At 49.1% G+C, this 288,358-nt stretch overlaps 3 protein-coding genes across 17 annotated transcripts; all 3 read right to left on the bottom strand.

Annotated features, from left to right (window-relative positions):
• Positions 1-16,703: 16,703 nt before the first annotated feature.
• CITED1 (Cbp/p300 interacting transactivator with Glu/Asp rich carboxy-terminal domain 1) lies at positions 16,704-19,577 on the bottom strand. Its single transcript, XM_030574215.1, has 2 exons — positions 19,537-19,577; positions 16,704-18,089 (listed from the first exon to the last, which is right to left on the bottom strand). Exons 1-2 carry the CDS (start codon positions 19,575-19,577, stop codon positions 17,576-17,578), a joined length of 555 nt encoding a protein of 184 aa, XP_030430075.1. The 3' UTR covers positions 16,704-17,575.
• A 37,655-nt stretch (positions 19,578-57,232) lies between these two features.
• HDAC8 (histone deacetylase 8) lies at positions 57,233-156,493 on the bottom strand. Of its 13 annotated transcripts, none has more exons than XR_004001903.1 (12): positions 156,354-156,493; positions 154,231-154,283; positions 142,186-142,316; positions 138,972-139,113; positions 120,150-120,262; positions 117,238-117,315; positions 115,050-115,158; positions 96,477-96,649; positions 94,535-94,629; positions 71,529-71,634; positions 60,151-60,352; positions 57,233-57,770 (listed from the first exon to the last, which is right to left on the bottom strand). XR_004001903.1 is itself a non-coding variant. In XM_030574637.1 (11 exons), the coding sequence occupies exons 1-11, from the start codon at positions 156,441-156,443 to the stop codon at positions 57,748-57,750; spliced, it is 1,113 nt and encodes a 370-aa protein (XP_030430497.1). In that variant the 5' UTR covers positions 156,444-156,493; the 3' UTR covers positions 57,233-57,747. The 13 variants fall into 13 exon arrangements, 8 of the variants coding, with proteins under 8 accessions (XP_030430497.1, XP_030430500.1, XP_030430498.1 ...); XR_004001905.1 differs by having other exon boundaries at positions 142,186-142,311; positions 156,354-156,389; XR_004001904.1 differs by lacking the exons at positions 154,231-154,283; positions 156,354-156,493 and adding an exon at positions 145,183-145,217.
• Positions 156,494-167,490: 10,997 nt separating this feature from the next.
• PHKA1 (phosphorylase kinase regulatory subunit alpha 1) lies at positions 167,491-262,767 on the bottom strand. 3 transcript variants are annotated; one of them, XM_030574382.1, is made up of 33 exons: positions 261,882-262,766; positions 260,416-260,574; positions 253,336-253,383; positions 251,247-251,415; positions 248,525-248,607; positions 246,603-246,683; positions 244,962-245,060; positions 243,911-244,057; positions 240,392-240,445; positions 238,562-238,684; positions 237,518-237,613; positions 232,356-232,463; positions 217,626-217,704; positions 216,464-216,598; positions 208,153-208,262; positions 205,969-206,113; positions 201,664-201,742; positions 199,778-199,953; positions 196,192-196,353; positions 191,083-191,177; positions 190,218-190,357; positions 189,296-189,452; positions 188,638-188,717; positions 188,159-188,237; positions 187,909-188,038; positions 185,489-185,590; positions 183,793-183,908; positions 181,400-181,438; positions 179,765-179,809; positions 178,788-178,958; positions 177,603-177,656; positions 168,892-169,092; positions 167,491-168,460 (listed from the first exon to the last, which is right to left on the bottom strand). In XM_030574382.1, the coding sequence occupies exons 1-33, from the start codon at positions 261,957-261,959 to the stop codon at positions 168,287-168,289; spliced, it is 3,714 nt and encodes a 1,237-aa protein (XP_030430242.1). In that variant the 5' UTR covers positions 261,960-262,766; the 3' UTR covers positions 167,491-168,286. The 3 variants fall into 3 exon arrangements, with proteins under 3 accessions (XP_030430242.1, XP_030430243.1, XP_030430244.1); XM_030574383.1 differs by lacking the exon at positions 181,400-181,438 and having other exon boundaries at positions 261,882-262,767; XM_030574384.1 differs by lacking the exon at positions 196,192-196,353.
• Between the last annotated feature and the right edge of the window lie 25,591 nt (positions 262,768-288,358).

The following is a 288,358-nucleotide window of genomic DNA, read 5'->3' as shown; positions in this document are numbered from 1 at the left end:
AGCAGGGTCAGGCCAGTAGGGTTGTATATAGAGCACCACACTGGCGCCACTCCAGGAGCCTCCCCAGCAGGCCCAGTGGGTAGCTGCTAGGGAAAAGTTTCTGACAGCCATGCACGTGGCACGCACACACACCTAACTGGAATTGATATGAGCAAGAACTCAAAGAACCCTCTTAATTTAGGCACCCACCCGTAACCCGTTCCTAGGGCTCAGGACATAACCTTACACTTGATGGGTTTGTAGGGTCTTTTACCAGTGAAAACGCCTCACACAGTATAACCTTAAGAGAAAGTTACTCACCCTGCAGTAACTGAGGTTCTTCGAGATGTGTGTCCCTGTGGGTGCTTCACTCCAGGTGATGGTGCATCCCAGCGCCGTTGATCAGAGACCTTCGGTAGCAGTGCCTGGCTAGGAGGCACATGCTCAGCTGCTGTCTTGTGGTCTCATTAGTCTGCCTGAGCATGCGCATCCCGAGCCCCCCTCAGTTCCGTCTCTATGTTGGAGAGGTCAGAGTAGTACTCCAAAGTAGAGGGGAGGAGGGCGGGGAGTGGAGCACCCACACAGGGACACACATCTTGAAGAACCTCAGTTACTGCAAGGTGAGTAACTTTCTCTTCTTCTTTGAGTGCTGCCCCTGTGGGTGCTCCACTCCAGGTGCATGTGAAGCAGTACCCACTATGGCTGGTGGGACTTTGGAGTTGCGGCAGTGAGTACTGTAGACAGTACTGTATGGCCTACTATGGTGTCTGCCATGGTATCCTGTGTGATAGCATGGTGTTTGGTAAATGTGTGTTCGGATGACCAAATGGCTGCCTTAAATATCAGGAATAGGTACATTATGGAGGAAGGCAATGGATGTTGACGTGGCTTGAGTAAAATAAGTTCTGATGCCTTCAGGTGGTTGTGCATTCTGAATGCGGTAACAGGCTCCGATGCAGTCAGAGATCCACTTGGAAAGGCGTTTAGAAATGGCTGCACCCTTTGATTCCTCGGTAGTGGAGACAAATAATTGTGAGGAAAAGTATGATCCCGTGTCTGCAGAGATGGGCCATGACTACAACTAGGGTCTTGGAGAATACTCTCGGTGCTGTGGAGAGTCTGTATTGGAAATGGTCGTGACTGATTGTGAACCGTAGGAAGCGTCTGTGGGCTGGATGAATGGATATATGAAAATAGGCATCCTGTAGGTCAAGGGCTGTGAACCAGTCACCTTGTTCCAGCACAGATATTATTGTGCCTAGTGTGACCATCTTGAATTCCTGTACCCTTATGAATTTGTTCAGTCGGCATAGATCTAGTATAGGCCTCCATCCCCCAGTCTTTTTCTGAGTCAGAAAGTAGTGGGAGTAGAACCCTTTCCCTCAATGTTGTGTCAGCACAGGTTCCACTGCACCTAGCTGTAGAAGATGAGCCACTTCTACACAAAGTAGGTGCTCGTGAAAGGGGTCTCTGAAGGGGGATGGGGAAAAGGAAAGGGCGGACAGGTAGGATATGAAAGGGATGGAGTAACCAGACTGAACTATTTCCAGGACCCAATGGTCCTGTGTAATCTGCTGCCAGGCATGGTGGAAAATCTGAAGTGGCCAAACGGGCAAGTAGATGGTGGAGTCAAGAGGTGGTCGTGCAGACCCTCAACCAACACTTCAAAATTGTGTTGTTTATTTCCCAATGGGTGGGAGATAGCTGTTTGCGCTTGGTTTTGTCTGCGCCTAGGAGGTCTAGCGCGATTCCTGGGTATATCATATGGTCTGTTCTGAGGCTGGTGATACTGTTGGGTGCGTGGCCTCTGGTAAGGTTGATACCGTTGTCTCTTGGGAAGGGATGGGTGCATAGAGATCGCTCTAGAGTCTTTCATGGTGTGAAGGACTTCGTCGGTTTTCTTGGACAAGAGTTTGTCTTTATCAAAGGGGAGGTCCTCCACTTTGGTCTGCAGGTCTTTGGGGATGCCGGATGCAGAGAGCTGGGAAGATCTGCGCATAACCACTGCAGTTGCGAGCAGCTGTATCCACCATGTCCAGAGATGCTTGTAGGGCCATTCTGGAGACTTAAAGTCTGCTCTCCTATCCTCTGGAATATGGAAGGTAAAATCAAAGAGTTTATTGTAGTTATCAAAGTCGTAGCTTACAAGTAGGATAGAATAATTTGCAATTCTGAATTGCAGAGTGAAGGAGGTATAAACTTGCAGCCCAAGGTGTTTGAGGTCCTTGTCTTGTGGGGTGGGTCAGTGCTGTGGCTGTTTCGTCCTGTGAGTCACTGCAGAGAATTTGATTATGGATGGGAGAATAAGAAGTCTACATCCTTAGCGGGAACATAATATTTATGTTCAGCCTTTTTGCAAGTTGGTAAGATAGAGGGTCTGCCAGAGAGTGTCAGCTGGTTCTAGGAGTGATTCATTTATGGGAAGCACGATCTTTGAGGGTGCAGAGGGTTGAAGGATTTTGAGGAGTTTGTGTTGTGTCTCCTGGACCTCCTCTAAAGGGATATCTTGGCTGAGTGCCACCCTCTTGAAAAGTTCTTGGAACTGTTTGAAGTCAACCACATTCTGTGGAGGCGAAGGCATGAGGACTCCATCTGGAGCTGATGGAGCGTTAGGAGTCGGCAAATCAGGATAGGTCCATAGCCCACCTCTTCAGAGAGGAGTTCAGGCACTCTAGAAGTAGACAGAGCTGGAGATAGAGGTGGAGAAGGAGTTTGTGGTCTGATGGAAGAAGCATGAGGGCAAGTGGCAGTAGGAGCTGGCCAAGGGTACCAATGAGGCCAAGGCATCAGATAAGAAAAGTTAGGTGCTGCCCACAGGGGAGCACAGTAGGGAAACTGAAGCTGGTGGTTGTGAGCCGTGACCTGAGGTGTAAAAGGTTCTGATGGAAGAGGAGAGGCAGGTGGGGAAAACTCCGTCAGCTGCTGCATATCAGGCTCACTGTCAGTAAAGGTAGCCAGGTCAGGTGGGGAGAGTGGCTGGTCAAAGAGTGAGCACTGTGTGTCCAGGAGTGGAGAGTTAGGCTCAGGTGCCACCGAAAGGTCTTCCTGACTTAGGAACTGTTTTTGCTTTTCCCTGGGCACTGACTCTGCTGCACGTGATTGGTGCTCAGATGTGTGCACAGACTTTTGTTTGGCTTTTCCTGGTGCCTCGGGTCTCTTGTAGGCACCCTGCAGGAGCACAGGCACCAACTCCATGGGTGCTCTGGGGCTGGAGCACCTACAGGGAAAAATTGGTGGGTGCAGAGCACCCACCAGCAGCTCCCCGCTCCAACTCACTTCTGCCCCTGCTCTGCCTCCTCCCCTGAGCGCACCACCATGTCTCGCTTCTGCCCCCTCCCTCCCAGTGCTTGCGCCGTGAAACAGCTGTTTTGCATGGCAAGCCTAGGAGGGAGAATGCGGCACACTGGGGGAGGAGGCGGGGCCAGGGTAGTGGTTTGGGGAGAGGTCCAAAAGGGGCAGGGAGGGGCAGAGTTTGGGTGGGGACTTTGGGGCAGGTGTGGAGTTGGGGCGGAGTCAGGGCAGGGCAGTTGCAAGCACCCACCGGCGCCAAAAAAAGTTGGCACCTGTATGCAGGAGGTCCACTGCTGCTATCTGAGTGGCAGGCAGGTTCAGTGCCGACATTCTTCTTGGCACTGGAATAGAGCACGCTGTCAGCACCGGGTCTATTTTCGGTGCCGAAGGGACTGGTCCCGAGGAGACCTTCCCGGCACGGGAAGTTGGATCCCTGCCTCTATGCTCCTTGAGAGCCATGGTTGAGGTGCTGCGACAGTTGGAGGCACCTGCCTTCGGCACTGTCAGTATTGAGGGTGAGGATCTTGCAGGAGACCCTTTACACTTGTGAAAGTCTCTGCTTGGAGACAGTTGGGCTTCTTGCCTCTTCGCTTGAGAGGGTGAAGCCGCTCTCCCAATTGGTTTGGACCGCCAGGGAGCGTAAGGAAGAGGGTTTGACATTTCCCGTCTCCAGAGGCGGCTGCAGGGATTTCCTCATGAAAAGCATTTTCAGCCGCAGGTCCCTGTCATAATGAGCCCTGGCTTTGAGGCTCGTGCAATGGACACACTTGGCAGGGACGTGTGTCTCGCCGAGGCACTTCATACAACGTGAGTGTCCATAGGACCTTGGCATAGAGTCCTGAGAGGAAGCACATTTCTTGAATCTCGAAGCCCCTGGCATTATTGTACTAGGAATGCTGGGGAAGAGTGTCTCCGCAGGAGACAAGCTTGAGGAAAAAAAGTTTTATTTATTTATTTATTTTTAAACTAAGTAACTATTCTAAGGGCCGGGGAAACAACTGGGATGTTACTAACTATTTCTATATTCTTTGTAATTGTTTCCTTCAGAGACCAGGGAAGAAAAGCAGCACTTCCCCAAGTCCTGTCTTCAGCCAAGGCCGGTTGAGAAGGAACCGATGGGGGTGCACTCAGGCAGACTCTAATGAGGCCGCAAGACAGCAGCTGCACGTGTCCTGGCCAGGCACTGCTACCGAAGATCTCCGATCAACGGCGCAGGGACGTACCATCACCTGGAGTGGAGCACCCACAGGGACAGCACTCGAAGAAGAACCTCTATTTATTAATGATTACCGAAACAGAATACGCACACTACGCAGAGACCGATTAATTTTTGTGGGTCCAGTGCCAAATATATTTGTGGGCCCCCACTGGGGAAATAGGGCATATGATGGTGGGGGGAGCGGTCAGTAGAGCGAGGGGCCAGTTGGGGGGCCCACTCAGCCCAGCACAAGGGCACTGTTTACAAACCCACAACTGCTAGATGCACACTGTCCCGCCCAGCCCTGCACTGCCAGCATGCCCCTTCCACACTGCTCCCCTGCCCAGCACCCCACCCTTATGCCCAGCACCCCCTCGCCCACAGACTTCCCACACAGGTCCCTATGCCCAGCGCACCCTCACCCACAGACTTCCTGCACAGATCCCTATGCCCAGCACCCCCTCGCCCACAGACTTCCTGCACAGATCCCTATGCCCAGCGCCCCCTCGCCCTCAGACTTCCCACACAGATCCCTATGCCCAGCACCCCCTCGCCCACAGACTTCCCACACAGGTCCCTATGCCCAGCACCCCCTCGCCCACAGACTTCCTGCACAGATCCCTATGCCCAGCGCCCCCTCGCCCTCAGACTTCCCACACAGATCCCTATGCTCAGCACCCCCTCACCCACAGACTTCCCGCACAGATCCCTGTGCCCAGTGCCCCTTCACCCAGAGACTTCCCGCACAAATCCCTATGCCCAGCACTCCCTCACCCAGAGACTTCCCACACAAATCCCTATGCCCAGCACCCCCTCGCCCACAGACTTCCCGCACAGATCCCTATGTCCGGTGCCTCCTCACCCAGAGACCTATGCCCAGTGTCCCCTCACCCAGAGACCTCCCCCACAGATCCCTATGTCAAATGCCCCCAGGCCCTCTATGCCCAGCACCCCCTGCCCAGAGACCCCTTCCGCTGACCTCCCACCACAACTGCACAGCACACCCTCTGCCCAGCTACCCCACCCATAGATCCCCTACTGCCCAGCACCCCCTTCGCAGTAACAACATCACAGTTGCATAGTGCCCCATGTTCCTGAGGGAATTCTGCATCAAATTTGGTGCATAATACACCTCTACCCCAATATAACATGACCCAATATAAGGCAGGTTCACATACAAGGCGGTAAAGCTCTGACACGCTGCTCTGAGCAGCGTGTTAAGGGTGCCGGGGTCAAGGGTTTCAATAAGGGGCAAAGGGTCTCGGGGCCAGTCAGGAGCTCCCCCTTCTCACCAGGGTCTGGGAGGCAAGAGCTGTGGGAGGGCACTTTGTGGGGCCCTGCAGTCCCAGAGTGGCCTGGGAGATGAGTGGGGGCCAGGAGCAGCCTGCTCTGCTTCCCTCACCCTGGCCTCAGCCGTGTCACTCAGGGGACAGGGTCTGGGGGAAGGGATCCCCCCTCAATCACCAGCAGCGGGGGAAACGGAGCAGCCCGGCCCCAGCCCGCTCCACTCCACCAGCTCCCAGCCACAGCACTCAGCTTCCCACAGCAGGTGACTTTGGGGGGATCCTTTCCCCAGCCACTCCACACTCACCTGCGGCGGGAAGCGGAGCAGCCCAGCCTCAGCCAGCTCCACTCCGCCAACTCCCAGACATGATGCTCCACTTCCCGCCGGGCAGGTGAGTGCAGGATCTTTCCCCACCCATCCCCAGCGACACGGCTGGGGCTGGGGCTGGGGCTGGGGCAAGGCAAGCAGAGTGGGCTGGGGCCGCGTCGCTGCCCTTCCTGCCACAGGTGAGTGCGGGGGGGGCATCCTTTCCCCAACCTCCCCGCACTCACCGACGGTGGGAAGCGGAGTGCTGTGGCTGGGAGGTGGCGGAGTGGAGCAAGCTGGAGACGGGCTGCTCCGCTTCCTGCCGCTGCCTGCGAGTGCCTGTCGGGCAGGGGGGTGGATAGGGATCAGAGCAGTCAGTGGACATGGGGGTGGGGTCCTGGGGGTGATTAGGGATGGGGGTCTCTGGAGGGAGTGGTCAGGGAACAAGGAACGGGGTGAAGGGCAAAGCAAGTTTGATATAACGAGGTCTCACCTATAACGCGGTGAGTTTTTTTGTCTCCCGAGGACCGTGTTATATCGGGGCAGAGGTGTATTTTAAAATTCTGCAATTTTTTTTTACAATAAATAAATGTGCAAGCTCCATTATGGCAGTGGAGAGCACAGGCCACTGGCTGCATGGAGATGGGAGAATATCCTGCAGCCTCCCCTGCCCCCTTGGGACAGGAACTTGGCAGTGAGTCTGCACCTGACCCTGACACAGCACAAGAGCCATGCTTGCCACAGAAACACCCTGGGGCCCTGCCCCTTTTGCGCCAGGCGCATCAGATGTGGGCAGGGAGGCTCAGCCTGGCAGCAAGATCCAAGTGCAGAGGGACTTAATGTGGGGGAAATCCAGATGGGCGTAAGAGGGTTCTGTGTGGAGCAGTCTGGGTGAGGGTAGCTCAGTGGGGGATCTGGATGCACAGGGTGGTTCCAGATGCAGGGGCAATGGGTGTCTGAAGGAGGGACCAAGTGAAAGTGGTTGGAGCTCAGTGGGGGAGGGGAAGTTGGGTGCAGGGGTGGTGGGGTTCATTTGGGTAAGGGTCCAGGTGTAGGTGGTTGGGGCTCAGTGGGGAGGGTATCTGGGGGGCTTATTGGGGTGGTACAGATGCAGGCGAGGTCAGGCTTGTCAGGGTTCAAGGGCCTGCTTAACAGGGGAGCTCCAGCTGCTGCCAAGGGGATCTGCATGCTATGCCCCTGCTTCCCCTATCCGCTTCTCTTCCCCATCCCATGCCCCCTTCCCCACTGCTCCATCTCCTCCCCATCCAACCCCCTTCTTTCCCCACTGTCTCTTCCCCTCTGCCCCTGCTTCCCTCATCCCATGCCCCCTCCTCACCGCTCCATCTCCTCCCCATCCCACACCCTTCCTTCCCCCCTGCCCCTGCTTCTCCTGTCCCTTTCTCTTCCCGATCCCATGCCCCTTCCCCAATGCTCCATCTCCCCAGGCTTGGGGGACAGGGGGAAACCGCCCCCCAGCATTCACTGGTGGAGCGGAGCGGGCTGGAGCCGGGTCTCTCTGCTTCCTGACACCCAGTGATTGCAGGGTGGGCCTGACCCCACACTTATGGGGCAGTGGGAAGTGGAGTGACCTGGCCCCAGCCCACTCCACTCTGCTCCCCTGGCTCCCAGCCTTGAGACTGGGGGGCACAAGGGAACTGCCCCCCAGCACTCACCAGTTGTGTGGAACAGGCAGGGGTTGGGTTTCTCCACTTCCCACTGCCCTGGTGAGTGCAGAATGTGCTCAACCCTGCTGTAGTCACCCAGGACATTGCTCAGGGGAAGGGGCGGAGTGAGGGCAGGGCTAGAGCGGGCAGGGCCAGCGCTACCATTTAGGCAGCCTAGGCAATCGCCTAGGGCACCAGGATTATTAAGGGGGTGGCATTTTGCCGGGGGGGCGGCAGGTGGCTCCGGTGGAGCTGCCGCAGTCGTGCCTGCAGAGGGTCCATTGGTCCGCAGCTCCAGTGGAGCTGCCACAGTCATGCCTGCGGATGGTCGACTGCTCCCACGGCTCCGGTGGACCTCCCGCAGGCATGCCTGCGGCAGCTCACCAAAGCCACGGACCAACAGACCCTCCACAGGAATGCCTGTGGCAGCTCCACCAGAGCCGCAGGATCAGCACGGGGGCGGTGAAATGGCCGTGCGCCCAGGGCGCGAGAAACCCTGGTGCCGGTCCTGAGAGCGGGGCAGATTGAACTTCTCTTGATGGCAGTCAAGATCAGGTCATCTGGGAGACTCCAGCTTCTGCTCTGCAGAGTGTGGTTGGCATGGTGTTGAGGTCTGGCAGCTCTGATCTAGGGGCTATGTCCTGGAGTTGGTTTCCAAGAAGTTCCTTTTGGACCCGTTTATATAGTGAAACTTGAATCCTCCTTAGCTATATCTTAACCAATCATTTTACTAAAATATTTCTAACCAATCCTAACATATTGTAAAACAATTCTTTAACCAATCATTCCACACAACCTTGATTTACACCTAGCAAAATTAGTTATGCAACAGACAGAAACTATCAAAGAAAGAGACAGAGACCATACAGATAAACAATAGAGGAGTGGGGACCATAAATGCAAAACAATAGAGATATAGATTTTGCAATCACAGCTATTGATAAGTGATTTCTTGCTAGACAGGATGCTATTAAAGAAAGTTTTCTTTAATCATCTTAAGATCCATTTCTTTATCTGGTGGCGGTGGGTACTGTTAGGCCAGGATCACCTTCTTAACAGCTGGATGTTACATTGTTTTAATAAAACAGGAGTACTTGTGGCACCTTAGAGACTAACAAATTTATTTGAGCATAAGCTTTCATGGGCTACAGCCTACTTCATCGGATGATGTAGACCACAAAAGCTTATGCTCAAATAAATTTGTTAGTCTCTAAGGTGCCACAAGTACTCCTGTTCTTTTTGCGGATACAGACTAACACGGCTGCTACTCTGAAATCTTTCATTGTTTTAATGTAATTTAGATGGAATGTGAAGATGTGACTTTCTCCTTCTTGGCCAATGGCTGCTGGCTGCTGCTGTCCTAATACGGCTGCAGACAAAAGTCTTATCTTGACCCCTGCCCAGGGCCATCCCTAGATATCTTGGTGCTCTAGGCAGCCCGCCCATGGGAGGGGCTGTGTGGGGCCCCAGGCCTCCACAGGGTGAGGGGCTGGCCCCAGGCATCTGCAGGGGGGCAGGATCAGACTTGGGGGTCAGGGGGGAACCAGCCCCCAGCACTAACTGGTAGCGTGGAGTAGGCTTGGGCCAGGTCGCTCCACTTACTGCTGCCAGTAAGTGCAGGCCTGACCCTGCTGCAGTCCTCAGGAGAGTGTGAGGCGGGGATGGGGCAGAGCAGGGGCAGGAAGAGGCGGGGTGGAGCAGGGGCTGGAGCAGCTGCATAGGGCACCAGGAAATTTAGTGCCCCAAAGTTACTGGTGCCCTACACAGCTGTGTACTTTGCGTATGGGTAGGGAGGGCCCTGCCCCTACCTGCATCCAGTCTGTCATAAACAGATAAGAAAAGTTAATAGCACAGAAGTACTTTATATCTCTTTGACTGTATAGGGTTAACAAGAACAGTGAGCCTGGCTGTCACCTGACCAGAGGACCAATCAGAGGACAGGAGACTTTCAAATCTTGAGGGAGGGAAGTTTTTGTGCTGTGCTGTTAGTGTTTGGTTGTTGTTCACTGTGGGGGCTCAGAGGGATCAGACGTGCAACCAGATTTCTCTCCAATCTCCCTGATACCGGTTCTTATAGATTCAAAATAGTGAGTACTAGGTGATAAGGCGAGTTAGGCTTATGTTTGTTTTCTTTATTTGCAAATGTGTATTTGGCTGGAAGGAGTTCAAATGTGTATTTGGCTGAAAAGATTCTAATTTGTACTTGTATACTTAGGCTGGGAGGGTATTCCCAGTGTCTATAGCTGAAAGACCCTGTACCTATTCCATTTTTTTAAATTTACAAAGATAATTTTTACTGTTTTTTCTTTCTTTAATTAAAAGCTTTTCTTGTTTAAGAACCTGATTGTTTTTTTATTCAGGTGAGACCCCAGGGGACTGGGTTTGGATTCACCAGGGAATTGGTGGGGAGAAAGGAGGGAAGAGGGAGAGAGAGGCTGATTTCTCTCTGTGCCAGGATTACTTTCTCTCAGGAAGACTCTGGGAGGGGGAAAGAGAAGGAGGGAGGAAGGTGAATTGTCCTCTCTGTTTTGTGATTCAAGGAGTTTGAATCACACAGTGATCTTCCAGGGTAACCCAGGGAGGGGAAGCCTGGGAGAGGCAACGGTGAAGGAAAGGGTTTACTTTCCTTGTGTTACGATCCAGAGGGTCTGGGTCTTGGGGGTCCCCGGGCAAGGTTTTGGGGGGACCAGAGTGTACCAGGCACTGGAATTCCTGGTTGGTGGCAGCGCTACGGGTACTGAGCTGGTAATTGAGCTTAGAGGAATTCATGCTGGTACCCCATCTGTTGGATGCTAAGGTTCAGAGTGGAGAATTATACCATGACACAGTCCTTCCCCCAAACAGTGGTTGCTACTCTGTGCTGGGCTCATCTGTTAGTCCTGGCTGGGCTGGGGATGGATGAGGAACGCCAAGCCAGACCCACCCCCAGAAACCTCCCCCAGCTCCGTGCACGCACGCACACACACACACCCTGTTTCCTTCCTGCCCTCATCATTCCTCAGTCACAAGGAGAGGGGTCACTATATAGGGAGGTTCTCCCCCATCCACCCAACCCCCATGCATCCGGACCCCCGCCATACCCAGACCCTACACCGGGCCCCTCTCCCCCTACACCCAGACCATCCCCCTGCACCCAGACCCCCAGCCAAACCCCACCCCCTGCACCCAGACCACTCCCTGCTGCACTCCCCCACACTTGAACCTCCACCCTGACAAGCCCCAAACCTTATGCATCTGGAACAGCCTACAAGCTCCCTTCACACACTCTCTCTCTCTCTCTCTCTCTCTCTCTACACACACACTCTCTCTCTCACAGCCCTTTGCTTCCAGATAGCTGGACAAAGTGTTTCCCTTTCTTTACTTCTGACTAGCTAATGAACTAGTTTTAAGCAAAATCACTACCTTAGTAAGATATAAAATCCTTTGTTATGCCTGAAATCTTTGGAAACATATTTTTTAAAGTATCAGAGAGGTAGCCATGTTAGTCTGGATCTGTAAAAAGCAACAGAGTCCTGTGGCACCTTTAAGACTAACAGATATATTGAAGCATAAGCTTTCATGGGTGAATACCCATTTCATCAGACACATGTTGCATCTGATGAAGTGGGTATTCACCCACGAAAGCTTATGCTCCAATACATCTGTTAGTCTTAAAGGTGCCACATGACTCTCTGGTATTTTTAAAGGTGGTGAAATTTCATAAACATGTGTATTGTTATGGAGATCACACAGTAAATTATGTGTTCCCTTTTTCTAAAAGCAATGAACGTTATTCTGAACACACTAAACCTCTGTGACTGATTAATTTAAAATAATGTCTGTTTCAGTGAGTTAAATATGTAGTAATCTAGAATGAGTACTTTATAAAATCAGCTTAGAAATACTGATTAAGAAAATGCAAAATAGAGAAGAGCTGCATAATGTATTCCATAATATTTAATGCTGTATTCAGCAAGACAGCTGACTCACCCTTACTACAAAGTTTTTGCAAATAAATGTCTGACAAACTTCAGGACATATAAAAAAACCTGTGATTTACATTCCCCCCCCCCCAGGTTTAGTGCTTTTAATTAGTTCTTCCGCATGTCCATTCTGCGTAAGGGAGAGGGTACAGGGGTCTCTGCGGGGAACTGTGACTCTCCGCCACCATGAGTCAGGCTGGGCATCTTGTTATTCTTTCTACCTTGTCCCTCCACCTCCGTCCCTGCCAGGCTGCAAGCTCATGCGGCCGTCAGGCATAGGGGCACCAGTTTAATAATATTGCATAGGGCCCCATAAATCCTAAGGACAGCCCTGGGGGCACCAAAAAGCGGTGCCCTGGTTTGGCAGGGAGCAGCCACCTTCCGGAGGCACCGGAGAGCCAGAGTGTTAGCTTGCGGGAGCGGTGAGCGCCAGCCATGGAGGAGCCGATGCGGTGCAAGGAGGCAGGAGCCCTGCAAAGGCAGCAAGGTGCTGCTAGCAGGGAGCAGCTGCGCCCCCTGCCCCTCCTGCCCAGGCTGTGGCCTGGCGCCCCCCTTGGGGGCTCCTGCAGATTAATGTGGGCAGAAGCCCCCATGCACCCCCCAGCTCTCCCCCCTCCACGCGTGGGCTCTGTGGCTCCTGGGCATGTGAGCTGATGCCAGAGCGCAGGACCCTGAGCCTGCTCCAGGAGGAGCAGTGGCTCACACTCCCGGGAGCTGCAGAACCCAAGTGTGGCGAGGGGAGGGTTCACCGGGGGGGGGCTGTGCACCATCTAAGGGAGTTCAGGGGGCGGGAAGGGGGGAACCTGGTCTGGGGAGCAGGCCCTGAGCATGGCTGGCCCCTGGGGTCTATAAAGGCTTGTCGGGATTTGCCCCTCAATGAACCGATGTTGGGGGAGGGGGCGCAAGGTGGAAGTTTCGCCTAAGGCGTAAAATATCCTTGCACCAGCCCCGCCCATGCCCAGAAAGCAAGACCCAGGGCCAGTTCCAGGCACTAGCCGAGCAAGCTCGTGCTTGGGGCAGCAGATTCCAAGGTGCAGCATTCCCTCTAATCCTTTTTTTTGCTTCACCACTTCGGCGCCCCCCTTCGCCGCAGGTTTTCTTTTTTGGTTCGCTGCTCCAGCCAACCTGTAGGCGGCAGCAGCACGGAGGGAGGGAGTGCCTTGCTGGGAGGGGTGCCAGGTCTGTAGCAAGCCCAGCAAGGCAGCCTGCGTCCTTCCCTGCCCACCAACCGGAGCGGCACAGAGACCTCCTGGAAGGCGGCATGGCGAGCTCCCTGCTAAAGGAAGCCCTGGCCACCCCCTTTCTCTCCCCTCACCCCCCGCTAGCTGGGGCGCGCACTCCGCTGCCTGGGGCACGTCTGCAGGGCCAGGAGTTACCCTGCACCCACACTCCGGCCACCCCGCAGGTTGTTTTTTTTTCCCTCCGCTTGGGGTGGCAAAAAAAGCCAGAGCCGGTCCTGGCAGGACCTGCCCCGCCCCTGCACCCCATAGAACTGGGAGCCTGGTTGCTCTCCCTGCTCTCATAGATAGCTGCCCTCTGTGAGCAGAGCCCTCCTTCCCATGTGAGTAACAGGGCACTTCCTCAGCCTCCAGGGACCAGGCTGAATCTCACACCCCACACATAGCTGGGAGTACCAGGGTGGACACCTTCACTAGCCAGTTTAGTGTCTCCTGCTTCTCTACCACAGCCCAAGGACTCGGTCAGGTTTGGACCCAGGTGCCCAGCCTGTGCCATAACATCCCCACAGCTGGCCTTACATTTTACTCAGCCCCCACCCCAACCCCCAGAATGTTTCCACCCACTGCCTATGCCAAAACCTCCACTGGTGTAAAACTTGTGGGCAAACAGAGTTGGTGACCCTGTGAGCCAGACAGTCCACAGCTCTCGGGCAGAGCCTCGGAGCTGGCCACAGAAAGAACATTTGAGCTGGAGTCTCCATAAGCAGGGAGCCCCATGCGGTCGTCTTCACTCTTACCCTGGGTGCGATACTACAACTACACGATGCGTCCAATCCTGAGCCTGTCGATGTCATTGACAAAAATACCACCAGTGCAGTAGCGGGCAGGCAGCCATTGCTCTGTAGACCCCTCCCCCCTTTGAGGTGTTAAAGTGAGGTCTGAGGGCAGGGGGGAAAGGAAACAGAAACCAATCAGCCATGGGCCCAAATCCTGACTGTTGCTGATGTCCTGTGCAACCTTCCGCAAGTCACTGCCCCTCGCTGTGTCTCAGTTTCCCCATCTGTAACACAGGGTGATAAACTCACCTACCTTACACGGATGTTCTGAGACTGAATTAGCTCGTTTGCATGGCACTCTGACATCTAAAGTGCTAAATATTCCCATTTCAGTCATCGCAGGTGAGGGAATGACTCCAGGGAGGCACTTTGGTTATTAATTATATCGTTTTACTCTTCCTGGTGTCCCTTTTGGTGTGCTTCTCATCTCTGCTTTACCAGCTGAATTCTAAAATCTTCAGCACCCCCAGTGTGCGGGGCCACTGTACCAGTCTCTATTCAAGTGCTAAAAGGGGGAGGGGGGGCCTGAAACTTGCCAGGCAGTCTAGGGGATTTAGAGACATAACATCCAGTTACTGAAACATGTCCAAATCCCTCAGGCTGCCTTGCAGATCTCAGCACCAAGTTACTGAAGTGGACTCACGATCTCACACTCCTTTTCTGCTCCTCAACGCTGGTTCCCCATTAATGCAACATCCCATCTCCCACCCTCCCAGGGCCTCCCAAAAGGGGTTGGCTCCAGAGTCCAGGGCCACTGTACTGACCTCATTCCCACATTCTTTGCCAGCACCTGATGCCCCCTCTCCCTACCCCATCTGTGATCCCCGATTGCAGGGTCATTGTAATATCTCCAAGCCTGGCCCATTGCTTCCACTGCACAGGTGCTGCTCAGACTGCTGGGCTCACCTATCCTTTTAACCAAGCATCCCCTGAGATACTGCTGCCATCCTGGTGGGTGTATTAGTCACATAGTGACAGGTTTCAAAGTAGCAGTCGTGTACATCTGTATCCACAAAAAGAACAGGAGGACTTGTGGCACCTTCGAGACTAACAAATTGCTCAAATAAATTTGTTCATCTCTAAGGTACCACAAGTACTCCTAGCCACATACTGATATGATGACGCAGTTTTCCTTGTGACCATTAGGTGGGACCAAGATCATGAAATGTGTCCTCAGCTCAACAGCTTCTTCTACATCCCAGCATTTGTGGGTCTGTGCCTAGACAGTAGGGTGATTGGTGCTAAATGTGGGGTACATGTACAAAGCATGGGCAGCAGGGTTTGGATACATCTTCACTGCAGAGCTAACTCAAGCTACTTATGCCTGAGTTGCTCTTCTCACATTAGCCTAGGTGGAGCGAGAGCAACCATGCTGCAAAACACCATTTCAGCTGCCGTGTTCACAGTGGCCCTGTGTGTGGGGATGGCACATAGGCAGCTAGGGGCATGGCCCATGGTTCTTAGTACTGCAGTGAAGCTGAGCACCTGTATGATTTCTTTCCCAGTCAATCATGGGAGGGCATGTCTGTCCCTGCTGGGCACACAGGGGAAAGGTAGGAAGGCTGGGCAGGTACGTACCCTGGCTGCTGCCACATGAACAGTGCCATGTAGACACACCATTGCTGCAGCATGGCAGCAGCGGTTCTTCCTACACACTCAGTTGTCATGCAGACAGAAGGAATCCACACCCACAAGCTCCCATGGAGACCCACAGGGCACCCCATCTCTCCCAGAGAGGGGAGAATTCAGCCCTCTGCTCAGTGCTGGGGCCCCCTGAAAAATCCAGCCCCAAGGCATACACTGGCTCACACCCTCCGCAAGGAGGCACTAGCAGCCCTGCCTAGTCAATTCCTCACAGAGCTGCTAGAGCTTTGGAGCAGCTTGTTTGGCCCATTGTTTTTAACTGGCATGACCAGCACAGCAGGGATGTTACTGAGCGTTGCTGTCATTGCAGGCTCCCTCCTGCTAGCAGATTCCTCCCTGCTGACTAGGGTAGCGGAGCACCATGCAGGCAGGGGTTCAGCCCTACGCCGTGGAGAGAGGCACACGCTGGGAACCCCAGCCTGTGTTACCACAGCCCTAGCCCCTCCCCGATCAGATTTCATACTCACAGCTGTAACACAGCCACAGCTCGCTGCATCACACCAGCTGAGGGCTGGAGCAGACCCAAACCACCACCAGCAGAGCCTGCTCTTGGAGCATCAGGCACCTGCTCGTTCCAGCCACCAGAACAGGGGAGCTCCCACAGCAGCTCTAGCAGTGTGACAAGGATTGCCAGGCATCTGGCTTTTGACCTGAATGCCCAGTCAAAAAGGGAGCTTGGCAACTCCAGTCAGCACTGCTGAGTGAGCTGTTAAAAGTCCAGTTGGTTGCACAGTCTGGTTAGCTGCATTGGCTCCCAGAAGTGGTGGCATATCCCCCCTCTGGCTCCTAGGCTCAGGGACAGCTAAGGGGCTCTATGCACTACCCCTACCCCAAGCACCAGCTCCGCAGCTCCCAGTGGCCGGGAACAACAGCCTATGAGAACTGCAGGAATGCCTACAGATGGGGCAGTGCACAAAGCTGCCTGGCTGCACCTCCACGTAGGAGCTGGAGAAGAGACATGCCACCAGTTCTCAGAGGCAACTGAGCTAAGCACCCTATGAAGCCTGCACCCCACCCCTCCTCCTCCCATGCCCCAACTTTCTGCCCCAGTTTGAACTCCCTCCTGCAACTAAATTCCCTCCCAGAGCCCATGCTCTGCATGCCTCTTGCACTCCAAACCCCTCAGCCCCATCCCCACATGAGCCTGCACCCCTAGCCTGAACCCTGACCCTCCACACACACCTCAACCATGTGCCCCATCCCACAGCTCCGAACTCCTCGTTTCTGGCCACACCCTGCAGCCTACACCTCCAGCAGAGAGCCCCTCCCACACTCCTGCTGCCCCCAAACTCCTCATCCCTGTCCCCACTGCCAAGCCCACACCCCCAGCTGGACCCTTACCCTAACCCCCAGCCCCAGTCTGGTGAAAATGAGCGAGGGAGGGTGGTTGAGAGTTAGCAACAGAAGAAGCGAAGATGGAGGGAGAGGGGGCAGGGCCTTGGAGAAAGGGTGGGACGGGAGCAGGGCAAGCATGTTCGGTTTTCTGCAATCAGAAAGTTGGCAACCCCAAGGCCAACTGTAAATCAGCACAACAGGTGACAGGAGCCAGGTCCCAGCCTTGTGGGCAGGCCGATTCCTTCTACAGGTTTTACTGAAAAGCCACACAGGATCAGCCCCACGCTGTTGCAGAAATAGACCCTCCCCCACACACACCTTGTCCCAGCACCCCCAGCAGTGCAGGTACTGTGCTTAGCCCCTGGCGGTCTCCTCTGTAAAGGGAGTCACTGGCCCCCTGCAGGGGTGGGAGACACAGCTTTGGTCCCTGGGAACTGCATGAGACCCGTTGAGGCAGCCCTTCCCAGGACACAGCAGGCGTGTACATATTGCATGAGCCTCCATTCCCTGTTTTCACCTTCCGCCCTGCTACATTCTCCTGGCAGTCTGCCTTGTTCTCCAGCACCAGTTTGGGATTTAGTCCCCAGGGCACCATTCTCCCCTCCAGCATCAGCCATCCATCCAGCAGGAGACGCTGGCCCTCCACAGCAAGGTGCAACCCCACCAGGCACTAGGTCACACAGCTCAGAGAAGCTCACAGAGTACCAGCCACTCTGCAGTTTCTCCAGCTGCACCGAACTGTCCTGAACGGCACAAGTGCAGCCTTGTAGAGAGGGACTCAGCTGTAGTAGGAACCAGGCCCAGAGGAGGGACAGGCCTATCATGCCAGCCAGCCCTTGGCAGCTGTCCTGTTTAAGTCCTCTGCCAGGGTTGCCTGTGGTCAAGGTCAGTCTGGCATCAGCGGCTGGAAGGGAAATCTGCAGCAAAATCAAACTCGTTCTGGCCCAGCCACAGCTCTGGGAGCTCATTAGCTCTATCCAGGCCCAGTTCCATCACCAGTGACATCAGCACCTCCTCATCCACTGGATCAGAATCAATAATGCCAGGACTGTGGGCGCCAGCAGGGGGAGCCAGTGCCCCTTGGCTCAGGGGCTGGGCTCCAAAGCCCCAGCTCTGGATGGACCCAGCCTCCGCCGGGTGCCCTGAGACCCCCATGGCATGGTACTGGCTGTTGAGTTTCTGCAGCTGCATGCTGGCCAGCAGGTGAGGGGCCGTTGGCAGAGCGAAGGAGGGCTGCTTTGAGGGTGGGGGGGCTGCCGAGGGGGCCATCATGCCCGCACTGGTGATGTGGGGTCCTGTGCTGGCCTTGCTGATGTTCATGCCCACCCCAGGATAGTGCAGGATGGCCACTGCTTTGCGGTCCTTCATGCCCAGGCTGGGATAAACCAGAGAGCTCATTTCCTGCTGGGTCCTGGAAGAGAAACAGGAGTTCTCACTACAAGAGCCACACCCCAGTGCCCCTCCCCCTGATCCTGCCAGCCCCTCTGCTATAGGAGAACACCACAGACAAGCACCATGCCCTGGGATGCCCTGCAGCCTGCATTCCCATAGGAGAGCCTCACTCAGGGCTCAGCCTGAATCGGGAGCTGAGGGCCACCCCATTGCCAGTGAAGTGCCAGCCCACGAAAGGAATGATGAGAGCACCTCCAGAACAAGTTTGTGTGAGCAGCTCAGGCAGAGCCAGCTGGCAGAGGCTGTTGGATCACCAGCCTGCCAGGCTTGGTGCCCATGGCATTCCCCAGGCTATTTGCCATCCCTTCCTGCAGACCAGGGCCATTCCACCCTGGGTCAAGGATCAGCACCAGGCCCTGCATCACTGGAGACCCCAGTGCAGGGAGCCTGGTGGGCAGATCTCACTGTAACTCTGAATGCAGCCACTCTGGGTTCCACCACCTCTTGGGAGACAAATCCTGCTATGCCCACACATGCTGTATTCCAGTCTCATCCCAGCCAGCTGCTGGCATGGATGTATTCCATTTCATCCCAGCCCCCCACCTCCCCACCCCAATCTCCTGCCTGCAGCCCTGCCCTTCCTTCAGGCTTGGATGCTGGGGCAGTCAGTGTTTCTTGCAGAGTTCAGTGCTAGCTAAAGCCACTGAGCTGCTGCCCCCGAAGACCGGAGTTCTTTAGCCACAGAACTGGTACAACAGCAGGGCAAGCGCCCAGACACACACCATCCCTGCCAGCCTGCATTCAGGTTGGCCTTGGAGAGAGGCCAGGAGGGAGTTCACAAGCCATGGCAACCTGGGCTGAGACTGGCAATCAGAGTGCTGGATGATGCATGTCATGACATGGATTTGATTAAGGGCATGTCCCCTAGGACAGAACGTGCAGCTGCAGTCAAAAAAGCTAAGAGTGTTCACATCCCTTAGGAAAGGGATAGCTAATAGGACAGTAAATATCACAACATCGTAATATAAATCCATGGTAAGTCCACACCTTGAACACTGCGTGTAGGTCTGGTCGCCCCATCTCAAAAAAGACCTGTTGGGATTGGAAAAGGCAGAGAAGGGCACCAAAAATGATCAGGGGTATGGAACAGCTTCTATATGAGGAGAGATTAAAGAGACTGGGACTGTTCAGCTTGGAAAAGAGGCAACTAAGGCAGGATATGAGAGGGGTCTATAAAATCATGAGTGCTGTGGAGAAAGTGAATAAGGAAGTGTTATTTACCCCTTTACATAACACAAGAACCCAGAGTCACCCAATGGAATTAATAGGCAGGTTTAAAACGTAAGGAAGTATTTCTTGACACAACACACAGTCAACCTATGGAACTCACTGTCATGGGATGTTGTGAAGGCCAAAACTAACTGGGTAAAAAAACAAAAACAAAAAAAACAACACACAAAACTTACATAAGTTCCTGGACGATAGGTCCATCAATGCTATTAGCCATGATGGCCAAGGATGCAACCCCCATGCTCTGGGTGACCGTAGACCTCTGACTGCCAGATGCTGGTACTAGACGACAAGGGATGGATCAACCAGTAATTGCTTCTCCAATCAGCCTGGGGTGGCCCCACCCATGATCCACCCCCAGACCCCCTCCTGCCTGCTTCCAGTTCCCTTCCAGCTCTTCCATGGCAGAGAGGCTGGTGCTGACGCATTCTTCTGGCAAGCCTGCACTATTCAGCAATGGCCATGGCAGAGACCCCGTCCCACAGCTCAGGAAGCATCCTGAGCTTCTGTCTGATTGCCTAAGTGGAGCTCATCCTGCCAGGAGGGTCAGAGTTCTCAGACAGTAAGGGAGTGCTTTGCTGGCTACAGTCAGACTGACAACTGAAAGACAGCAAGGCTCTTTGATCATGATCCAGGGTGGAGGTGCCCTGTCAATGGGCAGCTCCTAATACAGGCCACAGTCCCAAATCCCTTCCTCAGAACCCCAACCCCAAGGAGCATTGCTCAGCTTGCAGACCCACAGGAGCAACCCACACTGCAGGGCCCAGCCAGGTCTTACCACCCTCCCACCCTACACACATGCACCTGCAGCAGAGGCCTGGCAGGGCAGTGCTGACAGCAAGAGCAGCAGCAACTGGGTTTGCAAGAGGTCAGAGCTGCCAGATCACAGGCTCCAGCCTTGTTGGTTGTGTTTCACAGCCAGGTTGTGTTAGACTGTCCCCAGGCTGCTGGGTGTCCCCCGCAAGGGCCTCACACCCTCTGCCTCTGGCGGCTTGGAGGGAAGCAGACACCAGGAGCAGGCCAAGGGGAAGGGTGGCGCTTACCCAGGCCTCAGCACACAGACATGGCTGACCGCTAGAGGGCAGAGCGCAGCATACTACCTGGCAACAGGTGCTGCAGGAGTAGCAGAGCTGAGCCCGGAGAGAGTGGGCTCTCCCCATGGTTAGTGCTGCTCAGTCCTGGGCTAGCTCTGGCTGGGGAGCTTCAGCCAGAAGCAAGGGGACAGCATGCAGGCACTTCTCAGGGAGCAGGGGTTTCAAAGGCAACATAGCTGCTGAGCCAGCAGGGTCCAGTGACAAGGGTACTGGATAAAGACACCTGGGCTTTACTCCCAGCTCTGCCACTGATCATCTACACAACCATGGGTGAGTCACTTCACCTTTTTGTTCCCGTATCCCCTCCCACACTTTGTAGGATTAGATTGGGAACACTGGGCAGTGATGCTGGCTCTGTGCTGTGCCCAGTACACTGCTCCATCCCCCATCCCCCCCAATTGGGGCATCTAGCCAGAGAGCTGGCACTCTGGGCAGGTGGCCCAGATCAGTGCCTTTGGGTCTGGTACCACTGCTGGATCCTCAGCCTTTGTGCTGAGACAGGCACCCCCGAGCCCTGGGCATGCCTCCTCTCTCTGCCCAGCAGTGAGAACGTGCTAAGCAGAGTGTCGGCAACAGTCTTCTTCCAGCCTATGGGATGGGGTAGCCCCCAACTATCTTCCAGCCCCAACAGCACTTCAGATTCCTCTTTGCCACTAAGGAGCATTCGGCTCCACACTGCCCAAGAGCACCCTGGGCAGAGAACAGACCTGTCCTTGGAATGCAGGGCTGCAATCCTCTAATTTCCCTGTAAGGATCCCCCTCCCCATGTGCTTGGATCTAGTTGGGTTCCCCTCCCCCATTTAGCAATATGGGAAGGGTAATTGTGCCAGACCCATTTGCAATCCCCACCTCCCCCAGTGAAATGGGACCCTCTGAGTGGTCTCTTTCCATCTCTAATTGCACCAGTTCTTCTGCAGAAGTTTTGTGCTGGATGGCAGCAGCGTGGAGCAGAATCCCAGTCACTAACAGCCCTCAGCATCTTGAGAGGCACACACTCACATGGCCACCAGCCCATAGGCAGCAGGTTATAAATGTTTGTGGTGCTCGAACACCAGAAATATTCAGGGCTGGGGGCCCTGCTCCAGCAATATTTGGAACTGGGTCTCTCCCCTGGCTCTGCCTGGATCGGGCCCTGGCCCCCGCGGATCTCCTCCACTGCCCTGCAGCATCCCTGCCTGGAGCAGGTCCCAGCCCTCGCCTGTTACCCCTCCCCCTGCGTGTCTCCCCCTGCCAAGTCCCTGTCTGACAGAAATCAGTGCATGCCTCTCCCCTGCCTGCTTGCGCTGCTGGAGTAGAACAGCTCCTCGCAGAACTGCTGTCTGCTGCCCCAGGGTCCTAGCGCCTGCCTCCCAATAATGGCAAGGCAGGCTGCCCTTACCCTGCCCTTCCGCCCTAGCCCTGAGCCTCTCCAACGCCCCAAACCCCTCAACCCCAGCCAGAGCCCTCATCCCCCAGCACCCTGATCCTCTGCCCCAGCTCTGAGCCCCCCCACAGCATGAACCCCTCATCCTCAGCCCCACAGCCTTCACCTCTGCACTCCCTCCTATCCTCAAACTCCCTCCCAGAGCATGCACCCCCTCCCAGATCATGCACCACCTCCCCTTTCCCACACACCCCTTCCCACCCCCAAACTCCGTCCCAGAGCCTGCACCCAAACTCCGTCCCAAAGCCTGTACCCCTCACCCCATCCTGCACACCCACCCCCTGCCCCAGCCTGGAGCCTACACCCAGCACCCAAACTCCATCCCAAAGCCTGCCCCCTGCACCCTAATCCCCAGCCCAGGACCTGCACCCCAGACCTCCCCCGCCACCCCCTCCCAGAGCCTTAGACAGGTGGGGGCGGAGTTGGGGGGGGCAGGTTCTGGGCACCACCAAAATTTCTACAAACTTGCCACCCATGCACCAGCCAGCAAGTGCCACACCAAAGGGGGTTGACCAAATAGGAGTCAATGCACAAGGGGAGATGCCTGCAGGTCCTGAACGAGGGAGGGACTGACATGATCCAGATTGTGCCTTTTCAGGGTTGCTAGAAACATGCCTACCAGGAGCTGATTCCTGCTCCATGACCTCTAGAGGCAATGGTAATACAAAACAATGATCTGGCAGCCAAAGCCAGAGGGCTGGGATCTGCCCCCCTTGGAAAAGGGCATCCCAGGGCATTGCAATGCACTTAACCCACAGAACAGGACCACCCCTTCCCTGAAGCAAAGCTCTTGCAGCTAGCAGAGGAATACAATACAATACCACTCTGCATTGAGAGCTTCATTTCAGCAGGGGTTTAAGCTTTAAAGCTTGATAGTCATCATCACTTAAAATGTTAAGTATCAGAGGGGTAGCCGTGTTAGTCTGGATCTGTAAAAGCAGCAAAGAATCCTGTGGCACCTTATAGACTAACAGACGTTTTGGAGCATGAGCTTTCGTGGATGAATACCCACTTTGTCAGATGTATTCACCCACAAAAGCTCATGCTCCAAAACGTCTGTTAGTCTATAAGGTGCCACAGGATTCTTTGCTGCTCTTAAAATGTTAAGTCCATTAATGTAGCAGTGCTGCTGGCCCACTCTTTCTACAGCATACACTCCTTGGGGCAGAGCAGAGGCAGGAAAAGGGGACAGCTTCAGATCTAGTTAAGCCCTCAAATAACATTTTCCTTAGAGGGAGGTCGATCTCCACCCCTCTCAGGAAGGACCTTGTTTCACTGTTGGTAGAAGATGCTGGAACCGTAGAAGTGTTGTGGGTAGTTAAATAACGCTTCCTCCAGGAACACTCCAGCACTGGGGGGGGGGAAGAAGGGAGAAATGGAACAGATGGCCAGTGGGCTGTTAAAATTACTTCAGTTTCAGCTTGAATTCTGGGGGCCAAAACAACCCATCCCCCACCCAGAGGAAATGGATGGAAAGGTGGGTCCTTAGAAGGTGCTAGCCAACATGTGCTAACACCTCCCAAAGCTCTATAGACAGGGCAGTGCAGGGGAATATAACTGGTCCTGTTTTAACCTCTGCCGCGTTTGGATGGGAGTCAGCAGTGGGAGGAGCCAGGAAGAGCTCAGTCCTTTCCCACCATTTTGCTAAAGCACTGTCATGTCCACACTGCTCACCAAGAGCAGGCACAGAACAGGCCCTCCTACTCCAGGAGCACAAGCAACAGGAGAGTTGCTATTAGCTGTACAGGGTCTAGTACACACAGCTGGGCCATTCTGAGTGCCTCCAGTAGAGGGCAGTGGTGACACCCATGACACAGGAAGACAGGTATAATCACCCCACACTTCTCTCTGCCAAGCCAGCCATGGTTGTTCTAGGAAGGGTCTCTTGTAACCAGCCTAAATACAAGGAGGTGTCTGACAGCACCTCTGAAGAGCCCCTCTCCACAGTACCTAAGTGGTGTTGGAAGCCAAGGCTAGAGCAGCTTCAGACCATGGGATGATTACAGCAGAGTGAGGTGAAAGAGGCAGTACAGTGTAGTGGTTAGAGCACAGGACTAAGCCAGGCAATGGGGTCACTTTTAGCTCTGATGGGGCACTTGTGCCTAGTGCTGCTACTGACTTGCCTGGATGAGCCATCCCACTTTCTGTGCCTCAGTTTACCCACTTGGGAAAGGCAATACTCATTTTCCTACCTCACAGGAGGCTGCTCACCAGACACTCACAGACGGGGGAGTGCAGGGTTCACACTGGATTATCAGGTGGTGGCAACCCAGTGTGTCACTTGCACGTGCAGTGACACTTAATGATGAGGGGAGGAACATACACCAAAATGTGGGCCCCAGCAACTGCCACGCGAACAGATGGCTCCACCACCAGGCCAGGATGGAAAGGGCCCCCTCCCCCAGTGACCCCTGTCTGTGGGGCCAGGGAGACCCCGGGATCTCCCAGAGCCGGCGCCTCCCCCGCCCTTCCAGCCCCAAACTGATTCACAAGCCAGCCGAGCTCGGGCCGTCAGCAGTCCCAGCCATAGCCCGGAGCGTACCTCGGCCCCGTGCCCCACAGACCGCAGAACTCTCCACCCTCCCCCGACTGGGAGCCACCCGACGGCCACCCCCTTTGTCCTCGCCCGACCCTGGCTAAGCGGCTCCCCGGGACCCTGCTGCGGGCCCGATCCGGGAGCGGGGGGTTCGAGCATTGGGCCCAGGGTCCGCCCACCACGTGCTTGGAGTGCGCGGGGGGCTCGAGCCCCGACACTGCAGCTGGGAGGCCCGCAGGACCGGCCGGCAGCGTGGCCGTGGTGTGAACTGGGGGACACTGCAGAAGCCCGGAGGTGCCCCGATTTTCTGCCCTCGGCTCGCACCCGCCTGAGCCCGGCCGGCGCGTGCAGACAGAGGAAGTTTCACAAGTTACTGCGCCGCCCGGCTGCCGACCTGCCCTGCCCGGGACGGGAACCCAGTGCTCACTACACCCCGGCAGTGGCCAGCTGGGGGGCTGGAGCGTCCCCCGCTCTCACCTCTCGGCAGCTCCCCGGCTGACTCAGACGTGTCCCCACCGGCACGCCCCGCTACCCATGGGGCGGCTGCTCCGCAGTGACTTCACAGCTCGCAGGAACCTGCAGCGGTGGCAGCGGTCCCCCTGCTAAACAGGCAGCCCCCGCCGGAGCCTCCGCAGCCAGGCCCCCGGCCTGGGCTAACTAGCGCGCCGTTCTGCCCTGCTGCGCACACGGGCTGCGCTACGGGCTGCGCTGTCCCTCTTTATACCCGCTGCGATCGCTACTAGCACATGGCCTGATTCTCCGAGCCCGTCCCAAAACGTGGACGGGAGTTATGGGAGTGGGAGGCGACTCCCGCCAGGTCCCGTTAGGACCCTGTGATTCGACCAGGGAACAATTCCCAGTAATGTGGGCAGGGTTAAGCCAGTCTCTGTTAGGGGTTCGGATGAGACCTTTGCTGGGCGGGGAGATGATCCTCCAGATGCTTTCGGTGAGGATCTTGCCTTTCTGTGAAGCCCAGGCCCAGGTGGACCTTGGGTCTGAGCTATGCTGGCAATTCCTGTGTTTCTCTCCAACCAGGCACAGAGTAGCTCTGCCAGGATCTTCCAGAGCCTGGACCTGCAGCAGGACCTGCAGCAGTGCTATGAAATGGAGAGGTGTGAGAGGAGGGGCTCAGACAGGGTTCTTGCTCTGTTGTGTGTGGCATTCAGTACACCAGGAGAGGAAGCCCAGGCCTGCCATCAGTGGCACATGCATTCAACTCAACCTGAAGCTGCACAGGCTTCTGCACACTTCTCACTCACCCTGATGCAGGGTAGTGGGGCGCATAATAGTGCTGCCAGCTCTCCTCATTGTATTATCAGTCACACAGGATTTGTTTTTTCTTAAAGTCCCAGATCTTGGAGTCATGTGAACATGCCAGAATCAAACCAGTTTGCCTTTTTTTTTGTAAAGTAAGTTTCTAGCTCTAAGCTCAGACACCAGAAGGCAAATGCAAAGAACCCAACACTGACTGTTTAACATCTCATGATTTTAAAGCCAAACTCTGAGTTTGGGAGCCTGACTCATGGGTTTTGAATGATTGGGGTTGGCAATGCTGAGCTTGCTCTTACATCTCTCCTCTTCTCCCCACATCCACTCTTTTTAGCTATTTTAAAGGTGACTTTCAAAGGATGTTTACAAAATTGGGAGTATGGCCCTTTTAAATCTCCATACAATGTATAAAGAAAGCTAGAAAGTTTGTTTATTTTAATTTTTGCTTTCCTTGTTTGTTTTTGACTGTAGGGCTTGTCTATATGGGAAATTATTCTGGAATAGCTATTCCCAATTAACCATTCCTGGTCAATGCCAGAGGATTTAGCTAATTTGTAATATGGCATTCTTATGCCAGAATAAGTGTGTCTGCACATGAGTTAATCAGAAATAGCTAAATTGCTTTAAATTCACACCCTCCCTTAATCCAGATTGATTTTCATCTGTTGACAAACCTTTAGAAATACAGTATCAGTAATGTAGTCTTGTCTTCCTTGTCTTTGTCAGAGAATCTCTGGGAAGTCTCTAAAGTGTTTACTGTGAGCATTTAATACCTTAGCTGAAGGACTGAAAATGCTGAATCTTTAACAAAGGCAAAAGTTCCTCAGCCACTGAAGTTAAAATAGGTGTTACCAAAAATCAAAGCATTTTAAAGAGCCCCCTTCCCTTCAATATCTCAACTTTCCCTTTTTGTCTCACCATAGTCTTCCAGCTGAGACAGGATCAGAATTTCTAATGTAAAAAAACAAAGGGGGGGGAATAATTATTTTTTTGAAGGGGAACCCCCCCCACATTCAGACGCTCCCCACCCTGCCCCAATTTATGCAATCATTCCATTCTGGAAAGCCTTGCGTAACTTGAATTTTGCATAAGTTGGAAATGTGTACCCATACATTATGCAAAAATTTCCGCAGTTCGAAAATCCTATTTCTGGCTTATGGAACTTTTTCCATAAGTGCAAATTTGTGCAAGTCAGGTCTTGCGTAACTCAGGGAGCATCTGTACTGTAATTCCTCCACAGCAGTATTATTAACTCTGAGAGAACATCCCATAGAACTGGACAAAAGAGCCTGAAAGAGTTTTCAAAGCCCCTTATTGTGTAGTTTGGCTGAGATCTTCGAAAGGGCTCAGCACCAAAGTTGGGGCCAGATTTTCACCAGAGCTCAGCTGTGTTTGTGCAGCACCTGGTGTGATGGGTTCCTGGTCTGTGAGGCTGGGTTTTAGATACTTCAGGAATAAACAATAATTATTGTTATTAATAAGAAATGTTGGGTGCATACAGGTGCTGAACAGGGTTGAAAATGTGGCCCTTGTTTACCTGGGGACTTAGCCTCTGACCTGGCTCACTCCATGGGGAGCTGGTTATGGATTCAAGCAGTTGTGCCATGTCTTGGTGCCTCTGGCAATGCTGGTGCACAGCTGCACCCATCCTGTTGACCTTGACATAGACTCTCTCATTCCCTTCACTGTTCCTTGAGGACCCTCATTTACACTCCCTCCACCACCACCACCGCCCCCCAAAAAAATCTCTAGGATGTCTACAGTAGCTCATGTGAATCACAGCAATTTTTCTGGTACCTCTGTGTGTCCATTCCACAGGCTAGGACAGTGCCTCTGCAGACCCGGAACCAACTGTTGCTGCCTTCCAGCTGTTATTGGCTTCTTCTCAGAGGGGCTGGTTATCTGGTGGGACATTGGTTTTGAATGGCTGCCATAGCGCTCAGGTTGTTTCTTTTCCCTTTCACTAGCACTTAGAAATTGCTGGAATTGTCTCAAATCCTGACCTGAGGTCCATCTAGTCTCTGACAGTGACCAGTGACACATTTGTAAAGGGCTGTGTGGACACTCCTCAAATGTCCATACCAGGCCAGGGGCCAGCCTAGGATAAATTAAAGCATCTGCAGTCTGGAACATAGGTGTGGGAGTGTTCACAGTGGCCTTTATGAATGTGTGAACTCCCTTGAGTGGATTAGCAATCAGTTAACTCTAAATAAGAAAGCATGAAACAAGGTTTGCTTTACATTTCTATACAGCAGCTCTGGACTAACCCTGCAGTGAGCTGCAGGACCCAGGTTAAAGGCTGTAACTCTGCCATTGACACTGAGTCATATTGGCCATTCTAAATCAATGTCACCTGCAGTCCTTGCACCTGCAATGCAGTCTGCCTTGCTGCTTTCTAAGCACAGGGACCCTCTTAGCTCTGGAGTACACCTGTGAAATATTATTTTTTCCATTGCTAGCCATTGTCTGTGCCTAGCCCTCCTCCTGTGTTAAAGCATCAGACACCTGCAGCACTGCTGGTCCTTCCCTGGGTCACCAGCTCTCAAGGATGATCTGAAGCGCCAAGTGATGGTGAACATGCCCCCTCCTTGCTAATCTGTTCCAATGGTTATGTATCCTCACCCCACACTAATGTGTGCTTTAATTCAGGTTTCAACTTTGTGGACTTCAACTTCCAGGCATTGGATTTTATGATGCTTTTGTCTGCTAGGGTACATCTACACTACAGGATTATTCCAATTTTACATAAACTGGTTTTGTAAAACAGATTGTATAAAGTCGAGTACACGTGGCCACACAAAGCACAATAATTTGGCGGTGTGCGTCCATGTACCAAGGCTAGCGTCGATTTCTGGAGCGTTGCACTGTGGGTAGCAATTCCATAGCTATCCCAAAGTTCCCGCAGTCTCCCCCACCCACTGGAATTCTGGGTTGATATTTGCCTTTGCAAGGTAGCAGAGAGGGTTACCAACCCTATTATACCATCTGCCATGCCATTGTAAATTGGCGATGAGATAACAGTTATCAGTTGTTCTGTACTGTCTGCCGTGCCATTGTAAATTGGCAATGAGATGACAGTTGTCAATCATTCTGTACCATCTGCTGCTGTCATGGGTGCTCCTGGCTGGCCTTCACTGAGGTCAGCTGAGGGCGCAAAGACAAAAATGGGAATGACTCCCCAGGTCATTCCCTCCTTTATGTTTTATCTAAAAATAGAGTCAGTTCTGCCTAGAATATGGGGCAAATGTATTAGAGAACCGAGGCCAGCCAGGAGCACTCACAGGATGATGAGGATGGCTATCAGTCATTTTGTACTGAACCATCTGCCACTGGGGAAGGGAGGGGATGCTGCTGTTCAGAGCCGCAGCACCGCATCTACCAGCAGCATGCAGTACACATACGGTGACATTGAAAAAAGTCAAGAAAAGATTTTTTTCCCCTTTTCTTTCACGGTGGGGGGGAGGAAGGGTAAACTGACGAGATATACCCTGAACCACCCCGGACAATGTGTTTGACCCTACAGGCATTGGGAGCTCAGCCAAGAATGCAAATGCTTTTCGGAGACTGCAGGGACTGTGGGATAGCTGGAGTCCTCAGTACCCCCTCCCTTCCTCCATGAGCGTCCATTTGATTCTTTGGCTTTCCATTACGCTTGTCACACAGCACTGTGCTGTGGCCTCTGTCTATCATAGCCTGGAGATTTTTTCAAATGCTTTGTCATTTCGTCTTCTGTAAGGGAGCTGTGATAGAACAGATTTGTCTCCCCATACAGCGATCAGATACAGTATCTCCCTTACGGTCCATGCTGGAGCTCTTTTTGGATTTGGGACTACATCACCACCCATGCTGATCAGAGGTCCACGCTGGGCAAAGAGGAAATGAAATTCAAAAGTTCGCGGGGCTTTTCCTGTCTACCTGGCCAGGCATCCGAGTTCAGATTGCTTTCCAAAGCGGTCACAATGGTGCACTGTGGGATAGTTCCTGGAGGCCAATACCGTCGATTTGCGGCCACACTAACCCTAATCCTACATGGCAATACCGATTTCAGCACTACTCCTCTCGTCGGGGAGGAGTACAGAAACCGGTTTAAAGAGCCCTTTATATTGATATAAAGGGCCTTGTTGTGTGGACGAGTGCAGAGTTAAATTGGTTTAACGCTGCTAAATTCGGTTTAAACGTGTAGTGTAGACCAGGCCCTAATGTAAAGAGCCTTCCAATAGCTGATGCTTTGCTGGCTGAGAAATACCTCAAGCAAGGGGGGTCAGTTCATAAGCCTCACGTTGCCTTGTTTCCTAGAGATGGATCAATATGCTGCAGGCTGGCTCCTCAGCTAAGGTAAGTCATTGTAACCCCGTTGCCTTCAACAGAGCTGTGCCAATGCATGTCAGCTGAGAATTGGCCCTGTATTATTATTTATTGTGCTCTTCTCTGTAAAATGGGGCTAAGGCACTGAGCTCCTCCATAAAGTACTTTGAGATCTGCTGGTGAAAAATGCTAGCTAAGAGCTAGGGATTATGTTTCTCCTTACACATCTCAAGCAGATCGGGCTTTCCCAATCAACTTGCCTTTTCCTTCAGATAAAGGAAAGCAGCAAAGTGAGAACAAATCTCAAGTCTCAGTGCCAGAGAGAGTGCAGAGTGATGCTGCTGTAACACTCTGCAGCTGAACTGAAGCACAAAATGGCAGCAAGGGCCAAGCTGCCCTCTCCTGAGACCCAGAAAAAAGATTACCAGCACAGCTGCATTGCTTGGCTGCTTCATTGCTTACTGGAGGCACTAGCGCAGCTCCCCAGTTGCACTGATATTCTAGTGCAGGTCTGCACAACTTGCGGCCCCCCGGGCCACATGCGTCCCGTGTGGGCTCACTGTGTGGCCCACAGGCAAGCGGCACAGTGGGGCTGCTGTGTTCACCCCCTGCCTCCCGGGGGGGGGGGCTCACAGCCCCACCCACACATGCTCCAACCGCCCTAAGGGCCAGAACCGCATGTGTCTCCGTCTCCCACTCCCCCCGCCTGGCATATAGCGAGTGCATCACTTCTGGGATCTGCTGAGGCGGGAAGCACTGGACATGAGGCAGAGCCAGTAAGTGCTGAGCGAGGGGAGGGGCACCCGGCCTGGGCTCGAGCCACATCTTGTGGGGGAGAGGGGAGGAGATGGTCAAAGACTGCCCTCCAAAAAAACCCTTGAGTTGGGGGAGGAATAGCTACCACGCTGGTTGGTCCCAGGGTGGCATCCGTAGTGATGGGGGGACCGGTTTGAACTGTCTGTGGGCAGCCAGGAAATCCCAGGGGGGGAGATGTGTGTGTGTGTGTTTTGCACCTGCTCTGCCCAGCTGCAGCCCTTTTCCCTAGTCCTGGGACCTCCCCGCTCCCCGACCCCTATCACCGTTCCCCCCTGACTCCCTGTGGCCCCTTTGTTTGTGTGTTGAACAGTCACATCCAGTTCCTTCAAACTGCCCCCCTTTGCCCTCCTCAGCTTAGTTCATCGCCCCAGAAAATCCCTTCAAACTGTCCCCTTTTTACCCTCCCCTTATTTCATGGTGGGATGATGAGCGAAGCGGGCGGGCGGGCAGTGGCAGCAAGGCTTTATACTTGCGGGGGGGGGGGGGAGTCAGGAGGTGAGCGGCGAGTCGGTGGCTGGAGGAGGGGCATCCATTTTCAGTATTTTAATTTCTGGTACTGCTGTGTGCAGTAATATAGTGACCCCTGGGGGGTTGAAGAGGGATATGATGGTGGGGCCAAGTGGGGAGGGGGAGTGTCCTATATTACTGCTGTGATCTGGTCACCCTACTCACGCCATTTCTCCACACACATACACACACCTTCCTTTTCAGCCCACAGCTGTTTCAGCGGGACGGCGCTGAGGAAAGAGAGTTTGTTTCCACAGGGTGGGTGGCGCTCAGGGAAGTGTTTCAGCGGGGCTTGGCGGCGCGGGGTGGCACAGGGGGTGGGGGTGTTTTGGCAGGGCCGGGGGGTTTCGGCCCTCAGCTGTTTTCTTTGGAGTAATATGGGCCTCGCCCCTTTACAAGTTGTGCAGGCCTGTTCTAGTACATGTTAACAGAGAGTTTGCATGTCAGCCCCTGGGAAATGTTCCTTGTGTTCAGCAGTTTAAATAAAGAACAAGCTGGACTTTCCATGGAAATAGGGTGACCAGACAGCAAGTATGAAAAATCGGGACAGAGTGTGGGGGGAAATAGGCATCTATATAAGAAAAATCCCCAAATATCGGGACTGTCCCTATAAAATCAGGACATCTGGTCACCCTACATGGAAACCAGCTTTGAGCACAGTGTGAAGGGCATACTGGGCACAGCTCACTGCTTGCATTAGTCTTATCCAATTCCCTCTTCAGGAGTAAATCCCTCTTCCTGCAGCTGCTGGCAGGCAGCTCAAAGGTCAGAGAGCAGCCCTGCACCACTCTGAATCCAGATCCACAGCTATTCCCCTCCGGGTTTTGCAGGAGCCCCCAGGAGATGGTTGGAAAGGGGCATCTGTTCAGTTTCTTGTGCAAAGGATCTCCGGCTCAGTTGCTCAATAGCCGTTGAGTGAGCACAGTATTGAGAGGCAGCAGAAAGGCCTGCCCTGACCCCCCCCCCTGCTTCTTCTAGCGAAGCCCTCCGCCCCATCAGGCTGGCACACAATGGCAATACAATGAGCACCATGGAGGAGAAATCCTTCCCCTTAGTCAGCAGCAGACCAGAAAAGTGTTCCCCAGCCAGGGAAGGGTCCACCCCAATTTCTTTCTGTCCCAGTGGTGGGGGATGATGCACGAGCCTGCTGCACTTCTCTGAAACAACCGCCCCAGCACTGCGGACAATTCCATGCACTACACGGAAGCTCAGCGCTCCCCTGAAATTGTTTAGTGAGGGGTTGGGGTGTTAGTTGAGTTGATGGGTGGGGGAGTTAAACCTACTTCAGCAGATCTGCCCTTGTGCAGTGACTCGCGACAACGTGAATACCTGATGAAGCAACACAACTCCACATGGCTGCTGTATCAACAGTGAAGCTCTTGGAAGCGCAGACCTGAGTCTCACACTAAGTTACTCAGACAGCACATTCCTTCCAGTACTATCTCCCTTGTCCAGCCCACTGCTCTGGGGCTGGAGTCAACTGCGGCCATAGGCTGTGGGTGGAGATACAAAGGCTCAGGCAGGCAGGGGAGGGTGTGTGTGGGCCAGTGGGAGGCTTGCACAGAGCGCGCTGGGTGGACGTGACCTGTATCCTTAGCTATCACAACCTGTATGTTAGTCCATGGGAGAATTGTGCTCCTTCAGGCCTATTGCTATGTCTGCCCTTTTTTTCTCTTCCTCCTGCATCCTCCTTTCTCTGTGCCTCTCCTTCTTCCCTGTGTCACTCCTCTTTTCTTTTCTCTCCAGTTCCTGCCTCCTCATGAGCCTCATCCCCTTCCCCATTACAGTGCTAGAATGAGCAAGGAAATAGTTAATGCTGACGTTTAAGGAGTCTGTTTCAGGCTGCCTGCAGACTCAGGCAGACATCCCTGCATCAGCTACACTCCATTCAGACTTGGAAGATTTTTTTGCAATCGCAAAGCCTAGAAGCAGCTGAGATTCTGACAATGCTATGTGGGCCATATAACTACATTGTTTGGGAGCAGGTCCACCCTGGGCTGTATGACTGACACCCCTGCTATACCGCTTTTCTTCCCTAAGGAGCCTAAAGCATGTACATCCAGGAATCACTTCACCCAACACTGAAAGGAAGTCACCTCTGGGGTGGAATGCTGTTTAACAGCGCACTGCAACACCACACAACAGTCCACAGCATGAAGCAAAGAACAGAAGTGTTGCTGGGCAAGTTTAGTTCCCCTGCAGCCTCTGTCTAAGGGTACATCTACACTATGAAATTAGGTCGAATTTATAGAAATCGATTTTTTAGAAATCGATTTTATAAAGTCGATTGTGTGTATCCTCACTTAAGACCATTAAGACCATTAACTAGATGGAGTGTGTCCACAGTATGGAGGCTAGCGTCAATTTCCGGAGCATTGCACTGTTGGTAGCTATCCCACAGTTCCCGCAGTCTCCGCCGCCCATTGGAATTCTGGGTTGAGATCCCAATGCCTGATGGATCAAAAACATTGTTGCGGGCGGTTCTGGGTAGATGTCGTCAAGCCTCCCCTTCCTCCTTCCCTTCTTCCCTCCATGAAAGCAACGGCAGACAATTGTTTCGAGCCTTTTTTCCTGGGTTACCTGTGCAGATGCCATACCATGCCATGGAGCCCGCTCAGCTCACCATCACTGTACATCTCCTGGGTGCTGGCAGATGTGGGACAGCATTGCTACACAGCAGTAGCTCATTGCCTTTTGGCAGCAGACAGTGCATTACAACTGGTAGCCATTGTCATTGTCTTCTGGGTGCTCTTATAGCTGATCTCAGTGAGGTTGGTCAAGGGTGCCTGGGCAGACATGATCTCCCTGCTGACCCCACCTGCCTCCCCTCCTGCGCCTCCCCCAAGTGTCCCCCAGCCCCGACTTGCTCCCCCCCCATGCCTTTGCGGCCTGGAGCAGAGAATCTCTGTCTCTCCCCTGCAGCTCCATGTGCCCTCCATCTCAGCGGCCAGGGCAGACTGACTCCGAGCCTGCCCTTCCCCCTCAGACCCTTTCTTTTTCCAATGGGACCCTCCACAGCACAGGGCCTCCCCCCCCCCCCGCCCGCAGTCACCGCTCCTGCCTCATGCTGGGCAAGGAGTCAGCCCCATCCCTCACCCCCAGTGAGGCTACAGTCAGGGGCAACAGCATCCACCACGGGAGAGGCGAGGGAGATTCCTGGACCTGAGAGGGGCCCTAGGAGCACATGCAGTGACAGTGGTGGAGGTGAATGTGCTGCTGGGAGGGCAGGGTAAGGGCTGGGGGGAGTCCTCCTCTCTGGCCCCTGTCCTGGAGCAGTCTGTCTGCACTCCAAACTCATCCCCAGCCCTGCCCCACCCCAGAGCCCACACCCCCAGTTAGAGGTTTCACACTCCCACAGCACCCTCAACCCTCTGCCTGAGCCCTGAGCCCTCCAGTACCCCAAACACCTTATCTCCAGTCCCAGCCAGAGCCCTCATCCCCCCACACCCTGACCCTCTGCCCAAGCCCTGAGCCCCTCCAGCACCCCAAACCCTGCATCTGAAGCCACAACCCACAGCCCTCACCCCTGCACCCCCTCCCTCCACACCCCCTCCCAGAACCTGCACCCTATCCCCTGCCCCAGCCTAGGGCCTGCACCCTAGACCTCCTCCCTCACCCAAACTCCCTCCCAGAGCCTTGGGCCGGTGGTGGGGCAGAGTGGGGGGGGGGCGGAGTTTGGGCAGGAGTGGGTTCTGGACACCACCACAATTTCTGCAGACCTGAACTCCCAGCATTCTCAGGACACATGCTGATCCCTAGTGGCCACTGCTGATATCCAGCACCTCCCTCCTCTCTTAACCTGTGAGTAACCTCTGGATTGGAACTGGACTGGAACCAAAGACCATCTTGGAAGCAACATTACCAGCCCAAGCAGTCAAAAATCATGAGTTAGACCCCCCCCCCCAAAATCACAGGCTCTACTGCAGCTGCTTCATTCATTCTTTGGCAGCAATTCGGCGGCAGGCCCTTCCTTCCGAGAAGAACTCAGGGATCCACCGCCGAATTGCCACCAAAGAGCCGACCCTGGGAGAGGGCGCAATTTTATATTCTTGCCTCAGGGGCAAAAATACCTAGTTACAGCTCTGTCCTCCCGCCCCCCTTGGTTCACTCTACTTCCCTGTAAGCTAACCACCCTCCCCTCCCCTCTTCGATCACCGTTTTCAAAGGCAATAAAGTCATTGTTGCTTCCCATTCATGCATTCTTTATGAATTCATCACAAAAATAGGGGGATAACTGCCAAGATAACCCGGGAGGGGTGGGGGAGGAAGGAAGCACTGGGTGGGGTGGGGGAGGAGAGGCCACACTGCACTTTAAAACTTATTGAATGCCAGCTTTCTGTTGCTTGGGCAGTTCTCTGGGGTGGAGTGATTGGGTGTCCAGACCCCCCCCCAACCGCGTTCTTGGGTGTCTGGGTGAGGAGGCTATGGAACTTGGGGAGGAGGGCGGTTGGTTACACAGAGGCTGTAGTGGTGGTCTGTGCTCCTGCTGCCTTTCCTGAACCTCAGCCATAAGCCAGAGCATATCAGTTTGTTCCTCCAATAGCCTCAGCATTGCCTCTTGCCTTCTGTCACCAAACTGACACCACCTATCATCTTCAGCCTGCCACCTCTTCTCGCATTCATATTGTGCTTTCCCAGATTCTGACATTGTCTGCCTCCACGTATTCTGCTGGACTGTTTCAGTGTGAGAGGACTGTATGAGCTCAGAGAACATTTCATCACAAGTGCATTTTTTTCAACTTCTAATCTTCTCTAGCCTCTGGGAAGGAGAAGATAGTGTTAGCGTTGAAACATTTGCAGCTGGTGGAGAGTGGTAGTTTAAAAGACACATTTTAGAGAACAATGGGTAGACTCTTTCACGGTAAACCTTGCTGTTAACATTACATAGCACATGTGCTTTCGGTATAAGGTCGCATTTTGCCTCTTATTGAGGGTATGCCAGTTTGGTGTGAGAGATCTTTCACGCATGGCCAGGCAATAGAATTCGGCTTGCAGGCAGACATGGTAAGACCCAGTCTTTTGGCTTCTTTAACCTTCATAACATGTTGGAATGGTTTCAAACAGCAGCGCCCTCATTTCCCATACCAAGCAGCCATTGGGTTGGCCATTTAAAATGGGTTGGCAATTTAAAAGGAGGGGCTGTGGTTTTGGGGTTAACGTGCAGCACAAACCCAACTAACTCCTCCCCCTCCCATACACAATTCTCTGGGATGATCACTTCACCTCTCCCCTCACCACATGGCTAACATCAGGTAACATTTCTGTTCAGCCACAGGCAAACAGCCCAGCAGGAACGGGCACCTCTCAATGTCCCCTTAATAAAATCACCCTATTTCAACCAGGTGACCATGAATGATATCACTGTCCTGAGGATAACACAGAGAGATAAAGAATGGATGTTGTATGAATGGCAGCAAACACCGGAACCATACGCTGTGTTATGCAATGATTCCAGACTACATGCTACTGACCTGGCGTGGTAAAGTGTCCTACCATGGAGGATGGAATAAGGCTGCCCTCCCCAGAAACCTTTTGCAAAGGCTTTGGGAGTACATCCAGGAGAGCTTTATGGAGATGTCCCTGGAGGATTTCTGCTCCATCCCCAGACACGTTAACCGACTTTTCCAGTAGCTGTACTGGCCATGAATGCCAGGGCAAATTAATCATTCAACACACTTACTTTAAAGTGTGTATAGTATTTACAAAGGTACACTCACCAGAGGTCCTTTCTCTGCCTGGTGGGTCCGGAAGACAGCCTTGGGTGGTGTGACAAAGTTCCTCCTCTACCTTGGTGGGTCCTGTGCTTATTGGCAGATTTTCTTGCCTCACAGATTCACCCTGTGGGTCAGGAAACAGCCCAGAGACCTTCCCCTCTGGTAGAAGCCACAGTGCAGGTCAGTTCCTCCTGTGTTTGGTCAGGAGTTGGGAGGTTTGCGAGGAACTCAGGCCTGCCCCCTACTCCGGGTTCCAGCCCAGGGCCCTGTGGACTGCAGCTGTCTAGAGTGCCTCCTGGTACAGTTGTGCGACAGCTACAACTCCCTGGGCTACTTCCCCAGGGCCTCCTCCCAACACCTTCTTTGTCTTCACCACCGGACCTTCCTCCTGATGTCTGATAACGCTTGTACTTCTCAGTCCTCCAGCAGTATGCCTACTCACTCTCAGCTTCTTGCACGCCTCTTGCTCTCAGTTCCTTGCACGCACTTCCTCTCCTCTGGCTCCCTGGCTCCCTTTGGCCTGACTGGAGTGAGCCCTTTTACAGCATCAGAGGAGCCTTAATTAAAGTCAGGTGCTTAACAGCCTCATCTGACTCTTTGCAGGTTAATTGGAGTCAGGTGTTCTCATTAGCCTGGAGCAGCCCCTGCTCTGGTCACTCAGGGAACAGAAAACTGCTTACCCAGTGGCCAGTATATCTCCCTTCTACTACTTTGCTATTCCCAACTGGCCTGGATCTATCACAGTGGGTTCGGGGGGTACTGACTCCAGGTCCAGGGTGAGAAACAGTTCCTGGCTGTTGGGGAAAATGGTTTCTCTGCTTGCTTTCTGTAAGTTATCTTCAACCTCCTAATCATCATCTTCCTCGTCCCCAAAACCCACATCCCTGTTGCGTGCTACTCCATTGACAGAATCAAAGCACAGGGTTGGGGTAGTGGTGGCTGCATCTCCTAGAATGGCATGCAACTCATTATAGAAGCGGCATGTCTGGGGCTCTGACCGGGAGCGGCCATTTGCCTCTCTGTTTTTTTGGTAGGCTTGCTTCAGCTCCTTAAGCACTGCTGTGGGTCCCTGTTATAGCCTCTGTCCTTCATGACTTTGGAGATTTCTTCAAATGTTTGGGCATTTCATCTTTTGGAACGGAGTTCTGATAGCACAGATTCATCTCCCCCTATAGTGATCAGATCTCGTACCTCTCATTCGGTCCATGCTGGAGCTCTTTTGTGATTCTGGGATTCCATCATGGTCACCTTTGCTCAAGAGATCTGCACTCACCTGCACCTTGCCAAGCTGGCCAAACAGAAAATGAGATTCAAAAGTTTGCGGGACTTTTCCTGTCTACTTGGCCATTGCATCTGAGTTGAGAGCGCTGTCCAGAGCGGTCACAATGGAGCACTTTGGGATAGCTCCCTGAGGCTAATACCATCGAATTACGACCACACTACTCCAGATTCAACCCGGCAAGGTCAATTTCAGCGCTAATCCCCTCGTCGGGGGAGGAGGACAGAAATAGCTTTTAAGAGCCCTTTAAGTAAAAAAAAAAACGGCTTCGTAGTGTGGACGGGTGTAGGGTTAAATCAATGTAACGCTGCTAAATTTGACCTAAACTCGTAGTGTAGACCAGGGCTAACGGTATGTCTACATTAGAGACTCTATTGGCATAGCTATGCAGGCATAGCCCTGTAGTGTAGATGCAGCAGGAACACCAGCCCCCCCAAACAATGCCAACTATGCTGACAGGAAGCACACTGTTGTCAGAGGTGAGTCACACGGGGGGTCATGGGAGCATGTTGGTTGGGGGCAGGGGTCAGAGCTATGTCTTGATATAACTTTTCAGTGTAGATCAGGCCTCAGTCAGTAGGTGGCAGAGTAGAGCAGTTGTGACTTTACTAAAAGTTGCTTGGGGAATGGTTTGTGTTATTTTAATTGTGATCTACCAGTTTCATGTCCCTAGCTCCATTTAACATTGCTGGGTTTTAGCTTTTTTATTCTGACAGTTTGTACGATTCCAGCAGAAGTGAACAGGGGGAGCTTTTAAAGGCAATTTAAGGGTGAACAATGGGATAAGCAGAGAAGGGGGCTGGACCTCATAACTTTGGCAGATGTGTCACACATTCCTGCATCTGCAGGGAACTGTCACCTGTTGGTTGGTGTGTATGGCTGTGTGTGCGAGAAACACATGCAAAGACTCCCCTGCAATATACCCCAGAGCCCTGACTAGCAAGGCAGGAGCCAGGAGTTCTCATTTCAGCTCTTCCACTGACTGCTGCACCCTCTGCAACCCACTGAGCAGAAAACCTGAATGGGAGCCATGGAGGCCACGTCTACACTACAAAGTTAAGTTGACTTCATGTAAGTTGACATTGAGCCTCTAATTTAAGTAAATCAATCTTGCATGTCCACACTACACTCATTGTGTCGGCAGAGTGCATCCTCACTAGCAGGGCTTGCATCAACGCATGGAGCCTTGCACTGTAGATAGCTAGCCCACAGTGCACGTAGCTGAGTGGAATTTTGGGTTGGGATTGCAACAAAACATTGGTGTGGGTGGTTATGGGAACATGGCGTTAGCTTCCCATGATGCACTTCCCTCCTTCCCTCCCTCGCAAATCAATGTCAAACAAACCAAGCCTTTTTCGCAAGCCTGGGTTACCCACGCAGATGCGATAGCACGATAAGTATGGATCCCACTCAGCTGTACATTGTTCTTGTGAATATTACAAAGACCTCGCGCCTTATCCTGTAGTATTTACACAGCCAGTACAGGAGCCGCCACATGGAACAGTGTGATGCCATGCAAGCCGACCTGCCAGAAGACATAGAATAGAGCAAATCGCTGTTGCTGGCAACAGTCACGCATCACCTTGACATGGCTGAGCATTATTTCTGGGCCCAGGAAACAAGCACTGACTGGTGGGACCACCTCGTTATGCAGCTATGGGATGATGAGCAGTAGCTGCAGAACTTTCAAATGCGTAAGGCCACTTTCCAGGAACTGTGTGAAGAGCTTTCCCCAGCCCTGAAGCACAGCAATACTAAAATGAGAGCTGCTCTGACAGTGGAGAAGCGAGTGGCGATGACTCTGTGGAGGCTTGCAATGCCAGATTGCTACTGGTCAGTGGGGTATCAATTTGGAGTCAGTAAATCTACCATGGGATCAATCTAAGTTTGCAGGGCCTGAACAGACTTCTGCTAAGAAGGGTAGTGACTCTGGACAACATGCAGGACATAGGGGATAGTTTTGCTGCAATTATCAGGGGGGTAGCCATGTTAGTCTGGATCTGTAAAAGCAGCAAAGAGTCCTGTGGCACCTTATAGACTAACAGACGTTTTGGAGCATGAGCTTTCGTGGGTGACATGCATCCGACGAAGTGGGTATTCACCCACGAAAGCTCATGCTCCAAAACGTCTGTTAGTCTATAAGGTGCCACAGGACTCTTTGCTGCTTTTGCTGCAATGGGGTTCCCTAACTGTGATGGGGCGACAGACAGAACGCATATCACTATCTTGGTACCAGATTACCTTGCCAAAGAGTACATAAACTGAAAGGTGTACTTCTCAGTGGTGTCGCAGGTGCTGGTGGATCACAGGGCTGTTTCACTGACATCAATGTGGGATGGTCGGGAAAGGAGTATGATGTGCACATCTTTAGGAACACAGATCTGTTCAGAAAGCTGCAAGCAGAGACTTTCTTTCCAGATTGCAAAATAACCATTGGTGATGTTGAAATGCCAATCGTGATCCTGGGAGGCCCCACCTACCCCTTGCTCCCATGGCTCATGAAGATGTATGCAGGTAGTCTGGACAGCAGTAAGGACTAGTTCAACCATAGGCTGAGCAAGTGGAGAATGGTGGTGGAATGTGCCTTTGGATGTTTAAAAGGTCGCTAGTGTTATTTGCTTACTAGGTTAGACCTCAGTGAAAGCAATATTCCCATTGTTATTGCTGCCTGATGTGTGCTCCATAATATCTTGAAACAAAGGGAGAAACGTTTCTGCCATGGTGGGGGGTTGAGGCAGATCGCCTGGCAGCCAATTTTGCGCAGCCAGAAACCAGGGCAATAAGAAGAGCACATTGAGGGGCTCTGCATCTCTTTGAAGCTTTGAAAGCTGGTTTCAGCAATGAGCCAGAGTAATGTGACACTTATCTGTGTTGTTCCTTACCAAACTGTCCCCTCCATTGCATTTTCTTCCCTGTAAACTCCAACCCCACCAACCACTGTGTGTTGAATGAAGAAAGAGCCTTTTCTCCTCACTCCGTTAAGTTTTATTGTGCACACAGAGACAGCAAAGAAAAGTAAGATAACCTGGGGCAAAAGGATGGATAACACTGTGGGGGGAGAAAAAAGGACAGCTTGCTTACAGCTTGTAACAAAGCAGCCTCTGGTGGGACACAACTGAGAGTATCAATTCAGGACAAATTGCTTAGAGAAGGGCAGTCACAGCCCAAGGCTGGGTGTCCTTTATTATTAAGGCAAACCAAACCAGCCAAACAGAGAAGACTTTGGTTTTACCCCACTGGCTAATCAGAAGTCATAAAAGAAATTCCCTCAGATACTCCAGCTCCCTTGTATCACCACCAGCACCGCTCCTTGTGGGCATGAATGGTTATGAAAACCAACACCCCAGTAAAAGAAAAAAGGTTCTCCTGATCCCAAAGGACCAAGCCCCAGACCAAGGTCAATATACAGGTCAGATCTTATCCACAAATTGCCAGTCCTTTAGAATCTAAAGGTTTATTCATAAAAATAAGAAATATAGATGAGAGCCAAAATTGGTGAAAGTAATCAATTACATACAATAATGGCAAAGTTCTTGGTTCAGGCTTGTAGCGGGGATGGAATAAACTGCAGGCTCAAATCAAGTCTCTGGAATACATCCACAGCTTGGGTGGGTCATTCAGTCCTTTGTTCAGAGCTTCTATGGAGCAAAGTTCCTCCAGAGATAAGAAGCAGGATTGAAGACAAAATGGAGATGGCGCAGCTGCCTTTTATAGTCTTTTTGCCATGTGGCTTGTGCTTCCTTTGTTCCAAACACAAACTGCCCAGCACATGGCATGGAAAAACCTTAGAGTTCTGTCCATAGGCATGTCCCTGCATGCTTTGCTGAGTCACAAGGTGTATCTGCCTTCTCTCAATTGGTCAATTGTATAGCTGATGGTCCTTCATTGGCCATCAAGCAGGCTAGGCAGTGCTGAAGCCAAATTGTCTGGGGTGTCACCCAGAAGCATAGCACAAGTTTGAAATACAGATAGTAAAGAGCCAATACTTAACTTTAAAAACAAAAACGATACATGCATACAGATAGCATAATCATAATCAGCAAATCATAACCTTTTAATAGACACCTTACTTGACCTCCTTTGTACCAGATTTGGTGCCATTATATGACCTTGGTTGCAACAATGATCTATACAGTTACAGTTTATATTAATAACATCACACAGATGCATTGCAGTAACAGTCAAAGGTGTGGGAATGGGCACCTTCTGGTTCTTGTACCCTCCCCTGGCATTGAGTGCAAGGGATGCCAAATGTCCTCCTCCTTCTCCCCCCCACTTCATTTGGGAGAGGAGGATGTAGAACTGGATGATGGTGGCAGCAGGTTCAGCATAGGCTGCAGGGGGGCTCTAGCATTGAGCTGTCTTTCTTGTACTCAACCAGATGCCTCAACATGTCTGATTGTTCCTTCATAATCCACAGCATCTCTTCCTCTGTGGCACACTCTTGTTCCCTGCATGCTCTCCCTCATCCCTGTCCATGTGCAGGTTATCGGATAGTGTAATACTCCATGCCGTGAGCTCCGTCTTGTCACTCTTGGAAGCGCGCGCTAACTCACTGAACATGCCCTCCCGAGCCTTCTTTTTCCGCCTTCTAATCTGAGAAAGTCTCTGACCCAGTGTGCAAGATGGGTCGACAGACAAGGTTTCAGCTGCAAGGAATGCAAAGCACAAGGGTAGCATTGACAGTGCATACATTGTTTCTGGTGCAAGGGTTAATTTTTTTTATTAAAAAAACACCCCCCCATATACTTCACTGCAAGCCACAATGTAATCACAACCGCTGGCTACTGCAAGTGTTGGTTTGCTGATCCAGTCATGGTAAGTAAGGCCACGAGGAGTGGGTGAGAGGTCTTGTGCTGCAGCTTTTGTGAAGATATCCTTGAGCTCACTGGTTGGAACATGTGAAGGCACCAGTGTAAAGCCCCCCCAAATAGTTTGTTTTTTACAAAATTGGCACCAGGTTGCGGGGGGGAGTGGGGGCGAGGGAGACAAACAGGAAGCCGTCACCCCCCCCCCCCTTTTTTCCAATGCTGCTTGCAATACATGGTGATCCCTTCCAACTACAGCCATGGCATGTTTGGGAAAGCATGGTCGTGTGACCCAGATTTCACCAAACAGGAGGCAGATTACTTTTCAAATTGCTTGCGGTTTAACAGCTAGCATTGAAAACTTCTCCCATTTACCCTAGGTGATATCACTCTCCTGAGGGTACCAGAGACAGTGAGGGAGCTGCAAGTGTCTGGGTACAGACCTGATCCTTACGCTTCAATGCTGTGTGCCGCAGTGATGCCAGCAGAGTTAATACTGGAGTGGTGCGGGAAAGTGTCCTACTGTGTTGGACGAAATAAGGCAGCCCTTCCCAGAAACCTTCTGCAAAGGATTGCAGAGTATCTCTATGAAACTTCCTAGAGATCTCCATGGAGGATTTCTGGGCCATCCCCGTGCACATAAACAGTCTTTTTCAAAGAGCACCCTCTGTATAGCTGGAGTGGCCTGATACCCACTACACCTACTTTTTTGTTCAGATTAAACATAAAAAATAATAGCATGTAACCCCTACAGTTTGATTGGAAATATGTACTCACCAGAGGTGCTTTCCCCGGCATCACAGTCTGCCACCAACTGGTCATGTGAAGGGATGGACTCCAGAGTTAAAAATAAGTCCTTGGCTGTTGGGAAGAATGGATCCTCCACTTGCTTGCCTCACATTCTCCTCTTCCTCATCAACAATGTCCTCCTCATTGTTGCTCAAGGTCGCCCAGGGCTCCTGGGAGGTATCCACAGAGAGTTTTGGGGTGGGGGGGGGTCACCGCCTAGAATTGTATGCAGCTCCTCATAAAAGCGGCATGTCTGTGGGGCAGAACCAGAGCGACTGTTCGCCTCCCTTGTCTTCTGGTACACTTGCCGAAGCTCCTTTATTTTCACGTGGCACTGCTGTGTGTCCCTGGTGTAGCCATTCTCCCCCCATGCCCTGCACAATCTGACATAGTTGTCAGAGTTTCTTCTGCTGGATCAGAAGTCTGTCTGCACAGACTTCTCCCCATGCAGCAATAAGATCCACATCCTGCTCTGTACTTCATGGAGTACAGAAGTCGACTTTACAGCCCACTTAGGTCAGCAGAAGAGACTTAGTAGTGTAGACACATATATTATTAGACTGATTTAACATGACTTATGTAGACCTACATTTGCAGTGTAGACCAGGCCTGAGTCATCAGATGTGTAGCTATGAGTTCAGACACAAGAGCAAAAGAATGGCCATATTGGGTCAGGCCAAAGGACCATCTAGTCCAGGATCCTGTTTTCCGACAGTGGCCAATGCCAGGTGCCCCAGAGGGAATGAACAGAACAGGTAATCATCAAGTGATCCATCCCGTTGCCCATTCCCAGCTTCTGGCAAATAGAGGCTAGGGACACCATTTCTGCCCATCCTGGCTAATAGCTAGGGCCCTACCAAATTCATGGCCATGAAAAATGCGTCACAGACCGTGAAATCTGGTCTTTTGTGTGTTTCTAAGTTATACTATACAGATTTCTTGGGGGACACCAGCGTTTCTCAAATTGGGGGTCCTGATCCAAAATGGAGTTGCAGGGGTGTTGAACATTTATTTTAGGGGAGTCGTGGTATTGCCACCCTTACTTTGGCACTGCCTTCAGAGCTGGGTTGCCAAAGAGCAGTGGCTGTTGGCCAGGTGCCTAGCTCTGAAGGCATTTCCCTGCCAGCAGCAGCACAGAAGTAGGGGTGGCAATACCATACCATGCCATCCTTACTTCTGCACTGTTCCTGATGACAGCTGTGCCTTCAGAGCTGAGCTCCCGGGCAGCAGCCACTGCTCTCCAGTGCCCAGCTCTGAAGGCAACGCTGCCACCACCAGCAGCACAAAAGTAAAGGTACCAGTACCGCAACCCCTCCCCCCTAGAGTAACCTTGTGATCCCCTCACAACTCTTTTTTGGTTCAGGACCCCTACAATTACAACACCATGACATTTAATTTTTAAATAGCTGAAATCATGAAATTTTTCTACCACTCTGAAATCTGATAAAAATCTTATGACAGTGAAATTGACCAAAATGGACCGTGAATTTGGAAGGGTCCTACTAACAGACATTGATGGACCTGTCCTCCATGAATTTATCTAGTTCTTTTTTGAACCCTGTTATAGTCTTGGCCTTCACAACTTCCTCCACACTAGTCATGATCTTATAGACATCTATCTTATCCCCCCTTAGTTGTCTCTTTTCTAAGCTGAAAAGTCCCAATCTTATTAACCTCTCATCATACGGAAGCCATTTCATATCTCTAGTCATTTTTGTTGCCCTTTTCTGAACCTTTTCCAATTTCAAAATATCTTTTTTGCAATGGGGCGACCATATCTTCACGCAGTATCAAGGGTCAATATGCAAAGTACTCCACTTCGGAAGGAACAATCCACACATACAAAATGGGAAATGACTGTCTAGGAAGGAGTACTGCTGAAAGGGATCTGGGGGTCATAGTGGATCACAAACTAAATATGGGTGAACCGTGTAATACTGTTCCAAAATAAGCAAACACTATCCTGGGATGTATTAGCAGGAATGTTGTAAATAAGACATGAGAAGTAATTCTTCTGCTCTACTCTGCCTCAGCTGGAGTATTGTGTCCAGTTTTTGGTGACACATTTCAGGAAAGATGTGGATAAATTGGAGAAAGTCAAGAGAAGAGCAACAAAAATGATTAAAGGTCTAGAAAACATGACCTATGAGGGAAGATTGAAAAAATTAGGTTTGTTTAGTTTGGAAAAGAGAAGACTGAGAGGGGACATGATAACTGTTTCCAAGTACATAAAAGGTTGTTACAGGGAGAAGGAAGAAAAATTGTTCTTAACCGCTGAGGATAGGACAAGAAGCCATGGGCTTAAATTGCAGCAAGGGTGGTTTAGGTTGGACATTAGGAAAAACTTCCTAACTGTCAGGGTGGTTAAGTGCTGAAATAAATTGCATAGGGAGGTTGTGAAATCTCCGTCATTGGAGATTTTAAAGAGCAGGTTGGAAAAACACCTGTCAGGGATGGTCTAGATAATACTTAGCCCTGCCATGAGTGCAGGGGACTGGACTAGATGACCTCTTGAGGTGCCTTCCAGTCCTATAATTCTATATTTTCTGTATTATTATCTATCCCTTTCCTATTGATTCGCAACGTTCTGTTCACTTTTTTGACTGCCGCTGCACATTGAGTGGATGTTTTCAGAGAACTATCTACAATGACTTCAAGATCGCTTTCTTGAGTGGTAACAGCAAAATTAGACTCCATCATTTTCTATGTATAGTTGGGGTTATGTTTTCCAATGTGCATTACTTTGCATTTATCAACATTAAATTTAATCTGCCATTTTGTTGTCCAGTCACCAAGTTTTGAGAGATCCTTTTGCAGCTCTTCACAGTCTGCCTGAGACTTGACTTAATCTTGAGTAGATTTGTATCACGTGCAAATTTTTTCCATCTCACTGTTTCCCCCTTTTTCCAGATCATTTATGAATATGTTGAATAGGACTGGTCCCAGTACAGACCCCTGGGGGATACCGCTATTTACCTCTCTCCATTCTGAAAACTGACCATCTATATCTACCCTTTGTTTCCTATCTTTTAACCAGTTACTGATCCATGAGAGGACCTTCCCTCTTATCCCGTGACTGCTTACTTTGCTTAAGAGCCTTTGGTGAGGGACTTTGTCAAAGGCTTTCTGAAAATCTAAGTACACTATATCCACTGGATCCCCCTTGTCCATATGCTTGTTGATCCCCTCAAAGAATTCTTGTAGATTGGTGAGGCATGATTTCCCTTTACAAAAACCATGTTAACACTTCCCCAATACATTATGTTCATTTATGTGTCTGACAATTCTGTTCTTTACTATAGTTTCAACCAATTTGCCTGGTACTGGTGTCAGGTTTACTGGCCTGTAATTGCTGGGATAATCTCTGAACCTCTTTTTAAAAATTGGCATCCAATTAGCTATCCTCCAGTCATTTGGTACAGAAGCGGATTTAAATGATAGGCTACAAACCACAGTTAGTAGTTCTGCAATTTCACATTTGAGTTCCTTCAGAACTCTTGGGTGAATACCATCTGGTCTTAGTGACTTATTACTGTTTAATTTATCAATTTATTCCAAAACCTTCTCTAATGACACCTCAATCTGTGACAGTTCCTCAGATTTATCACCTAAAAAGAATGGCTCAGGTTTTGGAATCTCCCTTAGATCCTCAGCCATGAAGACTGATGCAAAGAATTAATTTAGTTGCTCCACAGTTGCCTTATTGTTCTTGAGCGTTCCTTTAGCATCTCCATCATCCAGAAGCCCCATTGTTGTTTTTTTTTGCAGGCTTCCTGCTTCTGATATACTTAAAAATTTTTTTGCTATTATTTTTTGAGTCTTTGGCTAGCTGTTCTTCATATTTTTTTATGGACTTCCTAATTATATTTTTACACATTTGCCAGAGTTTATGCTCCTTTCTATTTTCCTCCCTAGGATTTAACTTCCACTTTTTAAAGGACGCCTTTTTGTCTCTCACTGCTTCTTTTACTTCGCTATTTAGCCATGGTGGCATTTTTTTGGTTCTCTTACTGTGTTTTTTAATTCATAGAATCATAGAATATTACCATATTAGGGTTGGAAGAGACTTCAGGTGGACATCTAGTCCAATCCCCTGCTCAAAGCAGGACCAACACCAACTAAATCATCCCAGCCAAGACTTTGTCAAGCCGGGCCATAAAAATCTCTGAGGATGGAGATTCCACAACCTCTCTAGGTAACCCATTCCAGTCCTTCACCACCCTTCTAGTGAAACAGTGTTTCCTAATATCCAACCTAGACCTCCCCCACTGCAACTTGAGACCATGGCTTCTTGTTCTGTCATCTGCCACCACTGAGAACAGCCTAGCTCCATCCTCTTTGGAACCCCCCTTCAGGTAGTGAAGGCTGCTATCAAATCCTCCCTCACTCTTCTCTTCTGCAGATTAAACAGGCCCAGTTCCCTCAGCCTCTCCTCATAAATCATGTGCCCCAGCCCCCTAATGATTTTCGTTGCCCTCTGCTGGACTCTCTCCAATTTGTCCACATCCTTTCTGTAGTGGAGGGCCCAAAACTGGACACAGTACTCCAGATGTAGCCTCACCAGTTCCGAATAGAGGGGAATAATCACTTCCCTCAATCTGCTGGCAATGCCCCTACCAGGGCCGACTCCACAGTTTTCGCCGCCCCAAGCAGCGTGCCGAATTTCCGCCACAGGCAGTGGGGGCAATCTGTGCGCTTTAGGGTGGCAGGCGCGTTTCTGCGGCGGCGGCGGCATTTCGGCCGCAGCTTCTATGTTTAGCTGAAACTGCCGCAGACAGCTAAACATAGAAGCTGCATCGAATTGCCACCACCGTGGAAACGCGCCTGCCGCCCTAAGGGCACACGAACTACCCCCGCTGTCCACGGCCGCAATTCGGTGCCCTGCTTGGGGCGGCGAAAACACACGAACTGCCGCCCCTTGCAGAATGCCGCCCCAAGCACCAGCTTGGAATGCTAGTGCCTGGAGCCGGCCCTGGCCCCTACTTATACAGCCCAAAATGCCATTAGCCTTCTTGGTAACAAGGGCACACTGCTGACTCATATCCAGCTTCTCATCCACTTTAATCCCCAGGTCCTTTTCTGCAGAACTGCAGCTTAGCCAGTAGGTCTCCAGCCTGTAGCAGTGCATGGGATTCTTCCATCCTAAGTGCAAGACTCTGCACTTGTCCTTGTTGAACCTCATCAGATTTCTTTTGGTCCAATCCTCCAATTTGTCTAGGTCACTCTGGACCCCTATCCCTACTCTCTCTCTTATCTACCTCTCCCCCCAGCTTAGTGTCATCTGTGAACTTGCTGAGTGTGCAATTAATCCCATCATCAATAAAGATGTTGAACAAAACTGGCCCCAGGACTGACCCCTGAGGCACTCTGCTTGATACCAGCTGCCAACTAGACATCAAGCCGTTGATCACTACCCATTAAGCCCAACAATCTAGCCAGCTTTCTATCCACCTAATAGTCCAGTCATCCAATCCATACTTTTTTAGCTTGCTGGCAAGAATACTGGGGGAGACCATATCAAAAGCTTTGCTAAAGTCAAGATATATCACATCCACCGCTCTCTCCATATCTACAGAGCCAGTTTTCTCATCATAGAAGGCAATCAGGTTGGTCAGGCATGACTTTGCCTTGGTGAATCCATGTTGACTGTTCCTGATCACCTTCTTCTCCTACAAGTGCTTCAGAATGGATTCCTTGATGACCTGCTCCATGATTTTGCCAGGGACTGCAGTGAGGCTAACCAGACTGTAGTTTGCCCCGTTCTCTTTCTTCCCTTTTTAAAAGATGGGCACTATATTTGCCATTTTCCAATAGTCCGGGACCTCCCCTGATCGTCACGAATTTTCAAAGATAGTGGCCAATGGCTCTGCAATCACATCAGCCAACTCCCTCAGCACCCTTGGATACATTAGATCTGGACCTATGGACTTGTGCACGTCCAGCTTTTCTAAATTGTTCTTAACTAAATAGGACTAAATAGTCTTTAATTTGGGGTATACATTTAAGTTGAGCCTCTATTATGGTAGAAGTATGCTGGACTCAGGGTGGGAGTGGGGTAAAAGGCTGCAGGGTATGAGCTCTGGAGAGGTCTAGAACTGCAGCCTTAGGAACTGGAGAACAGCACAGTCTAGGTACAGACTTAGCCTGTAACCAGGGCAGAAGGAACTCTTATGACTCTGGTTACTGGACTAGTCTGGGCTGTGCTAGGTCCTGTCACAATATAATAACGGCCATACTGGGTCAGACCAAAGGTCCATCAGAGAATTAGGCATTAAGGGGTTTGATGAGGCTAAGGGGCTGGAGATGTTGGAACTGCATATAGGCCAGCCAGCGGACTGCGGATATCCACACAAGCCCCACTGCTTTCCAATGTAACCGCCCAGCTCGCGCTGTCACTGGGAGTTTGGCATTTCAGCTCTTTCCCCCCAACTGAAGTTCTGATTGAAGAGGCCAAGTTCCTTGCAGCCATTCACTTCTGTTCGCAAAGGACACAGGGGAACTAGCTGTAGAGCCTGCCCAGGGAGGAACAAGCTGCAGCTGCAGGGGAGATTGGAGAAGCCACTGCAGCTTCCCAGGTTGGATAATCTCTGTTTTACATGCAGTGTTTGGTGCCAGTGATCTCTGCTGTGCAAAGAAAGCAGCAGCAGCTTATGGCTTGTTCCTCCAGAGAGGGAACAGCTCAGTGCTGGGGTGGGTCCAAAGCTGTGGGGTGCTCAAGGTGTCCCTTCTCCTATGACTGGAATGTGCCTTTCCTAAGGCTCAGGGGACTACTTGTGTTCATTGTGTCTCTGAGGCTTGCACCATCCCACAGATCCTCCTCAGCTGCTTAGCAAGTGCCCAGACAATGCACATTCCAGCACCTGCAGAGGGGCATGTGCAGAGCAGGAGGGGAGGTGCTCAAAGCACTCAGTGCTATGACTGCAGCACATCTGGTGCAGACACTCCATACTGACAGGAGAGAGCTCCCCATCATCAGCATAACTCCTCCTCCTCCTCGGCGAGAGGCGGTAGCTGTGTTGGCAGTAGAAACTCTCCAGACAACATATGACTGTCCACACCGTGTAACTTACATCACTGGCGGGGGGGCTTATTGTCCACAGGCCACAGAACTTCCCTAAAACAATTCCTGCAGCAGAAAAACAGCCCATCTGGATTTGAAGTGGTCAGTGATGGAGAAACCACCACAATCTCTGATAAATTGTTCCCATGGCTAATTGCTCCACTGTTAAAATGCACACCTTACAGCCAGTCTGAACAGTGGCTCACTGTCTTGCCATTTCACACTGGAGAGAATATCACTCTCAACTGTGGTTAGGGACTTCACTAGATCAGCTCCTAACCCATAGGAACTAAGCCTGTCAATAACAGCTGTGCTCTGCCATGGCCTCTCCCAGGTCAGGCCCCCAAGGGCATTGCTAGCGCTAAGAAGTGCATTACTAGTAACACGTGGTCTGTGCAGAACTCTTTGCAGGTCTCAGTGTGTTTTGCAAAGGTGGATTGGTGCCACCATTGCCCTCTCAAGAGGGAAACTGAGCCCCACTTGCCCAGGGTCACAGGAGAAGCTCATGAGAGAGCCTAGAAGAGAACCCAGGCCTTGAGCCCTAAGTGTGCCATAGGCAGGATGCCACAATTTGGTTTATAGAAGCATCCTCGGGAGTAGGCCATGAATCCAAAGTCCAAGTCACACTCACCGGCGTGGTACCCACATCCCCAAAACCAGAGCTCCATGTGGATTGAAAAGCTGGGGGGAGGTCACACACCAAAGGGTTCTTTTCCCTTTGCCCCTCAGTTTGGCTCTCCCTAGGCCCCTGGGCCCCATGTCCAGTGCTTGCTGGGGAGGGAGATGTGTGCAGCCCCACTGCTAGGCCTAGTGGGCAACTGCCTGTCAATCTTTCATTCCAACCAATCAGCAGAATATGGGCAGCTGGGGGGAGGGGTGAGGCGATGTTAATCTGGGCATAAGTGTTTAACTATAGACCAAAGCGAACAATCTCCCCAAGAAAGGAAGGAGGGAGCTCTCTAGCACCCAGGACTCAACATCCTGTTCAGGTCATGAGGGGCAGGGGGTGTTCACTGGGCAGACAGGAACACGAGAACGGAATCCAGCTGAAGTAACTCCACATTGGATTTCCTGTTGTTTGCGTCCAAAGGGAAAAATAGCACAGATAAAAACAAAGACCGGCCACACTGGGAGTCTCATCACCTTCTAATTATTCATTCGCCATCTAATTAAAGCAGCAGGAAATTAGCTTTCCTGGAGCAACTGCAGGAGGATGCCAACGACTCTGCGTGAGTGGCTTTTTAAGAAGAAATGGCAAGAAGGGCCAGGGCACACGTGGGGTGGGGGATCAGGTCCCTGGGAACATGCTGTCTCTACTGGCTTGATTTAAAACCAGGCTCAGGATGGGAATTTCCCCAACGCTGACCACAAGGAAGTGCCACCCCTTGCTGCTACAAAGGTGCAAAACAGAGCAGGCCAAAGGTGCAAAACAGAGCAGGCCAAAGCCCATAGTTAGGGCCCTACCAAATTCACAGTCCATTTTGGTCAATTTCACAGTCATAGGATTTTAAAAATTATAAATTTCATGATTTCAGATATTTAAATCTGAAAGTTCAAGGTGGTGTAACTGAAGGGGCCTGAACCAAAAAGGAATTTGGGGGAGCTGAAAGGTTATTGTGTGTATGTGTGTGGGGGTTGCAGTACTGCTACCCTTAGTTCTGCACTGCTGCTGACGGCAGCACTGCCTTCAGAACTGAGCAGCTGGAGAGCGGTGGCTGCTGGCCGGGAGCCCAGCTCTGAAGGCAGAGCTGCCACCAGCAGCAGCGCAGAAGTAAGGATGGCCTGGTATGGTATTGCCACCCCTACTTCTGTGCTGCTTCCTTCAGAGCTGGGCCCTCAGTTAGCAGTCGCTGCTCTCCAGCCAACCAGCTCTGAAGGCAGCAGCTCAGAAGTAAGGATGGCATGGTATGGTATTGCCACTGTTACTTCTGTGCTGCTGCCTTCAGAGCTGGGTGCCCAGCCATCAGCTTCCGCTCTCCAGCTGCCCACTTCTGAAGACAATGCAAAAGTAAGGGTGGCAATATCACAACCCCCCAAAGATAGCCTTGCAGTCCCCCTGCAACTCTCTTTTGGGTCAGGATCTCTAGTTTGAGAAACATTGGTCTCCCCCGTGAAATCTGTATTGTATATGGTAAAAACACTCAAAAGACCAGATTTCATGGGGGAAAACCAAATTTCACAGTCTATGATGCGTTTTTTATGGCTGTGAATTTGGTAGGGTCCTAACTATAGGGTCAACTGCTTCTTGGGATAGGCACAGCCAGGGCCTGCTGCAGCCTGAGAGCGGGGGGTGCGCACTGAACGGGGAAGGTCTCTTTCCCTTTGCCTAGCTTCTGGCAGGTTCCAGGTGGCCCTGCAGCAGCATCACTGGCAGGGAGCGACCCTGCTGGTAAGTCAGGCCAGCCATGGAGGAGGCTCACGCTGCACCCCCATTGCATCAGCTGATGGCCGGGGGGACCCAGCACCCAAGAATCAGGCCCCACTGCTACAGGGAGGCTGTGTTCAAATAGCAGGCCCCAAGCATGGCCAGTGAGGCAGCTGGCAATAAACACTACCCCTGCTGTTGGAAAGACAAGGTGGGGATAGCTTTTATGGGAGCAATTTCTGCTGTGGGAAGAGAAACGTAATCTGAAAATCAAAGATATGCCTCCCCCACCTTGTCTCTCTAATGTCCTGGAACTGACACGACTACATCACTGCAAACCCCTGGTATTGGCAGAGAGGCTGAGAAGTGGGTTCCCCTCTTGCCCCTACAGATGGTCCTATAGCTTAGCGGGAGCATGAGGCTGGAGCCCGGTAACCTGCAGTGGAGGTGCAATGGGGATTCATAGATTTTAAGGCCAAACGGGACCATTTTGATGATCTGATCTTATCTCCTGTATAACGCCAGCCAGACAATCCACCCAGTGATTCCTGCACCCAGCCCAGAACTGGGGAGGAGCGGAGGAAGTGTCCATCAGGGTGGGTAGGAATGACAGGGGTGAAGGAGCGATGCAGGCCCTGCTTACCGGGCAGCTGGCCCTGCCACCACATCAGCTATAGTAAAAGGGGAGTGCACTGCAAGGATGAAGAGATTGCTGCGCCCGGTGCTATGGGCCGAGGACACCAGGCAGCACCTTTTGCCAGCCCAATCCCCTTTGAAAAACACACCACCACACCGTCTGTCCCTGTGGTGCCTTGCCAGGCCACATTGACCAACCTGAGCCATTTAACGCTGCCAGCTGGCTTCCCCCAGCTCTGTTGCTACAACGCAAAGACACTGCAAAAAGCAACCACCGATGGGCTCCTAGTACCCAGGGATAAATCAAAGGCTCTTGCCCCTATGTTTCTATGTCCTTCAGACTGTATTTGAATGAATGCACATGCATGTACACCCCAAACCAAACCACGTACAAGCCAAAACCACCGGACAGACATACAGAGGGACAGATGCACTAACTAGATAACCATCATTAAAAGCAGCTGCAGTGGCAGGGACTCCTGTTTCTGTATGTTTAAGGGAGCGCCTAGAGCAGAGGTGGCGACTTTCAGCAGGAGAAGGCGGGCATGGGGAGGAACTTGGCTTCCCCCAGGGTCATAAGTCTAGACCAGTTGGAGCTAGCATTTCACAGCTTGGTAACCACATAGTCTTGTTTTGCCTCTAGATATTGAAGTTTGCTTCCATCTTCTCCGTGGAACAGACATGGGGACTGCAGGATAGGCAGTGCTTTGCCATGCACGGCCCTGTCTTCCTGCCTCCAATACCAGACCCACAATCCTTGCAGCTTGGCTCCCTCTCTTTGGCGCAGGTAATGTGCAAACAGCACATGTGCCTTGCTCTAGTGACACCATGGAGGGCTCATGGGTACAGCACATCTCTCTGCGCCAGGCAGAAAATGGGTTCTGCCAACGGTAACGCTAATGCTGGCAAGCACTTTGCACAGGTCTTTAGAGGACATTAGCAAGGCTGCTTTAGGCTTCAGAGCAGCTGCATCTTGCGAGCTGCCCCACCTGAGGGCTCAGAGCCAGGCCCAAACCCCAGCTCCCAGGGCTGCAGCTCATGGCCATTTCAAACACGGTTAAAAAGTTAATCCTTTCTTTCTAGTCGCTCTCCTCACACACACTTCCACCTTTAAATGTAACCACAGGATCTGCTCCCTTCCACCCTAGCTTTTCCTGCCCTGATGTCATGACCACAGCTTTGACACCTCACACTGATTTCCACAGCAGCACACTGACTGATATCAAGCAACCCTGTATTATGACTTCAGATTTTGGGGGGAAGGGTACATGGGGGACAGCCTTTGCTGTCACATTTCTATTCAAGGAGAGCAAAGGAACTCCCAGAGACAATCAGTCCCCTTCCCCCGCTCTAGGCTGCCTTTCCCCATGTTTGCTCCATGCTAGTTATTCCCTTACGGATTCCAGGATTCGTTGGAGTTTCTTTTTTTTAGTGGGAGAGGGGGAGGAGAAGCTTCTAAACCAATAGACAATCGACTAATGCCAACTCAGCACGACAAAGCTGACTGCTTGGACCACCCTGCTGCAGGCCAGGGGCAGGAGGCACTAACAACTTTATACACAGTGCAAAAAATCACTCTCCAGCTGGGCTGGGATTTGTTTTTATAGGGACACGACTAATTTTAAACATTGTTTCTTGCTGTTCTGTTCCTAATAATCCCACAGAATCCCCCTGGGGTATGTGTTTTCCAGCTGAATTTCTCTCTTTCCAGTTTTACAATTTGTTTTCCATCTGCCGATTTCTAGGGCAAAGGAGCGAGGTTGATGTCAGGTTCTGCTATAAGTTGTTCATCTGCCCCAGGAGACAGACCTCTGAGCATTTTCCCTTGAGGGCTGGTGTGTGTGAAGGGGACTGCTCAGAGCTGCGGGGGGTGGCAGGGGACAGCATAGGATCTAACTCTTCATAGAACAGGAAGCACATTTTAAGTGAAGTTGAGTTATATTTGCACCACTTCTGACATTCTCCCTTCCCTGCCTTCATCACCTTCTCAAAATATAACCTCCCACCTGGAGGACTTATAGGGGAATGCCCCACCTGCAAGTCGTTCACTCCCAGGTCTCCAAGCAAGCACTGCACAGCCCTGCACAAAGAGCTGGGGCTTCCAGGGCCAGGGTTCTAGATGCTAGTATCGGTGAGCTACATGGCCATTCACATCTGTTTGCACTGTATTTTGTCAGCAAATATTCCTGCTGGCACTGGGCCCAATTCATAAATTTTCAGATCTGGAGTCAAACCCTCCTGCATCTCAGAGTGGCTGGAGCTGGCGTGGCTGGCTGGCACTCTGCTGTGGCTCCTGCATTCAGAGACCACCACACTTCACATGCTGCTGGAATCGCCTGGAAGAGCAGAGCCCATCTCCAGAGAGGCCACTCTAGCAGTGCCAGTTGGTTGGCAAACAGGCCCAATGGTGAACGCAAGGTACTTTCTGCGGCATGGCAGATGTTTATCAGCTGGATCCACTTCTCCAGCTTCTGGTGGTGATTATACAGTAACTGCCTGTTCAGGGGATGTGTCCCAGCTATCAGCAACAGAAATAAACGGCCTCCTGGGGCTCGCTGGCAGCTTAGCTTGTATCTTGGCCCCTAGCCAGGGTCTGAGTTGCAAGCTGCCTGTTGGTTTCCTGGCTGCAGGAGGTTTAGGCTGTGGTGACAAGGCACTAGCTGTGAACAGAGTACCAAGGAGGGCCATGCTGGCTGCTTATCAGGAGCCAGAGGGCTGCACTGACATCACTATGGGTCAAAACTACACCTACTGACAAAAGCACTGGGTGCTTAGCCTGAACTTAGCCGTACCACTGTCCGTGCAAGTGCTCCTAGAGAAGGTGGCTCCTGGCAGGTGAAGCCAACCTCTGGAGGCCAAACCCCTGGAACAAAGGGTTAACTGTGGTGTCTGGCTCCCTCAGCAGAGTGCAGAAGTCTGGATAACGAGCTCCAGTAAGCCACTTTCCTCCTCCAGCAACTACAGACCAATCAAGCCCTTTCCCCAGCGACGGAGAGCAGATGCTGGGCCCAATTCCACATGGGGTAGCCTGGGTCACTGAGAGCTAGCAGTGCCCCGGTTAGGCTGCCTGGGAGCCCCCATCATGCACCAGGACCCCACTCTGTTAGGTGCTGAACAGACCCAAAGCAAAAAAGACAGTCCCTGCCCCATAGATCTTACAATGCATGTATAGGACAACAGATGGCTACAGACAAAGGGGGAGTCCAGGGGCACAGGGAGCCGATACTGCGCAAGGTGATAAGCAGCTTGCAAGGACACAGGACAAAGCAGAAATATTTCAACTCTTTTATTTGTTTAAAAACACGTTTGTGGCTCCCTCCCCAGATAAGGCTGCAGCCAAGATTACAAGCCCTGTGCCTATCGCTCAATGTATCCCCTCTGGAGTTCATGTCACAGTATCTACACCTACAGCCTGTGGTCCCACCAGGAGGGCGGCCCAGTACAAGTGGCACAGGCATCAGACTGTGGAGAGTCTGTGGCTCAGAGCGGCACTCACCCACCACCTCCCTTAAAAAAGATAATTAGAAAAACCATCTGCAAGAATAAAAGCAGTTTTGTAAAAAATAAGCCAGAATCTGTTGGAACAAGGGGGTGGAAGTTGGGAGCTCCCCTACCCCTCAGCACTGGGGCCACTCACTGCTGCTTGGAAAAGTCAAAAAAAAAATACTAATAATTTCTTCCAAATTTCCCCTGCAGCCACGAATTCCACAAGCTGCTCACATAAACACACTGTCTTTGGCACAGGAAACGCTCCGCTGTTGTGGAAACATAAGCTTTCCTTTTCAGCTAAACCACATGCTTCAGATTCCCTGTAAACAAAGGGAGAGAGAAAACAACATTTACATTCAAACTAACTTCAGTCTCACAGGGAGGCAGACCAAGGTATTTTTTTGGCTGCATACAGGGCCTAGGGTGACCAGATGTCCCCATTTTATAGGGACAGTCCCAATTTTTGGGTCTCTCTCTTATATAGGCTCCTATTACCCTCCACCCCCTGTCCCAATTTTTCACACTTGCTGTCTGGTCACCCTTATAGGGCCCTTTGCTTTGTCTTCAATGCTGCTGTATTCCAATTGGGGCTTGTTCCTCTCCTTCAAAACCCCAGGAAGAAGGGATTTTCGAAAAGTGTGTTGGAAAAGCATTGATGTGAAATCCAGCAGGGCTGACCTCTGGGAGATTAGAGTGCTGCTTATGACATGTCCCTCCCCCGTCACTAGCAGGGCTGACAAATCAGTAAGTGATACAGACACACTAGCCCTCAAAGCAGATTGAATTCCCAGCATGCCAGACAACATCTTGTTCTCATTGAGGGAGGTTGTGCAGGGTCCCACAGCTCTCTCTCAAACCCAGCTTTAAGGGGCTGCTAAGGGGAACAAACCATTTTCATTAAGCATTCAGACTGGAGACTAATAATTAGTTCAGATGTATCAGCCAAGAACCCTTAATTTCTTTAGGTCTTTGCTTGCTCAGGATGTCCTATAGGGCTGGAGGCACTGCCTGGCCTCCTTTTTCTGACGACCCTCCCTGGAAGTCAATAACGATTCTGTCTGGGTAAGGGACGCAGGATCTGATTATGAACTGGAATCATGTTGGATCATAAAAAGCTTTGAATTTTAGTTCTCTGATCACTCTTCTGTCGGAATTCTAACAGCTTTAAGCTAGGGTTAGAAAAAGGTCTTCAAGACCCGGGTTTTAAGGGCCATGTCGATTAAATGCCTGGGTTTGTACCATATGGCTGGTGTGGAGAAAGTGAATAGGAAAGTGTTATTTACTTCCTCACATAACATAAGAACCAGGGCTCACCCAATGAGATTAACAGGCAGCAGGTCTAATACAAACAACAGGAAGTACTTCTTCACACAACGCAGTGTCACTCTGAGGAATTTGTTACTGGGGACACGTGAAGGCCAAAACTCTAACTGAACTCAAAAAAGAATTAAGTAAGCCCCTGGAGGATAGGGCCACCAATGGCTATTAGCCAGGTTGGGCAGGGACATAACCCCATGCTCTGGGTGTCGCTAGCCTCTGTTTGCCAGAAGCTGGGAGTAGACAAAAGGGGATGGATCCCTTGATGATTGCCCTGTTCTATTCATTCCCTCTGAAGCTCCTGGCACCAGCTACTGTTGGAGACAGGACACTGGACCGTTGGTCTGACCCAGTATGGCTGTTCTTATGTTCACATAATCCCTAAGCATGCAGCTCTGCTGACAAGAGCTGTAACTGTAATAGATCTGCCCATTACTCAGCATTAGGACTGGCTGGCTCGCGAATGTGAGGCCGTGATAGGACACCAAGGTGCTGCAGTAAGTGATGCTGGTGATTCTCCGACTTCTTTTTCTGAGGCTTGACCATCATCCCTCTGCAACATGCTAGCATGACTCTATTGCTGAAATCCTCAGCCAGGTCCCCATCTCCTGTCAGCAAGGCTCAAAGGTCCAGCCCTCCCACCAGGAGCAGTGTGTTGTTGCCTGCCTATCGCACAACTCTGACTTCCCACAGAATACTGACTCAAGTTCCAGGCCTTGGTCCTTATCTTCAAGGTGTTCCACAGTCTGGATTGAACAGATGAGACTATTGTCAACAACTTTGCTACTCTGGTATGCTGGATCTCTGTATCGTCTGCACAGGAGAGAGCTTCCTCAGGGGCCAACCTGAGTCTGTGGAACAAATTCCCCCAGGAACTAAGGACCATCACAAACCTCCCCTCCATCCGCTCAAAGAGCCAGATACATTTCTTTGGCCTGTCTTCTCTAATATAAACAGGTGACAGCATGTACAGAATTATACAACCTGCAGACCCAAGCACTGTACTGCACACTTCTCCTGGGAGCGGACATGACAGACGTTAGCCCGCTGCTTATTGAATGACTAGAAGGACTCAGATACTCCAGTGATGAACACAGCGTGAGAACTCTCGATTTTCCCAGCCAAGATTAGTGGCCTGCTCCCACTGAAATCTGAGGGAGTTTCTCCATTTTCTAGGCTTCATTGGGTGAAGGGATCAGGCCATAAGATGGTAAAATACACATGTGGGCTTAAATTGTGAAAGTCAGGAGGCCCAAGTCCACGTATGGACTGATAAGCGAATCGATTACTGGCCTGACAGCCCTACATACAACTGGATACCCTCTCTACTGACATGACAACATATACAGGGCAAGCTTCCCTCCCACTGCCCTGTGGACTCACCTGGTTCCTGATCCTGAGAAATCTTCCCAATGGGTGACAGACTCCACTGGTTATTCAGTCCCAGTCCTCCATGCTGAGGCCCCAGTTGTAACAGTGGCTTTTGTGATGGGGACAACATCCATAATCATCCCCACCACTCTTGGGAGGCAGGGAAGAGGTAGTACAGATGGGGAACCGAGGCCCAGACAAGCCAAGGGTACATCTACGCAGAAATGCTAGTCATACAGCAGTAGGGCTGCAGTTGCACTGCTGTAGGGTAGAAACTTACTGCAGCAATAGAAGAGGTCTCCCATTACTGTTGTAACTCCACCCCTCTGAGAGATGGTAGTGGTGTCTACCCCAGGGCTTAGCTTCATTAAATCATGCAGGGCACAACATTTTCCACAGCCCTGAGTGATGTACTCAAGCTGACCTAGCTTTGTAGCAGAGACCAACCCATAGTGATGTGCCTAAGGTCATATAGGCAGTTTGGGGTGGAGGAGGTCTCCAGAGTCTTAGGCTAGTGCCATAACCACTGAGCCATTGTGGGAAACAGAAGACTAATCTCGTCTCCCTTTGATGAGCAAAAACCCCTGTAAGCCCTTGGATCTCCTCAAAGCAGCTGCAGTGCCAGAAAGGTGAATGGCAATTCTCTATCTACACACAACTGAAGCTGTAGGTGAGATCCTCAGCAGATGTAAATTGGCATCAATGGCGCTGAGGATCTGGGCCTATCTACAACTTTTATTCTTTAGGTCTCATATAGGAAGAAGTGCCTGGGGCTTCCCAGGACTCTTGGCAAACAATTTGGCAACTCTCGCTCAGTTACTTTCAAATATGCAACAACTACTACTTGATAAAGACGGCACACAAGCCTGCGCTGGGATTCCCTCCCCCAATTTCAACACTACAATTTCTCTGTAGACTCACTGCTTTACATCCCAAACAGATCATAAAGGCTTTTACTGCATGCCCGAGGAATGGATGCACCACTGTGTAAATTTATTGCTTTGCACAGTAGTTAGGGTCTGTTATGACCAGCACAGACTTGGCTGGAAAAGCCGACAGCAGCCAGAACAACTGAGCAGTCAACAAAGCAAAGACTAAAATTAAGAACAGACTTGACTGTGTTTCAGAATTGTAGCTGTGCTAGGGTATCATTCACATCTTGCTGGCCCATGGTTATCGATGCCCTAAACAAAGCCAGTGGGACCTTCTGCTTTTCACAGATGGAGACTCATGAAATTATCATCATCTCACCATGTCATCGCATGCTGATGGAGCATCACACCACAGCAGCTTAGCAATGTCACTTTATTTGGGTCTCTCCCTAGCTGCTGGGAGGACAGAGATCTCTTTCCTCTCCTCCTCCCAGTTCTGGATTGTGACCCAATACATGCCTCCTGGTATGGAGGGGAGGACAGCATTTGAGAAGCTAATCGCAGTAGCTTTCTGCTCTGCCGGAGCCACATGTGCACTAGGCAGCACAACACCATGCTCCTGAGTGGGGTATTGGCCGTGCGACTGAACCTGGCACTTTGAGATCTTAAAGCATGAGCCTCTCCTGCCTGAGTTAAGAGACTAACCCAGGCTGGTGCAGGCTCAGCCACTATTAGAGGAGGGCAGAGCACTGCACAGGGTGGAACTTGCCTGCTCTTGATGGTCCAGGGCACTGAACAGAATGAGTTGAGCGCTGACCAGATACATGCACCCCAGAAAAGGCGCTGAGATGACTGCAAGTGGTGTGTAAATGCTGGGCTGAAGCCCTCTCCCAGGCAGACACATATCTTGGCTCTGGACTGTTTGGCTGGCTTGTTCACCAATTGATTTATATTTACTAAACAATTAAATTAAAGCTCTAAAGAAAGGCAAGGGCAGAAAGAAAACACACCGTACTGCAGAACAGGACACTTCGGTCTGGGCTGCTGCCCTGCGTGCCCCAGCGTTTGATGGCTCACTGTCCCAGGCCTTTGTTATTCTCCATTATTCTGCTTTTTTGGCACCATGGAAAGCAGTTTGTTTTATTTTCAGTTCTTCTGGCAGCCAATTAAGCATTTCAGGCACATTTAATCAGTGATGCTTTCATTTTATTTGTTTCGGCCAGACAGCCTCTAAACACTTGGCAAGACTGGTGCCAACTGGCGAGCACACGCTGCATTCTTACACAACAGCCAGCTGAACTGCATATGTTTCAACAGACTTGACAGTCTAACTTCATTTAAAGAAATGAACCCTTAGGCGATTCCGGCTTGGAACTGCAGGGAGAGGAGTGCATGTTTATATACATCCTACTCTACGCTGGGAACACTGTGCCCCTTAAGACTGTTCACATCCCTGCTCTTAATCATTTAAACTGGGGTGGCTGAAGCCTGGCTCACAGGTCATTTAAAGGATTCTATAATGTGACATATAGCTGCCTTCACCTTTAATACAGAACTACAGGCTCCCAGCATGCAATGCTCCACATAGAGCTGCAGTTGGGTCATGATGGAAAATTACATTGCAGGAGCTGTACTCTGCAGTTTGCACATCAGTACTCAACATGGACTGAGCATGGGTGCAAGTGGCAACATTTCATGCAAATTAAGTGAGGTTCTCAGGTTCCTAGCAAGTTACCAACACAGCTCTCAGCTGTTGCGAACCAGTTCTTAGCACCTAAAGTGCACAAGCAAGGGTGCACAGAAAAAGGCAGTTACAGTGATGTTAAACAGGCTGCAGCAGGACCAGGAAAATTAGCAACAGCCAGTGTTTGGCTAGGTGTGACGGCTAGTCAGCCACACCTCACGGTGAGGTCATTGCTTAAGAGCAGAGGAAAGGATGCACATTTTTGTTGACAGAAGTCAGGGTGCAAGATTCCTTCATGAGGGGGGCTGGCCCCTGTATAAAGCCAGGGTGTTAATCAGATTCCCACTGATTTACACTGGTATCCCACAGTATTCTTGCCAGCAAGTTAAAAAAGTATGGATTGGATGAATGGACTATAAGGTGGATAGAAAGCTGGCTAGATTGTCCGGTTCAACAGGTAGTGATCAACTGCTCAATGTCTAGTTGGCAGCCAGTATCAAATGGAGTGCCCCAAGGGTCGGTCCTGGAGCCGGTTTTGTTCAACATCTTTATTAACGATCTAGATGATGGGATGGATTGCACCCTCAGCAAGTTCGGAGATGACACTAAGCCGGGGGGAGAGGTAGATATGCTGGAGGGTAGGGACAGGGTCCTCAATGACCTAGATAAATTGGAGAATTGGGCCAAAAGAAATCTGATGAGGTTCAACAAGGACAAATGCAGAGTCCTGCACTTAGGATGGAAGAATCCAATGCACTGCTACAGGCTGGAGACTGGCTGGCTAAGCAGCAGTTCTACAGAAAAGGACTTGGGGATTACAGTGGACGAGAAGCTGGATATGAATCAGCAGTGTGCCCTTGTTGCCAAGAAGGCTAATGGCTTATTGGGCTGTATTAGTAGGAGCACTGCCAGCAGATCAAGGGAAGTGATTATTCCCCTCTATTCGGCACTGGTGAGGCCACATCTGGAGTATTGTGTCCAGTTTTGGGTCCCTCACTACAGAAAGGATGTGGACAAATTGGAGAGAGTCCAGCAGAGGGCAAGGAAAATGATCAGGGGGCTGGGGCACATGACTTATAAGGAGAGGCTGAGGGAACTGGGCTTGTTTAGTCTGCAGAAGAGAAAAGTGGCAGGATTTGATAGCAGCCTTCACTTCCTGAAGGGGGGTTCCAAAGAGGATGGAGCTCGGCTGTTCTCAGTGGTGGCAGATGACAGAACAAGGGGCAAGGGTCTCAAGTTGCAGTGGGGGAGGTTTAGGTTGGCTATTAGGAAAAACTTTTTCACTAAGAGGTTGGTGAAGCACTGGAATGGGTTACCTAGAGAGGTGGTGGAATCTCCATCCTCAGAGGTTTTTAAGGCCTGGCTTAACAAGCCCTGGCTGGGATGATTTAGTTGGAGATTGGTCCTGCATTGAGCAGGGGGTTAGACTAGATGGCCTCCTGAGGTCTCTTCCAACCCTAATCTTCTATGATTCTATGATCTGAGGTAGGGATTGGAGGAATTAATTTGCACTACTGCACTTCTCCATTCAGCTGAGTCTTCTCTTCAGCACTGACTCAAATTGCAGCCTCACCAGAGCAGAGAGATTGCCCCCTCCAGCATGTAGGAGTCTCTTCCCACTGTCTGGCTACTGAGAGATAGACAGGCAGGGAGGACAGGAACACCCAGGATTCATTTATGGGTTGTGTTCTCCAGGAGGTCGGACTATGTGATCACAAATGGTCCCTTCAGGACCTGGAATATATGAATCTTTAAGCCTCTGTCTCCCTCAAGTTCATGAACTGAAATTCCATGTCCTTTAAAGCTGGCCTTGTGCTCACAGTGCTGAAGCCTCTTCCAGTGATAAACAAGACTGACATCACATCCAATAAGTGCAATTACCAGGGCACTGTGGCACCTGGAGGAAAACAGCTGATTCCCAAACAACAGGCACTTGCAGCAATGAATATTACCCACTTATCACCGGAGTCAGAGATGAGCTCTGCACATTCTCATGCTTGGGATACACCAATGGCGCAGCTTCAACTGGCAGAACCTTCTAGCAGCAGTGCCCACTAAAGCCCTCTCATCCCCTTCTCTCAGTGCTCCTGAATCCTGTTAGGGGAAGACTATAAAAGGGGATGCTATACTCTGGCCCCTTCCTTGATCCAAATAGGACTCCAAGGAAGAGAAGGTGGCAGGTGGGGAGTGTGAACATGCAAAGTCCATCTCAAGGAACTCCGGTTACAGCTGTATAACCTTCAGTTCTTCTTCAAGGGGCTATTACACATTCCCAGGACTTCTGCAATGTTGGATCCACAGCACTCCTGCCTCCGGACAATGGGCTGCAGCATGCTAGTTACACACTGACTGTCATACTGAGCCTCTAATCTGGTTGCCAGATCAAGGGAACAGGGTTTCGTAAAGATGTGACACAAGCTGCAGGTGGCAGCACTATAGATCTCTAACATTGGGGCAGGTCTAAGATAGGCCACGGACACTGCCTTGGCCCTTGTGCAGTGTGATCCAAGCCCCATTGGGACAGGAACAGAGATCTGCTGCGTCATTCCTCCACACAAAGCCTCACCCACATACACAGGCACTCTGATGCGACTGATTTCTATTCTTTCCCCAGAGGAGCTGCACAGTGTGGATGATTTATGAACTGCCCAGACTTGTTCAGCTAGAAAGCTGAGGCTCTCCTGCTATCTAAAGCATGTAACTTTGCCTCCTTTGAGTGAGGTCTAGGGAAAATATACTGGCAAGTTAATGGACTGGTTAAGTGGAATTCTGTCACTGCCTCAGAGAGGAACTGACAGTGTGGCTGAAGAACCACTTTGTTTGTGGAGGGCTATAAAAGATTGGGCAGCTGTCAGAGCCTTTAGCTCACTTGCTCTTCTAGCAGATGCCATGGCCACAAGGAAGCCTGTCAACTGAAAAGTGAAACAGGGAACTTTGTTCCAAACCTCAAATAGAGCCTCCATGAGCTAAGTACCAAGACTGAGGTCCCATGTTGGGTGGGTTCTTTGACTGCAGCGTAGACATTCATCAATCCCTTCAAAAGTCTCTGTACTGCATCATGACTAAATCAGGGCTGTAAAATGAATTGGGATTAATCGCGCTGTTAAACAATAATAGAATACTATTTATATACTGGTAAATATTTTTGGATGTTTTCCACATTTTCAAATATATTGATTTTAATTACGACACAGAATACAAAGTGTACAGTGCTCACTTTATTTTTTATTATAAATAATTGCACTGTAAAAATAAAAAATAGTATTTTTCACGTAATACAAGTACTGTATTGCAATCTCTTTCTCATGAAAGTTGAGCTTACAAATGTAGAACTGTATTTAAAAAAATCTACATTTACAAGTCGCACTTTCACAATAAAGAGATTCCACTATGGTACTTATATGAGGTTACTTGAAAAATACTATTTCTTTTATCATTTTTACAGTGCAAATACTCAGGACACAAACGGGAAGGTAGAGCTTGATCTAGCCTCAGACTGTGGATCTGAGGTGGCTGTATGGGAGGCAGTACCAGCCCTGGTAAAGGAAGGATTGAACCAGATGAGGTATTTCCCCCAGGGGAGTTAGCACATGCTCTAGGGAGGAGTTCCTGTATATCTGGGGAAGCCTACACCTGCCAGGGAGTGGGTTTAGTAAGTTTTCCCAGAGAGGAAAACAAAAGAAGAGAAATTGGCCCAACCATCTGTGGTTTCTTTCCTGTATCTTTCTGCCCTGAGGACACTGTGTTCCATGTTGTGTGAAGGGCTTTCTGATCTGACTGTGGATCCAGGTGCTGAACCTAAGCGACTGTTGTAATCATGGACCTGGGAAGGACCAATGAATCCAAGGTGACGTCAAGAGCTTCATTGGCAACACCTCTGGAACTCAAAGCCTTGTTTCCTCAGGAATAAAAGTCTTAAAAAGACTTTTGCCCTCCACATCGCCCCTTGATATGCATCTGGGTTCCAAGGCATGAGGCTGAAATTGCAGAACTGATCCATCAGTATAAGAGGTAGTTAAGGTGGTACTGGGAATCATCTGTTCTGACAAATCTGGGACACAGAGCTCTGGTGAGGCTCCTGGTCTGTCTGCTACTGTGGCTGGAGGGAAGTGAGGTAGGCAGAACACAGCATTGCCTTTTACAGCTTTACCTCAGAACAGTCCGGAACAGAGGAGCGCTCTGACCGGCACCATTTTGAGAAGGTTCCACTGGTCCACACTGCACCACAGGCATATCCCAAAGGTGGAAACATGCAGAGTCCATTGGAAGATGAGTACTTAGGATTACATGGTGTGTTCAGTCGCAGGTCTCAAGGGCTTTACAGAGGTGAGAAAATACTAATTCCCACTTTACAGATGGGCTAGAACATTGAGCCAGTGCTGTCTCACCAATCTGCCCACAAGGATCAGTGCAGCAGCCCCATCTCTTCCTTCTGCTCCCAAAACCTAAGCACACTGGCTGTGCAACATGTGTTGTGGGAGACGCATGCTGCAGTGCTGCTGCTGAGCACAGGGCTCCAATATGGCAACTCAGATTCCTGCATCAAGTTAGACGAGGAGTAAGTTCCCCTCCAAGAACAGCAGGCCTGAGGGGAGGCATATGTATTAAGTCATTCTGTCCTCAGCTGCTAGCCAGGGCAGGATCGCTCCCTACAACATGTTCTCCATGGCGCTGGTCAGTCTCATTCTAAGTGACCCAAAGGATGGAGAAAATTCCCTAGCCAGTGGTAGATCTCACCACTTCCTCTTCCTGGTTTTCACCTTGTTGCTCCCAGTTAAGCTCCTGCACCACCCTATATAACTCCTCTCCCTGCTGCTTTCTACCTTTCATGCACCTGCACATTTCTGCAGTTGCTTCGCTATACATATTTGTTTCTTGTAATGCTTCCTCATAACCTCTAGCTGCTTTCCCATTTTTCTGAGAGCAAGGTGCCAGACAGTTTATGCCCTACTGTAGGTTGTTCTAAGTAGGGCCCTATATTGATGGGTTACTAGATTTCTGCTCAGTGAGGCAACCTTACGTATGCAGCCCAGCAAAGCTTTGGCTTTTTTGCTGCTATATTGCATTCCAAGCTCTGTCTCAATTGTTTTCCACTAATTTGCCTAGTTACTGCTGCTTTCCCACACCCTGCATCTCCCTCCCATGGAATATCTGTGCTTTGGATCTGCCTCCCCACCATGCAGTCACTCACTGATTTCCCAGGATATCATATTTTATTTCCCATTTCCTCTGTGTCCCTTTGTAAGGTTCTCTTTGTCTCTCCCGGTCTCTCTCTGTTTGACTCCACCCTCTCTTTAAATCATCAGGTCAGGTGTAGGTTTAGTCAAGGCCAAAGAGCTCCTCAGGTTTAGTGAACAGTTCTCTTCCTTCAGCCCCTCCTGGCTGATGAGAGCCCGTATAAAACAACTGACACAAACTACTAAAAAAGTGATCATCAGTGACTCCGTTTCTCTTGGAGGTGAACTTGCTAGCCCACTCTGAAAACACAAGTCAACATGACCAAAATAAATCCAATAGTTGATGCGTAAAATCTTCCCAACTATCTTCCTTTCTCTGACTTTCCTTTCCTAGGCCAGCTCATTGAGAAAGTAGCTACGACTAAGATCCGAAAACAGGTGACACTGGTGGTCATCTGGGACTCTTTGCACCCAGCCGTTAGACTGGGACATAGAACAGACACCGCCCTAATGGATGAGCTCCACATCCCCAAGAGCACCTTCAGGGATATGTCCTGCCTATCCTCCTCTTCAGTATTACATGGAACCACTTGGAAAGATGCCAAGACACCCTTGGCTCTGCTGCCAGCAATATACCAACAATGTTCAGCTGAACATTTGGTTTTGTAACATGCAATTGGCACCACCACAAGGATGTCCCAGCACCTTCAGGAGATCAGCACCAGGAGAGCAGCTGACTCAAACTGAGCTCAGGCTCAGAAGAGAAAACATCCTAAGGAAATAGCTGAACCCCAAAGCACCTCCCTCCTACCCATCTGCCTTCCATTCTTAACTGCTGCTAAGCCTCCAGGTCTGTACTAACCCTGGACAAGTAGGTAGTGAGCTAAGAGACATCTCCCCTTTCTTCCTAGGGTAACAGGTGGTATAGAAAACCCCATGACTAGATAGACATGGGCCGCATGTATACACAATTTTTCTGTTTGCAGTATAACTAGCTTGCCCTCCATCTGTCCTCCTCAGGGGCTCCCTTCTGCTAGCAGAGATGCCTGTGTGTGTTTGGAAGATGATTATAGCTAGATGACTAGAATCCATCCCCCAAAAGCTCTTATAATCCAGTTAACAATATGATCGTACCACATGGCCCCACTCTTCTTCATCATCTTTATTTTTCAACCTTCTTTTAACTGAAAAAAATTATTCTAAACATGTACATTGAAGTATAAACCACCAATTTACAGTTTATGCTAGAAGCAGCAGTCCTTTCTCTGGTGTGATTTCAATAAAAGCAGGTTTTAATTTAGAGTGCATATGAGACAGGGATCTGAATTCAGTTTGGCAAATGGAGCTCTGGACACATGGTTCCTATTAAGAATGTCCATCTGGATCTTCCACAAAGGCCCCATGCCTTTTGCATACATTTTGAATGATTTATCATGTACAATACAGAGGCAGAAGTTCTTCCTTCCTTCCCCACAACTGTTTAGAGGTGGTTGTAAATCCAAGGTGGTAATCATACACCACAAGTTTGTACGGCACTCCAGAATGCCAAGACATTCCTAAAGTTAGACTCTAATCAAATTTATGGAGGGAAGGGTACATTATTGAACAGAATACATAATGCAAAATAATCTGCTCCCCGAGTTTGCATCATATGTAGTCCTCTCAACTCCTGTGACCTACCATGTATTTCTGTACAGAGCCTCATTTATCTCCCTAGCATGAATGACTTGTAGCACTGTGTGTGTTCACAAGAGAACATAAATGTCATACTTTTCAAGAGTTCCTTTCTTACAAAACAGCATCGGCACTAATCCACTAATCAAACACCCACTGTTTTCTCATAGGTTTGTTAATAGGCATTTGTGTTGTGAAGTCCAGCACACACCTTCTGATTTGTAATTTAACTGATCCAGCTGATACCAGGAGTTTTAAATGGACACTGATGTGACACAAATCTTTTCTACAGTGTTTCTACCTCTATGCAAGATTGTTAAAACTGAATACTAAGGTCAAATTCACTATTCCCCAGTACTGCTTTTGGTGATCTTTCTGCAAACCACTTATGGTTCATTCAGTAAAACAAAACTGCTCAGTTTCAGTTTCCCTGCAGCACATGGTCCTGTGGTGTATCCAGCATGGCAGAAGGCTACATTTTAGAGCAGGGACGGACAAACTTTTTGGACTGGGGCCGCATCGGGTTTCGGAAATTGTATGGAGGCTGTGCCTCCCCAAACAGCCAGGCATGGCCCGGCCCCTGCCCTCTATCCACCCCCAACCCCTGCTTCTTGCCCCCGCATTCCAGACCCCTGCCTCATCAATCCCCCCACCCCCTGGTTCCCTGTTCCCTGACCATCCCGGAACCCCTGCCCCTGACCGCCCCCTGCTGCCCCATCCAACCCCTCGTCTCATTCCTGACTGCCTCCCCGGGACTCCTGCCCCTGACTGCCCCCTGCTGCCCCATCCAACCCCTCGTCTCATTCCTGTCTGCCTCCCCGAGAATCCTGCCCGACTGCCCCCTGCTGCCCCATCCAACCCCTCGTCTCATTCCTGACTGCCTCCCCGGGACTCCTGCCCCATCCAGCAACCCCCTCTCCCTGTCCCCTGACTGCTCCTGGAACCCATCCTCCAACTGCCCCCCGCTGCCCCATCCAACCCACCCTCTCCTTCCTGACTGCCTGCTCCCCCTGCCCTGGGACTCCTGCCCCCAATTCAACCCCCCGTTCCCCACCCCCTGACCACCACCTCAAACTCCCCTGACCTTTATCCAACACCCCTGCTCCCTGCCTCCTTATCGTGCTGCCTGGAGCACCTGTGGCTAGTGGCTGCTCAGCTGGAGACAGCCACGCACCGTGCAGCACAGAGAACTCCCGGCTCTGCAGCTGTGCTGTCCCAGGAACTCGCAGCCTCGCCGCCCAGAGCATTGCACCAGCGGTGGGGGGAGCTGAGGCTGCGCAGGAGGGGAAACAGCAGGGGAGGGGCCAGGGGCTAGCCTCCCGGGCCAGGAGCTCAGGGGCCAGGCACACGCCACTGGACAGTTCAGAACAGCTAAAGTGTGCTCAGTAAATGTCCCTAGAATTGGGCATCCTGAGAGGTGTGTGCGCGCAGGAGTGGGGAGTTAAGAGTCCCCTGTTGGTCCAGCAGAACTCAGATCTGTTGACCTTTGGGGCATGGTATAAACACGTCTCTTGGCTGGTGCTCAGAGATTTAGCTTTAGCAGACACGTGAGCCTACTGCTCTGTTGTTAACTAATTCTGTGTGCTTGCTTTAGTGTCTGTACAGCAGCTAGAGACAGGTTAAAACAATGAAAAATAAACAAGCACCAGGCCCTGGGGTTTCTGCCGGCTGCCCTTTCGTATTGAAGAGGACAGCTGTGGACTACCTTTCTTAGAATTCCACAGGCCACAGACCACAGTGCAGTGGTCACACCTATAGAAACATTTGCACTTCACAACCAACCCATTACCACATCCAACACTGGGCAGAAGATGGATGTCATTGTATATTATGACTTGTCAAGCACATGGAGTTCAGCTTCCTAGCCAGAGCAATAAAGATACTAAGAGAAATATTCTCCTCAATGTATTATTTGTGGATTTCGCAACAGCTAGCGGTATGTCTCCCAGAACAGTAAGGTGGCAGGAGGTGGGGGAAGCTCACCTTTGATGATGCTGAGGATTTCTTGGACTTTGTGTGGCTCATTGCGGTCTGGCCTGCAGCTCGGTGTGATCTCCAGCACGTAATCAGGACCATACTTTGTGAAAAACTGCAGGGAAAGGGAAATCAGCAAAGTCGTCACTGTGCAGGGCAGAAATAGTTTGGGTGAGGTTCAAGGAGAACTGTCCTGAAAACAATGCAGTAGGGGGAAGCATCTGAGGTGGGACTAGGGGTAGTAGAGACAGACTCCCATCCTTGTTGTTTGCTAGGTTCCAAATGTGCTCCTGATATCCCAAAGAAAAAATTTCTGTCTCTCTAATTTAGTGGCTATTTCCCCATCTCTATTAAGGAGACTGAGTTTCTTCCCAGCTCTGCCACTGATCCGCTCATCTGTAAAATACCTCTTCCCCTCCAAGGTGGCTCACATAGCTTAATTATTTAATGCACGTGTTACAGAGTTTCTACCTGCTTGAACTCTACAACTGCTCTAACAATTCAAGTTCCATATATGAGCCATATTTTACAGCATTGCAGCTGTGAACACAATTTTATTTGTCATACCCCTTGGCACATACGGCAAATCCATTTAGCATTGTTATATCACACACATGGGTACCTGCACACCTGCCTGTATTAAATGAGAACACACAGTGAAATCAACACTCTGGCTGGATTTCCTTGTGCTAGAGTGGTGACACTTTGAACCCGCCCCCCTGCACAGCTCTAGCACAATACAGTCTTTCACTAGTATGATCCCTGCACACCGGGAAGGTGCTACATCAGATAGGAAATACAGTAAGGAACAGGGCTATGCATAAGGCTGTTAACATACCTCTCCATACAACATGCTACAGATAGACGTGCAACTAAGTCTATAGGAGAAAAACTGCAGTTTTTTATATTAATACAGAATACCATAAATTATTGCATAAACACACAACACCGAGCACAGAACCAGCACATGGGAGGTTTTAAAAATTCAGCTGGCTTTGAGTTAAGTGTGTTAAAAAAATGTATACATTTGAATTTAAACTTAGCCTAAAAGGTTGGCCAGTTTATAAGAAAGTAATTAGGCACGCAGGAATCAGGCTTATTCTATAAAATTAAGGGAAAGCCAAACTAGCTGTACTCCCCCATGTGATTAAATGATGCACAGGGGGAATATAGGAAAGGTGTCATTTGGCAGCTCCAGCAGCTGAGATCCCCTGTTTATCTAAAAATACGTACAGCACAGGCAGCAGCTGTGAAAGCTTTCCTCCACTGAGCCAGTAACGTGCTTCAATTCTGATGCTCAGCAACCATCTCCAGGAGAGGAGAAGAAAAATCTCCATAGCTCAGTTAGTTCTTAACTTTCTTGGCAGCCTTGGCAAGAAGTGCCAATTGTGACAACAAATTTTGATGTGGACCCCTGTTCCCTAGGACATAACTTCCAGATCACATAGACCAAACACCCAACACACAGCTAAGACTTCATTCAGTTTCATTATTGACTTGGGTGGGATTTGAGTCTGTGACAGAGTTAAAAGGGTTTGTTTCTGGTTACCACTTTCCTAAAACTATCCACGTACGGGCGCTATGATTGAGGAACACAAATATGGGTAACTGTGTTCTAAGAGAAGTGCTGGATGGCTTTACAGTGGAAAAGAAGTGGAGTTGTTTATTTAACCCTCCATTAAAGGATAAATATCGTATTTCAGAGGAAGTTGCAGCATATCTTTCATCATTTCATGCCCTCATTTCAGCCCATAAAACAATATAAAAGGACTAGGGCTGTCAAGCGATTAAAAAATAATAGAATACCATTTATTTAAATATTTTGGATGTTTTCTACATTTTCATATATATAGATTTCAATTACAATATGGAATACAAAGTATACAGTGCTCACTTTATATTTATTTACTACAAATATTTGCACTGTAAGAAATAAAAGAAATTGTATTTTTCAATTCACCTAACACAAGTATTGTAGTCCAATCTCTTTATCATGAAAGTTGAACATACAAATGTAGAATTATGTACAAAAAATAACTGCACTAAAAAATAAAACAATGCAAAGTTTTAGAGCCTACAAGGCTACTTAGTCCTACTTCTTGTTCAGCCAATTGCTCAAACAAGTTTGGTTACAATTTGCAGGAGATAATGCTGCCTGCTTCTTGTTTACAACATCAACTGAAAATGATAACAGGCATTCGCATGGCACTGTTGTAGCTGGTGTCACAAGATGTTTACGTGCCAGATGCACTAAAGATTCATATGTTCTTTCATGCTTCATCCATCCTTCCAGAGGACTTGCATGCACAATGAGTTCTGCTTGATAACGATCCAAAACAGAGAGGTCCAACACATGTTCATTTTCATCATCATGAATCAGCTGCCACCAGCAGAAGGCTGGCTTTCTTTTTTGGTGCTTTGGGTTCTATAGTTTCCGCATCAGAGTGTTGTCTTTTAAGACTTCTGAAAGCATGCTACACACCTTGTCCCTCTCAGATTTTGGAAGGCACTTCAGATTCTTAAATCTTGGGTTGAGTGCTGTAGCTATTTTTAGAAATCTCACATTGGTACCTTCTTTGCGTTTTGTCAAATCTGCTGTGAAAGTGGTCTTAAAATGAACATGTGCTGGGTCATAATCTGAGACTGCTATAACATGAAATATATGGCAGAATATGGGTAAAACAGAACAGGTGACATACAATTCTCCCCCAAGGAGTTCAATCAGAAATTTAATTAACACATTTTTTTAATGAGCGTCATCAGTATGGAAGTATGTCTTCTGGAATGGTGGCCGAAGCATGAAGAGGCATATGAATATTTAGCATAACTGGTACATAAATACCTTGAAACGACAGCTACAAAAGTTCCATGCGAATGCCAGTTCTCACTTTCAAGTGACATTGTAAATAAGATGCAGCTAGCAGTATCTCCCGTAAATGTAAACAAACTTCTTTGTCTTAGCAAACAGCTGAAAAAGAAGTAGGACTAAGTGAACTTGTAGGCTCTAAAGTTTTACATTGTTTTGTTACACTTTCACAATAAAGAGATTGTACTACAGTACTTGTATGATGTGAACTGAAAAATACTATTTATTTTATCAGTTTTACAGTGCAAATATTTGTAACAAAAAATAATATAAAGTGAGCACTATTCACTTTGTATTCTGTGTTGTAATAGATATCAATATATTTGAAAATGTAGAAAAACATCCATAATATTTAATAAATTTCAATCGGTAGCCTATTGTTTAACAGTGCAATTAATCGCAATTAATTTTTTTGAGTTAACTGTGATTAATCGACAGCCCTAAAAAGGACTTATAGTAATGCTCACAGCAATGGAACAGCAGATTGAAATACTGATCTTCTCAGTCATTTAGACTATAATTTGAGCACTTTGCCTGTATGAAAAAGACACACGGATTCCTCCTAGACTGTTAGGAGGTGAAGGTCATGTAAAGGGAAGGGTCATTTTTCCTAGGGGTAAGATTTTCAGAAGCATTTAATTTCCATTTTCAGAAGAGACCAAGGCATTAAATCACTTTTGAAAATTTTAACCTCGCTCTTCAATAAAGTCTTAGATTTTACTGATGGTCCGAGTATCATGATAACAAAAATTCACCCATGAAAGCTCATGTAGTCTGTTAGTCTACAAGGTGCCACAGGATTCTTTGCATGATAATAATGGTAATTTCTATCATATGCATACCTCAAATGCATACGGCATCTCCACTAGTTACATTATATTCTGAATGCTCCATGGTTTTTATAGCACTGTACCATCCTAGCGCCTACTAATGATAAACTTACAATACAGTTTCCATGCACATCTACTTTTCATATGTCCACAACTTTCTGAAATAGTCACCTTTCAAGAGCGGGACATTTTCCTTGCTTGGTTTGTGCCCTGAGGTGAATTTGGAAAGGGTTTTCCAATTCACCTCCGGTTCACATTGTGGGAGAACTATGAACATTTTCCCCATGGTAAAAAGCATTCTTACCTTGCTTAACAGGGATATAGCAAAAACAACTGATACTTGAATGGAGCAGCGGTTTTCAACCTTTTTTCATTTGCGGACACCTCAAAAATTTCAAATGGCGGCGTCATGTCCTTTGGAAATTTTAGACAGTCTGCAGATCCCCACGGGTCCATGGATCACAGGTTGAAAGCCACTGGTCTAGAGCCTTTAATTGGTTTGAGTTTGCAAAGGAGCTTAGTGCAATGCATGCATTAGCATGGAATAATGCACAACAAGTTATTTCAAGGAATTTACACATTCAGCTGAAAAAGCTGCTAAGCTCAATAAGATCTTTTAATTTCATTTCTAAAAAAGAAACAGGAAATAAAATGAAAAACACTGCAATGTTAGGGTTGCAGAGTTAAGTCACAAAAAGTTCGAAAATGAAAAGGTTACGGCTCTAACAGCAAAGTTGCCTCAGTTGCACTATTTTCTATTCCTTTTTTTTCTGTAAAAGTATATCATGGTTTATGACATAAGCAAGGCCGGCTCCAGGCACCAGCTAAGGAAGCAGGTGCTTGGGGCAGCCAATACAAAGGGGCAGCACTCCATCCGCTGCTGGGGCGGCACACCCGGATCTTCGGCGGAGGGTCCCTCAGTCTCTTTCTTCCTCTTTGAGCTGCCGCTGAAGTATCGCTGAAGAGGAGGAGAGGGAGTGAAGGACCCGCCGCTGTACTGCCGCCGAAGAATGGAGTGGCACAATTGAGCTGCCACTGAAATGCTGCCGATTGGCTCCCCCCAGCCGCTTGGGGGGGCAGAAAACTTGGAGCCGGCCCTGGACATAAGTATAACATACCCATAACTCATTTTTATGGGCAACAATGAGGATAGTACTGTTGTTGGAGCCTTAACTTTTGCATTTCCAGACTTTAAAATCACAATACTATTAAAATCACAAACTCCACATGAATACAGTTAATTAATACTGCACATGAATACAATTAATACAGCAATTAATTACCAAGGACCATCTTGTTGTTTATGGAAATGCAATTTTTTTGTATTTAATAACTAATATCCCAATCCTGCAATTGGCTTCATGTGCAGATGGTTCCAAAGACTCTGTGTGGATGCAGAGCACGTGACTGCTCAACTGTGCTAAGTTATTTTCTGTTTTAGAACAATTTTTGTGAATCTTAAAATAGCTTTTTTACATAAGCACAGAAAAGCAATGTCTAAATAAATTCTCCCAGCCACTCCTCAATTAAACATGCAGCAAACAACTCATGGGAATTTGCTTATTTCTGATGAGTTATGGAGGGCCAATTGCGGAAAGACACACCAGCCCCAAAAAATCAAAAGGCCATCTTTGATTCTCTTTGAGACAGTGGATTTTATGAGACTTAATGTTTCCAAAACTGTTACAAACAACCCAGTCGCATCAGCCATCTTGAAATCAATCCCTCACAGGCTAGATGTTGCCAAGGGATGGTATTCAAGGCATCGAAAAGACTCATTTTGATTTTTCTCTTGGCAGAACAAGAACATTAAGAGAAGGCAACTTTGTGCTCCAGTAATTACAAAGACAGATGCCTTCATTTTGCTTCACATTCAGATATCCTTGGCAAAAAAACACCTTCGATGTTATAAACCCAGATTTTTAAAATTGTAGGTACAAACATTGTAGAAATACCAAAGTGCAGAAATCACTTGGTGCAGAATTCTAAAAATCTACAATGGGAAAACAATTGAAAGTTACTTAAATGAAATGAGAGTAATGTGCGCCTGAGTCTGCCTCCCTGGTGAGTCAAGCCTATGACATTTCAGTGACAACATTTACAATTCCATTGCTGATCATTCTAATGGATGGAAAGGTGAAGGAGATGGGAGCGATGTCATGGGAGATTGGACGTAGGAGCTGCTGCCAGGAAGGAAATAGAGAGGGGAGAAATGAAAAGATTCAAAGAGAAGGAAAGAGGGACAGAAAAGAGGATGAGAAGTAATGAGAAATAAAGGGTAGAAATAGCAGTGCTCCTAAAAGGGAGGAGGCCAAATGCAACACCAAAATACAAACAAACTTCAGTTACTACATAAAAGGCTAGATTCTATCCTTGATCTTACTGCAAAACTCTCCCTGACATCAACAGAAAACTGCAGCAGATGGAAGGGAGCATGCAGTCCTACCCTTACCACCTGGTCCACTGTACTGCCAACCCAAAGCATGCAAAAATCATGAATCCTCGCCCCCCTCCCAAATCATGAGATTATTTAAAACCATTAAATGTGGGATTCTTTTTTCCGAGTCTTTAGGGGTGACATTTTCAAGCCTTTCTCCACAACCAAAAGAGCTAGAAACTTAATTTTTAAGTGAAACTGAGTTCCTCTCACAGCCATGTGGCTCAAGGAACTGGGGGCTTTAAAAGCACCAAATATCACAAGACTTAGCAACACCGAGGACCGGTACGTAGCCGGTTGTTCCACTTTAATCTGCTTTGTGGCAACATGTTTCAGCAAATGCTCTCTCCTAGGCAATGAACTCTTACTGTTTCCTTAGAAAGGGGAGCAAAGCCTGTTTTTGTATAGCAGGAAAGTGGCCCCTGGATTACAGTCAACCTGCTCTGATTAAGGATCTCAAAAGGCTGCCCAGCCTGACAGCTTGATTTCCAGATTTCAGTTAATCAGAATAGGAGTTCCTATTTAAAGCAAAGAAAATAAGGAATCAGGAAGTGCCAGCCCTTGTTTCTCTGTAGAGGTGTTGACAGGCTATTAAATCATTAGCGGTTCCTTGCCAGGAGTAGCAGAATAAATCTGGGAACCTGACAAACGGACAGCAGTTCTGTGCACAGAGACATATACACAGAGAAAGTACATGCTGTTATCTCATAGCTGTGTAAATATTTCAGCTGACATTTCCATTAGATCCAAACCAGTTTCCCTCACATCACTGTTTTTTAAATCGGCTTCCACCAGTTCACAATAAATATGCTAACCTTTCCCTAAAGTACAATGCAGGCAGCCTGGATTAGCATCCAGAAAGATTACCAAGCGCAGGTATGTACAGAACAGAAGTGGTGCACATGCATGAAAAAGGACAACTCCCAGAAGACATTACAAAGTTAATGACACGTGATGGGATTTTTCTTTTTCTTCCCCCTACCATTTAATTACTTAAGAGACTAGAAGGTAAACTGTTACATACCTGCTCAAAGCAGTAGCTTTGTACTTACACTGAAGTGAGGAGAGAATTTTTGTTATCTTGGAGCCTGAATAATACTGTGAAGAAGTTAAGTCTGTAGCGCACAAAGGGGTAAAACGATGTCAGACCCAAGGAGCAATGGAATAGAAACCATCCTGAATGATAGATTATTTAGATTACAGTATCAGAAGGGTAGCCGTGTTAGTCTGGATCGGTAAAAGCAGCAAAGAATCCTGTGGGACCTTATAGACTAACAGACGTTTTGGAGCATGAGCTTTCGTGGGTGAATACTGCATCTGACGAAGTGGGTATTCACCCACGAAAGCTCATGCTCCAAAACGTCTGTTAGTCTATAAGGTGCCACAGGATTCTTTGCTAGATTACAGTAGTATCCAGCAGCCTCAACTGAGGTCAGGGCCGGTATGTGAAGCACTGTACAACCATATAGTAAGACAGCCCCTTTCCTGAAGAGCTAATGATCTATATAGACAAGACATACAAAATGTGGGAGGGGAAACTGAGACACAGAGAGAGAAAGTGACTTGTCTAAAGACACATAGCAGGTCAGTGGCAGAGCTGGAAAAAGAACCCAGGCCTTCTGGCCCCAGGCCAGCATGCTAGCCACAAAGAGAGGAACTCATTATGGTAAGAAATGAACAGTAAATTTAAATCAACCAACTGAGACTGAGTTTGTCAGAGCTTCTTGGAAAGTAAAGAGGGGCAGGGGGGCTGAAGGAAAAGAAGACACGAAAGAGGCAGATGATGTGTTTCTCCCCCTTCTGCACCCTCTCCATGCTTTGGAACTGTCAAATCCTCCAAGACATATATTTGCAGTCTCCGATCTTACTGTGCTTTGTAGGGCTAACGCTAGCCAGCACAAAACCATCTACCAGCTAGTTTTGTGGTGAAGCAGAACCTTGAAGGGGAACATAAATCACTAGATTACTGGGGATACAGATCCCAGAGTTTGCTAAGCCAGTTCCCCTTATTGTGTGCATCTTGGGATGGGAGATTCCCTTTTAACAACAGGTTCAGTTCCTCCACAGGAAGCAGAGGGGAGTAAGGGTGGCCAGCCCACTTCCCTAAGGGCTGGTAGCTCAGCAGGACTTCCGTGCATAAAGCCATCTACACATGAGCCCTTACCTAGCGAAGTCCTGGCCACCCACACATTCCTTCATTTCTCCAGCAGAGGAGAAGAGTGAATCTTTCTGTGTCTGAACCCAGCAGGAAACAACATCCTGTTTCGGATACACTCAGAGGTTAGGATAAATTGTTGTTTTAAATGTCCTCTTTCCTTTAAACCATGTGGTGGCTTTGTAAACAGCCTGGGAATCTGTACACATTATATCCATACCATCTTTGACAGTATCCTAGTTTAAGGGCGTTCAGGCTTGCTGCCCCTTTCCACAGGACACTGTAAATCGTGTCCATTAATAATAAATCTGTTTGGCCATTGGTGGAATGAAAGAATAGGAGAGTCCTTGAACTACAATCCCAGTATGCTCTGAGTTCCCTATGGTGTAGCCCTGGACATCCATTCCAAGTTCAGGCTGCATCATAAGAGTGAGTGCTGGGTAGACTCAGGGTTGAGCATTTGGGAGATACATCTGTCACAGTTACATGCATGGTACACTAAGTCCAGACCGCCCAGTGAGCTCAGACAACTAGTGCACAGCCAGCCTCAGCATCAACACTGATGTGCATTGTGCAATGTTCCTGGCTGAGCTGAGCCATCAGGTCACTCCAATCAAGATGGAGAAATTCATACTGTGCTTATGTATGGAAGACTAGGGTAGCTGCTACCCGCTCTAGTTGATGTAGGGGGAGAGATAGCTCAGTGGTTTGTGCATTGGCCTGCTAAACCCAGGCTTATGAGCTCAATCCTTGAGGGGGCCCTTTGGGGAACCGGGGTAAAAATCTGGGGACTGGTCCTGCTTTGAGCAGGGGTTGGACTAGATGATCTCCTGAGGTCCCTTCCAACCCTGATACTCTATGGTTCTATGTAAATTAGCTGGTGGGATAAGCTTGGCTGGCTTTGCTGAACTCTAAACAGCAATGCACTGAACCCATGGTCAATACATAACTGAGCATTGTATAAATTAAACTGTTAAAACTAAAAGACCCAAATCAAAATAAGCCACCTCACCTTCTTGCCTACAGAAAATAGTCACATGTTGCTGGAGTCCCATGCAGGACCTCACTATGAAGAGTTAGACAAACAACCGAATGCATCTGGGTGTCTCTAGCACTTCAGGCTTGTTCTCTTTAAACAAGAAGGGGTTTTCCAGGCATACAAACAGGCTTTTCTTCTTACTAGCATTCACAGCTGTGGATGCCTCTATCTAGAAATGTATACTGTGCTCCTCACCCTGCTCCCTGCCTCTCCCATCACAGGCAGTTCCTGTAGCTACCTATGACAATAGTATTCTGGTTAGCTAATCAACAGGAGCCAACATGCCTCACTTTTTGCTCCTTTGTCTGTGCATCAGCACTACTAAGATGCTAAAGCAAAACTGCACACATTTCTGGAGACAGGGTTTCAGCAATGAGCCTCCTAGGAGAGATTAGTGATAATATGAATTGGTTTCTATCATCTTCTGAAATTATGCTCTGACTTGCTTCCTCTTGTCAGTGCTGGTGATAAGTGCCAGATTCACAGCCCTGGAGAATGAATATCTGTTCTTGGGAGCAGTACAACGTGGGCAGCAGTTGTATAAGTGGTTCCACCCTGACCCCAACAATGCCTCACAGCCTGCAGGCGCCATCTCTAGGGGAGAAAGGCTCCTTTAGTATGGAGGATTATGGAGATCAAGCCAGAACACAGCCTGCTGCAAATCCTCAGCCAGTATTTATCAACATGCCATGACTGGTGATGGGCTGATCTCAGAAGGAGCTAAGGTCTGGTTCAGATGAGCATCCAAAGCTGAGAATCTCTGCTGAATTCTCCAAACTAGGCTGGAAGTTTCATGAAACTGCCAGTGCTTTATACTGCTGATTGGATTGGGAGTATTGTGAGGACAGATGCTACAATCCTGGTCCTGTGTCATTTCTGGCTGGAATCAGGAAAAGCAAAAGCAGAACAGCCATAATAAGAAAGAAAAAAATAGTTCAAGTGAACTTTCTTAAACATTTTGGGTGAAAGTCCTGAAGTAGGGTAGGTGTGTCTTGCTAATGCCTAATCCTCACCCCCAAATCATCTCTTCCCTCGGAATGAGAAAATTCAGAGCCCAGAGCATTGCTGAGTATATACAGAATGGGAAAACTGAAAATAGATAAGGACAAGATCTGCTAAGAAAGGCAGAGGGAATGGCATATTACCAGTCACACCAGGACTTCACTGTATCCCCTGCATTCAACAGGCAGAAAGGGGCCTTTACTTTTTGCTTTCCTAGCTCATTGCACTGAAGAATATTAAAGAGTGATCTAACAGTCTCCAAAACTCTCTTCTTTCACAGCACACTGCCAAACTGAGCCCTCCTGTACATTCCTTCTGTGAACTGACTCCATTTCTTCAAGGGTCCTAACTGGGTGTTAGTCCTAGGCTTGTGTGCGCCAATGACTGCCTAAAAGTCCTAACTAATATGTAAACCAGTCTTTCCACAGCTCCACTCGTTTATCAGTCCTGGCTATTAATTTCTCCCTGACAGGTAGACAATTTCAGTCAGCAACATTTCCAGTTGACTGTTCTTCCTTTGAGTGACAGGCGGATGCATCAGTTCCTGCACTGGCTGAGGGGTTGCAAAACAATGGCTGGAAAACACCACAGAGCCACTTCCTGTTGTAACTCTATCTTCTGAAGAGGCAAAGAAAACAGCCAACGCTCCAGTGGGACGGCATGTTTGTGTTGGCTTGGGAGGGAGGTGGCATGTGACTGTTTCTGTTGCTGGAGTTTTTAAGAGAATTTGCCTGGCCCTACAGTGAGCAAGACATAAAAATGAAATAAAAACAGCCCTATTTCCGCCCAGTACAAGGAGAGTTCATCTGCAGCAGGGAAACCGGTGGAATATGGGGCACTTCAGAATGAGGTATTTAGGTTTATTTTTTAAAAGCACACTGCCAACACATGTGGCATGGCCTGTCCCAGGATGACCATCCCATCACATGATATTTCAGAGGGGGATGGAAAGTGCCCCCATCTCCTCCCTGCCTGTGCAGCAGACACAGCCCTAGATTTGTATACGCTGGAGAATTCACCTTTGGATCAGGTTGAATGTGAAGGGAAATACTGGTAGGTGTTCTTCAGGGTTATAAAACTGACAGAGAGGGAAAGAATTTGCCTTCAAGATGTTGGACTAAACAGAGACATTAGAGTGACAAGGTGGGAGAGGTAATATCTTTTATTGGACCAACTTCTATTGGTGAGAGAGACAAGTTTTCAAGGGGAACAGAGCTTTGAGGGGTGCATGAAAACTTCAGGGACTTAGATAATACTCAAAACTGACCATTTGCATGCACGTATGCAGTGACAACACAAGCTAGCCTGGCCCAAAGCACTTCAGGATTCCAGATCTAATCACAATGTTTGGGGAACTCAACCACGAATTGAAGCCTGGGAGAACTTGTGATCAGAGAGCCCACCCCCTCAGCACAGGCAGCTGAACAAGAACAATTCCTTTATGAAGCACAGTGCTGCAGTGCAGAAGCCGATCCCTAGAGATGAAAGGAAGAGAGGATCAGTTACTTCCCTACATGGCTGACACTGGTGATCTGAGAATAGCCATGACTGAAACCAATTAAAACCAGCAGAAACACTGAAACCAGAATTGTGCCTGCACATGCGAGGGTCTGAACGTGGCCTCAACTCTCTTGAGATGGTGGACGGCGTAAGGAGAGGGCATCTGCTTCATCTTATACCTCCTCCTGAGGTACCACCACCCCTCTTGGCAGCAGGTAAATTACAAAATTTGCAAACCCAGTGGATGGGCAAATAAATTCAAGCTGCACTATGACACCAGACAGCTACTGTATCACTTACACTACTGCTGACCTTAGCCCAGAGACATCCCGGGCAGCTTCACCCACTTACATCATGTTCGAGTTTGGCCCTAGATCCCTACAATTAAGTCAATGAACCCTAAGAAGTCTATCACATGACTCATTATGAAAGGCAGCTGGATGTGCGAAACCATTGCCTAGAGAAACAGATCCAACCTACTGAGCTTGTAAATCCAGCTCTGAATCACTTCCCACAGGTCAGGATACATGGGGAAGCATCATTGCAAACCTCTCATTCAGCTGGCCATCGCAACTCAAGTTAATAAACCCTAATCTGGCTAAACGCCTCCCTTCCCCACCCATATCCCCTTCATCGCCTAAGCCTTTCCTCCAGCTCTCCTCAACACCACCACACACTGACTTAGCAAAACTAAAAGCCCTTTTTCTTTCCAAGTTACTGTATACACAGATCACTTGGACCTTGCCTACACACAAAGGTTGCCCCAGTGTAACTTTAAAGCAGCGTAACCATTCAGGTATGGAACAGCTTCCATATGAGGAGAGATTAAAAAGATTGGGGCCTTTTAGCTTAGAAAAGAGACGAATAAGGGGGGATATGATAGAGGTCTATAAATATCATGACTGGTGTGGAGACAGTAAATAAGGAAGCGTTATTCACTCCTCATAACAAGAACTAGGAGTCACTAAATGAAATTAATAGGCAGCAGGTTTAAAACAAGCAAAAGGAAGTATTTCTTAGAATCGTGGAATATCAGGGTTGGAAGGGACCTCAGGAGGTCATCTAGTCCAACCCCCTGCTCAAAGCAGGACCAATCCCCAGGCAGATTTTTGCCCCATATCCCTAAGTGCCCCCCTCAAGGATTGAACTCACAACCCTGGGTTTAGCAGGTCAATGAGCTATCCCTCCCTCTCTCCCCACCCCCGCATTCTTCATACAATGCGCAGTCAGCCTGTGGAATTCTTTGCCAGAGAATGTTGTGAAGGCCAAGACTATAATAGGGTTCAAAAAAGAACCAGATAAGTTCATGGAGGATAGGTCCATCAATGGCTACTAGCCAGGATGGGCAGGGATGGTGTCCCTAGCCTTGGTTTGCTAGTGGCTAGGAATGGGCAACAGTGGATGGAACATTTGATGATTACCTGTTCTGTTCATTCCCTCTGGGACACCTAGCACTGGCCACTGTCAGAAGACAGGATACTGGGCTAGATGGACTATGGATCTGACCCAGTATGGCCATTAAAAACCGACTTGAGTTAATCTGGTGCAAACTCATATGTGGACACACCTCAACTGGTTTGCAACTTGCCTGTACCGATTTAGGGTTTGTCTATACAAGAAATTTCTCTACAGCTAAAATGGGTAGAACGCCCTGTGTAAACAAGTCCCTAGCTTACATCAGTAATGAGTCTTCTGGCTCCATCTCTCTACGTCTCCTCTCCATTCAGGTGCACTCACAGAGCAGACTGAGGGGAGAACCCCCAAACAACACTTGAATTGCTTCGCTCTAGGATACAGCTTCACTGCAGTGTTAATGCTGATGAGGGGCACTCAGCTTTGAGCACCTGGGCTAGCCTAGCTGGGTGACAGCAGAGACACTGCAAAGCCTTGCCTGAGTGTTCCCATTCCACTGAGCCCATGTTGGCATTGCATTTCCCTGTATGGCACTAGGACTGCTGGGGGCATATCCAATGGGCCTTTTTGCTGCAGTGAGCTGAGCTGCTCTACGGATTATCTCCCAGCAAATTGTGGAAGAATATGCCTGTCCTTCTGGACACTCAGGGAATTGTAAGGCAGCACTGGAGGACTAGCAGCATCCATGTGACTTAGCCTGCAACCTCACTGCAAAGTGGGCAGGTTACCAGCCTGAGTGAAAGCTGCACCCAGGTTCTAGCCGATATCCTCAGCTCAGCCAGCTAGTTTGAGTATAAAGCACCAGCACACTCAAGTCAGAGGTTGTGGGTGTAGACCGGAGCTGGGATAGTGTCAACACCAGACTAAGGATTTGAGTTCACGATGCAGTGAAGACACACCCACAAGCTGCTGTGGCTGAGTTGCTTCTTTTGATTTCTTGTGATGAACAGGATGTAGAGTAGGTGAAGGAAGCCTGTTAGCCCAAATGCAGATTGCACAGGACAGGCAGATTATCTCTGCTCTCTTGCCATCCTGCCTGGAATGGCCTTGCAGCTTCTAAAGACAAGTCTTTAATCAGTTGTCAAAAATTGCTAAGAACCTTGCAAGGGGTTCTGTAGCTGTATTTACAGAGCTTTCCATCCTTGGAAACAACTGCCCATCCTTTATGGTTCAGTAGCAAAGCTCCTGAGGTTTAGAAGTGGTGTTGCTCTGGAAGCCAGGTCTTACGTTACCATTAACCTGTATACGTTAAAAGCTGTGTCAATAAAGTGGGCATTTTACTGCTGCTGCAGCCCTAGTACAAAATCTTTGTGCCAGACAGATTCAGCCAAGCAGGGACACAGTGGTCAGAAATGGCCAAGGACAGCTCTCTGGTTAGTTAGGAAATTATCACTCCCACTAGTCTGACATCATCATCAGCTTTTCTGTACAGTAGCAGGAGTTCAGAACACTGATGAGCTTCCTCCTAATGAAAAGAACAGGAGTACTTGTGGCATCTTAGAGACTAACAAATTTATTTGAGCATAAGTTTTCATGGGCTACAGCCCAGTTCGTTGGATGCATAGAATAGAACATATAGTGAGGAGATATATATACACATATAGAAAACATGAAAAGGTGGGAGTTGCCCAACCAACTCTAAGAGGCTAATTAATTAAGATGAGCAATTATCAGCAGGAGAAAAAACACTTTTGTAATAATCAACAAGATGACCCATTTCAGACAGTCTGACAAGAAGGTGTGAGGATACTTATCATGGGGAAATAGATTCAATGTGTATAATGGCTCAGCCATTCCCAGTCTCTGTTCAAGCCTAAAATGATGGTATCTAGTTTGTGTATTAATTCAAGTTCAGCAGTTTCTTGTTGGAGTCTGTTTTTGAAGCTTTTCTGTTGCAAGATTGCCATCTTTAAATCTGTTACTGAGTGACCAGAGAGGTTGAAGTGTTCTCCTACTGGTTTTTGAATGTTATGATTCCTGATGCCAGATTTGTATCCATTTATTCTTTTGCGTAGAGACTGTCCGATTGGCCAATGTACATGGCAGAGGAGCATTGCTGGCACATGATGGTATATATCACATTGGTAGATGAGCAGGTGAATGAGCCCCTGATGGCGTGGCTGATGTGATTAGTCCTATGATGATGTCACTTGAATAGATATGTGGACAGAGTTGGCATCGGGCTTTATTGCAAGGATAGATTCCTGGGTTCGTGTTTTTGTTCTGTGATATGTGGTTACTGGTGAGTATTTGCTTCAGGTTGCGGGGGCTGTCTGTAAGCGAGGACAGGTCTGTCTCCCAAGATCTGTGAGAGTGAGGGATCATCTTTCAGGATAGGTTGTAGATCTTTGATGATGCGCTGGACAGGTTTTAGTTGGGGGCTGAAGGTGACTGCTAGTGGCGTTCTGTTATTTTCTTTATTGGATCTGTCCTGTAGTAGGTGACTTCTGGGGACTCTTCCTGCTCTGTCAATCTGTTTTTTCACTTTAGCATGTGGGCATTGTAGTTTTAAGAATACTTGATAGAGCTCTTGTAGGTGCTTGTCTCTGTCTGTGGGATTGGAACAAATATGGTTGTATCTTAGAGCTTGACTGTAGACAGTGGATTGTGTGGTGTGTCCTGGATGGAAGCTGGAGGCATGTAGGTAAGTATAGTGGTCAGTAGGTTTCTGGTAAATTCCAGTGTACCCATTGCCCAGTGTCCTCTAGATTAAACTGCAAGCTGATGGGAGAGGGGAGTCATTCCCAGGTTCATCAGGAGCAGATGCACACGTCACATTTTATTTGCCCCCCCAAAAGTATAACTATTAAATCACAATGTAAATTTGGAAGGAAGAAAGGAAGAAAGAGATTTACTGATGGAGGAAAGGTTAGAATAGAGTGCACACTGAACAACAAGAGATGTGAAGGGTGTAAACACAAAGGACAGTCTGGTCCAAAGGTGAATGGGGTAGTGGGATGAAATTAAACAAAGCGAATCAAGCAGAATATCTGAGCATTTCCCGTTACGGAAATCTTTTCAAAGGAGGAATATTTTCCTAAGGGAAGTGGTAGAAATCTCATTGTTTCCATCACGTAAAACTGAATAAAACCCTAGAGAGTCAACTGAAGGGATCATTCGTGCAGTGGCCAGAGTTTGCTTCGGCAGGGAGGGCTAGATAAGACCTACTCCAGTACGCTTCCCTCCCTGTCTCCCCAAATGTCTAATTTCAGTGAACCTGGTTTTTAGAGAAGCCATTAGTGATCGTTACCAGTCCAATGTTACCTGTTGGCAACCTTCAGTCTTGCTCTGTCGCTCCTAATAAACATTTTTTTCCATGCAGAGAGTGACCAAAATGCTACATATGCACTCCTAGGTTTAGCAGGGGAGGCCCAATGCCACTATATTCCAATTAGGCACAGGGCTAACTACTGCCCTCTTCAAATGCTGGCTGTATGGAGGAGGTCTATCTAGCAGTGCAGTTCTTAGACATGCAGAAGTCGCACTGGTTTAAAGTGATTCATTTAAAAAGTTGCAAACACATCGATTTAGACCTCACTTCTCTGGATTTGTTTTATGGTTACTATTTTTCCACAGGCCCCTCGCCTTATTCAGCACCCAGGATGGATAGTGCTCTCGGGAGACACTGGGGCTGTGACCTGAAGAAGGCTGCTGTCCGTAGGACCCCTACCTTGCTTGTTGCACAAGTTGGAAAGAGCATCATGAATGAGGGAGAGGACTGTGGGAAGAGAAAGGGATCTGACTTACAGAAGTGCTGAGCACTTGCAGCTACAGCTGAAATCAATAGAAGCTGTGCTCTGAAAATACAAAGTGCTATGTAATGCTAAGTCTGTAAAATTAAGTACTAGGAATTTCAAAATCAGACACCCACAGTTTACGCTCTCTGTGGCTCACAAAAAAAGACCATAAGGTAGGGGCCCAGTGAAAAAAACAGCATGTAATCATGTAACTAAAGACTGCATCATAATGCATATGCACAAGGGGGCTGAATTCAGGTTGCATAGGTATAGGACAGGAAGTAAGAGAGCAACCCCCCTTGCAGTGAGCTGAGATATAAAGGAAACTCCATTTGTAGCTCAGTAGAAGGAAAGTCCCAGACATGCTGTGCTGGTGTTAGAATGAAAGTTTGCCCAGTGGAAGGGTAGAAAAGCTGACTTCAGAAGAGGGCTCCCCGTTTGCCTCACCCTCATTGAATAGTTTCATTTTTAAAAAAGCAATCCCCGGGGCTAGCCAGCCTCATAGGTAGAAGGCGGCAAGCAGCAAGGAGACACTATAACAAGCCCAAACACACACAGGGGAAACAACAAAAGGGCTACACTATGCTTACAATCAGGCTTTGTGATGGCTTTTTTTTTTTTGTCATCCTAAATGCAAATCTCTCTCTTCCCCACCCCAACCCCCTTGCATGGTCTTGGAAAGGCAGGCCTCCTGTTTGCTCACTTCTGGCAGCATCGTGGCAGCTGGTGGAGTCGGGAGTGGAGTAGAGTTTATTCAGCAGGTACAAAGTCTCTTTTGTTCCCCAGACAGTGCTGAGCTGCGGCTCCTCAGGGCTCTGGGAGAAGGCGAGGAGGTGCCTCAGTAAAATGACTAGGTTCTGTTTGTGGTATCTAAGCAGGACCACAGCAGTGTCTCTTTGATCCCTGGTCATGAAAAGAGCACAAAAGACTGAATAAAAGAATGAAGACCTATACAAACTGGCTACAGGGGCTTTGTCTGCCACAGGACCTCCTCCTGCAGTAGAAGTGCCCTATATTATTACCTCCCTCTGTGGTGGTCACTGGTTGTCGGTCCCTTTCATTAAGATGCCAACATCCCCTCTCCTCCTCCCCATCTCCTCTCACATACAGAGCTCAATATGCCCCACTAAAGCTGCTTTGTGGCCCTGGTACTGAATGCGTTGCAAGCTTGCTGCTGCCTGGATACTTGCAATCAGTAATGCAAACAATTCAGTCATTGCAGGTGCAGAATGAACACACTGTCCCATGCGGCAAGATCTACTTTTCAAGGTTTGTCCTGGTAAATAAACCCTGAAAGGACATGAGCCACAAAATGCTTGGCTGAGAGCTCATTAAAACTCATTTGAGATTGCATCTTCCTCTGGTATATTTCATGCCTATATCATGCCCTCTGTAATTTACATTGTAAATTCCTTAAAGCAAGGGATCCAGCCATCCTGTAGGTTTAGCAAATAGCCTAGCACACTGATGCATGCGCTTTCCTTTTCCACACACTTCTCTTGTTAAGCAAGTCTACTAACATTACCACTTTCAGTTCATTTTTTTTGTTCAGGACCTGAAGTAGGCTAATAAAAGACATTTTAAAAGATTCCTGTTGACTGGCTCACTGCCCCAAGAATTGGTGACAGGGTGCACACTGTGTGGCTTGGTAAAATGGCTTGAAGAAATATGCTCCATCTGGATTTGGAAAGAGGATGATCACACTGTAAGTCAATATTGCATGCTGGGATGAAGAATGTTTATAAACATCATTTACATATTAAATATAAGAGCAGGTGGTATGTGAGAGCTTATTAAGTGAGACCTCCAGACTTATCACAAGTTAACAGTATGGCTCTTCAATGGGCAAGGGCTGGACATCTCAGCTTTAGTGCACATGATCTTCCACTACCCAATGTGAAAGCACAGGCAGGATCTTTACTGTTAGCCAAATAAATACTATGTTCAGTGGTTTGAAATGATCCTGTTCAGCAGGGAGAGGTGGAAGGGGAGCAGGTGATGTTAAGAAAACAAACAAAATCTTTCAGACTTCTTGTGAAGACAGTCAGTTGCAGAAATTGTTGGTCTTGGTTATAGTTCAAGAGCTACAAACACATGAAATCTCTGATGGGGAGAACTGGAAAAGTATATTTAAAAACTGAAAAAAGAAATCTTTGCAAAGGAAATATAATCATTAGCCTGGGGAGCTCTGGGCTGAAGGATATTATTGATGCAAACTGTTTACAGTTTCAAAACAGGATTATGCATTTATATGAAAAACAGCATCTGTAATCTAGTGAGAATAAAAATCATGATTCTCAACCTTCATGCTTCAGGGAAAAAACTGATTCCCAGCCGATCACACTCACCCTCCCTCCCAGACAGTATCACACAAATAGATGCACATTTTAAATAATTCCTTCCTCTGAAGCATCCAGGATTGGCCATTCTCAGAGAGAGGATACTAGCAGGCTAGCTGGCTCACTGGTCTATTCCAGGGATTGGCAACCTTTCAGAAAGTGGTGTGCCGAGTCTTCATATATTCACTCTGATTTCAGGTTTTGCGTGCCAATAAAACATTTTAACGTTTTTAGACATTCTCTTTCTATAAGTCTATAATATATAACTAAACTATTGTTGTATGTAAAATAAACAAGGTTTTAAAAATGTTTAAGAAGCTTCATTTAAAATTAAAATGCAGAGCCCCCTTGACCGGTGGCCAGGACCTGGGCATGTGAGTATCACTGAAAATCAGCTCGCGTGCTGCCTTTGGCACGTGTGCCACAGGTTGCCTAACCCTGGTCTATTCCAATATAGGAGATTTACTTATACCAGACAGCCATAGGACATGCATGGGGCTTTACAAATTACGTAGGAACTGCCCTATAATCAACAATCTTGTCTTCAGCAGTGGCATGTGTCTAACCCTTTGGAAGAAAGTGCAAAGAAACCCTGTAGCGGACAATTATGGAATAAACCTGCCCATGGGGAACTTTTCTTACTTGAACCCTGTCACTGAGTGGTCAGTTTGTGTTCTGAAGCCAGATGGTATCATACCCCTTACATTTATCCTACTTAATGTAACCATGGCTCTACATAGGTCCTTACATGATGCCCAGCCCATCACTGTGGTCTAAGAATACCTCCCAGAAATAATCAATATACGGAATCTCTTTCTCTCTTCCCATCCGCATCTCCCCTCATATTCATCAAATCTCTAAACTGACTCAATCATTTCGATCACTTCATATGAAGGTCTTCCCAGTCCTCTAACCACATTGATGAAACATCTCTGGACCCCTTCTTTTCTGGTCTTTCTGAGATGAAGGAGGCCATAACTGAACACAGTATCACTGATTCTAACCATTTTCAGTATCATCCTAACATTATTTACATCTTTGGCCCTGCTATACAACTGAGCAAATACTTTCATTCAGCAAACCATAAAGATGCCCAAGTCTTTTTCCTGTGTTATTATGTGTAGGCAAGGAATAGTTGGAATGACTCATTGCACATCACTTTGGTAGCTGAAATTCATTGTTGACAATTGCATTGTATTGATCATTCACTTAGCCTGGTAAGGTCCTTCTGCCGCTCTTCCATCTTCTCTGGTTTCAATTAACCTAAATAATTATGTCACCTACAAATTTTGTCACTTCATTGCTCACCCCCTTCTTCTAGATCATCACAGATATTCAATAAAAGGGGTCCTGGTATGTGACCTTGTGGCAGGCATGCTGCTGCTAGCCTTCTGCATGATGACAATGGACCATTTCTTCACACTGGTTTCATCACCTCAGCCAACATTTGACCCATGACAGTACTTCATCTTTCTTTCATAGTTTTTTGAGAGGGACTTTGTCAAAAGTTTTTTAAAAGTCAATTTTAAAATCCAAACAAATGTAACTGACTCAACTTTATCCACTATTTTGATGACACACAAGTGTATTCTAATAGATTGATGGAGTTGAGCCGCAGTTTCTGCAAAAGTAAATCCTTTCACACCATGCTCTGTTCATATAGGTGTTTTACAGCTTTATTCGTTATTTTTCAGCCAATTTATCTGGCATTTAAATAAGGCATCATAGTTATGTCCCCTATGTGATAGAAGTGGGCTTTAAGCAGAGAGGGAAACCACTTCATGTCCAGAAAGATAGGCTGTTCCGGGCACCAGGACAGCATGAGAGGAGACATGAATATGTAATGTGAGCAAGTATTAAGGAGAAATAGCTGAACTTGGGAAATAGGATGTAAGAAGGTAGAAGTAATGAGATGTTAGCAGGGCTATCAGACCAGAAGGATCAGTGCACCATCACACTATGATCATTCCTAGGGTCTTGGATTTGGAAACAGTTTACAAAGAAACAGATTCTACACTTCCTCTGTCCATCAACACCTGTTTTGTTGGCTGAACCAGTTGGTGGCCACACCACACTGAAATGTAGTGATTCTTTTACTACCATCCTTTTCATGATCTGACAGCCAGACATAATGCTCCTGGCAGGCACTGAGATCAAAGAATTTACTGCAGAAAACCTACTTAGAATTCTTAAGCTGAGCCGATGGCTCTACAACTGGAATGGGGATGTCTGCTGGGCAGCCAATGCAACTCCTCCTCCAGATCCCATGCCTCTTCAATCACTGTGATCTAGGGTCATCTCCAAGTACACCCATCTGGGAACATGCATTCAAGACAGGTCTTTGAACATCAGCTTCATCTCAACCCTTGAAAACTACAAGCACTGTAATGCTACAACAGGAATCTGCTGCTGATCTGGTCTGGTCAATTTCAGACCATAAACTCAGAGCAATCCCAGCTCCACAGGCAAAGCATCTCTCTTTCCATAACCCATTCCCTGGCCAAGCTTGTTCAGATTCAGAAGTCATAAGGCCTGGAGCCAAATGATGCAATGTTATATGCACAGCAGCATCCTCCAACTGTTCCATTTCTGCATTACACTAATCCCTCAGTACTGTTTAGAAATCATTAAATGCTGAATATTCAGATTAACAAGAATAGAAAGGTAATGACTGATACCTGTTAATTTCTGAAATAATACCTTATTTACTCTCCATGTATACTCAAGGTTCATTCATGTGTTCCCCACCTGTGGTCAGAGGTTCACATTTAAATAGAATACCCTTAAAAAGGCTTCATAAGCCTTACAATGGCTAATCACCTCTTTCAAGCTTGAATCTGAAATTCCTTTCCTTTCCATGAATTTGCTCTTTACCTATTTCTACACATACTAGTTGGTTAGATCCTCAAGATGAAAGGCACTACAGAAGTTCCAAGTACTGTACTGTTATTGTAGGGCTCGGCTGAATACTCTGGTTTGTTTTGGTAGAGTTGCTAGCACTGAACTTTGATGTGGGAATGAAAGAGCACTGAAATATGTGGCTTGGGAAGAAACACCTAGTTATCTGGATTCAGCAAACAGACTGAGAGGTGCAAAATTTTATTTAGACACCATTCCTTCAAGTTAAAGCAGCAAAGAATCCCGTGGCACCTTATAGACTAACAGACGTTGTGGAGCATGAGCTTTCGTGGGTGAATACGCACTTCGTCGGATGCATCTTCAAGTTGATCCCCTTGCCCTGTTCAAAACTTTAGGATACCATTGTTCAGATTATGCATTTCAAGATAGCTTGTGTTAAAAGAACACCACCTGGCCCCATGACTCTTTGGAATAGCAGCAGTTGGTACAGTTTGGAAGTTGCATCTGGAACTTTCTATAAATCCAGGGAAAACAAGGCTAAATTTAACCTGAGAAAGGGCTTGCTTTTTTCTGGTGAAAATGTGCATGTCCCAAAGAACAATTTGTGCAAACAGGTGAACCCCTCTCTGAAACCGACTTGCTTCCAGAATCCCTTGTAAAAAGATGCAGATGGTCTCGGGTTTTGGGAACAAGAGCCCACTATGCTGCTGGGACAGTGTGTTATTGTTACAGGGGTGTCTCTCAACAAAACAGTATTGAGTGGCAAGGATGCCGTTTTGATTAGGTGGAATGACTCAGCTCTCATTCTAGCAGAAGGAATGGTTTGTCAGAGCCTTACCTCATGATCTGGGATCTCGGAGGGTAGCGTTCTCCCCAGGATGACCCCGGTCAAGTATGTCCAGCAGCGGGCTGTGTTGGCAAGGTTGTAGCCTCCTGTCTCCAGCAAGAATTGTGAAATTAGAAAGGGGAAGAGGGAGAGAGAAGGAGAGAGGCAGTTTTAATGAAAGGAATGCATTGTTGAGAAGCAAGAGATTTTATATCTGCAATGCATATGAATAAGGCTTTTTATTTGGTCTTCCCAAGTCATGCACAGTAACTGTATTTTGCACCTGTTGGATGCATAGGGCTAAGTTAAAACAGTTAATCACCAGTACTAAGAAGGAAGACTTGCAAAATTGAACCCACAGGTCATCTCAGCAATTGCACATGCAATATCATCCACCCCTCCAGATCTGGTTTCAAGAGATACCTGCAAGCTGCAAGCCTTTGACTCCAAGGGTCAAGATTTCCTAAGGTGACATGGTGGGGAGGGAGATGCTCAGGCTCAGCATGGAAGGAGTTAACTAAGTGGAGCGGAGCAAACTAATGAGGTACAGCAGTTTGGGATCTCCCTTTTAACTTAGCTTGTGATCCAAAATGAAATCAAGGCTAAGCAACACTGATCGTTAGCTGATAAAATTTCCATCCGTGCCACCCTCTGAGCAAGAATCCCTCTGGAGGGGAATTTACTCTTATTTAAAAGTAGTGACCAAAATATGAAGCCAACTAAAGTGGTGAAACAACCTGTGAGTAGATTCTGCATCTGAGCATCCCCAAATTAACACAAACTCCAAAGTGGGGCTCATTCTGGGGCTCAGCAAGTCAAAAGCACCAAACTATTTGCAGTCAGCACTGCTGTGTCCTTACTTTGTGCAAGGGGAATCTTTCCACTCAAATAACCATCAGAAACTTTTAGGAGTTCTTACAAACAATAAACAGTAACTTAATCAAAACTCCACTTTGGGAGACTGAAAACAGTTTCACAATCTCTCTCCCCCTTTGCCTTCTGGCAAACATCAATCTCCCTGCTCAGAACGGAGCCATCTGAGTTTTGTTATTTTCCCTAAGACAGTGGCTAGTTTTCCTCATTTCTTGGCAAGAAGTGGTAGATAAAACAAAATTCTCTGTGCCTCTCCTCCTCAAGCTCACAGCTGGTTTGAACACTCAGAACAGTCACCAAACAACTAGCAGTAGCTAGGTCAAATTTTAGACCCAATTGGTTGTACTTGGTGATATCCCTTAAATGATACAACCTACCCCCCTAAAAGGATAGCTGCTACTCGAGCAGCTGATGCAGTGGGTAAGGTATCTTCCAAAAGAAGTTGAGATTTCCTGGGACAAAGTGCTCCTCCCTTGCCCCATTTTGTTGACATAGAATTGCTTATTTCCCATCCACTGGACAAGCAGCTAGTAATATTGAGTGGCAGAATGCGCTACAAGCCAAAAAGCACTCAAGGGGCTTCCATTAGGTATCAAAATTCTGCTTTATTGTGAATGAAGCCAATAAAAGATTCAAACGCTGCCTGAATCCAAATGAGATAATTCATTGCCAGATGCCCAAGGTAGGCCTGGGAGCATAATGCTTACTTTTAAAGAGAAGGCCTGCAGTGCAGATCATGAGAGCTGGGACTCAAAGCTAGCATTGAGCAGACAGAGTCAGAGGTGACTGAGGTTAACAGCTGATCTCTGGAGGGGCTAAGCAACCTTTAACCCAGGATCTCGGAGTCAGGAATTGAGACGTGGACTTGTTGGTACCAAGGAGTTGAAGTCTGTGTACAAGAAGCACTGCATCAGCAATACAGTGCCCCCCTTATGCTATGCATGCTCAATTTCTTCAGCTGCCCTTCTCAAATGATGCTGCTTTCAGAAGCAGAAGGGCTCACTTTCAAAGAGCAGCCTCAGGGGAGCAAGCCGTATTAACCTGTTACTTGAAGAGAAGAATAAGTCTCTCATGCACTTACCTCCTCCCAGGATGAGAGTAGCCAGCTGCCACTGGAGAACATACTTCAGACACTTGCCAATCCCCACTGGAGTCATGTTAAATGAACACATGGGGTCCCCAGCTATCGTATCTGCTCCCAGCTGCAGGACTACCGCTTCTGGGTTGAATGCCATGTACACCTCCTTCAACACACTGCATGCAATAAAACAAAACAGAGTTCCCACAAATGGCCACACCTCCGTGGAACATTGAGACAGTGTGATGTGTGCAGGCCATTTCAGCCAGCTAAACCACACTGTTACTTTGCCTTTCCAATCATTGTCTAGGCTTTACATTTTGAGCAGAAAAGTACTTTCCTATTTCCCAGAATGCCACTTTGGTCAAAGTTATGACAGACATGGTAGACCTGGACTCTGCTCTTCAGTCACATTGCATGTTAAAAGGGCCTAAAAACAGTAAGGAAATGGAAAGTGATTTTGCAGTACCAACAAAAATCCAGGCCAGAGGCACCAAAACACTTCTACCTCAGCAAACAGGGAGAAAAATATACAAAAATCTCACTTGATACATAAACATAAAACAATGTGATAAATCAGAGAACTGGTTAAAAGTAACAGCTCCTACGTGATAATGATCTTACATTTACATGACTTTCATCCAGACGTATCCCAAACATTAGTGAAACTTCAGCCCTAGTTGTACTAACACTTGCTCACCTAAGTAACTTTACAGATGTGAGCAGTCCCACTGAGCTCAAAGTTATTTGTGTGCACAAGTGTTTGCAGGACCAAGGCACTGGGTTTTATGAGCTTCAGGTGAAAGCATTACTTCACTCACCAGTGAGGGCTTGTCTACCTGGTGACTTAGTTCATGCCAAGCTGGAGTGTAAGTCTACAGCGCTGGCCATCCAAACCCTACTACCGCAACTAACTGTTCTGGAGTGCACTCTGATGTACTGCTATGTCTCTTTAAGTGTGCAGCAGCAGGGTCCACATGGCAACTTAGCATGCAGCAGGCTAGTGAACTGTACACTCACACCCTTGCTGCACGCTACATTGCCGTGTAGAAAAGCCCTGAAGTGCACTCACCTCTGGGTGAAACGCAACAAATGTTTAAGAGTGCAGCAATGTCAACTGTTAGTTCATGAATAATAGTGAAGAATATGGCATCTACACAGTAATAGTTTAGGATAGGAAGGGAAGAGCTGTATCCATGTCTGACTGCAGAGGTAAATAGTAGGTAATTACCCACACAGAATTTGGGAGGAAAACTAAAGCTAAGACTCCTAATCTTACTACATGCTGCTAGATCTTTAATGGCCTTATGGCTGTTAAAATAGGAATAAATACACACAAACAATAACTATTATGTAGACAGAATATACAATGAACATACATTGTACTTTCAAACCTATGAAAATATCCCAAACTTAATATCTGCAGAGTGCTGAGAAGTGTTGGAAGAAGGCAGCACACTCTAAAGATGCCCCATATGTGCTGAGAGCTTGGCCCAAGGGCACAGGACTTCTCAGTGGAGTGGGATTTGGTATAAAATGAAGAAAATGATGATTTTAGCAGATTAATAACCTGAAAGAGGAGCCTCAAAATACCACCATAACCCCATTAAAACACAAATGAGTTCTTTCTTCCTGTGAGCAGCAGACAGGATCTAAACTGTATTAGTAAACACTGCACCTCCCCATACAGTCACAAAAGGCATTGCGGGGTTTGCTAGCCTTGGCATTGTACTTTTTTTTGCTCCTATGACACAAGTATCACATGTGATCAATTTGCCTGACCCACTTTTTGCCACACACTGGGGATTTTCACTGATCAATAACATGAGACAGTCAAGTCTTTGTACTATGTAGGAACTCTAGTAATTTGTAAGTCTGACAACCTTGATGTGAAACTACTGAAACATACAATATCACTATCCACACCAGGGTATTTCAGGAGGGAGCTGACCACACCCAGCCAGCAAGTCATGGGTTTGAGGTTTTGTACCCCTGCCAAAGGGAAGGGATGTAGGGAGTGCCTCAGACTACAGCACATTAGTAACTTCCCTCTAAACACATGAGGTGCCCATCTCAAATTTGGTATGTAAGCGGGCAACATGATCTGTACAGCATGGATGACTCAGGTTCAGGTGCATTCAGCAACCAGAGCGGCACAAATGAGAATGTCACCAGGGCACAGTGTGGAAGAGTGGATGTCTTAGGGGATTAGCAATAGGATATGGATTCTTCAGCTCTACAGCAGGCCACTGCTCCAGAGCCAGCCCAAGGCAGGTATGACCAAGAGTTGCTACTATCCAAGGGGCTAGTTCAGTGGGTCTCAAACTTTTTTACTGGCAACCCCTTTCACATCGCAAGCCTCTGAGTGTGACTCCCCTAATAAATTAAACACCCTTTTAAATATATTTAACACTATTATAAATGCTGGAGGCAAGCAGGGTTTGGGTAGAGGTTGACAGCTTGCGACCCCCCATGTAATGACCTCGCAACACACTGAGGGGTCCTGACCCCACTTTGAAAACCCCTGGGCTAGTTGGTAGACAGCGTAGTGGTTGGAGGGGGGGGGAAGAGAGGGAGAGGAGGAAGAGAAGAATCACAATTTAGTGGATAATTGAATGAGTAAACAAAACCCAACCCTCACAATTAACACAAAACTAGGCCCCATGGCTGGCAGGCTCAGAAGGGACACCAACAGCTGGATGGCCTCTGGAGGCCAGACTCCTTTCTCATCACTAACGGAGGCTCTTTGAGGGCTTGATAATAATGACTGGGGTTGGGGAGGATATGCACTGCGATTGCCCGTGCTACAATTGTACTCTTGATAATATAGTTCAGTCCCCTGGGCTGTCAATCCGGAGCTAACCTCAAACACACCACCCAGGGTGTGTACTCTCTCCCAGACAAGCTCTCGAGAGTAACACCAGCATTCTGGGGAGGACATGCCAGGAGACTGATGTTTGTCTATTTGCACAGACAATATCTCACCCAGATTTCTCATCACACTTGAGTGGCCCCCACTATTCACATCCTTCTGCCAAAGGGCCCCACACTGTGGTAATCTTCCCTCCTGCAAGATTACCCATGAGTGCTGCTCCTTCAGTTTTCTGGGGAGTGGGGTGGGGAACAGCGGTCATTGCAGAGTGATGCAAGTCATTCCCTTCCCCAGGGCTAGGGATACTGCCTCCACACTGGCTTCCTTAGTGCTAGAGCTTGTTCACCCAGCTGCTCTCATCCCTGTGTGCAACTATCCCAACTGACCTTTCCCCAGGACACTCCTCTCTGCTGAGTTTCTCTACTTCTGTTAGACACACACTAGTTTCTGGCTACCTTGAACAAGGTACTCTGCATTCCTCGAGGTTCCATTAGCAAAGGGGAGACACATGAAATGCTATGGCCAGTGGAATGTTTGCCTCTTGCTAGAGAAGAATGGGAAGATCTGTTACTGAGGCCATTAGATCCAATGTCAGATGGGCTGAAATTGCTGCCAACAGCCACTTTTCAAGATACACATTTTGAAGAAGTTTCATTTGATGGGCAATTTTGTGAGAGCTCTCCAGCACCAACGACAGCTCCCATTGGAACCTGTAAACGTTTGCACAGGTCTGGTTCTCCTTAATCCTGCCTCATCTAGGGGACATTCTCTTCTTGTGGCAGAATCCACCACCTCCACAGAAGGCAAGAATTGCTACCATACAAGCCCTGTGATTATTCCTAAAAGAGCTACACTGAACACATTCAGTCTGTTTCCAGCCACACAGAACCAATCCAGGTCCCAAGACTTCCCAACATTTCTCAGCAAAGGCTCCCAGTTAGGACAGTGAAGCATCCCTGCAGGCTGCTCTGACCCTTTTGCTCACAATATAAAGTTTTTAACTTCAACACTCATCCTAAACAGCACTTTTCATTTTCAAAGCACTTTGCAGATCTTACCTAAATGATAAGCATCAATACTGCCTAAGCTCCTGGAATCTCTGTTAAAGCACGTTGATAATACAGCCCCATGCTCAAGGAGAGTTAACTCTTTCTACTCATCTGGGAAGAGATGGGAAGTGCTGCTCTACAGTCACCTCCATCTACATTCTGGAAGAATTTCTTCTCTAGGCAACCTCTGATACTGGTGCCAGATTTGGCAAACAGGCTAAATTTCAAGCTATACAAGAATGTAACAGAAACCAACTCCAGGTGGCCAGAGCCCATCAGTCTTAAGAGTTTGTCTATCTCACAGGATTCTATCATGCCTGACCATGACTGTGGACAATCAAGGAAGGTGACAATGATCATAGCTTAGTGGGCAGCGTAGATGAGGACAAACGGGGTTCAGCATTGTGTCGACCACCTGATTAAATCCCATCAGGGCAGCATATGGGGAGAAAATGGCATTGCCTGTGCTGTGCTTTGTGTGGCTAAACAGAGGCCCTCAGTCCCTAGGGCTGTAAAGCCAGCATCTTTCATCAGCTCTAAATTCACTCAAAACAAGGAAGTGGCAGAAGTATAAGTGCCCCTTTGTTACATACTGAAAAGTCAGAAGAATGGAGCCTCTTGACTGGAGTGCAGCTGAGAGTGGGTTTGTGTTGGGGTGGGATGTGAAAGCCAACCACTCTAGTTTCTTGAGTGAACACAGAATGGAAGCTAAAATGTTATCTAGCATTGATTACACTCATTAGGGATCACACAGGCATTCAAACCTTCTCTTGGCTAGTCACAGGTGAATCTCAGTATGGCTTGTGGTTTTGAAAAATCTGGAAGAGCTCCCAAAGTTTGGACTCCTCTTCAAGCCTTCAGAAAATGAGTGATGGAATAGTCCCCTAGCCCTCATGAAACAGTGTCCCAAACCCACCAAACTACCACCCCCCGAATCCGTTCCCTTTCCCACAACCGCTACACTCAACCTTAACTGATTCTGCCTCTCTCCCCACTCAGCCTGTTCTCTCTCTCCTTACAGATGACACCCATTCCTTTCCAGATTAAACAAAGGCATCCGTCTTCTGATTCTCCTTCCTTCTCAAAATCCCAATGATTTAAGGCTGAAGTCTTCCCATTAGGCTCATTTAATGCAGGTCACTGGTATGAAAGATCTTTTACTGCCTGCAGAGCTCTGCAACACCTGTGCATAGCAAGCCATCAGCCACAATCCAGCTCCAGCCAGGAACAGCCAAACCTGATCATCATCTGAAGGCTGTTCAATACATCTTATGGGAACCACACTGGACCCAGGACCGACCCCTGGGGAATTCCACTTGATACCGGCTACCAACTAGACATCAAGCTGTTGATCGCTACCCGTTGAGCCCGACAATCTAGCCAGCTTTCTATCCATCTTATAGTCCATTCATCCAAGCCATACTTTTTTAACTTGCTGGCAAGAATACTGTGGGAGACCCGTATCAAAAGCTTTGCTAAAGTAAAGAAATATCATGTCCACCCCTATCCCATTATAGAAGGCAATAAGATTGGTCAGGCATGACACCCTTGGTGAATTCATTTTGAGTGTTCCTGATCACCTTCCTCTCTTCCAAGTGCTTCAAAATGGTTTCCTTGAGGACCTGCGCCATGATTTTTCCAGGGACTGAGGTGAGGCTGACTGGTGTGCAGTTCCCCGGGTTCTCTTTCTTCCCTTTTTTTAAAGATAGGCACTATATTTGCCTTTTTCCAATCATCCAGGACCTCCCTCGAGCACCATCAGTTTTCAAAGATAATGGCCAACCGCTCTGCAATCACATCAGCCAATTCCCTCAGCCCCTTCGGATGCATTAGATCTGGACCCATGGACTTATGCATGTCCAGCTTATCTAAATAGTCCTTAACCTGTTCTTTCACCATTGAGGTCTGTTCACCCCCTCCTCATACTGTGCTGCCCAGGACAGCAGTGCAGGAGCTAACTTGTCTGTGAAGATCAAGGCAAAACAAAAAAGCATTGAGTACTTCAGCTTTTTCCACATCATCTATCACTAGGTTGCCTCTCCCATTCATTAAAGGTCCGACGCTTTCCCTGACCTTTTTCTTGTTGCTAAAATACCTATAGGAACCCTTCTTCTTACCCTTCATATCCCTTGCTAGCTGCAACTCGTTGTGTTTTGGCCTTCCTGATGACACCCCTGCATGCTCGAGCAATATTTTTATACTCCTCCCTAGTCATCTGATCAAGTTTCCACTTCCTGTAAGCTTTCTTTTTGAGTTTAAGCTCACCAAAGATTTCACTGTTAAGCGAAGCTGGTCGCCTGCCATATTTGCTATTATTTCTGCACTTTGGGATGGTTTGCTCCTGTGCCCTCAATAAGGCTTCTTTAAAATATAGCCAGCTTTCCTGCACCCCTTTCTCCCTCATATTAGCCTCCCAGGGGATCCTGCCCATTAGTTCCCTAAGGGTATGTCTACACTACGGAATTACTCCGATTTTACAGAATTTGATTTTTGGAAACAGATTCTATAAAGTCGAGTGCATGCGGCCACACTAAGCACATTAATTCGGCGGTGCGCGTCCATAGTACCGAGGCTAGCGTTGATTTCCGGAGCATTGCACTGTGGGTAGCTATCCCATAGTTCCCGCAGTCTCCTCCGCCCATTGGAATTCTGGGTTGAGATCTCAATGGTGGGTGGTTCTGGGTACGTCGTCAGTCCCCCCTCTCCCTCCATCCCTCCGTGAAAGCAACGGCAGACAACCGTTTTGCACCTTTTTTCCTGGGTGAACTATGCAGACGCCATACCACGGCAAGCATGGAGCCCACTCAGCTCACCGCAGCAGTCATGAACATTGTAAACACCTCATGCATTATCATGCAGTTTATGCTGAACCAGAACCTTCAAGACCCATGGCATTAAGGGGTAGGCTGGGTTCCTAAGGATAGCTATAAGCATTTCAACATCCCTAACTGTTGTTTTCTGGTCTGGGAAGTAAATCCCTTGCTGCAGCCATTTAAACAAATTAGTGTTCCTGAAGACGTGAGCCGCCTCCTCGCTGCAAAACCAAGTGAGGAGGCGGCGGCAGTGCGGCGACGAGAGTGATGAGGACAAGGACATAGAATTCTCTCAAACCGTGGGCCCCGGTGCTTTGGAAATCATGGTGTTAATGGGGCAGGTTCATGTCATGGAACGTTGATTCTGGGCCTGGGAAACAAGCACAGACTGGTGGGACCACACAGTGTTGCAGGTGTGGGATGATTCCCAGTGGCTGCGAAACTTTTGTACGCATAAGGCCACTTTCATGGAACTTTGTGACTTGCTTTCCCCTGCCCTGAAGTGCCAGAATACCAAGATGAGAGCAGCCCTCACAGTTGAGAAGCGAGTGGCGATAGCCCTCTGGAAGCTTGCAACACCAGACAGCTCCCGGTCAGTTGGGAATCAATTTGGAGTGGGCAAATCTACTGTGGGAGCTGCTGTGATCCAAGTAGCCAAAGCAATCACTGTGCTGCTGCTACCAAAGGTAGTGACTCTGAGACATGTGCAGGTCATATTGCATGGCTTTGCTGCAATGGGATTCCCTAACTGTGGTGGGGCGATAGATGGAACCCATATCCCTATCTTGGCACCAGAGCACCAGGGCAGCCAGCACATAAACTGCAAGGGGTAGTTTTCAATGCTGCTGCAAGCACTGGTAGATCACAAGGGACATTTCACCAACATCAACGTGGGATGGCCAGGAAAGGTTCATGACGCTCACGTCTTCAGGAACACTAATCTGTTTGAATGGCTGCAGCAAGGGATTTACTTCCCAGACCAGAAAACAACAGTTGGGGATGTTGAAATGCCTATAGCTATCCTTGGGAACCCAGCCTACCCCTTAATGCCATGGCTCTTGAAGTCATACACAGCAGCCTGGACAGTAGTCAGGAGCTGTTCAACTATAGGCTGAGCAAGTGCAGAATGGTGGTAGAATGTGCATTTGGACATTTAAAGGGATGCCGGCGTACTTTACTGACTTGCTCAGACCTCAGCAAAACCAATATTCCCATTATTGCTGCTTGCTGTGTGCTCCACAATCTCTGTGAGAGTAAGAGGGAGACATTTATGGCGAGGTGGGAGGTTGAGCAAAATCGCTTGGCCGCTGATTACGTGCAGCCAGACACCAGGGTGGTTCGAAAAGTACAGGAGGGTGCGGTGCGCATTAGAGAAGCTTTGAAAACCAGTTTCATGACTGGCCAGGCTACCGTGTGAGAGTTCTGTTTGTTTCTCCTGATGAAAACCTGACCCCTTGATTGACTCATTCCTTGTAAGCCACCCACCCTCCCCGCTTCGATCACAGCTTGCTTTCAAAGGAAATAAAGTCACTATCATTTAAAAACCATGTATTCTTTAGTAATTGATTATAAAAATAGGGAAAGAACTGACAAGGTAACCTGGGTGGGGTGTGGGAGGAGGAAAGGAAGGAAAAGGCCACTTCAAAACGTGTTGACTGACAGCCTTTTGCTTGGGCTGTCCACTGGGGTGGAGTGGCAGGGTGCATGGAGCCTCCCCCCGTGTTCTTGGACATCTGGGTGAGGAGGCTATGGAACATGGGGAGGGTGGTTAGGGGCTGCAGTGGCACTCCTGCTGCTGTTCCTGAAGCTCCACCAGACGCTGAAGCATGTCCATTTGATCCTGCAGTAGCTGCAGCATTGCATCCTGCCTCCTCTGATCTTCCTGCCGCCACCTCTCATCTCGAGCGCCCCTCCTCTTCTCACATTCTTCCCTCCTGTCCTCATGTTCGTTGGCCGCTTTCCTGTACTGTGATACTCTTTCCTTCCACTTATTCAAATGAGCTCTTTCACTGCGGGTCGACTGCATGATCTCAGAGAACATTTCATCTCGCACGTTGTTTTTTTTTTGCCGCCTTATCTGAGATAGCCTTCGGGATGGAGGAGGGAAGCTTGAAAAATTTGCAGCTGAGGGAAGGAAAAAAAGGGAGAGAAGTATTTAAAGAGAGACATTTTACAGAACAATGGTTATACTCTTTCATGGTGAACAACACTATTCACATTACATAGCACATGTGATTTCGGTACAAGGTCATATTTTGCATCTTAATATTGAGTGCCTGCAGCTTTGGTGTTAGAGATCACAGGCGCAGGGCCGGGCAACAAAATTCAGCTTGCATGCGGCCTTGGTAAGCCATTGTCTTTCGGCTTCTGCAACCTTCATAAAAGCAGCGCCCTCCTTTTCCATACCAAGCAAAGCCCGTTGAGTGCTGCAGTTTTCGTGTTAACGTGCAGCAGCAGAAACCAAACTAACCCCCTAATCCAATTCTCTGGGATGATCACTTTACCCCTCCCCCACACCGTGTGACTGATATCAGGGAAGATCCCTGCTAAACAAATGCGAACAGCTCAGTGCCAATACCCCCCCCCCCCCCAACTGCTTGGCTAACTGCAGGGAAGGATTTCTTTTCAGCCACAGGCAAACAGCCCCATAGGAACGGCCACCTCTGTCCCCTTAGTTAAATTCCCGTATTTCATTCGGGTTACCATGAACGATATCACTCTCCTGAGGATAACACAGCGAAATAAAGAACGGATGTTGCTTGAATGCCAGCAAACACTGGGACCATACATTGTCATGCTTTGTCATGCAATGATATCAGATTACTTGCTACTAGCATGGCGTGGTAAAGTGTCCTACCATGCAGGATGGAATAAGGCTGCGCTGCCCAGAAACCTTCTGTAAAGGCTTTTGGAGTACCTCCAGGAGAGCTTCATGGAGATGTCCCTGGAGGATTTCCACTCTATCCCCAGTTACGGTAATAGACTTTTCCAGTAGCTGTACTGACCGAGAATGCATTACAGGTTCTTAGGCCAAATTAATCATTAAAAAACTTTTGCTTTTAAACCATGTTTTATATTTATAAAAAGGTACACTCACCAGAGTCCCTTCTATGGCTTCATAGTCTGGGATACTGCCTTGGGAGGGTTGGAAGGCTACTTCAGTCAGGCTGAGAAAAAGATCCTGGCTGTTGGGGAGTATGGTGTGCTGTGTGCTCTCCGCAAGCTCGTCGTCCTCCTCCTCCTCATCTTCTCCGTCCGTGAAATCCTCAGGCATGGCTAAGAGTACCCCGTCCTCGGAATCCACGGTCGGGGTGGAGTAATGGTGGCGGCGCCCCCTAGAATTGCATGCAGCTCAGCGTAGAAGCTGCATGTCTGCGGCTCTGCACCGGATCATCTGTTTACTTCTTTGGTTTTCTGGTAGACTTGTCTGAGCTCCTTAACTTTCATGTGGCACTGTAGTGAGTCCCTGTTGTGTCTTCTCTCCATCATGCCCTTGGAGACTTTTTCAAATATTTTGGCATTCCATCTTTTGGAACGGAGTTCTGCTAGCATGGAATCCTCTCCCCATACAGTGATCACATCCAGTATCTCCCGCACAGTCCATGCTGGAGCTCTTTTTCGATTATCGGACTGCATGATTACCTGTGCTGATGAGCTCTCCAGGCTGGGCAAACAGGAAATGAAATTCAAAAGTTCCTGGGGCTTTTCCTGTCTACCTGGCCAGTGCATCCGAGTTCAGATTGCTGTCCACAAGGATCACAATGGTGCACTGTAGGATAGCTCCCAGAGGCCAATACCACCAAATTGCGTCCACACTAACCCTAATTCGAACTGGCAATGTCGATTTCAGCACTACTCTCCTTGTCGGGGAGTACAGAAATCAATTTTAAGAGCCCTTTATGTCGAAGTAAATGGCTTTGTTGTGTGGACAGGTGCAGGGTTAATTCGATTTAGCGCTGTTAAATTCGACCTAAACTCATAGGTAGACCAGGCCTAAGGGAGTCAAAGTCTGCTTTACTGAAGTCCAGGGTCCATGTTTTGCTACTCTCCTTTCTTCCTTTTGTGAGGATCCTGAACTCAACCATCTCATGGTCACTGCTGCCCAGGTTGCCACTCCTACTTCCCCTACCAATTCTTCCCTGTTTGTAAGCAGCAGCTCAAGAGGAGAATGGCCCCGGATTGGTTCCTCCAGTAATTGCACCGGAAGTTGTCCCCAGCACTCTCCTAAATCTTCCTGGATTGTCTGTGCACTGCTGTATTGTTCTCCCAGCAGATGTCAGGGTGACTGGACTCCCCCATTAGAACCAGGGCCTGTGATCAAACAGAAAGAAATGAAAGCTTGGGTCTGGGTTTTCAGGCCTCATTTCAAACGCTGTGGTCTCTGTAGGGTTTCAGCACAAATCTCACCATTGTTGCAGCGGTTATTTTTGCAGGGCAGTATATTTTTAATCACGTCAACTTTATAGAGTCTGGCTGAGCACTTAGAATCAGTGTCTTGTTGCATGATGAAATCCAGATCAACTCAAAGAAATCCAGATGGTGGGCCAGCCATCTTGCAATTGTTGTAGGTGCTTTGCCGGGTGCAACCCCTATAAGCTTAGGCACCTGACCTTCCAAGACTATCCCCAAACAGGTACCAAGCCCAGCATTCGAGCAGTGTTCCCATTCCTACCTGTTGGGTCTGGCACCCAGAATAAACCTCTCTCTTTATGAGAGCTGCACTGCTTGTATCCCATCCTGATGCCCAAACCCTGAGCATGGACTCTTCTAATTAGAGATCCTCCATTTCCCTCCCACATGCTCCATGGTTGCTTTCAAAGCCTGGCATGTCATTAGCTTTATTCTGAGGTCTCAGGGAGCTTTCTAAAAGCCCACCATCGACCTCCTGACTGATGGAAGTCCTGTTATCAGGTGTGCTGAGTAAGATGGCAGGGACTGAAGAGTGGAGGGGGCAGGCTGACTGGAGAAGTGCAGTGGTTTTGCTTGGGACAATAACTTGAAAAATAATAATGATAAAAAGTTGTTTAAAACAGGTCAGGCATAAAAATCAGGCTGCCTGATCACTTCATTTCAGCTGGACATTTTGTGTCTGTATTAGCACATCTCCTCTTTCCACAGCAGCAGCAGGTGTGGCTCCAGCCTAATTCCAACATTATTTCATGGAAAGCCTTGAAAACAGATTGTCTTTGAGTGGGTACAGGGTACCATGCTTATTCTTTTAGTCATTCTACATTTCAATGTGCATCATAGTTAACAGGAGCAGCAGCCTCCTTCTGCATCCTTTAGCAACTGTTTATCACATGGCTTTGCAATACAACAGCTGAAGCATGCAGGGCTTAAATTCAGCTGGAGCCCCCTGAAGCAGAACTCCAGAAAATATTTTCAAACTCATGGGAGCCCTGGTGCACCTGCCATGAGGCTGAAGCCACAAGCCTGGGCATGATCCCACCCCCATGGGACTAAACCCCTGAGCCCCCGTGCCTCCCTCCCATGGGGCTAAAGACCTGAGACCCTCCGCCCTGCATCTGAAGCCCAGAGCCCCCCAAATGGGGAAGGGCATGGGGGGCTCTGGGAAATAATCTCTGAGAATTTAAGCCCTGGAGGCATGTATCCATTTAAGTTTTACTTTGTATTTTACACAGTTATGTTTATATTATGCATGCACCACACTTGGAGGGGAGACCCCAGTTCTCCCCACCCGGCTCCATTTTCACTTGTGCAAAGTGAATCAGGACCACTAGCCATGTGATTAGACGAGGTAAGTGAGATATCTTTTATTGTACAAGCTTCTGTTGGTGGAAGGGACGAGTTTTGAGAATCACAGAGCTCTACCTTAGATCTGGAGAAAGTAACCTGAGTGTCCAAGCTAAATACAAGGTGTGACAGATTCACACATGTTGTCGGAGACCACTTAAAATGGGCAATTAAGGGCTGGCAGGTAGGTGGATTGACTACAGTGATGGAAAAAACCCTCACATTGCTGTAGTGAGTGTCTACACTGATGCACTACATCAGCACAAGTTTAAAGGTAGATAAATGTAGTCACCAAGTCTGTGGGGACTTTCCATGGGAACAACCTGGGTACAAGAATGGTTCCACAATATGCTAACCTCTTCACTGGCCACCTTGAAGAAGAATTTCTGGAAAATGCATCATAAAACCAACAATTTTCATCCACTAGACAGATGACTTAAAAGCCCTCAGATTTCCACCACAATTCAACCACCACCATCCATCCATCAAACTCGCATTAGAACACATCCACACTAGCATCAACTTCCTGGATACCACAATCAGCTTCAACAATGGAACCCTACAGATACCCATAGACAAGAACCCCACAGCTGATCACACTTACTTCCACTGACCCAGACATCTCAAGAAATCTGTTCTCTACAGCCAGGCACTCAGATACCACAGAATATTCTCTGACGAGAAAGTCCAGGGTACACACTTTAAAACACCCTCACCAAACAAGCACATTCCGTCAGAGAAGCAGATCAACACTGTGACATTGCATTCCATATGCTTTATGGAAATATGCTTATGAATATGACGCAACTGGAATATACTTTATACTAAATACCCCTTGTATAGCGTCATTAGAAAGCTTGTAATCTACTACGTATGTTCATCCTATGTGTTTGCATGTATTATTTCTATATCTGGAGTTAGAAGAATAAGATATAAACTTGTATCACTGATGTAAACACATTAAGGGTGCTCCAGAAATAATCAGTTGCAAACAGCCTTTGTTACTTGAAAGCCTTCCTGCTCTTCAAGCCCATGGAGAATGGAGGCTAGGGGTCTTACAGTGATATGTGACCACATCACCTGATAATGAAATCCATCTTAAATCTGGTACTTTTCCATTTGGAAGGAGAGGTGGGGACCCAGAGACAAAAGATTCCCGCCTTGTGCCAAAGCTATGTAAGGGGGTGGAGCAGGACAAAGGAGGCTGCCAGTCACGAGAAAACCCCTGCTTACCACCTGAGATGTTCGCTGGAAATAACAAGGACTGTACCAGGAGAAAGGACTGGGCCCAGACTAGGAAGGAGTGTAGGCTGTGAAAGAAGCTTATTGGAACATCTCTAAGGGTGAGATATTACCTGTAATCAGTTTCTTAATGTCTGAGACTTAGACTTGCCTGTTTTTGCTTTACTTTGCTTGCATGCCTTGTTCTGTCTGTTATTACTTGAAACCACTTAAATCCTACTTTTTATACTTAATAAAATCACTTTTTATTAATAAACCCAGAGTAAGTGATTAATACCTGGGGAGCAAACAGCTGTGCATACCTCTCTATCAGTGTTATACAGGGTAAATTCATAAATTGTCTGCCCTGTAGAAGCTTTATACAGAGTAAAATGGATTTATCTGGGGTTCAGGCTCCCAAAAAGGCTGAACACTGGGTGCTAGGAAAGTCCCTGTTAACTGAGAAGCCCCTGGGCTGACTGAATCTCAGTTTCAGTGAACTGCAGAGAGGCGTGTCCCAACCTCTGGGTCTGTGCTGGAGCTGACCGGAGCGTCTAACTCAGCAAGACAGGAGTGGCGGGGAGCCTGTTCTGGCAGGAGGGGTGTTCTCAGTGGTATCCCAGCTCATCGAGTGACAGTCTCGAGAAGAGTCTCTGTGACCGAACCTGTCACAAACACATCATGGAACAGGTCACCCAAATACCCCAGGAGAACCTGATGCAATACAGTATGGTCCCACACACGCACTGACTGCATACCCCAGTTATTACCTATCACCCCACATTAGAACCCATGCGGGGTATCAAACAATTACAACCCATATTTGATGGGGAGCATACCCTGAAATAAATCTTTCCCAAGCTTCCTTTTCTGGCCTTCAAGCAACTCAACATCCCCATGCTCATCATCATCAGGACACATCATCTCAAAGCAGCACCAGACTCTGTCAGAACAACAAATGTAAAACCTGCAGCCATATATCCACTGCTACAATGATAATACTCCCCCACCCAACACACTTTCAAGAGCCATGGGTCCTACACATGCCTATCAGAACATGTGGTATACCTCCTCCAGTGTATCAAATGCCCTGACAATAACAATGTGAGCGAAACCAAACACTATGCTCTCGAATGAACTCTCACAGAAAAGCTATAAGACAAGATCATCCTGTCACCCAAGGGCACACACTTTTCACAAAGTGATCACTCCATATCCGACCTCTCAGTCCTCATCCTCAAAGGAAACCTTCACAAAACCTTCAAAAGAAAAGCCTGTGAATTTAAATTCATAACTTTCGCTGGACACTAAAAACCATGGACTTAACAGAGACACTGGTTTTATGGCTCATTACACCAAGTGGTCACCCACCTGCTAAGTATTAATTGTCCACTTCATTTCATGCAGCATGCATGAACCCCTTATGCTTAACAATTTGCCACACCTTGCATTTAGATTAGACACTCTGGTTACTTGTTTGAGACTTGAGGAAGAGCTCTGACACTCAAAAGCTTGTCCCTTCCATCAACAGAAGTTAGTCCAATAAAAGATATTACCTCACCTACCTGTCTCACTCATATCCTGGGACCAACAGGCCTACCACAACACTGCAAACTATAAGTTACAGAGACATGTGATAAATGCACATTCCATCTGCCTTACCTGCACTCTCTATCCTCTGATCCCATTTCTTCAGGACTGGGCCTAACATTCCAAAATCTGAAGTGCTTTAAATAGGTATCTTGTTTAATAAAAAAAGTCAATCTGCCACAAAAATATTTTCTGCTCTACATTCACCCACCTCTCACATTCACTGACTGTTCAGTCTGGGTCAGCAGATGGTTTATGATTTGATATTGCTTGACTCATAGCTGAAAATGGGCATTTTGTGCCATTGTGAAAGAGTGATTCCACTTTCCCAGAGACGGGGCTCAACCCTTGTTTTGATCCTGAAAGGTCCTGAAACTAAGGCACTAGTGCTTAGAAAAGCTAGCTTAGATTATTTTTAAGATGTACTATAGTTTTCTTTCCCTCAAAAGCCTGTACAGAAGAAACCACCACACCTGATCAGATCTGGTTCTTCTAGTCCAACATCCTGCCTCTGACAGTGACCACTGCCAGACGCTTCAGAGGTAGGGGCAAGAAACATGCACAATAATATGGAATAACCAGCCCACAGCAGCCATTTCCTCTTAACCCCAGGCAATCAATGGTCAACACACATGCGGAAATCTGAAGATTTCTATACTTGTATCCTATATAATGTAACTGCTGGTGTTATCACTAGGCTCAAAGTAACTAAGCCTCCTGACCTTCGGTGATGGGATACAAACATCCAGTTCCAACCCTTCTTAAACTTGCTAATACATTTCAAACCTCCTTCCCTACTAAAAACAGAACATATAAAAGTATCTGTGCTATAAAGGTTTCACATTCACTCTTCTGAGGTGACCTGCATAACTCGTGGTTTCTCCAGTCAAGAATAATGCAACAATCCCAAACTCATGCTGAGAAAAACTTGATACCGCAGCTCAGCATGTCCTGCTAATACAGTCATATACATATGTGTATAGTAATATGCTATGCACTGGAATGTACTATGTATGACCCTACTGAACACATAGTTACTGCTTTTGTACATCACTGACTCTGTTAGATAAGAATTAACTAAATTTCTCCTCCTCACATCATTAAATGTGAATGTACCATACTAACTGCTACACCAATTTGAATAAACGTGTGTGAAATATTTCTGTTTGAATTCAGAAAATGCCCCTGCAAATTCTGGATTATTTATTAGTATGGTTCTCCACATTTGTAATGTTGTTCAGGTGCTGTATTTTTATCTTCAGAAGGATAATATTTAAAATAGATATGAAGGTACCCACCATTTTATCAGAACCTAATTAGAGCACTTTTTCAGGAAGATCAAATAAGTAAGCTATTCTGGATGATCTTATGAATAAGAGATAGTCATTGATTAGCTAGAACTCATGTAACTTTCTCTTTTGATGGAGGAAATAGGTAAGTGCCCAAGTTTCCAGTGCACTGTGTACGTATAGATTTCTTAGACATCTCGGTACTGCGTATGACTGCTGCATACTGCTGCAGATGAGTATCCAGCTCTGTTGTTAGTCTCAAACGTCTCATCTCTGGCTGCCTTTATCTACAATATTTTAAAGACATGTCAGACTTTAAAAAAAAAAACAAATGTCACACCTTGGCCTCTGTTCCACACAGCAGCTATTACTAACAATTACATTTAATTGGAGTCTGAGTCATTCAATTTGCAGAAACAATAGGCAATTATACATATGCCATACCACCCAAGAGCAGGATAGGAGTTTATCAGCTACAACAAAAGCATTCAAACACAAGCACTCTTATTTATAGAGAGGCAAGTTCAAAGTGCACATGGTTTAAGACTCCAGTAGCAAAACTTCCTTTTTATTTATTTATATCATTGTGCTGCAATGGGTCAGTTTCCATAGAGACGAGGAAGGCAGTTGCCACCAAGACGGTGGGAAATGGCATGGTTTTGCCTAACTTTTTTACTAGTGCTTGGCTGTGGGAACGCCAAAGAGCAAGTCTGGAGCCCAGCTATTTGCCAAAGAGGAAAAGGCAGCCAATGAAAGGGGGCTCCTCTCGCCAGCAGGGGTCACTGATGAGAAGAATACAAGGAAATACTTTGCACAGGGAGTAGTCAGTTTACAGAATTCATTGTCACAGGAGGTCACAGAATCAAATACCATGACCGCTTTGTAAATGGATGGATAATTTGACTCTATAATCGTTGTCGGGCAAAAAAGAAGTCAGAGGGAAGGGATCTTTTAGCATATTTAACGCTCTCCAGGCCAATGTAAGATTTTCCCATTTAACACATTGAACTTCACAACTGTTTGATTTTTATATTTCCAATGTATTCTGTTTGAACAGTTTTGAATTTGGGTTTAAATCCCAACTTGAGTCACAAGTAGAAACAAATCTGATGGTCTCATCCTACTCCTGAGTGGATGTTTATTGGAATCTTAAAATCACTTTGCATTTTGACACAGTATACTCAGAAGAGATCCAGGACTGGAATCATGGAGGTAGTGGCAGAAGTCGGGTACTATATAGGTCAGGACAAACATGTATTGCCAGAGCTGGACTGGGAAGCTTGCACAATGACTGCCTATCACATGTCTTGAGCTAGCAACTGGTTTAGCCCTTGGCTATCATGAGCACTAGATTGACATACAAATGCATGCAGCAGCAGTGTCCTAAAGTTAATCACCTTTAGAAAAAAACAGGCCCTGGATTTCATTTTTTGCAAGAAAGGCTGATTTAGTGGTTTGTGCCATGCACCTGTGAAGGTGCAGAATTAGACTCCTTAGAACCAACCGTTCCAATTCCAGCAAAGATGGCTCAGTCCTTAATCCTTCCAAGATAGATAAAATAAATTCAATGGAGCTTTGCACTTGAAATGCTTTGCAAACAACCTTAACCTTGTCCCCCAACCACGTCCCTCTCTGTATGGACACTAGAGATCCCATGGCATTTAGTCTAAGAGTAGATATTTGACCCATTGTGCTTGGTTAAAATTACATCCTCTGCCCCTCAAAATAAATACACACAGATGAACTGGATGCTTGTCCCCTTCCACCTAGAGGTGGATGACATTGCTGCTCAGTGCTTCTGTATATACAATCTGTAGAGGGATTGGGATCCTACAAGGTAAACTACCAGTTAACATAGCTTTGTGTCTTTAAACTGACACCATAAAGGGGCCAAAACTTAAATAATAAAAAGATTTGTAATAATCTGTACAGGTTCTGTTCTCTGAAATCCTCTGTTCAAAACAAAACAGATAGAAAATGGGTCTCACGTCTCGCAGATCTGGTAATATTTCTCATCCTGAATGCCATCCTGGATAGGTACGTTGACACTGTAATATCGCCCCTTCCCCAGGCCAACATCAGACACATCTCCTGTTCCTGAGCAACAAAAAACAAACCAGAACTATCAGTCAGCTAAGGAGAAAATGAGCTCAATAACATTGGCTGAACAGATCTGGGATGTCTTTCATAGGATGGGAAGATCTGAGGCACAGTACACCTTCAGAGAAGTCTGCACTCTACTTCTAGCGGGGGAGGTTTTTGAGTTACCTTGTTCAAGAAGTATCTGCCCTGGGGAAGATACTTCTAAGATTTCAAACTCTGCAGACTACAGCCCCAGAGAGAGTTCAGAGACTTCAGTACATTAGCAACAGTGGGAGAGGGAAGTGTGTACGCCCTGATCTACACACAGGTTGCTGCAACTGACAGTGAAAGGGGTTTTGGTAGAATCTGATGTTAAAAGGGATACTGCCGAAGTTTTGGATAAAAGCCACTGACCTATCCAAGTGCCAAGGCTCTACATTCCCTAAGGTGTATAATAAATACCATTCTGGCAGACAGAAAGATGGTCCTGTGGTTAGGACTTGGGAGATTTGGGTTTGATTCTCACCTCAGTCACAGACTTCCTTGGGCAAGTCACTCTGTCTCTCCGTACTCAGCTCTCTATCTGTAAGATGGGGACAATATTTCCTTTCTCACAACCATGGCTGTAACTTTAAGCACATAAATCATCCCAGTGAAATCAATGGGATTATTCAAATGCTCAAAGTTAAGCACATGCTTAAGTGCTTTGCTGGATTGGGGCCAGAGGGCTCAGCACCTGACAGGACAGACCTACATGGGTTGCACAGCACCTATGGACAGGACACGGTGAAGATAAAACTTGTCTTAAGAGGTTTCATGGTCTGTATCACTGAAAATCATTGCCTAACACTAAACCAGAATGGATTTAGAAAGATTTACTGATCATTTACAATCTTCAATGACTTAACATTTCACTCAGCTCAGTCAGTAAAACTAGACTCGCCAGTTTCATGCAGGGTTTCCATAGTCAGTTACACTTTCTGCACAGCACTGTTGCATCTGAGTTGCCAGCATCGCAGGGGACATCTGTATAACATTTTCCTTCAATTACAAAAGTGGACGTGAATTGAGGCTCTTAAGATTTATTTAACACTAAACCTAAAAAACTGGTTAAATGTTCCCTTTAAACAAAAAAGCTATTTTTAAAATTTTACTTCTGATTGGAGCAAACAGTGCGCCACATGAAAAAGCGGAAAACTCTGGTAAGAGTTGCTTCTGTACATCGAACCATATCACAACTGAAAGCAGGTAAAGAGGACGACTGAAGACGTTTCTTGATAGAGTCCTGCAAAGCTTTCATTAGTGCCAATGGAGCCCTCCTTAGCCATTGACAAGCTAACTCATACAGTATGTCTACATTTATGATGGCATGTAGAGTACAGACACTGCCCATCCAGCTAGCATGGGATAAGTAGCAATGTAGAGACGGTGAGACAGGGCTTAGATAAGAAAATTAGAGTGCCCTACATGTCTGAATCCCCATGGTAGATATTCTACATGCGCTGTGTACAGCCCAAGCAGTGCCTCACGTGTCTACACTGCTATTTTTAACAGCATAGCATCCCTGCTGTCTCCTCGCTGCCGGAGCCTTTCACTCTACCATGTAGTGTCTGTACTTGACACACTGCAGTAAGTGACGACATAGCTCTAGAAAGTCCCATGTTAGAACCTCACAGCCTCCCTCTCTAGAACAAGGCACAAGCAAGGGTGCCTTGCATCTCATTGCATTGTCCTCTCTCCCCTCTAAAGGTACACAGAGGGTGAGGTTGCCCTCAGTGCCCCTTCTGGGCTCATCCAAGCCCTGCTGATGTTCTGCTTTTTTCTCTGCTACACAGTAGGACACCAGCCCAGGTAGAGAGAGTGGCAGCACAGCGGAATGAACCCAGCAGTGGTCGTGCCCTTGAGGTTCAGTGCCAGGAAGAGGCTGAGGAAGTGCACTACTGAGTGTATGGGCTGCTGTTGTATTGTTTTCTGGATAAAGAGAGGATGCAGACACAGACGGGTAGTGGGAAACCTGGAAAGAGTGAAGGGAACAGGATTTAACCCAAGTGCAGAAACTCTGCTAGTTAGTGAAGCCATAATAAGATTGCTTGCCTGGGAAAAATCCTGGTGAAAACTTATGCAGAGACACAGTCATGACTTTGGAGGTGAAACTAAAGGCATCTTCCACACCTAGCAGAGAGAAAGAAAGAAACTCAGGTGTCAATTACTCACATGAACTACACATTACAAAGAAATCACAAGAGCACACCTCAAACAAGCAGTAGGGAAGGGGGAGAGAATGTGCAAAAGGCAGACATGACACAGTAAATCCTTCCTTAACAAATGGAGACTAGTTCAAATGTGGCGTGGGTCACAAGTGAAATGAGTTTTGTTGGTCTCAATCTAATCATTGGCGAATGCATCTCCACATCACAAATCATTGCAAAAGTCCGCAGCACTGGTATTGTCTGCTCAGACTGGAAGAGTAGAGGCAGCCTGGCAGCTCGGCAGCTCAGAATTAGGGTGCCCCAGGACAGACCTGTCCCTGATTAGAACCAGAGTTAATGATCCATCTCTTTTAGCAGCACTCCAGTTCATCAAGACTCTTTTTAATATACATAGACATTGGGAAAGAAGTTGCAGAAGACTTAACACAAACCAAATGTGTGTATGTGGGGGGGTAGGGGAAATGGACCAAAATGAAACACACCATAAAAATTAGGAGAGCAGGAAACGTTAAATAGTGCTGAAATAATGGCCCCAATGCAGAGAGCAGCTTCAGTCAAAGACCGTTCCGGCTTTAGTTTTATAGAATCATCATTTAGTACGGACTGCTGCAACATCACAAATCTGCACTGATGCACTTAAACTCTGGGATTGGCCATCACACAATCCTGCATCCTGTATGGAAGGTGAGGGGCAGTGAGGAAATCCTCTTGCTTGAGACCCTTTGGCAGAGGGGCTTAATAGAATTAGAGCTTGTTAATATAGAACTTGTTGTTTTTAATATTCCACCGTTGCTCAGATCACCACCACAGGGCCGTGTGTTTTAATAACACAGAGCAAGCATCAGGGCTGGGAGAGACACACAAGGCAGCTCCTAACACGAGTCAGCGACTAGCCCCAGGTGCTCAAAAGGTATTTAGGCACCTAAACTCTCCCTAAAAAAAAATCAATGGGAGTTAGGTGCCTAAATACCTTGAAGACCTGGGCCTAAGTGAACTGAGGGAACTTCATCTTGCTAAGTGGAGGGAAAAAAAATTTACAGCAGCGGTTCTCAAACTTCTTAGCACTGTGACCCCCTTCCACCAACAAAAATTACTACACAACCCCAGGAGTGGGGACCGAAGCCTGAGCTTGCTGCCCCGGGTTGGGGGCTAAAGCCAAAGCTCAAAGGCTTCAGGCCCGGCCAGGCGACATGTAACCTGATCCCTGTAACCCAGGGCTGAAGCCCTTGGGCTTTGGCTTTGGCCCCAGGCGGTGGGGTTCGGGCTTCAACTTCAGCCCCAGGCAGCGGGCTTGGGCTTCAGCTCCAGATCCCAGTAAGTCTAACGCCAGCCCTGGTGACCCCATTAAAACGGAGTCCCAACCTACGTTGGGGTCCTGACCCAGTTTGAGAACCCCTGCTTTACAGCAAGATGAGAGCTAGTACCTCTGGCTTGTGAAAGCTGCACTCTAGGCATCCTCCTCCATACACGGGTCTGTTTGCAGGGTCCCAATGCCTCACCACTGTTCATTTCCCACTAAGAGCATGGCCGAGGAGACACGAGCTGTGGTGCTGATGACACCCCATCCTGCCCTAACTCTTCACTTGTATCAACCCAAGTGAATCAGTCGTGTGCTCTACCAGCAGTCAGGTAAAGATCGGGCCCTGGATCTGGCCTAGCTGATAAAGGCTCAACTCACTGAAGATATTGGTAGATTGGGGAAAACAATTAAAAGATTTGGCCATAATTATACCTGTCCCTCTGAAAGCATATGTGCCGTCTTAGGATCTAGCTAGATCTCCAGCCACTGCAATCAAGACAGCTGTTTCACACCTCCATTAGGTAGAAGGCTAGGACTTTTTTGGATGCCACTAATCCACACCTTTATCACCTTGACCTGAGGGTATCACCATGCACTTGACATGGGAGTGCACCTTAAACCGACTAGCAAATCCAATTGTGTGCAGACTGCAGCACCCCACTTGCTATGCAGAGTATCAAGGCAGGACACCAGAGCTCCTGGATCTACACTGGTTTCTGGAAACCATGTAAAGGTGTTGGCTCTGACCCATTAAGCTCTAAGTGGTTTGGCCCCTCCCATTTAAGAGAACCTCTCACTCCTTGTGCTATACTGCTGGAGTTCAGCTCCAGCGCATCTGCTGATTTCAAGTCCCCTTGGTGTTAGAGAGAAGGATCGACTGGCAGGGTCTTCTTCTAGAGGCACCCTCAGCTGCATAGCCTCCTCCCCCACACCTAAATAGTCGAAGTAGCCTGAAACTGCTGAACTTCAGGGCATGATGCAAATCTCATCTATTTTCACAGCCTGAAGAGCAGCCCTAATCACCCTTCTTCTATGGGGCAGTGGAACTGCTTTCTTTCCCTTAGTAGTTGTTGATTAATAGCAGGGATGTTTTTCTAACAAGTTATGCTATAGTTTAAACAGCAATTCTGCTCGGGGAGTCCAGTGGTCTGCATTACACAGAAGGCCAGACTAGGTGATCACAGGTGTCCCCTCTGGACTTGGAATCTATGCAAGAGCGGTAAAGAGGCAAGGCTGTTCATTTGTGTACATTTTGTTTGAAGAAGTGTATTTCTATTTTATGGCTGAGGTGTCAAGAGTGCAACACTGGGGCTTTTCTTATGGTTTTATAAACCCAAACAAACAGGCACAAAGCCTGCCTGCCTGTCACTTTATCTTCAAAGTGCTGCAGGTAATCTCCATTGCAGTAACAGCCCCTCAGTGATCCTGGCTCCCACAAAGCTTCCCCGAAGCACTGCCCTGCCAGGACTACTTAGCAGCCCGCATGGCTGCCTTACCATCCCCATGATGCAAGTCCAAGTCAATATAAAGGATGCGGTCGAATTTCCGACGCAGCCACAGGATGCCCAGGACGGCGTCGTTTAGGTAGCAAAAGCCAGAAGCTTCATCTCTGCAAGGAAACATTCAGGAAGTTCAACATTTCCAAGTGGAGACAAGACAGCCGCTCACCCCAACCTTTGCCCCCTGAGCCCTCCACAACCCCCATCCAGCAGCACAGCCTCCATCTTGTGTGGACTAAAAGGAGGAACACTAAGGCATGGGTGTCAACTAGTCCCACTGGTCAGGAGCAGCAACATGAGAGCCAGCCACAAGACACAAAGTGTATCTGATCAGTTACATGGGACTTTGGAAACCTGGGCTTGATGTCCAGCTTGAAATGTTAAATATGAGGTTGCTGGTGTTATCCCGCACCAAAACAGCCATCATGGCCTCTGGTGGCTTGAGAGACTGTGCTCGACTGGCCCAGGGATGAACAGCAGAGGGAAGTACAGAGCAGCTAAACACACATATTTAGCTGCCATTAGCCTCCTGAAAATCTAAAACACTAAGTGAATTTGGTCCTACTGAAAGGTGGCAGATTGAGAGTCCAGCACTTAAAACTCCTCTGTCTGCAGCACAGTACTGAGACACTGCAGCACAATCTTCCCCGTGCCAATGCACCTCAGCCCTGCCTTGGAGGGACACATCCCGCCTTCCCCCCCACTATGGAGGTCTACAAGTCCAAGCTAATTTTTGTAGTCAGTCTCAGCTGATGGGCTAAAAGTGAGCAATCTGGTGCTCTGGACTCCTGCTGCTGGGAACTCCCCCAAGAACTCTGACACCCAACAAATAAAGCCAAAGTACTCAGCATTGGCCTGACTTCAAGAACAGCAGTCAGGCCACTGCTGTCCTGGGCCGGATCCCATTCCCATCCCCGTCAGCCACCCAGTCTCCATTTAGTTTTGATGGCTGAAATCCACCTCACAGCTTGCACATGTGAGAAGTGTATATCCCCAATGAAGTGTCAGAATGCAGTTCAGAGGAAGAGGAGTACAGTTTTAAACACCTCGCCCCCATCCAGAAAATTCACCAGCAAGGGAGTCATGTGGGGGGAGGGGAATTAAGCTGCTTCCTCCTCCCATGGAAAGGAGGGCCCATGAAATTAATATGAAACATGTTTTCCTTGCTCATGTATAGCTGTCACATAGTCAAATAAATGGAGGAAATGCAAGCTGCTATAGGGAAACTGCTGTCCTCATCTAATGCATGGGACTTCTACATTCCCAGCACCGCCTCTGCAGAAAAGTCCCATTTTTCCTATCCCAGGAATTCTTCATATGTACATGACTGATTTAAGGAGGCAGCAAGAAAAGAAATAAGGGGAAATCACTACTCTGTAAGGATCCAGGCTGAATGCTGGCTCAGATCTGCTGTGGAAAGCATGTTAATGATCTAACACAGAAGTCACCTAAGCGCAACCTCTAGAGTTCTCTTTGAGAGGCAGCACAACAAACACAGCACGAGTCAGGAGACCTGGGTTCTAGTTCCAATTCTGCCACTAACAAGCTGTGTGACCACAGAGAAGTCATTTAACTGCCTCGTGCCTCAGTTCCCCCTCTTCTCCAAGAAAAGTGTCATAACTATAAAGAGAAGGGTAACAATCTTCCTATATACAATACTATAAAATCCCTCCTGGCCAGAGGCACCAAAATCCTTTTACCTGTAAAGGGTTAAGAAGCTCAGGTAACCTGGCTGACACCTGACTCAAAGGACCAATAAGGGGACATAATACTTTCAAATCTTGGGGGAGGGGGAGAAGGGAGGCTTTTGTTTGTGCTCTTTGTTTTGGTGTTGTTTGCTCTTGGGACTAAGAGGGACCAGATATCAATCCATGTTCTCCAAATCTTTCTGAACAAGTCAACTTGTAAGTAACAGCCAGGCAAGGCATTAGTTTATCTTTGTTTTTCTCATCTTGTGAATGTTCCCGTTGCTAGAGGGTTTATCCCTGTTTTGCTGTAACTTTGAAACTAAGGCTAGAGGTGGTTCCTCTGGGCTCTTTGAATCTGATTACCGAGTAAAGTTATTTCCCATCCTGATTTTACAGAGATGATTTTTACCTTTTCTTTTGAATAAAATCCTTCTTTTAAGAACCTGACTGATTTTCCATTGTCCAAAGACCCAGGGGTTTGGGTCTTGATCACTTTGTAACCAACTGGTTAGTATATTATTCTCAAGCCTCTCCAGGAAAGGGGATGTAAGGGCTTGGGGAGATATTTTGGGGGAAGAGGAACTCCACATGGTCTTTTCCTTGTTTCTTGTTAAATCACTTGGTGGTGGCGGAGTACCAGGTTTTAACCTAAGCTGGTAGAAATAAGCTTAGGGTGGCTTTCATGTGGGGCCCCACATCTGTACCCTAGAGTTCAGAGTGGGGAAGGAACCCTGACAGGAGGTAACAGTCATCCATCTATAAAGCCCATTAAAGGCAAAGAAAGATATTAGGTTATTGATATCCTAAAACAAAGCTGCAAGCTTCATGGGCTATAAGCCTTAGTATCTTGATACTGATATTCATGCCACTGCACTAAAGGGAAGGGCAGCTGCAATCTTCTCCGTTTTATGGAAGTTAAAGGCAGCCCTCCAACTTCTGGAACACTGTCCATGCAACTGTTGGCTGGCCAAAGTTTGGGCACCCATATCCCAGGAGGTTTACGAGTGTGCTGAATTCTAGCAGAACAAGGAATGCTGGTGCCTTTCTTACAGGATGTAATCCAATAAAAAGCAAAGCTGTGAAGAAGATCCTTCTGCACTTTCAAAGCCCAGTCACAAAAGTTGACCTGCAGTCCTGCCCACCTTGAGTCAGCCACTCAATAAATCAAGATAACTTCTTCTCAGCCAGGGCCCTGCTCTTTTTGGCAGCAATTGCCAGCTCTTTGTCATGCTTGGAGCTAGTGTCTGCGAGCAGAGCACCAGTAATGCAACAGTAAATGCCTGGAGCGTAACCACAAGAAGTCTTCCAGCCTGGTAGAAGTTATTGGCCACCACTCAGTTACTCCTGAGGGTGCAATCTGATGGGGAAGCAATGGGAAGCTGCAAGAAGCTCCCCAGCAGTGAGGGTGCTTCAATTCAGGTGCCAGAAGCAGCTAGCAGAGGTGTAAATCACTAGGGAAAAAGGGCTGGGACAGTGGCTTCTATCCAGCTGCTAGTCCTGGCTGGCCTGGGGAGGATGGGACTTCCTCTTCCCCTGCAAGGAGCAGCCAGAGCTAGGTCAGATCCAGCCCCAGAAACCTCTCCAGCTGCAGGAAGCTCCACACCCCTCCGCTTCCTGCCTCCATCACTCCTGAGCTTGGGATGGGGTGGGGGGTGTCACTGTATGGGGAGCTGCTCCCCCATCCACCCAACCCCCACGCATTTGGACCTGCCTCAGACCCAGATCACCCTACCAAATCTCACCCCCTGCACCCAGACCCACCCCACTGAGCCCCATCTCCCTGCATCCAGACCCCACCTCTGCACCTAGACTGCCACCTGCAACTGAACTCCCACCCCAGAAGTGTCATCCCACCTGCACCTGGACCACTCCAACAAGCTCCCTGCACCCCCACCCCACTGAGCCACACCAAGTCAGCACCCAGACCCACACCCCATGAAGCCAGCACTCTGACAGGGTGACCGCCCATTGCCATGCTGGAGCCTCCACATTTATTTATTGACAAATAAAAATGCAAAAATCTGCAGAATTTTAAAATATTGTGTGCAGAATTTTAAAACTTTTGGCGCAGAATGCCCTCAGGAGTAACTCAGTGCAGGCTGGCCCATACAGTGTTTTCTAGCCCACTTTTAAGGGTATGTCTACACTGCCACTGGGAATGAACTTCCCAGGCCAGGTCCAGTGTCTCACACGAGCATGCTAAAAATAGCTGTGTAGATGCTGCAGCTTGGGCTGGAGCTTGAGCTCTCAAGCTCTGGGACTGGGAGGGGGAGCTGAGAGCCTGAGCCAGAACAGCTCCATAGCCAGCGGGAGTCTGTGGAGCAGGGCTGGCAGACTCGCTCCCAGTGGCAGTGTAGGCATGTCCACGATGGTTCAAGTGACAGGGCCTCCCCTGTTCCTTTACCAGACTTGTCCATGTTCTCAGACCTCACTGCTGGAAATGTTGCTGGATATTCAGCCTGTGGTTCTCTCTGCTCAGTATCGCCCCCCCCACCACCACTCTCCGCCTCTGCGGCACAAGACTGTGGGGTAGATGGGAAGAAGCTCTGCAGAGTAGTCTTGTAGTTTCTAACTCTCATTGCTGCAGATGGGAACTGGTGCTGTCCAGAGAACCTCTAGCTCCATTAACAGAGCAGCACTGGGGACTGCTTCTCTAAAAGCATCCAGGGAGCATTTTTCAGTTTTACTAACATACAGACTATTTTTCGCATTTTAAATGTTTGACATTAAAGATTATGGCTTCTGCTTAACTTCACATGGGCTCCACAGTAATAAAACTGCTGAACCAGTACATTAAGAAAGCCCCTGCTAGACTGTCCCTCCGCACCACAGAAGCGGGGACAGTCTAGCAGGGGCTCTTAATGTACTGGGGACAGAGTATTTTAGCATATTAATCTTATACCACAGTGGCTTCCTGGACTAGTCCCTTATAGACCACGGCCCACATTACAGAGCTAACAATTCACAGTATGACTGACAGTCCTCTCTGGGACTGGACTAGCAGAGGATGCTGAAATTGGGCACTTAGCTAATGGGTAAAACTAGGTAGCAGTTCAGGACTGGTGTAGCAGGGGTCACTGCAGTGCAGGATTAGCCCGCACTGGAAAGGCCACAAAGACAGGCTTGGGGAGGTCCATTGGCAGGGCTGCGCAGGGAACCTGCAGCATCCACCTGGCCTGTCTCTTGGCCATCTTTATTAGAATCAAATGTATTCACTTTTTTAAAATAATGAATCTCCCTCTCCCCAAAGGGAGCACAACTGGACTCTAAGTCAGGGTAGGTCTCCAACAGCTAGATCACTCATGAAGAAAGTTACTATCCTCAGTTACATTGGCTCAAGTTTGCATTAAGTGCCGATGGCAGGAAACACCATTGTTCTCTGTACCATGACTACAGCTTCTACACCAGGTAGGAGTGCCACTGTAGACCAGCAAAGGGAATTGTTACCACTGTAGGGCCTACATAGCCAGGCACTGGACTGGAGGGGTCCTCCAGGATCATAGAGTCCAGTCCCCAGCAACCCTGTCACCTAATCCCATTCATACACAGGCCTAATTCTTCTAGATGACAGAGTGAGATGATACATGGATTAAGATGCTGGTAGCCACCAGGATCTCCTCTATACTAGCACTCTCACTATTGCTATCACTAGTGGAGCTAACCAAGATAAAGCTGGTGCCGATAAGAGCAGTGAGAGAACCATCTTAGGGAAACTACTGAAGGGACAATGAGAATTGCTGGCATTTACTGCTGCTATCCCAGGGTGACTGACACATAAAAACAATCTAAGGAGAGCACTTTGGCAAGTGCTTTCCATTTTTTGTGCCTAGCTGATAAGAGTGGTTAAAGGGGTAACTACAACAGGTCATACTGAAAGGTGAACTGTCAGGCTGGAGGGATGTTACTATTGGAGCTCCTCAGGGATTGATCCTGGGACCAAGCTTATTTAACATTTCCATTAATGACTTTGGAACAAAAAGTGGAAGTGTGCTAATAAAATTTGCGGATGACACAAAGTTTGGAGGTATTGCCAATATGGAGGAGGACCGCAACATCATAAAAGAAGATTTGAATGACCTTGAAAACTGGAGTAACAGAAAGGCGATTAAATTTAACAGTTAAAAGTGCAAGGTCATGCACTTAGGGACTCACAAGTTTCTTTTGCTATAAGATGGGGATGTATCAGTTGGAAGTTACAGAGGGGGAGAAAGACTTGGGTGTATTTCTCAATCACAGAATCACTCTGAGCTGCAATGAGAAAGGCTAATCCAATTTTAGGATGCATCAGGTGAGGTATTGAGAGTAGAGACAGGGAAGTGTTTAGTACCATTATACAAGGCACTGGTGAGACCTCATCTGGAATGCTGTATGCAATTCTTGTCTCCCATGTTTAAGAAGGATGAATTCAAACTGGAACAGGTGCAGAGAAGGGCAACTAGGATGATTCGAGGAACAGAGAAACTACCTTATGAAAGGAGACTTCAGGAGCTTGCCTTGTTTAGTCTAACCAAATGAAGGCTATGAGGAGATGTGTTTCGAAAAAGCAATCTTATCAGAGGGACAAACACCAGGGAGGAAGAGGAGTTATTTAAGGCAAAGGCCAGTGTTGGCATAGGAACAAATGGATATAAACTGGCCATTAGTAAGTTAAAACTTGAAATTAGGTGAAGGTTTCTAACTATCAAAGTAGTGAAGTTCTGGAACAGCCTTCCAAGGGGAGCAGTGGGGGCAAAAAAACCCCAAACCCTAATTTGTTTCAAGACTCATCTGGAGAGGATGGTATAAGAAGATTACCTATAATGGCATCTGGCCCACTCACGATTTCTATTAGCAAATATCTCTAATGGCTGGAGATGAGATACTAGATGGAGAGGGCTTGAAGTTACTATGGTGAATTCTTTCTCAGGTGGCTGATTGGTGGGTCCTGCCCACATGTTCTGGATCTAACAGATCACCATGTTTGGGGTCAGATAGGAATTTCCCCCCCAGGTCAGATGGGCAGACATCCTGGAGGATTTTCATCTTCCTCTATAGCTTGAAGCCTGGGTCACTTGCTCATTTGAACTACAATAAATAGTTGATTCTCTGTAACTTGAAGGCTTTAAATCAAGCTTTGAGAACTTTGGTAACTCAGCCAGTGATAATGGGCCTATTACAGGAGTGGGTGGGTGAGGTTCTGTGGCCTGCGACATGCAGGAGGTCAGACTAGATGATCAGGATGGTCCCTTCTGGGCTTAAGGTCTATGAGTGGCAAAGTGGCCTTTTGCATCCCATCTGTGCTGAAAGACAAGACAGCAACATCAGCTGTTTGGGTCTTTTGAAGCTATAAATATAGCAGATGACAATTTAAAATACTAATCAAAAGAAAAGTAGAACCAGCTATTGCCCAAGTGCACCTTCCAGGATGGCGAATTAGCTGCTGCAAAGATGCCTCCTTTGGGATAATTTATCTCCTAGATTCATGCTGGATGAAAGCTTTGAGCATGGTTCCAGAGGTGAAAGGTCAGCATTTGCTCAATAAAAGGCACCAACCCTTAGCTCCAAGCTATCCTAGACTATTTTGAACTTCAAGCCCTGAACTCATGAAGACTGTGGTTTCCATTTCTATGCTTATGACCTCAGGAAGCAATTAAGCCAACATCCTGCCTCCCCCACAAGCAGATAATTTTGACAAAGGAGCACTTGTTCTGGATACACACCAATCTGACTAGGAATCCAAAATAAAAGTGCATGTGTGTGTGTATACACCCACACCCCAACAGTTGCAGAAAAAGCAGCGAGTTAAAGAAAGATAAAAGATGAAGAATGTACTTATTCACTTTCAGTGTGGCACAGCAACTCCTGCCTCTAAGATACAAAGGATCGTTATTAGTTAATTGCATGTACCAAGACAGAGTGTCCCCAACAGATAAAGTTTGCACTGAAGTCTCCCTTCATTCTGTTTTGCACCATGCTTACAGCTTGCCTGAATATTGCTCAGTTCTTTCAATGTGTCAAGTCCTAACTTGAGACAGAGACCCATGTTAAAATGTGGGATTATCATACAATTAATCTAATGGATTTTACAATACTGCTAATTATTTTTGAAGGAATGGATAACTGGTAAAGTACCAAAAACTAGCAAAGAATCCTGTGGCACCTTATAGACTAACAGACGTTTTGGAGCATGAGCTTTCGTGGGTGAATACCCACTTCTTCAGATGCATGTGGTGGAAATATCCAGGGGCAGGTATATATATGCTAGCAAGCAAGCTAGAGATAACGAGGTCAGTTCAATCAGGGAGGATGAGGCCCTGTTCTAGCAGTTGAGGTGTGAAAACCAAGAGAGGAGAAACTGGTCCTGTAGTTGGCAAGCCATTCACAGTCTTTGTTCAATCCTGAGCTGATGGTGTCAAATTTGCAGATGAACTGAAGCTCAGCAGTTTCCCTTTGAAGTCTGGTCCTGAAGTTTTTTTGCTGCAGGATGGCCACCTTAAGGTCTGCTATAGTGTGGCCAGGGAGGTTGAAGTGCTCTCCTACAGGTTTTTGTATATTGCCATTCCTAATGTCTGATTTGTGTCCGTTCATCCTTTTCCGTAGAGACTGTCCAGTTTGGCCGATGTACATAGCAGAGGGGCATTGCTGGCATATGATGGCGTATATTACATTGGTGGATGTGCAGGTGAATGAATCAGTGATGGCGTGGCTGATCTGGTTAGGTCCTGTGATGGTGTCGCTGGTGTAGATATGTGGGCAGAGTTGGCATCGAGGTTTGTTGCATGGATTGGTTCCTGAGCTAGAGTTATTATGGTGCGGTGTGCAGTTACTGGTGAGAATATGTTTCAGGTTGGCAGGTTGTCTGTGGGCAAGGACTGGCCTGCCACCCAAGGCCTGTGAAAGTGTAGGATCATTGTCCAGGATGGGTTGTAGATCCTTGATGATGCGTTGGAGGGGTTTTAGCTGGGGGCTGTATGTGATGGCCAGTGGAGTCCTGTTGGTTTCTTTCTTGGGTTTGTCTTGCAGTAGGAGGCTTCTGGGTACACGTCTGGCTCTGTTGATCTGTTTGCTTATTTCCTCGTGCGGGTATTGTAGTTTTGAGAATGCTTGGTGGAGATTTTGTAGGTGTTGGTCTCTGTCTGAGGGGTTAGAGCAGATGCGGTTGTACCTCAGTGCTTGGCTGTAGACAATGGATCGTGTGATGTGTCCGGGATGGAAGCTGGAGACACTAAGGTAGGCACAGCGGTCGGTAGGTTTTCGATATAGGGTGGTGTTAATGTGTTTTCTGGGTCTACAATGCATTGGTCACCTCCCAGAAAACACCATCCTAGCCACCATGGATGTAGAGGCTCTCTACACAAACATCCCACACACAGATGGAATACAAGCTGTCAGGAACACTATCCCTGATGATGCCACAGCACAACTGGCTGCTGAGCTCTGTGCCTTTATACTTAGACACAACTATTTCAGATTTGATGACAATATATATCTCCAGAACAGTGGCACTGCTATGGGCACCCGCATGGCCCCACAATATGCCAATATCTTTATGGCCGACCTGGAACAACGCTTCCTCAGCTCTCGTCCACTCACGCCCCTTCTCTACCTACGCTATATTGATGATATCTTCATCATCTGGACCCATGGGAAGGAGACTCTGGAAAAATTCCACCATGATTTCAACAGCTTCCACCCCACCATCAACCTCAGCCTGGACCTATCTACACGGGAGGTCCACTTTCTTGACACCACGGTGCAAATAAGTGATGGTCACATTAACACCACCCTATATCGAAAACCTACCGACCGCTGTGCCTACCTTCGTGCCTCCAGCTTCCATCCCGGATACATCACACGATCCATTGTCTACAGCCAAGCACTGAGGTACAACCACATCTGCTCTAACCCCTCAGACAGAGACCAACACCTACAAAATCTCCACCAAGCATTCTCAAAACTACAATACCCGCACGAGGAAATAAGCAAACAGATCAACAGAGCCAGACATGTACCCAGAAGCCTCCTACTGCAAGACAAACCCAAGAAAGAAACCAACAGGACTCCACTGGCCATCACATACAGCCCCCAGCTAAAACCCCTCCAACGCATCATCAAGGATCTACAACCCATCCTGGACAATGATCCTACACTTTCACAGGCCTTGGGTGGCAGGCCAGTCCTTGCCCACAGACAACCTGCCAACCTGAAACATATTCTCACCAGTAACTGCACACCACACCATAATAACTCTAGCTCAGGAACCAATCCATGCAACAAACCTCGATGCCAACTCTGCCCACATATCTACACCAGCGACACCATCACAGGACCTAACCAGATCAGCCACACCATCACTGGTTCATTCACCTGCACATCCACCAATGTAATATACGCCATCATATGCCAGCAATGCCCCTCTGCTATGTACATTGGCCAAACTGGACAGTCTCTACGGAAAAGGATGAACGGACACAAATCAGACATTAGGAATGGCAATATACAAAAACCTGTAGGAGAGCACTTCAACCTCCCTGGCCACACTATAGCAGACCTTAAGGTGGCCATCCTGCAGCAAAAAAACTTCAGGACCAGACTTCAAAGGGAAACTGCTGAGCTTCAGTTCATCTGCAAATTTGACACCATCAGCTCAAGATTGAACAAAGACTGTGAATGGCTTGCCAACTACAGAACCAGTTTCTCCTCTCTTGGTTTTCACACCTCAACTGCTAGAACAGGGCCTCATCCTCCCTGATTGAACTGACCTCGTTATCTCTAGCTTGCTTGCTAGCATATATATACCTGCCCCTGGATATTTCCACCACATGCATCTGAAGAAGTGGGTATTCACCCACGAAAGCTCATGCTCCAAAACGTCTGTTAGTCTATAAGGTGACACAGGATTCTTTGCTGCTTTCACAGATCCAGACTAACACGGCTACCCCTCTGATACTTGATAACAAAAACTAGTGAAGAGCAAGTAGACAATATTCAAAGAGAAAAGGAGAATGATCCTAGCAATAACCATCTGAAAGTTCAAACGCAATCCCCAAGAGAAATGATGGACCATCCAGCATGAAGAAAGAAGTCACCGAATGGACTCGTGCAATAAGCAGCATGAGTTTATAAAGATTAATTCTTTAGACAAAACTGACTTTAATGGACAGAATTACTAAATTGCCAGCAGGCTATAGGAACCTATGTGCATCACATATTTGGATTTAGTAAGCCATTTGATGCAGTGTCTCACAATATCTTTTATACCTCATTCCTTGTAATCACTTAAAAATCTCTCTTTCTGTAAGTTAATGAACTTGTTATATTGTTTTATCTAAACCAGAGGTCGGCAACCTCTGGCATGCTGCTCGCCAGGGTAAGCACCCTGGCGGGCTGGACCAGTTTGTTTACCTGCCAGGTCAACAGGTTCAGCCGATCACAACTCCCACTGGCCACGGTTCACTGTCCCAGGCCAAAGGGGGCAGAAGAAAGCGGCACAGGCTGAGGGATGTGCTGGCCATGGCTTCCTGCATCCCCATTGGCCTGGAGCAGTGAACCACGGCCAGTGGGAGCCGCGATTAGCCAAACCTGCCGACACAGCAGGTAAACAAACTGGCCCAGACCGCCACGTGCCAGAGATTGCTGACCCCTGATCTAAACCAGTGTGTTCTTGGATTGAAGTATCTGGAAACCTCCATTTGAGACAATAGAAAATAATATGCACAAACCCTGTTAATGAAATGACAGACTTTCTAGGAGCTTGTATTGTCCAGGAGGGTGCTGGGCAGTACAAGATGAATATTTCTGGGGACAGGTCTGGAACTGGGAATTTGCTGGAGTCGCTCTGTAATAGCATTCATGAATGGCTGGCTAGAAGCACTCATGTAATTCGGCTGGGAGTGATTTTGCAGGTTAGAGGTTGTATGTCAATGGACCAGGAGCGCTTGTTGTTACAGTGAAGCAGTGTAAAAGACACCCCCAATTGAAGAGTTGAGGGGACACAGTTATCCAACAGTCCAGACTGTACCCTGGGGAATGGTACAGCATATCCCATTAGAATTTAATTCTACTGATGTGCAAGAAAGAGTGATTTGGATTCTACTCTCTCATACCTTTGCAGGCTCCGTGGACCTACCAGAAGTAAAAAAGCTTGTTTTCCTCCTTAACATCAGCAGCTGAATCTGTATAATTGCAAGGAAGAGATCTTTGGTGTCAAAGCCCTGTTTTACCAGTTTTTTTTTTCAGAGAACAGCTGATCTTCCAGATCGATTTTTTCCCTTTTCCATAAGTGCAATGAGTTGAAGGAGGGCAAGTTAACTAACAAGCCTGAGCCTTCATTGCCAAAAGTCACCCCCATGGAACTGGGAGTTCAGAATCAAGCCACCCAGATTCCCCTTTTTCCAATACCTATTTTATTACTAGAAAGTCAAATCCCAGTATTTCTGCCTCCCCTTCTCTCCTCCCCACCCTGCACCACAGTTCAAGTTGCCTGTCAAATGCATAGCTCTCTTTTGAGATCTGGCTCAATGACTTTTACAGAAAAGGGCTTCTATGGTTTTATAGCACCATTATTTCCTCTATTAAAAATGGGGGGATGGTACAAAAACCTGGAATCATTTAACTATTGAATTTCATACCTCATTCCCTACATTCTCTTTGGAGATCATTCCATCAATGTGCACTCTTCTGGCGCTAAAGGGTCCCAGTCAACTTTTTAAAAAGCCAGAATCTGAAAGTGTTAGGTGCTAGTTATAATCACAATAGGCCAAAGAGGATTACAACTGAAAGTTCAGAAAAAATGACATTCACCCTCCCCAGCTTCTTTACTTTTGTGCATTTGACAATGCCTCGTGGGTAGCTCATTGCCCTGTTTCCCATGTACCCAGGTTCCTCTGTTGTTCACATGGGTCTTCTGCACAGCACAGAAGAGAACCATCTTGATATATTGGAAAAATGTCATTGTAAACCCATTGAAATTGGCAAGGGAACATCTACTACTATAACTCCTTTTTGAAATTGACTAGATTTCACAATGAGCCTGAAAAAGCTGCACAGACCAATCTATCTGCCATAAGGACTGGGCTTTAGGCCTGGTCTACACTATGAGTTTATATCGAACTTAGCAGCGTTAAATCGCATTAACCCTGCACCCGTCCACACAACAAAGCCCTTTATATCGATATAAAGGGCTCTTAATACCCATATCTGTACTCCTCCCCGATGAGGGAAGTAGCGCTGAAATCAGTACTGCCATTTCGGATTAGGGTTAGTGTGGTTGCAATTCGACGGTATTGGCCTCCGGGTGCTATCCCACAGTGCACCATTGCTGTCCAGAGCGGTCACAATCTGAACTCGGATGCACTGGTCAGATAGACAGGAAAAGCCCCGTGAACTTCTGATTTTCATTTTGTGTTTGCCCAGCATGGAGTACCGATCAGCACAGGTGACCACGCAGTCCCAGAATCGAAAAAGAGCTTCAGCATGGACCGTACGGGAGATACTGAAGTTGATCTCTGTATGGGGAGATGAATCTGTTCTATCAGAGCTCTGTTCCAATAGATGAGATACCAAAGCATTTGAAAAAAATCTCCAAGACAGAGAGAGCCACAAGAGGGACTCAACACAGTGCTGCATGAAACTTAAGGAGCTGAGACAAGGGTAATGGAAAGCCAAAGAATCAAATGGACGCTCCCGGGGGTGAGGGGGAAGGGGTGACTGAGGACTCTAGCTATCCCACAGTTCCCACAGTCTCTGAAAACTATTTGCATTCTTGGCTGAGCTCCCAATGCCTGAAGGGTCAAACACATTGTTGCGGGTGGTTCAGGGTGTATGTCGTCAGCCCCCCCATGAAAAAGGGAAAAAAATCATTTCTCGCCTTTTTTTCAATGTCATCATATGTCTACTGGATGCTGCTGGCAGACATAGAGCTGCAGCGCTACACAGCAGCATTCCCTTCCCTTCCCTTCCTGATGGCAGACAGTACAACATGACTGGTATCCATCATTGTCGTCCCGTGAGTGTTCCTGGCTGGCCTCGGTGAGGTCGGCCAGGGGCGCCTGGGCAAAAATGGGAACGACTCCCAGTGATTCCCTTCTTTAAGCTTTGTCTAATGGAGATTCAGTCCTGCCTAGAATATCATAGCAGCTGGAGGCTGCCTCCCCCCTTTATCTCTGCTTGCAGAGGCAATAAAGTCAGTATTGTTTCTTCATGCATTCTTTATTACTTCATCACACAAATGGGAGGATAACTGCCATGGTAGCCCAGAAGGGGTGGGGGAGGAGGGAAGCAGAGGGTGTTGTTGTTGCAGGGGCACCCCCTAGAATGGCATGCAGCTCATCATTTCTGCGGGATGTCTGGGGCTCTGACCCAGAGCGGCTGTTTGCCTCTCTGGTTCTTTAGTAGACTTGCCTGATATTCTAGGCAGGACTGACTCTCCCTTTACACAAAACTTAAAGAAGGGAATGACTTGGGGAGTCATTCCCATTTTTGTCCATGCGCCCCCGGCCGACCTCACCGAGGCCAGCCAGGAGCACCCATGACAGCAACAGACGGTACAATATGGCTGGTAACCGTCTCTGCTAACTTGCAAAGGCAAGGGGATGCTGCTGTGTAGCACTGCAGTACTGCATCTGTCAGCAGCATCCAGTAGACATATGGTGACAGTGCAAAAAGGCTAAACGGGCTCCATGTTTGCCGAGCTATGGCATCTGCCAGGACAATCCAGAAAAAAGGGCGCAAAATGATTGTCTGCCGTTGCCTTCATGGAGGGAGGATTGACTGATGACATTTACCCAGAATCACCTGCGACACTGTTTTTGCCCCATCATGCACTGTGATCTCAACCCAGAATTCCAATGGGCGGGGGAGACTACAGGAACTATAGAATAGCTACCCAAACTGCAACACTCTGGAAATCAATGCTAGCCTCGGTACACGCACACCGAATTAGTGTGCTTAGTGTGGCCGCGTGCACTCGACTTCATACAATCTGTTTCCAAATACCAGTTTCTGTAAAATCAGAACAATCCCGTAGTGTAGACATACCCTTAGTCTCAGTCTGGATTACAACGCAAAACATAGCAAACAAATTAGCAGTCTAGCAGCCCCAATATTACGTTGTGGATCTAATTAAGGTTCTAAAGAGATACAATTTGACTTTTTTGGAGTTGACTTAGAAAAAAATCCTTGTTTGTGACTAAACACCTGTTAAACAGCATAGCCTGAGGATTTTCCTTTTAACGTCTTTTTTAAAATAGGCTTGAGGGTTTTTCAGCTCCCTTTTCATTTTTAAAGGTCATTTAATGAACAGAGAAACTGACGATATAAGGCAAACTGAAAAAAAAACAAACAACCCAAAACACAGAGTTTTTGCTAACCTGTTTCACTTACAGTTGTCTATATGCAGCACATGACTCTTGTGTTTGGGGAGGCAGGATGTGAGCACCAAAAGCTCCCTAGAAGTGGGAGGAACCACTAGTGCCTGGACTGTGGCCCCATCCCCGCTTGGCCTCTTCCCCTGAGGCCCCATTATCCACTCTGCTCTTCACACCCCCACTCTGCCTCCTCCCCCTTCCCGCCACTTGTTCCTCTCTACCTGCTGTCTGCTCCTCCCTGCCCATTCCTTTCTGCCCCCTCTTGCCTTATGGGTGAGCAATGGGGGGGGGAGAGGGCGGAGAGGAGTGAGCAACTGGGGTCTCAGGGGGAAGAGGCACAGCAAGGGCAGGAAGTGGCAGATCATGGGTGAGGCCACAGGGGAAGAGGCCAAGCAGGGGCAGGGCCACGGTTCGGGCGCCAGTGCCTCCCAGCAACTTCTCAGGAACTTCTGGTGGCAGCGCTCCAAAGGTGGCGCGCATCCACTACAGCGGTGTTACAGTTACAGGACTGTCTGTACTTCTTGTCCCGGTTCTGGGCTATCTGAGCGCTATCGCCTCAGGTGTTCAGCCTCTTGCCCTCATCTGCTTCCAGGTGGAATCTTGCAATTCTCCCACGCTTAGACTGATACCCAGGTACATAATCCCAACAATAACTACTGCTTATCACCCTGCACGTCCAACTGGGTTTGGGCACCTGTCTTGACACAAAGCATTTTTATTTAGTAATTAGAAGCTGGATGAGAGTCGACAGTGTGCCCTTGTTGCCAAGAAGGCTAACGGCATTTTGGGCTGTATACGTAGTGGCATCGCCAGCAAAACAAGGGACGTGATTATTCCGCTTTATTCGGCACTAGTGAGGCCTCATCTGGAGTACTGTGTCCAGTTTTGGGCTGCACACTACAAGGAGGATGTGGAAAAATTGGAAAGAGTACAACAAAGGGGCAACAAAAATGATTAGGGGGCTGGAGCACATGATTTATGAAGAGAGGCTGAGGGAACTGGGATTGTTTAGTCTGCAGAAGAATGAGGGGGGATTTGACACCTGCTTTCAACTACCTGAAAGGGAGTTCCAAAGAGGATGGATCTAGACTGTTCTCAGTGGTAGCAGATGACAGAAAAAGGAATAATGGTCTCAAGTTGCAGTGTGGGAGGTCTAGGTTGGATATTAGGAAAAACTATTTCACTAGGAGGATGGTGAAGCACTGGAATGAATTACCTAGGGAGGTGGTGGAATCTCCTTCCTTAAAGGTTTTTAAGGTTAGGCTTGACAAAGCCCTGGCTGGGATGATTTAGTTGATGGTCCTGCTCTGAACAGGAGGTTGGATTAGATGACCTCCTGAGATCCCTTTCAATCCTAATATTCTATGAAATGTTGAATGCCAAAAAGTGCACATTTCATGTACTGATTTTAAAACGTCCTTTCCAGCTTTAGCCAAGGTACCACTAGGGAGAGCTCTAGGTTAAGTCAGAGGGTTTTCCTAACCCTTCAGTGGATTTCCCCCAACTTCTGCCAGTATGTGGAGTCTGTTAGTCATGTATTGTGTCTCTAGCTTGGGGGTGAGCAAAGTTTTTGGGCCGAGGGCCACATCTGGGTAAGAAAATTGTATGCAGGGCTGGGGCAGCGGGTTGGGGTGCAGGACAGAGTGCAGAGTGTGTGTGTGGGGAGTGCAGTGTGCAGGAAGGGGCTCAGGGCAAGGGATTGGGGCAGAGGAGGTGTGTGGAGTGTATGAAGGGGCTCAGGGAAAGGGGTTGGGGTGCAGGAGAGGTGCAGACTGTGGTGGGGCTCAGGGCAAGGGTGCAGAGTGCAGGAGGGGGGTCAGGGCAGGGGTGCAGGAGGGGTGTGGAGTGCGGGAGGTGGCTCAGGGCAGGGGTGCAGGAGGGGTTCAAGCTCCGGCCCAGTGCTGCTTACTTAAAGCGGCTCCAGGGTGGCAGCGGCGCACACTGGGGCCAGGGCAGGCTCCCTGCATGCCTGCCCTGTCCTTGGCACTGCACCGTTCCAGGAAGCACTGTGGCCCTGATGCCAGCCGCTTCTGAGAGCGGCGTGGGGCCCGCAGTGCCATGGGAGACAATCCCACGGGCCGGCTCCAAAGCCCAGAGGGGCCGGCTCTGGCCCAAGAGCCGTAGTTTGCCCACCCCTGCTCTACCTGAAGGTTATGTCAGTATTTCCATTATAAATGTCTGTTCTCAGGAGTTAATAGCTCAGACATAATGTCTGGCATTAGCCAGAATATAGCATACATTGAACAGAAAAGTAAGTTGTTGGGATTTTGAAATCAGTCTCCAAATGTCTCACTGAAAATGTCTTAGGGAGTTCTAGTGCACACTTAACACTCACAGGACAGCTGCACTGACAATGATGTAATGATGTCTTTTAGCGTTAGCCTTGCTCAGCACATCGGAGGCAAAGTTGTTGAGATTGTTTCTTAGTTCCAGGCATCACCCATGAGGGAGATCCCAGGTAGTGTAGTCAAAACAGAACAGCATAAGAAATCGTTAAAAAGCCATTCATCCTGAGCAGACTGAGACTGTTCTGCCTGACTAATCTGAATTCCGCCCGCTCAGTGGAAACAAAAACCAAATCCAGATTTGGACAGTTCTAATGCTGACCTGGGGGTTCACCTTAAACTGCCAGTATTTTTAGATGGATCCCCAAAGTGTGCACATTGGGAAGAAGTATGGACAGAACTCCCCGTCAGCTCAGGAAATGCACTGCTGTAGAAAGCAAAAGCTGCAGCTGGATTTCAAGAGGATGAGAGAACTTTATGAATGACCCCATCTGGTAGACACACAGAATAGAGGGACCAAATCTCATGCTTCAAGGAAAACACTGGGCCGCCGAGGTCAAGAAGAAATCTTGCCCTGTCCCTAAATACAGCATTCCACAATTGATGAGGTACTTCCTGAGGATTTTTTTCCAATGCATCAACTATAGATTACTATCACAGGCAGTATACCAAAACTGACAGGCTGTTGGTCCAATCTGGTATAGAAAATCTTATGATTCTATTAGAAAGAGGGGTGACTTTCGCATTTGCACATGCTATTAAACACAGTCCTTGTGCTTCAGAAGATAAAATACTACTTTCTCCTGAAATTCAGAGAGCAATAAGGGTACAAGCCACAGCTAACTTTATAAACATTTTTAGTCCTGTGACCTCCTGGGAATGAGAGCATCTTAGGGGCAAAGTTCCCATCTCCTCTCCTGCTGCTCTGAAATATTGCTATTGACAGTACATTTCTGCCCTATCTCAGATATTACAATACAGATCTAACAGATACTTTCAGAGCATAGGAAAGAATATGAAGATTCAATTCTATTTCACCTCATCTCTTCTTAAATACTTCGTATGTCTCCAGGTTTCGATTCTCTTCGGTGCTTGGCAACACACCAGCAGTTTGCACTTCTATCTCAAAGTACTTTACTAGCATTAAGCCTCGCAACACCCCTATGAAGTACATGAGGTACTATGAGAAACTGAGGCATAGAGAAGTTAAGTGAGTGGTCTACGTCACACAGCAAAGCCCATGGTAGAGCCAGAACTTAGATAATTCGGAGCCAAGAGTCCTGCCTCTGCACTACACACCACTTCTTCCCCAGCTGCCTCTTGTCTTTCAACCCACCCATCCTCCTCCCCACCTCCTAAAAATTCCCAATTCATTTGTATTGGTCTCTTCGGATGCTATTGTTACTCCTTGCTCTGATGGTCTGTGTGGAAAGCTAGGAGCTATCAGGCTCGATTCAGATACCAGGTTGGAAAGCACAAGGTAACAGGTTTTCTTCTTACTTCTTTGCATGATGCCACCCTCCAGGCCAGTTAATCGCTACCTTGCACTTGCCGTCCATCAGACACTGGGCTGCTGTGATGCTGGCCCCTCCTACAGCTGCTGCATAGTTAAAAATACCTTCAGTGGCTGGACAGTCATAACCTAGGGGTAAGAACCAGAGAGCGTCACTCAGGACAGAAGACTTCAGTGGGAACATCACTGCATTCCTAGTGGAAGTACACCAGGGAACTATATTTAACTTTAGTTACAGTTCTGGCTTCCTATTCTGGCTACTGTAGGAAGCCAAAGTGAAGCTGCTGGCAAGGGGACTGACCTCCTTTGAGCATGGTCCATGTGGAAGATGCCACCCTCTGGCTTTCCAAGGTGGGCTTCTTTGGACTCTGCTCCACAGGAAAAAGAATTAAAAGCCAAATGGCTTTCTCAGACTAAGAATACTCAGGGGTTGTATGGACCCCTCCTGGCTCAGTAACAAGCAGGTGCCCGGTCAGTTAGCCCATTTGCACCACACACACTGGTTCAGTTACCAGATATATTGGGTTGCTCTGCTCTATTCCCCTCTTTCACACGCAGTACCTGCAACCCCTCTACCCATCCAACAGCCACACAGCACATCCTTAGTCTCCAGAAGCAGAGCCCTTCTACACTTGAACACTATCATGAGAACTCAGTGGATGCGGACCGAGAACATAACCTACTCTCTCACCTCCAGCATCACCCCACGCATTGGAGACCTTTCCAGGCATATCCAAAATCTCAGGGTATGTCTTCACTGCAATCAGAGATATGGCAGCAGCATGTCAAGCTAGTTTTGCTCTTGCTAGCTCAAACAATAGCGGTGAGCTGCGGCAGCACAGGTTACTCACTCAAGAGGGCTTCCAAAGCCTGTGCTGCCACACATGCTGCCCTGGCTTCACTGCTACTGTTATTGGAGCTTGCTAGATCAAAGCTATTTCAACTATGTGCTGCAGTCACACTTCTAATGCACTGCGGACAGACCCTCAGAGCAGCACAGAATTCCAGGACCAGTTTCTAGAATTAAACCTGTTGCCTTGGAAGAGCCTTGGGTGTTTTGTGCAGAACTCAGGACTCTGCAGTCGGGATCAGTGTAACATCAAGAAGAAGGCAGCGTCTCCCACTGTCCCACACAAAGATAGAATCATAGAATATCAGGGTTGGAAGGGACCTCAGGAGGTCATCTAGTCCAACCCCCTGCTCAAAGCAGGACCAATTCCCAACCAAATCATCCCAGCCACAGCTTTGTCAAGCCTGACCTTAAAAACCACTAAGGAAGGAGATTCCACCATCTCCCTAGGTAACCCATTCCAGTGCTTCACCACTCTCTGAGTGAAAAAGTTTTTCTTAATATCCAACCTAAACCTCCCCAACTGTTATTTTTTGGTCTGGGAAGTAATTCCCTTGCTGCAGCCATTTAAACAGAGTAGCGTTCCTGAAGACGCGAGCGTCATGAACTTTTCCCGGCCATCCCACATTGATGTTGGATGACAAACTTCACCTCTCACTGTGCAGCTGGAAATGCTAAAGCCCTCCAGAGTGCTGACTTCAAGGAGCAGCTGCAAGTGCCATGGCAGGCAAGTGAGCAGTATAAATCCACTACAGAGCACAACGCTACAGTACTTGGTTGGAGCCCACTGAGCTCCTGTTATTTCCGTGATTTCTGCTTGCATATGCTGGAGCTAAAATCAAGGCCAGTCCCAGCTTGTTGGACATCTGCCTCTTCTGCTGATGCAAGGTACATGGGTTTGAGTGGCTGCTTCCTATCAAATGGCTTTTCAAACGCCTGGAACATCAGGACATGTCAAGACATCCAGTGGAGAATCCAACACCCAAGAATCATACTGAGCAGCAGAGAAGGAGTTAATGGCATTGGCAATTAAGTAGCCATCATTAGGTTTTCAAGTTAATGCTCCACGGAGGAGGAGGAGGAGGAAGACACCACCTCACACCCACCCCCTTTGCATCACTGGTTCAGGAAGCCTGGCTTCCAGACCTCTTAAGAAACACTGGAACAGGTTACACCATGGACCACTCTCTGGTGCCCTCTGCCTGTTTGAAACTAAAAGTGAAGCCTCAGATCCCAGGAACACTGCAAGTTCTGCATGATGATCATTGTGTAATACCCTCTCCTACCCCCAAGAAACCCATAAGCTCCAGTATCAGAGGGGTAGCCATGTTAGTCTGGCTCTGTAAAAGCAGCAAAGAGTCCTGTGGTACCTTATAGACTAACAGACGTATTGGAGCATGAGCTTTCATTGGTGAATACCCACTTCGTCGGATACATAGGCTCCAGCAGTTCAAATAGCAGCTTTGCACATCCACACTAGAGGTATACGGATGGAGTTATACCAATGACTAGAATCAGGACCTATGTGCAGTCTAGACAAGGTTTAAGTCACTCTTTGTTCAGCCATGGCCACTGAAGAACAGTTCTACTCTGAAAGCGGCCTTGTTAAAATGTCTCTTGGGACTCCATCTTTATCATCTTGGGGAGTATGTCTACACAGTCTGCAGCAGCATGCCTCCCAGCCCATGTTAACAGGACTCACTAGAGCTCTAAAAATAGCTATATAGACATCCCCCTCCCTAGGTTTCAGAGCCCAGGCTGCAACTTCAAAGCATTGTCTATGCAGCTGTATTTAGAGCACTAGCACAAACCCCACTCACCAACCAAAGTCTGTTGACTCAGGCTGGGAGGCTTGCTGCCGCAGGCTGTGTAGACACATCAGATCAAATGCACTTGGTTTCCAAGTAAACCATTGTTTTGTGTCTAGCAATCAGCCTGCCAACTCACTCAGTGATCTAAGAGCAATGCTGGAATCATTCCTTGTCACGCTGGGCTGCAGTAATATAGATTCTCAAAGTGAGACTCCATTAGCTTTATGATAATGATGCATGAGTCAGTACAGAATCTAGCTCCCTCTCGCAAAGCTGTGCTGCCTCTTCTAGGTTAAAAGGAGCAGTTTTTAGAAAGGTTTGCACTGGGAAAGCTAGTAGTTCTGCCAATTAACACAGGGAGAAGATCTGTGCAGTAAGAATAGCCCATTTTTACAGTCACTTAGAGCAGAAATGGACTTTGTTTAAAAGGCTGAAAAATGAGAAAATCTTTGCTGGCTCCTTCTGGAAAATGTGCAAGACTCCAACCTCAAAACAAACACAACCATCTTCCATTCATCTTTGCTTAAAAAGGCTCCTTACCTAGTCCATACTCCACAGACTCTGGGTGGTCATCATCCCCCTCCTCGCTGACTTTCTGGAGGTGCTGCAGATAGGCATCAGTGTGAAAGCTTGCCATCTCCTCCATGGAAGCCACTTTGGGCTTGACTATCCTAGCAAGACAGATGGAACAAGAGCAGTAAGGCAGATTCACGAGGCATAGCGGGAACTGCTTGACTGGAAGTTCCTCAGGTTAGGGATCTCAAATTAACTTACGTTATTAAAATACACAGGACACAACACTCACAGCAAAGGTTGCCATTCTACTGAAAAAAGCCTCCTGCTCTGAGCTGGGCCACTGATTTTAATGGGTGTGAGGCAACATTATCATGGTTGCCTTTGATGTGGAGCACTTGCAAGCACTGGCTTCAGATTACTGTGCAATTAATCTTTTGCCCTTGTTTGGATTCCATTTCTATTTTTACTTTTATTTGATGCTGTTCTGAGTTTGGCTGACTACAGATCCAATCATTTTGGTCACATACACAGATAGGTAACACCCATGGGCGGTCAGTCCCCCTCTCCCACTCCCCTCTTTCCCCCTTCCCCCTCAGGAGCCCAGACCACCTCCACCATGGCCCCCAGCCCCAGCGCACCGGGGGGCCCAGCCGCAGCAGCTCCAGCCCCTGGGCGCCAGCCCCAGATGGCACGGCTGCAGCCACCCACAGTGCGCCAGGCAGCACGACCCCAGCAGCAGCCACCCTGAGTCCCTGTGTGAGGCAGGCCAGCCAGCCCGGGCAGAGTGCTGGGAACCGCAGGATGGGGCCTGGCTTGGAGGCGGAGCCACACTAGGCTGTTTGGGGAGGCACAGCCTCCCCCTGCCTATGATACTCACCACCCATGATAACACCTGTGTGTCACAGCCTGGTCTAGTCCCACTCTCTGAATGGACACCAGTCCATTATGATGGGATCCAATCTCTGGATGCCATATGCTGCTAAGCCCCTGGGACTGGAGAGTGACAGGTTTCTGGTCGGAGCTCTGTCTTTCAGCAGGGCTGGCGCTTCCATTTAGGCGACCTAGGTGGTCGCCTAGGGCACCAGGATGGGGGGTGGGGCGGCATTTTGCGGCCCTCGGCAGCAATTCGGCGGTGGGGGGTCCTTCCACGCTCCGGGTCTTCGATGGCAATTCTGCGGTGGATCCTTCACTCGCTCCAGGACCCGCCAAAGTGCCCCGAAGACCGGGAGCGCAGAAGGACCCCCCACCACCGCCAAATTGCAGCCAACCGGGAGCACGGAAGGACCCCTGCCTAGGGCGCCAAAAACCCTGGCGCCGCTCCTGTCTTTCAGGTGCACTCCCCAGTGCAGAAACACCCCTCTTGGGCAGTAGAACCCTATAGTCTGGCCCCCCAGACTCCAGAATCAGTTTCAAAACCTTCCTGAATCCCTAGTTGTTTAGACAAATTCCAAGGAGTCCACCTGGCTATGGGAGCTCTGCTTTTTAGTTAACCCCTTCAGGGGCAACATCACAATAAAGCAAGGAAATCCAGGCTTAGCAAAAGAATACATTACCCTCCCCCACCACACACACACACACTTTACTGTTACAAAGCACAAGAGTTACAGATCAATGGAAAACAGCAAAACTCCTGAACGCACCCCTCCTCAATCTTATCTCACCCCCTGCCCCATTGTGAGTCTCTGTGTTTGGTCAGCGCTCCTGGAGGAAGCAAAGTCACTCCTGCCTCCAGTCTCCCCAGCTGCTCTCCTGTTTTTAATGATGAATTGGCCCCTTGGCTTAGAGAACATAAATCATGTCTAAAAGACCAGGGAGCACCTGTAAAATTTTATGAATATCATACTGTTCGATCTATTATTGTATTGTTTGTTATAGGATAACAAGGGATTCATTCAAGCAGGAGTTGCTTGCACATAACAAGAAAAGGGGACAAGAGCATCAGAAAGGACAATGCAGATGTCAATCACTTTAAAGTCTGACACCAGGCAGACTTCAACAGTCTGGAAACTACAGGAAGGGATCCCCCGTAGGAAAAACTGGAACAAAGAATAGTCCTGGAAGAACAGGAGAGAATGAGGCAGAGGAGTAGGCTGAACCGCTGGACCCAGAGATGGGAAGGTCTAGGATAAGCAAGGCCTACCAGTACCTACATCTACAGTAAGAGGGATATGTGTGACCATAGATTTTTTACGTGTTTAAAACTCCTTTCTATGGTTATCATCATAGGTGCTGACTCTGTGGGTGCTCCAGCCCTGGAGCACCAACGGAAAAAAAGTTAGTGGGTGTTTAGCACCCACCAGCAGCCAAACTCCCCTCCCTACCCCCTACTCCTGCCTGGCAGTGGCTCTGCCAATCAACTCCCCCCCTCTTTCCCAATGCCTTCCATGATCAGCTATTTCACAGCCTGAAGGAGGCGCTGGGGGAGCAGGGGCAGAGTAGGAGTTGAGGACAGTTAGAAGTCAGTGCCTGTGTTGGTTATGCTTTGTTCCTACTGTTGAGATTAAACACTACTTTGTTCTAAGAAGGCTGCTGTGTGTCACTGTACTCACCATGGGTCAAAGCAGCCAACGAGAAGACTCAAGTAGCTAAACCTCGTTGGATCTGTGGAGCAACCTCAGTTGATACACAAGGCACTTAACCTAAGAGTGGGAGAATCATGGGGTTCCACCCAGAGAGAGCTGAAGACACAGGGCATGTCACCTGTGTGACTAGAGAAGGGACAAATATGCAGCTAGCCCTGGAACTGTGATACTGGCTGCCGCCACCACCTTTTCTGCCCCAAAACTTCCACTCGGGAATTTCTAGGCATCACCCCATCGGGCAAGAGGAAAAAACAGCTACCAACCTTTCATAACTGTTGTCCCTTCTATTCTAGCTGTGCGCACGACCACATGCGTGGCCAGAGATTTTTGCCTTAAAAGCACAAGAAGTCAGATTTGATCAAATGAAATAAAAGTAAAAAACACATTCTAAGTTGATCTTAACACTTTCAGTAATCTTACAAACTAAGATGCTTCTCACCACAGGCTGGCTAGTTGCCCTTCAGCCAGGCTCTCTCCTTTGATCAGCGCTTCAGTCGCTTGGTGGTGGTATCTGTAGATGGAAGTGGAAGAGAGAGAGTATGGCAAACGTCTCTCCCTTTTATCACGTTCTTTCTTCCCCCTTGGCTTTGACCTCCTCCTCCTTCAGGGTTAGGTGAGCATTACCGCATCCTAGTCCCAAACTGACCAAAGGAAGCGGGGGGGTGACTCACTCAAGAGTCCAACAGATCCTTTGTTGTTGCCTAAGCCAGTGTCCTTTATTTCTATGAGGCTGGGCTAGGCTTGTCCCATACTGCCCCTCTGTTCCTGGAGAGTTTTGTTTGGGCTTGTTTTAAGCCATGAGGACACATTTTCAGCCTCATAACTATATACATGAAATTACAATCTATAACATTACTATAACAACATCATGAGCCTTCCAAAGACACCCGACATGACAACTTTGCATTGGATACCACACAATCATATTATAAGGATGAACATGGGGGTGCAGGGTGTTCCCCTGAGATACAGTGTCACACCCTGAAATTTGAGGTGCAGATGGTAATCCAGGATCACCTGCAGCAAGGCCTGTTTGGCACAGACCCGCCAATCCAAAGCACAGTATGTGAATCTTTTCCACTTTGCCAGGTAAGTTGCTCTGGTGGAGGGCATTCTGCTACCCAGCAAGACCTGTTGCAGCTGGGTCAAGCATTCCCACTCTTCCGCATTCAGCCATGCAGTAGCCATGCTGTCAAGTGCAACACCTCTAGGTTTGGATGCAGGAAATTGTCGTGCTCCTGGGACAGCAGAGCTGGACAAAGAGGGAGTAGCAGTGGCCAAATCAGTGCTGGCAAGGCCACTCGGGAGCTATCAGAATAACCTTCGCCCTGTCCTGTTTGATCTTCACAAGGACTCTGTGGATCCATGGCACTGGCGGGAAGGCATACATCAGGGCTCCCGACCACAGGAGCAGGAAAATATCTGACATGGAACCCCTGTCCATCCCTGGAGCGAATAGAACATATAGCATTTCCTGTTCTAGCAGGACACAAACAAGTCCACCTGGGGAGTTCCCCACTTTTGGAAGATAATACTAGCTGCTTCCAGATGGAGCGACCACTCATGGTGATACAAGAAGGTCCCACTGAGGCAATCTGCTAGCACATTTTTGGTCCTGGGCCCAGCTACCAGATGAATGGCATGCCGCACACAGAAGTCCCAAAGGATGAAAGCTTCTTGGCAAAGAGCTGACAACCTGGCTCTGCCCTGCCTGTTGATGTAATACATTGCGGCAGTATTTTCCATAAGGACCTGCAACACCTTGCACCTCAGGTGGGGCAAGAAAGCCTGACAGGCCAGGCGAACCGCCCTTAGCTCCCTAACATTGATATGAAGGGCAAGACTGTCCCACAGCTAGCGGCCTTGAGTGCTGAGCTTGCCCAGGTGAGCTCCCCAGTCGAGGTCAGAAGCATCTGAAACCAGGGTCAGGGATGGGGCCATGAAGGGAAACACCCTCCAACACCAACCCAGGGTTCAACCACCACTTCAGGGATGACAGGATGTGATCCGGCACCCTGATTACCCAGTGTATGTTGTGTCTGTTGGGGGCGTAAACCAACACCAGCCAAGCTTAAAGAGGTCAGAGGTAGAGCCAGGCATGACTGACCACGTATGTACAGGTGGCCATGTGGCCCAACAACTGCAGGCAGGTGTGAGCCATGGTGAGCAGGTGGTTCTTCGCATGGGAGATCATGCATGCCTCTGGAAGGAAGGCTCTGGCTCGTGTGGAATTGAAACCATCCCAATAAATTCCATGCATTGGACTGGCCTCAAGTTGGATTTTTTCTCGTTTATCAACAGGCCCAGATTGTGGCAGGTGGAAAGCACCAGATCGAGGCTGCTCTGCAATTGTTCCCAAGACCTGCCCTTGACGAGCCAGATCGTTGAGATATGGGAAGACCTGGACCCCTCAACGTCTTAGGTAATTGGCCACTGGCGCCATACATTTTGTGAAGACCCTTGGAGCTGCTGGGAGGCCAAAAGGGGAGTGCCATAAATTGGAAATGGCATTTCCCCACTATGAAATGGAGGAAACATCTGTGACCTTGAATATGGAAATATGCATCCTTCAAGTCAAGAGCAACTCACCAGTCTCCTGGATCCAGGGAGAGGATGGTGGAGGTCAAGGAGACCACAAGAAACTTCAACTTCTTGAGAAAATTGCTGAGGCATCACACATCCAAAATGGGTCTGAAGCCCCTTTTTGCTTTCAGGATTAGGAAATAACAGGACTAGAATCTTTCCCTGTCATGTTCCGAGGGACGTCCTCCACTGCCCCTCTTGAACGAGGAGTTGCTCATGTGAAGGGTCCCTGAAGAGGGACAGGAAGGACGGGGAGTGGAAGGGAGGAGCAGCCAAAAACAGCAGGGTGTAACCTTAAGACACTATCTCCAGCACCCAACCATCCGAGGTGACTCGGGACCAGGCTGAACAGAAGGGACAAAAGATGGTTGAGGAAAGCAAGATGGATCCTGGGAGGTGACTGGTGCATCGCTCTCAACCGCATGCTGAAAATGAGTGCTTCTGGCTCTCAAGGGTATTTTGCTGGGCCGGGCTGCACAAGTGAGCGGGAAGAGGAAGGGTCACGGTCACTGAAATTAAACATCTCTTTCCCTTCTTCTTGCAGACCCTGTACAAGGTTGCCAAGGCCTAGATGGCTGGAACTACTTTCTCGCAGGCTGTGGTGTATGTATGCCCAACAAGTGAAGGGTGGCCCGAAGTCCTTCAACCCATGAAGCCTCACATCCTTCTGTTCTGAGAAAAGATCAACATCATCAAATGGGAGGTCTTGTAGCAAGGTCTGCCTCGTAACCACCGCCGACATTACCTCCCTAGCTGTGGAGTCAGCCACGTCCCACATCATCCGGAGGGAGTACCCTCCTCCACCAGGGTGCCAAATTCCTGGCCCAAGCCCAACGAGAGGGACTCTGAACTTACAGAGGCAGTCCCATAAATTAAAATTTTATCTCCCTAGGAGGGCCTGATGGTTTGCCACCCGGAATTGCAGGCTAGCAGTCTAATGAATTTTTCTTCTGAACAAGTCCAATCTTTTGGTCTCACTAATTTTTTTTTGGGGGGGGTAGTGAGGGGAGGGGTCAAGCTGGTATGACCTTGTTTATCTTTTTCACTGGCCGCGGAGGCCACCAGCGAGTCCGGAGGATAGTGAGTGTAAAGGTATTCAGATTCTTTGGCAGAGACAAAGTATTTCTTTTTGGCCCTTTTTTGAGGTGGGAGGGATGGGTAAAAAGGTTTGCCGGAGGAGCCTGGCAAGCTCGAGGACACCGTCATGCACTGGCAGTGCGATACGGACTGGGGTAGAGGCTGACAGGACATCAAAAAAAGATGTCCACCTGCTCAGCCATTTTCTCCACCTTCAGGTCCAAGTTCTCAGCCAGCCGACAAAGCAGGGCCTGGTGTTCTTTAAAATCATCTGGTGGGCTGGCCCTCGAGGGTCCCGCAACAGCCTCATCTGGGGACGAAGATGACGATTGCACCACTGGGGGAGAGAGGCTTAGGGGTTGGTGCAGCTTCCTCTGCCTCAACCTCTGAGTAGTGCCTCATGCACCAAGCCTGGTGCCATTGGTGCCACCAGCTGTTGCTCTGAGGCAGTTGCTGATGAGCAGTGTGAAGGGGGCAATGACATAACTGGTACTCCCCACGTGCTCCAGTAAAGCCACTGTCCTGGCCACTGGCCATGCTGCCTAGGGTGTCCACTTGCACTGGTGCAGTCTAGGCGAGGGGCTGAACTGAGATTCTGTGCCAGAGGAATCCCCTTCCGGTGACCACGGTGGGGCCATTAACGCCTGAGTTTGTTTGCTGACTGTCACTGTCGGAGACCAATGCCTGGAGCGAGGGGATCAGTGCCGATATCAAGGGGACCGGTGCCAGGGGAACCAGAAACGCGATAGGGAACACTCCCACAAGGCAGGTGACCAGAACCTGAGCCAAAGACAACTGGTGGGAGGGCAAACAGTGCTGGTCATACAGAGACCACCGTCTTCCTCTAGGCGATCCATGCTGAGATGGTGGGGACTGCTATCAGTACCGTGACCTAGGGCGAGCCCCAGAGAGTCTGGGCTGTGATTCCGGTGACATGTGGCATGGAGGTGGAGAGCAGTGCTTCATCTTGAGGGATCGGCAGTGCTCTACTACCCCAAGGGGTCTTAGCAGCTGGCTTGCCCTCATAGGGAGCCTTTACTGGTTTCTGAGACACGTGATGCATTGGCGGCGCAGGCAGAAGCCTCTGCTCTCTCAGCCCCAGGATAGCTTGTGAAGGCGTCGGTACCATCTGGGGGTTTAGGTCCCATGCCGCTCCCAGGAGTTGGTGGTGGATCTTTCAAGGGGCTAAGGGAGGCACAAGCGTGAGGCTTCAGAGTGGCCGTGTGGCTCGAAGTGGGTCTCTTGTCCAATGACCCATATCCCTTCTTGCCTGATGCCAGGTAGTCATGCTTCCTGGCCTTCTTTTTTGGCACGGGCGACGGGGAATGGTGCTGGACAGAACCCAGTGCCCGGGAGCACACCAAGGCACTCAGTGAGTCCTGGTGGGATGGCATGGAAGCCAGACGAAGGGCAGGCTCCATGAAGAGAACCGGTAAATGAAAAGCCCGCTCTTTCTCCAGGAGAGAGTGCAAATTTTTACAAATTTGGCACTTATCTCTATCGTGTAATTCCCCCAGGCACTCGAGGCAGCTGCTATGGGGGTCACTCACAAGCATAGGCTTGTTGCAGTCCATGAAAGGCTTACCTGGGGTGAAGTCCCCGCTGGGACTTTAACTGCTAACTATTAATACACTTAACAACTACTTAACACTAACTACTATAAACTAACTATTTACAAGGCCCTAAGGCTCGAAGTCAGTAAGACGAAAACCGCTAGCCCTTGCAATGCAAGGAAAGGCACTCCAACTAATCACCACAGGCACTAAGAAGGAACTACGGGCTTGGATACACTTTCGAGTTAGAGTGCATTAAAACAGCTCCGAGCACCCTAACTCATGATGCGTACACACTGACAAGGCATGCAGAGCACCAGGACTCCACTGCTGGAGCGCTCCTGGTAATCTACCTCCATGAGAGGCATAATACTTGCTGCGCTCCGCCTGGAGCGCCACCAGTGTGGATACCCTGGTCTATTAATGCGCTCTGATTGGCCTCCAGAAGTGTCCCACCATGCTTTGTCTAGCCACTCTAGTCATCACTTTGAACTCTACTGCTCTGACCTCAGGTGATGAACTGTCAGATCTGCCCTTTAAATTCACTGGGAATTTTGAAAATCCCCTTCCTGTTTGCTCAGCCAGATGTGGAATGATCTCAGCGAATCTTTCCATGTGACCACGCCTCCACACACCAGGCGATCCCCAGTATGGAACAATGGCAAGGTGCTGGGTCTCATCAGTGTTTGGGGGGGGGGGGGAGGAAGCTGTCCAGTCCCAGCTGTGCTCCAGTCGCAGGAATTATACCACCTTCGGGCAGATATCAAGTGTGGAAGTAAAGCAAGAACTAACAGGGATTTGAAGGGGACTTCAATGCAAACAGTCGCTTCTGTGAGCAAGAGTCAGGCTAGCTGTTACGCTAATAACGCAAGACTTGTAGAAGTGAGGATTGTGTGAGGCGAATGGGAAAGAACTGTGTGAGAAGTTGTTGCAACTTTGCATTAGATATGGAATGTGGACTATAGTCTAAATAGAAGTGAGAAAAATAAGATATCAAGATGACCTATGTATAAACAAAATGCAGCTGTTGCTTATTATTGCATGTAACAAAAGGTATAAATGCTTGCTGTAACTGTTTACCTGGAGAGAGACCTGTTTAGCTCTCTCCGTCCATGCAATTTCTAGAGATAATAAAGTATCTCATTTGCTACACCCAACCAGAGAGTGAGAACTCTTTTTCTCTGACACAAGGGACATGATGGAAAAGGGCCATGACCAGGACGCACTGCAGTGCAGGGTTAAAGTAAAGGAGCTGTGGAATGCGTACCGCAAAGCGCACGAGGCAACTGCCGCTCTGGTAATGCCTGTGCAATCTGCCGTTTCTACAAAGAGCTGGATGCAATTCTTGGGGGTGACCCCACCTCCACTCCTAAAACCACCATGGACACTTCAGAGCCCAGTTCAACAAGGAGGAAAGCAGGAGCGAGGGAGACAGCCCGGCATCCCCAGATGCATGCAGCCAGGAGCTGTTTTCAAGCCAGGAGGAAGGTAGCCAGTTGCAGTGGATGGTGCTTGGGGAAGAACAAACACTAGAGGAGGTGCCTGGTAAGCGGCTTTTATTTTGGGAAGGAAGTTTTTTGGTGAGGGCTCTTGGGGCAAGGAGGGTTAGGACTGCATGCATGCCTAGATGCGAAATAGGTCGGTGATGTGCTCTCTCCCGTCGCGGTAATTGGCCTCAGTGATCTCTTCAAAAGGTCTCATGCAGAAGCTGGGCAATCTGCTTGCACAGGCTCCTTGGCAGAGCTCCTATGCTCCTCATCCCAGTAATGCTAACATGTCCACACCACTGTGCCGTGACAGGCGGGGGGACCACTGCTGCACACAGGCATACTGCACAGGGGCCAGGGCGGAAGCTGCATTGTAGCAGAAGACCCTCCCTTGCTTCCCAGGTCACCCTTAGCAGCAAGATATCTTCCAGGACCAATTCATCCTGTGGAAAATGTGGGGACAGTGTTGAGTATAGGGGCTCCCTGCAGTTGTTGGCTCTCCCCAAGGCACAGAACCCCAGAGGACAGTAAGCTGTGAAACAATCAGTCCCCCTTGCCCCTGTGCTTACTCACCATTCTGGGGCTCCTGTGGATTATGTGCGCTTGCTTTGGGACAGGCAATTTCTACTATTGTGTACACTGTGCTTGTCTTTAAGTACGGCCAAATCATTGCTCTGTCTGGCGTGAACAATGCTACCTCTTAAGTGTTTCATTTTGGCTTTACAGGTGCAAACTTGAGATCCCAGCCATCCTTATCATCACTGGCTGAAAGACTCCAAAGAATCAGGAAGCATCCAAGAAGAAGCAAAGAGGATGTGCTGCATGAAGTCATGCAGCAGTCCCTTAATGAAAATCAAAAAGTGCAGGCGTGGCAGGAGAGCGAAAGGAGGATCCGCCAGCAGAATGCGGATAGCTGGCACCAAAGCATGGAGCGGCTGCTAAGCATCATGGAGAGCCAAGCGGACTCGATACAGGCGCTCGTAGCAATGCAGGTAGAGCACGTCCGCGCCCACTCCCCCCTCTGCAGCCCTTGTCTCAAAACTCTTTCCCTTGTGCCTCCATGTCACTGCCAACCCACTTTCCCCAACATCCGGGTTATTATTGTCATCAGCTGCCTTCAACATCTGTAGCTTCACCACCCAGCCCACTGTAGCTGCACAAACCACCACCCGCTTCTCCACCATCAGGGCAGCTCTCAGTCTCGTATCCTTGCGCCGCACAGTGGGGGCAAGCTCAGCACACAGTCCCATGAAAGTGGCTTTTCTCATCCAAAAGTTCTGCAGCCACCATTCATCATCCCAGACTTGCATGATGATGTGATCCCACCACTCAGTGCTTGTTTCCCCGAGTCCAAAAGCGGCGTTCCACTTTGGTGAGCATGTCTGTGAATGTCACAGGCAATCTCATGCTGTAAGCATTATGTGAGTTGACATCATCGTTGGACTCCTCACTGTCGCTTAGCAGCTTACAGATTAACTTGACTGCAATTTGTGACGTGCTGGCAAGACCCCTCAGCATATTCCTCAGCAGTTCGAGATCCATTTCCACATGCCAAAAGGGAAGACAGAGCACACAGTACAAAAAACATTGAAAATGTGCCAAATGTGGACAGAAGCACAGCGATTGCTGGGATGAGAAGCGATGCATCACAGGGCATTGGGACAGGCCCCAGAATGTCCCGCATCCCGCTGCCCCCTTCCCACAAGCCACAGCACCAGAATAGGAAGAGTTGCTCTGGGGGATAGCTGCCCATAATGCACTGCTCCCAATGCCGCTGCAAGTGCCTTAAATGTGGCCACGCCAGTGCTCTTGCAGCTGACAGTATGAACACACTGCAGTGCTCTCCCTGCTGCAGTCTCCAAGGGCTGGTTTAACTCGCAGCGCTCTACATCTGCCATGCCCTGAGAGGGCGTAGGGTCATCGGTGCCTGCTATACCAGCGCATGAGCACTGCACTCAAGGGGGCACCACTTCCAACCCTACAGATACCACTAAGAAAAAATTTCCAATGACTATGCACATGCGCACACCTAGAATAGAATCGACATGAACAAGCATTTGAAGAAGAGCGGGATTCCTTTAAGATGCTATTTCTGGACACTGCTCAGAGATTCTATCATCTGTAGCAGGCTAACAGGCATCCAGGATGTTTGAACACATACACCAGCCCCCTTAAGCACTGGAAGAGAAGAGGAAACCTCTCTTTTCCTCCTTACCCAATTCCCAACACCCTCCTGAGGGAAGGGCTCTTCAGTACCCTACTCCAAACCTCTGCCTGAGTCCTTTTGTACCCCACAAATTCTGAGTTCGTGGTACCCCATGAATAGCTCTAAGACCTGGCTAGACTGTTCTCAAGCAGCAATAAGAAACTGACATGGTCTATGTTGGTTTCCCAGCTGCCCATTAGGCTCTATTAGCAGTGGGAAAGCTAATCAGTGCTTGGTCACTGTCACTCATTAATAAAAGTTGAAGATGGCATGGCACATTTTAAAAAAAAAAAAAAGCACTAGATATTTAGTACCTGGAAGACTTTTCTCATCAGATTCTGATGATAAATCACATCTGTCATAACTACTGTAACACTGTCCATTTAGCAGAACAAGCGAACTTTGTGTACAAATCAACAACACTAGAAGTCAGTGTGTGGGTTTTATGAATGCACAGAATGCAGGGCCCAATCCTGCACTATGCAGCATGGTACCGAGTTCCTGGCGAGCTGAGGATACTCAGCACCCACAGGACCAGGCAATTAGCATACACTCTGCATGAAATAGATGATGTGACTTACCTCATGTGGTCAAGTAAGGAATATGCTTTGATCAAAGAATGCACCATACTGGCCTACAGAATAGAAATGTAAGAGCACAGGTTACCAAGTTATGCAAGGGTTACCAAGCAGGCCTGCACCATACGTAGAAGAATGTCCCTAACCCAGAAGCTTGCAACGTAACCCCCACACAAACATAGAGCAGATATGTCAGAGATCCTAAACTGAAATGGTGCTGATATGTACCAAAGGTCCTTCATTGTTAGTCTTTAACGATTTTCCCCCAAAATTCCTGGGTTTTGAAAAAAAACAATATTCGGGTTTTACTGATTTTCATCCAAATTTTGGCTGTGTCAGGATCCAGGAATTTTTCGCTGGGAAACCAAATGGGGCTGTGTGGAAGGGTGAGCCAGGTTAGGAGGGGCTCTATACACCAGGGGCAAGTAGTCAGGGGTGCAGCCTTCTGCTCCCCTTCAGAATTCAGCCCTTTACCCTGGCCCCATCTGCTTCCTCCACACAGCGGCAGAATGAGATGGGCGGGGAGCTAGGCCCTGGAAGCTGAAAGGACTGGACCGCTACAGGTAGTGGAAGGCTACTGCCACATGGTGAGACTCTGCTTCCCTCCACCCCCACTCTGCCCTTTGATTTCAGTTTCTACCTATTTTCTCCAGTTTTTTAAAAAAAGTTAATAAAAAATGAAAATCGGAATAAATTAAAAAATAAAATAAAATAAAAACAAACCCAAGAGCCTTATATATACCACACAGGTGACATCCATGTAATACACTGCATTTATCATGCATTTTTTACCATCTCACTTGGACTCTGCCCACTGATCCATCTCCCAGGGACTATGTCAACCACTCCTGAACTGTGAACAGCTTCAAAGAGCCTTTTCTTTATTTTCCTTTTCTTTAATTAAAAGGAATCACTCAAATATTTCTTTCCCCCCATCCTTATGTGGATTTCCTTCCCATCGTGACTTGGATGGGTTTAGTGCTTGAAAACTATAGTTATAGGCAGCCGTGGAGAAACATAAACAGCAATACAGGTACAAGGCTTGAACATCCACTCACTCCTATTCACACATGAAATAGTTCTTCTGAAGAATGTGGCATTTGCAGAATACATGGGGGTGCAGAGTTTGGTATAAAGATTTTATCCAGGTTTATTTCAAAGCTGTCTATCTCAAGCCAACACCCTAATTTTGGTACTACCTAAGCAAGGAGGAGTTTCTAAAGCCTGTATCATTCTTTCAACCAGCAGAAGTTTTGTATGCTCTTAAGCTTCCCTGGATCAGAGGACACTGAAAATGTCCTAGCATGTAGTGCCCTCCTTCCTACCAGGAGAGGCTGGCAATCCAAGAGACCACAAGACAGCAGCTTGGTTAGAGACTGCCAGGTCTGCTGAGATTCCCCCCTCTGGAGTTAAACATAGGGAACAGGAGAAGATTTTTACATAAATGTTATCAAAGCAAAACAGATTTATGCCCCATTTTTCTAAACAAGGTTCCCTGCTCCCAATTTCTCCCTTAGCCAGGTTTTAAAGATCCTTACAAAGCCTTCTGGGGTACATTAGCTCCCATGTTGCTGTTTCCTCACGTTAATCTCTTTCACTTGGCAGCTCCCCTTTTCCCCTCAGCCAGCTAAGGCTCCGGAGCAAGGAGCATCTCTTGCTGTGTGTCTGTGCCGGGCTGGGCACGAGGGGGCCCTGATCTCAGGCAGGGCCTCCAGGTGTACAAACAATTATAACACAGATGTTCTGACTGGCATGGGGGGCTTTTCACTTCACACTGTTTTTGTATCAACCTTACTGCTACTTCCAGGCCGCTGGATTACACCAACCCCGTCTCAGCTGGGATGGGAAAGTCACAGCCTGCCCCCCCAGGGCCCACTACCCTCCACCCAGAAACCCCGCCCCACAGGACGCCCCAAACTCCCCACCCCGTCCCCCCAGCTTCCCACCCAGCCCATCACAGCTCCCCAGCAGGGCCCCCCAAGCTCCCCATCTGCACCCCAGTGCCCCCAAGCTCCCCACGCCACCCCCCGAAACTCCCCACCCCGCCTCCCACAAAGCCCCCCCGAGCTCGGCACACCACACTCTGGTGTCCGGCCCTGCCCTTCACAGGCCCCCCGCTCACCCACCCGTTTAGGCACTTTGCAGAGCGAGTCGCACAGCGCCAGGTACTCCGGGCTGCAGACATAGACCGGGGGCAGCGGCAGAGCCGCTTCCATGGGTTCCCGAGCCGGCTCCGCGCCCTCCGGCCTGTGCGGACCAACGGCACGCCGACCCCTCGGCACGCCGGGAGCTGTAGTCCTATAGCGCGGCCTGACCGTCCCAGGGCATGCTGGGAGCTGTAGTCCCATGGGACATTCTCTAACTTGTCCTCTTTCTGAAAGTGCAGTGCCCAAAACTGGACGCAGTTCTCCAGCTGAGGGCTCACCAGTGCTGAGCAGAGCGGACAGTTCCCTCCCCTGTCCAGATACCTCACTCCTGTTAACACACCCCTAACAATATGAGCATTTTTCACAACCAGGGGGAGGGATAGCTCAGTGGTTTGAATATTAGCCTGCTAAACCCAGGATTGTGAGCTCAGTCCTTGAGGGGGCCATTTAGGGATCTGAGGCAAAAGCAAAAAACCACCACCAAACTACTTGGTCCTGCTAGTGAAGGCAGGGGACTGGATGCAATCAATGACCTTTTAAGGTCTCTTCAAGCTCTATGAGATAGGTATAGCTCCATAAATTATTAACTGTATCACTCATAGTCCATCAGTGACCCACTAGCACCCCAGATCCTTGCCCACAGTGCAAGCACCTGGCCAGTTATTCCCCATTTTGTGGTTATGCATTTCAATTTTGCTTTCTAAATGTTGCATTTTGCACTTACATGGACTTTCATCTTGTAGATTTCAGACCAATTCCTCACCTGATCAAGATCCTTCGGAAATCTAATCATGCCTTCCAGAGTGCTTGCAAACCCTCCCAGTGGTGTAGTGATTGTAGATCACATTCTTTCACGAGAAGCATTCACTTTAGTGCTTTAACTAAACAGCAGGTCACATTATTTAGAACATAAGAATGGACATACTAGGCCAGATCAACGATCCATTTCTGACAGTGACTGGTGTCAGATGCTTTAGAAGAAATGAACAGAACAGGGCAATTTATCATAGAATCATAGAAAATTAGGGCTGAAAGAGACCTCAGGGGGTCATCTAATCCAACCCCCGTGCTCAAGGCAGGACCAACCTCAACTAAATCATCCCAGCCAGGGCTTTGTCAAGAAAAGCCTTAAAAACCTCTAAGGATAGAAATTCCACCACCACCCTAGGTAACCCATTCCAGTCCTTCACCAGCCTCCTAGTGAAATAGTGTTTCTTAATATCCAACCTACACCTCCCTCATTGCAACTTGAGATCATTGCGCCTTGTTCTGTCATCTGCCACCACTGAGAACAGCCGAGCTCCATCCTCTTTGGAACCCCCCTTCAAGTAGTTGAAGGCTGTTATCAAATCCCCCCTCACTCTTCTCTTTGGCAGACTAAACAAGCCCAGTTCCCTCAGCCTCTCCTCATAAATCATGTGCCCCAGCCCCCTGATCATTTTTGTTGCACTCCGCTGGACTCTCTCCAATGTGTCCACATCCTTTCTGAGGGGGGGGGGACCTAAAACTGGATGCAATACTCCAGGTGTGGCCTCACCAGTGTCGAATAGAGGGGAATCATCACTTCCCTCAATCTGCTGGCAATGCTCCTACTAATGCAGCCTAATATGCGGTTAGCCTTCTTGGCAACAAGGGCACACTGCTGACTCATATCCAGCTTCTCATTCACTGTAATCCCCAGGTCCTTTTCAGCAGAACTGCTGCTTAGCTAGTCGGTCTCCAGTCTGTAGCAGTTCATGGGATTCTTTCTTCCTAAGTACAGGACTCTGCACTTGTCCTTGCTGAACCTCATCAGGTTTCTTTTGGCCCAAGCCTCTAATTTCTCTACGTCCCTCTGGACCCTATCCCTACCCTCCAGCGTATCTATCACTCCTTCCAGTTTAGTGTCATCTGCAAACTTGCTGAGAGTGCAGTCCATGCCATCCTCCAGATCATTAATGAAGATATTGAACAAAACTGGCCCAGGACCCACCCTTGGGGCACTCCACTTGATACTGGCTGCCAACTAGACATGGAGCCATTTATCACTACCTGTTGAGCCCGACAATCTAGCTAGCTTTCTATCCACCTTATAGTCCATTCTTCCAGCCCATACTTCTTTAACTTGCCAGCAAGAATACTGTGGGAGACCATATCAAAAGCTTTCCTAAGTCAAGGAATAACATGTCTGCTGCTTTCCCCTCATCCACAGAGCCTGTTATCTCCTCACAGAAGGCAATTAGGTTAGTCAGGCATGACTTGCCCTTGGTGAATCCATGCTGGCTGTTCCTGATCACTTTCCTCTCCTCTCCTCTAAGTGCTTCAGAATTGATTCCTTGAGGATCTGCTCCATGATTTTTCCAGGGACTGAGGTGAGGCTGACTGGCCCATAGTTCCCCGGGTCCTCTTCCTTTCCTTTTTTAAAGATAGGCACTAATTAGCCTTTTTCCAGTCATCTGGAACCTCCCCCGATCACCATGAGTTTTCAAAGATAATGGCCAATGGCTCTGCAATCACATCTGCCAACTCCTTTAGGACCCTCAGATGCAGGGCATCCAGCCCCATGGATTTGTGCTCATCCAGCTTTTCTAAATAGTCCCAAACCACTTCTTTCTCCACAGAGGGCTGGTCATCTCCTCCTCATGCTGTGCTGCCCAGTGCAGCAATCTGGGAGCTGACCTTGTTCGTGAAGACCGAGGCAAAAAAACCATTGAGTACATTAGCTTTTTCCACAGCCTCTGTCACTAGGTTGCCTCCCTCATTCAGTAAGGGGCCCACACTTTCCTTGACTTTCTTCTTGTTGCTAACATACCTGAAGAAACCCTTCTTGTTACTCTTAACATCTCTTGCTAGCTGCAACTCCCAGTGTGATTTGGCCACTGATATAGAGGCATTATATTTTCTGTCTTAGTATCTCTCTCTTTCCTAATGGTTCCTAACATTGTTAAGTGTTTTTTTGTTTTGTTTTTTTACTGATGCTGCACATCGAGTGGATGTTTTCCACAATGACTCCAAGATCTCTTTTCTTGAGTTGTAACAGCTAATTTAGACTCCATCATTTTCTATATATAGTTGGGAAGATGTTTTCTAATGTACATTATTTTGCATTTATCAACATAGAATTTCATCTGCCATTTTTTTAATAGGCTGCAGGTTTAAAACAAAAGGAAGTATTTTTTCATACAACACACATCAACCCGTGGATCTCTGTCAGAGGATGTTGTGAAGGCCAAGACTATAACAGGGTTTGAAAAAGAACTAGATAAATTCATGGGGGATAGGTCCATCAATGGCTATTAGCCAGGATGATCAGAGATGGTGTCCCTAGCCTCTGTTTGCCAGAAGCTGGGAATGGGCAACAGGGGATGTATTACTTGATGATGACCTGTTCTGTTCATTCCCTCTAGGGCACATGTGCTAGATGGACCTTTGATCTGACGCAGTATGGCCTTCTTATGTTGCCCGGTCACCCAGTTTTGTGAGATCTGTAATTCTTTGCGGTCAGCTTTGGACTTAACTATCTTCAGTAGTTTTGTATCATCTGAAAACTTGGCTACCTCATTGTTTACCCCCCTTTTCCAGCTCATTTATGAATATGTTGAACAGCACTAGTCCTAGTACATATCCTCAAGGGACCCCATCATTTACCTAACTCTACTGTGAAAACTTGACAATTTATTCCTACCCTTTGTTTCCTGTCTTTTAACCAGTTACTGAGCCATGACAGCTTCCTTTGCTTAAGAGCTTTAGGTAAAGGTCCTGAAAGTCCAAGGATGCTTAGGTTTCCCAACATTTCTTCTGCAGTTCTATACTGATGAGTGAGTACCGGCTAATGTCGCTGGCGCTGGTAAATAGCCTACGATAGCCCATGTCAGCAGTGTGAACATCCTATTCTCTCATTTTCACTACTCTAATTAGTGTGACTTAATTCACTTCAACTGAGTTACAACACTGCAAGAGACAGAACAGGGTAAAGCTGTAAATTTGGGGGTGTTTGGTTCTGCTGGATGAAAGGTGGTTCATGCAGTTAAAGGTTCTGGTCCTAGTCTAATCAGGTCCTCAACTGGCAGGGACATAGCTATTGCAGCAACAGCTTCTTCATGTGCTGCTCACTACATTGTTGCTAACTCTCATGATATTTGGTCTTTTTCTTTAAATCCCAGCTCCCGGAGTCATCAGATTATGTGAAGATTCATAGATTTTTAAGGCCAGAACAGAACAGCATGATCATCTAGGCTTGCTTACCACAGGCCAAAGAAACCCACTCAATAATTCCTGCATCAAGCCCATTACTTCTGGGTGGAAGTATAATTCATTCTTTATGAATGATAGCTCAGCTGGATTTAAGATAGCTGGTGATGGAGAATCCCTCATAGCCCTCTCTCAGTTTTTTCTAATGGTTAAATTCCCCTTACTATTCAAAATATGCACCTTATTTTTAGTCTAGTTCCGGTTTCTCATTTCTTTGCTAGATTGAAGAGCCCTCTATAAGCAGAAATCTCCTCACCCTGTTGGCACCTGTCAACTATGAACAAGTCAAGCCTTAGTTTTCAGTGGGATAAATTAACTAGAGTGAGAATGATCGCTTTAATTTAGAACAGAGGTGGTCAACCTGAGCCTGAGAAGGAGCCAGAATTTACCAAAGTACATTGCCAAAGAGCCACAGTGTAATGTCATCAGCTCTCCCAATCCCACCCACCAGCCTCCCCCTCTGTCCCCGCCCCTCCCAATCAGCTGTTTTGTGGCAAGCAGGAGGCTCGGGGCACAAGGGCACAGCGGACGGAGCATGAAGGGGCAGAGCCAGGGGTTTAGCAGCGAGCACCCCCAAGCATATTGGAAAGTTGGTACCCGTAGCTCCCAGCCCTGCAGTTGGTGCCTATACAAGGAGCTGTATATTAACTTCTGAAGAGTTGCACGTCTCTGGAGTCACAGGTTGCCCAGCCCTGATTTAGAATATGGAAAAGTACATTTTGTGCTCTCTTGCTCACACAAACAAGTTTGACAATGTGACTCAGTCTCCACAGAGAACCACCCCATTTTAAAAAAACAACCCACATGTGATTTTAAAACCAAGCTTGTGAATTTTGGGGCCTGACTCACTTTTAGATCTAGCTTGGGCTAATTACACAAATTACTGCTCGCTATTGTCCTGGGCTCCACCCTGCCAAGAACCTGTGGTCTCTTAGGGACTGACTTTTTGTCAGAGTAGCAGATAGCACCTGGCATAATGGGGTCCTGATCCTTGAGAAGTTCCAGGCCCCACCCCAATACAAACAATTCATCACAGGAGCCCAGCTGATGAATTAGGTATGCTGCTCTTACCCTAGCTAAGCTTGCCTGTGGCTACAAGGGCCATGGTTAAGATACACATAAATATAGAGAGGAGGAGGCTCTACTGAGCCCGTTGGCACTGGGATGGAGTTATACAGCACCTAGCACAAAGAAGCCCCCATCAGACTTGCACCCTAGGCACTACAGTAATACACATAAACCACCCCCCACCACTCAAAAGCTGCAAACTCCCTTTGGTCCCAAGATATTACCCTTGGCCAGAGCCTGTAGCTCTACCTCAGCAGTAGACAATACCAACCCCATCCCCAACTCAGACTATGAGCAGCATGCTAGGATGCTCAGTCACCTCTCCCCTGCACAGCTCATTCACAAACTACCCCGAAGGCTAGAAATGAAAACACAGGAATGTTGGAAATAGAGGCATTTTATTCTAGCTTTTCAGGCTTCAGCAGGTTTTGCCTTTTTTTGTTTTATTAGAAAAAAAGACTAATGTTTACATGCATCTCAGCCCTCATCCCCTGAAAACAAAAGCAAGATCTAGGAAATGGAGTTTGAAAATGTTACATGGTTAAGTGTGAGTGCAATTGTGTTACGATCAGTAAACCATCAAAATGGAGTGCAGCAAGCAGCCCTTACGCTGGAACACTATATACCTACTCAACTGGGTGTTACTTGGCCTCAGCTGGGTCTACAAGGCTTTAGCACTTCATGACATCTATGGAGGTGCAGCTCAGCTCCTGCTCTCTGGGCAGGAACTCTCCAAAAGCAAATTTTAAGAGAAATCCCACAATAAAAATGCAGCTAAACAGAAGCCCCACAGCGGAACACGTGATTCCTGGACTCCAGCTATGGTGGCCTTATTACCAGTGTGTGTTAGGTGTCAAGTACTTCAAACTCTGCCTTCAGCATGGCTGAGCAGCACTTTCCCCTTGCAAAGGGAGCACAAGCATCCTACATATGAACCATTTCAAATGGAGAGGCTCCCCCTTATACCTTCACTGTAACCTTTTATAGTAGGTAAAAATCTCTGGTACTATAAGGAGCTGGTTTTTGACCATTGCAGGCTGCTCTGGGAGCGATTGGAGAATGTAAAGTGCATACACTGTCAACTACTCCCAACTTTGAAAGGAACTTGATGTGCATGAATGAGAACCAGCCCCATCTATGGCATTCAACATCATTCTTTGACAGACAATTAGAGAGCACCATTTAGTCTATGGGCTAAGTGTAACATACGCTTTTGCTTCCCTATTTAGGGTTATTTTATTAGGTGAAGAGGGTGGGAGTGGAAGTGGTTTCTGGGCAGTGCAGATATCCTAGCCTCCCTTTCCATGGAGCTGTAGGGAACCCCTACAGCGCACACAGCGCTAACACCCCTAGCCTCAGATGTTCTGACACTATTAAAAGATCAGATGGGGGAGTTCATTTGTGGCTGGGGGACTATGGGAGGAAAGAAGTTAAGATGGAAAAAAAAGAACTTTACCACCTAGGAGATTTTTCTAGTGTTGTTTCTGTGCAAGGAGGACAATCCGCCCAATGCCTCCAGAGGAGCATACACTTTGTTAAAGGCAAAGAAAATGAAGACATCAGCTACTGTACAGAAAAACCACTTCGCTCTACTGTCCCCAGTGCTGCCTTGGGAAGCCAGCAGAGAAATCCACAGACTGCAAGAGATGTTGGCTCATGCACTGACTTGCTTTATGTGGCACTGACCTACTTTGGAGGGTTTAGCCTGTTAGATTAGGAAAGATCTAGTGCAGATTCATACAATATTTGAAGCCTCCAAAGAGCTCTGCAGCAGATACCATCACTAAGTGGTAAAATTCAAGAACTGGAGCCAGCAGCCAGCTGTCCAAGAGATGAACACACCCCACCCAGGTACTGGCGATGCAAGGGAGGACCAGTGCCACCATGGTCCACTGCTGCAGCGACTGGGAAGCAGTTAATTTACTGCTGGTTTCACCTGGAGAGATGAAAGGGGATGGGATGGGATGGGATGCAGATCCCACACCAATGAAGAAGAGTTAGCTACAGCTGAGACCTAACAGCCCCACAGGGTTAGCTACTGCTGAGACCTCTAACAACCCCGCAAGGTTACACCTGCAGGGGGACACACTTGGGGAGAACCTAAGACAGGCTAAGAGCTCATGTCAGGGTAGGCCCTTTCTCCTGGCAGATTCCAGGCTGGGGAAGGTGAAGGCTGCTGAGAGCCAGGCAGGGGCTGGGCAGAAGTTGCTGGGTTTGTATTTCAGCTGGTGTTAGGTTTTGCTGAGGGGGTCCTGAGTGAAGCCCAGAATCACTGCTCTGACAAATGAGAGCCTGAAGAAGAGCCTGCGGGGCAGAAGACATTGTGTGCATTGCCATTATTCTATCAGATATGATTCGTTTGGGACACAGATACCCTGGAAAAGGTGGAACTATAGCATAGCCTGGCCAGAGGGCCACGGCCTCACTGCACCAGACTACTGAAGGCCAGAGGGGGGAGAGTGAGGCAGAGTCGCTGAAATGCCACATCATGCATGCCACAAGGGAGTGCTCTAAGACAGTGCATCTGCAATAGAACACAGAGCACGTTAGCACCTCAAATCAGCCTCTGAAATAGAGCCAGAGGGATCTGGCCCAGAATTTGGGAAGGCAAAGAGGAGTGGGGCTGGCACATCTGCTGGCAGCGACCCAGTGACAGCTGCAGATGGCTGTGCTACAACAGCAGCAATGGCACACACAGGTGCTCCTCCTCCAACTATGGACAACCAGCAGGCAGCACCATTTGCCACCCAACCAGCGGTGGCTCCAGGCACCAGCGCTCCAAGAATGTGCCTGGGGCAGCAAGCCGCGGGGGGAGCCCTGCCAGTCGCTGTGAGAGCAGCAGTCAGGCTACCTTTGGCCATTTGCCTGCGAGAGGTCCCCTGTGGATTCGGCAGCAAATCGGCAGTGGGTATGCCGAAGCTGCGGGACCGGTGGACCTCCCGCAGGCAAGCCACCGAATCTGCAGGACTAGGGACCTCCCACAGGCGGGCTACCAAAGGCAGCCTGCCTGCCGTGCTTGGGGCAGCAAAAAAAACTAGAGCTGCCCCTGCACCCAACAGGCTAGGACTGACTCTAGCAGCATATCAGCTCTGGTTCCAGGGCCAGCCCTCCCCAGGGGGAAATCTCTGCCTCAAGTAGTGGTATAATGCTTGCAGGACCTCATGTCCTGGTGGCTGTGCCTTGACCCGCTCAGTGGAAAAGTCATGGACCATGTGGTCCTGCAGTAATTTCTATAACTTCTGCCCTAAGGGGTCTGAAGTGGGGTAAGATGGTTCTGGCCTGCATCAGTTGGTGACATGAGAGCAGGCCAAAGCCTAGAGTTGCCAACCTGCCAGCGCTGTCCTGGAGTTGCCAGGAATTAGAGATTATGTCATGTGATGAAACCTCCAGAAATACATCCAATCAAAATTGGCCACCCTACCAAAGCTTGTTCTGAAGCCAAGAGGGCTACGCCTGAATGATGGGTCAGACTGGGAGTGTCCCAGCAAGGGAGACAGGTGGATGGAGGTGCCCCAACTGGGGAGTTGCCAGGAAACTGAGGAAGTTTTCTCCAGGGCACTCCAGATCTACCAGCCTTCCGGTCAGGCCCTCAGTCGAACGGAGCTCCTCTGGGGGCAGCCAAGGAAGTCAGTGCAGCAAGCCAGGATGCTTTAGGAGGGACTGTCCATTGATGGAACACAGATACATGAATTATTTCACTGAAGTTTGTGGAGCAGGGTCCTTCCTGGATAAGGTTAAAAAGCTGTCAAACACAGGGCTATCTAAGGGAGAGGAGTAGCAGTAGATGTCCTGGTGGGTTCAGGGTGTGGTCAAACGGTGGGCTGAAGAAATGTGGACCAACACCTGCCAATACACATCTTGTGTACAGGAAGAAAAGGGGAAGGGAGTGTCCCACAACTGACTAGAGTTGGAGGTAAGGGGCCAGAGGTGGCATATGCAGATTGGTGCAGCCAAGACTCTTCCTCAGCACATGATCCTGGGGAGGGATTAGTGGGAATTCCCAACTCTGGTACAAAAGATGATGATATAAAGGGAAGGGAAGGGCTAGGTTGAACGAAGAGCTGCAGCCCAGGACTGCTGAGGCTGAGGAGGACTCAAAGGTGTTAGAAACCCAGCTGGAGACTGCTGAAGGAGACTCATGGCTGCCGGTTGGTCACCTGCAGATTCTGCCTGGCCAGCTGAAAGCCTGTAAGTGAGAGCAGGTGGAAACAGGTACTGCCTGACAAGAAGTAATGGCCCAAGCGGCCAGACAAGAACCAGCCTCGGCAATGGCAGAGGAAGAACACTGGAAGTAGCAGCAGCAGGTATAGAAGCAGGTTTCCCTCTGGGCTGAGATGAGCACAAGGGAGCAGAGCCCACACGAAGGCTGAATAGCCTACAGCAGGGACTCGGACACTGCCTCAAATAAAACAGGAGAAGTGTGGGTGACTACCAACTCTCAGCAGCTTGCCGAGAGCTAGGTGAAAAGACTGAGGCCCTTACTGCAGAGGCACTGAATGGGACAGGGTGCAAGCATATAGTTGCAATGGCAGAGAACATGCAAAAGAAGCTGCTGGAATCAGAGCAGGCTCTGTGAAAGGGAGAACTGCTCTGGATGTTGGGAGTCCTTGGAGGGTAGGGACTGTCTGCTCCTAACGATGAGCGAGGGTAAGGAGGAACTGGACCGCCTATGTGCCCAGGTCCTGCACCTCAGAGGTGGAAACCATCTGTTCCATGCTGGACACAGCCTTGAGGAGGTGCATAAACCACACTCCACTATGAAGGGGCCCCACTTTGTTACACCTGCAGGGAGGCCAGGCTGGATGTCAGTGCCGTGGAGGAAGGGAAAACCAGGACAGGTTGTCTGGAGGCCCTCTCTGCAGGAGCTGGGCAGGAGGAGTATAGGGGGAAAGAGCCAGGAGTGGAATTCATGCTTGTGGTGGGCCTTCGAAAGGAAGTAGAAATCCAGGGAGGCAGCCCTGGAGGGTGGGGGTCACTGTTGTGTAGAAGAGCGGAGCACCGGGGAGAACCTAAGCTGGCTACAAGCTCAAGCTGGGGCTGGGCACAACTTGCTGGGTTTGTATTTTGCTGAGGGATTCTGGGGGGAAGCTCAGAGTCACTGCTCTGGCAAACGAGTGAGACTGGAGAGAAGGCTGGGATGGAAGACTTGTTCATTGCCGGTATTCTGTCAGGTAGGATTTATTGGTGACACCGATACCCTGGAAGCGGAGGAGCAACAGAACAGCCTGGCCAGAGGGCCATGTCCCCACTGAAGTCCTGAAGAGGAGAGAGAGGCGGAGTCACCAAAACACTATGCCAGGCCACAAGGGGCACTCCAGGAGGGTGAGCTGACAACAGGCCTGATTGGCAGGAACACAGCACATCAAAGCCTGGCTGAACATGGTGTGAGATGGGGCTGGAGAGCCAGCCAAAGTGCCGAGAGTCAGTGTTCTCTTTCATGGCTCCCAGCAGACGGGGAGAGTGGTTCAGGGTCTCGATACACCCGCCTTCCAAAGTGACTCTGCCTGGTTTCTGAAAGCTTCACATCTCTGGGGGGCAGAGGAGCCGGTGGGTCCAGACACAGGCACCAAATTTTTTCCTTGCTAGTGGGTGCTCGCACCCCCGACCTGAATTCACCCCTGCTCCAAAGTCCCTGCCCTAACTCCACCCCTCCGTGCCCCTACTGGAGCCCTCTCCAAACCTCCTCTTTCCCAGGCTTGCCGCAAAACAGCTGTTTCATGGTGCAAGCGCTGGGAGGAATGGGGGAGAAGCAGGATGTGGCAGCGTGCTCAGGGGAGGAGGCGGAGGCGAGCTGGGGCAGGACGGGGAGCTGCTGGTGGGTGCAGAGCACCGACCAATTTTTCCCTGTGGGTGCTCCAGCCCCAGAGCACCCATGGAGTCAGCACCTATGGGTCCAGACTGCACTGTGGGAAGAAGCCCATGGGACTAATGGGCAGAGCACAGGGATTAGGTTTGCGTTGCTCAGCGAGTTAATGCCAGCAGGGTCTGCTCTGGGCCCAAGCTCCTACGACAACAGGGTAAGCTACTGTTCACTTTATAAAACCCTCCTTCAAAATTCAGCACACATTTGGGGCTAGAGCAGCAAGAGCCTGTTCCCTCCATTGTGTGTTGGGTTTTGAAACCGGTGACATGAGACCTGCCTGAGCACCATAGCATGCATCTTCAGAGCCGTCCCCCATTCACCACCTCACTGAGTGAAACCCACCCCAAGCTCGGACTTGTAACGCACATACAGACACCCCAGAGCTGAGCAGGGATCAAACCTCGGGACCCTCAGCTCAGGCCTCTCACTTGTGAACCCGGTCCTGGGTTCAGTGCCAGGGAAGAGCTGGGATGGCTGTATGCAAACACAGCCATGGTTTAATCACACAAACATGCTCTCCTGAAACATCTCTTGGTATCAGCAGAGACACGCTCCCTGTGCTAAGAACAGCTATTGCAGCAGAGCTTTTTCCCCCAGGGTGAAGCTAGGAAATGGTAGGCTCCACCACTGAATTCAACAAGTTGTCATGGCATGGAGACAGTCTACCAGCAAGCAGGCTTAACGCATGCCTTTGACTCCTAAAAGGTAACCCAAGGCAGTTTGTAAACTCCAGCTGCAAGCCCAAATGGGTCTATTGCATGGTGCAGCCACTGCTGGGGAGGAACTCCTCCACATATGTTGCCACTGCTCTGGAGAGGTAGGTCATGGTGCCAAACCTGCCACTAGGGGCGCTGTCGTATAGCAGGGTACAGATGCCTGTGGCAGGATCTTTCTCCAGCATGTTGTCATCTGCGCCCAGTGCTTTCTGTGTGGGTGAGGAGTGGGGAAAAGGAGAAAAGGGAGTTATCAGCCACCTGTGCACCCCCAAGTGCCACATCACTTCCACCCCACACTCACAGCCCGAGCCAATCCTGCCTACACTCCAGCAGCAGGCACCCCCAGCATCCCCATTTCCATTGCCCAAACCCTGCCACCACTGCCTCCTCTCCACCCTCATTGCCTTCTCTAGAAATATGCCCTGGAGGTGACACATAAAATTGCTCTTAACCATCAGGGCTTGGGTCTCAAATGGACACTCAGCAGAAGCCTTTGACTGCACTGCTGCTGCAAGTTCTCTGTGCCATGACCCACATGTGCTAAGGAACATACGACATGCACGCTTGCCACCACAGCCCCGAACAGTCCAAGGCCAGGTTCGTCTCACTCCTTCCCTCTGGCAGAGGGCAGGTTCCGTACCTGTTCTTGACAGAATAAGTCATTTGCTATGTGCACAATCTTTTCCACTGCAATGATGCCCCCAATGCTGTGTATTTCCACATCTGCCAGCATGGTCAGGACAAGGATGGCTTCTACCAGGAGCTGCCTGTATTCTGGCTGCGGGACACGGTTCAAGACTGATTCCACATGGACTGAAAACTTGATCTCCCCAGGAGTCATCTGTGAGAACCAAAAGTCTATTAATACACATGCAGGGGTGTCCCAGGTTCCAGTGATCCCCACAACCCTCACAGTGCATGCCCAGCCCAGCACCCGCAATCTAGCGCTTTTTAGCATTTCATAGCAGGCAGCAAATCGCTCAGTATCCTTAGCCCCATTGTGTAGGTGGATGAACTGAAGCACAGAGAGGGAAAGTGCCTTGCCAAGGGTTCCCCAGCAAGTCAGTGGGATGGAACCTAGGAGCCTGGATTCTAAGCGCCTCCCTCTATAAGGGACGTGCCAGTGCAGAGGTGACATGCTGACAGAGCAACTGGCTGACTGAGGCTGGTGGGACCCTTGAATTCAGGAGCACTGAAGATCGTGCTTCACAGAGTACTCCTGGGGGAATTCAATGCTACTGTGTGCATGCCATGATAATGAGCCATGCATATTTTAAAATTTTTTGCACAGAAAAAGAGCTTCTGCCGAAATCTTGCTGCAGTTCTGCCTTTTGCCCACCAGAGGACACTGTGGCAATAGAACAAAGCAGCAGCTCCCAGCCAGCGAGGGAAAGAGAAAGCCTTCAGTACCCTTCAGGCCAGGTTAGGAGACAGGGGCTATGGGGAGACAGACACCATGAGGTGCTGGTGGGGGAGGAGCAGACAGACTCTTACGGGCCAGTGGTGGTGGAGTGGAGTGGAGGCACAGGGCTACAGGGGGGAGGAGGGTGCAGGGCCACATGGTGATGGGAGAGAGGGTGCAGAACTACATAGGGACGGGGAGTCGCTGAGTGGGGTCACACAGACAAATGGTGACAGGTGGAGGGGGCACAGACACATGGGCACATAGGGACAGGTGGTGGTTGGGTGGAGGGGAGTGGGTGTCTGAGGGGCGGGTGGAGGTACATGTGGACAAGAGGTGCAAGGATAGATAGGGGTGCAGGAACACATGGGGATGGGGTAGATGTGCCTGACTGAATGGGAAAGGCTAGGGGTCAGCCAGGGTCTGCATGGGGGAAGCTCCCTAACAATCCCTCCCCGCCCCCCATACTTTTGTTCCATACCTTTTCCCACCCATACCCTAGTTCACACCCAGGCTCCTTCCCAGCAATTTACTTCCCTCTCCCGGACTCCCACAGGCCTTTGCACTGCTTCTGAGGGGTGTGGGAAATACGGTTCTGTATTGTACTTTAAATGAATTATTACTCAGAATTCTGTATTAATATGGCTAGTAAGAAATTTATTTGTCAAAATATTCAGGAATTTTGTTGTTGTTGTTATCTATATTGTTAGAGACTTACTTGCTCACAGGTATTTCGAAATAAAATGACCAAAAATAACGGAAACCGGTGTGATAATATTGTGTTATTTTGACAAATAAAATATGCAGAATTGTGCAGAATTTTAAAATATTGTGAACAGAATTTTTAATTTTTTGGCACAGAATTCCCCCAGAAGTAACAGAGCAGCCAGTCGCAATGTGGGAGAAGCAGCCATCACAGACTGGTCTAGCTCATGACACGGCAAAGCCACTCAACGCTCTGCTCCATGCCTGAGAGCAGGCGCTTGACCAGTCCAGAGGCTCAGAACTGTTGGGAGTTGCTGGGCCTTCTCTCACCCATGTGGGGGAAAACAGCGGTCAAGACCCTGCTGCTCCACAGTCAAGAGGGGGAGGAAGCAGCGAGTTACTGTTCCCCCTCCTGATTGGTGAGCATCAAACAAGTGGGTGGGAGATCATTTAGAGCCCCAGTGAGGGGATGGCAGGAGAAAAGGGCTGATATTCTGGGAGAGCCAGGCCCTGTTTAGTCCTCCCTGGAGATGAAAGGAGATGGGCAGGGAGGGAGGATAAGAGGTGCATTATGCAAATACTTGCAGGGTGGGGAGGTAGCAACACCTACATTAGAGGTACCTGATGCTTCTCATTCTAACCATTCTCAATTGCTTTGCAAACTGACAAACAATTCTCCAGGCTGCCCTTTCCACGTGCATTCTCTGCCTGAGCCGCATTTATTTTGGGGGTTGGGAGGAAGAGGAGAAAAGATGGTTACTCACCTTTGTAACTGTTGTTCTTCGAGATGTGTTGCTCACATCCATTCCAGGTAGGTGTGCGCGCCGCGCGTGCACGTTCGTCGGAAACTTTTTTACCCTAGCAACTCCAGTGGGCCGGCAGGTCGCCCCCTAGAGTGGCGCCGCCATGGCGCTCTATATATACCCCTGCCAGCCCGCCCGCTCCTCAGTTCCTTCTTGCCGGCTACTCTGACAGTGGGGAAGGAGGGCGGGTGTGGAATGGATGTGAGCAACACATCTCGAAGAACAACAGTTACAAAGGTGAGTAACCGTCTTTTCTTCTTCGAGTGATTGCTCACATCCATTCCAGGTAGGTGACTCCCAAGCCATACCTAGGCGGTGGGGTCGGAGTGAGAAGTCGCGGCACGGAGCACTGCAGTTCCGAAGGCCGCATCCTCCCTCGACTGCTGGACCAGGGCGTAGTGGGAAGCAAAGGTGTGGACCGATGACCAGGTCGCTGCCCGACAGATTTCCTGGATGGGCACACGGGCGAGGAAAGCTAGCGACGACGCCTGCGCCCTGGTGGAATGCGCAGTCACACGGCCCGTAGGGACATGGGCCAAGTCATAACAGGTCCTGATACAGGACGTAACCCAAGAGGATACCCTCTGGGAGGAGATAGGAAGACCTTTCATACGATCTGCTACCGCCACGAAAAGTTGGGGGGATTTTCGGAAGGGCTTAGTCCTCTCTATGTAGAACGCGAGAGCCCTACGGACATCCAGCGAGTGGAGCTGCTGCTCCCTGCCTGAGGAGTGAGGTTTTGGGAAAAAAACCGGAAGGAAAATCTCTTGGTTGACGTGAAAGGCTGAGACCACCTTGGGCAGAAAAGCAGGGTGTGGTCTCAGCTGCACCTTATCCTTGTGGAAGACCGTATATGGGGGGTCTACCACAAGAGCCCGGAGTTCCGACACCCGTCTAGCTGAGGTGATAGCCACTAGAAAGGCAGTTTTCCAAGAGAGGTAGAGCAGGGAGCAAGTAGCTAACGGCTCAAAGGGGGGCCCCATGAGCCGGGACAACACCAGGTTAAGATCCCAGGTTGGAGCAGGGGGACGGACGTTAGGGAATAAACGTTCCAGCCCTTTAAGGAATCTCGACACCGTCGGGTGAGAAAAAACGGAGCGACCGTCCGCACCCGGGTGAAAGGTGGAGATAGCTGCTAGGTGGACTCGCAACGACGATAAGGCCAGACCTTGCCCTTTGAGGGACAAAACGTAGTCTAAGATTTCGGATACCGAAACTTCCATAGGGCGGAGATTTCTCTCTACGCACCAACAGGAGAAGCGCTTCCATTTCGCCGAATATGTGGCTCTTGTGGACGGTTTCCTGCTGCTCAAGAGCACCTCCCTCACAGGCGTAGAGCAGCGCAGCTCGGAACCAGTCAGCCACGCAGGAGCCACGCCGCTAGGTGCAGCGACTGCAGGTCTGGGTGACAGAGGGTCCCGTGGTCCTGGGTAATCAGGTCCGGATGAAGGGGCAGGGGAACTGGGTCGGCTATGGCCAAGTCCAGCAGCATGGTGTACCAGTGCTGCCTGGGCCACGCCGGGGCCACCATGATCACGAGAGCCCTGTCCCTGCGCACCTTCAGGAGGACCTTGTGGACCAGAGGGAACGGGGGAAACGCATAGTACAGGTGGATCGACCACTGGATGAGGAAGGCATCCGCTATCGACCCCGGCTCCCTGCCCTGAAAGGAGCAGAACGCTTGGCACTTCCTGTTCCCTTTGGACGCGAAGAGGTCCACCCGGGGATAACCCCACCTCCGGAAAATGGAGAGAGCGACGTCCGGGCGAAGGGACCACTCGTGTGACAGGAAGGATCTGCTCAATCGATCTGCCAGAGTGTTCCGTACTCCAGGGAGGAAGGAAGCCCTGAGGTGAATGGAGTGGGCTACGCAAAAGTCCCAGAGTCGTATCGCCTCGTGGCACAGGGAGGAGGACCTGGTGCCTCCCTGCTTGTTGATATAGTACATGGTCGTCGTGTTGTCCGTGAACACGGCGACACAACGACCCTGAAGCTGATGACAAAACGCTTGACAAGCAAGGCGGACCGCTCTCAACTCCCGCATGTTGATGTGGAGCCCCACCTCTTCCTGGGACCACAGGCCCTGTGTCCGCAGGGTCCCTAGGTGGGCCCCCCAGCCTAGATCTGAGGCATCCGTTGTCAGGGATACCGAGGGCTGAGAGGGGTGAAAGGGAAGACCCGCACATAACACGGACTGGTCTAACCACCATCCGAGAGAATCTAAGACCTTCTGGGGGATTGTGACTAACATGTCTAAAGGTTGCCTTGCCGGTCTGTAATGACTGATAAGCCACAGCTGGAAAGGCCTCATGTGGAGCCGAGCGTAGTCGGTCACAAAAGTGCACGCCGCCATGTGGCCTAACAGGGCTAGACATGTCCTCACTGACGTCAATGGGGCTGACCGCAAACGTTGAACGATCGCCGCCATGGTCTGGAACCGTTGCAGAGGCAGCGAGGCCCTGCCCACAGTGGCATCCAGGACGGCCCCGATAAATTCCACCTTCTGCGTGGGCCTCAGAGTGGACTTGTCTGTGTTTATCAAGAGGCCCAGACTTGCAAATATGGCGGTGATCATGCGGACATGGCTGTTGACCTGCTGTTCCGACGTGCCCCGAATCAGCCAGTCGTCCAGATAAGGGAACACGTGGACGCGGTTGCGTCGAAGATGCGCCACGACAACTGCCATGCATTTTGTAAACACCCTCGGGGCCGTGGACAGGCCGAATGGGAGGACTGCAAACTGATAATGAAGAGCCCCCACAACGAAGCGGAGAAAGCGTCTGTGGCGCGGCCAAATGGCAATGTGGAAATACGCGTCCTGCATGTCGAGGGCGGCGTACCAGTCTCCCGGATCCAGGGATGGAATAATGGTCCCCAGGGATACCATGCGGAACTTCAACTTCACGAGGTATTTGTTGAGTTCTCGCAGGTCGAGGATAGGCCTGAGGCCCCCCTTGGCCTTGGGGATCAGAAAGTAGCGGGAATAAAACCCCTTGCCTTTCTCGTTTTCCGGAACCGCCTCTATAGCTCCTTTGCTGAGGAGCGTCTGCACCTCCTGCCGAAGGAATTGCTCGTGAGAGGGGTCCCTGAAGAGGGACGAGGAAGGAGGGCGGGAAGGAGGAAACGAAACAAACTGCAGGCGGTATCCCGTCTGCACCATGCTTAAGACCCAGCGGTCCGATGTTATTTGGGACCACGCCGGGAGGAAAAACGAAAGGCGGTTTGAAAACGGGGGGGAAGGATCCATAGGGGAAACTGTTACCGCGCCCTCGGGCGCACCTTCAAAATGAAGGCTTAGGACCAGGCGGGGGTTTTGAGGAGCCTTGGTTCTGCCCCCCTTGGTTCCCAGACTGCCTGCGCCTGCCGTTCCTGCCGCGGCGCCTGTAAAGGTCCTGCCGCTGGCGGAACTGGGAAAACGGCCTACGTTGTTGCTGTTGTTGCGACCTAAAGGGTCTACGCTGCGTCACAGGGGTGTGCATCCCGAGGGACCGCATGATGACCCTGTTGTCTTTTAGACTCTTGAGTCTGGGGTCTGTCTTATCGGAAAACAGGCCCTGGCCTTCGAAAGGAAGGTCCTGTATAGTGTGCTGGAGCTCCGGCGGAAGGCCGGAAACCTGCAGCCAGGAGATGCGACGCATCGTAACTCCTGACGCGAGGGTACGGGCAGCCGAGTCCGCAGCGTCCAAGGAGGCTTGTAAGGCCGTGCGTGCGACCTTCTTGCCTTCGTCCAAGATGGCCGTAAACTCTTGGCGAGCATCCTGTGGCAGCAGCTCCTTAAATTTGTCCACTGCCACCCAGGAGTTAAAGGCGTATCTGCTCAGCAGGGCCTGCTGGTTAGAGACCCTGAGCTGCAGCGCCCCAGCCGAATACACCTTACGGCCAAGGAGGTCCATCCGCCTGGCCTCTCTGGACTTGGGGGCCGGAGCCTCCTGGCCGTGACGCTCCCTATCGTTCACCGATTGCACTACCAGTGAACCGGGAGTCGGGTGAACATGTAGATATTCATATCCCCTAGAAGGGGCCATGTACTTTCTCTCGACTCCTTTCGCTGTCGGAGGGATGGAGGCCGGGGACTGCCAGATAGTATTGGCGTTGGCCTGGATGGTCCGTATGAAGGGCAGGGCGACCCTGGTGGGAGCATCAGAAGAGAGGATGGTGACAATTGGATCCTCTATCTCCGAGACCTCCTCTGCCTGCAGACTCAGATTTTGAGCCAATCGCCTGAGGAGGTCCTGGTGCGCCCTGAGATCCAGCGGGGGGGGACTGTTGGAGGAGGTACCCGCCACCGCCTCATCCGGGGAGGAGGATGATGAGACCCCAGGCACGAGAGTGTCCAACTGAGGGTCTTCCTCAGCCCTCGCCTCTGCCTCCGGAGCCACAGCGGAGTCCTGCTGTTTGGACCCTTCCTCCCCTTCCGGGGAGGGAGGGGGGCGAGACAAGGAGGCTTCAGGGGCCCTACGCTCCGCAGTCGCCGGTCTAGCAGGGAGCTGCTGGGGGCCCTGGGCCTGATGGTATGCCCAGGGTGTCCAGAATCCCCACTGTTGTGGGCCTTGGTCTTGCAGCGGCGGATCCCCGAACAGCGCCGCCTGCCGGTCGGTGCCCAGCGCATACCCGCTGTCCGTCTGGGAGGATACGGACGGCTGTCTCGAGGGCCACGGTGGGGCCGACCCCGGATGGTAAGGGTCTGCGCGGGCCGGCACGGAGGATCGTCTCGGTGCCGGGGACCGGTGCCGGGAGTCATATCGGTGCCGGGACCGGGATCGGGACCGGGATCTGTCACGGTGCCGGGATCCTGATCGGTACCGGGTGCCGCTTCGGTACCAGGACCTGCCACCAGCTCGGTGCCGGGAGGTCGACCGGGACCTACCACCAGCTCGGCGCCGGGAGGTCGACCGAGACCGGGACCTGCCACCAGCTCGGTGCCGGGAGGTCGACCGGTGCGGCGAGTAGCGTCGGGACCTGCTCCTGGAGTCGCGGTGCCGGTGTCGCCGACTGGAGCCTGACCGCGACCGTCTCGATGCCGACCGTTGCCGCGAGTGCGACCGGTACCGCTGAGGGGAGCGGTGCCGGGACTGCGAGCGGCGCCGGGATCTGGAGCGCCCAAGACGTCGGGACCTGGATGGCGAACGACTGTCTCTGGGCGGCGCCGACATCATGGGCTTGCCTCTGGACACAACCCGCACCGGAGGTACCGGGGGTGGCAGCCGAGTGGGCTCAGTCAGGGCAATAAGGTCCCGAGCCGAGGCGAAGGTCTCCGGTGTGGATGGGACCACTACCTCAACCCCAGATCTCATGGGGGAGCTCGGCGGCACCGGACTCAACGGACCCGCCGGGCCCGGAGTCACCTCAACCCCAGATCTCATGGGGGAGCTCGGCGGCACCGGACTCAACGGACCCGCCGGGCCCGGAGTCGACGGTGCTGACGGTGCCGGCGGCGCCGCGGCCGATGTCGAGGCCGGGCGCTCAAGCCGGGTCTGCCTGGCCGGAGTATCAGACTTCGACGGCCTTGGCTCTGATTCCAGTGCCGGAGAAGGTCGGTGCCGAGGAGTCTTCTCGGTGCCGGAGCGATCCGGTGCCGGTGCCGATACCACGGCCTGCGAAGCCGACGGGTCAAGTGCCGCCTCCATTAGGAGAGTTCGGAGCCTCTGATCCCTCTCCTTCTTTGTCCTCGGCTTAAAAGCCTTACAGATGCGGCACTTGTCGGATCTGTGCGATTCCCCGAGGCACTTCAGGCACGCTTCGTGGGGATCGCTGGTAGGCATGGGCTTCTTGCAGGCCGCACACTGCTTGAAGCCCGGAGAAACAGGCATGAGCCTGGCGCCGGGTGCCGGGAAGGGCTAAGCCCCCGGCGAAGAACTACTTAACAACTATTTAACTAAACTATCTACTTAACAAACTAATTAACAACTATAATGGAACTAGAGATGAACGATAGATAAACGATAGAGAACTAGGAGAGCTAGGGACGTGGAGGACAGCTAAGCCGCGCTCCACAGTTCCAACGACAGACACGGCGGTAAGAAGGAACTGAGGAGCGGGCGGGCCGGCAGGGGTATATATAGAGCGCCATGGCGGCGCCACTCTAGGGGGCGACCTGCCGGCCCACTGGAGTTGCTAGGGTAAAAAAGTTTCCGACGAACGTGCACGCGCGGCGCGCACACCTACCTGGAATGGATGTGAGCAATCACTCGAAGAAGAACAATGGAGTTAGAACAAAGACAGTCTGGCTGTTTGAGAAAAAGGCTGGGGAAAGGTCAGCTGTGTTAGCAGTAAAATAATAATTCTAATGCTTGTGGTATGGGCAGCCTTAATACTGGCACATCCTAACCTGAGTGCCTGAATTTGCAACCTTAACACTTTTGACATTATTTCTCACACAAACTTCCTCATGGATCTACCCTCATAAAGATCAGTTGATACCCCCATCCCCAAAGCTCTTACCTCTTTGGTTGTTGAGGCTGGAAGGACAAAGCCTTCCACAGAGAGGCCATGGCACTGCAGAATAAGACCAAGGGTTAGAGGTTGCAGCCCAGACAGGGCCCTTTTCGCTATCCTAGATCCCCCTCAGTGGAGTGTTTAAAACCCAGCAAACCAGTAACTGCATTTTCCGTTCACCACGCAGAGTACGCAGCCTTGAGAAATGTAGTTAGCACCCAGATATGGTGGACACACACGGTAAAGTTCAGGATTTTTCTACATGGTAAGAGGACTTGAAACAACAATTGCAGTTGTAACTCACCCCCTAGCTATTTCAACTGAAGTCTGGGCATGGGCACACACTGCAGTACAAGTGCCTTCATATCAGTTTGGTTAAGCTGGATAAGTTCTCTCAAGAGACAGGCTTTTTACTGAAGGATGCAGCCCTTTTACTGAAAGCGAACGTCCAGCATAATGACAAAGGGGTGGATTGCAACAGTCCCTTTGCTTCCATTTACGACGTAGACAAGCCCCAAGTTTGGTGCCATATGTCTCACATCCGTGCCCTGCAGTATAACCGTACCTCTAGTTGGCAGGTTTGGTACCATGACCTACCACTCCAGACTGGCAGCTATGTTTGTGCAGGAATTCCTCCCCAGCACCGCCTGCACCAGGCAGTAAACCCATCTGGGCTTCTAGCTGCAGTTTACGAACAGCATAGGGGCAAATCTGGGCTGTCCTGGCTAATGCAAGGGATCACATGTGCCCCTGCAGCCCCTGAACAAAAAAAAAGAGTCACAAACTGCCTCCCTCTGCTAACATAGGGATGAAATGGGCCCTTTACATCTATGCAGCCCTGGAAACAGGATTTAGCTTGAAAGCCAGCCAACAGGTTGGGGCTCCCAGCAGTAATAAAAAGCACCTTACTTTATGGGGCCCAAACCTGTGCTCTTGTCATAGAGCTCCCAAGCAAACACGGGGAACCGGTACGGCTGGCAGCTATTGGAATAGGCCCTCAAAGGCAGGGATAGGGTAGTTGCTTAGCTGGCTAGAACACACAACGATGAGGTTTGCATGCTGCTGCTGGATCATCCCCATGACGTGAAAACACTGGCCCGGGGGATCGAGGTGCATGGATATGCACTCACACATACATGCATGCACACGTGGAAGAGACAGCTGAACAACGGCAACATGAGACCAGCTTACCTTCTGCAGGATTTTCCAGACCTTCTGATAGAAGCCCACCGGGACCCTGTTGAGTGCTCCATCCAGCCGCCTTCTCCGCTGCCACTGGCCATGGCGGCCGTCTCTGGAGACCTGATCTTCCAGCATGCTAGCGAAGGATCCGCCAGCAGGCAAGATGGAGCGTCCAGAACTCTGAGAACAAAACAGAGTTACAGGAAACGCAACAGGACCAGGATGAAGCACTACAGAGCTTGTGGAGCTCTAACTGCAGAGAAGCACTTGGCCTCTGTTCCCCCTGGGCTGTGATCTCAGCAGCTCTCAAGCTACACAAGAAGGATTAGGCCGGGCTAGTACTTGAAGGGGAGACTAAGGAACACAGTTCAGAAGCGGATACTTCCTCTCCCAACCAGCATTAACCCAATGTCCTCAGATGGGCTAGGATACACAGAATGCTGTCTGATGAGACAAAGCCACTCATGGCCATTAGAGATCCCTTGGCAATCTCTGCCCAGATCAGGACATTAGTCCAGTGCCCTGGGGGACAATCCAGAGGGGGTTATTACATTCCACCTTTCTAGAGCCACAGAGTTGCATCTGAAGATGGAATTCTCCATTTCCACAGCTGTCCTTGCAGTTTGCAAAGTATCAAGCACTACCTTGCCTTTTGGCTCCACCATCAAGCCTGGGCTGGGGAGACTGACCAGACAGCACTACTTCCTCCTGGTCTGCTTCCTCAGGAGAGCTACATTAGGCCCGAGTGCCAGAGCCCGCCTTAAAAGAGTCTTCTCAAGTGGCTGTGTCCCTAGCTTGTGCTTAATGTGTCCTGTCCTAAATGGTTGTGTAGCTTTCCTAGCCACTGCTAACGGGCTGCTGTATTCCATTCCACAGGTGGCTGCATTCCACCCCAGGGTGAAGAGATCCCTGCCTCTAGCTAGCAAAATGCTCTGGGACCTGCGAGGACAAACACACCGCATGTGTAAACATAAGATGCACATTACCAGAGGAGATCCTGAATCCATCTCCAGAGAGTGGAAGCCACAGGACTAAAGAGGAGAGAGCGAGAGAGAGACAGTCAAAGCCTGATAGGGTGGAGCAGGCAGCAGAAGCATTAGCAGAAGCATGGGCAAAGCTTGGTGTCATTCATTCAGTGTCTATCCCAGGTGATTGAGGCTAGCCAGAGACTTTAGAGCCAGTTTAGGAAGTTGCATCACAGAGTTTCACATTAAACCAAAGCTGGAAGAGGGCAGGAGATTAAAGAGCCAGGTTGGTGCCTGGAGATGCTAGTTAAACAGTTTAGTGTTTACAAGGTGACACACTGCACGGTGTGAAATCCAAGCAGCTGGGCTCCCCTTCCAGAATTACTGCGCCAGACTGGCTTTAGGACACAGTAGCGACAGGCTGGGCACTGTCAGCCCCTCAGTCTGGTTAGAATCTAGCAGGGAGGGGGTGGTCCTGGAGGTTTAGATCTACTCAGGCACAGAAGCTTAGAGTACCCCAACTAAAGGCCGTTTAAGGTGTGGCCTGGAGAGAGCCAGTAAGCTCATCACATCAGCACTGCAGTAGTAGCTAGCTAGTTCCAGACTGTCAGCCTGGGTGTGTGCAGGAGGCGGCAGTGGATTCAGAGGGAGCCATGTTCCCTACTACTCTATCAGGCAGCTGAGGAGGAAGAGCAGAAGTTGACTTAGCTAGTGGGGTTATTTGACCATTTTCGGCACTGGACAGGAGTCCTGCAGTGTGATTAGGGACAGCAATACAGCTGTGCTGCATTCCACAGTGCAAGGCAGAATCTGGCTGGTGGGCACAGCGTAGTTAGCTACAGGACATGCTGCCTGCTTAGCTTCACTGCAGGCTCCTGACCCAGTGTGTTCTAGTAGGTCAAACATCCGTGGTTATGCAGACAGGCCCAGTCTGTCCTATAGCATGGAATGAAGCACCATCATTTGGGTTCTGTTCTGTGTCTCCCCACCCCTTCTCCCACTGTGGGCTAGGCCTACATTGCTAAGACAGCTGGGTAAGACTAGTGGGCTTCTCTGGCACAAAGCTTTTCCCCTGGAATGGTCCTGGGAAAAGCTTTGAGAAGAAAAGCGGGTCAGAGGCCTGCTGAGTGTTCCTCAACGTTGATCCTCCAGAATTGCATACTATGGTACATCCAATGCTCCTATTCCTCTCCCAGCCCTACCAGAACCTGAGCGCACTGACCTCTGGCCAGAGAACCACAGGAGTTCCCAGACTGGATTCCAGAATGGCAATGCTATTAGTCTGGGTTAGAGAGACCCAACACTGGATCCCATCTGCTCTTCACAGCTTCCCAGGCAACAAGTCACCGCCAGTTGAGAGCTCAGGGAACACAAGACACAGACCACAATCCCACCCAAGAGCCTCTTGCTCACAGCACTGGACTGTAGCCTCTTGCTCACAGCACTGGACTGGTTAGTCCTTTCAAGTGACCCAATTGTAGCTCATGGTACCTCCAGGTGGAGAGCTGAGCCTCAAACCCTAAGCTGTCAGAGGGGAAGCCAGCTCGTTTGCTACAGTTTGACACAAGACCGTTAGCTCATGCATGCTCAGAAGCTTTCTGGATGCGCAAGGTTGCTGAGTAAGATAAGGCTTGAAGGGAACACTGATGGTTTCACCTTACTCTCCCTCAGAGACTGCCTACGTTTATCCAGTTGCTGAAAGATAAAAAGGAGATCACGATACAGACAATGCGATTGGGGCAGCAATACAGCTGTGCTGCATTCCACAGCCCAAGGAAGAGTCTGGCTTGTGACCACAGTGCAGTTACATCTAGGACCACATAACTTACATCTCCGTTCCCTTTCAACCCCTTCACTCCAAGGCCTGCGTCTTTGTCTAAGGTACTTCTATGGCCCTACTCAGAACATCTCCATTGCTAACCACAGGGTAGGGCTATATCCCCATTGTACACATGAGGAACTGAGTGATTTCCTCTGGCAGAGCAGGGAATGGAATCTGGGTGTCCTGTGGCTCAGTGCCCTAACCACTGAGCCATCCTTCCTCTTACGAGCCCAGCTTCACCGCCAGTCCTCATGGCTTTTCCACTGACACTTAGAGCAGATTGTTGCATCAGAACCACTTGCATGTTGGCTTGTTTGATTTCTCTTAATCTAAGGCAAGGGTTCTCAAACTGGGGGTCAGGACACCTCAGTGGGTCATGAGGTTATTACATGGGGGGTCGTGAGCTGTCAGCCTCCACCCCAAACTCTGCTTTGCCTCCAGCATTTATAATTGTGTTAAATATATACAAAAGTGTTTTTAATGTATAAGGGGGGAGGGGGAGTGTCACACTCAGAGGCTTGCTAGGTGAAAGCGTTCACCAGTACAAAAGTCTGAGAACCCCTGATCTAAGGGTCTATCTACATGTGAAAGGCATCCAGGGGTTTGCATTGACAAGTTTATTTCAGTTTAACTTAAGTTTGTTCCCAGCCAGCTTAAGCTAAAGTGAAGTGTGTGGATCTACAAGCAGGTGTGTGGATGCACACACCAGTGCACTTAACATTGGTCCAGATTCACACCTCGGGCTAATCTGGCTTTCCACACAAACAAGTCCTACAGAGTCACCAGGGGAGCACATGTTGGGTGCTGTCCCTCACCCTTTGTGGCAACCTGCTCACAGCAGGTTGCCAGGCTACTGAGTTCAGAGTACACAGAAGACAGATGCACCACAGGTTTCACAGTGAAATATACCCTAGGACGCAGGATTCCTAGTTTTCTTTATACCTTGGATGTAATGCTGGAGCCAAGGACCCAGGGAGAGGCAGGGTTAAAGAGTAGCCCCGGAAATGTCCGTTCAGTGACTGTCACTGCAATCTCAAGGGACTCCTAAGCCTGGCTCAGCAGCCCACTAGCAAGTGTGCATGGGGAAGGTACAGGAGCAGGCCCGCAGAGAGTCAGTTGGATGAGAAGAAACCTTGGGTAGTTCTCATCCCATTCAGCAGAGGGCAGTGGGGTGCACACATGCCTTGCTACTATACAGCTTCTCCACCTATGGAAGAAGTGGACAAACTATGGCCCACATGATCCTCCTGCTCAGCCCCTGAGCTCCTGCCCCAGGAGGCAAGCCCCCATCCCCTCCCCTGCTGTTCCCCCTCCCCCACAGCCTCAGCTCACCCCGCCACCAGCGCAATGCTCTAGGTGGCGGGGCTGCAAGTTCCTGGGGCAGTGCAGCTGCAAAGCCAGGGCCTGACCCGGTGCTCTGTGCTGCACAGTGGCATGGCTGGCTCCAGCCGGGCAGCACAGCTGCCTGTCCTGGTGCTCTGGGCAGCACGGCTGTAGTGCTGCCAGTCACCAGTGCTCCAGGCAGCACAGTAAGGGGGCAGAGATATCTCAGTGGTTTGAGCATTGGCCTGCTAAACCCAGGGTTGTGAGTTTAATCCTTGAGGGGGCTATTTAGGGAACTAGGGTAAGAATCTGTCTGGAGATTGGTCCTACTTTGAGCAGGGGGTTGGACTAGGTGACCTCCTGAGGTCCCTTCCAACCCTGATATTCTATGATAGAGGGCAGGGGAGTTCAGGGTGGGGGTGTGGATGGGGTCAGGGCAGTCAGAAGGCAGGGAACTGGGGGTTGAATGGGGGCAGGAGTCCCAGGGGCAGTCAGGAATGAGAGAAGGAGTTGGATGGGGTGGCAGGGGGCAGTCAGGGGTTCCAGGGGCTTTCAGGGAAGGGGGGGGTTGGATGGGGCAGGAGTTCAGCGGGGGTAAGAAGCAAGAGGGGGTTAGATGGGGCAGGGGCCATGCCGTGCCTGACTGACTGTTTGGGGAGGCACAGCCGGCCCTCCATACAATTTTGGAAACCCAATGCGGCCCTCAGGCCAAAAAGGTTTGCCTGCCCCTGACCTATGGCCTTCTGAAACACAAGGAAAATCAATATACCGATAAAATGCCCACAGCCCATCCCACAGGTATCCCCAATCAGTGTCCTCCAGCAGGCTCACACATAGCCCAACCCCGACCCCATCAACATCCCAGCCTCTCCCCAAACTCACTCCACCACCCACCAGCACACACCTGTTTGATCTCACTCTTGAGCTTCACTATCCCAGCTCGCTCTGTTTTAGTCGCTCCGACGGCACCAACCTCGCGGATGGAAATAGCAGGGGTTAGGGCTGAGTCAACAGAATGCACTGCGAGAGAGGAGAGGGTCAGAATTCACTGCCAGGGCTCCGAGGACACAGACTCATCAACAGTCAGGGCACCTCGTACTCCCAAGGCCCTTCTTATAGCACCTTCTGTGAGCAGGACCCGAGGTGCCCCTGCTTTAACCTTCTTAGAAGCTCCCAACTACAGAAACTACTGCCACAGAAGGAGGAGTTTCTTTTATCACCAGTGGCTGTCCTGTCATCCCTGACTGATGCCCGCTCCACGCACGGGTAGGGCCTGTTTCACCACCAGAGGAGGGGTAGTTATTTTAATACTGAATTTTGGACTGGGCTCATACACACACGCCTGTATGTGTTTAGGCAGCCTGAACTGCAGTGGACCATGAGGATGAACGACCAGGGTGTCTCAAGATGCCACCAGCCACAGCACTGGTGTGTGAAGGACATTGCAGCCCAGAGTAAGTAATGGGAAGATGCAGTGCCTGAGACAGAGAAATGGACACCTCTGAGTTGCTGGAAATGAGACTAAGGCCAGACCAGAGGGTGGTTATGGTTGTCATAAACAGATAAGTAAGAGTTAATAGAACAAAAGTGCTTCATATCTCTTTTGCCTAGAAAGGGTTAACAAGAACAGTGAGCCTGGCTGTCACCTGACCAGAGGACCAATCAGAGGACAGGATACTTTCAAATCTTGAGGGAGGGAAGTTTGTGTGTGTGCTGTTAGATTTTGGTTGTTGTTCACTCTGGGGGCTCAGAGGGACTAGATGTGCAACCAGGTTTCTCTCCAATCTCTCCGATACAGGCTCTTATAAATTCAGAATAGTGAGTACTAGGTAGATAAAGTGAGTTAGGCTTATGGTTGTTTTCTTTATTTGCAAATGTGTATTTGGCTGGGAGGATTTTAATTTGTACTTGAATACTTAGGCTGGGAGGGTATTCCCAGTGTCTATAGCTGAAAGACCCTGTACCTATTCCATTTTAAATTTACAAAAGATAATTTTTTCTGTTTTTCTCTCTTTAATTAAACGTTTCTTGTTTAAGAATCTGATTTTTTTTTTATTCTGGTGTGAGACCCCAGGGGAAGGGGTCTGGTTTCACCAGGCAATTGGTGGGGAGAAAGGAGGGAAGGGGGAGAGAAAGCTTAATTTCTCTCTGTGTTAGGATTACTGTCTCTCTCAGGGAGAATCTGGGAGGAGAAGAGAGAAGGAGGGAGGAAGGTGCATTTTCCTCTCTGTTTTAAGATTCAAGGAGTTTGAATCACAGTGATCTTCCAGGGTCATCCAGGGAGGGGAAGCCTGGGAGAGGCAACAGTGAGGGAAAGGGTTTACTTTCCTTGTGTTAAGATCCAGAGGGTCTGGGTCTTGGGGGTCCCCGGGCAAGGTTTTGGGGGGACCAGAGTGTACCAGGCACTGGAATTCCTGGTTGGTGACAGCGCTACAGGTTCTAAGCTGGTAACTGAGCTTAGAGGAATTCATGCTGGTACCCCATCTGTTGGACGCTAAGGTTCAGAGTGGGGAATTATATCATGACAATGGTGCAGTTTCATCTCTAACCATTTTAGAGGCAGCCACTTCAAGATTTCAGCTTAAATCAGACAGACTCACCGCTCTTCTCCACTCCGAACTCCTTGCCAGAGAGAATGTGGTGTAGAAGACTCTTCATATCTGAAGGACTGAGGTTCATCAAGCTCTCGGTGGCTTCTTCAGCTAGAGATCAGAGATTAATTGGAAGAGAGACTGCCCACAAGGTCACCTCCTTCCCCTCCCAGGTTACAATCTACATCATTAGTGGAAAAGGGAGGATTCTTAGAGGAAGTTCTAATATGGGAAGTTCCTGGCTCGAGGGGCACAAGTGAATCTAGGTATTTCCATACATTAGTTGCACACCAGGATTTATTAATGAAGCATTCGAGATCTCATCCTGCTCTGCCTCCCCAGAAGAGAACAGATATGGCTAAGTGATACTGTCAGCCTGATATCCAGTCGATTACAGACACAGGAGGGAAGAATGGTGCAGGTGCTATACTTCCCTCACAGCCACTAGCCAAATCAAATCACTCCACTCCATCCACCCTCTCCCCCAATAACTGTGCAAAAAATCCACAAAACCATCCAGGAAACAGGGAAACTGACTATGCTGTGAAATGTGCACATGCTTAGAGAAACCTGTTCTTTTGGGATCAGTCTATCCAAGATACTTATATGGCCTCCATTACCTTTGAGCACCTCACAATTTTTATTGTATTTTCCTCACGACAAACCTGTGAAGTAGAGTATTTTCCCCATTCTACACACGGGGAACTGAGACGCAGAAAGACTAATAGCATGTCTACACTACAGGGACTATAGCAGCATGGCTATGTCGCCATAAACCCATAGCGCAGACGTAACCTACATAAGGGAAGGGGTTTTCCATGACTGTAGGACCACCACCTCCCCAAGTCGCTAGGTGGATGGAAGCATTCTTCTGTTGACCTAGCTGTGTCTCTGCTGGAGGTTAGGTTGGCATAGGTATGGAGTTCAGGGGGTTGGATTTTTTCACACCTCTGAATGATGTAGCTTTGTTAACCTAAAATTTAAGTGCAGACCTGGCCTAAGTGACTTTCCCAGGGTTACACAGAGTCTGTGGCACAGCAGGAATTGAACCCGGTTCTCTGAAGTTCCAAGCTAGTGGCCTATGCTCTGGGCCAGTGGTACATGTACCTCTGGGGGTATGCAGAGTTCTTCCATTGGCTACATCAACTCATCTAGAGATTTGCCTAGTTTTACAACAGGTTACATAAAAAGCATTAGCAAAGTCAGTACAAACTAACATTTCATACAGACAATGACTTGTTTATACTGCTCTATATACTGTATGCTGAAATGTAAGTACAAGATTTATATTCCAATTGACTGATTTTATAATTACATGGTAAAAAATGAGAACTTCAGAATTTTTTCAGTAACAGTGAGCTCTGACACTTGTATTTTTATGTTCGATTTTGTAAGCAAGTAAATTTTAAGTGAGGTGAAACTGGGGGTTACGCAAGACAAATCAGACTCCTGAAGGGGGTACAGTAGTCTGGAAAGGTTGAGAGCCACTGCTCTGTGTCATCCCTCCACTCTGGTCTTAGATATTTCCTTGTTACACTTGCAGGGCCAATAGTTTCCCAATCCAAGTGTAACTTAGGCTGACTGTGTCCCTTCAAAGTGAGGAGCAGTTTGACACCACCCCAAAAAAATCAAACAAAGCTGTTCACACCCCAATCTCTCTCAGGATCCCAACAAGCTAGCCGAGTGCACAGTGATGATTCGGACATGTTTGAGCAGGTAGCCAAGTTTTCAAACAGAAAAGAAAACCCAAACGTAACGAAATGGCGGAGCTGGTGAGCAGGGACTTATTTTTAGTACTATCAAGCACTTAGTGAGCAGGGCCGGTTCTACCATTTTTGCTACCCAAGGCATGTGCTTCCTCCGCTGGAGCCAGCCCTGTTAGTGAGTCTACTAGCTAGGCATCTCCCTTCAACATTTTCCCCAGTGGTTTTATTTTATTGGCCCCAACTACATAGCAAGTTTGACTGTATAACCCAGTAATGTGATTATACCAGTGATTCTCAACCGGAGCCCACGGCCTTTAGCACACAGCTGAGCTAATTGGGCCATGGGCTCCAGTTGAGAACTACCGGTAGAACCACATTACTCAGACACAAGGTGCCCACATACATGTGCCCATGGAGATTCCCCTAGATACTCCAGAGGTCTTGCAGTGAAAGCTTGAGGGACAGTTTCTTATCACAGCCCTTTCCTACCCAGGGAAGGTTTGGCTGGTGTGAGACACTGGGCTGGACACCTCACCCACCTTGTTCATTTCAGAAAAAAGGCAGCCACTCTGCTATTTGCCCAGTTGTGAGGGAACATGCAACAAAGCCTGGGCGTTCCATATACCATGGACCCCAGTCAGCACTTGCAGGCTAGGACTTAAGAGGGATGCTCCCACCCTTTGTCTGTCTTGACTATTTGGACACCGGACTCGGGCTGGGTACCTGAGCAGTGCAGGGAGTGTGCCAGCTCCGTTGCCATCACCTGGATGATGAGCCCAATGCGAAGGCGGAACATCTCAGCGAAGAGGGTGGGCTGGGTACGCATGTACATGGCCAGGTAGACCATGATTTCCTGAACGGGAAAAGCAAGGAGACAGGTCACAAGGCAGCCGCCCAGTGGGACAGGCGCATCCTCTGGCCTGTGAGGGCATGGACAGGCTGCCTGAAAACTGGCTAGACTCAGCCCTGTCACCTGAGTCAGGATCGAGATGCTCATGTTCTTCTCACTGGCTTCGTCAATCAGGCGGGTGAGCTCCTCATACGGGACAGGGCTGAGGAGACAATGGGAATAGAGGGGAGATCCCAGTACACACAGACACAGGGCAGATATGATCTACAGCCCCTCAATGCAGGGCTAATGCCCCTTCGTCTGACTTTAGACAGCCCCCACATATTGCCCCACCTGCTTTGAGGTCACTATGTACAGCACAATGTGCACAACTAGTGAGGCTCAGGGGAGAGGGAGCTCATACAGATCCAGCCTGGGAGAGCAGTGGCCTCTTTCCTATGGGCAGGCAGAGGCGGAGCCTCAGAGGTGAGCGGAGCCTGGCAGTGCTCACCTTCTGTTATGTTCCCCCTCCCCACCCCTGCAAAGTTGACCCCTGGATCAGGCTGACTAATGCAATGGTTTCTGCCCCCTTGGTACACTGAAGCAAAAGGCACTGAACTCACGCAGAGATCGTCTTCTCCCGAGGCTCTGGAGGCAGCCCCACTGTCAAGTGCTTCTGATGAGACAAGAGGTCAGTGCAGGCCTAGACAAAAATATCACCACACACTTGGTTATGGATACTTAACAGCCACAGACCTACAGCAACCTTACAAGTGCGCTCCCTCTCGCCCAGCGAGAGCTTCACGCACATCTCTAAGACACACAGTGTGGCTTTTGGACTATTTTCTGAAGTTCCATCTTCACTGCAGGGATTATACTGGGCTCAGCTTGGTGTGAGATCCTCTGCCCCCAGACCAGGATTTTCTGCACAGTCTGCAAATCCAAACCACGATGGGCCAGGCTTTAAGCAGGGCCCAGCACTCCCCATTCCAGCTGTCAGAGCCATGGACATTCAGGCCACATACTTTTAAGTGAGCACATAAATCAGTATGCCCCTGTGGCGTCTCAAAAATTTAAATGACCTTCATACTTTCCATGAAGTGGGAAAACAGCAACAAAGAGTCTGGCATTTCAGAGGCCACCTCTCAGATGGAAAGGTCTCTTACAAATAAGTTGTTTCTCAGAGGTAGTTGTGAAGTCACGCATTGATTTGCCCATTTGTTGCCTTGTCCCACCAGCCAGGCCAGGGATCAGAGCAAGGCCCCTGTGCCCAGTCCTCACCTCATCGAGAGCTTCCACCTTCTTTTTCAAGATCCCGGAGATGTAGCGGATCAGGGCCCACTGTTGGGTAGCCCCCACGCTGACATATAGCTCAGTGAGGAGGTCCTTGACTGTAGCACCAGGTTGGCCATCAATCTCCGTGTCCCAGTCAAGCCCCCTGTATTCAAGGAGATGCCAGGTCACAGCAAAGGCTATGTAAGCAAGATTATTTACCCAGCCGCCACAAACTCTACAGCAGCACCGTTACAGAGTAACACATAACTGTTCAGAACAAACACTATGATAACATTCCAACTCCAAACTATTTACTCTGAGCTAGTAAATAGTATGCTCAGCAATGCACAGGGCTGAGGCAATGCAATGGAACTATCTGTTTGGAAGCACCAGCTCTTGAGAACTGTACCCAACTAATCCTTTTAGAGACAGCAAATTCTGAATCTCTTATTACATGTGCAGTACCCAGCACAACAAGGCCCTGATCTCATTAGAGGTGCTAACACAAAAGCACTGGACCAGGTGACCTAGGGAGGTTGAGGGACCCCTGTCATTGGAGGTTTCTAAGAACAGGTTTGACAAACCCCTTCAGGGATGGTCTAGGTTTATGTGGTCCTGCCTCGGTGCACGGGGCTGGACTAGATGACCTCTCAAGGTCCCTGTCAGCCCTACATTGCTATGATAATTTATCAAAGTGGCTAAAAGGCAAATCCATGCTAAGGGCATTTTCTTCAAACACTCACACCAGTCTCCCATCTGGCAAACATTTCCCAACCTAGTTTTAAAGGCTGAAACACAGGGAGCTAGCCACCTCGCTTCTCCTGAGTGGGCTTCTCATTGGGGATGGTAACGCTATGATCAGGAAGATAAAGCCAGGGGCAAAGCAATATAAAGGGCTTCCTTGGTAATGCAGGCTGGGGGCTCGTACTTGATGGTGTGGAGCATGTAAAGAAGGTCAGCCTGCTCCTGTAGGGTGGGGCACTCTCGCAGCTGATCCACCAGGGCCTTGCAGTCCACATTTCCAGCCTTGTCTTGAGGGAGGTTTACCATGGTGTGGAGTGAGCAAATCTGGAGGAGGAGAAGTCACTTAGGTTCTATGTTAGAGCTCTAGCTGGTGTCCCAACCCCTGCTCTAGAATCCCAGAGCACCCCACTTGGGGCAGATGACTTGGCCTTGGCTCTGCTCTTCCCTGGTTAATGCTGTCTCCAAAAACTGGCCAGAGCCATGACACCAGCTGAGGTCTTGGCCATCTCCACTAAGCGCGACCCACCCCGCTGCTAGGGGCTGGGACAGCATTCTGCCTGCAAGGACCCCAGCTCGGGGCTGGCTTATGAGCCAGGATGCTCTGCTAATAACTCCCCACCCAACCTATCCTCCTCTCTGTTGTGGGCAGATTCCTGCCCCACACCCGCTCCACCTCCCCTTCATGTTACATGCCAGAGCAGCAGCACTTCCCTTCTTCCCCAGCAGGCCCTGCTCTGTCAAGGTTAGGGCTTCTACCCACTTGCTTGTCTGCTACAGTTTGCTTGCTTCCCGCTCTTGAGTTTCCTGCAGCCAGTGGGTCACAGGGCTGTGGAGAGCAGCTGGCTAACAGAACTATCCATGTCTCCAGCTGTTCCCAGGTGACACCCAGATCACATCCCCCCCATGGATTCTGCTGCTCCACCCCAGGGCAGCAGTATGTTTATGTCCCACATGGCACACTGGATACGGTTAGGAGCCAGGCAGCTGACTCTCAAGCCAGAATGTGTTCAGCACCCCACGTACCCACCCTACTCCCAGCTCAGGGTCACCTGGCTGTCCTGTTCAGGTGTGTGGGTGGAGCCCAGCAAGTGCACTGAAGGCTGGGAGGCCTGGAACAGCTTGGACGGGATGTACATGTTGACATCTGCAAGAAACCAACATTTGTCCTCGAAGGCTTTAGACTTCAGCACATTGCAATTTATCTAGAACAGTGTCTGGGGCCCTATCCTGCTCAGGAGAGTTTTAAATCCTTGTGAACTCATAGCCTCCAGTCAGTGCTGCTGCCTACTGTGCTTAAGGGACAAGCAGTCCTCTGGCCCCACCACAGGTGAATAGGACGGGGAGGGAAATTGATGGCTATTTAATAGCCCCTAATCTCTCAGGAATTTGTGTAGAGGTCACAAGGCATCAGAACCCTAACTGACTAGGGCTTACACTTAGGCGCATATACTGCAGCCAAGATTAATTACATGGGTCTGCAAGCACTGCAGGATTTTATACACTAGTTAATTGCTTGATTAATCCAGCACAAGAGAACTACTTAATTTCACACACACTGGAGGCCTAGAGGGGCTAGAGCAGAGAGGGCAGTGCTCTGCAGCCTTCCCTATAAGTAGCTCTTTGAAAGCCTGATGAGAGAGGGTCTTCCTGGGGCAGCTTTAACAAGGGGTTAGATCAGCAGAAGAGGGCAGGAGAAGAATGGCAGCTGGGGCACACTGGCTATGACACAGGGAGGTGTTACTCTGTGGGTTTTATTAACAGCTGTGCAGCCCTGGAATCAGGAACTCTAAGCCTGACTCTGACACCGACCTCTCTGCAGTCTTGAAGAAGTCACTTAACCGCTTGGCTTCCCCATCTGTAAAATGAGGGTAATACTTACCCACCTTACCTTTATGGGTTAATTTCTGTAGAGCACTAATAACGCTCTAGAGGCAGATTAGCTTTACCTGCTCACTGTAGTGTCACCAGCCTTGAGAAAGGAAGTGCAAATGAGCTCATCAGGACAATCAGGTTTCTTTCTAGATTTTTAACCCATTGTATTTAACAGTGAACACTGAACCTGGACAATGCCCCACGCCTCACACACAGCACAGTTATTCTTTGGCCAGTTGCAACACTTGGGTTAACTCAAGAGCAGAGAGTCATGGCACTGCATGACTTGTAACCGCATTTAACTTTTCCCAGTGGTTACAGACCAACAGGATTCCAACAGTTAAACTGCTGCAGCAGCATCTTGGCAGCATGCTCTAGATCAGGGGTTCTCAAACTTCACTGCACCATGACCTCCTTCTGACAACAAAAATTACTACACGACCCAGGAGGGTGGACCAAAGTCTGAGCCCACCCGAGCCCCACCACCCTAGTTGGGGAGGCGGAACAAAGCAGAAGCCGCCCAAGAGCTTCAGCCCCAGACAGGGGGCCTGTAACCAGAGCCACCCCAGGATGAAGCCCTTGGGCTTCGGCCCCAGGCAGTGGTGCTTGGGCTTCGGCCCTAGGCCCCAGAAAGTTTAAGCCAGCCCTGGTAACCCCATTAAAATGGGGTCCCAACCCCCAGTTTGAGAACCACTGCTCTAGATGGTGCTCATGGACCAGTCCTCACCTGTTTATTCAGGACCCTCCTGCCATTCAGCCATATGGGAAGGGCCCAGTGGCCCTAATTTCAGCTAGGATAAACTGATTTTTTGGTTGCCATGCCTAAAACATCTGAAAAATCTCTCTATATACAGGTATATACGTTTCAGGTCATACAAAATGTTTAATTTGACCTGCAACAAAAAATGTCCTTGTTTTTCCATTTTGTTTTCACGAATTTTTCTTGTTTAAACGAAAAAACTAGCAAAATTTCTACACAAAAGTTTAAACAAAAAAAAGGAAGTTTTCATTCCTTTTGTTTGAAAGTAGTCGCCAAATTCCACCCCAATTTGTGAGTAGTTTTGGTTGAGCCAAAACTGCATCTTGTGGCAAATAAATGATGCAGCCAAAGATTTTTGCCCAGCTCTATTTGTGGCACCTGGTTGCAACCCACAGACCGAGAACCCACATCAGACTCTACCTGCCCACCTAGGTATGTGGTCAGTGGACTCATCTCCATTACAGATTTCAATCCCATTGTAAACACAACCTGTCTTCTCGGTCTAGGCTAGATCCAACCAACATGCTATCAAAACAGCAACAGCCCTGACCTTTGCAGGGCGGGAACACAACTTGGCAACAGAGTTACACATAATTTGGTCCCAGTGTCTTTGCAAATGAGATGCATTCTGGAAGCAGCAATTTGTAAGGGTTCTGACAGACTTCAGAAGGCTGCTGCCAACTTCTCCTTTCTTCTAGCAGACAGGCAGAGTTGGCATCTATACAAGACGTTTTTGTACCCGCTTTTTAGCACTGGTGCATCTGCAAATATGTAAATACTAGCATCAGCTGAGGCCCACATGCATGAGCATGTACATCAGTGCTAGTGGCAATGCAGCCACGTGGATGCTGAAAAAGGGATACAATATTTCCTTACAGCAGACAAGCTCTTTGAGCGAACTCTGTTCTAGGCAAAGCCAGGCAGGGTATCAATAGGTGAAAAGGTCCAGTCTACACAGACAAGAGGCAGTTGGTGGAGAGAGGGGGATGCTTCCAAATTGGTAACATCTGTAGCATAGGCAGGGCTTCTAGTTTGGTCAGTCTAGACTGGCACACAGTGCTGCAACCACAGTAGCAACTAGAACTCCGGTACCCATGAGCCTTGCTGCGTCGTGACATGGCTGTCACTAAGCACTTCACATCCCAGCCTGGGCAGCACAACTCTGGCAGTGACAGACAAATAGTGGGACAACAGACAAATGGGAAGGAAGTGACTGGAGTATGGAATGTAAAGGGGATGAGGCATCAGGTGAAACAGCGTCCTCTGTCAGCAGCAGAAATATTACGTTTTAGGTATGTCTGGGGGGGGGAGGAAAACAACCACCCCACTCAGAGAACGGGGGAAAAGCCCCAACCACCTCACCTCTAAGGCAGTACCTAAGAAACACCTTATGAACCTGATCAGTGACCATATCTGAGACAGACAGGAGAACCCCTGCATCTGACCTACCCTGTGCCAGTCATGGAGGAACTTGAGACCAGGACAGAGAGAAGGGAAAGGGCACTGGGGCGCTGGCTCTGCTCCTGGCCCCCCACAGATTTAAATAAGGCTCTATCTACACTGGGGGAAATATAGATAGAGCCCCAATTCCAGGCATTAGTGGACCCCCCAGTGCAGACAGGCAAACTGCTGTTTACACCAGTTCAGTGTACCCCTGCCTCAAGATAGATTAAGCTGCTCTAGGGTACAACGGTCTGCACCACCCCTGGCTGCAACTGTAGCAAACCCCTAGGGAACCCAAGGCTCAGATGCTGCATGCTCATCGGGGGCAGTTGGCAGAGGATGCTGCAGAGCTCTAGGCCTAAGGAGGCTTTACCTGCTCAAAGGAGGTTAGGTCAGTGCAGAGGCAGGTATGGGGCTAAGATGCCATCTCCTAATACAAGCAAGAGGGCAAGGATCAACACCAGGACACAGTGTGAGGAACATGCTCCATTAAGGACATTTCTATGCATGATTTCAATGGCTAGCACAGCTCTGCCATGCTGTTTGTATGCTGGGTCATCCATGCACTACCCCTGCACTTCTGCAGCATGAGAACTCCAGAATGTGCCATAGGAGTGCTGCCATTTCAGGGTGAGAACTTTCTGAACAAGCCAGAAAGTGGTAAAAAGACCTTTGGCTCCCCATGTGAAATTTGGGTTTGCCCCAGCCGAGGCAGAATTGCTCCTTATGGCCTGTTCACAAGTGTCTGATGCAGGCACTGTTCACTCTGCCACAGGAGGCACCGGGCTGCAAACATCCTTCCTGTCTCAGCCATACATAACAACCAGCCCTTTAATGCTAACAGACTAACGGACAGAGAAAGTCACTGCTACAGTAGAACTCAAAGCTCAGGTACCGTGCTCCACGCTCACCTGGACAGTGTTGCTCTGGCTGTTCAGGCTCCTCCAGTGTACACATATTTAACTAGCTCACAGCTTCAGCCCTATGACTTACACAGACACAGATATGGTAAAGGTCGGCCCAATGCCCTGGGCTTTACCCAGCTTCCCAAGAAGCCAATAGCTTCCCAGCTAAATTAAACTATGCTACATCAATGGGGCTGCATGACAGACACCAGGCTGCAAAACCTGGCGATGGAAGGGGCCAATGGAACACGGGGGAAGGATTGGAAAATGCAGCTGTCTCATTTCTAACTTTGAATCCATCCTTCCTACTCACCCCCACTCCCCATTACATCTCCTCTTCTCTGTTGCTCAGTGCCCTTTGCTCACCCTGAGTCCTAGAGCTCCTTTGCCACCTCCCCCGCCCGTGCTTCTGTCAGATACTAACACTTGGTGAATAGATATTATGAGCTATGGAAATGCCAACAGCCATATCTGCTGTGAGACAGGGGAGCAGTCACTTCCGCCTCTAATCTGGGGTGAATAATAAGGAAGGGTAAGTATTCTGACCAAGGCCACAGAAGAAATCAGTGTCAGAGTCAGGACTGGAAGGCAGCTATCCACTGGCAGCCAGCACACATCTGAGCTACCCCTCCTCGTGGAGAGAGGTCAGTGACTGCTTAGCAGAGGAGCCAGGGCCAGCACTACTACCTCAGCTACTTCGCCCCTCTCACCACCCATTACGGGTCTCGTTGTTCCCTCCATAATCAATGAGGCTGTGAAGCCTGCAGCCATTGGCCCAGGGAAAGCTCTGGGGGCTTGGGAAGGGAGCCCCAGGGAGAGTTTCACATCTTCACAGCTGTGCTGTAATACAGGCTGGGCTAGAATCTTCACTTCCAGGGACACCAGGGATGAAAGATTCACCGTGGCACTGACCCTCTTTAAGGGCTGACTCTCCCATGACCACACTACTCCTTAACATACCTCGTGCCTGAAATGCCACCCCTGCTGCTCCAGAGGCTGCCAGTCGTGCCAACCTGACCCAGAGCAAGGGGTGGGAATACCTCCATTGGTGGTGGAGGCCCTCGACCTCCCAGTGAGTCACCTGGGGCCTACAGCTCAACTCTGTAGAGAGGAAGAGTCCATGCACGACCCCAGCCACATGGCTGCTCCCCAGGGGCAGCACCTGGTGTGTTACTCACTTTGTACGTGCAGCTCTTTGGCCTGGGACACCAGGGACATGAGGTCACGAGTGGTGTGCACTGCGGCTCGGAAGCGATGCAGCCCTCCTTTCTGGGCAGCCTTGGGAGCTGTGTGCTCCAAAAGGTGATCTAAATACTGAGCCACTTCATCACAAACGTCAGCTGGAAGAGCAGGCAGAAGAGAGGGGTTTAGTTACTTTATGCCTAGGCTCCCCTGGGTTTTCCTTGCCTTAGAGAGAACTCCATGTTACCAGCGCACTGGAGGCAACAGGAGAAGGCGCAGTCTCCCTACATGATGCAGCAACAGCATGCCTGACTCACTCACTAGGCAGACACAGGTACAGCACCAACAGCAGCCTCAGAGAGCAGCTCCTGTATTGGACATGGTTCCAAGTCCCTCCTCTCCACACCTTGCAATGCCTGCCATCAATCCAGTCCTCAGAAACCCAGCATCCAACTCCAGCAGTGCTATTTGTCCCTTCAGTCCTGCTGCTATTCTCCTTTCTGATGCGGGGTGGGACAGTCAGCTGCAGCACACACATACCAAAGTGAAATCCCTCAACTAAATCAGTCTGGGCTTCGCCAGCCCCCTCCCCTGGCTGCATGTGATCCCAGTGAGAACCCAAAGGAAGCCCAGTTTATCCATCATCCGGGAAATGAGGTAGAGCCTTTCACTGGGTTAGCCCAGGTATTTCAGGTGCATATTTTTATGCTGTTTCTAAAAGCAAGAGCAGTATCCATTTAAAAGACAACACCACATTAAATCAATTCAGCACATCTCAAGCATCCAGCACAATTCGACCCTAGCTGCCCCAGGGAACAGTCAATGTAGAGTTACTGAGATCACAGTGGGCTTAAGTACCGTCATGACCATGCTCCTTGGTTCCCCCTCATACGCTTCTCCGGCCTGGCTCTTGGTGAACAGAGCACTGCATTCATTAGGCTCCTGCAGGGGTCACCAATCTCTTTTCTTTATATTAAAAGATATGACCTCAAACCCTGCAAGACTCCCACAAAGCAAGTCTGCTGGGCCCCGTAGCTCCCGGCCTCAACGTTTCCCATTGGTTTGATACATCCCCTTGTTACTACTTCTCTGCACCCAGACTGAGTTCTTCTGAGCAGGGACTGTCTCTTCCTAGTTGTGCAAGACTCAGCACAGCAGGGCCCTGATGGGACACAAAATGCTATTTCTAATTATGAATAAACTATTCCTAATACATGATCAAGAACCATTAGACAAAGTTTGCCTCCAAGCCATCACAGGTGAGAATGGAAACCCCCTTCTCTTCATCCACCTCTTTTCTATCCCACTAGCCCTCCCACCTGGAGTCAAAACCCAAATAGCCCTGGCACCTGCTGGACCCATTATCTCCTCGCTGCCTGCCCACAGCCCAGGATTAAAGTAACCAAGATATCAGACAAGTTTGGTGTGGAGTGGAAAGGGCTTATATGCAATTAGACTCCTGGCCTGTCCTATACCTTCTATGATGGCTAGCTGAACACCTCCCCCACTCTGGCATTACCACCACATTGTTAACAGAACCAGTATCGCAGAAAAGCCTTATTGCATTGCACAGTGGGCCAAGAGGCTGCAACACAAAGACAACTTGTGCATTGCCTCACATGGAAGCACTTTGCTGACAGGGCTCTCTCAAGAGTGCACCTCAGATGTTTTCGACACACTCAAGCCACAGTGAAGCAAGCCTGTAGTGTGATTTATACCACTTGCCTACAAAGTCACATGCATGCAGCTGTGCTCGCGCTCTCGCTCTCTCTCTCTCTCTCTGCGGCAGCAACTGACCATCCTTGGATGGAAGGGTCTGGGTCTTTGCAGATGAGGAGTGACAGATTGCTAGCCCATAGAGTATCGAAGTCAATTAGCCATGCAACATGGAGAACACCATACAGATTTCCGGTACAGTGCACATGCACGAATTGCAGCACTCTGCCTTCTGCAGGAGAACATTTATAGTATAACATAATATAGATGGATTCTTTGTAAGTGCAATGCCGTCAGGATGAAGGCCATGACGGTTTCATGCAAAGGTCATGCTGGAACACCCTTGCTTCAACTGTGCATGAGCATGGCCATACAGCTTTCATGTGAACACTTCCTCTAGAGCATACACACCTTCATTCGATTTCCTGTACAAACAGTCAAGCCAGTGTTGGGGTCTGGGCATCCATACAGGCAGAGGTATTTCAGCATCTGCCCCATGTTCAGGTCTGAATGGGGCACTTCCCTAGCACTCTACCTGGCAGGCATCTGGATGGGCTTTCAGACAGGGGCTCTTTGCCATAGTCATAAGCAGAGCCGCCACTCAAAGATACAGTGCAGGGGATTTTTAATCGTCTTATGTGGGGCTATGAGATGCTGCAGAAAACATCTGGACTGTAGCCTTGATATCTGGGAAGCTTCAGGAACACTCATCTTTTCTGCTGCCTGAAGGAGGTTCCAGTTAAAAGAGCACATTTGGCCAGAGCAGAGGCTACAACTTAGCCCTACAGCTGCTGCATATAGGCACAGACACAGACACCTTGCTTATAAGATGCAGGCATCATAGCAAAAGGAAATCTAGATTAGCAGCATGTGTGCCAAAAAGAGGCAAAAAGAGAACTTACAAGGAAAACCTTATGCCAAGTCCAGAGCAGGGATACCAGCTATCTGGGAGTGAGGGTGGATATGCAATAGCAAGCTGGTTACAGGAAGTTAATGGTCTAAATGGGTTAGGGGATGAGTCAATAGAATAGAGGAGAGTTAAGGAAAGGGATTGGGACAGACACTTGGTTATGAGAGATCTTTGCAAACAGGAGATCGAAGACAACATCACGGGAGAGGAAACAACCAACCTCAGCCAGCTATAGTGGCTCAACCTGGGAGGATACCCTTTGCCTTTAGGGCTGGGGTGGTTTTTGTAACAGGGCAACAGATTGCTCTCACCTGGCTCCATATCAGGACATACAGCCCAAGAGACAAGAGCCTTGACTCAGCAAAAGTACTTAAGACCTAAAGTCTTACAAATTTTCCCATAAAACTGACACCTTGGACTCCAAATGGAGTTAGAAAACGTTCACTTTCATCAGTTCTTAAAGCCTTCCTTCCAGACTATTTAATGTAGCTAACTGGATGCAGACATATACCATCTCTTCCTAAAGATATCCCAGGATTTTAAACAGGTCCTTTGTATGTTCTTTGCAATTCAGATCCTATGTGCAACATCACCCTCTGTATTTTCCCGGCACTGGGCCTAAAGCAGAAAGTCAAATTCCTTAGCTTCCAATCAGAACTTCCTCCCCTTGTTATTGGCTTTTGCCTGCCACACCCACAAAAGCAGAGACTCAATGTCCAGGCCAGTGATCCACCCAGCCCTCAATCCTCCTAATGCCACAGTCATGTTAGAGAGACATAGTTAATTGGTGGGGGGGGAGTCAAGGGAGAACAAAACCAAGGTGGAAATCCAAGTACACTAAAGTTACTGAGGCTCCCTGCTGACAGCCTCAGAGTTAATCGGTTTATTGATAAGCATAGCACTCCTGAGCACAGCCTATTCCAGCGCACCAAAGTCACCAACCCCTTCCTCCTTACCATCATCCGCTAATTGAAAGCCATGCAGCCACTCCTCGGGATTGAGCTCACTGTAGCTGTCAATGCTGAGCCCGTAATCATCGGCATAGAGCTTACCCTCTGGCCCGGGATCCATGAAGCTGAGGTGCGTGCAACACGAAGTTGTCAGGAACTCAGACAACTTACCCGTTTGGGTCCTGGGCGAGACAGAGAGGAAAGGTCAGATCAGAAGTGCCATGGGCTTGTTCTGCTAGCTCTGCATCAGGCTGAGGACCCAATGGGGCCAATGGAACTGTAGCGTACTGGCTAGCATGGTGTCCACATGCACTGCCCGCTACTGGCTGGAACGTCAGACTGCTCAGCGAGCCCTAGACCGCTACAGCCCTCAATGGGGATATTGTCCAATACTGTGACCATCATCAAGTGTGATTTGACCTTAGATCTCTTAAGAGCCAAACCTTTAATGGCTTTAACCTTTATCAGGCGCGACCTCTGCAGGCCTGGAGAAGCAATAAATGAAAACCCATCCAGTACTGCATATTTCTTTTGCACCTGACAGTGATCAAGCTAAGCAAGAGGGATGCAAACAAAGCATAGGGAGCCATGCTTTCTTCTGCTTAGAAATTTTGGGGTGGGAGAGGGAGAGTCAGAAGAAAGGCCACTGGAGAAAGATATCCACAGCCACCAAAGCAGAATGGGACAGATTGATTGACAGAGTTATTGAGAGGTCAGAACACTACATAAAAACAGATGCCGAGTTAGCTGGAAAGAGGAAGAGGCTCTAAGAATGTGAATGTCTCTTTAAACCTCTATTACAAAGCACACTGCTGAGGCAGCATTTGTACCACAGCCACCCCCTCCAGCTAGGAATTGGAACTTCAGAAAGAGGGAGGAATGCCTGAGGGTCTGCCTGAAATCTCCTTGCAAATAAACATGAACCAGGTAACATAATGCCTCTTGGTGGGTTGTTGGCAGTAGGGGTGAAACTTCAGACCTCTGGACCTAGAGGTACAGCCCTCTCCTGCCTGAGCTAAGACCCAGCTCTGGTAGCTCAATGACTGTAGTAGACTTATACACCTCTTTAATCCAGCCACTAGAGGGGGACAAAGCACCCAGACATGGCCAAAACTGGACTATGGGACCAGACATGGGGAGGGAACAGAGGGCAGGTCCCGTAGGTCACTCAGGGACCAAAGGGAAAATTTAGAGAATTTTTCTTTTCTGCAGTATACAAATCCAACCCCAAGCTATTCACCGCCATGCACAGTGCCTCCTCCTCTATGCAATGTACTCCCATTGATAACGACCTCTGCTATTTATAAAACACCCACCACTGCAATATCAAAGTATTGGACACTAGGAATGGGAATAAGGGTTTGTAGGGTTAGCTCATGGCACTGATCTGGGGCAAGACTGCACAGTGCTTGGCAGGTTCCCAGCTGATGCGTTGGTTTATGTCTCTGTGCAGACTTTATAACTGAAGGTTTAGTAAAAACACCTCCTGTTGCAAAGCACTTCAAATCCTCTTCTCTGGGACCTCTTGTGCCCATGGGTAGGAGGAGCACTCCTCCTCCCCACCGCGTCCCAAGCTGAACAGGGTAAAATAGGGCCTCTCTTTGAACTGAAAGGTATGCCAAACCCGACCACTTTGCCCCTAGGGCTTTAAAGGCTTTGGATTACCCCAGAGTGGGGACTGAGGGACAAGGTTACTACCAAGTAGGAATGCTCAAACATGTCATCATGAGGGGAGATTGCTGGGCGTTTATTAAGCTGAGATTGCATCTGCTCAGATCAGAGCTGGCTGGCAATGCTTTGCACAGGAGCATTCCTTCAACCCCTGCTTCACACAGTCCTTGGAGCACATCAGCCGGCGGGTACACGCTATGGCAACAGTAGCTCTTGCTTACCTTGCCCCACCAAAATACCCATCTTGCAGCTTCCTCAGCATTGCCAGCACCGTCGGGTGGATGCTGGTTCCAGTTTCATCTGTCACAGAGAGATACCAGCCATGAGAATGACTCAAGGGAGACACATTCATTTAGAATCTCACTGCAATCCAGACAGGGCATTTTGTTTTATAGCATTTATTATTCTCTCCAACCACTGGAAGGACAACTCCATGAGGACCCTTCCTGCATGCCCAACATACAGAGACTTTTCCCCACCTCCGTTTTATTCTAAAAAATGGCTTCCCTGGTCACCCAAAGACCTAGCTGTTGTGTTGGGACACAGGGCATGACTACACTATAAACTTAAATCAATCAGCCTATGCTAGGTCAAATTACAGCCCAGCTCACATCCACACTACCCTCCGTCGGTCATTGTTGCTCCCCTTTTCTCTTTAGCAGGCTGCCTTCCACTGAAGCACCAAGCAGTAACAAGGTAATTTAACATTCAAGACACATCCAGCCAGGACTTCTTGGGAGCCCCAGGCATAAGCGGTTGTGTGCTGTGCTAGGCCTGGCCTATATACCCTCGTGTGGGGCTCAGAGTGATAGTCAACACACTGCAGCTTACCACCCATGCAGTGGCAAGATACATAGCGAAAGAGACAGAGAGTTAGTCAGGGCAAGGAGATCAGTCCTTCTGCCCAACAGGCAGTCTCCATAATTGAGGTACCTCATTAGGAGGTGTAACAAGGTTGATTAGGTACCTCTAAAAGTGACCAGAGGTTTCCTAATGATGTTAGGAGAACAATGGTCATTTGAACTGTAACAGATAGCGTATACTGTTGCTCAAAGACTAGACATCAGCATGAGTCAGCTGGATTGACTACTGCAGTGAGGAGACATGAGAGAGTTATAGAGTGGGACGGAGAGATGGAAATGCTCTTTGTCCCTCTTTTAGGGGAAAAGATGACTAAGGGACAGTCAATTTAATTCAAAGGCAGCAAATTTAAGGGCAATAAAAGGAAATACCTTTTTACACAATGCATAACATGTGGAACTCATTGCCACTAGATACAGAGGCCAAGAGTGTAGTGGGTTTCAAACAAAAGGGTTAGACCTTTTCATAGACAGATGATGAGGATGTAAGCCCTCATGCTTCTCAGCATTAACCAATCACTAAGGCTAGGAAGGCACTGCAGTTATCGCAGGTTATTCCATAGTTGTCTGTCAAGTTTTCTTGCACGCCCTCTGAAGCAGGTGGCATTGAAGCCAGGACACTTGGCTGATCCAATCCTAGTTCTTCTACAGAACTACAGGCTTCCAAAAGGGCTTTTTTTTTTTTTGCACCAAGTCATCTTCCCAACTGCTCTTCTAGAGAGACCTCCAAGAGGGCAGCCAGAAAGCCTCTCATTAAGGGACGGAGTGTTGGGAATGAGCTTGAACATCAATAGCAGACAGAGAGAGAGAGAGAAATTAACAGAGTGGGTGAGAGCAAAGGTGACTCCACCCAGCCTCAGGAGATGGTTCATCCTCTCCTTAGATCAAAGGGACCCATGACCCAGTAGAACCTCTCTCTCCAATGCAGGGTTGTTTCCTAGCGTGTATGGACTTGAGTTCTGTCCAGGCTGATTATTTAAGTTGTGCCAAGCAATGGGGCTCCCTCCACTTTTCCCAAGCCAAGAGGTTTCACTACAGAACCAAGCCAGCAACAAGCCATGAGGGGAAAGTTCCTCTGCCAAACATGACAATGGAAGAGATCACACTCTGGAACAGGAACGGCTTCAGCACAGGTGAGATGTCCTCTAGGCAAATCTCAGCTGTCTCAAGGGAGTGCCTTTGTTCCAGAGTTACCTCGTGATCAAACAACCTCCCTGTAACGTCACAGGCCACTTATGCACCTGACAGGCTGGAGGAGATCAGGGAGGAATGTCCATATGGGAAAGAAGCAAGGGCAGCTAGTCTTCAAGAAGGAAGCAGATGATGAGTAGGCAGGATATAAAGTCTTTCCCAGATGCCAGTCTCATAGGGGGATCCCAGCCAGACTGCCATGGGCAGGCAAAACAAACCCATTCTAAGCACTTAGGATTTATACTGACAGGGCCTGGGCTGCAAGCACAGCCAGCCCAACTTGAGGGCTTCCAGGGACAGGGCTGCTGCAGGGAGGGGAATGAAATATCATCCCCAGGTATTAGAGTTCAGGGGAACTGCAGGAAAAGCAATAGCATGCCACAGCAAGGAGCACATTAGAAATACCCAGACTGGGCTTAAAATAGACTGGGGCAACAGTGAAAATGAGAGGGGCAGGATGAGGAAAGTCCCCCTCTCCATGGAGGGCCAACGGCAGGGCTGGCTGGCCAGGGAAGAACGGTTCTGTTCCTTGTTTCTGGGCTTGGATGGAGCCACTGCTCACTTTGCCAATACTTTATTGGTTCTTTTTCCTTCATAACTATTTAACAAAAACTTTCTTTTTTTAAGTGATGGAGGAAGGTGGAAGGGAGGGAAGTGGAAAAACAAAAATGAAAATTCAGATGGAAATTGTTGCAAATTACGATGTCCTAGATGAGGCAGTTTTTTCTACAAAGTAGTGTTTCATTCATCAAAATTCAACCAGCTCAAGCCAACAGCAGAGCTCTAGGCTGGCATGGACTCTGGAGATACCCGCAATGTCTCAAGGCACAGGCACTTCCTACAGGCAGGGAGGGAGGCATCTAACACTGCTGTTTTGCCAATATTGCACAACGCAGCCTCTTTAGCAAAGATCTGCATTCCAAGGCAACTGTGAGTTGAGCTCTCGGCCCCAATGGTGTCCAGTCTGACCCTTTCCTCATGATGCAGTGCCTTCCACAGCAAGGCAAGCTATTCACAGGTATGACATTATTGATATGAACTGTGACCGTATAGATCATTGTTGCAACCAAGGTCCTATAAAAAGCAACAGAGTGTCCTGTGGCACCTTATAGACTAACAGAAGTTACACCAAATCTTATACAAAAGAGGTCAAGTAAGGTATCTATGAAGGGTTATGATTATGCTAACTGTATGCATGTATCATTTTTGTATTTAAAGTCATAAGTATTGGCCCTATACCTGTTTCAAATGTCAGCTCCTGGTGTAACACCCACAAAGTAATCAGCCAGATATGCCATGCAAGATATCTGCAAACATGTTATAATTTGCCAGACATGATCATCTTGTTTATATGTTTGTATCTCATTTGTATTATGAGTTATAAACATGTCTGTCTGTATTTCAAATTTGGCCTATGCTTCTGCATGACACCCCAGACAGTTTGGCATCAGCAAAATGGGCCATCAAGCAGACCAAATAAAGGATCATCAGCTATATAACTGACCCATTGAGAGAAGGCAGATACACCTTGTGACTCAGCAAGGCATGCAGGGACATGCCTATGGAGAGAACTCTAAGGCTTCCAAGCCATGTGCTAGGCAGCTTGTGTTTGAAACAAAGGAAGCACAGGCCACATGGCAAGAGATTATAAAGGGCAGCTGCATCTTCTCCATTTTGTCTTCAGTCCTGCTTCTGACCTCTGCAGGAACTGTGCTTGAAACTGAAGCTCTGAACAAAGGACTGAACACCCCATCCAAGCTGGGATGTTTGTACTCCAGAGACTTGACTGGTTTAAATCAGCAGTAATCGCATCAAGCCTGAAACAAGCCTGAACTAAGAACTTCGCAATTGTTGTATGTATTTGATTCCATTTAACCAATTTTAACTCATCTATATTTCTTTCTTTTTATGAATAAACCTTTAGATTCTAAAGGATGGGCAGCAGCATGATTTGTGGGTAAGATCTGACTGGTATATTGAGCTGGGTCTGGGGCTTGGTCCGTTAGGATCAGGAGAACCTTTTTTCTTTTACCGGGGTTTTGGTTTTCATATTCATTCATCCCCATACAAAGCGGCGCTGGTGGTGATACTGGGAAACTGGAGTGTCTGAGGGAATTGCTTGTATGACTTCTGGTTAGCCAATGGGGTAAAACCAAAGTGCTCTCTGGCTGGTTTGGCGTGCCGTAGTAGTAAAGGACCCCCAGCCTTGGGATGTGACAGCCCTGCTCTAAGCAATTTGTCCTGAATTGATACTCTCAGTTGTGCCCCACCAAAGGCCGCTTCGTTACAACAGATCAGAGCATGACAGCACAGCTCTGCCTCCTTCCCATTGATCAGCTGGGGCCTTTGGACCAGCTCCACAGAACTTTAGTGCAGCTCTGCTAGGTGCTGGGGCCAAGAGGCTACACTGTGTTTAAGGGATGCATTGACTTTGCTTTTCTGGATACGCATAGAGACAGGCCAGAGGGCATTTACCAAGCATGGTTTGCGAGATGGGGAAGGTGATTGTCGGCCGTCCAGTCATCCTCCAGCGGCTGCACAGGTAGGAGAGGTCTGTCCGCAGCATCTCCACGATCATCTTGTTGTCCAAGGCCAAGTAGAACTGCTGCTGATCGATAAACTGCAGGGGACACAGGAGCAGAGGTGAGCATGAGAGGATGAAAGCCATAAGGACTCAAACTGCTACTGCAGCACAGGGAGAGGTGGGAAGTGGACCATTCATGGGACAAAGGAGCAAAGCTAGAAAGGGCTTCTGCAACAGCACAGCAAGCGGGTCAGTCCATTGCCATGGATTGGTTCTGGGGCATCTGCAGGATTTAGGGGTCTTACAGGTGGCATGTGCTGTAGGTTGCATGAGTGCAAGACAGGCAATACTAGAGAATCACAGAGGTTGTATGGGAGTAGCTAGTTCTTGGCTGCTAGGTCCCACTGGAAATCCTTTCTACATAACTTGCCTGGAGATTGACAACCCCAGATTCAAGACTCCTGCTTTAGGCATGGCTGCCAGCTCTCCAGCTGATAGGCAGGTGTGGGAAGGTGTTAATGCTGTCATACAGGGGTGGGAACCTGCTCGCTGTCACAGAGTAATTAACCAGGGAATCTGTGGCAGTGACACTTCTGGAGAGAAGAGCAATGGGCACTGCTGAGTAGCATCCTGCTGTGAGAGGAAGTGCCCTTCCACTGCAATTTTAGCAGCTACTTTAGTGACAAAGCACACATCAATAAAGAGAAAGACCAGATTTCAATAGCTCTGTAGGAAGGCATTTAACAGCAGGTGCTGCATACACAGACTCAGTTAAATCGCTATTAGATGAATGCCCTCATCGGGGTGGCAATGGGGGGGGGGGGTGTCACTTCTTTCCCACACAGTCTGCTTCTCTCCCACTTACCTTCACACCACCTATAAAACACAAGTCATCAGCCCAAGAGACACAAGCGTAGCTGCTGTATCATCTTGGTGACTGGAGCTCTGACTGCTCTGTTCTGTCCTGACAGCCTGTGGATTTTAGGCTGGGCTGATAGCCTCCATTTGTCTACAGAGCTGCAGATGGTGCAGACTTCACAGCCTCTCCAGTGTGCATAGCCCTGATGCAGAGAAGTCACCTGCTGTAGCAAGAGGACGACCTGCCTCTGCCTACACAGCCCTCAGGTTCTCTGTCAAGCCTGCCAGCCTGGGGGACAGTTGGCAGGAGATTTTAATTGCCTACCTACTCTCTACATATAGGAGCCAGGGAGCAGCCTGCTGCACCCTGGCTTTTGATCATTGCACGCCTAGGTGGGGCTAGAACCAGGGACCTAGAAGGTGAAAATTTCCCTGCTCTATTACCAATCCCTCTTGGTGTTCTTAAAAAGGAGGAAACCAAGAGGTTTTACAGTTTGCCACAGTCAAGGTCCTTTTCCTAATTTCTCCCTATTCACAGCAGCCTCTAGAGGGCTACCCTGTTTGTGAAGAAAAGGAAGAATTGCTTATAGGAGCACTTTCTACCCATACACTCAGTGCTTCCCCAACCAGGAGGCTCTAGCTGTTCCCTTTCCCTTCTTGTGAGGCTCTCTCCATAAACTGCTTTGTTGGTACACCCAGCTGCAAGGCCTTGACCACCATGGCATCACATGGCACCGCAGGCAGCCACGCTGTTCCCAGGACTGGCTGAGCGAAGAGACATTTCCTTCCATTGCCTATGCACACACTGCTTTTATGGTAGGGTCCACACAGGGGCTGGCCTGCTGTCATGGATCACTTTCTTTAAAAAACAACAGCATTGAAGCACCTGCTATGGAGAAACTGACAGAGGTTTCTGTGGACTGGGTCAAGATTGGCAGGCCCCATCTCTGACTTTGTGCCTCTTTGAGGGACCAGATAGGTGGACCAGCCTTTTATTGGCGCAGCCTCTGTTGGTGAGAGAAACTAAGAAGAAGAGCCCTGTGTGGCTTGAAATCTTGTTGCTCTCATCAACAGAGGCTAGTCCAGTAAAAAGACATTCCCTCCCCAACCTTGTCTTTCTAATACCCTGGGATCCGCATGGCTACAGCTACACTTAGCAGTTTGCAGTATCCTTTAAAAAGAAGCGTGTGCTTCGAGCCATAAAGGCCATGTACCTACCTGGTTGGAGCTGCACCGCTTACACATCTCCTACCATGACACACAGCCCAACAACCTACCTGGGGTGTAAAGGTGAAGATGTTCTTTCTGATGTTGTAGAGCTTGGATGTGCCCAGGACTCCCATGTACCGGAAGGGTCGTCCACTCAGATTCATTCGCTTGTTGCGACCTGTGAGAAGTGGAAAGAGGAGAGGTCAATGCCTCTGTTACTGAAATGCTTTGAGAGGACACCTAAGACAGGACATTTGAGCAAAAAGGCTCAGGCTCAACAGCTGTCCACTTGCAAAGAAACCCACTTGATTCAAGACACATCTGGAGCAAGAGTGTTTCCAATAGTGATAATCTTGTTACTTTTGGACAACACTTTGGTTCGAGGACAGCTCCCCACTCTGGATGTGCTATGCTGCACCTTAGGCATTATAGCCCATTTGAGCACTAGACCGGGACTCTGGAGATTTGGGTTCTATTCCTGCATCTGGCCTCCTGGATGATTTTGGGCTGCTTTATGCCTCAGTTTCTCCATCTGTAAAACTGGGACAATACTGCTATAAAAAAGTGCTAGATAAGAGCTAGGGACTCATTATTATGCCCTGTTCCAACATGCTTCTTGCACTGGAGAGTTAACATTTACAGCCCTCCCACTGGATCAGGCTCTATTGTTATCGTTGTAGAGAAAACTGAAGATTTGTAGCTTAAATGAAATCCAGCTGCTAGAACAGTCATATGCTCCCTCCTTTGAACTCCTAGGTCCCACACTGCTTGTGCCAGGATGTTTGAGTCCCTTGTTAATATACTGGCACCAGTGAATGAAGGCTTTCCTCACCATCATGCAGCAAATCCCAGGCAGTGGGGTGCACAGACAACCCTGAGCAGAATATGCAGTGGGGAAGCTATTCGGTATGTAAATGAAGATGTGCTCTCAGAACAGAGGAAGGAGACAGTATGATGTTGCATTCCATATGTTTTATGGAAATATGCTTATGAACGTGACTATGGGCTGGTCTACACTACGGGGGAAAATCGATCTTAGATACACAACTTCAGCTACGTAAATAACGTAGCTGAAGTCGAAGTATCTAAGATCGAATTACTCACCGTCCTCACGGCGCGGGATCGATGTCCGCGGCTCCCCCTGTCGATTCCGCAACTCCGTTCGGGTTGGTGAAGTTATGGAAATCGATATAAGTGCGTTCGGGGATTGATATATTGCGTCTAGATGAGATGCGATATATCGATCCCCGAGCAATCGATTGCTACCCGCCGACACGGCAGGTAGTGAAGACGTACCCTATGATGTAACTGGAATATGCTTTATGGAAAAGGTCTCTTGTAAGATATCATAACCAGCGGAGGGCAATGGTACATGACTTACAAGGAAAGGCTGAGGGAACTGGGCTTATTTACTCTGTAGAAGAGAAGAATGAATGAGGATCTGATAGCAGCCTTCAACTACCTGAAGGGGGGTTCCAAAGAGGATGGAAATAGGCTGTTCTCAGTGGTGGCAGATGACAGAACAAGAAGCAATGGTCAAGTTGCAGTAGGGGAGGTCTAGGTTGGATGTTAGGAAACACTATTTCACTAGGAGGGTGGTGAAGGACTGGAATGGGTTACCTATGGAGGTGGTAGACTCTCCATCCTTTGAGGTTTTTAAGGCCCGTCTTGACAAAGCCCTGGCTGGGATGATTTAGTTGGGAATCGGTTCTGCTTTGAGCAGGGGATTGGATAGATGACCTCCTGAGATCTCTTCCAACCCTAATACTCTATAACAAAGGTTATAACCTACTGAAATATATTCCTCCTATTTGTATGCATGTATCATTCTTGTATCTGAAGCTAGAAATATAAAATATAACTCTGAGGTCCTATTGCAATTATGCAAAGTGTGGGCCATTAATGGTGGTTTAGAATGCTGATGGCTCCCACTGACTAGGACAATTGATTGTAAATGGTTTATTTACCTGCATGACTTCCTGTGCACTCGCAAAAAGAACAGGAGTACTTGTGGCACCTTAGAGACTAACAAATTTATTTCAGCATGAGCTTTCGTGAGCTACAGCTCACTTCTTCGAATGCATAGAAATGGAACACACAGACAGGAGATATTTATACATACAGAGAACATAAAAAGGTGGAAGTACGCATAGCAACAGGAAGAGTCTAATCAATTGAGATGAGCTATCATCAGCAGGAGAAAAAAAAACTTTTGAAGTGATAATTAAGATGACCCATAAAAGGTGTGAGGAGAACTTAACATAAGGAAATAGATTCAATTAGTGTAATGACCCAGCCATTCCCAGTCTCTGTTTAAGCCTGAGTTAATTGTATCTAATTTGCATATTAATTTGAGTTCAGCAGTCTCTCTTTGGAGTCTGTTTTTGAAGTTTTTTTGTTGCAAAACTGCCACCTTCAAGTCTGTCACTGAGTGGTTAGAGAGGTTGAAGTGTTCTCCCACTGGTTTTTGAATGTTATGATTCCTGATGTCAGATTTCTGTCCATATTCCTTTGCGTAGACTGTCCGGTTTGGCCAATGTACATGGCAGAGGGGCATTGCTGGCACATGATGGCATATATCACATTGGTAGATGTGCAGGTGAACGAGCCCCTGATGGCGTGGCTGATGTGATTAGGTCCTGTGATGGTGTCACTTGAATAGATATGTGGACAGAGCTGGCATCGGGCTTTGTTGCAAGGATAGGTTCCTGGGTTAGTGTTTATGTTGTGCGGTTGTTGGCGAGTATTTGCTTCAGGCTGGGAGACTGTCTATAAGTGAGGACTGGCCTGTCTCCCAAGATCTGTGAGAGTGAGGGATCATCTTTAAGGATAGATTGTAGATCTTTGATGATGCGCTGGAGAGGTTTTAGTTGGGGGCTGTAGGTGATGGCTAGGGGCGTTATGTTATTTTCTTTGTTGGGCCTGTCCTGTAGTAGGTAGCTTCTGGGTACTCTTCTGGCTCTGTCAATCTGTTTTTTCACTTCAGCAGGTAGGTATTGTAGTTTTAAGAATGCTTGATAGAGATCTTGTAGGTGTTTATCATCTCTGTCTGAGGGATTGGAGCAAATATGGTTGTATCTTAGAGCTTGGCTGTAGACAATAGATCATGTGGTGTGTCCTGAATGGAAGCTAGAGGCATGTAGGTAAGTATAGCGGTCAGTGGGTTTCTGGTATAGGGTGGTGTTTATATGACCATCGCTTATTAGCACAGTAGTGTCTAGGAAATGGACCGCTTGTGTGGATTGATCTAGGCTGAGGCTGATGGTGGGATGGAAGTTGTTAAAATCATGGTGGAATTCCTCAAGGGCTTCTTTTCCATGAGTCCAGATGATGAAGATGTCATCAATGTAGCGCAAGTAGAGTAGGGACGTTAGGGAACGAGAGCTAAGGAAGCGTTGTTCTAAGTCAGCCACAAAGATGTTGGAATACTGTGGGGCCATGCGGGTACCCACAGCAGTGCCGCTGACTTCAAGGTATATATTGTCCCCAAATGTGAAGTAGTTGTGGGTGAGGACAAAGTCACAAAGTTCAGCCACCAGGTTAGCTGTGATATTATCGGGGATACTATTTCTGATGACATGTAGTCCATCTCTGTGTGGAATGTTGGTGTAGAGTTCCTGTGTACTGTGGGCCAACCCAGGAAGCATGGAGACAAGAGGGGTCTTACAGTGACATGTGACCATGTCACATGATACGGGAATCCATCTTAATTCTTGTACTTTTTCATTGATGAGGCTGGGGTGGGGACAAGCAGATTCCCGCCTTGTGTCAAAGCTATAAAAGGGAGGGGAGCAGGACAAAAGAGGACGCCAGTCATGAGAAAACCCCTGCGTACCACCTGAGATGTCTGCTGGAACTAACACGGACTGTACCAGGAGAAAGGATTGGGCCTAGACTATGAAGGAGCTGTGAAAGAAGCTTATTAGAACATCTTTGAGAGTGAGATATTACCTGTTATCAGTTTATTAGTGCATTAGGCTTAGACTTGCATGTTTTTGCTTTATTTTGCTTGGTGACTTACGTCGTTCTATTACTTGAAACCAATTAAATCCTACTTTTTATACTTAATAAAAATCATTTCTGTTTATTAATAAACCCAGAGTAAGTGATTAATACCTGGGGGAGCAAACAGCTGTGCATATATTTATAGAGGGCGGACAGTTTATGAGTTTACCCTATATAAGCTTTATACAGAGTAAAACTGATTTATTTGGGGTATGGATCCCATTGGGAACTGGGTGTCTGAGTGCTGGAGACAGGTAACCTGCTCAGCTATTTTCAGTTTAGACTGCAGCTTTGGGGGTCTGGACCAGACCGTGGGTCTGTGTTGCAGCAGGCTAGCATGTTTGGTTCAACAAAACAGAGTTCTTGAGGTCCCAAGCTGGTAGGGAAAATGAGCTCAGAGGTAATTTCAGCACATCAGGTGACAGTCCCAAGGGGGTCTCTGTGACCCATTATAGGCAGATTTTCAAGAAGCTGTAGGCTGTGCTAGCAACGCGTTCCACAGGGCTTTCAGGAGTACTGGCTGGAGCTACACAAAGCAAAAGGCTGGGTTAGGACTTGAGAGGTCTCCCTTCCCCAGGCAATCCCTTCACAACACCCAGCATCTGGTTCAAAACAGGTCCCTTCTAGAGATCAAGCAAGCAACACAAGAGGGGACGGCTGAAGAGTTAGCAGTCTCTAGAGGAAGAGGGAAGGAGCGTCAGCATTAATTCAGACCTCCCTCGCCTGCATTCAACTGGTCATAGGAAGAGAGAAGAGGTCAAGGGCTTTGGATGAGAACAGGGCTCTTGTCTTTTTGAAGTCATCCAAAGCCCAAGATTTGGTGGTGATGGGGGACTTCAACTACCAGATATATGTTGGGAAAATAACACCGTGGGGCACAGACTATCCAATAAGTTCCTGGACTGCATTGCAGACAACTTTTTATTTCAGAAAGTTGAAAAAGCTACTGGGGGGAAGCTGTTCTAGACTTAATTTTAACAAATAGGGAGAAACTTGTTGAGAATTTGAAAGCAGAAGGAAGCTTGGGTGAAAGTGATCATGAAATCATAGAATTTGCAATTCTAAGGAAGGGTAGAAGGGAGTACAGCAGAATAGAGACAATGGATTTCAGGAAGGCGGATTTTGGTTGGCAGTTTTTCAAAGGGACACTTTTAAGGGCCCAAAAGCAAGTTATTCCGATGGTTAGGAAAGATAGAAAATGTGGCAAAAGACCACCTTGGCTTACCCTTGAGATCTTGCGTGACCTACAAAATAAAAAGGCGTCATATAAAAAAATGGAAACTAGGTCAGATCACGAAGGATGAATATAGGCAAATAACACAGGAATGCAGAGGCAAGATTAGAAAAGCAAAGGCACAAAATGAACTCAAACTAGCTATGGGAATAAAGGGAAACAAGCAGACTTTTTATCAATACATTAGAAGCAAGAGGAAGACCAAGGACAGGGTAGGCCCACTGCTCAATGAGGAGGGGGAAACAGTAACGGGAGACTTGGAAATGGCAGAGATGCTTAATGACTTCTTTGTTTCAGTCTTCACTGAGAAGTCTGAAGGAATGTCTAGTATAGTGAATGCTTACGGGAAGAGGGTAGGTTTAGAAGAGAAAATAAGGAAAGAGCAAGTAAAAAATCACTTAGAAAAGTTAGATGCCTGCAAGTCACCAGGGCCTGATGAAATGCATCCTAGAATACTCAAGGAGTTAATGGAAGAGGTATCTGAGCCTCTAGCTATTATCTTTGGGAAATTATGGGAGACGGGGGAGATTCCAGAAGACTGGAAGGGGGCAAATATAGTGCCCATCTATAAAAAGGGAAATAAAAATAACCCAGGAAACTACAGACCAGTTAGTTTAACTTCTGTGCCAGGGAAGATAATGGAGCAGGTAATCAAAGAAATCATCTGCAAACACTTGGAAGGTGGTAAGGTGATAGGGAATAGCCAGCATGGATTTGTAAAGAACAAATCGTGTCAAACTAATCTGATAGCGTTCTTTGATAGGATAACGAGCCTTGTGGATAAGGGAGAAGCGGTGGATGTGATATACCTAGACTTTAGTAAGGCATTTGATACGGTCTCGCATGATATTCTTATAGATAAACTAGGAAAGTACAATTTAGATGGGGCTACTATAAGGTGGGTGCATAACTGGCTGGATAACCGTACTCAGAGAGTAGTTGTTAATGGCTCCCAATCCTGCTGGAAAGGTATAACAAGTGGGGTTCCGCAGGGGTCTGTTTTGGGACCGGTTCTGTTCAATGTCTTCATCAACGATTTAGATGTTGGCATAGAAAGTACGCTTATTAAGTTTGCGGACGATACCAAACTGGGAGGGATTGCAACTGCTTTGGAGGACAGGGTCAAAATTCAAAACGATCTGGACAAATTGGAGAAATGGTCTGAGGTAAACAGGATGAAGTTCAATAAAGATAAATGCAAAGTGTTCCACCTAGGAAGGATCAATCAGTTTCACACATACAGAATGGGAAGAGACTGTCTAGGAAGGAGTATGGCAGAAAGAGATCTAGGGGTCATAGTAGACCACAGGCTTAATATGAGTCAACAGTGTGATACTGTTGCAAAAAAAGCAAACATGATTCTGGGATGCATTAACAGGTGTGTTGTAAACAAGAAACGAGAAGTCATTCTTCCGCTTTACTCTGCACTGGTTAGGCCTCAACTGGAGTATTATGTCCAGTTCTGGGCACCGCATTTCAAGAAAGATGTGGAGAAACTGGAGAGGGTCCAGAGAAGAGCAACAAGAATGATGAAAGGTCTTGAGAACATGACCTATGAAGGAAGGCTGAAGGAATTGGGTTTGTTTAGTTTGGAGAAGAGAAGACTGAGAGGGGACATGATAGCAGTTTTCAGGTATCTAAAAGGGTGTCATCAGGAGAAGGGAGAAAACTTGTTCACCTTAGCCTCCAATGATAGAACAAGAAGCAATGGGCTTAAACTGCAGCAAGGGAGATTTAGGTTGGACATTAGGAAAAAGTTCCTAACTGTCAGGGTAGTTAAACACTGGAATAGATTGCCTAGGGAAGTTGTGGAATCTCCATCTCTGGAGATATTTAAGAGTAGGTTAGATAAATGTCTATTAGGGATGGTCTAGACAGTATTTGGTCGTGCCATGAGGGCAGGGGACTGGACTCGATGACCTCTCGAGGTCCCTTCCAGTCCTAGAGCCTATGAGTCTATAAGTGTTCCCTTATCTCAGCGTCTCTCAACCTTTCCAGACGACTGTACCCTTTTCAGGAGTCTGACTGTCTTATGCACACCAAGTTTCACTTCACTTGAAAAATACTTGCTTACAAAATCAGAGCTAAAATACAAAAAAAACTGTCTCAGCAGAGGGTTACTGACAAACTGCTGACTGAATCTCTCATTTTTGCCATGTAATTATAAAATAAAATCAGAATATAAATATTGTACTTACATTTTAGTGTAAACTGTATAAAGCAGCATAAACAAGTCATTGTCTGTATGAAATGTTAGTTTGTACTGACTTTACTCATGCTTTTCCTGTAGCCTGTTGCAAAACTAGACAAATATCTAGATGAGTTGATGTACCTCCTGGCAGAGCTCTGCGTATCCCCAGGGATACATGCACCCCTGCCTTATCTAGATGACAAAAGAGTTCAGACTCCAACTGACCTTTCACCCTCCATGCCCCTTGTCAGACTTTCGCCCCATGAAAGCTGCCTGGACAGTCAGCAGGTACGGAGCCCGTTGGAGGTCTGCATGTAGGAGCCCAGCATCACAGCATCTGGGCTGCAGGCTCTGCACTGGAGGTTGTGAGGTTTTTAAATGAGGGGAAAACCATTTCCATCGATCTATGGCTCTGCTGAAACTTGTTATAACAAGATCTAGATTTGGAAGCAAGCTTGACCAACGTGGCCATATTGATGGCAGCCTGGGCTTACAGTCAGCAGGTTGGAGACCGATGTTGGTGCTTGAAAGAGGGATTTGGGGAGGGGGGTTGGGGGGAAGAGAGAGACAGAGAGAGAGAGAGATGGGTGGTGACAAGGCTGTAGGGAGCTCTCCCAAGAGTCCGTTGCCCACTACATGAGCGGGGTTAAAAGGTGTGCAGGGACCATTAGAGAAAAAAACATACCTGTGTTCAGTCAGGAAAGGGTTACTGGCAGCCTCATGACATTCTCCAAAAAAAAAAAAATGGGGGTGGGAGGGGAAGGAGCTGATAGTGTCAAGGGAACTGCCACAGCTGAGACAAGACTTGCTGCTCCGCTGGCCATTAGTGCACATTGGAAAGTCAGACACAGGGAGGATCGAGTCATTTCCCAAGCTGCCTTTCCCTGTCCCATCAAGATGTTCTATCACCCCCTACCCCAGGTGCTTAGGCAAAGCTCCAGCCACTCACCTAATCTGGCATAGATGTGGCTGAGGATCCGGGCCGGCTGCACTCTGATGGGATAGACATCAGCCACTGTCTCCACCTCGATGCCCTGCTTCTTCAGGATGGCCTTGATGCTGTCTGTCTCGGCTAGGATGCACACTGGGTGAGGGTGGAGAGGGCAGTATTAGCAGCTGGAGATCTCAGGCCACGAACTTCACTGCCGAATGGCCATTCCCCCTTTGCGGAGGCTGCTCAGAGACTGGGTGCAAGTTGCTTGGCGATGACTGCTTGCGTTTCATCATCGTTAGGGTCAGCACCCATCCCAACTAACCTGCCACCCTAGAGAACAACCTGGGCTCTCCGCCATGAGGGGTAGAGGTCCGAGAGCCATCCCCCTGGCAGCAACAATTGCCATGTTGAAGCTTTCATTGCCCAGTGGACTGGATCAGAGGTCTAGGTTAGCAGGTGACAGAGGTGAGAGCAAGACTCATCACGATATGAGCCAGCAATGGCACTGGCAGGAGATCATGGTTTAAAGGGAGCACTTAAATTTCTATAGCACCTTCCATCCTGAAGGACCCTTAAGAACTTTACCAACTTAAACAGATTCCTTTATATAGCTCCCATGTCACTTGGGCCACTGCTGAAATGTAGCCATCTCTGTGGAACAACGTAGCAGCTGGTTTAACTGAAGGGAGACAAGGAATCTTTAAATCAGACTCCTGGCCCCTTCATTCTCAGAGCACCATCCAAAAGAACACATCTCAAGCAGCAAACCAGGCTGGGGCATTGGCTCAGCACTGACTCAGAAGGGAGAGTCCCCAGACACACCAACACCTGAGAGGTCTTCCAATCAAGTATTGATTGAGTTGACTCTGTTTGGCTTGAGTGATCTCACAGGATCAGAGAAACTGTAAAGGGGGAAATGTTACTTTTGCCATCACCCCATGGCACCACTCACCACTTGTATGAAGCCTTTCAACCCCCTGAAAGGGCAACCAGCTGCACCACCCATTGCCAGATGCAAGTAACATCTGCCAAATCAAGTCAGTTACCAGATTCAGTGTGGTGAAGCTGCCAGCTCTGCTGGCGGGCAGGAAGCCATCCTGCATTTTGCAGCCAGAGACTGTTTCCATCCCTTCTTGTGTAGCATACTTACAGCAACCTGTAAGACTGCCGTGCTCACCTTGGACTACCACATCCGGTTTTGGGACAGTAGCAAATCTGCGATTCAGGGGATCAATTTCACCTGGAGCCAGAAATCCCTGTGTGAAGAAATAACCAGAGAGAGGAATTGCCCTCACCGAGAAGACAAGCTGCTTACAGAGACCCCTGTTAACATTACCCTAGCAGCAGAACACATCAGCAACACAGATCACACATTGAGGACCAGATCAGATGGGGAACCCCGATCTGTCAGGTTCAGTCGATCAGCATTACAATGAGCTATTAAAGCCTACTAGAAAAAGATAGCTTGGAAAAACCTCTTCCCCTTTCTGGTACTCATGGATGAGTCAATTCGGAGCCAGACCCTCCTTCACCCAGAGAGTTATTTTGCTTATAACACTATAAGAGCATTTTAAAAAAAAAGAGAACTGGATAAATTCATGGAGGTTAAGTCCATTAATGGCTATCAGCCAGGATGGGAAGGAATGGTGTCCCTAGCCTCTGTTTGTCAGAGGGTGGTGATGGATTGCAGAAGAGAGATCACTTGACCATTACCTGTTAAGTTCACTCCCTCTGGGGCACTTGGCATTGGCCACTGTCAGAAGACAGGATACTGGGCTAGATGGACCTTTGGTCTGACCCAGTATGGCCGTTCTTATGCTTTCTTGGAGAGACTCTGAGTAACGAGCACACTCTGGCCAGAAAGAATATTTAACTCTTTAATCCCACCAAGCCCCCATTTGCTATAGTTTGGCAGAAGAGAGCTCACCCAGACAGGGAAATTCCTAAAAACAGGCCTGAAAGATGAATGAAGTAGCTACGCGCTGCAGTGGTCATAGTACAGTGCACTGCTATGCTGAATAGCAGCCCCTGGATGCTGACTGGGGACTTCACTATCCTGGCGGAGGGATGTTTTACTGCAGAGGGTATGGTGTGGTGGATGATGTTACTTAGACAAGCCTCCAGACACTCATATGAGCATATTTCAGAAAAGGTTGTTCACCCAACACACTAGCCAGCAAGCAGGGCCAAGCAGAGTGCAGTGACCAGAAGAAGAAAGGCTGGAGATAAGGCCTTGAGTAGAATGCAACAGAACAGCCCCATGTGTTTGTCAGAAAGACAAGTGCTACTCAGAGGCAGATGCAGAGACTACCTAGGAATAGGGCGCTACAAGGAAAAGACGACGGTTACTCACCTTTGTAACTGTTGTTTTTCGAGATGTGTTGCTCACATCCATTCTAGTTAAGGGTGCACGCGCCACTTGCACGTTCATTGGAAGATTTTTATCCTAGCAACCCCCGGTAGGTCGGCTGGGTTGCCCCCTGGAGTGGCACCGCCATGGCACCGGATATATACACCTGTCAACCCGACCACTCCTCAGTTCCTTCTTGCCGGTTACTCTGACAGTGGGGAAGGAGGACGGGTTTGGAATGGATATGAGCAACACATCTCGAAGAACAGTTACAAAGGTGAGTAACCGTCTTTTCTTCTTCGAGTGCTTGCCCATATCCATTCCAGTTAGGTGATTCCCAAGCCTTACCTAGGCGGTGGGGTCAGAGTGAGATATCACAGAGTGTAACACTGCGGAGCCAAAGGCTGCATCATCTCTGGACTGCTGAACCAGGGCATAGTGAGAGGCAAACCTATGCACCGAGGACCAGGTAGCTGCTCGACATATCTCGTGGATGGGCACGAGCCAGGAAAGCAGCAGATGAGGCTTGAGCCCTGGTAGAGTATGCAGTGAGGTGGCTGGACGGAACTTGAGCCAAGTCGTAACAGATGCAGATGCACGAAGTTATCCAGGATGAAATCCTCTGTGAGGAAACGAGAAGGCCCTTCATACACTCTGCCACCGTGACGAAAAGTTGGGGACTTCTGCAGAAGGGCTTTGTCTGCTCGATATAAAAAGCAAGCGCTCTACAGACGTCTAGGGAGTGCAGCTGTTGCTCCCTGTGCGATGAATGTGGCTTCAGGAAGAAGACCGGAAGGAAGATCTCCTGGTTAACATGGAAGACTGATACCACTTTGGGGAGAAAGGCCAGGTGTGGTCGCAACTGTACCTTGTCTTTGCGGAAGATAGTATATGGAGGGTCCGCTATGAGAGCCCGGAGCTCAGAAACTCGTCTAGCCGATGTGATGGCTATACAAGGAAAGTGGTTTTCCAGGAGAGGTAGAGAAGGGAGCAAGATGCTAATGGCTCAAATGGAGCCAACATAAGTCTGGTAAGAACCAGATTGAGGTCCCAGGTTGGGGTGGTGTGGCGTACCTGGGGGTATAGGTGCTCCAAGTCCTTGAGGATTCGAAATATCATAGGATGTGAAAACACGGAGCGGCCATTCTCCCCTGGGTGGAAAGTAGAGATGGCCGCCAAGTGCACCCTCAAAGAAGATACCGCTAGGCCTTGTTGTTTAAGGGACCAGAGGTAGTCCAAGATGGTGGGGATGGGGATCTCAGTGGGAAGGACGTTATGCTCTGCACACCAGCATGTGAAACGCTTCCACTTGGCCAGATATGTTGCTCTAGTGGAAGGTTTCCTGCTACCCAGGAGTACTTGCTGCACTGGGGTAGAGCAGCGCAACTCAAACTGAGTCAACCACTCAAGAGCCATGCCATGAGATGGAGGGACTATAGGTCTAGGTTTGCCGTGATCCCGAGTTATCAGGTCCAAGTGCAGAGGTAGTGGGATAGGGTCCGCTATTGACAGGTCTAGGAACGTGGTGTACCAGTGCTGCCTGGGCCACGCTGGAGCGATCATGATCAAGCGGGCTCTGTCCTTGCGTACTTTCAGCAGGACCTTGTGGACAAGTGGGAACAGTGGAAAGGCGTATAGCAGGTGAGTCGTCCACGGTATGAGGAAAGTGTCTGCTATCGAACCCTGTGAGAGGCCTTAAAGGAACAGAACATCTGGCATTTCCTGTTCTCGCAGGAGGCGAAGAGGTCTACACGGAGAAATCCCCACTTCCGGAGGACCGAAAGAATGACGTCCGGGCAAAGCGACCACTCGTGGGAAAGGAAGGATCTGCTGAGGCAATCCGCCAGAGTGTTCCGAACCCCCAGGAGAAAGGACGCTATGAGGTCTATAGATTGGGCTATGCAAAAGTCCCAGAGTCGTAAGGCCTCGTGGCAAAGGGTCGAGGACCTTGTTCCGCCCTGTTTGTTTATATAGTACATGGCTGTTGTGTTGTCAGTGAATATCGACACACAACGGCCTTGCAAGTGGTGTTGGAACGCCTGGCAAGCAAGGTGGACTGCTCTCAGCTCCCAGACATTTATGTGCAAGGCCAGTTCTTGAGATGACCAAAGGCCTTGTGTGCGTAGATGTCCAAGGTGAGCACTCCAGCCGAGAGATGACTCGTCCATTGTCAGGGACATAGAGGGCTGGGGCGGATGGAATGGCAGCCCTGCACACACCAGGGAGGGGCTCAGCCACCATTTGAGGGAGCCTAGGATGCTCAGGAGAATGGTGATGATCATGTCTATGGCATCCCTGCCTGGTCAGTACACTGAATTCAGCCACAATTGGAGAGGACGGAGGCGCAGTCTGGCGTATTTCATCAAATGTGCAGGCCATGTGACCCAGGAGACCGAGGCAAGTGCGAACCGAAGTTAACGGGGCAGCTTGCAAACTCTGGATGATCGCCACCATTGCCTGGAACCAGGGCAGCGGTAAGCAGGCCCTGGCGAGGTTGGAGTCCAGGGTGGCACCAATGAAGTCTATCCTCTGAGTGGGAATCAGAGTGGATTTTTCTGCATTGATCATTAGGCCTAGATGTAGGAAAAGGGCCTAGACAATGCCGATGTGATGGATCACCTGTACCTCAGAGGTTCCTCGGATGAGCCAGGCATCTAGATACGGAAAAACATGTATCCGATGGCGGCGGAGGTGAGCGGCGACTACAGCCATGCATTTTGTGAATACTCTTGGGGCCGCAGAGAGGCCGAACGGTAGGACCGCGAACTGAAAATGTTGGCGGTTGACTACAAATCGGAGGAACCTCCTGTGAGGTGGGAAGACGGCTATGTGAAAATACGCATCTTTTATGTCGAGGGCGACATACCAGTCTCCAGGATCCAGGGATGGGATGGATGGTCCCTAGGGATACCATACGGAACTTCAGCTTTATCATGTCGGAACTTCAGCTTTATCATGTATCTATTGAGTTTCCGCAGGTCCAGGATAGGTCGGAGACCCCCTTTTGCCTTGGGGATTAGGAAGTATCGGGAGCAAAACCCTGTGCCCCATTCGTGTTCTAGTACCTACTCTATGGCTCCTTTGGCAAGGAGCGTTTGCACCTCCTGGAGGAGGAGTTGCTCGTGAGAGGGGTCCCTGAAGAGGGACGAGGAAGAGGGGTGGAAGGAGGGGTGTGTGAAATAAATTGGAGGCGATACCCAAATTCCAGCGTGCATAAGACCCAGCGACCTGACGTTAGCCGGGACCACGCAGGGAGGAAAAGGGAGAGGCGATTGGAGAAAGGAGGGAACGGATCATTTGACAACACTGGTATGATGCCCTCGGGCGCACCTTCAAAAGGAGGGTTTTGGCCCTGTGGAAGGTTTGGGAGGGACCTTGGTTCTGGCCCCCTTGGTTGCCTGACTGCCTCCGGCGACCGGTTCTACCTTGCCTTCTAGCAAAGTCCTGTCTCTGCCTGGGCTGAGGGTAAGAGCGGTGTGGCTGCGGGTAGAACGGCCTGCGCGGAGTCATAGATTCATAGATTCTAGTGTCAAAAGGGACCAATGTGATCATCTAGTCCGACCCCCTGCACAAAGCAGGCCACAGAACCCTACCCATCCACTTCTATAACAAACTCCTAACCTATGCCTGAGTTATTGAAGTCTTCAAATTGTGGTTTGAAGACCTCAAGCTGCAGAGAATCCACCAGCAAGTGACCCATGACCCATGCTGCAGGGGAAGGCGAAAAACCTCCAGGACCTCTGCCAATCTGCCCTGGAGGAAAATTCCCTCCCGACCCCATATATGGTGATCAGCTAAAACCTGAGCATGTGGGCAAGACTCACCAGCCAGCACTCAGAAAAGAATTCTCTGCAGTATCTCAGATCCCATCCCATCCAACATCCCATCACCAACCACTGGGCATACTTATCTGGCGATAATCAAAGATCAATTGCCAAAATTAGGCTCTCCCATCATACCATCCCTTCCATAAACTTATCAAGCTTAATCTTAAAGCCAGATATGTCTTTTGCCCCCATTACTCCCCTTGGAAGGCTGTTCCAGAACTTCACTCCTCTAATGGTTAGAAACCTTCATCTAATTTCAAGTCTAAACTTCCTAGTGTCCGGTTTATACCCATTCGTTCTTGTATCTACATTGGTACTAAGCTTAAATAATTCCTCTTCCTCCATAATATTAATCCCTCTGATATATTTATAAAGAGCAAGCATATCCCCCCTCAGCCTTCTTTTGGCTCGACTAAACAAGCCAAGCTCTTTGAGTCTCCTTTCATATGACAGGTTTTCCATTCCTCGGGTCATCCTAGTAGCCTGTCTCTGAACCTGTTCCAGTTTGAATTCATCCTTCTTAAACCTGGGAGACCAGAACTGCACACAGTATTCCAGGTGGGGTCTCACCAGCGCCTTATATAACGGTACTAACACCTCCTTATCTTTGCTGGAAATACCTCACCTGATGCATCCTAAAACCGCATTAGCTTTTTTAATGGCCATATCACATTGGCGGCTCATAGTTATCCTGTGATCTACTAATACCCCAAGGTCCTTGTCTTCTGTTGCTTCCAACTGATGCGTTCCCAATCTATATCTAAAGTTCTTATTATTAATCCCTAAGTGCATGACCTTGCATTTTTCACTATTAAATTTCATCCTATTACTATTACTCCAGTTTACAACGTCATCCAGATCTTCCTGTATGATATCCCGGTCCTTCTCCATGTTAGCAATACCCCCCAGCTTTGTGTCATCCGCAAACATTATTAGCACATTCCCGCTTTTTGTGCCAAGGTCAGTAATAAAAAGGTTAAATAAGATTGGTTCCAGAACCGATCCTTGAGGAACTCCACTAGTAACCTCCTTCCAGCCTGACAGTTCACCCTTCAGTACGACCCGTTGTAGTCTCCCCTTTAACCAGTTCCTTATCCACCTTTCAATTCTCATATTGATCCCCATCTTTTCCAATTTGACTAATGTATGCATGCCCAGTGAGCACATAATCACCCTGTTGTCTTTCAGGCTTTGGAGCCTAGGGTCTGTCTTATCTGAAAACAGGCCCTGCCCTTCAAAGGGGAGGTCCTGGATTGTATGTTGGAGTTCCGGGGGAAGGCCTGAGACTTGCAGCCATGAGATACGCCTCAGTCACCCCAGAGGCTAGGGTCCTGGCCGCTGAGTCTGCGGCATCCAGGGAAGCCTGGAGGGACTTTCTAGCCACCCTTTTTCCCTTGCCCAGGATGGCCACAAATTCCTGTCAGGAGTCCTGCGGGAGCAACTCCTTGAATTTGTCCGCCGCCGCCCAGGTATTATAATTATAGCGGCTAAGGAGGGCTTGTTGATTAGCCACACGGAGTTGGAGCGCCCCTGCGAAATAGACTTTGCACCCCAGTAAGTCTATGTGTCTCGTGTCTTTTGATTTCGGGGCTGGAGCCTGCTGGCCATGGCGTTCCCTCTCATTAACTGACTGGACAACTAGGGAGCAAGGAGGGGGATGGACATACAAATATTCGTAGCCCTTGGAGGGCACCATATATTTACGTTCCACTCCCTGGGCAGCAGGTGGAACAGAGGCCGGAGACTGCCAGATTGTGTTGGCATTGGCCTGGATCGTCCGTATAAAGGGGAGGGCCACTCTCGTGGGGGCATCCGATGTTAAGATGTCTACCACTGGGTCCTCTACCTCCGGGACCTTCTCAACTGGCAAGTTTATGTTCTGTGCAACACGCCTGAGGAGACCCTGGTGGGCCCTCAGGTCGATTGGTGGAGGGCCTACCGCCGATGTTCCGGCCACTTCCTTGTCAGGGGAGGAGGATGAGGAAAGACCAGGGACAAGTGGGTCAGTTGAGGGCTCCTCTTGGTGGACAGCCTCTGTCTCCCTAGGGATCTGGGAGTCCTGTGGCTGGACCGACACTTCCTTCAAAACAGGAGGAGGAGGGCGGCTAATAGTGGCTTCCGGCACCCGGTGTTCTGATGTGACAGAACGCGATGGGCCTGGACATGCACCTTGGGCCTGATGATATGCCCAGGGTGTCCAAAATGCCCACTGTTGAGGTCTGTGATCCTGAGCCTGGGGCTCGTGGAATAGCGCGGTGGGCACATTCGTGTCCTTGTCTTGAGCATACGTACTGTCCACCTGGGAAGACACGGAGGGGTGCTGGGACAACCAGGGAGGAGCTGAGAGGCCATGGTAAGGGTCCGTCTGTCTCGCCGTCGGTGTCATACCGGTGCCAAGAACGAGACCGGGACCTGCGACCGTCACTGTGCCAGGAGGTCGACCTGGATCTCGAAGATCTACGACGTGAACAGCTGTGAGAGTCGCGGTGCCAGGAGCTGGAGCGGTACCAAGAGTACCGTGGAGGCCGAGACGTCGATCTGTGCCGCGAGTACGACCGGTACCAGACAGGCGAGCGGCGCCGGCATTGTGATAGTCTATAAGACCACGAACAGCACCAGGACCTGGATTGTGATCGGTGCTGGTCAGTCGGGCTGACTTAAGGAGGTCTCATTATAGCCGGCTTGCCTCTGGATTGTAGTACCTGCACCGGCGGTGCTGGGGCTTGAGGCAGGACAGACTCCATCATGGCAATAAGGTCCCTGGCTGCGGAGAATGTCTCTGGAGTAGAAGGGACCATAAGCTCAACCACAGGCCTTGGCGGGGAGCTCTCAGGGACCGGACTCGATGGCCCTCGTGAGACTGGAGTTGACGGTACTGCAGCAGGCGGTGCCGCAGCAGGTGCCAGTGTCAGGCAGTCCGACCGAGGCTGCATCTGCGGCACCGAGGGGACAGAGGCAGTGGAGGACTTCGACCTCTTCTGCTTCGGTGAGAGAGATCGGTGCCGAGCAGGTCCCTGTGCCGGAGAAGGCCGGTGCCGCGGTATCTTCGTGGTGCCGGGACAGTCCGGTGCCGGAGGAGCACTGCTAGTGGAGTGCTCTGCGCTCGGTGCCGAGGACGGAGGGTTCGAAGCGGCCTCCATGAGGAGATTCTTTAGACAAAAGTCTCTCTCTTTGTCCTCAGTTTAAATGCCTTGCAAATACGGCACTTATCTGTAATGTGCGATTCCCCAAGGCACTTTAGACACGCGTCGTGGGGATCGCTTGTGGGCATCGGCTTATGGCAGGCCGAGCACGGTTTAAACCCCAGTGAACCGGGCATGGGCCCCGGCACCGGGTGCGGGAAAAGGGCTAATGCCCAAACCCTGCTAAACTATATATACTAACTAACTATATACAACAAGATAGCGAAGAAACAAGGAGTAGCTAGGGAAGTGGAGGACAGCTAAGCCGCGCTCCACTATTCCAACGACAACATGGGCGGTAAGAAGGAACTGAGGAGCAGTCGGGTCGGCAGGGTTATATATCAGGCGCCATGGCAGCGCCACTCCAGGGGGCGATCCAGCCGACCCACTGGGGGTTGCTAGGGTAAAAATCTTCCGACGAACGTGCACGTGGCGCGCGCACACCTAACTGGAATGGATATGAGCAAGCAGTCAAAGAAGAACAGTTACAAAGGTGAGTAACCGTCTTTTCTTCGAGTGCTTGCTCATATCCATTCCAGTTAGGTGATTCCCAAGCCTTATCTAGGCGGTGGAGTTGGAGTGAGATGTGGCAGAATGCAAAACTGCCAAGCCAAAGGCTGCCTCATCTCTTGACTGTTGAATCAGAGCATAATGCGAAGCAAAGGTATGAACCGAGGACCAGGTAGCTGCGCGACATATCTCCTGGATAGGTACACGAGCCAGGAAGGCGACAGATGAAGCCTGAGCCCTGGTAGAATGCGCAGTGATGTGGCTTGGGGAAATATGAGCCAAATCATAACAAGTGTGGATGCACGCCGTCACCCAAGATGAGATCCTCTGAGAGGAAACAGGTAGGCCTTTCATTTGGTCTGCTACTGCGACAAAGAGTTGGGGCATTTTACGAAACGGTTTTGTCCGCTCAATATAAAATGCGAGCGCTCTACGGACATCCAGGGAGTGCATTTGTTGCCCCCGTCGCATTGAGTATGGCTTCGGGAAGAAAGATGTCCTGGTTAACATGAAAGGCCGAAACCACCTTAGGGAGGAAAGCCGAGTGTGGTCGCAACTGCACCTTGTCCTTGTGGAACACAGTGTACAGCGGATCCACTGTAAGAGCCCTAAGCTCGGAGACTCATCTGGCCAATGTAATGGCTACGAGGAAAGCTGTCTTCCAAGACAGGGATAGTAGTGAACAGGTTGCTAACAGCTCGAATGGGGGAAGACATAAGTCTGGTTAAAACCAGGTTGAGGTCCCAGGTCGGGTTTGGGCGGCGTACTTGAGGGTATAAGCGCTCCAAGCCCTTGAACCTCAAAACCATAGGGTGTGAGAACACCAAACGACCACCTTCGCCTGGGTGAAAGGTGGAGATGGCTGCCAAGTGTACCCTCAGTGATGATACTGCTAGGCCCTGCTGTTTGAGAGACCAGAGGTAGTCCAAAATAGAGGGGATCGAGACCTCAGTGGGAGTAAGATTAAGTGTTTCACAGCAGCAGGAGAAATGCTTCCACTTGGCTAGGTACGTTGACCGGGTGGCAGGCTTCCTGCTACCCAGGAGAACTTGTCATACTGATTCAGAGCAACGGAACTCTGACTGGTTTAGCCACGCAGCAGCCACACTGTGAGGTGAAGAGCCTGCAGGTCCAGGTGGCGAAGCCTGCCGTGGTCCTGAGTTATGAGGTCTGGGTGGAGTGGCAGGGTAATTGGGTTGGCTATCGACAGGTTGAGCAACGTGGTTTACCAGTGCTGCCTGGGCCACACTGGAGCGATCATGACGATGCACGCTCTGTCCCTGCAGAGTTTAAGCAGGACCTTGTGAACCAGCAGGAACGGTGGGAAGGCATAAAGGAGCTGGCTCTTCCACGGCATCAGGAAAGTGCCCGAGATCGATCCCGGGGAGAGACCTTGGAAGGAGCAGAACATCTGGCATTTCCTGTTCTCGCGGGAAGCGAACAGGTCTATGTGGGGAAATCCCCACTTCTGGAAAACAGAATGCATACCGTCCGGGCGGATTGACCACTCGTGAGACAGGAAAGACCTGCTGAGTCGATCCGCCAGGATGTTCCGAACGCCTGGGAGAAAGGAGGCTACCAGATCTATCGAGTGGGCTATGCAAAAGTCCCAGAGTTGGATGGCCTCCTGAAAAAGGAGGGAGGACCGTGTCCCTCCCTGTTTGTTTATGTAGTACATGTCCGTTGTGTTGTCTGTAAACACTGAGACACAACGACATCGCAACTGTTGCTGGAATGCCTGGCACGCCAGGCGGACTGCTCTCAGTTCTCGGACATTTATGTGTAATGCCAGCTCCTGAGAAGGCCAAAGGCCTTGAGTACAAAGGTGACCAAGGTGAGCACCCCAGCTGAGAGATGACGCGTCTGTTGTCAGGGACATTGAGGGTTGGTGCGGATGGAACGGCATCCCTGCACACACCAGGGAGGGAGTTAGCCACCATTGTAGGGAGCCTAGGGTGCTCGGGGGAATGGTGACTATCGTGTCTATTGGGCCCCTGCCTGGGCAGTATACCGAGTTGAGCCAAACTTGGAGAGGACAGAGGCAGAGCCTGGCGTGTTTGGTTACAAACGTGCAGGCAGCCATGTGACCCAGGAGACCGAGACAAGTGCGAGCCGAGGTCGTCGGGAAATTCTGTAGACCTCGAATGATTGTTGCCATCGCCTGAAACCGCGGCTGTGGTAAGCAGGCTCTGGCTAGATTGGAGTCCAGGATAGCTCCTATGAAGTCTAACCTCTGCGTGGGAACCAGAGTGGATTTTTCTATATTGATCATCAGGCATAGACATGTGAATAGGTCCTTGACGATGCCCACATGCTGAGTGACTTGTGTCTCGGAGGCCCCTCGGATGAGCCAATTGTCCAGATACGGAAAAACGTGTGTCCGACGTTGGCGGAGGTAGGCGGCGACTACGGCCATACACTTTGTCAATATTCTTGGGGCTGCAGAAAGGCCAAAACGGCAGGACCGTAAACTGGAAGTGCTGACGGTTGACTACAAAGCAGAGTTATCTCCTATGCGGAGGAAAGATGGCGATGTGAATGTACGCGTCCTTCATATCAAGGGTGGCATACCAGTCTCCAGGATCCAAGGACAAGATAATGGTCCCCAGGGATGCCATGCGGAACTTCAACTTTATCATAAACTGGTTGAGTCCTCACAGGTCTAGGATAGGTCTGAGACCTCCCTTCGACTTGGGGATTAGGAAATAACGAGAGTAAAACCCCTTTCCCCTTTCGTTCATCGGTACCTCCTCTATAGCTCCTATGGCGAGGAGCGTCTGCACCTCTTGTAAGAGGAATTGCTTGTGAGAGGGGTCCCTGAAGAGGGACAGGGTTGGAGGGTGGGAGGGCGGGGCTGAAATAAATTGGAGGTGGTACTCATACTCCACCGTGTGTAGGACCCAGCGATCTGAAATTAAGTGGGACCACGCCGGAGGAAGTAGGAGAGACGGTTGGGGAAGGGAAGAGAGGGCCCTGGCCTGTAACTGGTATGCTGCCCTTGGGCGCACTTTCAAAAGTTCGTCTTTGGTCCCAGTGGTGGTTTCAAGGGACCTTGATTTTGGCCCCCTTGGGGTCCTGACGGTTGTCTGCGACCACCTCAGCCGTGCCGCCTGCCAAAGTCCTGTCTTTGCTAGGCACCGAGGATGGGCGGTGAGGCTGGGGACGGAAAGGCCTGCGTTGGGTCACCGGCCTATGTATGTCGAGAGAGCGCATAATAACCCTGTTGTCCTTCAGGCTTTGCAGCCTAGGGTCAGTCTTTTCCAAGAAGAGGCCTTTACCATTGAATGGTAGGTAAGTCCTGAATGGTATACTGCAGCTCCGGTGGGAGGTTTGAAACCTGAAGCCATGAGATGCGCCTCATGGCAACTCCTGAGGCCACAGTCCTGGCTGCTGAGTCTGCTGCATCCAACGAGGCCTGGAGGGAAGTTCTCGCCACTTTTTTCCCTTCCTCTAAGAGGGCAGTGAACTCTTGGCGGGAGTCTTGAGGGAGAAGCTCCATAAACTTACCCACCGCCACCCAGGTGTTATAATTATAGCGGCTAAGCAAGGCTTGTTGATTTGCCAGCCGGAGCTGTAGGGCCCCTGCCGAGCACACCTTGTGACCGAGTAGGTCCATTCGCCTAGCCTCCTTTGATTTCGGGGCTGGTGCCTGCTGGCCGTGGCGTTCCCTCTCATTAACAGACTGGACGACTAGTGAGCAGGGAGGAGGATGGACATACAAGTACTTGTACCCTTTAGAGGGCATCATATATTCACGCTCGACTCCCCTGGCCACAGGAGGGATAGAGGCTGGTGACTGCCATATAGTATCGGCATTCGCCTGGATGGTCCGAATAAACGGTAGGGCCACTCTAGTGGGGGCATCCGCTGACAGAATGTCCACTACTGGGTCCTCTACCTCTGGGACCTCCTCCACCTGGAGGTTCATATTGAGTGCTACCCTCCTTAGGAGGTCCTGATGAGCTCTCAGGTCGACTGGAGGAGGGCCTGAGGAGGATGTTCCTGCCACCGCCTCATCTGGAGAAGAGGAAGAGGAGATGCTGGCGACGAGCGGGTCCTGGGTGGCCTGTTGCTCTTGGGCGATCTCCTGCTCCAGAGGAACCTGGGAGTCCGGTGGGTGAACTGGGGCTTCCTCTGCAGCAGTCGGAGGGGGACGGCTAACCGTTGCCTCTGGCACTCGGTGCTCTGATGAGATAGAGTGGGACGGAACTACTGGTACGCCTTGGGCCTGGTGGTACGCCCAAGGTGTCCAGAAAGACCACTGATGGGGTCATTGGTCTTGGGTCTCTTGGAAAACTTTGGTGGGCACATCAGAATCGCGGTCCTGAGCATAAGAGCTGTCCACATGGGACGACACTGATGCATGTCTGAATGGCCATGGAGGTGCTGAAAAGCCCTGGGCAGAGTCTCTGTCTCTAGCGGACCTTGCCCTACTCGGCACCAGGGACTGGTACTGGGAGGCATACCGGTACTGGGAACGAGATCAGGACCTGCGACCGGAGCGGTGCTGGGAGGTCGACTGAGATCGAGGCTTGATGTTGGGAGAGGCTATGGGAGTCACGGTGCCTAGAGCGGTGCCAGGAGCTGGAACGGTGCTGAAAGTAGCGGGCCGGTGAACGGGATACCGACCAGTGCTGCGAGTGCGACCACTACCGAGGAGGAGAACGGTACTGGGAGCGCGAGCATCGTTGGGAGCAGGAGCGCCGACGGGACCTGGAACATCTGCGGGACCGTGATCGTGAACGGTGCCGCTCTGCTGTGCCGACAGAGGATGGTCGTATCAAGGCAGGCTTGCCGATAGATTGTATTACCCGCACCGGCAGTGCCGGGGGTTGAGGCAGTGTCAACTCTGTCATGGCAATCAGATCCCTCACCGTTGAGAATGTCTCCAGCGTGGATGGAATAGTAAGCTCAACCACAGACTTGCGCTGGGGAGTTGACGGGCACCGGACTCGACGGCCCTCGTGGGATCAGAATCGACGGTGCCGACGTTGTCGGTGCCGCAGCAGGTGTTGGGCGATCCGACTTAGATGAGCTCTCTGGCTATGGTGCAGGTGGCACAGAAGCAGCAGGAATCTTAGGCTCTCTTGACCTCGGGGAGAGGAAGCGGTGCTGAGTCGACCTCGGTGCCGGCGACAGCCGGTGCCGAGAGGCCTTTGCAGTACCGGCGCGGTCTGGTGCCGAGGAGGTGCTTCTGCCCACCGATTGACCAGTGCTCGGTGCCGAAGTCGGAGGGGTAAGAGCCGCCTCCATGAGGAGCTGCTTTAGCCGAAGGTACCGCTCCTTTTTTGTTCTCAGCTTAAAAGCCTTGCAAATGCGACACTTATCTGTCAGGTGAGATTCCCCGACGCACTTAAGGCAGGAGTCGTGTGGATCTCCTGTCAGCATCGGCTTATGACAGGCCGAGCAAGGTTTGAAACCCGTGAACCCGTGAACCAGGCATGGGCCCTGGCATGGGTGAGGGGAAGGGGCTAATCCTCGAACTGCTCTTAACTATACACTAACTATGAACAATAAAAATGAACTATAAACTATATACACAACAAAATAGCTAGAGAACTATGAGTAGCTAGGGAGGTGAAGGTCAGTAAAACCACACTCCCTGTTCCAACGACCAACACGGGCGGTATGAAGTAACTGAGGGGCGGTTGGGTTGGCAGGGGTATAAATCCGGCGCCATGGTGGTGCCACTCTAGGGGGAGCCCAGCTGACCCACCGAGTGTTGCTAGGGTAAAAATCTTCTGACGAACGTGCACGCGGCATGCACACACCTAACTGGAATGGATATGAGCAAGCACTTGAAGAACCACCACATATTCCATGAAGTTATGGACAATTCTTGCAAATTTAAAGATCTTCCGGGCCAGGTGCTAAGTTCGCCCAGTTCCCACTGACCATGGTGGAGGCAAGAGTGCTCAGCAACTCAATGTTTAAAGCAACAGGAATGAAGACTGACTCCTGAGCAGACAAATACCTCAGCAACTAGAGCTGCTAAGTTTGGACTAACCGACAGGCCAGAGTGACAGGTGTGATCTCACCTCTGCCATCAGGCACCCCAGGATGTACAGAGACTGGCCCCACATGTGGGGCAGCTTGCCCATAGGGACTCGGTCAACAGTGTGGGGATTCACATACTCCTCATCCACCTGGAAGGGAAAAAAAAAAAAAAAAAAGTGTGAGATTGGGCAGCCGACAGTGGCTACAGCCTAGAAGATGTTGCAAGGCACCAACCCACTGCCCAGCAGGGAACGTTTCTTTAGAACTGTCATCACATACCTGGGGGCTCCTCTCTTATCGGGGTGGGGTGTTACCAAGGCAAGCTTCCCCTCCCATGCCCTGATGGGAGACTCCCTACCTCCCTACCCTCCTCCCAGTTAGCTAGGGGAGGCCAATACCACACATTCAGGGCCTCCCAATGCAAATCTCTTGGAAGCAGCTAGAGTTTCCACACAGCATTGTAGCAGCATTCCCATGGATCTTCCTGATTTAGTGTAGCAGAGTTCTTAGGCTATCAGAGGATCCCCAGCGTGGCTGTGACGTCCTCTCACTCTTGGCAGCTCGATGCTGACTTTAAAGGCAATTGACACATTTTAAAAGTACCCACCCCCAGGAGATCATAGCTGCCCCTGCATGCCCCTTCCTCCTTGGCTGCTTTCAGACATTTGGTTCATTGGGGTCAGGTAGACAGACCTAGAGACTGACAGAGGGGGGGCAAAGGGCAGCCAGCAGAGCTTAGAACACCACTAAAGCACTGCCTGGAAGGGCAGGTGCCTCAACAGCAAGCAACACCCATTGGAACAAGCGGCGTGTGCATGGTGAGTGCTGCAATGAGCTGAAGGGCATGGAGGTAGATGGCATTGTGCTTCCTGGCTGGACATGCTAGCTGCATCCACACTGCAGCTGGGGGCAAGCCTGCCAGCTCAGGTAGACAGATTCGTGCTCAGCTGCAGCGCAGATGTACCCACTCCATCCTGAGGAGAGCAGGCCTGAGGTCAGGGGGTGTTGGAGCCAGCTGTTCTGACCTCAGAGGGAAGGGAGCACACAGCCCCTGCCCACCTCCCACCCCCACACACCGGTTGGTAAGGGGGCAGCATTAACCCAGAGAATTGGCGTGATGGACACCCCCTCAACCCACAGGGCAGGGGTCACAGCAATGCCCAGTCTTAGTCCTGACCAGGAATGGAGCACACTGGAGACGAGACCCAGCAAGCCATGCTCACCCCACCCAGCTCATGCAGAAGGGGGAGGGGAAAGTCAGCAGAGGCAGTCCTGCAGGGATCAGCCCCAGCTGTTCTGAGAATCCAGCAGGGGTGCCCAGCTTCACTCCACATTACCCCTGGCCAGGCAGGTGGACAGTGATGCACAGGTGTCTTGGATAAGAGCTGTCATCACTGCCCATCCCCGCTTCGGGCACTGGTAGATGGAGCATCTGTGGGGTGGCAGCAAGAACATGAGGCAGGGGAAGGGAGACTGGATCCCTTTTGACTCCTGTTACTTCTAATGCTTCAAGCAAGAGCCTGGGCCCTGGGCATAAGGTGCAGCCCTGTCACCCACTGGCTCATTTAAGAGGGAGCCGGGCCCAGTGACTGTGACAGGGCAGCTGCTGCCCAATGAGGCTTACGAGAAGGCACCTGGGCCACATACACAGAGAGATGGAGACAAGAATTGGGCAAGTGGAAGCTGCCTGAGGCCAGGCAACAGGAAGAAGGAGCAGGGAGTTGTCTGAGGGAAAGAACTGCAGGAGACCCACCATAAGAAAACTGTCAGGAGCACTGGCTAGAGCTGGAGGACCCTACCAAGGGGCCGAAGAGCTTGTGGCAGAGTCAGCTTAGTCAGTGCAAGCTGGGCCTAGAAGCAAGGCGTTGATTCTTGAGGGTGGATCCCAGGAGCATAGGAGGCCTCACAGGTTGGGAGGCCTAGGAGACTAACACTGTAGGGCACACTTTGGCAGAAGACGGAGGGGAGGGAGGGCTGTGGGAGGAGCCCAGCAGCACAGGGTTGGCCCTGGAGGGAGCTTCCCTGGAGCAGGATGGGGTACACAGGTGAGGAGCCCTAGGGCAGAGGAGCCTCTGTCACAGAAGACCTGACTTGGGGCTACAGGAGAAGGCTGTGCCCCAAGACTTCAATGGAGAGCAATGTTTCATGGCTCATGGGAGAGCAGCAGGTCTGAGAACTCTCAGCGGGAGGCCTGGAGAGTGGGTCCCTGGGACAGAGGAATGGAACTGAGCAGTTCATAGAATCATAAAATATCAGGGTTAGAAGGGACCTCAGGAGGTCATTAGTCCAACTCCCTGCTCAACGTAGGACCAATTCCCAACTAAATCATCCCAGCCAGGGCTTTGTCAAGCCTGACCTTAGAAACTTCTAAGGAAGGAGATTCCACCACCTCTCTAGGTAACCATTCCAGTGCTTCACCACCCTTCTAGTGAACAAGTTTTTCCTAATATCCAACCTAAATCTCCCCCACTGCAACTTGACACCATTACTCCTTGTTCTGTCATCAGGTACCACTAAGAACAGTCTAGATCCATCCTCTTTGGAACCACCTTTCAGGTAGTTGAAAGCAGCTATCAAATCCCCACCTCCTCCCCACCTTCTTCTCTTCTGCAGACTAAACAATCCCAGTTCCCTCAGCCTCTACTCAGAAGTCATGTTCTCCAGCCCCCTAATCATTTTTGTTGCCCTCCTCTGGACTCTTTCCAATTTTTCCATATCCTTCTTGTAGTGTGGGGCCCAAAACTGGACACAGTACTCCAGATGAGGCCTCACCAATGTCCAACAGAGGAGAATGATCACGTTCCTCGATCTGCTGGCAATGCCCCTACGTATAAAGCCCAAAATGCCGTTAGCTTTCTTGGCAACAAGGGTACACTGTCGATTCATATCCAGCTTCTCGTCCACTGTAACCCCTACGTCCTTTTCTGCAGAACTGCTTCCTAACCATTCGGTCCCTAGTCTGTAACAGTGAATGGGATTCTTTCGTCCTAAGTGCAGGACTCTACACTTGTCCTTGTTGATCCTCATCAGATTTCTTTTGACCCAGTCCTCTAATTTGTCTAGGTCTCTCTGTATCCTATCCCTACCCTCCAGTGTATCAACCACTCCTCCAAGTTTAGTGTCATCTGCAAATTTGCTGAGAGTGCAGTCCACGCCATCCTCCAGAGATCATTAATGAAGATATTGAACAAAACCAGCCCCAAGACCAACCCTTGGGGCACTCTGCTTAAAACCGGCTGCCAACTAGACATGGAGCCATTGATCACTACCCGTTGAGCCCGACAACCTAGCCAGCTTTCTATCCACCTTATAGTCCATTCATCCAGCCTATACACTTCTTTAACTTGCTGGCAAGAATACTGTGGGAGACCGTATCAAAAGCTTTGCTAAAGTCAAGGAATAACACGTCCACTGCTTTCCCCTCATCCACAGAGCCAGTTATCTCCTCACAGAAGGCAATTAGGTTAGTCAGGCATGACCTGCCCTTGGTGAATCCATGCTGATTGTTCCTGATCACTTTCCTCTCCTCTAAGTGCTTCAGAATTGATTCCTTGAGGACCTGCTCCATGATTTTTTCAGGGACTGAGGAGAGACTGACTGGTCCGTAGTTCCCCAGATCATCCTCCTTCCCTTTTTTAAAGATGGGCACTACATTAGCCTTTTTCCAGTCATCTGGGACCTCCCCCATTCACCATGAGTTTTCAAAGAGAATGGCCAATGGTTCTGCAATCACATCCGCCAACTCCTTTAGCACCTTCGGATGCAGTGCATCCAGCCCCATGGACTTGTGCTCGTCCAGTTTTTCTAAATAGTCCCGAACCACTTCTTTCTCCACAGAGGGCTGGTAGCCTTCTCCCCATACTGTGCTGCCCAGTGCACCAGTCTGGGAGCTGACCTTGTTTGCTTTTTCCACATCCTCTGTCACTAGGCTGCCTCCCTCATACAGTAAGGGGCCCACACCTTCCTTGACTTTCTTCTTGTTGCTAAAACATACCTGAAGAAACCCTTTTTGTTACTCTTAACATCTCTTGCTAGCTACAATTCCAAGTGTGATTTGGCCTTCTTGATTTCACTCCTGCATGCCTGAGCAATATTTTTATACTCCCCAATCTTCCACTTCTTGAAAGCTTCTTTTTTGTGTTTATGATCAGCAAGGATTTCACTGTTAAGCCAAGCTCATTGCCTGCCATATTTACTATTCTTGCTATACGTCGGGATGGTTTTTTCCTGCAACCTCAATAAGGATTCTTTATAATACAGCCAGCTCTCTTGGACTCCTTTCCCCCTCATGTTATTTTCCCAGGGGATCCTGCCCATCAGTTCCCTGAGGGAGTCAAAATCTGCTTTTCTGAAATCCAGGGTCCGTACTCTGCTGCTCTCCTTTCTTCCTTGTGTCAGGATCCTGAACTCGACCATCTCATGGTCACTGCCTCCCAGGTTCCCACCCACTTTTGCTTCCCCTACTAACTCTTCCTGGTTTGTGAGCAGCAGGTCAAGAAGAGCTCTGCCCCTAGATGGTTCCTCCAGCACTTGCACCAGGAAATTGTCCCCTACACTTTCAAAGACTTCCTGGATTGTCTGTGCACCGCTCTATTGCTCTCCCAGCAGATATCAGGGTGATTAAAGTCTCCCATGAGAACAAGGGTCTGTGATCCAGTAACTTCTGCTAGCTGCCAAAAGAAAGCCTCATCCCCCTGGTTTGGTGGTCTATAGCAGACTCCCACCACGACATCACCCTTGTTGCTTACACTTCTAAACTTAATCCACAGACACTCAGGTTTTTCTGCAGTTTCATACCAGAACTCTGAGCAGTCATACTGCTCTCTTACATACAATGCAACTCCCCCACCTTTTCTGCCCTGCCTGTCCTTCCTGAACAGTTTATGTCCATCCACAACAGTACTCCAGTCATGTGAGTTATCCCACCAAGTCTCTGTTATTCCAATCACATCACGGTTAATGACTCTGGTGGGTGACCTCTGAATGGGACTGAAGAGCTGCTGTCCTGGGACCGTGTTTTACTTTGGGGTTTAGGGAGAAGCTGCCTTTTACCATAAGGGATCTGCAGACTGTGGCTCTTCACATGAATAAAAGGGTTTGAATTTGCTGCTGAGACACAGACTGTGAAGGGGAAATGGAGGCAGGTGTGTCATGCCACAGCCTGCCGTTAGGGAAGTGCTCAAGATGGAGGCTGCCCTGCTACCTTATTGGGAGGGACGCTGTACAGCTCCGGCACCAGGCGAACTCCGTTCTTCCCCTTGATGAGCACACCTTCAAGGGCCTCCCTGTACTCCTCGACCTGAGGGGGAAGCACCACAGGAAATCAGCTCCCAACACAACATCCCCAAGGGCAGAGCTCCCAGACACATCACCTCCATATTGCTGCATAACAAAATTCATGTGGTGGGGTAGGGCCGAGAGGTTCAGAGTGTGGGAGGGGGCTCACAGCTGAGGCAGAGGGTTGGGGTGCAGTGGTGTGAGGGCTCCAGGGTGGGGCCAGGGATGAGGGGTTCAGGGCTTGGACAGAAGGTTGTGGGGAGTGGGTGTGGGCTCTGGGATGGGGCCAAGGGGATGAGGTGAAGGCTGCCCCAGGGCTACAGAGGGGAAAGGGAGGGGGAGGGGAGAGAGAGAGACTCCCCACAGTGGATACCTCTCTCCTCCCCAGGTCTGGGTCCAGGGTGCCCCTCCCCTGGCTGAGGCAGGTCCCGGCCAGGTGGGTTCCCCGAGCGCCTGTGCAGCACTTAATAGGTTGCTACATGACCATGTGGCTTACAGGGAATTTAGCCCCAGACCTCCCCACCCCCACGGGAGCAACTGGGATTAGGAATGCACATGTAAGTGTTAAATAGCAACATGCAGAACCGATGTGCTCACTCTACGCACACAGGGGAGCGCAGAGCCTGGCCCCGCTCCCCCAGCTGCCATGCCAGCAGTTCAGTGTGTTTATTCCCTTGTAAACCACTGGACGCAGGGGTTGTCTTTCTGCTCGGTTTGTATGGGGCTGACCATAATGGGGGACCTGGCCCATGACTGGGCTCCTAGGCACTACAGTAATAAACACAAAGGCATCCCAGCAGTTCTGAGACCCCAGGATAACAAAGCAGGGTGCACCTGGAGCAGAGGAGACAGAGAGACTGACAAAGGCACCCAGGGGACTATGTTTGACAGGCAAACAATTAGCTTACTTTTCCCCATAAAGCCAGGCTCCCCTCCCCAACCCAAGTGCCCTCTCCATCCCACATCTTACCTGTTCTACATTGCCGCTGAAGATCCCGTCGATAATGAAATAGGTCCAGAACAAAGGCCACTCACACTCAATGTTCTCAAAGAGCTTCAGCTCAGCAGGCTCGTAATAGAGGCGATTTGGGTCCTGTCCAGAGATACGCTGGATCAAGTCATGCAAAGCTACAGCTGGAGGCTTGTCCTGGCCCAGTGACCCAACGCCCTTTCCCTTCTGAGCCATCCTCTCCTGACTGCTTCGGCAGCTGGGTGCTCACATGGTGACCATCTGGCCATGAACTGCTCCAGCCCTTGGAACTGCATCCAAAGGCAGGGGGTAACTGCCCATCGTGCATGACTGCATAACCCAGGTTTATAGGGCAGCACGTGATTTTACACGCTGATCCCAACATATCATTTTGGATACAGGTTACAGCTTTCCGATCTCCCCAGAAACTGAGACCAGTCAATACTTAGGTCATAGCCATATAAATTGCTATTACATATCTATTACTACAGTTTACATCATTATTAACCCAAGGGCTAGAATGCTGCTAGCTGAAAGGATTCCCAGACTGCTATTTTCCTGACAAAGCTATGAAACGCTTTCTTCTCAAGCTGGGAGGAATCCAGGTGACACAGACTACATTTTAAGATCAGTAGGGAACATGCCTGCTAAAAAGTGTAGCACTCACCGTGAAATACATGTGACAGCAGCAGAGTGGTGAAAGTCAGTGCAAGGAATACCAGTAGATTTGCTACCCAATATCTTCTGTTTAAAATGTGTAAGTATTCCAAATACTGTTTGTAATGTGTGTATTAAGATATTTACTTAGAAACCACAGGATTCCCTCTCCTGGCAGCTGACTGGTAGCTGTCATTAACACCAAAGCTCAAGGTTTTGCATACAATAGCTGTGAGCCTCACTCTGTATAATGTGTTCCCACAAGGCCCAGAAGAGACATCTCTGGTCTGGCTTTGGAAGAGTTAAGCTGAGATGCAGGAACAGGGAGTATGGCGGAGTTGTACATAGTTCACCCCCAGCATCTGTTATGTAATTGTTACAAATGTACACAGCTTCAAAGCAGAAGTCCAGCGGGAGGAGGCGGGTCCTACAGAAACCCCAAGGATGGGGAGGAGCAGGGTTCCATCTTTCACAGGCATTCAGCTGTGTGATGGCAGAATGGGAGTGCTAGAGAGGAAGAGGAGGAAATGAGCTTCTCTCGAGCAACTCTCCCCCTCCTGGAAGGCTGTATTTCCCAGGGGCAAGAGTCTTCACAGATGCAGATCAGTATGGAGCTCAGTGCTGGTCGCTGTCCAAGTGCTGCTAATCTTGTCCAAGCAGAGCAGAGCAGGAGGAGGATTGGGAGGGGGCCGAAGGCCCTGACTATGCAGGAGTTTCTCAAGAGATGGCAGGTCCCCTCTACCTCTCCTAGAGACAATAACCCAGGAAACATGCCCCATCCCCACAGCAAGCCTCAGCACCAGGGTGGATAGATATCATCCCCTAGCAGCACTGAACAGCAAACACTCCTCCTCTCCTTCCACAGCCCTCAGTCGCCAGGGTTCCCTCTGTGACCCAACACTGCTGCTCCATTGGCCACTGCATGCTGGCTCTCTTGGCTGTGTTACTACGTGGAGGCTTTAGTGATTCCTGAATTAAAGGGCCCCTCCATCATCCCCTCCTGTGCCAGACAGTCTTAGACAGACTTCCTTTAACCTAAACCATCTCAGGGCTGATGTTTTAAGTGTAGTAAAAGAAACTCAAGACACCCCCTGCCCCCACCACCCCATCAATCAGGCAGCTGCCTGGCGCAAAGCAAAGGAAAATCCAGCCAGCAAACCCCATAATACACACCTCTCTAGGGGTCCTGTACCCATCTCGGAGAAACCGGCAACAGCCATAACGCCCCTGGAAGAGAAAGGGAAATTCACTTTGGGACAAGGATCCATTCCTCACTGCTGGATACAATGCAGTTACAGTAACTATAACTTTAAGCAAGGAGTTATGTTCCTGAAAAGTGCTACTTTAAGCAAAACAATGTTAAACAAATCCAATTTCCCCATAAGAATTAATGTAAATGGGGGAGGGGTGGGGGTGTTAGGTTGCAGACCTAATTTTTTTTTTTTAATCAGAAAAAAGGCTGTATTTTTTATTTATACACACGTACACACACACACTATAAGTTTTAAACAAACAATTTAATACTGTACACAGCAATGACTGTGAAGCTCAGTTGAGGTGGTGGAGTCAGAGGGTGGAATATTTCCCAGGGAATGCCTTACTGCTAAATGATAAACTAGTACTCCGCTGAGCCCTCAAGGGTTAACACATTAACAACAATGTAGCCTCACAGTCTACAAGGCAGCAGGAATGGAGGGAGGGGAGATAACATGGCAGAGAGAGAGAGACACACACACAGACAGACATACACCCTGTGTCTGAGAGAGTGCATGCATTGCCCCTTTAAGTACACTGACCCAACTCCAAGTTGTCATATTAAAGGTTAATGTCTCTTCTACCTGTAAAGGGTTAACAAACAGGGAACCAAACACACGACCAGGGGACCAATCAGGAAACAAGATACTTTCAAATCTCGGTGGAGGGAAGCCTTTGCTTGCGTTTTTTGGGTTTTGCTTTGTTCTCTCTGGGTCCTGGAAGGGACTGGACGTGCAACCAGGTTTCTTGCCAATCCCCTTCCTACAGTCTCTTATATATTCAGAATAGTGAGTAATTTAGTAAAAAAGGCGGTTATAGTCTTTTTATTGTTTCTGTATTTGCAAATGTGTAGTTTGCTGGAAGTATTTTAAATTGTATCTTGCTCGCGGGGAGGCTTCTTTCTAGTTTCTATAAGCTGACAGACCCTGTAACTTTTTACCATCTAAATTGCAGAGATAAAGCAAAGCTTTTAATAAAAAGAAAGAAAAGAGGTAAAAGTTTAAGACCTGTCTGATTTATTTTCTCCTAGTTCAGGCTCAAAGGAACTGAGTCTGTGTACACCAGGGAATTGGTGGGGAGAAGGGAAAGAGAGCAGGGGGGAGAAGGGAAAAGTGAATTTCCTCTTTGTTTTAGATTCACGGAGTTTGAATCTGGATTGCCTCTGGGTGAAGGGAAAAGAGGAGGGGGGGAAGGTACCACTCCTCTCTGTGTGGTGATTCAAGAAGTTTGAATCACGGTGATCTCCTAGTGTACCCAGGGCGGGAAAGATCTGGGAGGAAGAAAGGAGAAGGGGGAATCCCTTTGTTTAGATTCACCGAGCTTGAATCTGTATCTCTCTCCATGAGCCCAGGGAGGGAACACCTGGAGGGAAGGAGGGGGAAGGGAAATGGTTTATTCCCCTTTGTTGTGAGACTCAAGGAATCTGGGTCTTGGGGGTCCCCAGGGAAGGGTTTGGGGGGACCAGAGTGTATCAGGCACTGGAATTCCTGATTGATGGCAGCTTATCAGATCTAAGCTGGTAATTAAGCTTAGAGGAATTCATGCTGGTACCCCAACTTTTGGACCCTAAGGTTCAGATTGGTGAAATATACCATGACATAAGTACACTGCCCTTTTAAGTAGATCAGCAAGTTGAGATAGCAGCTGCTGCCAGCAAGCTCCTCCCTGTCCTGAGCCTGTCATGTCCATCATCCCCATGCCACCCCAGCTCTATGAAGATGGATTAAGCAGGGGGCAGGACGGGGGAATGGGGACACCCTGACATTATCACCCTTCTCCCTCCCCCATCCCCCCACACAGCCATCAGGAGGCTCCCAAGAGCAGCAGCCAGCAGTGGGGGGAGGGACAGCTGCACTGCCAGGCAACTGATAGCCTGCTGGGCAGCTGCCGCACAGGGAACTTAGGGGAGCAGGGGTCTGATAGGGGGTTGCCAGTCCACCCTGGTTCCAAGCCCCCACCAGCTAGATTCAACAGGCTGCTCTTTCTGCAAGCAGTGGACAAAGCAGGTGGCTGCCAAACAACGATGTTATAAGGGAGCATTGCACAACTTTAAATAAGCATGTTCTCTAATTGATCAGCAACATAAGAAAGAAACAACATTAACCAGGAAGACTTTAAGTGAGCAGTTACTGTACAGCAGAGTTAGTGTCACTAAAGAACAGCCACCCAACATACAGCCCGCCATAGCTTTCAAGCCCTCTTTCTCACCTATCCCACCCCCTTTCATTGTCCTCTTTTATTAGCTGTACACCAGCCAAGGTGGCTCACTTCGGTTTGTGTCAGTATGGGGTTGGGATTACATCCCTTACAGCACCTCCACTGGCTAGCTGGCCAGGCTACAGTAGCAGAGCTCAACGACCTGTAGGTCCTAGGAGAAGGGAAAGGTCTCAGGGAGGTTGTGATAAATGAAGGGTGGATAGCTCCCCATTATGGTCACCCAACCAGGTGGTTAGCTATCAAGTCCCTTTTGGTGACTGTTCTCTTCTTGCTTTACCTGTAAAGGGTCAACAAAGTCGCCCAGGTAAAGGAAAAGGAGTGGGCACCTGATCAAAAGAGCCAATGGGAGGCTAGAACTTTTTTCTCATTTTTAAAAACTTCCCTTTCTCTGTGTGTTGTGGTTCTCTGAGAGAAAGCAGAGATACAGAGCAGCAATGCTGTATGCAGCTTTAAGCCAGATATGATCATAGATCAATTCGTACCTCGAACCTACTTATCTGAAGCCTCAGATATGTAAGTAAATTAGGGAATGTCTAGAAAGACGTGATTAGGGTTATTTCTTATTGGCTTGTGAACTCCTCTGTGCTAACCCCAGATGCTTTTGTTTTACTTGTAACCTTTAAGCTGAACCTCAAGAGAGCTATCTTGATGCTTAATTCTTTTAATTGTTTCTTTTAAGATCTAGCAAAAAGCCTAAGTTCCAAATGTATTTCCTTTCTTTTTGGGTTTAATAAAATTTACCTTTTTTAAGAACAGGACTGGATTTTTGTGTCCCTAGGAGGTTTGTGCATGTTGTTTAATTAGCAGAGGTCAACAGCTAATTTCTTTTGTTTTCTTTCTCAGCTCTTCCCTGGAGGGGTGCTGAAAGGGCTTGAGGGTAACCCATAGGAAGGAATTCCAAAGTGCACTTTCCTGGGTTCCAAGGGGTTTGCATTTGGGTGGTGGCAGCGTTTACCAAGCTAAGGTCGGAGAAAAGCTGTAAACTTTGGAGTTTAATACAAGTCTGGAGTGACAAGTATTAATTTTTAAAATTCTTGTGGGCCCCACCTTCTGCACTCGAAGTGCCAGAGGGGGGAAATCAGCCTTGACAGAGGTGTTTGTGATTTCTCTGTTGGGGTAGAGCCCTGGCAGCTATTACCTGTGACACTGAAGATTAGTAGGACGCGCAGTTCTAGACAGCTCTCCTTGAAAGGGTCAAAAGCAGCCTAGAGAGATGCTTACCTGAAGCTTTGTAATGATTTCTTGCTTCGTTATCTCCACCAGCTCACTGTCCTCCACGGCAAAGGCGGGGTACGAGATGACTGAGAGGAGGCTGGCATCAATTTCCTTGGAAGTCGAAGCCCTTGGCAGCATGGAATGGAGAATAGACTAGGAAGAAGGAGAAACACTGATATTAAACACTGGTCTCTGCACATTTAATAGTGCCGAGGCAATGGGGGTCAGTGCTTCCACGGGCCACAGCATTATCATGTTATGGCAGTGGGGTGCGCCATGGGAATTGCAGGGCAGTTCTGGGCAGAGGGAAGAGCTAGGGTTATTCAAGAGATGGGCCTGGGCCAGGAGGCTCAGATCCAAACTCTAAGAGAGTTCGGGGTGCTTGGACTGGAACCATTTGTAATTTATAAAGGGCTGTGACCTGGGAGAGCCCAATGGTGCTGGAAGGAGTGCAGCAATGTGGAGGGGGTGGGGAGAAGCAACCAAAATGGGCCAGATTTGAGTGGTGTGGTGACCCCGTGAGCCAGGCTGCTATGCCAACCACTCATATTTGGCCTGGCAGCCCATCCGTCCTGCTTGCAGGGAAGGGGATCTACCAGTACGCCACCCACCTCTGGTCAAGGGCCAAGGGAAGGACTGCATCCCCCCTCGTTGCACCCCTGCCAACTTGATTTTTGCCACCCCCCCACCAACACTCCTGAGGGAGCCACATGCCATGAGCTACTGCCTCCTACAGCATAAACATTCTGCCTCAGCAGAGCACCAAGTTGGAGGGATCCTACAGGATGGAGATGAATCACTGGAATGAGACACCTATTGGATCATTTACTCCACCCCTGCCAGTGCAGGGCTGTGCCCTAAGACACATCTCCCTCCCATCAATCAACTGCAATCAGCTGAGACAAGAGCAACATGGTCTAGGATCAAACTTCTCTAAACTCGGAGGAGTAAAGAAGTCAGACAGCTCTTCCTCTCTGTAGAAGAAGAGCAAGACTCCAGGCTGCTGGACTGGCAGGAGGAAGCACTAGTTGCTGGACCCTCAGAGCAGCACTCGTACCTGGCAATGCTGCACCTCATCCGTCAGAACATGGATCACTGACTGAGGGCCTCCTTTGGCACCAAAGAGATCGAGTTCATCCAGGGCTTCAAGGGCTGCCTGTGACCAGGGATGGTGGGAAGGAAGCCAGGCAGAGAACAGAGCACGTGAAGACAGTTGCTGAGGCTGCAGCACCACACGGTAGCTCTAGTATGACAGCTACAGATTCCGAAACCTGAGCATTCCTCCCAGCCCGGGCCCCAACCTCTACCAGTGTAAGAAACATAAAGACAAGATTTGAGAGGTTACCACAGGAGAGCCAGGAGCTGGATCTGGGCTTGGACTGTGGAACTCCATCTCTGTCCCTCCCACCCCCCCGACACACACACACACCATTACCCCAGGCCCTATCTCTTAGGATCTCACCCAAGAGACTCCAGAAGCAGAGGGTATTTTGAAATAACAGTAGCCAGAAAGCTAGGGGCTCCACCACTTGACTTTAAAGGACAATTTTACAGCAGTTACACTAGCCTACAACATGTTCATCACCTGACTGCAGTCAGGGTGCCCTTGAATAGGCAGCTTTACAAAACATGAGAACCCCATTTTGCAGGTAGGGAAACTGAGGCACAGAAAGACAACAGCTTGCTCAAGGTCACACAAAAAAAAATCCCACTGCAGGAGTAGAACCTGCTGGGCTGCCCTGCCCCCAGGCTTGGCAGTCTTGAGGCTACAGAGCACATACGCTATCGCCACTATTGCAAACAGAGGATCCTCCAGTCCCATGCCAGAGAGAGATCAAATCTTGGAAACCCTTTCCTCTTTAAAACATCTGGGGAAATATTTAAGATGAATTAACCAAGATAATACAAGGAGAGGAAACTCTGGCCAAGCATGAAGAGGTTCTAGTGCAGACCCTTCAGCGAGACTGATGGGCTACGACAGAGACTTACATAGGCCAGCTTGAATAGACAGAGGTGCTTTCTGTCTATGGGTATGTCTACACTACCGGCTGGATCAGCAGGCAGCAATCAATCCCATGGGGGTTGATTTATCGTGTCTAGACTAGACGCGATAACTCGACCCCCGAGCACTCTCCCCTCAACTCCTGTACTCCACCTGCATGAGAGGATTCGACAGGGGAGCAGCATCATTCGACTCACCACAGTGCAGACACCGTGATGAGTTGTCTAAGTACATTGACTTCAGCAATGAAGTTGCATAACTTAGATCAATCTCCCCTCTTCCACAGCGTAGAGCAGGTCTGATAAATTAACCTGCTGTTCAAAGGACCTCTCCTTGCTAATCTAGTGATCTTGGCCTGACAAATTTGCAAAGAGCAATAAGCTAGGATAACACAGGGAAAGAGCCATATCTCACCTTATACACGGCAAATAGAGATGAGCTACACACACCCCAACTGGAGATGGGTTTAACTCTTTCTTGAGACTTGGGTACTCATGAATAGCTGCTATTTAGTAGCTAACAACTTGGGTGCTGCTGCTGGTGGATGTTTTATGCTCCCCCTCTCACAAGCATAGAGAGCATAGCTTGTCAATGTACCCTGGGAGGAGTTATATTTCATCCTCCGCCAAAATCCATCTTGGGTGACGAACTGCTGAAGGTCACCAGATGTCCTCCCAGTGCCTTCGTCAGACTTACCTTAGCCATGCCGATTGAGCTCACGTTTAGCTCCGTGATTCCTTGGTTTGTCTTGTCTCCACGTTCCCATATCCCGAAGTCCTGCCATGAATCAACATCAACATATCAGTGCAGCAAGTGAAACAGCAGTGACACAGCACAGTCAGCATCTAGATCACATCAGGGAGTCACTGCCCAAGGGGATGCCCTGGCACCTCACATGGCAGAGTCACAGACCAGCTTGAGAGTAGAAAAAAAATCCACTTGGTCCACACTAAATAGTATGAAATTAATAAATCTCTGTATACCACAGTCACACAAGGCAGAGAGAAGAATTCTGCAGGGTCCCAGACATCTATACACACCTCTATAAAATAATCCCTATCTCTTACATAGTGATTTTCATCACTAGATCTCAAAGTGCTTCATCTTTAAAGATTTTATCCTCCTTCTCTCACCCTGGGAGTCAGGGCATAGCTGTTACCTCATTATACAGATGGAACTAAGGCCCAAACAGTAAGTAGCTAAGGCCACACAGGGAGTCCGTGACAGAGCAGGGAATTGAACCTGGGCCTCCCAAGTCCTAGGCTACTGCCTAACCACTAGGCCATCCTTCCTCTAACAGGGACAGTCAGCTGTTCTCAACTCTAGTTTTCAGTATTTGGTCTTGTTCAAATGTGAATTTTGTCCATTAAAAAAACAAAACAAACAAACAAAAAAACCACCATGGCTGGAGGTTGCTGTGCTGCCTGCCACAGCCACCCTTGTGAGGAATGACAATTAAATCTGATTTCTACAGGAACTAGAAGACGACCGATTTTATTATTTTTAAAGTGACCATATCCTAAATCTGAAACAAGCACTTACTAGGACTTACTAGATATTAAAGTGGTGGAGCCACATAACAACCCTATTTTACAGGTGGGGAAGCTGAGGCACAGAAAAAACAGCAACATGCCCAAAGTCATTCAGTAACATCAGCAGTAGAACCAGACACAGGACTCCTGACTCACACTCCAGTGCCCCAGCCATTGGGCAAAGGAAGACTTACATTTCAATCATTTCACTCTCCAGCCAAAAATGGGTGAAAAACATTTCAAAATCCTCAACTGATGCTGGCAAAATGTATGAAGTTTAAAGAAAAATTAGACAATCATTTGAGTGCTAGTAAACCTCCCAGGGTAACAGGCAAAAATGCATTCAAAAATAGCTGGAGGATAGGAATGTGCATTTGGGTTACATTAGTGAAGGCTCAAGGGGGCAGACACTCAGGGTTGGGCTTACTTTCCATGCAGGATGCTTGAAAGAAAAATCTGACTGTATCTTAACAACCATTGTTCTGTAAAGTAATATCAGGGGTTTTGTTGCTGCTAGCAAAAAATTTATTCTGAAATGTTTTCTACTTAAATCCTTTCCTTTAGTGGGTGTGATGAGAACCCTGCTGCTGTGTCACAGGAACTATCACACCAACAGCGATTCTCCTTTGGCCCACATGGATCATGCCTTAAGCAGGGTCAGAAGGAGGGAGTGGAGCACAGCATCCCTGCACAGAGCCACTAGCAGCTGAAAGGTTCCTCTGGTGCTCATGTCCCTGACATACAGAGACAGCAGCTCTTCCAGCCCCAATGCGCTGGCATGGAGAGGCTGAGCTCCCTAGTGCTGCTTTGACAACAAAAAGCTGCTCAATATATGTTTCCTTTTGCTGTCTGACCAGCTCCAGCAGTAAGTTCCATGCATCGTAGCAGCACAGGCATGTCACACCAGGACTAGGAAAAGACCAGTAAGCTTTTCACACTATGCCTACGGTCCTACACAGTGCAAACCAACTCCCGCAACACACATGCCCCAGAGGCCACACCACCTCGCCAGCCAGCAACAGATGCAGGAAAACCAGCAACAACTTGTTTAGTAAGCCAAGGCCTGCTTGTGGAAGGGCTACTCACTGCAGTTTTATACGCTGCTTCGATGTAAAACACAATGTTTTGTATGAAATTGACTTCATCCAGACTGTAGATAATGTGAAGCCCTGAAACAGAGAAAAATCCATGAACACATTGGCTAGCAGTCGGCCAGTCAGTTGCTAGAGGTCCATTACTCTTGCCCATTTATCTTATTAAAATACATACACACGCAAGCCTCCAGATCACACACTTAGATAAGAATTCAAGCAGCATGTCACTTCTCTCTTCCCCACCCCCAGCCTTTGTAGTGTTCTTCACAGCCCCCCAAGCCCCCTTGCTGTGTGTTATCCCTGTAGAGACCTCAGTCCTGTAATAAACTCCACACACAATAAAAGCATGAGGAATCCCAGGTACTTCAATGTGGGCCCACCCAAGTGGAGTAGCTTGCAGACTCAAGGCCATGGACTGGAAGTAATTTTGGAGCTATGGCTCTTTTCCCTGTGTTTGTATGTTTCATAGATGCCAGTCATGGGTTGCACTTGTAGATAGCAGATTAGAGGCTGCAGGAACGTCATACATATACAGGAAGCCAGGGTGCAGCAAAGTGCCGTTATCTTATCTTTCAGTGTTCAGAGTGCACCACAAAGATACACAGAAGCCACAAGCCAGGCTCTGAGCCTGTAGTGCCCACAGGATCCAATAACATCCACTGGAGAGTTAAGCAGGTGGTTGTTTTCTCTAACATTCCCCAGCATCCTGTACCTAACAGAGAAGGTGACAAGAGCTGAGATGCCACTTCGGTCCCAAACAAGGGTTACATGTACACGGAATCTAGGAGTTCCACCAGTTTAACCGAATGTAGGATGCTAAACTAGTGTGTCTGCCCGTATGTATGCTCTCATGGCCCCTTAAACATAGTGTATTATTTAGCATCATCCTTTTAGTTTAACCCATGCAGCTTCTGTGTTTAGACCAATCTTAGACAAGAATGGGGAGTCTGAACCATTTAAAAATAAAGCGAGTTTCACCCTACTGAAGGCACTAACCTGAGACCTCTGGAGACCAGACATCTCCATCCATCCAGCCATCCCCAGAACAGGTGCAGATCAGGCTGAAACAACAGAATCTGCCTCCACACACTTGCCCCTGCCAACATGCTTCAGCCCAGATCCAGGCAACCTTGGCTCCGTGGCATACTCAGTCCTAGGTCCATCTTCTGAGGTTGCCAATTGTGCTGCTGTGGTTTGGGCATCTGCCTCCTAAGAACTGATCTGAGGCCAAATCATCCACCACCAAACAGCACATAGAGCAGCAACTGAGCTCAATCTGAACCAGACTCCTGCTGTCCCCAGCACCCACCCAATCCGAACTGCCATATTATGGGAACTGCCAGCCAAGTCTAGCTCTGGGATAAGCAGGCACAGCTGTGCTGGCTTCAACTCTGTTGCATCCACTTACTCTAGGGCTGAATTTGAACCTATGTTGCTCGCAGCTGCCAGTCACATGCCATACTTGTAGGACAGCAGATTAGAGGTGGTAGGGACTTCATACAGATACAGGGAACCAGTGCACAGCTAAGTGCGGTTATCTGATCTGTCAGCGTTCAGAGAGCACCGGGGGATATGCAGTAGTTGCAGGTTGGGCACATGTCAGCTCAAGAGTTGACATTCCCTGTTAACACTGTCAGTTCCTCCTGATTTCCCTTTGTCTGCATGCATTGCCTTTGGAGGTCCTGCACCAGCCAGTGTATCCTGGCCACCTCTGAACAGCGGCTCTGCATGCTGAGCTCACTCTGCCGTGAAGCCTATGAAGGAGGCCACTATGTGTTGGGAGTGTGCCCTAAAGTAAGCGCTGCTCCACCTTCCTTACAAAGCCACCTCTAGTTGGCTAGCCGAGCAATCAGGCAAGTTTCACTGTTGCTCAAGAGTCATGCGCTCTCTAAAGTGTGGGGCTAGTAAGGCCAGGGTAGAGAACTTTAGGGCTCCGAGACATCCTCTGGGGACCCAGCCCTGTACGCACTAGAAACATGCTGCAAGGAGCAAAGGGTGGATTACCTCAGTGCAGGAACAGCATATGACTGCCGGAAGCTGTCCACTCCCCACCAGCTGTGTCCTCTGTGCTGTTTCCCCCCCACCCCCACCCCCAAGAAGCACAGCTCAGTCTCAGCCATGTTTCTGGGTTTCTCTGTACTGGCAATAAGACAGCTGGTGGTGCTGGATAATATTTAGGCCTTCTTCAGTGCCTTCCATCTAAGCACCTCAAAGCTCTTTACACTCAGTCATCCACGAAGCCTCCAAAACCCTCTGAGGTAGGTCAGCATTATCACCTCCATTTTATAGATGGGGAAACTGAGGCACAGATGTGAGACCCAAGTTGCCCAGGGCTGCACAATAAATCTTCGCAAAGCCAGGGACAGATCCCAGATCTCCTGTCTCATAGGCTTTGCTTTAAGGACTAGATCACATTGAGGGTAACATGATGATAAACCCCGGAGCAGAGGAATTTTGTCAGGCTCAGGAGTAGTAGTTCACAGTTACAGACAGGGCACAGGACTGGAATTCAGTAGATCTGTGTCCTCTTCCCAGCTCTGACACCAACCCCCTTGCAACCTTGGATAAATCAATTCCCACCCCTCATGCCCCAGTTTCCCCACCTGTACCCCAGGGATAATACTACTTCCCTGGTTCTCAGGGACCAGAGAGGCTTAATTCCTTAGCACCCCACAGCAATTAGCACCAGAGAGATGCCTAGATGCAAGTATTACCAGAGGCTGTCATTTGTGCCAACATGAGCAGGTAAATTGATGTGGCGTCTAACTGCAAGTGACCCCACTGGTCATCTCCAACCACAGTGGCACAGGTGTGGGTGTTGTACTTGGCATGGAAACAGTCCTTGGGGCTCTGGCTGTGCTTGAATGCCTCCACCTTATCCACCTGCAGCATTCCATTAAAAAAAGAATAGACCGTTAGCTTCCCCAGTGCCATGCTCACAGCTGGGGCTGTGGGGCGGGCCAGGGGCACAGGAGGGATCAAGCAGGATGTCCTAGTCCAGCCCTCCATGCAGCCCTGTAGGCAGGTTATGAGTCACTGCAGAGTAAACAACTTCAGGTTACCGGGTTTCTTGGAACTGCTGCCTGCTAAGAACTGCACTCAGTGGCCAGAGTGAGGTTCCTAGATAGCTCCAGGGCCTACATGCAAGGGACAGTTGTGCATGTTTCATGCATGCCAGGACTAACACAAAGAGGGGCCACTGCTATCAGTTCAGTGGAGTCACAAGATCATCATATGAAACATGTGCTTTACATGGCAGCCTAGTACCCGCAGGGAGTGTGCGGGTGGCGAGGAAGAGGGAAGATATCCAGCCATTCTAACAGCACCAGCAGCCCCTGATGGCAGGTGTGGGCTGGCTCTGAAGGGAGCTGCGTCCCGCCTTCCTGGACAAGGAGGATGGTTAACATGAAATAGGGTCTTTGGAGTCAGTAGGGGAAGAGCAGCTCCTCAGGAACCCAAGACCTTGAATATCCACCCAGTCCCCAGAGCCTGGAGGAGGATTCTTTCACCCTCCTGCCTAGGTCACAGCAAGCCCCCAGCACCCATTTTTGGGGATGGACAGCATTCTAGGTTTGCATGTCCACAACTCAAGCAGCACAGGCACTCCAGGTCATGTATGCCCACTTCAGCCACTGGTTGGATGGCAGCAAGAAAAGCAGGCAGACATTTTGTGGTTCACACAGGCTGTAACCGTTTGCTGCGTGACTGTGTCATACCAGGACACAAACTGTCTATTCCACTTCATATGCCACCCATACATCATGGTAACTGATCCAGCAGATAACACAGGAGAGGGCACTGGGAGACATTGCAGTATTTTGTACTTTAACTCCAGAAGGCAACACAAAAAAAAAAATCACTCTGGCCACACATATTCTGAGAACGAAGGGGTCCTTAGCTCTGGCACAGCTGGTACAAGCTCAGAGGAGAGGAGGAGTCATATTAGAGCAAGGTATTATTATTAGCCTGGTATCTGGCTGAGGCTTGGCACAGCTGGCATTAGTACTGAATGGAGAAGATCTACATGGAGGGATTAGACTGTGGATAGCAGCCTTTCCATTTCCCTAGCTGGTACTGTGGGGACTGCTCCATTAGGAGGCAGCTCCCTGGAACACGCTGGGGCCCAAAGGATACACAGGAGCTGGGAAACAGCCACTGGGTGGTTCAGAGACCGGGGGGGGAGCAGCGGCAATAAAAGGGAAACAGTGATTCAGAGAAGGACAAGAGCACAGAAGGACAGCAACAGAGACCAGGGGACCTTATGGGAACAGAGTTGTGATTCAGTCACATCTGGTATCATTATCAGGGCAGAAAGGCTGAGATTTTAATCTCATTTGGGACAGGATATTCCAGGTCCAAGATACTTTACTTTCATGCCTCAACAGGCTACAGGGCCACACAACTCCACTGCTATGAGGGGAGGAATTCTGGCTGCAGAGGGAAGCTTCCCAAGTGAGTTTGCATCATGCAGCACACCTAGAGAAAGGGGTCACACTTTGATGGTATGAAAGCGATTGAAGGAGGCAATGCCAGTGAGGCAATGGCATTGGCAGCCTGTAGGGGAAAGGGTTCCTTTAAGTCACTAGGCTAGCGCAGATAAAAACACTACATCCATGCCATGGACAGAATGTTCAGTGACTGGATGGATACTGGGGTCTAGGCTTGTTTTAAGCCTTCCCCAAAAGACCCTTGTGCCTGGGCCAGGACTGCTTTTTTTTGCGATCAGTTTGATGGCAGATCTCTGCTGACTCAGTGTGTTACAACAGGAGAATTTCAGCTGGAAATACACCATATGTACCATACCTGTCTCATCATGCACTGCAGCAATCCCCGCATCAGTTTCACTACACTCTGCAGAAAGGAACAAAAAAACAGGCCTGTTAAACACATCCCTGGATGGGAAGAGCACTGACTCAGCAATGGCATCTAGCCCATGACCTTTCGAGAGCCCTGCAGCCTGTAATCGTACCCACAGCTCAGATTCTCCACAGCATTTACTTTCTGGGCAAGTGGCTGAGGAAGGAGCTGCCGGGGCAGAGCAGATCATGAGGGACAACCTGATCTGCTGCTGTGGGAGGATAAAATCCCCAGGACTGCATCAACCTCGAATCAGTTAAGGTAAAGGACATTTACACCTACAGAAAGAGGTCAGGACTGAGGGCAGAGAGAGAGGTCAGCCACCATGCATGGAGCCAATCTGTCCCACACTGCACAGCACACCTCTGCCTTTACCTGTGGGACCCCAGAAGGGAGTGGAAGACACCAATCTGATGGTTCCCCAGGGAGCAGGACCCCTCTACCCCTCCTTCCTTGGTAGCCCAACCCCACCTGGGGTAAATTCAGTTGTTGCTGAGACATGTACTGCTCTTGTCCCATGCCATATGGTGCTGCCAGAGCCCCAGGAAGTAACCCCTGGATCTCCTCAGGGAATCTTTGCCTAGATGATGGCCCAGACTGGGCAATGTCCACCCCTTCCCTAACAGAAGAGGCACAAGGCTGCACACCGCATGTTGGGTACTATAGCCAGGGAGCCCCCAGCTGACCAGCCAGTCTGGGTCCTCATGCAAAGCTTGGAGCAGGCCTGCTGAGGATCCAGAAGGCAGAACATGAGAAAGGATGCTTCACTGAAAGCAGACCTTACCCATAGGTGCTAGGCTTGCAGCATCAACAGGTCCCACCACACCACACTCAGCACAAACACCACATTCTGATTTAAAAATACACCACTATCTCGCTATAAAGCCACCCAATACTATACAAATTTGGATATAACACGGTAAAGCAGTGCTCCAGGAGCGGTGTGTGTGTACTCCAGTGGATCAAAGCAAGTTCAACATAACACGGTTTTACCTATAACGCGGTAAGATTTTTTGGCTCCCAAGGACAGTGTTATATTGAGGTAGAGGTTACAAGTCATTTAGCTGTGCTAGCTAGTCATATCCCTCAGCCAGATAGACACTAACCCCCTCATTGGAAAGAGAAGCCCAGCACTTTGGACCTCATCTATTTAATACACAACCTAACATCAATCAGAGAAGGTGCTTTATTGTAGCAGACTCTGTTGTCCTACTACTGCGGATCTACTGCGGATCTCTGAAATAAACCTATCAGGGTTCAGAAGGCCTAGCATTTGTACTCTGAGAAAGGCACACAACGCAGGATTCCCAGAAGGATATCTAGATCCAGTGGTTAAGTTTAGCCAGATGTGAAGTTAGTGTCTAGAGTCAGATGCCCCAGCCCTCCTCCACCATACAGCAGTGACATTCAGCATCCAAGCCACTCACCAGCTCAAGTAACACCGGCGTTAGCTTCTGGAAACTTATCTCTGAAAGCTCATGGCAATCGAGAGAGGTCCTGGATGACTAGAAAAAGGCTAAGAAGGGAAGGAGGAGGATCCAGGGAACTACGGGCCAATCAGCCTCACCTCATTCCCTGGAAAAATCATGGAGCAGGTCCTCAAGGAAATCAATTCTAAAGCACTTAGAGGAGAGGAAAGTGATCAGGAACAGTCAGCATGGATTCACCAAAGACAAGTCATGCCTGACTAACCTAATTGCCTTCTCATAGGCTCATAGACTTTAAAGTCAGAAGGGACCATTATGATTATCTAGTCTGACCTCCTGCACAATGCAGGCCACAGAATTTCACCCACCCACCCTGTAACAAACCCCTAACCTATGTCTGAGTTATTGAAGTCCTCAAATTGTGGTTTGAAGACCTCAAGCTTCAGAGAATCCTCCAGCAAGTGACTCGCGTCCCATGCTGCTAAGGAAGGCGAAAAACTCTGACTGAACTCAGGGCCCCCAGTTGTGCCAGGCACTGCAGAGATGCCCATCACCAACGGGTGCGCCTTGTGCCAGGTACTTCACTGAGATTGGTGCTCTCACTGTGCCCAACGCTGCACTGACCCCAAACGAAAGCAGAGCCTGATCATGCCTGTCACTGTACATACGCACACTAAGAGACAGTCCCAAACCTGACCACCTAAATAGTCAAAGGCTATTTCAAGTGATTGGACAGGTGGGGAAACTGAGGTACCTGGAGACACTCCTCCTTCTATGAGGAGATAACAGGCTCTGTGGATGAGGGGAAAGCAGCAGACATGTTATTCCTCAACTTTAGCAAAGCTTTTGATATGGTCTCCCACAGCGTTCTTGCCGGCAAGTTAAAGGAGTAATGGGCTGGATGAATGGACTATAAGGTAGATAGAAAGCGGGCTAGATAATCAGGCTGAATGGGTCGTGATTAATGGCTCCATGTCTAGTTGACAGCTAGTATCAAGAGGAGTGTCCCAAGGGTCGGTCCTGAGGCCGGTTTTGTTCAAAATCTTCACTCATGATCTGCAGGAGGATGTGGACTGCACCCTCAGCAGGTTTGCAGATGACACTAAACTGGGAGGAGTGATAGATACGCTGGAGGGTAGGAATAGGATACAGAGGGACCTAAACAAATTAGAGGATTGGGCCAAGAGAAATCTGATGAGGTTCAACAAGGACAAGTGCAGAGTCTTGCACTTAGGACGGAAGAATCCCATGTACTGCTACAGATTAGGGACCGAATGGCTAGGCAGCAGTTCTGCAGAAAAGGACCGAGGGTTACAGTGGACGAGAAGCTGGATGAGTAGACAGTGTGCTTTTTTTGTCAAGAAGGCTAATGGCATTTTGGTCTCTATAAGTAGGGGCACTGCCAGCAGACTGAGGGACGTGATCATTCCCCCTATATTCAACATTGGTTAGGCCTCATAGATTCAGAGATTCTAGGACTGGAAGGGACCTCAAGAGGTCATTGAGTCCAGTCCCCTGCCCTCATGGCAGGACCAAATACTGTCTAGACTATCCCTGACAGACATTTATCTAACCTACTCTTAAATATCTCCAGAGATGGAGATTCCACAACTTCCCTAGGCAATTTATTCCAGTGTTTAACCACCCTGTTAGGAACTTTTTCCTAATGTCCAACCTAAACCTCCCTTGCTGCCGTTTTAGCCCATCGCTTCTTATTCTATCCTTAGAGGCTAAGGTGAACAAGTTTTCTCTCTCCTCCTGATAACATCCTTTTAGATACCTGAAAACTGATATAATGTCTCCCCTCAGACTTCTCTTTTCCAAACTAAACAAACCCAATTCTTTCAGCCTTCCTTCATAGGTCATGTTCTCAAGATCTTTAATCATTCTTGTTGCTCTTCTCTGGACCCTCTCCAATTTCTCCACATCTTTCTTGAAATGTGGTGCCCAGAACTGGACACAATACTCCAGTTGAGGCCTAACCAGAGCAGAGTAGAGCGGAAGAATGACTTCTCGTGTCTTGCTCACAACACACCTGTTCATGCATCCCAAAAATCACGTTTGCTTTTTTTGCAACAGCATCACACTGTTCACTCATATTTAGCTTGTGGTCCACTATAACCCCTAGATCGCTTTCTGCCGTACTCCTTCCTAAACAGTCTCTTCCCATTTTGTATGTGTGAAACTGATTGTTCCTTCCTAAGTGGAGCACTTTGCATTTGTCTTTGTTAAACTTCATCCTGTTTACCTCAGACCATTTCTCCAATTTGTCCAGATCATTTTGAATCTGGAGTACTGTGTCCAGTTTTGGGCCCCACACTACAAGAAGGATGTGGAAAAATTGGAAAGAGTCCAGCGGAGGACAACAAAAATGATCAGGGGGCTGGGGCACATGACTTATAAGAAGAGGCTGAGGGAACTGGGATTATTTAGTCTGCACAAGAGAAGAATGAGGGGGGGATTTGATAGCTCCTTTCAACTGTCTAAAATGGGGTTCCAAAGAGGATAGATCTAGACTGTTCTCAGTGGTGGCAGATGACAGAACAAGGAGTAATGGTCTCAAGTTGCAGTGGGGGAGATTTAGGTTGGATATTAGGAAAAACTTTCACTAGAAGGGTGGTGACACACTGGAATGGGTTACCTAGGGAGGTGGTGGAATCTCCTTCCTTAGAGGTTTTTAAGATCAGGCTTGACAAAGCCCTGGCTGGGATGATATAGTTGGGGGTTGGTCCTGCTTTGAGCAGAGGGTTGGACTAGATGACCTCCTGAGGTCCCCTCCAACCCTGATATTCTAAGATCACCTGAATGATTCCCTATCCAACACAATCCCACTTGGGTCTGTATCTCCAGCCACGTTTATTCTGTTAACAATGCCAGCTCTGCGTCCCACCTGTCATCTCCACCCACTCCCACCCCTGCACCTTTTCCAAACTGCCCCCTGCACTGGGTCTGCAATTATACTCCCATCTTGCCAGCAGCAGATCCCCACCATCCTGCCTCAAATCCTCACTGTATTCAAGGCCCTCTTAATGTTCAATTCTTTTGTGTCATCCACAAGAAGTGAATCATCCAACTGTAACCCAGATACTTGCCCACTGCATGCAGTACTTCAGCTATAACATCTCACTGCCCTGTGTCACTGAAACTGGGTAGTTAGTTATTCCCTCTCCTCTAGTGTGCTCAGGTTTTTCATGTTGACCAAGATACCACACACAATAGAGAGTGCAGAAATACCTTAAGCATCTCTCACTAGAAGTGCTAGCATTGAGCTGTAAGCATTCCAGCCATGCAGTTTTAATGCTCCTATCCCTGTAACGCAGGCTTTACACTGCCACAAAAGACACTATTCCTGAGCTACCCTCCATTCCTCACGAGGCTGAAATAATTGATTCCAGAGCTAGGCTGGTGCAGGATCAGGGAGTTGCCTGATTCTCTCCCAGCCACCCTGTTGAAGGGAGCATCGAGTTCTGCATTCCTGCCCAAAAGAGCCAACTATCTACAGAAAAGACATACAAGGGAAATTGAAACCATCCACCAGGGACATGTAGGTGATGCATGTCATGGGAAGAGAGGGTCTGAAATGCCATCCTGCCAAGGCAATCAGCTCCCCTGTTAGACTATATGTTCCATGTGTTTTTCTGGTTGCCGGGCTCCCCATGGAGTGAATTTAACCTGAAGTCAGTGGTTAGTGTGCTATGAGAAATAGTCCTGGCTCTAAAATGTTTGAGTCAAAGTGTCTCTCTGATGATTTAGATGATACAAATACAGATTCCCCAGAGTTCTACGCAGCTCACACGCGAACTGTTTGCACTCCAGAGTTCTCCCCGGATCCTAGTAAGGCTTACTCAGGGAACTCCCGGGGCTCACCTGGAATTTTTCAGCAAGCTTCAGGTCAGAGAACAAACCCTTTGGCCGAGAACAGTTTTTAGATCCCTGACTTTCCCCATCTGGGGCCTTAAGATACTGTCAGCAGTTTGAAGAGCACCAGTCCAAAATGGCTCCACATCTCCTTTGGATATATCTGGGGTTAATTCTGAATAAGGATTAACAGAGACTCCTTCCCTCAATCTTCTATTGAAGGTACTTCTATGGTCATCCCCCCACACCAAAGTATTGAGAACCTTACTATCTTTAATAAATTCATCCTCCTAACTCCCCATGAGGCAGAGCATTGCTATCATCCCCATTGTACAGGTGGGGAACGGAGGCACAGAGAGGCTGAGTGATTTGTTCAAGGTCACACGGTGTCTGTGGTAGAGCAGAGAATTGAACCTTGGGGCTCCCAAATCATAGGCTAGCACCTTAATCACTGGACCATGCTGCCATTCTTATGGCTGACCTCCATGAAAGACAGCAAGAACAATATTGGAACTACAGCATGGAACTTTAACAAATAAACAGCCCATCCATCACATACAGCTCTCCTCAGAGAGGGATATGTTACAGCATAGCTTAAAAAGCAAGTGACACTTGATTTGTCTAAATTTAAGCAATCTGTAGGTTTTTCATCCCAAAAGGCTGGTGCAAAAGGGAGAGATTGTGTGTGGGTGCTGAGGCCTGTGATATACAAGAGGACAGACTAGATGACTGGGCCTTAAACTCCATGGGTCTGTTACTATGCTCTTGGTGCATCTCCAATGTCAGACCCTTTGGGGGTTTGTTTATTTTACGTTAGTCTGACAAACAATATCCCATGGCAAGTGAACTAGATTCTACTCCCTGAATACAGAGTAAAGAACAAAGACAGAGGGGGAGGGGATTTTATTGAATTAAACATGAAAGTGATTAAGACATTCAGAACAGAATTCCTTTTCCATCTGCCTAGTTATGATTCTTACACCAGTGCCTGTCATTGTGCTATCAGATCCCCAACTGTGTAATTCAATACTAAGTTCAATACTGCCCCTGCATTTTCACCATGCTGCAAAATTCTCTGCTGAAAAAAGCCAATGTAGAAGGTTCTGTGGATTGGGGGAAGAGAGGTGGGGAGATTGGAGGGTTCAGCAGCTCAGACTTCTGGCTCCTAGGAAGCGTTTGGGGATTGTGGGAGAGATACTGTAGACAGAAGTTTCACTCAAATGGAGAGCAGTCATGTTAACTCTGAAGGTTAATGGTGACAAACACCCTGGTGAGTCAAACTGGAGAAGTTCACTCCTCTCAGAACCATCGTTTCAGGCTGTCAGCAGACAGATAGACTTTGGGTGCACCTGTTAACCTTAGCGTCAGAGCCAAGTGTAAGGGCTAGAAGCCTTAATCTTGAAAGAAAAATCAACAGGGACAGTACCTGGTCCTGCTAGTGAAGGCAGGGGACTGGACTCAATGATCTTTCAAGGTCCCTTCCAGTTCTAGGAGACAGATATATCTCCATTTAATGAAAATAATGGATGAAACCATGATTCTGGTGCACTGTTTTGTGAGTAACATGAGATTCCACAGCAAATTCCTCTACTACTGTGTGAAGAAATACAAGGGGCCCTGCTTACAAGAAGAGTTTAATCTTTAGTTCAGCTTCCAGTGTTTAGAAGGTTCGAGCTGCATGCGAGTCTCAGGACATCAGCTGTGAGCTTTCCAAGCCATCCCTCCTGTAGGTTTCTCATACCTGCTCCAGCTCATATGCCTTTGCCTTGTCCTCATCACGGTCTGCATTTTTGCGGTACGCCAAACCCAGGCCCCACACAGATAGCACACTGTAGACGTTATCCCGGACCCAGGCATCTTTGTGATCACAGCTGGCTGGGAGCAATCCTGTCACCGGGTCCTGCAGCATGAGGGGAGGTCAGGTGAGGGAGGAAAAGAAACATGAAGTTAGCTTTCCAGCCCTGAAAACTTGGGGGAAGGCTGGCCATTAGGGAGATAAACAGGTTGTGAAAGGGAGGAAAACTAGAGAGTCTTGTTTATCCACGAGGAAAACAAATAATAAAAGGGAAAGCAAGGGCTCAGTGTCATATGCCAAGGCAACATCAGCATACTTATCTGATTACCCATCTGGCCCGCCCATACCAGGAGGTCTTTATCTTACAACCCCCACCCCTCTTCCCTGTGAGGTAGGGCAGTGCTACTGTCCCCATTATACAGATGGGGAAGCTGAGGCACAGAGTCTCAGTGACTTAGCCAAAGTCACACAAGGAGCTGTGAAAGAGTGGGGGGAACTGGACCTTGATTTAGGCAAGTACTAAAGATAGCTAGACAATCCAAGCTCCAACACAGATGCAATGTGTGGACTTGAAACAGCTCACAAAGACTGTGAATGGCTAGCCAACTACAAAAACAGTTTCTCCTCCCTTGGTGTTCACACCTCAACATCTAGAAGAGGACCTCATCCTCGGCTGAACTAACGTCATCTCTAGACCAGGAGTAGACAACCTATAGCACAGGTGCCGAAGGCGGCACACGAGCTGATTTTCAGTGGCACTCACACTGCCTGGGGAATGGCCACTAGTCCTGGGGGCTCTGCATTTTAATTTAATTTTAAATGAAGCTTCTTAAACATTTTAAAAAACTGATTTACTTTACATACAACAATAGTTTAGTTATATATTATAGACTTATAGAAAAAGACCTTCTAAAAATGTTAAAATGTATTACTGGTAGGCAAAATCTTAAATTAGAGTGACTACATGAAGACTCGGCACACCACTTCTGAAAGGTTGCCAACCCCTGCTCTAGACTGATTCCTGCCTGCATATTTATACCTGCCTCTGGAAAGTTCCACCACATGCCTCTGATGAAGTGGGTATTCACCCATGAAAGCTCATGCTCCAATAATTATGTTAGTCTGTAAGGTGCTACAGGACTCTTTGTCACTTTTTACAGATCACACTCTCTACCTTAGTTTCCCGATTTCTAGCCTTGGGTTACAATGATCTAGTAAAATCTGCTAAGTGTCACGAGAATGGAGCAGCACGCTGCCAACACCAAGTGCCATCATCCCACCTGCCTGACACCCCAGTGCAAAACACTGAGCTGAGCCGAGCCGAGCTAGCTGCCTCCAAGTCAGCTCGGCGGCGCCCCCCGCCCCCTTGGCCGCCAGCAGCCACCCTGATAGCTCAGCTCAGCCCACCTCACCTGGTGACAGAGGATGGTCTGCTGCAGCAGCCTAGCATAGCCATCCAGCCTCACCCCGGAGTTACTCCTGCTCCTCATGGCCTGGTCGAAGGGGTCTCGGCGTCAAATCTGCCAGCAATATAAGCAGCACACCAGTGCTGTAGGCGCGAGAGGCACCGGTGAGCTGTAGTCTGGCAGCGCGCTCCGGGCAGCCCCGAACGCACCGAGGCGACAGCTCCGAGTCGCACCCCCGCCAAGCGGAGCCAGCCTCTGCTCAAAGCCAGCGGGGGGAAGGGAAGGCGAAGAGCGAAGCTCGCCGGGCGCGGTCCTGCTGCCACCCGCAGCCCCTCGCAGACTTCACAGGCGGGCGGAGGGGATCACGGCGGGGACGCGGGGACGCGGATCATGCCAGCGGGGTGAGCGCTGGGTCGGTCCCGCGCAAGGATCGACTCCACTCACCCCCTGCTGCCCCGCCCGAGCAGACTAAACCCCGCCGAAGCTCACAGCCCGCACCAGTAGCTACCCTTGCGCATGGACCCCGGCTAGCCACCTCAGTACACGCTGATTGGCTGATAAGAGAGGGGACGGGGCCTCAGTTTCCCAGGTCCTGGCAGCACCATAGCTGCCCAGAGCGTCCATTACAGGATGGGAAGGGGGAGCAAAGCAGAATGTACACAGCCGGAGTGAGCCAAGCCAACAAGGACAGGGCGCGACGCCACTATTTCCCAGAGCGAATGGAACGCCCCCGTCAGGACCCCATGAGCTACTGAGCTGCCAGGACCCAGCAGAGGCAACGTCTTTTTCGGAAATTTACTTGTATTTTGTTGTTACTTTTAGGGGTCGTGGGGAAAGTGCCGGACTCGGAGGACGGGGAAGGTCTGAGTCGCACGCACCCCCGCGCAGAACAGAGGGGGATCGGCGCTGGGTTGGGGTAGAGGGCTGGCTCCAGGCCCCAGAGCGCGAAGCGCGTGCTTGGGGCGGCGTGCCGCAGGCGGCTCTGGTGGACCTCCCGCAGCCGTCCCTGTGGAAGGTACGCTGGTCCCGCGGCTCCGGTGGAGCATCCGCAGGCACGCCTGCGGGAGGTCCACCGGAGCCGCGGGACCAGCGAGCTGCAGAGCGCCCCCAGCGGCGTACCGCCGTGCTTGGGGCGGCGAAATGGCTAGAGCCGGCCCTGTTGGGATACACACTTACACCCCGGCGAGAGAGCCCACAGCACAGGGTAGTTCACGGAGCCACCAGCCTACCTGGGGTGCGGGTGTGTGCACCCAGATCAGCGGGTGTGACACAGACGTGTGACACATCCCTGTCCGACCATTTTCCTGCTATTATAGCGAAGGAGTTGCGTGTGGTCTCTTCAGAGAGCAAAGAACTAGCAGAATGCCCTGGTTACTGCCAGATGTTTCTAGGGGGATAGCTGATGAGATGTGTAAAATGTAGAACTGGACAAATAGGAGAAATGGTCTGAGGTAAACAGGATGAAGTTCAATAAAGATAAATGCAAAGTGCTCCACCTAGGAAGGAACAATCAGTTTCACACATACAGAATGCGAAGAGACTGTCTAGGAAGGAGGATGGCAGAAAGAGATCTAGGGGTCATAGTAGACCACAAGCTTAATATGAGTCAACAGTGTGATACTGTTGCAAAAAAAGCAAACGTGATTCTGGGATGCATTAACAGGTGTGCTGTAAACAAGACACGAGAAGTCATTCTTCCGCTTTACTCTGCGCTGGTTAGGCCTCAACTAGAGTATTGTGTCCAGTTCTGGGCACCGCATTTCAAGAAAGATGTGGAGAAATTGGAGAGGGTCCAGAGAAGAGCAACAAGAATGATTAAAGGTCTTGAGAATATGACCTATGAAGGAAGGCTGAAGGAATTGGGTTTGTTTAGTTTGGAAAAGAGAAGACTGAGAGGGGACATGATAGCAATTTTCAGGTATCTAAAAGGGTGTCATCAGGAGAAGGGAGAAAACTTGTTCACCTTAGCCTCCAATGATAGAACAAGAAGCAATGGGCTTAAACTGCAGCAAGGGAGATTTAGGTTGGACATTAGGAAAAAGTTTCTAACTGTCAAGGTAGTTAAACACTGGAATAGATTGCCTAGGGAAGTTGTGGAATCTCCATCTCTGGAGATATTTAAGAGTAGGTTAGATAAATGTCTATTAGGGATGGTCTAGACAGTATTTGGTCCTGCCATGAGGGCAGGGGACTGGACTCGATGACCTCTCGAGGTCCCTTCCAGTCCTAGAGTCTATGAGTCTATAACATTAGGTTTCAAAACTGTTGAAGTGAGACTTGCCACCTAAGGTAAGGCAGGTCTCAGGGCTAACTCAATCCACAAGGAGAACAATGGACATCCATGAAGCCAGCCCCTGTTTAACGTCCGATCCAGGTGGAGACTTGAGCACTGACAAACACATCCCAGGAGGATTCTCTGAAGAGGTGGTCCCTTGGGCCTGGGTTACTATATGAGAGCAGAAGAAATGGCCCAAATTGGTATCTAGTACATCAGGAGACTTTCTGTCAATGGGGATGTCTCATGAAAAGTGGTTCCCAACTTTTGGACTGGTCAAGTACTGCAAGGAATAACTTTTGAGTGAGAAGTAGATTGTTAGACAGGAAAGTAACCTGTCAATAAGTATAGGCTATAGATTGCCTCTTATGTTTTTCTTTTACCTGTAACCTTATGTTTCTAAATCCCTATATTTGATTTTATTTGAATCTTTACCTCAAGCCTTGTTAAGTAAACTTCAACTTGGTTTTACTATAAACCTACACTTAACATGCTACAGCTGCAGCTTACAGGAGGAGAGACATTTTCCCATCACTATAGTTAGGGCTCTACCAAATTTGTGGTCCCTTTTGGTCAATTTCACAGTCATAGAATTTTAAAAATCATACATTTCATGATTTCAGAAATTTAAATCTGAAATTTCTTGGTGTTGTAATTGTAGAGGGTCCCAAAAAGGAGTTGAGAGGGTCGCAAGGTTATTGTAGGGGCAGGGGGTTGCAGTACTTCTACTCTTAATTCTGTGCTGCTGATAGTGGCAGTGCTGCCTTCAGAGCTGGGCAGCTGGAGAGCGGTGGATGCTGGCCAGGAGCCTAGCTCTGAAGGCAGAGCTGCCACCAGCAGCAGCGCAGAAATAAGGATGGCATGGTATGGTATTGCCACCCCTACTTCTGTGCTGCTGCCTGCACTGCTGGGCCCTCAGTCAAGAGCTGCCACTCTCTGGCTGCCCAGCTCTGAAGGCAGCAGCTCGGAAATAAGGGTGACATGGTATAGTATTGCACCTTTATTTCTGCATTGCTATTGGTGGAGCGCCACCGTCAGAGCTAAGAGCTGCAGCTCTCCAGGCCCAGATCTGAAGGCAGCATGAGGGTGGACACACACACACACACACACACACACACACACACACACACACACACACACACACACACACACACACAAAAACTCTTGTGACCCGCTGCAACTCCCTTTTGGGTCAGGACCTCCAGTTTGAGAAATGCTGGTCTCCCCTGTGAAATCTGTATAGTATAGATTAAATCACAGAAAAGACCAGATTTCACGGTCCATGACGCGTTTTTCATGGCTGTGAATTTGGTAGGGCCCTAACTATAGTTAATCCACTAAGGTTCATGGAAGAAATCTTCCATCCACCTAGCATTGTCTGCCGTGGGGAGTTAGATAGGTTGTCTTAGCTATGTGTCTGAGGGGCATGGATTGTACACACTGCTGATCAACATAGCTGTGCAGATGGAACTTTTCAGTGTAGACCAGCCCTCAGTGCCTTTAGCTGAAGAGGGTGTTGAATGGAGGTGAAACTAGTGAACTGAGTACGCTGCCTCCCCAGAGGCAGCAAATTGGGGTACATTGCGGATGCCCAGTAGATAGGGGACTGAGCACTCTAGTGTAACAAAATGGGGCATGTAAATTGGTGACGTTTATAGAAAAAAAGGGGGGCTCATGAAGCCCAGAGCAGAGTGCTTGTGTTGCCAGTAGCCAGCAGCACAGCTGTGAGAGAGTTCCCCTGGTGGGCACAGACAAGGCTCTCTCACCCTGTAATCAGGTAGCAGTGATTCATCCTGGACACCTCAGTTAACCCTGAAAAGTGTCACAGAGTGGGCAGGGAGATCTCTGTAGTCCAGCTCAAACTTGCACAGCAGGGGTTGTTTGAACAGCTCATAGTCCCCTGCTTCCACCCTATCCATCTGGCTGAACATCCCTAAGGCCTTTGGACCCAGTTAAGGGGTTGAGCTGCCGAAACCTGTCTGCAAGGTCAACCTGATTCACATTGCAATCCTTCTCAAAGGCAGTGAGGAAGGCATCTATATCATCCCCTTCCTTAAACCGAGCCAGCACTTTTATATCAGAGTTCCCTATGGGCTTAGCCACTCTGGTCCCTGGGCCCATCCCCACTCACCCCAGCACAGGTCTCTTTGCTTCTCAGCTCCACCATCAGTAGTTCATGCTGCCTCTGTCTCTCACGATCCTACTGTTCCTTCTCACGGTCCTCCAGCTCTTTCAGTTTCAGTTCCATTTCAAACTACAACTGTCTCAGCTTCTATGACAGGGAACTTCGCCGTGAAGATCCCCTGTTGGTTGGGTAGGTGAGTTCTGGGATCACCTGGCTGCTTTTAGTTCCTCCGATGGTCCTGATGAGTGCAGGGAGGTTGGGGAAAGGACTCACCTGCGGCAGGAAGTGGAGCGCTGCAGTTGGGAGCTGTAGGAGTGGAACAGACTGGGGCCGGGCTGCTCTGTTTCCACCGCTGCTGGTGAGTGCAGGGGGGATCCCTTCCCCCAAGCCCCCTCCCCTGAGCCACACGGCTGGGGCCGGGGCGAGGGAAGCAGAGCAGTCTGCTCCTGGTCCCCCGCTAATCTCCAGGGCCGCTCTGGGACTGCGGGGCCCTGAAAAGTGCCCTCCCAGATCCCAGGGGGTGAGGACCCTGACCGTCCCTGAGACCTTCTGCCCCTTATAACCCCTAGGCTCCGGCCTGGCCCCAGCACCCTTAAAATGCTGCTCAGAGCAGTGTGTCAGAGCTTTACCGCATTGTATGCGAAGCCGCGTTATATTGGGTCGCATTATATCAGGGTAGAGGTGTATTTCTAGTTCTTCCTGTTTACTCCACATACTTCTTGCATTAGTATACAGACATCTAAAATGTTCATTAGATATCCTCTCTATATTCCCTTGTGGAAGGAGGGAAAACATTGACAAGGATTTCCAACATGCTTTCGCTCTTGGGAGGGCTGTTCTTTTACATCCTGGAATCTCCTGCGGCGTCTCTTTCAGAGATTCCAGATTTTTTTTGTTTTGTTTGCAGTTAGTAATTTTTGTTTAATTTGTTTTTTTAGGACAAACTTTCGTAACAGAGGTTAAAAGACGGTTTCTAGCCTTTTTTAACTTACGCTTAATTTCAGGGTCGGCATTAGGCCAAGCAGCCTGTCTGCTAAGCCGTTGATGAACTTTAGCTGGCAGAACTGCCCTTAAGAGTTGATTAATATTTGCCCAAGATGGATTATAGCACTGAATTACTGTTTGAAGCATTTTTTTAAACTTTTTTGGCTTTTTTTTAATTTTAGGAAATTTTTTTACTAAGTTTTTAAGATTTTTGGGTGTTCAAGGGGCATGCACCGTTAACTAACCTCCCATTTTTAGGCAAGTTTCTTAAAGGAGCCTGAAGTGCCTGTGCCCTGCTTCTAAGAAAGTAGTGGGCATTTTCATTAGAAGGATCAGGGTCGGGTGGACTAGTGGGAGGATCAGAATCACTCACGGGTGGAGAAGAAAGTCCTTCCGTAGGAGAGGAAAGAATTTGTGTAGCTTTAACTAATTGGGGATAAAGAGGAGCAGAGGGGTTTGCTCGAGCAGGAAAACTTTCAGACGTTTTACATTTATGTATTAAACCCTGTACTTGAGTTTTTAATTTTTTCTGGGAGTCCTTTAGACTCCGCACTCAAGACTCATGGAGTCTCCCCAGTCCCCAGAGCCAAAAAAATGAAGCATTAAAATTCAGTTATATGGTGTGTTTTCTTTATCTTCCCCCAACGTCCTGCAGTGTCACCTGATCACCTGGCACAAGGGATAGATTGGTAACAGAAATTTGTCACAATTTGGTGAGCAATTGAGAAGGGGGGAGCCCTGCAGAATTTACACCATGTATTTGTTTTACCCTTGTTATTTTTATGTTTGCTTTGCTTGGTATTGTTGATGTTATATGTTAATTCAGAATTTCCTAAATGACCAGCTAATGGCCATTCGGAGTGATTTTAAGCACCAGGCTTGGCCCACTGCCCTTACAAACACGTCAAAAATACCATCTAATCTGTGGCCATAAAAACATACTTAAAAACTTTCTAAATAAAAGTGCTCCTTCCAAGCATATGGACCGGTTAAGGAAGTGTGGGCTCCCACGTACCAAATCCTACCAGGTCCATAAAAAAAAATGCTTATAAAATTAAATAATTCATCAAAATATCTAAAAAGTGGTATTGCTGCACAGAAGTGCAGAATTTCCTGAATGACCAGCTGATGGCCATTTGGAGTGGTCCCCAGTACTAGCGTCGGCTAGTTTTTGGGAGACGGCGCCGCTTACTTTGATTGCATTTAGTGAGATGATTAGACTGTTAGTAGCCCACACGGAAAGGAAAGGGGAAGGGAAGATGGGTATACATTTGGACGAGCCCCAAATTGTTCACAAAAAGCTGCCATTAAATTAGCACAACAAAAACCTAAATTATTTCCTCTAAAAAAAAAAACCTAACTAAATCCTTATAAGATAACCTCTAATGGGCATTGTTTAGATGAATTTTCACGCGTGTACAGATTTCAATTGTCTAAATGTCTGCAGGTTTCAGGACCCTAATGTACGTACATGTAATATGCTGGGGTACCCTTAGGGGGTGAGGTGGAATGTTTAGACTGCCCCCCACCTGTTTTCCACTTACACACACAGGGAGGGTGCCCTGTCCTCGCTAGCGGCTCATAAACTAAGGATTTTTTCCTACAGGGTACTCACACAGGAGAGGCTAAGGAGGATGGCCACAACCCTCCTACACTTCCCTTCAGCAAAGAGCGTCAACTAGTCTCTGGAAGACGGCGCTGCTTACTCTGATTGCATCCAGTGAGATGATCAGATTGTAAGTAGCCCACACGGAAAGGAAAGGGGAAGGGAAGATGGGTACACATGCTCCTAGACCCAGGTAGCTTCCTCACCGGACGATGCCAGGCCGAGTCAGCCCACCATGGGTCGGATCTCCTAAAGATCCACTACCACAGGAGTGATCTAAAAAAGTAAAAAACAAAAAACTACCCTGACAAAACACCCACTTTTTCAAGCTAATAATAGCTGTATGTATGTCAAAGCCACCACATTGCAAAATATACACATTAATCTTACCACTGCTGCAGGCAATCATATAATTTATTGGCCTGCAAATAAAATGTTGCAAGTAGCTCTTGGGTTTCAGGTATCATTTAATTAAATTAAAGCAATGCCTAATCAATTTCAAAATTTGCTTTCATTGTTACCAAAGGTTCAAAAAATCTCTAAATTACAAAAACAAATTCACATATTTCAAAATATATATCAAGCTAAAAAAAATGCCTTTCATACAGCTTAAAAAGTATCTACTTTATGTACTAAGTATAATGTATATGCCTTGTAACCAAAATTGTACAACAACCTCATCATATGCTTGCTCTAAGTATATTATTGCTTGCATTGCTGTTAGTTAGTTTAAAATTATGTTATTGTTGTTGTAAAAAATATAATAATAGTAATACCTTTCATGTCCATGCTAATCATGCATTGTCATTTCATCCAATAAAAACCCCTACGGTTAAAACATCTAATGTAAAATAAAAAATCAATGGCTTAATACAAATAAAAATTTAAAAATATCTGTTGTACTAGAAGTACAAAAGGGGGGAGTGTGGAAGAAGGGAAAAAAATTGACAAGGATTTGTAGGGGATCTTAATGCATGTCAGTTTGTTAACAAGAGTTAGGCCAGCTGTAACCCTAATGACGTGAGACTTGTAGAAGCGAGGATTGTGTGAGGTGAGCAGAAAAGAACTGTGTGAGAAGTTATTACGACCTTGCACTGATAATTAAATACGTAGGCTGGCGCCCAGAAGCTAAGAAAAATAAGATAGCAGGATGGCCTATGCATAAACAAAATGCATCTGTTGCTCATCATTGTCTGTAATATTGCTTGCTATTGTCTGTAACAAAGGTATAAATGCTTGCTGTAATTGTTTACCTGTGAAGAAACCTGTCCGGGACTGGGGCAACCCAGTGTCCTAGGGCACTCCCTCCCTCAATTAATATTGCTTAAAAAATAATAAAGTATTTGATTTTGCTGCACCTAAACTAAAAGCGAGAACTGAGTTTTTCTCCGACACCCTCCTGTCTCTCCTCTGTCCGTGCTGTGATTGCCCGTATTCCCCCCAGATTTTGACTCTTCACTTAGGTCTTCATGTTTTGGATTTTTGGCCTTTTGTCTCCTCCCACCATGGAACCCAGTTTAAAGCCCACCTCACTAGGTTAGCTAGTCTGTATGTGAAGAAACTCTTCCCCTTCTCAATAGTTGGACCCTATCACTTCTCAGCAGTCCTTATCAGAACAGCATCCCATGACTGAGGAAGCCGAAGCCCTCCTGGTGACACCATCCATGCAGCCATGTGTTTACTTCCAGGATGTGCCATTGCCCTTGACTGGAAGGATCAATGAGAACACCACGTGCACCCCCAACTCCTTCACCCTCATGCTCAGGGCCCTGTAGTCACTTCTGATCTGCTCAAGGTCATATCTTGCAGTACCATTAGTGCCCACAGGGATGAGCAGCATGGGGTAGTAGTCAGAGGGCTGGATGATCCTCAGCATTCCTTCCTTATGTAACCTGGGTGTGACACACTGGGGTACAATCCAGACTAGTGAGGGAGGAGCTGTGTACCCCTGCCCTGCATTGCCTTACAATGCCTTGCTGAAGTAGCTCCCACCTTTGCTGCTCACAGTCTTCCAGCATGCAGACCGCACCGAGTGTGTGTGTAACTGCAGCCAGCCAGTTACACCCTGCCTCTCACTACCCTTGATTACGTTGCAGAGTGACCCCAACACTCCCCCCAGTCCCAGATTTTCCCCCAGAAATGTATATCTTGTACTGCCTAGCCCTCTCCTGGACAGTACAAATATTTTAAATCCGTTATTCCTTTGAGGGAATAATATATTAGCTAATAGAGTTACTCAGAGACTTTCAATTTAAACACACTGGATTAGATAAAACAGTAAAATAAATTTAACTACAAAGAGATTTTAAATGAGTACAAGTAATGAGGCATATAAGTCAGAAATGGTTAAAAGAAAAATAAATAAAATGTTATTAGCACATAAGTTACTAGCGTGTAATTTAAACTCCATTAGTTTCAAGCAAAATTTCTCATCACATGCTTCCAGCAACATTACCTACCAAACTCTTCAGGTCAGGACCCTTCCCACAAAATCCACAACTTTTTCCTTTAGTCTTCTCAGGAGCAGAGAATGTGAAGGGGCAGGAAGAGAGAGTGGTGTCTTGGGGTGTTTACCCCTTCATTTTATATTTTCAATCCCCCTCTTGAAAAACATTTACAGCTGGGAATTCAGAGATAGAGTCTGTGTGGAAGGATGTTCCCTAGTGTTTCTTTTTCACCTGTTTGAGCTTCCTGTGTTTAGTCTTCCTGCTTGATGATTCTGTTTACTGCTTCTATATAATTTAAAGCAAACATACACTCCTTTGTTCAAGACAGACCTGTTTGGCCAGTTTGCGCTACACGAGTTTTGAACATCATACAGGAAAATTTTATGACTTCACATTTACAATGTTGCCAACTTGCCAACCATATTTGTTGTCTCCCCCTGCCTGAGGGAGCATGGACGATTCCCCGAGTGTCTCCCCCTGTCTGGGTGGAGCACAGTCAATCCCATTACTGCCTCCCTCTGCCTGAGGGGCGCATGGGTGTTCCCTTGATTGTCTCTCCCTGGCCTGAGGGAAGCATGGTTGGTCCCCTGACTGTCTCCCTCGGCCTGAGGGGAGCGCAGGCGGTCCAACTACTCTACACCCTCGCCTGAGTGGGGTTGGGGCGATCCCCTGACTGTCTCCCCCTGTGTGAGGGGAGTAAGAGCCGTCCCTGACTGCCTCTCTCTACCTGAGGGGAGTGTGGGTGATTCCCTGACTGGCCACATCTGAGGTAAACATGGGCTGCTGATCTGTATGCCCTGTATGAACTGTATGCCCCTGCCTGAGGGGACTGTGGGGGATCCCCTGACTGTCTCCCCTGTCTGAGAGGAGCACGGGCAATTCTCTGCCTGTCCTCCGCTGCCTGAGGGGAGTGTGGGCGATCCCCTGCCTGTCTCCCCCTGCCTGAGGGGAGTGTGGGCGATCCCCTGCCTGTCTCCCCCTGCCTGAGAGGAGTGTGGGTGATCCTCTGCCTGAGGTGAGTGTGGATGATCCCCTGCCTGAAATGAATGTGGGAGATCCCCTGCCTGTCTCCTCCTGCCTGAGGGGAGAGTGGGTTATCCCTTGACTGAGTCCCCTCCCCAGGGGATGTTCTAAGTACCTAGGCATCTAGGGGGAAGAGAGGATTAGTTTGTAGTAGAGGGTTCCTTAATCTAGCAGACAAAGGCAGACTGCAATGGCTGGAGGCTGCAACTATACAAATTCAGGCTGGCAATAAAGTGTCTATTTCTAAAAGACAAGGTATGATGAAGTGGGAATTTTCTGTAATATTTTTATGAATACTCTGTGCCTCAGCTTCCACATTTTTTGCATGGCTACCCAGTGAAGGGAAAAGGAGTAAGTTTGCTTTCAGGGCAGGCTAAGAGATGTAGCTCTGTGTGTGTTGCCTAGCTGTCCCCGAATGAGTCATTAAAAGGACTGGGTGAGGGTGACCCCATATCTGTGAAAAGAACGAGGAGTACTTGTGGCACCTTAGAGACTGACAAATTTATTTGGTCATATCAGTAGAAAATCTGAGAAAACAATGGAAAACCCAATCACTGAGACATTGATACCTAGCAACCAATGACCCAGAGGAGGTGGACTTCCCCACCTCTCAGCAGGGAAGCCAAACAGAGACCCCATCTGGAGAATAAAAGACTGAGAGGTATGAGATGGGGGATGGAGTGTTTTCTTCTGGAGGAAGCTGGGGGCTCTCTCACCTAGGAACTGGCTAAGAAGGTGAGAGTGAGAGAGACATACAGAGCCTGAATATGGGGATATGTTTACACTGAGAAATTGAAAGACAAAACTTTTGTCTTTCACAGTTACTTAACCAATCTCAGCCCCCCCCCACCCCACGAAAGACAAAAGTTTTGCCGATGCAAGTGGCAGTGTGAACGCGGCTAGTGCTCCTGCCGAGAAAGCTAACGCTGCTCACGGGGCTGGAAGTATTTTGTCGGCAAAAGTGCTGACAAAGTACCAACAAAGAGCATTTACACATGCTGACTTTTAGCGACAAGGCTGTGTTGACACAGCCTTGTCGCTAAAAGCTGCATAGTGTAGAGAAGCCCTTAGATTCACTGTAGCTTGATTGACTAGAATGGACTATGCTTTAACCTTTGTTCCTCTGTGCTAACCTAAGGACTTCTTTTGCTGTGTGCCAGTTGCTAATAAACCTGACTGTTTTGACAGTGCTTCTCCGGTGTTACAGCTAATACTGGGTGCAGTGCCTTAATCCCTGCAGGATGTACATGTCTCTACCAGGAGTGAGTCTATTTCAGTTGGACTTGCTGGGCTGAGTTCACAGCCTGAAGCAGAACATGACCTATGAAGGAAGGCTGAAGGAATCGGGTTTGTTTAGTTTGGAGAAGAGAAGACTGAGAGGGGACATGATAGCAGTTTTCAGGTATCTAAAAGGGTGTCATCAGGAGGAGGGAGAAAACTTGTTCACCTTAGCCTCCAATGATAGAACAAGAAGCAATGGGCTTAAACTGCAGCAAGGGAGATTTAGGTTGGACATTAGGAAAAAGTTCCTAACTTTCAGGGTAGTTAAACACTGGAATAGATTGCCTAGGGAAGTTGTGGAATCTCCATCTCTGGAGATATTTAAGAGTAGGTTAGATAAATGTCTATTAGGGATGGTCTAGACAGTATTTGGTCCTGCCATGAGGGCAGGGGACTGGACTCGATGACCTCTCGAGGTCCCTTCCAGTCCTAGAGTCTATGAGTCTATGAGTCTATGAGAAGGGTTGGAGCCCAGAGATTCAGGGCTTGGCTACACTCGAAACTTCAAAGCGCTGCCACGGGAGCGCTGCCACAGCAGCGCTTTGAAGTGTGAGTGTGGTCGCAGCGCCAGCGCTGGGAGACAGCTCTCCCAGCGCTGCACGTACTCCACATCTCCATGGGGATTAGCTTGCAGCGCTGGAAGCTGTGCTCCCAGCGCTGCGGCACTGTTTACACTGGCACTTTACAGCGCTGTATCTTGCAGCGCTCAGGGGGGTGGTTTTTTTCACACCCTTGAGCGAGAAAGTTGCAGCTCTGTAAAGCGCCAGTGTAGCCAAGGCCACAGTCTCAGGAGGAAATGAGGCCATGTGGCCTATCCTGAAGGAAGAGTGGGACCACTGCGGGGGGTCAGGCACCATCGAAGGGGGACTCACTTCCAAAGCTGGGAGCATAGCACTGATCCTGTGGATCCATGGCAGAGGGTAATTAACCACTGGAACAATTTATCCAGCGTGAGAATGGCTTCTCCATCACTTGAAGTCATTTTATATATATATGCTCTAGGTCAACCAGAAGCTGTGGGCTTGATGAGAAATCATAGTAGTTCCCTGGCCTGAGTTAGACAGGAGTGTGACTTTGCACTCCATAATGTTTTATAGAAATATGCTTATGAGTGTGAATATGATGTAACTGGAATAAGGTTTATGCAAAAGGTCTCTTGTAAGGTATCATAACAAAGTTTATAACCTACTGAATATATTCCTCCTGTTTGTATGTATGTATCATTCTTGTATCTGAAACTAGGAATATGAAGTTTAACTCCAAGGTCCTATCATAATTATGCAAAGTGTTGGCCATTAATGGTGGTTGATGGCTCCCATTGACTAGGACGATTAGTTGTAAATGGTCTGTTTACTTGCAAACCTTCTTGGGTGCATGCGGGCCAGCCCTGAAAGAATGGAGGCTGAGATCTCACAGGACATGTGTTCATGTCACCTGATACTGGAATCCATCTTAAACATGGTGCTTTTTCATTTAGAAAAAGGAGTGGGAACCCAGAGAGACAAAAGATTCCCAGGGCTGTCAGTCATGAGAACACCTCTGTTTTCCACTGTTTCAGAACTCTTGGATGAATGCCATCTGGTCCCGGTGACTTGTTAATGTTAAGTTTATCAATTAATTCCAAAACCTCCTCTAGTGACACTTCAATCTGTGACAGTTCCTCAGATTTGTCACCTACAAAAACTGGCTCAGGTTTGGGAAACTCCCGAACATCCTCAGCCGTGAAGACTGAAGCAGAGATTTTGTTTAGTTTCTCCGCAATGACTTTATTGTCTTTAAGCGTTCCTTTTCTATCTCTATCATCGAGGGGCCTCACTGGTTGTTTAGCAGGCTTCCTGTTTCTGATGTACTTAAAAAACATTTTGTTATTACCTTTTGAATTTTTGGCTAGCTGTTCTTCAAACTCCTCTTTGGCTTTTCTTATTACATTTTTATACTTAATTTTGCAGTGTTTATTCTCCTTTCTATTTACCTCACTAAGATTTGACTTCCACTTTTTAAAGGAAGTCTTTTTATCTCTCACTGCTTCTTTTACATGGTTAAGCTACGATGGCTCTTTTTTAGTTCTTTTACTGTGTTTCTTAATTTGGGGTATACATTTAAGTTGAGCTCTATTATGGTGTCTTTAAAAAGTGCCCATGCAGCTTGCAGGGATTTCACTTTAGTCATTATACCTTTTAATTTCTGTTTAACTAACCCCCTCATTTTTGCATAGTTCCTCTCTTTGAAATTAAGTGCCACAGTGTTGGGCTGTTGAGATGTTCTTCCCGCCACAGGGATGTTAAATGTTATTATATTATGGTTACTGTTTCCAAGCGGTCCTTTTATTATTACCTCTTGGACAAGCTCCTGCGCTCCTCTCAGGACTAAATCTAGAGTTGCCTCTCCCCTTGTGGGTTCCCGTACCAGCTGCTCCAAGAAGCAGTCATTTAGAGTATTGAGAAATTTTGTCTCTGCATTTTGTCCTGAGGTGACATATTCCCAGTCAATATGGGGATAATTGAAATACCCCACTATTACTGAGTTCTTAATTTTGATAGCCTTTCTAATTTTCCTTAACATTTCATCATCACTATCACTGTCCTGGTCAGGTGGTCGATAATAGATCCCTAATGTTATATTCTTATTAGAGCATGAAATTACTATCCATAGAGATTCTGTGGAATATGTGGATTCACTTAAGCTTTTACTTCCTTTGATTCTACATTTTCTTTCACATATAGTGCCACTCCCTCCCCCCCCCCACATGACCGGTTCTGTCCTTCCGATATATTTTGTACCCCAGAATGATTGTGTCCCATTGAGTGTCCTTAGTCCGCCAGGTTTCTGTGATGTCTATTATATCAACACCCTCCTTTATTTCACACGGCACTCTAGTTCACCCATCTTATTATTTAGGCTTCTAGCATTTGTGTACAAGCACTTTAAAAACTTGTCACTGTTTAATTGTCTGCCCTTTTCTGATGTGTCAGATTCCTTTTTATGTGAATGTTTCTCATCTGAGCTGGTCCTTACATTATCCTCTTCCATCTTCTGTTCCTGACTGTAACCTATAAAATCTCTATCAATAGACTCTCCTCAAAGCCTGGTCTACACTACGAGTTTATATCGAATTTAGCAGCATTAAACCACATTAACCCTGCACCCGTCCATACAACAAAGCCCTTTATATCAATATAAAGGGCTGTTAATACCGGTATCTGTAATCCTCCCCGACGAAGGGAGTAGCACTGAAATCGGTATTGCCATTTCACATTAGGGTCAATGTGGCCGCAATTCGATGGTATTGGCCTCCGGGTGCTATCCCACAGTGCATCATTGTGACCGCTCTGGACAGCAATCTGAACTCAGATGCACTGGCCAGATAGACAGGAAAAGCCCCGCGAACTTTTGAATTTCATTTTCCTGTTTGCCCAGCGTGGAGAGCTGATCAGCACAGGTGACCACGCAGAGCTCTGCAGCTCATAAGCATGCAGTCTGAGAATTGAAAATGAGCTCCAGCATGGACCATACAGGAGATACAGGATCTAATCGCTATATGAGGAGATGATTGTGTGCTAGCAGAACTCCGTTTCAAAAGACAAAAAGAAAAAACATTTGAAAAAATCTCCAAGGCTATGATGGAGAGAGGCCACACTAGGGACTCAGTACGGTCCTGTCTGAAAGTTAAAGAGCTCAAACAAGCCTACCAGAAAACCAAAGAAGCAAATGGAAGGTCTGGGGCAGGACCGCAAACATGTCACTTCTACGCTGAGCTGCATGCAATTCTAGGGAGGGTCCGCCACCACTACCCCACTCTGACTGTGGATTCCGAGGCGGGGGTAATCTCAGCCATGCATGAGGATTCTGTGGATGGGGAAGATGAGGAGGACGAGCTTGCAGAGAGCATACAGCACACGGTTCTGCCCAACAGCCAGGACCTTTTTCTCAGCCTGACAGAATTACCCTCCCAGCCCTCCCAAGCCACTATCCCAGACAATGAAGCCATGGAAGGGACCTCTGGTGAGTGTACCTTTGTAAATATAAAACATGGTTTAAAAGCAAGTGTTTTTTAATGATTAATTTGCCCTAAGGACTTGAGATGCATTCGCGGCCAGTACAGCTACTGGAAAAGTCTGTTAACGTGTCTGGGAATGGAGCGGAAATCCTCCAGGAATATCTTCATGAAGCTCTCCTGGAGGTACTTCAAAAGCCTTTGCAGAGGGTTTCTGGGCAGCGCAGCCTTATTCCGTCCTCCATGGTAGGACACTTGACCAGGGGCGGCTCTAGGCATTTTGCCGCCCCAAGCACGGAAGGCAGGCTGCCTTCGGCGGCTTGCATGCGGAGGCTCCGCTGGTCCCGCGGCTTCGTGCCTGCGGGAGGTCCTCCGAAGCCGCGGGACCAGCGGACTCTGCATTTGACCACGCCATGCTAGTAGCAAGTAATCTGGTATCATTGCATGACAGAGCCTGGCAGCGTATGGTCCCAGTGTCTGCTGGCATTCAAGCAACATCCGTTCTTTATCTTGCTGTGTTATCCTCAGGAGAGTGATATCGTTCACGGCAACCTGGTTGAAATACGGGAATTTAATTAAGGGGACAGAGGTGGCCATTCCTACTGGGCTTTTTGCCTGTGGCTGAAAAAAAAAGTCCTTCCCTGCAGTTAGCCAAATGGAGGGAGGAGGTGGGGGGTGATTGGCGCTGAGCTTTTTCGTGTTTGGCTAGCAGGGATCTTCCCTGATACTAGCCACGCGGTGGGCGGGGGGGTGGTGACTAGCAGGGATCTTCCATGATACCAGCCACGCGGTGGTGGGAGGGGTAAAGCGATCATCCCAGAGAATTGGATGGCGTGGGGAGTTTGGTTGCTGCTGCTTTACATTAACAGGAAAGACGCAGCACTCAACGGGCTTTGCTTGGTATTTTGGAAAGGAGGGTGCTGGATATATGAAGGCTGCAGAAGCCGAAAGACAATGGCTTACCATGGCCACATGCAAGCCAAATTCTGTTGTCTGGACCTGTGTCTGTGATCTCTAACACCAAAGCTGCAGGCACTCAATATTAAGATGCAAAATGCAACCTTGTACTGAAATCACATGTGCTATGTAATGTGAATAGTGTTGTTCACCGTGAAAGAGTATAACCATTGTTCTGTAAAATGTATCTTTTTAAATACTTCTCTCCCCTTTTTCCCTCCCTCCTGCGGCTGCAATTTTTTCAAGCCTCTCTTCTCCGTCCCGAAGGCTAGCTCAGATAAGGCGGCAAAAAAAAAGGACGCGAGACGAAATGTTTTCGGAAATCATGGAAGTGACCCGCAATAAAAGAGCTCATCTGAATGAGTGGAAGGCCGTGGTATCAAAGTACAGGAAAGATGCCAGTGAACGTGAGAACAGGAGGGACGCACGTGAGGAGAGGAGAGACGCTGGAGATGAGAGGTGGCGGCAGGAAGATCAGTGGAGGCATGAGGCAACGCTAGGGCTGCTGTGTGATCAAACTGACGTGCTCCGGCGTCTGGTGGAGCTTCAGGAACATCAGCAGGATTACAGAGTGCCGCTGCAGCCCCTGTATAACTGCCTTCCCCCCTCCCCAAGTTCCATAGCCTCCTCACCCAGACGTGTAAGAACGCGTGGGGGGAGGCTCCATGCACCCACCCACTCCACCCCAGTGGACAGCCCAACCAAAAGGCTGTCATTATTTTGAATTTTTTCAGTGGCCTTTTCCTTCCCTCCTATCCTCCTCCCAAACCCCACCCGGGCTACCTTGTCAGTTCTCTCCCTCTTTTTATAATCAATTAATAAAGAATGCATGATTTTTAAATGATAGTGACTTTATTTCCTTAGAAAGCAAGCTGTAATCGAAGGGGGAGGCTGGGTTGCTTACAGGGAATGAGTCAATCAAGGAGACGGGTTTTCATCAAGGAGAAACAAACACAACAGTCACACTGTACCCTGGCCAGTGATGAAATTGGTTTTCAAAGCTTCTCTGATGCGCACTGCTCCCTGGTGTGCTCTTCTAATTGCCCTGGTGTCTGGCTGCGCGTAATCAACGGCCAGGTGATTTGCCTCAGCCTCCCACCCCACCGTAAAGGTCTCCCCCTTACTCTCACAGAGATTGTGGCGCACACAGCAAGCAGCAATAACAATTGGGATATTGGTTTGGCTGAGGTCTGAGTGAATCAGTAATGTGAGCCAATGTCCAAATGCACATTCTACCACCATTCTGCACTTGCTCAGCCTGTAGTTGAACAGCTCCTGACTACTGTCCAGGCTGCCTGTGTATGGCTTCATGAGCCATGGCATCAAGGGGTAGGCTGGGTCCCCCAGAATAACTATAGGCATTTCAACATCCCCAACTGTTATTTTCTGGTTTGGAAAGTAATTTCCTTGCTGCAGCTGTTTAAACAGAGTAGTGTTCCTGAAGACGCGAGCGTCATGAACCCTTCCTGACCATCCCACTTTGATGTTGGTGAAACGTCCCTTGTGATCCACCAGTGCTTGCAGCACTATTGAAAAGTACCCCTTGCGGTTTATGTACTTCGTGCTCTGGTGCCAAGATAGGGATATGGGTTCCATCTATCACCCCACCATAGTTAGGGAATCCCATTGCAGCAAACCATCCACTATGACCTGCACATTTCCCAGAGTCACTACCTTTCGTCGCAGCAGGTTAGTGATTGCTTTGGCTACTTGCATCACAGCAGCCCCCACAGTAGATTTCATAGAATCATAAAATCATAGAATATCAAGGGTGGAAGGGACCTCAGGAGGTCATCTAGTCCAATCCCCTGCTCAAAGCAGGGCCAATTCCCAACTAAATCATCCCAGCCAGAGCTTTGTCTAGCCTGACCTTAAAAACCTCTAAGGAAGGAGATTCCACCAGCTCCCTAGGTAACCCATTCCAGTACTTCACCACTCTCTGAGTGAAAAAGTTTTTCCTAATATCCAACCTAAATCTCCCCCACTGCAACTTGAGACCATTACTCCTTGTTCTGTCATCAGGTACCACTGAGAACAGTCTAGATCCATCCTCTTTGGAACTCCCTTTCAGGTAGTTGAAAGCAGCTATCAAATCCTCCCTCATTCTTCTCTGCTGCAGACTAAACAATCTCAGTTCCCTCAGCCTCTCCTCATAAGTCATGTGCTCCAACCCCCTAATCATTTTTGTTGCCCTCCGCTGGACTCCTTCCAGTTTTTCCACATCCTTCTTGTAGTGTGGGGCCCAAAACTGAACACAGTACTCCAGATAAGGACTCACCAATGCCCACTCCAAACTGATTCCCGACTGACTGGTAGCTGTCTGGCGTTGCAAGCTTCCAGAGGGCTATCCCCACTCGCTTCTCAACTGTGAGGGCTGCTCTCATCTTGGTATTCTGGCGTTTCAGGGCAGGGGAAAGCAAGTCACAAAGTTCCATGAAAGTGCCCTTACGCATGCAAAAATTTTGCAGCCACTGGGAATCGTCCCACACCTGCAACACTATGTGGTCCCACCAGTCTGTGCTTGTTTCCCAGGTCCAAAATCAGCGCTCAATGGCTAGAACTTGCCACATTACCAGCATGATCTCCAATGCGCAGGGGCCCGTGTTTTGAGAGAATTCTGTGTCCATGTCATCATCACTCTCATTGCCGTGCTGCCATAGCCGCCTCCTCCTTGCTTGATTTTGCAGGTCCTGATTCAGTATAGACTGCACGAGAATGCATGAGGTGCTTACAACGTCCATGATTGCTGTCTTGAGCTGAGCAGGCTTCATGCTTGCCGTGGTATGGCGTCTGCACAGTTCACCCAGGAAAAAAGGCGTGAAATGGTTGTCTACCGCTGCTTTCATGGAGGGAGGGGTGAGGCTGTACCTAGAACCACCAGCAACAATGTTTTTTGCCCCATCAGGCACTGGGATGTCAACAAAGAATTCCAATGGACGGGGGAGACTGCGGGAACTATGGGATAGCTATGGGATAGCTACCCACAGTGCAACGCTCCAGAAATCAACTCTAGCCTCGGTACATGAACGCACACCGCTGAATTAATGTGCTTAGTGAGGCCGCGTGCACTCGACTTTATACAATCTGTTTCAAAAAATTGGTTTCTGTAAAATCAGAATAATCCCATAGTGTAGACATACCCTAAGAGAAGTCTCTGTCCAATCCACATGCTCCTCTGCAGCAGTCGGCTTTCCCCCATCTCCTAGTTTAAAAACTGCTCTACAACCTTTTTAATGTTTAGAGCCAGCAGTCTGGTTCCACTTTGGTTTAGGTGCAGCCCATCTCTCCTGTACAGGCTCCTCTCATCCCAAAAGTTTCCCCAGTTCCTAATTAATGTAAACCCCTCCTCTTGACACCATCATCTCATCCACGCATTGAGACTCTGACGCTCTGCCTGCCTACCTGGCCTTATGTGCGGAACTGGGAGCATTTCTGAGAATGCCACCATAGAGGTCCTGGATTTCAGTCTCTTCCCTAACAGCCTAAATTTGGCCTCCAGGATGTTTCTCCTACCCTTCCCTATGTCATTGGTACCTACATGTACCACGACCACCAGCTCCTCCCTAGCACTACACATAAGTCTGTCTAGATGCCTCAAGAGATCTGCAACCTTCGCACCAGGCAGGCAAGTCACCATACGGTTCTCCCGGTCATCACAAACTCAGCTATGTTTCTAATGATTGAATCTCCCATTACTAACACCTGCCTTTTCCTAGTAACTGGTGTTCCCTCCCCTGGAGAGGTAACCTCAGTGCGAGAGGATACCCCAACACCATCTAGAAGGAGGGTCCCAACTATGGGAGGGTTTCTCTCTGCTCCCGTAGACTGCTCTGCTTCCCTGGGCCTTTCATCCTTCTCAACAGTGCAGGGCCTGTCTGACCGGAGGTAGGACAATTCTACAGTGTCCTGGAAAGCCTCATCAACATACCTCTCTGCCTCCCTTAGCTGTTCCAGTTCCGCCACCCTGGCCTGCAAAGCCCATACGCAATTTCTGAGGGCCAGGAGCTCTTGCACCATTTGCGCACATACGCCACTCACCCACAGGGCAGGTAATCATACATGCTGCACTCAGTGCAATAAACTGGATAGCCCCCACTCTGCTGCTGGGGGTCTGCCTGCATTGTCTCCTAGTTAATGAAGGGGTTGTTTAAAGCAAAAAGTTTTGACTGTAGTTTAGTTTATAGGTTTTAAAACACAAATAATAGCAAGGGGCCTGTGCCCGCTTCCCACTCCCCTTCCAAACTCCCTTGCGAAACTCCCTGTTAGCAGCTCCTGTTAATAGACCTTAGACTCTATGAATCTCTGTACTGGGGATGGAGCAGCCTTGCTCAGCACCAAGAAACTCACAGCCCAGTGACTGCACAAACCATCTCAAGGGAGTTTATAGATTAGAGCTGAACCTGCTGAGATCAGCCACCAGGTGGCAGTGCACGCACATCAAACACAGCCTTTGCACTGGAGCCAGGCAAATGGGAAGTTGCAGGTTGGAACCCTGGGCCCTGTTTTGTGCCAGCCTGCCAAAGCCAAGTAGGGTTGCCAACATTCTAATCACACAAACTCAAACACCCTTGCCCTGCCCCTTCTCGGAGATCCCGCCCGCGCTCGCTCCATTCCCCATCCCCACTTATTTTCACTGGGCTGGGGCAGGGGAATGGCATTGTGTGTGTGGGGGGAGGTTCTGGCTTTGGGCTCTGGGGTGGGGCTAAGGATGAGGGGTTTGGGGTGCAGGAGAGAGCTCCGGGCTGGGGAAGGGGGTTGGGGTATAGGGGGTGTGGGATTTGGGCTGGGGATGCTGGTTCTGGGTGGGGTCAGAAATAAAGGGTTCAGGGTGCGGGAGAGGGCTCCAGGTTGGGGCAGGGGGTTGGGGTGCAGGAGGGGGATGAGGACTCCAGCTGGGGATGCATGCTCTGGGGTGGTGCTGGAGATGAGGGGTTTGGGGTGTAGGAGAGGACTGGGACAGGGTGTTGGGATGTTGGGGCTGGTTGGCTCTGGGAGGGAATTTGCATGTGGGAGGGGACCCTGGGGTGGGGTAGGGGATTGGGGCATGGGAGAGGGTTTGGGGTAGGGGGTCCTGGCAGCATTTGCTGTGACTCCTAGGAAGCAGCTGCCATGTCCCTGCAGTCCCTAGATGCATGGGCGGCCAGGGAGGCGCCACACGCTGCCGTCATGGCCACAGGTGCCACCCCTGCAGCTCCCATTGGTCGCGATTCCCAGCCAATGGGAGCTGCGGAGCCAGCCTTTGGGGTGGGGGCAGCTCGCTGAGCCTCCCTGGCTGCCCATGCATCTAGGGGCTGCAGTGACCTGGCAGCCTCTTCAAGGAGCTGCATGGAGCTAGGGCTGGTAGGGAGCCTGCCTTAGCCCTGGGCCCTGCTGTACCTTTAATGGCCCAGTCGGCAAACCGGATGCCTTGACACCCTACTGCCAAGTGATGGGAGCAAACTTACAGCAGCATCTGTTCTGGACTGGAGACCATCCGTACTGAAGGCGGGGGGGGGGGGTCACCTGAATCTTTGCTGTGGGCATGTGGGGAGTGTTGGAACCTGGGACATGTATTGAGACCCAAAGCAGGAGCCCCGGTCCCATGTGGGGCGGGATCTCTGCAATGGAAAGCCATGCAAAGCATGTTAGAGAATCAGGGAGGGGGGCAGCTGTACAGCAGCATTACTTATAGTAACAGCACCCCCTGAGGTCAGCCTCTCCCCAGGGCTGGGCAGGCACATCCCCAGCATGTGGCTATACCTTACAGTGCAAAATGCTTTGCGCACTACTGCTGCCCTAAGTGCCACAACTCCACCTCTTCCAGGCTGGCGTTGGTCCCTGGAGCAGTGCAGCAGGCCAAGCTGACACGGTGCCTTTAGAACTGGGCAAAGAACTGTCGCAGAGCACACTTAGGCCATGTGGGGTGAGTTCAGCACTGCTCGGGATCAGGCCTTACGTGCAGGAAACTATCCCCCTGCCTCACTTGGCACAGGTGCTTCTCTGTTGGCCTGGGACGTGTTTCTTTGGCTTTTCAGCTAAGCCACATCAGCGGACCCAGTGCTATTGGCTCAGTTATCTCTTTAAAGTGGTATGGCCTGGGCCTGCCAGCCCGCAGTGTTTGCAGTTCAGACAGCACAGAGGCCAAGTCCCTAACTGGCTGTGGGGGAGCTTGTGGAAACCAAGCGGTCATGCACAGGCCTTCTGCCAACTGCTGATATTCTCCACATTGCTGTTCCCACGCACCCTGCCAACAAACCTGTGCGTTAGAATGGTCCCACTAATGCATGTTTCCTGGGAACACAGGCCAAAGGAGCTCAGCTTGCAGCCAAGGGACTACTGGGGGACATGGGTATTTGCCCAGCCCTGATGGCGACTAACACATCCCAGCTCCTAGGCACAGCTGGCCAGAGCTGATCAGCTGCAGGATTGCATTGCTGGGGAAACCAGGGAGCGACTGCTTTCTGCTCCCTTCAGAAAGAGTCAGGAAGTCACAGACTTTCAGGCCAGATGCATTTATTGTTTGAGCAAGCAGCGTAGGTTCAAACAGTCTATGAGGCGCAGACCTGGGACACCCAGTGCGCTGCAGGTGACATAGCCAGCCAGGAGCCTTGGGTGATCCAGTAAAAAGTTCATGTTTACCCCAGGTGCCACCCTGGGGTCCCTGCAGGGGAAGTTTGGGTGCTGCCCATCACCTTGCAATGGGGGAGTGTGGGAACCCCCAGATCAGGAAGATATCCCCCCAGTAGACTTCCAGTCTGCACCTAGAGCCTGTCCCCAGGGGCAGGCTGAGAGTCTGCCCAGCCCCTGGGGAAGGAGAGGGACCCCCAGGTGGGACACTTGCTTGGCTTGGCAGGAAGGCACAAAAAAGATCCCTCTGCTGGGTAGGGCCATGGGAGCATTTCCTTCGGGCTGGCTCTGAGGAGGAATCTCAGCCCCTGTACAGTGGCAACCACTTGTGCATGTGGCTCCTTTAAGAGTCCCAATTTTCCTTGCACAGAGCAACGCTGGGGCAAGGAAGGGTCTGGTCTCCCAGCTCTTGTTGGGGTCATCCCTGAACTCTCAGCCCCCGTTCAGTATCAGGAGCAACAGCAGTCCCTGCGAGCAGCTTGGGTCTGTGCAGGCTTCACTGTGGGAGCCCCCGAGATGGCTGCTGCTGGGGGGATGCTGGGTCAGGCTTGGAATTCGTCCCCACTGGGACTATGAATATTTTCCCCTTCACTGAGAGTGCATGTGAGGAAACTGGGACACACTCCCACCTGTGTGGGGAGGCTGGAGCCCTCGCCTCCAAGTGGTGATTGCAGGGCTCTGGGTCATGTGTCTCACAGTCCTACTCCAGGGGCAAGTATTGATGGCCTCCAGTCTGCAGATGCTCTGAGCCTGGCGGTAGATGGGGAGCATTGTATCCAGCCAGGATTTCATCAGCTTCCAGCTTTCAGCACTCGTACTGTGGGGAAGCACAGTGCCCGTTCCTGGGGAGGCAAAGCAGCTGTGAGCCTAGGAGGAGAGTACATCACTCCCATACCCTGGGCAGCGGGATCTCCTGATTGCATGCCCCCATTCTGCTCCCTAATTCATCTCCATCCCCTGCACACTCAACTTCAGTGCCCCCATCTCAACAGAGTGAACTGTAGAAAAAGGCCTAAACCCAGTCCCCAGCTCCAACCACCCTCCTGAGGGGCACCAGCAGAGCTAGGGTGCAGGGGACAGGACCCAGGGCTGGAATAGCAGGGGGCTATGGGTCAGGACTTAGGGGCACCAGCAGAGCTGGGAGGGGGTGCAGGGAACCTAGGGCTGGAATAGAAAGGGGCTGTGGCTCGGACTGAGGGGCACTGGCAGAGCTGTGCATGTGGGGAGCCCAGGGCTCGGTTAGCAGGGAGCTACAGATTGGGATTGAGGGGCACCAGCAGAGTGGGGTGGAAAGTCCAGGGCTGGAATAATAGCGCTCCCCCGGAGCTCCAGACTCACCTGCACATCTTGGTACTGCACTCCAGGCCGTGCCGGCAGTAAGCTCCTAGTGGTTTGCTGCCCACCATCCTCCAGAAGGGTGTCATCCTGACTGCCCGGTGGCGTGTGGGTCCCTCATCAAGGCCTGACTTGAGAATGGCAGGTGGGGAGGAGACCTGGCTGGCTGTGATGCTGAGCAATATCCTGCTCCCAGCAGGACTTGATGTTCCCTAGAGTGACATGAGAGGGCTGGTCAGCCCCACAGAGGGAGTTGCTAGGGCTCACTTCCGTCTCCCTCAACTCCTCTGGGGCTGGCATCAGGTCAGCACTATACTCGACAATGGGGCAGGCCAGTCTCAGCATGGGCTTTGTGATCCAGAGGCTCTGGGACAAGGAGAGCTGGAATGGGAGAAGCACCAACATAAGAGGTAGCCATCTGGCATTCCAAGGCCCAGGCTGTGATGGGGCAGAAGGAGCTCTGGGCTCAGTCTGGGAGAAGTTCAGGAGGGCACAGCCTTATGCCCCCCCCGCTCAGTATAGGGACTTCCTCCTCCTCAGTCATCACCTGTCCTCTAATGTCCAGCCAGACGAGCAGACCCCAATGGCCATTGTGGGAATCTAACATCAAGGCAGCTGGATCATGCCTTGGCTGTGGTGTAGAGAGACCCAGTGGATGGGGTGTTAAGGGACTTCCCCGTCTGAAAGACCCTTGGTCAGCCCCAGCCACCTGGAGGCTAGTTAAGATGTTCAATCCCTGATGATGGTGGGGCAATACAGGGCTCTCAGGGGGAAGCACTTGGCTCTAGCATCTCAGAAAGCCTCACATATTGGTGCCCAAAGACCTGCCCCCATGCTCATCGCCCCATGTAACAGATAGGGAACTGAGGCATAGAGGGATCAAAGCCACTCATGTAGGGACACACATGGAAGCAGCGAGAGGGCCATGAATAGGACCCAGGAGTCCTCTCCTTCTCTGCTCTACTAGATGGCAATTCCTCTTGACTGGGTGAGAGCTCCTCCTGGAGCTGCAGAGAGGTATGTATTGTATGCCTGTTAAGCCCACAGATCAGTGTCACCCCAGGCCCACAGCTAGGACATGCACGTTGGCGGGGCTGGGCTCCAGCAGCAGGTAGAGGAAGAGATCCCAGGTGGCAGTAAGAAGCAGGTGGGAGGGACCATGCAGGCCACTACCCTGCAGTGCAGTTCAGTCTCTGTGGCTGGGGTCACCATCCAGCAGCCCCTGCTGTGTGAGTTCCACTGATGCTGGTGGGATGGGCCAGATCTCCCTGTGTCCTCACAGTCAAAAAGGGAGGAAGCAAAATGGTCCCAGCATGGGCAGCAGTGGGCTCCAACATTGTCCACTTGGCTGGGATTTCTGGCCATGGTCCCTATACAAGCAAAGGGTGAGAATCATAGAATCATAGCAATATAGGTCTAGAAGGGATCCCGAGAGGTCATCTAGTCCAGCCCCCAGCACTGGGGCAGGACCAAGTGAATCTAGACCATCCCTGGCAGTGTTTGTCCAGCCTGCTCTTAAACACCATGGGGTGTGACAGAGTGCTGGTTGTAGCACCCTAGTCACTTAGGCAACTGCCTAATAGAGATTACAGGCTTAATTGGGTCAATTAGCTTGTTATGGTGGGGACTGTTGACACCTGGGGGCAATAGTGAGGCTAATGATGTAATTAGCTCAATAAGGAGAAGATCTATAATGTGGAAAACAGCAAGTAAAGTGGGAGAGTGCAGAGAGGGAGCTGGGTGTGGAGAGAAAGCTGGGTGAGAGGCTACTCCTGATATGCCTGTACTGTTGTAATGCTTGGAATCTAAAGATTAAAGATACCCAAAGCAATGGCCAGTGCATTTGCTGT

This window comes from Gopherus evgoodei, chromosome 9 (assembly GCF_007399415.2).
Source record: "Gopherus evgoodei ecotype Sinaloan lineage chromosome 9, rGopEvg1_v1.p, whole genome shotgun sequence".
Classification (NCBI taxonomy): Eukaryota; Metazoa; Chordata; order Testudines; family Testudinidae; genus Gopherus; species Gopherus evgoodei.
Note: the sequence above shows the minus strand (reverse complement) of the source record. Positions and strands in the feature narration are given on the sequence as shown.

Bases quoted from the DNA above. Each gene is read 5' to 3' on its own strand.
- CITED1 (XM_030574215.1), bottom strand. From the start codon at position 19,577: ATGGCTAATAGCATTGATGGACCTATCGTCCAGGAACTTAT. The intron at 18,090-19,536 runs GTAAGTTTTGTG...TTTCTCTTCCAG, and splicing joins CCTATCGTCCAGGAACTTAT to GACCCAGCAGGAAATGAGCT.
- HDAC8 (XM_030574637.1), bottom strand. From the start codon at position 156,443: ATGGAAGCGGCTCTGCCGCTGCCCCCGGTCTATGTCTGCAGCCCGGAG. The intron at 139,114-142,185 runs GTAAGGAGCCTT...TCTTACCCCTAG, and splicing joins GTCTGTGGAGTATGGACTAG to GTTATGACTGTCCAGCCACT. The intron at 71,635-94,534 runs GTAAGGCTCTGA...CTTTCCCTGCAG, and splicing joins CCGAGATCCCAGATCATGAG to TTTTTCACAAAGTATGGTCC.
- PHKA1 (XM_030574382.1), bottom strand. From the start codon at position 261,959: ATGAGGAGCAGGAGTAACTCCGGGGTGAGGCTGGATGGCTATGCTAGG. The intron at 248,608-251,246 runs GTAATACTTGCA...TCTCTGTTTCAG, and splicing joins GGCACAAATGACAGCCTCTG to GGCTTCACATTATCTACAGT. The intron at 177,657-178,787 runs GTAAGCTGGTCT...CTTATTCTGCAG, and splicing joins TCTGGAAAATCCTGCAGAAG to TGCCATGGCCTCTCTGTGGA.